The sequence below is a fragment of the Bubalus kerabau genome, chromosome 18 (genome assembly GCF_029407905.1).
Source record: "Bubalus kerabau isolate K-KA32 ecotype Philippines breed swamp buffalo chromosome 18, PCC_UOA_SB_1v2, whole genome shotgun sequence".
Lineage (NCBI taxonomy): Eukaryota > Metazoa > Chordata > Mammalia > Artiodactyla > Bovidae > Bubalus > Bubalus kerabau.
Window position 1 is genome coordinate 10400441 of NC_073641.1, and position 288358 is coordinate 10688798.

A 288358-nucleotide genomic window follows, 5' to 3' on the forward strand; every position below is an offset into this window, starting at 1 on the left:
GGAATGGCAATTCCTTGATTTATTGAGCACTGTGTAGCAGGTGTAAATTGGCCTAGCAGGTTTTTTAGCCAATAAATAAGTGATATGAGTGTTAGGGGTTGCCTTTACTTGCATGCTTATCATATAGTGAGGGGGCTTGCGCGATGGCTCAGCTGGTGAAGAATCGGCCTGCAGTGCAGGAGACGCAGGTTCCGTCCCTGGATCGGGAAGTTCCCCTGGAAATGAGGAAATGGCAACCCACTCCAGCATTCTTGGCTGGGAAATCCCATGGACAGAGGAGCCTGGTGGGCTACAGTCCATGGGGTCGCAGAGAGTCAGACACGACTGAGCAGCAGCAGCACATAGTGAGTTTCAGTCCCTGCCCACTCAGAGGAGCCCTGCGCCTACAAGAGCCCTCGCTTGGAAGGGTCGGGGCACTTTCTCCCCAGTGGCAGAGCTGCCGATGGCAAAAGCTGAGCTGCTTCAGATGGCCATTATCTGTTTTGGTGTATGTTGAATTCATCATCGTTGGATAGAAATGACACAGTTACTAATTAGTTAGTGGGGTTTGAGAAACTATTGAAACAACAATAGGTAATTCTGTTATTGTTTGGGTAGTAAAAGGGGTGAAAAAAATCCTTGTTCATTTTGTTCCTCAAGGGGTATAATGTTTGATGTTTTAATTTCAGTTCTGAGTTGAAAAATAAGAGTGTTTTGAAAATTTCAGTTGAAATAAATATAGTAAATAGTACTAGAGTACATCATGAGAAACGCTGGGCTGGAAGAAGCACAAGCTGGAATCAAGATTGCCAGGAGAAATATCAATAACCTCAGATATGCAGATGATACCACCCTTATGGTAGAAAGTGAAGAGGAGCTAAAGAGCCTCTTGATGAAAGTGAAAGAGGAGAGTGAGAAGGTTGTCTTAAAGCTCAACATTCAGAAAACTAAGATCATGGCATCTGGTCCCATCACTTCATGGGAAGTCGATGGGGAAACAGTGGAAACAGTGTCAGACTTTATTTTTGGGGGCCCCAAAATCACTGCAGATGGTGACTGCAGCCATGAAATTAAAACACACTTACTCCTTGGAAGGAAAGTTATAACCAACCTAGACAGCATATGAAAAAGCAGAGACATTACTTTGTCAACAAAGGTCCGTCTAGTCAAGGCTATGGTTTTTCCAGTGGTCATGTATGGATGTGAGAGTTGGACTGTGAAGAAGGCTGAGCGCCGAAGAATTGATGCTTTTGAACTGTGGTGTTGGAGAAGACTCTTGAGAGTCCCTTGGACTGCAAGGAGATCCAACCAGTCCATTCTAAAGGAGATCAGTCCTCGGTGTTCATTGGAAGGACTGATGCTGAAGCTGAAACTCCAATACTTCGGCCACCTCGTGCGAATAGTTGACTCATTGGAAAAGACTCTGTGATCCTGGGAGGGACTGGGGACAGGAGGAGAAGGGGACGACAGAGGATGAGATGGCTGGATGGCATCACCGACTCGATGGACGTGAGTTTGAGTGAACTCTGGGAGTTGGTGATGGACAGGGAGGCCTGGCGTGCTGCGATTCATGGGGTCCCAAAGAATTGGACACGACTGAGTGATTGAACTGAACTATGATAGTGATGAATCATGTTAAAGTATCTATTGTGGCTTATCCTTAGGGAAAGGTTGAAATTCTCAGTTTTTAACTTAAAAAGCTTATACTATTTAGCTTCTTAATGATTTTATAATTTGATGCTGACCCTTTTAAAAATGTTTTAGTGGAACTAATTTGAAGTCAATAGGCATGAGGCTGTGACTTGACCCCTAAATTTCTGAATGTTGTCCAAGCCTGTAAATATTAGCGTTGTTGAAATTAGCTCATGGGTGTAGAATGTCTTTGGGTGAAATTAGTATTCAGACTGTTGCTTCTGAAGGTGAGACTGCCCCATTATCAATTTGCAGTGGCTGTAGTTCTCACTTTAGATCCATTGTAGGAATTATATAGGAATCAAGGTTTAGAACTTTATAGTCTGTATGTTCAAAGCTTCACTATCATTGGTCACCTATAGTTTTTACAGCTAGGGAAGGGTTATTAATTCATCTATTATGTAAAGAATTTGTAACCATGGTAGAGCAATTAAAATTAGAATTATAGCAGCTAGAATAGTTCACACTGTTTCTACCTCTTGTATGTCTATTGTACTTATGTGAGTTAGTTTAATGGTTAGTATTAATGAAATAATGTAAAGAGCCACAGAACTAATTGGGAAAGCACTTATGACTGTATAATCATGAAAATACAGAAGTTCTTCTATAAAAGGCAGTGTTGTGTCTTGCAAGCCTAGTTGGAGTAGATATGGCATAGAGATATAAAAGATTTGAACCTGTAATTTAACTTTGACAAAGTTACATAATTTTTACTAATATCTCACTTGTTGAGAAGACATAGTGATTATGAAGTTGGCTTGAGACCAGCTGGAGAAGATTTGATTCCTTCCTTCTTAAATTTATGTAAGTTATTCAAGTATGTTATGGTGGGAAACAGATGTTAATTCCACTACTGTGTCTAAATTCTTGTTTAGATGCTAAGTCTTGACAAATTATAAAAATCACCGGTATTACTTCTGTTAATGATGAACCTATGGATAAGGTGATGCTTTGTGTTGTGTATACATCTATATCTGGAGAAGGCGATGGCACCCCACTCCAGTACTCTTGCCTGGAAAATCCCATGGACAGAGGAGCCTGGTGGGCTGCAGTCCATGGAGTCATGAAGAGTCGGACTTGACTGAGTGACTTCACTTTCACTTTTCACTTTCATGCATTGGAGAAGGAAATGGCAACCCACTCCAGTGTTCTTCCCTGGAGAATCCCAGGGACGGGGGAGCCTGGTGGGCTGCTGTCTATGGGGTTGCACAGAGTCAGACATGATTGAAGTGACTTAGCAGCAGCAGCATACATTTATATCAGCAAGAGTAATGTTGTGGTATTCCTCAAAGGCCAAGAATGTTGTGGAAAGAGATTCATATTAATGCTTACAAATTGAATTATAAAATGAAACTTTGCTTAGGTTGAGTCTGTAGTCTGAAAATAATGAAAATCAATGATCAAGCCTCTTAAAATGGTGAATACGGCTCCTGTTAAGACATAGTGAAAACGTCTTGCTGCATAGTATGTATCATGAAAAGCACTAAAGATGAATTAGCTAGGACAATTCCAGTTAAACCTCCTATTGAAAATAAGAAAATAAAACTTAAGGCCCATAATGTGGCTGATGATCATTTAATATCACCTCCATGGAAGGCTGCTAGTCAACTAAATACTTCAGCTCCTGTGGGGACAGCAGTAATTAGAGTAGCTGATGCAATATATTCTCATATGAGCATCTGCTCCTATTGTGAACACGCGTTGAGCTCACATGTGAAAGCCTGAGAAGACATAACTCTTCAGACTATTACTGTGTACTCCAAAGGTTGTTTTCCTGAATAATATGTGATGATATGTGAAATTATCCCAAAGCCAGGTAAATGAAGGATGTTAAAATCTGGGTGGCCAAAGAATCAGAATAAATGTTGATATAAAATTGGATCATCTCCACCTTCAGGATTAAAGAAAAATTAATTGACTGTGGTTATTAACAAAGTGATTCTGACTGCTAGGACTGGGAGTGACAATAATGGTCTGGCCAGAATTAGAAGGAATCAAACAGAAGTGTTTGGTAAAGAGATGTAGCTGGAGATTTTATGCTAATAATTGTGGTGATAAAATTAATAGCACTTAGAATCGAGTATAAACCTTTTAAATGTAGGGGAAAAAACGGTTAGGTCAACAGAAGCTCCCATGTAGGCCAGATTGCCAGTAGACATAGACACACTGCTGACCCTGTCAGCCTGTTCTAGAAATGGTGGTGGGAAAGGTGAAAAACCTTTTTATTGGGGGAAATGCTATCATGTGCTCCAGTTATTAGAGGAACTATTCAGTTTCTGGATCCTCCAATTATATTGATAATAGGTATAGCTAAGAAAAATTACTACAGATGCATGAATGGTACAGCTACATGGCAGATATGATCAACTTCTAGTAAAGCTCCAGGCCTGATTTGGCACAATTAAAAGGCTTCAGGCAGGACTTCCACTCTGGCACAGACCAAAAAACAGATGCTCAGTGTCTGTGACATTATGGTTTGTTGAGAATAATCAGCAGTTTATGAACATAGAAAAAAAGACTGAGCAAGCATTAGACTGTAAATGTAAAGACGGGCTGAGGCCTTTTGGCCAAGCCCTGTGGTGAATGACATCAGTTAGTTCAGTCACTCAGTTGTGTCAGACTCTTTGCAACCCCATGGACTGCAGCATCCCAGGCCTCCCTGTCCATCACTAACTCCTGGAGCTTGCTCAAACTCATGTCCATCGAGTTGGTGATGCCATCCAACCATCTGTCCTTTGTCATCTCTTTCTCCTGCCTTAAATTTTCCCCAGCATCAGTGTCTTTTCCAATGAGTAGGTTTTCTGCATCAGGTGGCCAAAGTATTGGCATTTCAGCTTCAGCACCAGTCCTTCCAATGATTATTTGGGCCTGATTTCCTTTAGGATGGACTGGTTTGATCTTGCAGTCCAAGGGGCTCTCAAGAGTCTTCTCCAACACCACAGTGCAAAAGCATCAATTCTTTGGCACTCAGCTTTCTTTATAGTCCAACTCTCACATCCATATTTGACTACGGAAAAACCATAGCCTTGACTAGACGGACCTTTGTTGGCAATGTAATGTCTCTGCTTTTTAATATGCTGTCTAGGTTGGTCATAGCTTTTCTTCCAAGTATCAAGCATCTTTTAATTTCATGGCTGCAGTCATCATCTGCAGTGATTGTGGAGCCCAAGAAAATAAAGTCTGACACTGTTTCCATTGTTTCCCCATCTGTTTGCCATGAAGTGTTGGGACTAGATGCCATGATCTTAGTTTTCTGGATGTTGAGTTTTAAGCCAGCTTTTCCACTCTTCCCTTTCACCTTCATCAAGAAGCTCTTAAGTTCCTCTTCACTTTCTGCCATAAGGGTGGTGTCATCTGCATATCTGAGGTGATTGAGATTTCTCTTGGCAATCTTGATTCCAGCTTGTGCTTCATCCAGCCCAGCGTTTCTCATGATGTACACTGCATATAAGTTAAATAAGCAGAGTGACAATACACAGCCATGATGTACTCCTTTTCCTATTTGGAACCAGTCTGCTGTTCCATGTCCAGTTCTAACTGTTGCTTCCTGACCTGCATACAGGTTTCTCAGGAGGCAGGTCAGGTGGTCTGGTATTCCCATCTCTTTCAGAATTTTCCACAGTTTGTTGTGATCCACACAGTCAAAGGCTTTGGCATAGCCAATAAAGCAGAAATAGATGTTCTTCTGGAACTCGCTTGCTTTTTCTATGGGATCTCTTGATTTTTTATGGGATCAAAGCCCACCAAATCTAGTAAGAATTTAGTTTAACAAAAGTGTTTGGGGAAGGAAGTGGGAGGAAGGGTCAAAAGGGATGGGACATATTGATATATGGCAGAAACTATCACAATTTTATAATTATCCTCCAATTAAAAATAAATTTAAAAAGTTTGATTTGCATTCAGTTGATGTAGGATATAAGTCTTGCAATCCTTATCTTCAGGAATTACGTAAATAATACTTGATTAGGGCTTTGAAGGCTCTTGGTCTGTGTTCATCTAGATCCTACTCCAGTGCTGATATTGATGAAAACGGAAGAAGTACTGTTGATACTATGATTAGTGGTGGTAAAATCATTATTCAACTCACAATTTTTGTATTATCATTTTATTTTCATGTTATTGATGGGAATGTGGTTGATGATATGGAATAGATTGTATATTTAAATACAGATTGAATAGTGTTCTGATAGCTATTAATATTGGTGAAATATTTTTTATTTCTTGAGTAATCATTCAGGTAAAAAAGTGGTAGGAGGCCTTCTAATTATAATATAATAATGAGAATAAATATAGCAATTAAAGGTGTTTATTTCATAAATTAGGGGAGGGATGGCATTGTGGTGGATGAATTATATATAAATAATATAAATGTAGTTAGTGTTTATAAGTATAGGATTATTATAGCTGGATTATAAATGATAATAGCTATTATTCAATTTATGTTACCAATTGATGAGCAGGCTATGATTTTTTGTAGTCGGGTTTTGTTGAGACTTCTTCATCCTCCTATGATTGATAAAATAGCTCTATTTAGTAACAGGTTTAGATTAATGAATGATGAAACTCAATATAAAAGTTTTTATATTTCTATCAAAAAGACACTTGAAAGTGATACAAGTTTCTGTCATGTTAATAGAATTAGGTGCTCAGAAGTAGAATGGGGCAAGTTCATGTTTTATGACAAGGGCTGCTGTGATGATGGATTTTGTTGAATTAAACATGTTTATACTTGTTCATTGGCTAGAATATATTAGATTAGTAAGAACAGATGTGATGGCTTGTGTCAAAAAAATATTTAATGGAGGCTTCTTTGGCTCGTGGGTTGAATTTTTAATTAAAACTAATAGTTAATATGTTTATTTTAAAGTCAATTCAGATTATTAATCAGTGTGAGCTTATCATAACAACTGTAGTTCCTGAAATGATAGTGAAATGATAATAAAAATAAGGGATTTATTACTATGGGAAGGATATAAACAAACATTTTCAGGGCATGAGCCTGATGGCTTATTTAGCTGACCTTACTATAGAATATGATGTAATTGGTAGCACAGAAATTTTTGAATTCTTAGTAGGTTCTATCCCTATAATAATAGAAATAAGAGGATTTAAACTCCTATAATTTATTCCATCAAAGTAACTGTTTTGTCAGACATTATGTTTGGTGGGATGCTTGTTATAATGATGGTTAATAATACATTTCATATTAAAAGAGCTAGTGTTAATAGTAGGAAATTTTTCATAGAAGATGTATAAGTTGGAATCATGGATAGGATGCTCAAATTTATAGGAAAAATTATTAGGAAGATGATTTAGGTAATAAAATTGAGTATATTTCTGGTTTGTGGGGGTTGTGAAATGCTCCTATGAATAGAATTGTAAAAAACATATTTATAATAGTAATGTTGGCATATTCTGCTAGAAAGAATAGGGCAAATGACCTGCTGCATGCTCAGAATTGAAGCCAGAGACAAGTTCTGATTCTCCTTTTGTTAAGTAGAAAGGAGCTTGGTTGGTTTCTGCTGGGATTGAGAGAAATCATATTATGGCCAGCAGCCAAGACACAAAAATTAGACGTAAGTATTCTTGAATAGTGATTAATGTTTGAAAGGGTCATTGTTGTTCAGTTGCTAGGTTGTGTCCGACTCTTTGTGACCCCATGGACTGCATCACTGTCCTTCACCACATCCCAGAGTTTGTCTGAACTCATGTCCACTAAGTCAATGATGCCATCCAACCATCTCATCCTCTGTTGCCCCCTTCTCCTGCCTTCAATCTTTCCCAGCATCAGGGTCTTTTCTAATAAGTTGGCTCTTCACATCAGGTGTCCAAAGTATAGGAGCTTCAGATGAGTCCTTCCATTGAATATTCAGGATTGATTTCATTTAGGACTGACTGATTTGAACTCCTTACTGTCCAAGGGACTCTCAAGAGTCTTCTCCAGCACCACAGTTTGAAAGCATCAATTCTTCAATGCTCAGCCTTCTTCATGGTCTAAGTTGAGAACTGGACTTGAGAGTCATCTGTATATGACTACTAGAAAAACCATAGCTTTGACTAGATAGATATTTGTCAGCAAAGTGATACACTGGATAGGTTTGCCATAGCTTTTCTTCCAAGGAGCAAGTGTCTTTTAATCTCATGGCTGCAGTCGCCATTCGCAGTGATGTTGGAACCCAAAAAAATAAAGTCTGTCACTGTTTCCATTGTTTCCCCATCTATTTGTCATGAAGTGATGGGATTGTATGCCATGATCTTAGTTTTCTGAATGCTGAGTTTTAAGCCCGGTTTTTCACTCTCCTCTTTCACCTTCATCAAGGGACTATTTATTTAGTCCCTCTTCACTTTCTGCCGTAAGGGTGGTATCATCTGCGTATCTGAGGTTATTGATATTTCTCCCAGCAGTCTTGATTCCAGCTTATGATTCATCCAGTTTGGCATTTCACATGATGTACTCTGCATATAAGCAGGATGACAGTATAGAGCCTTGAGGTCCTCCTTTCCTTATCTGGAACCAGTGTGTTGTTCCATGTCCAGTTCTAACTGTTGCTTTTTGACCTGCATACAAATTTCTCAAGAGGCAGGTCAGATGGTCTGGTATTCCTGTATCTTTAAGAATTTTCCAGAGTTTGTTGTGGTCCACACAATCAAAGGCTTTGGCATAGTCAATAAAGCAGATGTAGATATTTTTCTGGAACTCTCTTGCTTTTTTGATGATCCAATGGATGTTGGCAATTTGATCTCTGGTTCTTCTGCCTTTTCTAAGTCCAACTTGAACATCTGGAAGTTCACAGTTCATGTACTGTTGAAACCTGGCTTGGAGAATTTTGAGCATTACTTTACTAGCATGTGAGATGAGTGCAATTGTGTGGTAGTTTGAGCATTCTTTGGCATTGCCTTTCTTTGGGATTGGAATGAAAACTGACCTTTTCCAGTCCTGTGGTCACTGCTGAGTTTTCCAAATTTGCTGGCATATTGAGTGCAGCACTTTCACAGCATCATCTTTTAGGAGAGAGATGAATTAATACCAAGTCCTTTGAATTTCAGGCTATTGCAAGTAGTACTCTGGTATAGTTTTAAGTATTACATTTAGGGCTAAGCATAATGGAATACTGGATCCCTGTTTGAGTCTTATTGTGTAATCAGGAATATTAAAGTCATTTTAGCTGCAACTTTTTAGTCTAATTAAAATTTAAGTTTATTATATCTTTAACATACTTTACACTGCAAGTTTTATTAATTTGAGTTACTCATATGACCTTGATGGCTGGCACGAAATTTCACAACTCCTGCTGTTGTTTAGTCACTCAGTTGTGTCTGATTCTTTGTGACCCCGTGGACTGCAGCCCACCAAGCTCCTCTGTCTATGGGATTTCCCAGGCAAGAATACTGGAGTGGGTTGCCATTTCCTACTCCAGGGGATTTTCCCAACCCAGGGATCAAGCCCATCTTCTGCACTGCAGGCAGATTCTTTACCTCTGTGCCACCAGGGAAGCCCCATTTGGGCCACCAAATGTTATGGTCTAAGCAGGGGTTGGAAAAGAATTTTCAGACCCAGAGTGTTTCAGAATAGAGTTTATTAGAGGAGGGGATGCTGTTAGAACAGAGGGGGCAGCTCAAGGGAGAGCTCATGCTTTTGTGGGCTAGTACCCAATTTTTATAGCCTCAAGACAAAGAAAATTCCTGCTAGAAGGATGGCATTAGGTGACTGGTTAGGCTGGGTATTTTTACCTAATGTGGGGTTAGAGAGCTTACCAGTTTAGATCAGTGGGCTTTTGGCAACGGTTGGTATGAGGCTCAATCAGTTCTGGAGATGACCTTGATGCAGGGCTCTGCATCTGTGGCTTTGGTACAGTCTGTGACTTTGGTGCAGGGCTCCACATAGGTGTCATGAGCTACTGGGTAATGTGCCTCATACCTCCTCCTTTTAATTGTTGGTGATCCAAAGGCCATTCTTACTTGGATGGAGAATACTTGCATGTGTAATTTTATTAAGAATTAATAGAAAGATGGGCCAAACCTATGTGTTTATGGAATTAGTAATCTCATCTAGGTATTTTTAGTGCCTTGCTTTATTGTTAGAGTAACAAGCTAGATATAGGGAGATCCCTGTCCATCAAAATTTTGTGAATTTAAGTAGCATGCTAGAGTTCAGCTCAGTTCAGTTGCTCAGTTGTGTCCGACTCTCTGCGACCCCTTGAACAGCAGCACGCCAGGCTTCCCTGTCCATCACCAACTCCTGGAGCTTGCTCAAACCCATGTCCATCAAGTCGGTGATGCCATCCAACCATCTCATCCTCTGTCGTCCCCTTCTCCTCCTGCCCTCAATCTTTCCCAGCATCAGGGTCTTTTCCAATGAGTCAGCTCTTCGCATCAGGTGGCCAAAGTATTGGAGTTTGAGCTTCAACCTCAGTCCTTCCAATGAACACCCAGGACCGATCTCCTTTAGGATTGAGTGGTTGGATCTCCTTGAAGTCCAAGGGACTCTCAAGAGTCTTCTCCAACACCACAGTGCAAAAGCATCAATTCCTTGGCGCTCAGCTTTCTTTATAGTCCAACTCTCATATCCATACATGACCACTGGAAAAACCACAGCCTTGACTAGACGGACCTTTGTTGGCAAAGTAATGTCTCTGCTTTTTTATATTCTGTCTAGGTTGGTCATAACTTTTCTTCCAAGGGGTAAGTGTCTTTTAATTTCATGGCTGCAATCACCATCTGCAGTGATTTTGGAGCCCAGAAAAATAAAGTCTGCCACTGTTTCCCCATCTATTTCCCATGAAGTGATGGGACCAGATGCCATGATCTTCGTTTTCTGAATGTTGAGCTTTAAGCCAACTTTTTCACTCTCAACTTTCACTTTCATCAAGAGGCTCTTTGGTTCTTCTTCACCTACTGCCATAAGGGTGGTATCATCTGCATATCTGAGGTTATCGATATTTCTCTTGGCAATCTTGATTCCAGCTTGTGCTTCATCCAGCCCAGCATTTCTCATGAGTTTCTCTGCATATAAGTTAAATAAGCAGGGTGACAATATACAGCCTTGATGTACTCCTTTTCCTATTTGGAACCAGTCTGTTGTTCCATGTCCAGTTCTAACTGTTGCTTCCTGACCTGCATACAGGTTTCTCAAGAGGCAGGTCATTAGTGGAAATATTTTAAGTTACTGTGGAGAGAGTATGTTTTCCTAGTCCATAGGTTGTTTTTTTTTGTTTGTTTTTTTTTTTTTTTTGGTTGTCCTGGGTCTTTGTTGCTGTGTGAGGACTTTCCCTAGTTGTGGTGGTTGGGCTTCTCATTGCAGTGCCTTTTTTTGGTGGCAGAGCACAGACTCTAAGGGGCACAGGCTTCAGTAGATGTAGCATAAGGGCTCAGTAGTTGTGGCACATGGGCTTTAATTGCTCACGGCATGCAGAATCTTTCCAGACCAGGGATGGAACCCGTGTCCCCTGCGTTGACAGGTGGATTCTTATCCCCTGTACCAACAGGGAAGTCCAGGTGAGTAGGTTTAGAGTTTTTGGTGTTGAAAATTTCATTTTGTTAAAAATCTTGGCTAAAGTATGTCTTAATTTGTGATTTAGTTATTTCTTATAGAAAGTAAGCTTTTATGTACTTATTGGAAACTTGGCAAGATTGGTAATAAATATATATGCTGTGAGGTGTACAGGAGCTAAGGGGAATTAGCTAATTTTTATTTGGAGCATGAATGTACACATGTATCCATTTTCACATGTATTTCAAGCATGGACTAATATCTATGGTTCCTGATGTTGAAAAATAATATTCAATATAGACTTGGCTATATGTTGCTTAACTGCGTCAAGGACTCAGATGGCCACAGCTGCCCTCACATTTAAAAATATTACAAGTATGACATCATAGTTATGTGTGCACATGGGCTGATTAGTCATGAGTCCAACAAGATGTCTTATTTAAGAGGAAAGGTTGGGAGATTTTAGGTGAGATGGTCCTGAAGAACCAGATGGCAGATACAGTTCAGTTCTAGAAACCTCCACGTGTTAAATGGGCCCAAATCAAGAAGAGGGACATGTTTGTGAATGAGTTGCAGACTTCCCAAAGCTTGGGATTAAGCAAAGTTGTTGGTTGTGATAAGTACGGTGACTAGAGTCGACTTAATGGAATTTGTACAATTAGTATTTTGTTCTGTGTAATTATGTTATATTCATAGTTTGTATTCATGCATGGAGTAAACAATGTATACTTATATAGAGTGTATCATGTATGATCAAGTATGTATGTACTAACACACTGTAATAAGGTAGGTCATTTAGTATCTGAAGTACAGCAATGTGACCCTCTGGAGTTTTTAATACTGACATAGCACAGGCAGGAGTAGTTCACTATTGATGTACGACTTTCAAGGAATAGTTTAGGTAGAATTCCAGCTTTGGGTGCTGACGGTGGAGTTGGACCTTCTTCCTTGATGTTGTAGGGAGGTTTTTCTCCTTTTCTGGGTTACAATACTGGAATGATAAATAAACTACAAAGATTCTTCATTTTAGGTTATTTTCAATTAAGATCGTAAGTAGCCTAAGTAGAGAATAAGAAAAGATTGATGCTAGTTGTCCAGTGATGACAAATGGGTGTTTAACTGGTTATCCTCCAAATCTTCTACGTTGATAGGTCTGCTACTAGAAGTCAGAATGAGCACTGGCTGAGGGGTCAGAATGTTATGCTTTGATATATGAACTCCTGAGATAACTGCTAGAATTGGGATGGAAAATAACAGAGCTAAAAGAGCTAGTAATAGAGCTAATAGTAGAGCTACCTGTGAAAGTGAAGTCCTTTAGTAGTGTCTGACTCTCTGCAACCCCATGCTATACAGTCCATGAAATTCCCTAGGCCAGGATACTGGAGCGGGTAGCCTTTTCCTTCTCCAGGGGATCTTCCCAACCCAGGATCGAACCCAGGTCTCCTGCATTGCAGGCGGATTCTTTACCAACTGAGCTATCAGGGAAGCCCAGCCACCTAAATTATGGGAATGATATTGAGGTGATAACATCAAGTTTCTGAAATTTAAAAGGCTCTTAATTTTGCCAAAAGCTACCCTAAGACGGAAAAATGATTCAGTGGAAACCATGGGAGACTTTAGTGGAAGAGCTTCCTGCAAACCCATGGAAATGGCCAGTGTCAACATCATTAACTGACTTGTGTGTTGACAGGAAACTGATGTAATTAAATATTATGTTAAACAAAAAAAGCCTGAACTACATTGTACTTATACATTTCTTCTGTCCCTTCTCTTGATCATACCTTTTTAAAAGAGATTGATTTGGGCAGAAAAAAGAATTGATCTTGTATTCACTTAGGAAAAATAAATTGGGGTATTTAGCTTTGAAACAAAAAAAGTTTATGTGTGTGTGGGGGGGGGCAAGTGGAGCAGAAATCTACTCCCATACATTAATAAGCAATACAAAACAAAGTAGTTATTTTGCAGAATGACAGAATCAAGTGGAAGGTTAAGGCAATGATCAAGATAGGAAGACCACCATGTAAAAATATCCTGTACATTGTTTGTATTAGCTTGTACTCTATTTCTAAAACTGTTTTTCAAAAAGTTTTTGGTATAAATGTAATACCTACTCATTAATTTAAAAAGTGCAATTTGGATATTAAACATTCTATATTAAATAAAATATCCCATCACCCAGAAATTATAATACAACTTGGTATATAATTTTACAAAGGTTTTTTGCTTTAGGTATATGCATTTTAAAAACAAAAAATAATTACCTTTAACATCTAATAATGTCATGGCAATATTCCATGGTGTTGCTGTTGTTCAGGTGCTCAGTTGTGTCCAACTCTTTGCAACCCCATGGAATGCAGCAAGCCTGGATTACCTGTTCTTCAGTATCTCTCAGAGTTTGCTCAAACTTGTGTACACTGAGTTGACGATGCTACTTAAACATCTCATTCTCTACTTTCCCCTTCTCCCTTTGCCCTCCATCTTTCCCAGCATTCAGTTCAGTTAAGTCGCTCAGTCGTGTCCAACTCTTTGTGACCCCATGAACTGCAGCACACCAGGTCTCCCTGTCCATCACCAACTCTCCGAGTCCACCCAAACCCATGTCCATTGAGTCGGGGATGCCATCCAACCATCTCATCCTCTGTCATCCCCTTCTCCTCCTGCCCCCAATCCCTCCCAATATCTGAGTCTTTTCCAATGAGTCAACTCTTCGCATGAGGTGGCGGAAGTACTGGAGTTTCAGCTTCAGCATCATTCCCTCCAAAGAATACCCAGGGCTGATCTCCTTTAGAATGGACTGGTTGGATCTCCTTGCAGTCCAAGGGACTCTTCTCCAACACCACAGTTCAAAAGCATCAATTCTTCAGCACTTACCCTTCTTCACAGTCCAACTCTCGCATCCATACATGACTGGTGGAAAAACCATAGTCTTGACTAGACGGACCTTTGTTGGCAAATGTCTCTGCTTTTCAATATGCTATCTAGGTTGGTCATAACTTTTCTTCCAAGGAGCAAGCATCTTTTAATTTCATGGCTGCAGTCACCATCTGCAGTGATTTTGGAGCCCCCCCCAAAATAAAGTCTGACACTGTTTCCACTGGTTCCCCATCTATTTCCCATGAAGTGATGGGACCAGATGCCATGATCTTCGTTTTCTGAATGTTGAGCTTTAAGCCAACTTTTTCACTCTCCTGTTTCACTTTCATCAAGAGGCTTTTCAGTTGCTCTTCACTTTCTGCCATAAAGGTGGTGTCATCTGCATATCTGAGGTTATTGATATTTCTCCTGGCAATCTTGATTCCAGCTTGTGCTTCTTCCAGCCCAGCGTTTCTCATGATGTACTCTATATAGAAGTTAAATAAGCAGGGTGACAATATACAGCCTTGACGTACTCCTTTTCCTATTTGGAACCAGTCTGTTGTTCCATGTCCAGTTCTAACTGTTGCTTGCTGACCTGCATACAGATTTCTCAAGAGGCAGGTCAGGTGGTCTGGTATTCCCATCTCTTGAAGAATTTTCCACAGTTTATTGTGATCCACACAGTCAAAGGCTTCGGCATAGTCAATATTAATCTTATGTCCTACATAAATATATTTAGAATGTTGTATCTCATACCTTCTTATTAGATTTCTATAGGACATTTAGAAAAACTGGCAAAAAGATAAACATTAAATTTCAAAAAATAGAATTCTTTTGTGATTGAGTTATACATATGCACATATATTTTTAAGATTATTTTCCTTTATAAGTTATTATGACAGAGGATGAGATGGTTGGATGGCATCACTGACTCAATGGACCTGAGTTTGAGTAAGCTCCAGGAGTTGGTGATGGACAGGGAAGCCTGGTGTGCTGCAGTCCATGGGGCTGCAAAGAGCTGGACACGACTAAGCTGAACCGAACTGATAGGTTATTACAAGATATTGACTACAGTTCCCTGTGCTATACAGTAAACTTTTGTTGCATATCTATTTTTTAAAATTACAAATCTAGCATTGTATTCATACTAAGTCAAGTAAGTGGAATCAAAATGTCATTAATTTTTTAGTTTGGCAAAAATTCATTAGTTTTCTAAACTATATATACACTATACATATTACATATATATATATATATATATATATATATATATATATAAGCTTTTTTCTACTACTTAAAGGTTTAAGGAAGAACATCCAAAAAAAAAAGAGATGGAGAAATTGGACAATATAAACTTAAATGAATGGAAACAATGAATATGAAAAAGAAAAAGTGAAACAAACTAGATAAAAGTAACAGATCTTCATATAGTCCAGTCATTTTTAGACATGACTGCTCATTAGAAACATCTGGAACTCTGGCAGAAAAAGCAATACCTGTGCATTTTGTATTTTTCAAAAAATTCCAAGATAATTCTGATATGCATCTGGATTTTAAAAAGTGATTATAGGTTTTTCTATTAAGTGGTAGTTTTGGTGATACAGAATTCTATTATTTTTCTGTTGACCAATCATGATACAATGGTATTAAGTGAGTAATGGTCCCATAATCACAATAGTAAAAGATGTTTACCAGTTTTCACAATCAACAGCCAGCCAAAAAGATAATTACAATTGCAAGCCATAATGGGAACATGATTAACCTAACAGTGTAAGTTACATACAATTTGGGGAGATCAAGCAGAGTGATGTAGTAAGTGCAAGTGCATACATGCATGTTTTCATCTGCTCAGTCAGTCTATGTCTTTCGGTTGGTGCATTTAATCCATTTAAGGTAATTAATGATATTTATGATCCTATCAATAATGTGCTGAAGTCAATCCATGGGGCCATGCTGCAGTCCATGGGGTCGCAAAGAGTTGGACACAACTGAGCGGCTGAACTGATCAATAATGTATGATGCTGTTATCATTTTCTCAATTATTTTGGTTTTATTTTCTGTAGGTAGTCTTTTCCTTCTCTTGTTTCCTGCCTAGAGATGTTCCTTTAGCATTTGTTGTAAAGCTGCTTTGGTGGTGCTGAATTCTTTTTAACTTTTGCTTGTCTGGAAAGCTTTTGATTTCTCCATTAAATCTGAAGGAGAGTCTTGCTGGAGAGAGTCTTGTTGGTTGTAGGTTCTTCCCTTTCATCACTTTAAATATATCATGCCATTCTCTTCTGGCTTGTAGAGTTTTTGTCAAGAAATCAGCTGATAGCCTGATGGAAGTTCCCTTGAATATTATTTGTTGTTTTTCCCTTGTTGCTTTTAATGTTTTATCTTGGTCTTTAATTTTTCCAGTTTGCCTATTATGTGTCTCCATGTGTTCCTCCTTAGGTTTATCCTGCCTGGGACTCTCTGCTTCCTGGACTTGGTTGACTATTTCCTTTCCCATGTTAGGGAAGTTCTCAGCTATTATCTCTTCAAATATTTTCTCAGGTCCTTTCTCTCTCTCTTCTCCTTCTGGGACCCCTATATGCAAATGTTGATGCATTTAGTGTTATCCCAGAGGTCTCTCAGGCTGTCTTCATGCTTTTCCTTCTTTTTTCTATGTTCTGTTTTGCAGCAGTGATTTCCACCATTCAGTCCTCCAGGGCATTTATGTTCTTCTGCCTCAGTTATTCTGTTATTGATTCCTTCTAGTGTGTTATTCATCTCTGTTTGTTCTTTAACTCTTCGGTAAACATTTCTTGCATCTTCTCAATCTTTGCCTCCATTCTTTTTCTGAGATCCTGAATCATCTTCACTATCATTAACCCTTTTTCTGAAAGGTTGCCCATCTCCACTTCATTTAGTTGTTTTTACGGTGTTTTTATCTTGTCCCTTCCTCTGGGATGTAACTTTTTGCTTTTTCATGCTGATTAACTTTCTGTAATGTGCCTTTTTTAGTCACTGTGGGACTGTGGTTCTTCTCGCTTCTTGCGTCTGCCCTCTGATAGAGGAGGTTAAGAGGCTTTTGTAAGCTTCCTGATGGGAGGGACTGGTGATGGGGAAACTGGGTCTTGCTCTGTTGGGCACAGCCTTGCTCAGTAAAGCTTCAGTTCAGTTATCTGCTGATGGGTGGGGCTGCACTCCCTCCCTGGTAGTTTCTTGGCCTGAGGTGACCCAGCCCTCAGGTCTATGGGTTCTATGTTGGGCTCTATGGTCAGGTTAATGGCGACCTCCAAGAGGGTTTATGCCAAGGGGGACCTTCCCAGATTGCTGCTGCCTGTGTTCCCATCCCTGTGATGAGCCCCTGCCAACCAAGGAGACCCTCCAACACTGGCAGGTAGTTTCGGTTCAGTCTCCTATGGGGTCACTGCTCCTTTCCTCTGACTCTTGGTGTGGGCAAGGTTTTCTTTGTGGTCTCCAAGACTGGAGTCTCTGTTTTCTCCAGTCCTGTGGAAGTCTTGTAATCAAGTCCCGCTGGCCTTGAAGGTCAGGTTCCCTGGGGATTCCTAGTCTCTTTGTCAGATCCTCAGGCTGGGAAGCCTGAAATGGGGTTCAGAACCTTCACAACAGTGGGAGAACTTCTTTGGATTTTGAGCATTACCTTGCTATCATGTGAAATGAGTGTAATTGTGCGGTAGTTTGAACAATCTTTGGCATCGCCCTTCTTTGGGATTGGAATAAAAACTGACCTTATCATTATTAATGACTATAGACCTTCATGATTGTTTTAATTTACTGAAGTTGATTTACAATGTGTTTCTGGTGTATTGCAGAGAGATTCAGTTATACATATATACACATACTTTTTCATATTTTTTTCCATTATGGTTTATTATAGGTATTCACTGTGCTATTCAGTAGAACCTTGATCATAATTATTTTAAATACCTATATAGTATTTCGGGAAAAGGCAATGACAACCCACTCCAGTACTCTTGCCTGGAAAATCCCATGGACGGAGGAGCCTGGTAGTCCATGGGGTCGCTAGGACTCAGATAGGACTGAGCGACTACACTTTCACTTATCACTTTCATGCATTGGAGAAGGAAATGGCAACCCACTCCAGTGTTCTTGCCTGGAGAATCCCAGGGCCAGGGGAGCCTGGTGGGCTGCTGTCTAGGGGGTTGCACAGAGTCAGACACGACTGAAGTGACTTAGCTAGCTAGCTATATAGTTATTTCACTAAATGGGAGTTCCTTCCAAACTTTTCATATTATAAACTTATCTTTGCTTGTCTCATTTTCTTAGGACAAATTCCCAACAGTGATGAATTACTAGTTTAAATGATAAATAATGTTTTTAAAGGTTTTAGAAAACTGCTCTTTAGGGAAATTATACTGATTCACTCTTCTGAAGATCAAAAATAGAGCACTTTCAAGTTCACCCTGCTCCTTGCGGAGTTAAAATTTAAAATTGTCAAATAAGTTGATTGGGCCAAGTGCAGAGATTTTTTTGCAAATATGCTGTAAAAAAACATGCTCACGTGCACTGGTGTGCTAAGTCGCTTCAGTCATGTCCAACTCTTTGACCCTATGGACTGTAGCCCTCCAGGCTCCTCTGTCCATGGGATTCTCCAGGTAAGAATTCTGGAGTGGGTTGCCGTGTCCTCCTCCAGGGGGTCTTCCCGACTCAGGGGCTGAGCGTGTCTGTCTCCTGCACTGGCAGGCAGGCTCTTTACTACTAGTGCCCCCAGTCAGAAACTCTGTGGTTGATCTGCCGGCCAGCTCATTTTCAAGCCATTCCCAGCACCTTCTCCTTTATCATTAAAAAAAAAAAAAAAAAAAAAAAGGCTACTTTAAACAATTCTGCCCCTTACACAATTCTGACCAGCAGGAAATAAGCAGAAATGTGCTGGAAAAGCTTTAACTCTCCTGACAAAAAGGACAGACATACCTGAAACTGCCCCTCTCCTAGCTTTGGATGAAAACATATAATCTGAAGCTGTGGCAGCCATATCGCAACCACAAAAAAATGCCAAGAGAATCACTTGTTCTGTCCAACAACAGCAACAAACAAACTCACAGACTTTGTGATGTGAAAAACACTTTGTTTAAAACATTTTTAGTTTTATTTTGTGTTACTTGCAGTTAAAAAATTACTGACGATGAAACACTGCATACTAAAGCACTGGTTTGAGTTATAAATAATCATAAATATCATATATAATTAGAAGAAATACAGAAATAATCAGATATAATTTAAAATAGGGGTAAAATATGTATATATAGCAAGAGATGATGGAATAGACCCTTTGTAGTGAAAGCCACAGACACCATTAAATACACATTTAGGAGAAAAGAATAAAGTAAGTTAACCAAATAGAGAAAGGCTAGGATACATGCCAGAGGATTACTGGGTTATCAAAACATGTTTTCTTTTCCTCCTAGGCACACAGCCACACTATATATTTCTCATCTTTCCTTGTAGTTAGTTGGGAGCACAGATCAAGTTGTTGCTAAAGGAATGTGAACAGAAATAATGCCAATTCTGGGCCTGGCCCATAAATACCCATTTTCTCTCTTTCCCCATCCACTGGCCAAATGGAGACTTTGAGCAGAGTCACAAAAACAGAGGGAGACTGCCCTGAATTACTGTGAGGAGCAGAGCTCTTCCTCCAACCTCCTCAGAACTGTGATGTGAGCAATACTATTTTACAGTGTTTAAGGTCAAGACCTTACTTATTATAGCAGCTAGCACCATTCACCATAACAGGTGGGAGCAGGGGAAGGGGAAAAAAGAGACCAGTGAAGAAATAAGGTAAGTGAAGTGTATGACATGAATGTAAGAGTGCTACCTGTTTGTTACACAGGGTCCCCAACCCAACACAACCTGTCCTTTTTATGACATAGAGTCAGTAAAATTTTTAGTATTTATGAGGAAATCTTTTTCACTTTTTTTTTTTTTAACGCCTTTCTAAATCCACTGGTTTCTGAAAGCCTTGATGTTCCTTGGAACAGTATAATTTTGAAACTGCAACACTGTGTTCCTAAAAAACTGGTCAGGGGGAGAGTATATGCTAAAGCTTAACATCAATTTAAGTATATTTAGAAACAAAAATAATCCCTTGTTAAACAATTTCTACATTTTTGGGTTATATGCTAAATGAAGTTTTCCTATATAACCAATTAAAACTTAGTAAATGCCTGTCTAAATGGTGATACAAAGTTCAAAACCAATTATTCATTACTTACCAAGCTTGCCTTGTCATAATGTCTACGACATAGCTATTACTACTATCAACAAAAGTACAACACACAAACCAACTGATAAATTATATATTACATGTTTATTAAGGGTACAACTTTTATGTAAAATTTACATTTTTATGAAAAATCAAAAATATTTACAAAATATTGTAAGATTTGCATTGTTCTAATTACAACTCAAAGTAGTAAATAACAAATCTTAAAAACTCACATTTGTTAAGAGTTCTGTGTTTACAAATTCTTGGTTAAAGAGGCAGCTACAAAGTTTATCACTATACATAAGCAAGAACCAGCTTGCTAAAATACATTTTCCATTGAAAATCTATTGGTCTTTTTTTACACCATTAGTGGATTTTTAAATGAAAAAATCAATATAAACTCATATGGCTTCAAAATTGTAACCTGCACCCGATACAAATTTATGTACCAACACTTGGTATGAAGACTGGTAATTAAGAAAGTGCAGAAGTATAACCATTTCACTAGTTTGTACATTTTAAGGTAATACTTGATTAAAAACAAACATGGTGAGTATAATGGTGTCTATCCAATAATAAAATATTAACTTCCCAATAAAAGCAGTTTGCAAAGCAATTACAGTTAAGATTCCAGTAAGGGACTATAAATGAATTTAAAAGGGTACAATATGTTAGAAATTCTAATTCTGTCCACTATCTAGTCAAGATGAAAATTTTAGCAAATTGTCTTATGTATTGCTTTAGTCAAATCTAAATTTAGAATGGGGCTAACACTGAATATATTTAAAAAGCACATATTGTGTTATATATATATTGCTAATGAGTAGATTTTCTGCTGTATTTAATATAGCAGGATGTTACATAAATGTATAGAGGGAGGGATTTTACTTTCTGTAGAGCTTAGGAGAACAATTAGTGATTTTATATAAATTTACTATATATAACACAATTTATTACTTCTATGCAAAATGCAGGACACTGGTACTTATCCTTATAAATAAAATTCCCATTTGTAAATTATGAAACTGTGTCCAAAATATTTACTTCCTTCAATTAATCAGGATTTGTTATAAAGTTAGGGTTTTTACTATTTAATATTAGTAGTTTATTTTAAGAAACGCTTAACCCAATCCATCATTTCAAATAGTTTCCTCATTTTTAGCAGGTGGTGATAAGAAAAAGAACATAAAAACTGCCAATTTTTCCAAGTGTTGAAAATGCCAAAACTGATCTTTTCTAAAGTGTGTTCCTCACAAACTACTACAAACTCATGCTCACATCACATTCAGTAAATAAATATATAAATTTCCAATAATAAGAGTGAGGGGAAATGTTAAATTGAGAGTGAAAATGCCAGTTACCAATTTACCATTACGGTGTTGCAGAATTTTTTGATAAGGTTAAGATGGAACATCTGAAGGTAATCTTTTCCCCTGTAAACATACTCTGTTAGTTATATTTCTCTAGTGGCTACAGTGTAACACTAAAGAAGGGAGCCAGGGTTCTTAAGTATAAATTGTCCTCTAGTTATTCTGAATTCCCATTGCAATTGCAACCAAAGATTTTTACAAAAAATCGCAATTATCTTGTAAAAATTCTTGACTAAGATTCTGAATACAAAATCTGGACTGTGAGGAAAAAAGTGAGGCACATTAATGAACACAAACTGGATAGGCACATTTCTGGGTTTTGTTATTGTTTTAAAGGCACACATTATGCAATCCATATAAAAATAAATTAAATCTAACAGCATTAATTCATCAAAACAATCACAACTTCTATAAAGTTAACTGCAGAAGCAAATTTCTCTGCTGAGTTTTGCAAGCTTATTTTAAAACACATTGCACTTGAGGATTAAAAAAAATCATATAAAACACCATTTACACTTTATTAATGTTTATATGAGAATCAAATTATAAATTTTGCATACACCTTGGACTCTGGTCTGATTACTTTATGGCACATAACTCAATTTGATTGAGTGTTATCAACATTATCCCAAACTTAGAATTCACGTTCTGTTTGTATCCATTTAATATCAAACTTAAACGTTTTTAAAAGCTATCTCTGACTCTAAAAACTTATAGAAAGCTAAATTATCTTGTGCTTCCTCTCCTGAAATTTCAGGCCTCATATTATACTAAAAGCCCCTTTTTCAACATAGACACTGAAGATAAAATTTCCAGCCTATAAAAACTTCATTTTACTGAGAATCTGAATAAATGTGCTTCCTGAATATTGCAGTTGATCATTTACAGCGTTGAAAATCATTTCAGTGCTATTTTCTTCGGTGACTCACTTCAAAAGTGCAATTTAATGTTTGTAGTCAGCTCTTAAAGATATAATACAAGTCAGAATAGTGTTTGGAAAGAAAAATAATGCAGAACGGCAGGCTTGTACTACTCCCTTGAGCCAACCACTTTCCCAGGTCCATCAACAATCCGCCAGGTATCGTCCTGGAAAACACCAAGTAGACCTTTGCCATTATAATTTCAAATGAACTCAAAGGAGGACATTTCCACTGTGGTTACAGATACAAACCCCAGTTCCCATCTGCTGTTTATAGTACATTAGAATCAGATCACAGGTGTTCAGCTATACTGACCATGAGTACTCTCTCTCCCAGGTGTGTCTCTATCTGGCACTTTGTACCAAAGGTCAAAGGAAACATTTCCATGCCTTCAGACTATAAACTACTTGAGAGTCATTTAGTAACTATTAGAATATAAATGTTTCCCATGTACATGAAAAAGCTTGAAATCTCCCAACTTACCAGTGGCAAACCGCTTCTTTACTAAGGAAAGCCTGTAGCCAGCACCTACAAGCTCAGTATCCACTCCTGAGAGGGTGCTTCCCTCGCTGAGGAACTGCACTGCAAGTGTTGCGGGTTTACTGGGTCCTTCTGAAAGGTCAAATTTTGCTCTGAGGGACCCAGAACCTATAAGGAAGAGAACAAAGAATTTATACAGGATACTATTTCACACCAAAAAAGGCAAGTGGGCAAGTAGAAGCTAAAAAAAAGTCAATCCTATTCCAAATTCTTTAAACATATAAGTGAATCATTGTCCTGTTTTCAAATCAGATTTTAGTCAGTGAATCTGAATTTTCATTAAGCAATCTTAATCCATGCTTCTCCTTGACTTAACAACAGTCTTCAGAGGGATTTACTATTGACATTCCTACACTCTGTGTGTGTTGAAGTGAGTCAAAAGACAAGTAAGGCTGAGGACAGGAAGGAAGGAAGCCCTGGAAACAATGAATGGGCATTAAAGCGAAATAGAAATGACTGCTGAGTACCATGGGGCAGGAGAGGTAAAGAAGCTAAGATAGCTAAGACTGGGAAGAGCTGTATCAGTATTACCTCTGTATTCATCTTTCTTTTTAAAATCATGCCAAATATGTCTGAGGGGCTTTCTTTTCAATGTAACCATTTATTCCACATTCCTCAGTCTAATAGTCTGGCAGAAATAGTATATAATTATGAATATTATAAATTTATAATATTGTAAATTTATTATACAAAAGAAACTATCAAAAGCTATGGATGCAAAGCACATAAAATGTTGTGGGGATGATGGGGTCTGTTTCAGGAAAAGGTAACTACAGGTGCAGAGACCGGAGAGCTGACAGCACGATGCATTTAAGGTAACTACATCTATACCAGAAGATCAGGAGAACAGACGTGGGTGGAGCAAAGTGGCAGAAGATGATAGACTGGTAGCTGAGGAAAGCTCTAAGTATCTTTAAAGACCACAATAAGAAATAAACGTAGGGAGCCACCAAAGACAAGGAAGACAAAACATTTCAGGTAAGAATCTTAGAAGGGCAACAAGGTACAAGATGCAAGGTAGGGACACCACCTGAAAGTCAATAAAATGGTCTAGGACTCTAGGTGACAGGAAAAGTGTGTTTGAACTACACTGAGGGAAAGGAAAGAGGAGAATGAATTTGGAAAACATTCAGGAGTTGAAGTCAAAGGGTAAATAGGAGGAGAAGCCTAAGAGGGAGGGTTCCCAGGTTTCTGGTTTGAGGAAAGTAGACAGAATTGCTGGGTAGAAACAGTGACATTCTGTGATTCCCCGTGCAGAAACTGAACACCACAGAGAGAAACTTGAAAGAAAATATAACAAAGACCCATCCTATACTACTGCACCTGGTGGCACACAGATCAGTTGGGAAAGTGAGTTGCTGTCTAACTCTTAGCCCGTGTCCAAGTGCTCCTTAAAGTTTTAGTTTGTGATATGCAACTCAATTCTGTGAAAGTGCGACCACAGGCCAAGAGCAGCCACCAGGGCAAGCCTTAAACTTTAGAATATTTCCTGCTCCTCTCCGGAGCATAAAGCCAAAATAGAAACAGACTTCTACTTTATCGTATTCTAGTTTGGAGATCTCTTTTTAAAGGTTGACTAACCAAATCAGAACCACACTTGTAAGATGTGGTTCTACAAAGTCCTCACATAGTCACTCTGATACCTGAACAGCAGAGGGAAACTATAATTACAACACCCAGTTAGAAAATTTGTATCCTGTTTTTCAGAGAACAAATTCCCGTCTTGGCAAATATCTACAATAAGACTGTTTCATTAAATATGGGGAAAATATTAAAATATAAAAACCCTTTCTTCCTTGCTAACTGGTTGTACTTCCAGTTTCAACTAGGACTTTCAGTTTTATCTCCTAGTCATACAGCTAGAGTAAAAATCAGTACATTTGCCACTTGAACACAGGCAACCTTTAAGTACCAAATACAAACAAAGGAACCCGAGATTAGCTGGGTTAGGAGTGTGGTTCTCTAGTAGTAAAAGCCTAGTTCAGCACAGGAGGTGAACAATACAAGTATGTACCTGGTCTTTTATGCAGAAATACCTTTAAGAAAAACTACTGATGATATATTTTAATCACATGATGCTTAAAATGTTCAAAAGGAAAAAAGTGAGTAAAACTTGAAAAGCCAAAAAACTTACCTAATAGGAAAAGTTATTGGAGATTAATTAGGCATTCAAAAGAGATAGGAGAAGTCTCCTTTGATTAAGAGAAACTGCCATTAAAATGTTAAAGACTGTCCTGGGAATTATATTCTAAACTGAGTGAGAGGATACACTAGGAGTGACCAGCTGACTAGTAGAGACTTCTCCTCTGCACTGTGAGCACAAACGCAGACGTGGTGGGCGGAGGCTATTACCTTGCTTCTTCTTGAAATAATGATCACAGAATTAAAGGCTGTTAATAGTTTTAATAAGGGTATATGACCAAGGAAAGGTTCTCTTGAGAAAGAGTAGGCAAGATAGGCAAGGGGAGTTTTTAAAGCCTGAGAGCTTCTGTACTATTTCCGGGAGGCCAGGCAGACCCCATTAACAGAATGAACTAAACAGCATGTTAATTACTTTAATTAGTTATCAGTTTCAATTATCAGGTTTCCCAGATGTCTATAAATTAATAGGTATCTTCTCTTAATGTTAGCACATGAACATAAGGAATATTTACATAATATTTATAAAGTTATAGCAAAACATTTTCTCACAGAGAAAGCACATTCAATCTAGAAGAAAAAAATGTGTTCTGAATCTCAATTGGTCCATTCTTTAAGGTATTAACTTCCACCTAGTGGTCAGTTCTAGAACTGAAGGCATGAAATTCCAGGAGAAAATTTTCCATAAACATGCCTAAAAGATCCATTTTCAGTGCCATTATAAACAAAAAAACCATGCACACACTTACCTCCATTTTCTGATTTTTCTGAAATACCAGACAGTTTCCAAAAGGCTTTCATCTGTTCTGCATTCCTGGAAGAACAAGTATCTTCAGCTAATGTGTCTAGTATGATGCCTTCCTTGTACATGGATGAGCACGCCAGTAAATACATTTTAAATATTTCACTAGAACTAGTGCTAAATTTACTTTAGAATAGTATCACTGGTGAAAATGTGTTTATGAATAATATAAACAAAATACTATTATTTTTCTTAATAAGTAGATATTTACCAAATTATATAATTCTATTTCTGTTGATAAGAGAAAAGAAAACAATGTATAGGTGATCGAGTACCTTCATTACTCAAGGAAAATAGTTTTATTATTAAATGGTGAAGCAGATATAAACAAAGAGTCGTCAGAGTATATACTAACATTAATGGAGGAAGCAAGAGAGGCACACTAACCAGGTAGGTTTTCCTATAGATATGCTAGATACTATATTTAACTCTGTAAAATCATTATCTTTATTTTTAAATGAAAAAATAGTTTAGCGAAGTAATGTACTTGGAGGGTAAAGTTGTACTGAATCACTCAAGTCTGGGTGGGGACAGCAACCTTTGTTTATTCTGGGTTGAAGCTACTGGAGCTTGACTAGTAAAATCTACAATACATTTTATAACATGATTTCTATGTGAAAATACACTAAAAATTTTCAAACTTGTAAGACAGCTTTCTGAAATGAGGTCCTATACTGTGGGACTGCAGACAGAAATTTAGTAGGAATTCAGAAATCTACTTACTCACCATATTGCAGGGGGAAGGGACTGCATGTTCGTGACTCCGCCATCCACTGGTACCACCACCTGTATGTTGGAAAGCACGCTCGGCGCCACCATAGCTTCCGGGTTGTACTTATAATCCACTCTAAGATCCGTGGTGCCAGCGCTACATTTCCAGTATGTGGCAAGATTTAGAGGAGTGGACTGAATACCATTTGATGACACCTTTAAAGAGAGAAAAAAACAAACAACTGCCTTTGACCTACAAAGTAAACAAGTCATACTGACATATACATGAACACAAGAGATCACACATTCAAAAACAATAATGAGGGAGTTGTCTGTTGCTAGGCAGAGTGAAGCATGAAGCAGGCTCATCTCAAAGGTATAAGCATGACTCTCAAAGTGTAAACATGGGACTGTTTACATCAAAATTTCTGTGGTGCTTGTGGACAATGCATGTTCCTCTGGCTCCAAATGCAGAAAAACTGGAGGCATTGGTGATATCAGTGGTTACCACTGCTGCTGCTGCTGCTAAGTTGCTTCAGTCGTGTCCAACTCTGTGCGACCCCGTAGATGGCAGCCCAGCAGGCTCCCCTGTCCCTGGGATTCTCCAGGCAAGAGCGCTGCAGTGGGTTGCCATTTCCTTCTCCAATGCATGAAAGTGAAAAGTGCAAGGGAAGTTGCTCAGTTGTGTCCGACCCTCAGCGACCCCATGGACTGCAGCCTACCAGGCTCCTCCGTCCATGGGAGCTTCCAGGCAAGAGTACTGGAGTGGGTTGCCATTTCCTTCTCTGACCATTGCTGCCTTCCAAATGCAGAAAATCTGATTCAACAGGTACAGAGTACAGAAATCAGGGTGTTAACCACATGATTCTTATTAATGCAGGTAACGTTTGAGAATGTCAACATTCAACAGAAAATTCTAAGATTCTTCATAAGAATTTAGATTTAAAACAGAAAAACTGGGTCACCATGCAGTTCTGCAAGCCTGGAGTTGGAATACTCCAAACTTCAAATGAAATTTTAATCACAATGACTTACTCCTTTTGAATGAGACCTACTCTGATCATCCTGTTTAAATTTAACATGAAAACTCCATCTTCACTCTTCCATATCTTATTCTACAGACTTTGCTTTCTCCATAGCACAATATACATTATTTACTTATTATGTTTACTATCTCCCTATGCTACTCATAGCAATTAGCAAGCATTGAATAATACATACTTGCTGAATGAATGATAAAATGAATACCTGGAATAAACTTTAAGCCAACTTAAGTGGCAGTACTTTTTTATTCTTTTAAGTCTATTTCCTAGAAACATAAGTCATTTTTAATAGTTACCCTATTAAAAATTCAAACAAGACATAAAAATATGAAAATAGGAAACTTATCCCTTGGCACTTACTCCCCACTGTTAATCTCATGGTACATACACTTCCAGACTTCCTAGGGATGCAAATGAGATCTGTCTCATTCTTTGAAATGGCCATAATAATTAATTTAATCAATCTCTTCCTGTGGACATGTACTCGAGTGGTTTCCAAACAATGCTGAAGTGAATATCCTTTGTACCTTCCAACCCCATCTGTGTGATTTCAAAGAACTGATTTCTGGAACTGTTGAATTAAAGGTTACATCTACTCAACAATCTAATAGAGTTACCTTCTAAGAGGTTCTATTAACTTGTACTTCTGTTAACAAGTGGTCATTTCATGGCGAGAGGAGCCTGGAGGGCTCTAGTCCATAGGGTCGCAGGGTCAGGCATGAATGGGCATGCACACCCACACACACCTTTCCTACTACAGCAATCTTTCTCATTTTGGTCAATCTAATGAGAACTAAAAGGGGTATCTCATTGTTGTCTTAACAGTCATTGCTCTGATTACTACTGACATGGAGCATCTTTCTAAAAGTTATCTATTGAGTTATTCATCTTTTACTTGTAATTTAAAAGGATCCTTTGAAGTAAACCTTTTGATCTATTTTACATAATACTTTTCCCTCAGATTAGATACTGATGCTGTTTAAACAAATATAAACACACACAGATTCATTTCTTTCTGTCTCAAGTATCTTATTCGCTTATTGCATGTCATCTGGGTTTGTAGTATACTTAGGTCTTCCACACTTTAAGATTAAAACATGTAATAAACACACAGTACACATACATATATACCCATGGATATACATATATTCACCCATGCTTTTAGTGTTTTTTATGTCTTTATTTGGGCTTCCCTGGTAGCTCAGCTGGTAAAGAATCTGCCTGCAATGTGGGAGACCTGGGTTTGATCCCTGAGTTTGGATGATCCCCTGGAGAAGGGAACAGCTAACCACTCCTGGAGAATTCCATGGACTGACTGTATAGTCCATGGGGTCACCAAGAGTCAGGCACGACTGAGCAACTTTCACTTCATTTCACTTCATGGCTTGATTTATTATTATTAAACATTTGATACATGCAGATTTTATTTTGGTTTAAGGTATGAGCTGGGGATTTAGCCAAATTTTCCCCTCAAATCTCTAGTCTGTTGCCCCAATTTCACTTATTGAAAGCTTCATCATTTCCACATTGTCTTGAAATGCTACTATGTCATATAAGCAGTTTTCTGTTTATTCTTAGATCTATTTCTGGATACTCTCATCTGTTCCATTCATCTAGCCATCTATTGTTCTGCCAGTTCCAAACTATTTTAAATACTGTTGGCTTATAATGTTTTCCCATTAAAACTAAACAGTACTTTAGGTTACTTTTTAAAACATTTCTTAATTTTCCAAGCTTTATGCTTCTGAGAACTTAAAAATGATTGTCAGGTCTCCAGAATTCACCAAGTTTTTGATCAGGGTCACATTAAATTTATAAGCTAATTTAGAAACAGATTTTTACAACATAAGTATTCCTTTTTAAAGTATGCCTTTCTAACAATATTCAAGGCAGAAGAGATATGTTTCTTAGTTTGAAAAAAAAAATGTGTGTGTTCACTGTAGCCACAGGAAAGGGATGCTATAATAGATCTTTTTAAAAACAATTTTTAAGTATAAATGATATATTCGCTTCAGGTGTACAATGTGGTGATTTGATCTTTATATACATTGTGCAGTGACCACAAAGATCATCACAGTAAGTCTAGTTACTGGGTGTCACTATACGTATATACTACAAATTTTTTTCCTGTCCTGAGAACTTTTAAAATATACTCTTAGCAACTTGGAAACATGTAACCCAGAATTAACAACTTTGGTCACCATGCTGTGCATTACCTCCCATGACTTACTTATATCTACAAGTCTGTAATTTTTTACTCCCCAACCCCCCAACTTCATGCATTTCACCTATGCCTAGCCCCCTGTGCCCCAGCGGTCACCAATCTGTTCCCTGTGCCTATGAACTTGGTCTAGTTTGTTTGGTTTTATAGATTCCACATATAAGAAAGATCCTGCGATTTCTGTCTTCCTTTGCTTGACTCATTTCACTATTTTTTGCCAATACCATGTTTCGATTACTGTGTCATATGGTTTGAAATCATGGAGCGCAATGCCTGTAGCATTTTGTCCTTTCTCAAGATTGCTTTGGCTACTTGACCAAATCCATACAAATTTTGTGAATCCATACAAATTTCAGGATAGTTTATTCTATTTCTGGGGCTTTCCTGGTGGCTCAGTCAGTAAAGAATCTACCTGCTTTGTGGGAAACCTGGGTTGGGAAGATGCCCTGGAGGAGGGCATGGCAACCCACTCTAGTATTCTTGCCTGAAGAACCCCCAAGGACAGGTGGGCTACAGTCCACGGGGTCACAAAGAGTCAGACATGACTCAGCAACTAAGCACATTCTATTTCTGTGAAAAAATGCCACTGAAATTTTAATAGGTATTACATTACATCCGTTTGGGTAGTATGGATATTTTAACAATTTTAGTTCTTTCACCAATGAGCATGGATTAGCTTTTCATTTAGTTTTGTCTTTTGTCACTATCTTCTAGTTCTCAGTGTACACGTATTTCATCTCCTTAGTTAAATTTATCTCCAAGTATTTTATTCTTTTGATTATTTTTTTAATTTCCTCTTCTAGTTTATTATTAGCGTACAGAAACACAACAGATATATTTTGGATTCTGCAACATCACTGAATTCATTTATTATTCAGTATTTATTCTAAGTTTTGTTTTGAAGGAGTCTAAAGGTTTTCTACATATATTATGTGATTGGCAAAGAGTGATAAAACTGGATGCCTTTCCTTTTTCTTCCCCAATTGATTTGGCTAGAACTTTTATCACTGAATAAAATAGTTAAGAGTGGGCCTCCTTGTCTTATACCTGCTCTTAGAGGAAAAGCTTTCAGATTTCCACCACTGAGCCTGATGCTAGCTGTAGGCTTGTCATATATAGCATTTATTATGGTGAGGCACACTGCCTCTATACCCACTGCATTGGGAGTTTTTAACCATAAATAGATGTTAAATCTTGTCAAATTCTTTTTCTGTAATCCACTGAGATGAGCATATGATTTTCATCTTCCTTTTCTTAATGTTGTATATTATGTTGATTGACTTCTGGATGTAAAACCATCCCTGCACCCCTAGAATATATCCCACTTGATCATGCTGTATGACCTTTTTAATGTATTACTTAGTATGCTATTATTTTGTTGAAGATTTTTACATCTATATTCATCAGGGATGCTGCTGCTGCTGCTGCTGCTGCTAAGTCGCTTCACTCGTGTCCGACTCTGTGCGACCCCATAGATGGCAGCCCACCAGGCTCCCCCGTCCCTGGGATTCTCCAGGCAAGAACACTGGAGTGGGTTGCCATTTCCTTCTCCAATGCATGAAAGTGAAAAGTGAAAGTGAAGTTGCTCAGTCAGTCGTGTGTGACTCTTAGCAACCCCATGGACTGCAGCCTACCAGGCTCCTCCATCCATGGGATTTTCCAGGCAAGAGTACTGGACTGGGGTGCCATTGCCTTCTCCGATTCATTAGGGATATCAGCCTGTAATTTTTTTCTTGTTCTGTCCTTATCTGGTTTTGGTATCCGGGTAATGCTGGTCTTATAAAATGAGTTTGGAAGTCTTTCCTCTTTTTTTTTTTTGGAAGAGTTTGAGAAGTTCAGTTCAGTTGCTGAGTCATGTCCAACTCTTTGCGATGCCATGGACTGTAGCACACCAGGCCTCCCTGTCTATCACCAACTCCTGGAGCTTGCTCAAACTCATGTCCATCGAGTCAGTGATCCCATCCAACCATCTCATCCTCTGTTGTCCCCTTCTCCTCCTGCCTTCAATCTTTTCCAGCATCAGGGTTTTTTCCAATGTCAGTTCTTCACATCAGGTGGCAAAGTACTGGAGCTTCAGCATCAGTCCTTCCAATGAATATTCAGGACTGATCTCCTTTAGGATTGACTGGTTTGATCTCCTTGCAGTCCAAGGGACTCTCAAGAGTCTTCTCCAACACCACAAAGCATCAATTCAAAAGCATCAATTCTTCGGTGCTCAGCTTTCTTTATGGTCCAACTTTCACATCCATGTATGACTACTGGAAAAACCACAGCTTTGACCAGATGGACCTTTGTTGGCAAAGTAATGTCTCTGCTTTTTAATACACTGTCTAGGTTGGTCATGAGCAAGAGTCTTTTAATTTCATGGTTGCAGTCACCATCTGCAGTGATTTTGGAGCCCCCAAAAATAGCCTCTCACTGTTTCCATTGTTTCCCACCTATTTGCCAGGAAGTGATGCGACCAGACGCCATGATCTTAGTTTTCTGAATGTTGAGTTTTAAGCCAACTTTTTCATTCTCTTCTTTCACTTTCATCAAGAAGCTCTTTAGTTCTTCTTCGCTTTCTGCCATAAGGGTGGTGTCATCTGCATATCTCAGGTTATTGATATTTCTCCCAGCAATCTTGATTCCAGCTTGTGCTTCATCCAGCCTGGCATTTTGCATGATGTGCTCTGCATATAAACTAAATAAGCAGGGTGACAATATACAGCCTTGACGTACTCCTTTCCCTATTTGGAACCAGTCTATTGTTTCGTGTCCAGTTCTAATTATTGCTTCTTGACCCACATACAGATTTCTCAGGAGGTAGGTAAGGTGACCCAATATTCCCATCTCTTGAAGAATTTTCCACAGTTTGTTGTGATCCACACAGTCAAAGCCTTTGGTGTTGTCAATAAAGCAGAAGTACATGTTTTTTGGGAACTCTCTTGCTTTTTCGTTGATTCAATGGATGCTGGCAATTTGATCTGGTTCCTCTGCCTTTTCTAAATCCAGCTTGAACATCTGGAAGTTCACGGTTTATGAACTCTGAAGCCTGGCTTGGAGAATTTTGAGCATTACTTTACTAGCGTGTGAGATGAGTGCAACTGTATGGTAGTTTGAACATTCTTTGCCATTGCCTTTCTTTGGGATTGGAATGAAAACTGACTTTTTCCAGTCCTGTAGCCACTTCTGAGTTTTCCAAATTTGCTGGCATACTGAGTGCAGCACTTTCACAGCATCATCTTTCAGGATTTCAAATAGCTCATTTGGAATTCCATCACCTCAACTACCTTTGTTTGTAGTGATGCTTCCTAAGGCCCATTTGACTTTGCACTCCAGGATGTCTGGCTCTAGGTTGGTGATCACACCATCGTGATTATCTGGGTCATGAAGATCTTTTTTGTATAGTGTATTTTCTGTGTATTCTTCCCACCTCTTAACATCTTCTGCTTCTGTCAGGTCCATTCTATTTCTGTCCTTTATTGTGCCCATCTTTGCATGAAATGTTCCCTTGGTATCTCTAATTTTCCTGAAGAGATCTCCAGTCTTTCCCATTCTATTGTTCTTTGCATTGATCACGAGGAAGGCTTTCTTATCTCTCCTTGCTATTCTTTGGAACTCTGCATTCAAATGGGTGTATCTTTCCTATTCTCTTTGTCTTTACCTTCTCTTCTTTTCTCAGCTATTTGTAAAGCCTCCTCAGACAACCATTTTGCCATTTTGCATTTCTTTTTCTTGGGGATGGTCTTGATCATGCCTCCTGTACAATGTCACGAACCTGCGTCCATAGTTCTTCAGGCGCTCTATCTATCAGATCTAATCCCTGACATCTATTTGGAATCAGTTTGAGAAGAACTGGTATTAATTCTTTTAATGCTTGGCAGAATCTGGCAGTGAAACTATATGGTCCTGGACTTTTGTTTGTTGGGAGGGTTCTGATTATGGATTCATATCTCCTTGCTAGGAACTGATCTATTCATATTTCTACTTTATGATTCAGTACTGGAAAGCTGGCTGGATGTTCCTATCAATTTATCTATTTCTTATAGGTTGTTCAATTTGTTGACATATGATTGTTCATAGTAGTCTCTTGTGATTCTCTGTATTTCAATGGTATTGGTTGTAACAACTCCTCCTTTGTTTCTGATTTTATTTGAGCCCTCCTTTTATCTTGGTGAGTTTAGATAAAAGTTTGTCAATTTTGTCTATCTTTTCAAAGAACCAGCTCTTAGTTTCACTGATCGTTTTTCTTAGTATCTATTTCTGCTCTGAACTTTGTCATTACCTTCCTTCTACCAATGTTGGGCTCTGTTTGCTTTTCTTTTTCTATTTGCTTGAGGTGTAAAGTTAAGCTGTCTGAGATTATTCTTTCTTCTTAAGGTAGGCATGTATCACTTTGAACTTACACTCTAAGAAATGCTTCTGCTGCATCCCATTAATTTTGGTATATTGTATTTTCATTTGTTTCAAGGTATTTTTTTTACTTCTCCTATGATTTCTTTGTTGACCTACTGGTTCCTCAGTAGCATACTGTGTAATCTATATATATGTGTGAATTTTTCAGTCTTCTGTAACCAATTTCTAGTTTCATACTGCTGTGACCCAGAAAGAGATGCCTGAAATGACTCCAATATTAAATTCATTATGACTTGTATTTTAACCTAATGTATGATCCTGGAGAATGTTCCATATGCAGTTGAGAAGAATATGTATTCTGCTGCTTTTGGATGGAATATTTTCTAATTATCTGTTAAGTCTATCTAGTCTAATGTGCCAGAGGAACCTGGCAGGCTACAGTCCATGCGGTTGCAGAGTCAGACACGACTAAGAAACCAACATTAACACTTTACATTTAACAACCTAACAGTCTTAAGTTGCAAACAACTTAAGTTTGAATACTTTCCAAAGCTCTACATTTTTACTTCTCCCAATTTTGTTTTTCACGTCACATTTTACATCTTTTTATCTTGTGTATCCCTTCACTAATTATTGTAGTTATTTTTTACTATTTTTGTCTTTTATCCTTCATATTACCTATATATGATTAATCCACCTCTACATTTACCTTTACCAGTGAGGTTTATACTTTCATATTGTTGTTACCAATTAGCACCCTTTTCAGCTTAAGAAGTCCCTTTAACATTTCTTGTAAGTCCGGTTTATTAGTGATGAACTCCTTTAAATTTTGCTTGTCTAGGAAACTCTCTTATCTTTCCTTCAATTCTGGGCAATAACCTTGTCAGGTAGAGAATTCTTGGTTAAAAACTTACTTTGAATATATCCCTCTGGCTTGCAAAGTTTCTGCTGATGGTCTTAAGAGAGTTCCCTTGGTTTTTTCCATTGCTGCTTTTAAGATTCTTTTTTTTTTTAAACTTTAAACATTTTAATTATAATGTGTCTTAGTGGGGGTCTCTCTGGGCTTCCTGGATCTAATGTCCGTTTCTTTCCCCAGGTTCTTAGGGAAGTTCTCAGCTATTACTTCTTCAATAAGTTTCCAGCCTCTTTATTCTCCTTCTGGAACTCCCAAAATGTGAATGTTAGTTTGCTTGATGCTGTCCAATAAGCTATGTCCACTTTTTAAAGTTTTTTGTTTCTGCTGTTCTGATTCAGGTGAGTTTCACTGCCCTGTCTGCATTCACTTGTGTTGTCTTTGCTTCATGTAGTGTGTGGCTGAACCCCTCCAGTACATATTTCAAATAAGTTACTGTATTCTTCAGTTCAGTGACTTCTATTTGTTACTTTCTTCTGTTTTCTATTTTTTTGTTGAAATTCTCACTGTGCTTATCCATTCTTCTCCCAAGTGAGGTGAGCATTTTAATACCACTACTTAGAACTTTTACCAGGTAAATTACCTACCTCTGTCTCATCAAGGTTTTTTCCCTAAGGTTTTAGCTTATTCTTTTGTTTGGAATATATTCCTGTTTCCTCATTTTATTTGATGTTCTGTACTTCTTTGTGTTAGGTGAAATAGCCATCCCTTCCAGTCTTGAATGACTAACCTCTTGTAAGAGATGAACCTTATTGTTCAACCTTGCCTTAGCTCTTGGTTGCTTCTCAAACCTTGGTGATTGTCCAAGCAGCCTATTTTATATTTACTAGCTCCTGATGATCAAGGGTGTGCCAAGACCTGTTAGTGTTCCAAAGCAGGAAATCTGCCAGCATGTAGATTCAGACTGATTAGGAAGCTAGACCCTCAGGCAGCAGCTTTGAAAGCAGGCAAATAGATATAGTCCTGTGGGACTGAACACAAGTGTAAGCCCTGCTGGCTACCTGATCAGGGGATCTGGAGATGTCCCCTGGTTGACAGTCATAAAAATCAGGGCTCTGGACGAGTGTGTAAGTTCCTTTCTGGGAGAAACTGGCAAGCTGGGGCAAGGCAGAGAGTGAACTGACTGCATCCCCAAGGCTATGTTCTCTGAGAACATACCTGCAGACTCCTAGATGTGTGTCAAATCTGAAGCCCGTCCCTTGGACTGCTATTCCAGGCCAAGCAAATGAAGTCTTTTAGACAAAGACTACAGAAGCTTTTCAGTCTGCTTTCTGTGCATTACCCTGGTGGCAGTAGCCTGCCAAGAACTGTATCACCAACTGTTATAGTCCTGTGGGACTCAGAATTATAAGCTACCCTGGCCTCCAGAGCCAGGAGAACAAGGGGTGTCCCTTGGGCTACAGCTGAAAAACTTGGGGCACCAGACATCTATAAAAATTCCTCTAGTAGATACCAGTGTTGCAGAAGACAGCACAAAGATGACAGCCACCAAGGAAAGGGGGGTGGGGAAGTCTTAAATAAAAAAGCACTTGCCAGCCTTAGCATAAGAGAGGGAGAGTCCACTGGTTGGAGGATAAAGTAGCACCCACCAAGAGAAAAAGTCTATAGTAAAAATAATCATAAAGTGGTACCTGTTTGCTGGGAGAGAGCAAAAGAGGTGCCCTTCAGCACCTCATTCCCTGGAGAGTGTTAAGATCAGCAAATGAATCTCCTTCACATGGCCACTTGTATACCTAGAGTACTTGAGTCTGCATGCAAGCCCTTTAAAGCTGTTTCAGATCCCTGCAGCCCTTGGTTCCTGTGGATGTGAGCTCCACTGGTTTTCAAAGCTGGATGTTTCATGGACTTGTCTATCAAGTGCAGGTCTCAGAAGCTGGAGTGTCTGTGCTGGTTACAAACCGTTTGTTCCTCAGAAATAAGCTCCATGTTTCTGAGTTCCATCAGGTAATAAATAGGCTGCTTTGCTGGGGTTGAGGCCTGTGGTGAAGCTGGATCTCAGCCTCTCCTACTTGCCTCAGTGTGGTCCTTTTCTTATGAGCTGATGCGAAGGAGCTGTTTAGCTATCTTTCAGTCTCTTTAAGAGGGAACATTCCACATGCAGCTAGATGTGGTGTGTCCCTGGGAGAAAGTGAGTTCAGGATCTTCCTGTGTTACCACCTTGGACACTGTCTCCAGCTCTAATTAGTTTTTTTTTGATGTGAATATTTTCCTCCATTAGTTTTCCTAAATGGTTATTTTGAAAGCTATTAATTTTTAATATTAATTTTTAAATGACCACTTTGCTAAATTCTCCTACATCAGTTTTTAAGTTGATTCTTTTGAGATATATTGATATCAATATATCTCTTGATATATTCAGAAATATATCACCTGTACTAATTACTTTGGTTCTTTACCAAATTTATCACCAATTACTTAATTCTCTTGTCTAACCATCACTTCGTGGGAAATAGATGGGAAAACAGTGGAAACTGTCAGACTTTATTTTTTTGGCCTCCAAAATCACTGCAGATGGTGATTACAGCCATGAAATTAAAACGCTTACTCCTTGGAAGCAAAGTTATGACCAACCTAGATAGCATATTAAAAAGCAGAGACATTACTTTGCCAACAAAGGTCCGTCTAGTCAAGGCTATGGTTTTTCCAGTAGTCATGTATGGATGTGAGAGTTGGACTGTGAAGAAAGCTAAGCACCCAAGAATTGATGCTTTTGAACTGTGGTGTTGGAGAAGACTCTTGAGAGTCCCTTGGACTGCAAGGAGATCCAACCACTCCATTCTAAAGGAGATCAGTCCTGGGTGTTCTTTTGAAGGACTGATGCTAAAGCTGAAACTCCAATACTTTGGCCACCTCATGTGAAGAGTTGACTCACTGGAAAAGACTCTGATGCTGGGAGGGATTGGGGGCTGGAGGAGAAGGGAATGACAGAGGATGAGATGGCTGGATGGCATCACCGACTCGATGGACGTGAGTTTGAGTGAACTCTGGGAGTTGGTGATGGACAGGGAGGCCTGGCGTGCTGCAATTCATGAGGTCGCAAAGAGTTGGACACTTTTCAGTTCAGTTGAGTGACTGAACTGAACTATACTAACACATCCAGAAAAATCTTACATGCTAATAGGAATAATAGGTGTCTTTGCCACTTCTTTCAATGCTTTAGGTATTTCATTATTAAGATTGATATGCTAGTCTTTTAAGGTGAAGGACATATTCATATATTTATATTTACAGAGTATTTTAATTCGTAATAGGTGGTGAATTTGATCAAATTGGTCAAAATCTCCATAAGCTTATGAAAAGATTTTTAAAGTTTGAAATATCTTTGCATTGCTCAAATGAACTTCATTTTGGCTATGACATGTTATTTAATGATATGCAATATTCTATTTGCTAATATTTTAATTGAATATTAAAATATTTTATTAATGATATGATACTTACCTGATACTTTAATACATCTACGTTATAGTAAGAAGCAGCTGGATTTTGCTCTGATAGCTTCTTGAGGTAGACAGTAACAGCTTGCATGTTCATCCAGAAATCTTTTGTGTTAGAATCACACTGTGATGGATCACTGTATGTATAAGAAATATTTTCATTATTTTATTTATCTTTTTTATCTGCCTCTCTGTAGTAATTTGGTGACTTGGGAAAGACTAGTAGAAATGAACCAAAAAATAGGATAGAAGAAATTAAAGTTAGGGGATAAAGAATGGTACACAGTAGAAGGCTACCTAAAAGATGAGAAGATGTACAGCAGAGAAGGATTTAACAATAACTATTACCACCACCGGCACGCATAAAACAAAGACAGCAGAAGCCTAATTAATCATCATAATTTTGGTACTATCTTCAAACTGAACTATTATTGCTTCAAAGAAGAAATAAAAAATTTCTTAAAAAGGAATTTCACCTTCAAAATAAAAGTACACAAACCTGAACACAAGTTGTGCATTTGGAAGAATTTGTTCTAGTCTGCTGATATTTTTCACCCTGAAGCAGAGCACAGCTGGAGATGGATTACTGGTGAAGACTTTAATAACTCCACTTGGAAATGATATTGTCATGTCACCAGTGATCTTCACAATACACCTGAAAGTGGAGATTGTGAAAAATTTTAAGTTTATAAATAAGGCATTTAAATCTCCATTTAAAGCATATTTAGTTTAAAAAGGGCTTTATTTATATATACAGCATTTTATAATTATGGATGAATTATTTCTTAATAAAAAATGATTAATTGTGAAATGATGTATTCATCTAACACCAGTCTTTCCTGGAATTTAATTCCAAACACAAATGGAAGCACACTGATAATGTTTGCTCAAACCATCCCCTGGCGGTCTCGTAAGGCCACTGCTTCCCTGGTAACACTATCTCCAGCTGTAGCCGTTTTCCTTCCAAACCCTACAAAGTGCTGGGCCTGGTGGTGGCAGTGTCAGGTGCCTTGCTTCTCACTGCTTCTCACAACTATATATTCTTTCCTCCTGAAAAACGTTCTTTTGAAAGAAGAACCACCTTCTTTCAAAAAACCATCAGATTATACTACTCTCTATCAGAACCCTTCAAATCATTTTCAACATTTCATTTCCTGAAAATTTCAGCTCCTGACTCACTGTCAATCTGTTTCTGTACCACTACTCCTATCATAAATTTTTAGTGATTTCAATATCCACACAGATAAATCTTCTCAATACTTTGGTCACCTAGTTCTTCAGCCCCTTACCTTCTAGATCCTGCCTTCCAGCCTACCTCAGCCACACTTAAGCCCCGCTATCATCTCAGTCTGACTCCCCACTGATCAGATTGTCACCTCCTACGTTTCTAAATCATTCCATCTAGTACTGCATCCCCAACTTCATCAAAACCCTGCATAGTCCATGTTCCTTCTAGCTTTTCTACTAGTCTTCATTCTTCCTTCCCTTCATATCCTCAGTTCCCCAGCCTGAGACTTCATGGTCCATCATTATGCACACTCCTTTGTATAACCCACCCGTTGGTTCTCTCTCACTTGACTATGCTTGCTTGGCAAAAGTCTTAACCAAATCCAGATTCTCACCCTCTTCTACATGGCTCAACGTGATTAGAAAAAACATATAACTATACAGCCAGAACTCTCAATTGAACCCCCTTAGTATTGGTATAGGATATTCGACTACATTCCCTAGCTCTTTTCATACTTTCTTTCTCCTTTAACCTGTAAAATATCACCCCCTCCACCTGCAGTCAATGACTTTCCTTTAAATTTTATGAAGGAAATAAAATGAGAAAAGAACTTCCTCATAGTCTCACTGCTAAAATCCTAAATGTCCCTTAGGCTGAAGGCATCTATACTTCTGCCTTCCCTCCTATTTCAAGAGATAATAAGTCTATGCACCTAAGGTTAATCCTGTCACTTCTGTCCTGAAGCACATCTCATACTGAAGAATTTCACTCATTCAATTGTCCCCTTTCCTGCAGGTTCAATTTTTTCCATAAATATTAGATTTTTCCCACATGCATACTGAAATGCCTATTATCGTTAAAAAACACAGAAACTAAAATAAATAAAAGCCTCCTCTGATTTCTCTCCTGCTACCGCCCACTTTCTCTGCTCTTACTTAGAGCAAACTATCCTAAAAGAATTGCCTAACATTTGCTCTCTCTGAATACAGCTGTCTGTATTTGCATCATCTCCTGCTCCTGAGCTCCCCTGAAGCAGGCTTTCATCTCCACCAGTCTACTAGAGCTGCTCTTGTGAAGGTCATTAATGACCTCTATAATGTCAGTGATCAATTTTTCTTGACCTGACGCCTGCTTTCATGAGAGTTTATTCAGTTTCTGGGATACTGCTCTATTGGTTCTCTCCCCACCTCTCATATTGCTTGCTGTCCCAAACTCCACTGCTGATCATTCTTAGCTTCCTGTTTTTAAACACTGGAGGGGGCCAGGACTTAGTTCTCATCAGATCTCTTCTTTACACCCTAATGCCCCCAGTTTGAAGTGTCATGTACAAACTAATAACTTCCAAATATTTTCTCTCTAATCTGAACCTATCTCCCTAACTCCAGAATCATGTATTCAACTACCATCAACATCTTCACTAAGGTGTCTTAAATTTAGCAATCTACACACTCAACAATCTTGACAGCTCTCTTTTCAAAATATATTCAAAACTCCCATTACCACTCACCATCTCCTCTGCTAATACCCTTATACAAATAACCATCATTTCTCACCTGGACTTGAGTGGTTAACCCTTTCTCTCTGCATCTACTCTGGCTCCTTCTAGTTTATTCTCCATATAGCAGGCAGAGTGCTACTTCAAAAATATAGGTTAGTAACCTCATCACTTCTCTACTCAAAAGTCTCGACTTGCTTCCCACCTCACCCAGAATGAATTCCAACCTCGTTATCATGGTCTGCAATACCCAACTTGATCTGTTCCGCCTGTGGACTTAGCGTGGCTACCTTCCTCCTTGTTTACTTCTACTCAGTGACAAGGTTCTTTCTGCTGTTTCTTGAATATTTCAAGTGTACTTCTACCTCAGTCCCTTACACCGCCTGGAATGCTTTTCACTCAAGTTATGTGCCTTTAGTTAATGCTCTTCCCTCAGTGTCTTTCACACATCTACTTAAATCCACCTAAAAAAGTTTTCTCTGATCATTTTATCTAAAATAGTAGCTGACTGTTTTTAACTGTTTATCCCCTTAACCTGGTTTATTTTTCTTCATAGCATATTATCAATACCTCTACTTTTCATAAGTAACATTATTCATTCAACACACATTCATTCATAAAATATTTGCACACTTACGATGTGTAAGATTCTGTTATAAGTGCTGAGGATACTTTAGTAAACAAAAGTTCTTTAGAGAGCTTACATTATCTCAAGAGAAAACTAATAAACTTTCTTTCACAACAATGCAAACTTATAATAGTCTTGCACTAAAATATTTAATGAATGAATGTTATACATGAAAAATAAATGAGTGATCATTTACCCAAAGATCATTTTCTTAAAAGAGGTTAAACTAATCCTTCAAGAGTCTGCTGTAAATAGATATACACTGTAGGTCGTTCTTGCAAAAATCACACTTTCACCCAAGATATACATTAGGTGAAGATTCAGAATTCTATCCCCATCTAGGTCAGCTGCCACAATCCTGTTCTACAGATGTGTTAAACAACAGATATGTCACACTGGTCATAAAACCTGGCCAAAAAGGTTCATAAACTAGAAAAAAGCCAACACTCTGATTATAGTGGTTTCTTACATCTGAAAGACAATCTCTAAATGACTATATTTGGTAGCAAAAAGCAAGTTAAACAAGTAATAGAAAACCCTAGCCTATAGAGAATCAAAAGATAACTCTCAAAATTTACCAAGTCCCCTGTTCCCTGCAACACACACACACACACACACACACACATCTTTGAAAAACTAACTTGGTGGGATCTGCCCCTTTAAAGTAGGCATTAACAGATTCTGTGAGGGCAATTGCCACAGGCAGGGTGTCTTGATTTCCAAGGCTGACAGGACTGGGACCTCGTGACACACCTAGAATAAATATAAGTCATTTGTTAATCCTATAGAAAGATATTTATTGAATACCAAGACAGAGTACAGTCAAAATGTTAGCTTGTCAAAATTAACTCTATTACTGGTTTCAAAGATGCCCCAAGTATAAATCTGGTTAAAAAACAGCATAAAACAAATTGGACAAATAAAAAGTCAAGAAAACATGTCACACTGACTTTTAATGGAATGACACAGAAGGGGTGGGTTAAGGAATGTCAGAGGGGAAAAAGCTCTTCACATGAAGAGCTGAAGTTACTAAAATATGGCTTCAAAACCACTCAGATATTAAATTCTCTCAGGTTCTACCCTGAGATTTTTCTACTTAAGGTATCGCTATCCATTCGGTACTTCTAAATGAGCAATGTAATGTGATCATGTACTCCTTACCGTTGTGTATGTACGTGTGTGTGCGCGTGCGTGTGCACACGCACACATGCTCAGTCACATCTGATTCTTTGCGACCCTATGGATTATAGCCCGCCAGGATCCTCTGTCCATGGGATTTTCCAGGCAGGAACACTGGAGTGGGTTGCTGTAATTCTCTTTTACCTCTTCTTTGTCTAATGCTTGTACTATATTCCCATATTGTCTTTCCTTGAAATATGACTAATAACATCATTTGGGTGTAACATTCCTGACATAAAGTTCACTTAGTAAGATACCTTTAGAGACAAATCATACATGTTTTAAAAGCATAACAAAATGTAAACAAATTCAATGCATGTGTATTTTAAAAACCTAAACAAAGTGTCTGGTTTACTTCATGACAGAAAAATCCGTTCAAATAGCACACTGCCTTTTTTTTTCTTTACAAATGTACTCTTTTTATTTATGCCTACCATTACTGTTACTGATTGGAAAGTGCAACATTTCTTTTAACATATGATTTATGATGCAATTTTGTAAAAATAAGTCAATAGAGTAATTATTCATTCTTAAAGAAAAAAATAACCTAGATCAACACATAGCTCTGAAATTGGAATGTATGCTTTTGTTATGTAAACATTATACAATGTTCACAGCCACCAGATATGTTTATTTCAACATGAGTTACTTCGTGATACCCAGAATATTAATTCTGAGAAAAATCAGTTTTCTTTGCCTTGCAACTAAACTTAGTATCCTACAAACAATGAGAAAGAGCTTTTGTTACTTTTAGAGGACAGGAAGATTTTGTAATGTTAAAGATTTTGATAAATTCTGATTTAGAAGGTTCTTCATAATTTAAAAAAAGGGCTCCATGATTAAAAATACACAGAAACAGGAACTGCTATTTCTAGGTCACTGGGAAAGTAAATCCTCCCTAACAAGACAACTTAAAATTTCATACGAAAATAAACTCAGTATTAAAATGTATTCACGAATCACAACAGCTACTATTTACTAAGCACTAATATATGCCAGACACTTTGCCAAAGAGGCAGGGAAGAAATGGTGCCTTTTTGAACCACAAGTAGTTTTTTTGCAAATCAGAAACATACTTTGTGGGTGATAGGCTAAGTGATGAAAGGACATGAAAATGTGTCTGAAGAAGTGTTTATGACCCAGACAGGACACGAAGGACCTTTAATTTTATTCTTCTGGCACTAAAAGCCACTGAAACATTTAAAAGAAACATGATTGTGTTTTTCATTCTGCAAGATCACTGAACACTGTGAATCCTGGACTGAAGATACAAATGACTTGACAGGAATTCAAAATGAGGCGAGAGATAATTAAATGAAGGGCTTGAGAGGCAGTAGTTTCTAGGATATGTGATTACAACTATGCAAACACATGTTCATGCAGTGGGAAAATTTCACTGTAAATCTAAATTAGTTCAATTTTTAAAAAAATATCTTGTTCTAAACTAGAGAGTCACTAGAAATTCAGGAAAGCATATTTTCAGAGAAAGAGGAAGGCTATAGTAATCTTTTATTAGAGAAAATTATATTTTCCTAAATATGAAATTAATCTTTTCCCTTAAATAATCTACACAAGTGAGTATTTACACACAGTCAGGGGTAACATTAATGTCTGCTACTGCTCTGACATTAAAAATCGAAAGAACCTACAAAGTTATTCTTTTCAATTACCCAATTTAGGCATATAAAATGAGAGTTCTTGAAATAGTTTCCCCATAAATTGTAAAGCCTGTTATTGAAATACTGGTGAGAAGGAAAAAATACTGGAGAGTTAGGTAAAAACTCAAAATCTACTTAATATTTTTGCATATCCTCCTTTGTATTTTCCATTTTTGTTCCCAAGGCCATATTGTATATGCATACTTAAAATGTTTGACATAGGAAATATTTACTTAAGTCCCTAAAAAGTCTAAATGTGTACTGTATTATTCAGAATAACTCACTGTACAGAAATAATTCCTTGGATATTCTTTTTAAGGATAATATGCATTCTAATTCTGACTTAACTGTTGCATATTTAAACACTGTACGTGTTTTGAAAGTGCAGACAGAGAAAGCTGAAATAAAGAGTATCTACCTTTGTAACAATCAATGAATAGATTTTTGTGGAATTCCTTTCAGCTCAGAAGTGAAAAACAGGTGCTTAATCCCAACTACTTCCTGCCTCTGTACCTCTAACTTCAGCTCACTGTATGAGTAGTTTTTGTATGATAGCCTTTGCTTTGGATGTCTTTATATTATAGTTTTCTTTACACTGATATAATCTTTCTGGTTCTTTCCTAATCAGTTTTTCTCTGCTTCTGATAGCCCCAGAGTAATATTTATTGTTATATCTTAATAGGAAAGAAGATGGGGGGATGGAAGATAATGCAAAAATACTGTATATTTTTATCATTTATCCAGTATCATTAATAGATCCTGTATAGAAACTGGACATAATTAGTACAAATTTGAGACAGTTAAACCTTAGCGTTATTCTTGATTTCTTAAACACTATACATTGCTGGAAAAGGAAAAATTGGGTAACAGTATTTTAGATATACTTTAGGATCATTAGTCAACACATACATCTGCTTTCAATACAATACCTTGTGAAGTTTCACAGTGCTTTTCAATTTCACAGAGTGTCCCAATCAAATTATCATCTTCTATCATATTTAAATAAAACAAAATATTGCAGGAAAAGAAAATACTTTCAAGAACAAGAAGCAAAAACTTAAATCTGAACACAGAGCTGAATAAATATCACAATAGAGAGAGAGAACATTTTAGATAGATTTAAAGAAACTCTTGCACAAAGCCCACACTACATCCTGCATGCCTGTACCATCAACGCCACCTACTTTGATCCTCCTATTGCCAGCACTGGCTAAAACGATAAACAAATATTTTCCAACTTAATCAAAATTAAAGTTTCCTTTACAAACAGAAAACCTTATGAATTATCTAGGTAATGGGAAAGGACTAAAGCAATTTTGGTAACTCAGACCTGCTTGATTTCTAACAGGACCCACCTATGTTCTTTATGAGTAAAACACAGATTCTATGGAAATAAAAAGTAAGAAAACCACATATGCAAACAGAATATAAAAAGAAAGTGCCCATTACAGCAAACAGAAATACTTATTGAATATATTATTTACATAAAGTTAGAACATGGGAAAAACAGTATGTTCACAAAGGTATGTAAAATAAAATAGTAACACCATGTTCAGACATTTAGAAATCAAATCATTTTTCTCAGCCTGTACCACTCATGCAATTTTTATATTGGATACACACAGAAGATGCATTTCTCCTGAGTTTTGACAAATCAAATTGGGTATAATTAAATCAGCTTAATTAGAGTTGGGATTCTGAAACTTAAGATGCATCAGAATTGCCTGGAAGGCCTATTCAAGGACTGCTAGCCCCACTTCACAGTTTCTAACTTAAAAGAACTGCATTTCTATTAAGTTTCCAGGTGATACAGACAGATGCTGCAGGTCCAAGGATCACACTGCAAGCACAAAGCCCTCTTTCTTTCAGAGTCAACTGCTTTTTAAAACAAATTTTTTTAGGAATGCAAATATCAATTCACAGTAGAAAGTACTGCATCATATTCTGCCTTCAATTATATTTATATTGGTCAAAAATTTATAAGTTTGATGCATTCTTAACAGTGCTAATCATGATTAAAATTCTCTATTCAGATAAAATGTGAAAAAGAAAAGGAACTATCATTATTAGTTTGATAATGCCAGGTGTGTTTCCAAAAACCAAAATGTCAAATGTTAAAACTTTACTACCATCAATCAACCTGATCATATTTTGGACATTAACTTTTGCATGCAACCTGTGATACTTACTTACCTACAGTTGGAGTATTGGCAGCACTTAGTGAAGCAGAAGATGAGATAGAGGAAGAACTTTCTGCTCGTGCTAATGGAGCAGCAGGAGGTGGGCTGGTATTAGAAGTTACAGGTGGGCTGAATGGCCTGGGCTTAAAAACAAAATGTCATTTACCAAAATGCTCAAACAATCCCCCAGTTATCAGAAAATATTTTAGGTATCAAGTAAGATTAGTTTTAACATACTATTAATAAACCAAATTTATTGTGTTTCTTAAAACTCACAATTAGATACCATAGAGCTGAAAAGGCTATTTTAAAATAATCCTGTCAAGAGAATCTTTGTATATAAAACTTTTTCTGTAATGCATATAAAACTTTTTCTGTATTTTAAAAAGCGTACTTAAGACAGATTCTCAGAAGCTAAATTATTAAACAGTATGAAAGCTTTTCATACATAATGCCAAACCACTTCCTATTTGGGTAACTCAATTTACCCCATTGCCTATAATAATATAAGAGAATATTTTTCTGCACTCTTGCCAGCAATGAATCGATGAACCTTAGAAGAAGGAAAAATAATAAATTTTTAAAAATTTTAGCTAATTCTATAGATAAAAACAAAACTGGCATTTCTGTCTTACGAGCTGTCTATATTAGCTTTGCCTGATTTAGCTTGAGGAGGTCTTAGTATTATCTGAGTTTTCACTAACTCTTTTTTTCATTTGAAGCAAGTATTTTCTTCCTAAATATTGCTTCACTTTTGGCATTTATAAACCTGTCTACATTTTCCTTATAATTCATTGTAATGCCTCCTTACTGAGAAAAGTTTGCCCCATTCAGAGGAGAAAATCTTAATTCTATTGTCTTCCCAGTTTTCTGGTTAAAAACAAATACAAAAAATATGATTCTAATCCATTTATCTTTTACTTGGTGAATGGATTTTTTCCTTCCAAATTCCTAACTGTTCCAATAATACATTACCAACACTTCCTGAGGTGTTTCATCTTTAAAATATGGAATACTGAGCTTAATTAAAAACAACCCTTTCCTTTTTATAAAGTTATGTGAATTAAGTATTAAGTCACTTCAGTCGTGTCCGACTCTGCGATCCCATAGACGGCAGCCCACCAGACTCCCCCAGCCCTGGGATTCTCCAGGCAAGAACACTGGAGTGGGTTGCCATTTCCTCCTCCAATGCATGAAAGTGAAGAGAAAGTGAAGCTGCTCAGTCATGTCCGACTCTTAGTGACCCCATGGACTGCAGCCCACCAGGCTCCTCCATCCATGGGATTCTCCAGGCAAGAGTACTGGAGTGGGGTGCCATCGCCTTCTCCCTACTTAGTGCCTACTACATGTCAAGTCATGGGTACTAGATACAAAGCAGTGAAAGACACTTTCTGTCCCCAGTTATTTGGGTTCTATTCAGAGTCAGACTCTCCCAAACTAGTCTTCTTTCCTTCAATCTGTTCTGTTTTACTTCAGCTAAAACATTCAATACATGGATTATGGGGTAACACTGCAGATGTGTATCAGGGGAAAAGATTAAGCTTGACACTTAGAAATTTAATTCTGGCAATTAAACTGGCAAGTAAAAGATGAAGTAAAGCAGGGAAAATTTTTCTGTACTGTGAAGACTTACGTAGAAAATGCCAAGGATTTAGCAGTAAAGGAACATATAGAAAAATATCATTTGCATATTAAATCAAAACAGTTATAATGAAAAAGAAAACTGAGTACATACTATTTCATTAATCCCACAGAGTTTGCCTGAAGTAAGCTTTGGTCTGGAAGCAGGCCTTGGAGGTGGGACAATGGTGCCTACAGAAAGAGGAGTTGTGGGCCTGGCTGGTGGGTGGAAAAAGAGGATTTGAAGAAAACCATTAATACATAGCAATCCTTAGATAAAAACATTCCATGACAGAGGAATCGTTAGGATTCAAAGCTCATTTTTCAGAAGTTCTTTTTCTTTAAAATGTAATTATGGCTATTTGTGAAATGCTGGGAATCTATCAAATATGACTTTCTCAGAGTTACCAATAATATTCCTGAAAAAAATTAAGTTTTCAATAAAACTGACAATTATAAATTATATTAGCTTCAATTATTTATACATATAAAAATTAAACCTAATAAGAAGGTAAAAGTAAACTAATTTAAGGCCTAAGGTCTTTAGTTTCTTGCCAATACTTGTACTTTACACTTATGTAAGAACAAGCCTTTGAAGCAACATCTTCAAGGTAAAAACATGAACTCTAAATAAAATATCTACCTTAATTAAACTTGTAATCTCACTTTTAAGTTGAACCACACTGTGCCATTTTTTGGTGACAATCAAAATATCTTATTAGTTTACAAAAACCCTCCCCAAATCACTGTAATTAATTTTTGGCAAACACAGAAAATTATATATTAACTTCCTAAATCCTACATAAATTTAGTGTTCAATGTTTTTCAACACTATTTGCAAATGTTGCAGTTTTAAAAATCAGAAATACAAATCTTAGTAGTCCTAATTAAAAATAACTCAGCATGACAGAAATTAATGAATAAAGTTCAAGCGTATATTATCAAAAGTTACACATGTATTAGCATAATCAAAGCAAGAATGTAGAATGGCAGCAAATACATTTAAATAATCCTTAATTAAAAGGCCCTTCAAATTCCTTTGGTCCACTCTAAGAAGTGGGTCTGTAATTCAGATTGAAGAATATATCTCAGTAACTTCTGTACATTTACAACATGCCAAGCTAAAAATATAAGAAAGTGCCCGAGTACGCACACAGAAAAACAAACAGTAGAGCTGAGAACTCTTAGGCAGCAATGGAGGAGTAAAAGGGAGCGTGGAGGTGGTAGGAAGAGACCCAAAGAAAAAGGCAGTTACACAGGAGTGAAAGCAAATGCATGGGGGCACGGAATTATCTAGAAAGCAGATCACATGGAGAGAGAAAAGATGCAAGCACAGTTCAGGCTGCCTGAAGAAAACAGTAGAACCCTGGTGAGAAATTAAGTTTAGCAGCTGCCGTCTTCCAGTCAGCACCGGTTCTTTCATGCTGCCCCCTTACTGTAAGCTGAATGCTGGAAGAAATGTGAAATAACCTGAGGGCTGGAATACTTCCTTGTGCGATGACACATTTACTTTAAAGATGTGTTCATTATCAACAAAACCAGCAGTGACCAACACTCAAGCTACTTCACGCCTGTGAGAGGGCTTAACATAGCAGAGGTAATAACACGTGAATACAGAACAAGTGGCATTTAGACTGATTCAATCCAAGCCTGGTAGGAGTGTCAAGTTCCACTTCTTCAAATAATGAGAATTTGCTTTTTGAGAAAAACTAACAGCAATACTCACTGACTTCACTGTTATAAATTAATCTATTAGTTGTAAGTTATAATACATAAATTATAAACAAATCTATCCAAAGCACCAGAGAACAAGAAAGTATTTTCATTCAGCTTTACAATGCAATCTCTGGAGTGCCTTCTGGGCTCCACTAGTAATTTTAACAAGTTCCTCAGTAAAGGAAATCCACCAACTTCGCAACCATGAAGCGAAAGAAAATTTTTTATGCTTCCTCGTGGTGTCATCACAGCAGGAGAGCAGAGAGGGTTGGTGGAATAGTCTGCTGATGGGTTTTCTAGACCCCAAATCTGACCTGGTTTCAAGTTAACATTGAATTATCACATGCCCAGACAAATCAATCTGGGAGAGAAAAGCGGAGTTCCTATTTTGTTCATTAAGAACAACAGCAAGAGAATAAAGCAACTGAAAACTGAAAACTAGAAGCAACAGGAAAATTCTAAAATTAAAATATAAATCTATATAGGCAAATAGTTCTTATTTCAGGTAGTATTATTTTAATTACTCAAAAACAGAAAATTTTAATAATACATGGAACAAGACAAGGAGCTCAAACTTTATATTAATTGTGGAAAATAATTATGAGAATAAGAAACTAAATTTAAGGCCCCAAAATATATAAAGCCAGAATTATTCTTTTTTTTTCCCAGAGGAGCAAAAGGTAATGCTAAGAGTCAGTAAAAGTCTAAAAGATTTGACAAGGTGTCAAAGTGATGGTGCTGGGTACTGTGTTCCTCAACAAGCAGTAAAACTTAAAACTGTCATAGGGAGTAAGACAGGCGAAATCAGTGTTGGAGTTGAGATGGTCTATACTAGCACTTATCAAAGGGGAGGCAGGTATGAGATATTTATATTAAATTTTATATACATGTTTTTATTATATATAAATTTGTATGTAAGTTATACATATATAACATCTATATGGTAGAAAAAGCAACTGAAAACACTTCTGTACCAAGCTCTAAGCATGTTTTTTAAATACAAAACACTGAAAGGTTTAATGTATCAGTTACTAACTGATAGGAATTATTTTCTTAAGACTAGTTTAGTTGAGATGGAGTCATTAATGAATTAACATTCTGGAGGGGACAAAAGAGAGGAGGGAATAATCTGACAACCTGGCCCATTCTAACGTGAAAATGGGTTATTGGTGTAGACAATGTTAAAATAAGGGAGACATGTACTGCAAAAAGAGGTGGAAGGAAATTTAAGACAAAATGCCTATTTAATAATTTCACTTACAGCCAGTCTTATGAAATAGAATCATCATAATGTATTCATCAGTTTTATCAATAATTATATCCTGTCCAGGTGAAGATCTAATAATAATTATGGGTGAAGACCTAATAATAATTATTGCAAGCAGAATAACTCTTTTCAACAGCACTAACATTCTTTAAAGGGAAAATAATATAGTATTTTTTAGACTTAATAGGAAGGTTTTAAAAAGCATATCAAAATAAATTTTAAAATAAGCAAAAATAAAGTTTTATCACTCCCAACCCACTAAACATCAAATGACAACTAAAGTATCATTTTTTTGTTTTACCTGAAGTTGAAAGTAATATGGGCAAAACATTCTTTAGACGGTAGCAAGGGGAAAAGAGCAATTTTTTGAAAAGAGATTGTGCTAAAGAAAACAGAAACAATGGTGGAGTTATGAAGAAATTTCTGTATGACGGAAACCTCTGTGAGAACAGACAATGTGAAAATTTTGATTAAGACCTTAATACAACTTCAGTTTTTCCTATACAATTATTTTACTTATAAGATCCATTAGTAAGATTAGTTTCCTAAAACTGAACAGTAAACAAAAGCCAAATGAGAAAGGCTATAATGCCACTTCAGAGTATGTTCAATTATCTAATGACTGGTTCTTGCTCTTCAAAATTCTCAATTTTTCAGTTAAGGTTGCCTAAAATCCACATAATTTCTAGAACTAAAAAACATTAGTTTCTAAACAATCCAACTGTAAATACTAGTGTTTATTTTAGTATTTATAGCAAAGTGTTTCAATGTAACTTACTGTTTTATCTGCCAGAGTATGATGAATTGAATGAAGATTCTGGAATTAGTAAAATCCAGGTTTGAATCTATGCCTCATTTCCTAGTTATACAGTGTTAGAGAAGTTCCTGATCATCTCTGAACTTTAATTTTTTCATATATAAAATACTGACAATAAAAAGGACTTCATGCAACACTTCCTTAACTCTAAATACTGTATCGCATTTCTGAAATCCCAAAGAAGTTTGAAGATCAACTTAAAGTGATTTTATTTTCTGTTTTTGAACAAGCGGTTTTATTAAACATGCTTTGATTGTTGACTAATGGGATTTTATATTTTGAAGAAAAGAGGAATTTAATATATTCTGTCCAGAAGAATAACTAAAATGCATTCATTAAATTCTTTTCATGCACTTCTTGGGAAGTGCTGAAGCCTTTCTGGAAAGCAGTTTGGCAATAAGCATCAATGGGCATACCTTGTGACTCCTGAATCTTGTACTGATAAATAATTATAAGGATATGAGACGTGTGGACAAAACCTGTTTTATCTATTAATGTCCATAACAATAAAAATTAGATGCAATTTGAATGTACATCAAGAATGGACTAGTTATATTAACACACATCTATGCAGTTGAATACTAAAAATTATTATTTGTGCAGTGATATACAAAGGGAAAAAAAGTTGGTTTTTGATGAATTTTTACTTTAAAGACATATGGTCTTTAATGTAAATTAACACATCAGTATACAATTACTTTTATATGGCAATATGATCAGAGGACAAGTTAAATTTTTGATAGTTAAGTACAACATAGAAGTAATGGATGAATCAGAAAAAATAACTGCTGCAGTTTAAAAAAATAAATATATTTACCTGATGACGATGATGAAGTTAATGAAGCTGAAGAAGATGAATCAAGAGATGGTCCAAACAGGGGGTCCCAAGCAAGTAAATCACTGGTCCCTTTCCTATCACAACATTTTAAAAAGAAGCATTTTAGCAAATGAGCATTTTATTAGTATAAAATCTAGGAATACATTTCATAGAAAGAACTACAACAGCAATATATATGATCAAAAAACTGGATGTTTTGCCAGTTGAATATATGAAGAACTTAATTAGCAGGTAAATAGGTTTAATAAACTGTATTAACTGCTATAAACAGAACCCTACAATAACATTATGTAAAGTTCTTAAGTGAGAATAGTTTAATCCCTACAAATTAAATCTTGTTATATTCTAATAATCATAGGAGCTGCCAGAATGGAAATTAATTTCAGTTTTACAAATGAAAAGCAGCATGGGGAGTCTAAAAGAGCTGCCTAAACTCACGGAGCTAACTCTATGGAAGTGTCAGATTTGTGAAATTCACATCTAGAACCCACTCTTGGGACAGAAATTTCTTAAGTGACATGAAATCAAATAGAAATTTTATAAGTTGATGAAGAAAGGGGGTAAAGGACTTTTTAAAAAGTATCTTTTAAGTACAGGGTGGTGGCTTAAGCCCTATGTATATAAATGACACTACAAACTTCAACGGTCTGACCACTGTAGTCAATCATGCACAGGCAGAATTTCTCCCTTGGTAATCCCTGCCTGGGCACACTGGATGTATGGGTCATACATGCCTTTTTATGAGAGGTTACCAAGACTAACTACAAAATCAAGAGCATGAACATTTTCGTTTCAGAAATCTCAATGTGCTGCATAACCAAAGGTTTTCCTCCACTAACCTTTGGAATCCTCGAAACTAGTTACTCTCAGGATTTCAATCTTGGCTCTTCGCTTTAATACAAACGTTTATATAAATGTTTCTCTTTTTCATTTTAGTCATACCCCTTTAAAGATGCTTAATCTCTATTCTGAACACCTGACCTTTGTACCCCCCCTTCTTTTTAAACTAATTTTCCCAACTTTACTGAGGTATTCTTGACAAATAAAAATTGTATTTATGCATAAAAATAAAATTAATCCCCACTTTAAAATAATTTAATGTATCAAACTACCATTATTTAAAATATTTTTTAGAAATCTGAGAAAACAGGCCCACGATAATAAAATATTACAATCACTTATAAGTAGAGATCTAATATCTCAACATGCACCCATATGGAAACACACTTATGAGAAAGTACAGAATCATAATTGTATAAATGATTCCTGAAAACAGTCTTAAAACACTAAACAACTTATCTTTAAAAATGAAAAATCAAATGAATACCACTGGTGTGCTCAATTAGTGCTTAGCTTCGAAAGTTTCCATTTCAAACTATCCATTTAATTAAGTCTACTTTTACTCATGCAATAAATATTTATAAAGTATTCTTACTAATATAGAAGTGAGGGAAAAAACCCATGCAACACTGGCTTAAAATATTTTTTCTTTTTAAGAACAACTGGCAACACATCTTCTCTCCTTTATCAACTTAATTGAAACATTTCGTTTTGAGGTTCATAAAGTATACAGTCTACTTTACAAAGTCAAAATTGAAGGAAAAGTGAGAGAATTTCCATGAGAATAACTAGTTGAAATATACATGCACGCGGCTGTATTTAAAATGAATAGCCAGTGTCCTACTGTGCAGCACAGGGAACTCTGCTCAGGGTTATGTGGCAGCCTGGACAGGAGGGGAGTCGGGGGGAGAAAGGATACATGTACATGTGTAGCTGAGTCCCTGCTCTCCACCTGAAACTGTCACAACACTGGTAATCAGCTACACGCCAATGTAAACTAGAGTTAAAAACAAATAGACGTGCATGACTTTGGGATACTATCATTTACTTACAACAGCAGTGAGGATCCCAAAGCCAAATACAGTGGAATGAATGTTTTTCTAATTATCATAGAAATAAATACTGTCAAATGAGAAATAATTTAAAACATCTAAAAACTCTTGACATTTCACAGCTTAGGAAATGGGATGAATATAAACAGTCTTCTAGAGTTAAAACTACAGAGAAAGTAAAACTCTATAGAAAGAACAGAAGGATACTTAAAATTTAAATGAAGTGGGGAGGAAAGGATTAAATAGGTAGAAGACACAGGATTTTTAGGGCAGTGAAATTATTCTGTACGATACTATAATGGTGGACACATGTCATTATCCATTTGTCAAAACTCACAGGATACATACAACACCAACAGTGAATCCTAATGTAAACCATACACTTTGGGGGTGTTAACAATTTGTCAACAGAGGTTCATCAATTGTAACTATGCTCCTCTGGTGGTGGATTCTGATAGTGGGGGAGGTTTGGCATATGTGGAGGCAAAGCATACACACAAAAACCTCTGTACCTTCCACTCAATTTTGCTGTGAACCTAAAATTTCTCTAAAAAATAAAGTCTATTTACAAAAGATTTTGAATGTAAAACTTACTCATTGGATGCAGCAGACGGCTTTGATTTTGTTAACTCTTCACCTAGTTAAAAAGTTGAAATATTATGAAAAAATTAATCCAATAAAATATTTTAATGTAAAGAGAACTACTACACACAGATCAACTTTTAAATTCTGATAATAACACACACACACGAAGGAAAGGAAAACAATCCTTTTACAAATTTTCTACCATTTAAGAATATTAAAATAAGAGCTGAATTTCTGCTGAACCTTTATCTGTAATATCTTTGATAAGAAATAACTTGAGTCAACTAAACCATCATATTTGTTAAACTGCCATTCATAAAAAAATATGGGATGCAACTCTAAAAATCAGAACAGATGTTTAAAAGCGTATGTACTACTCAACAATTTTAACTGATGAATCATGAAAGCATTTTTCAAGCTCTAAGATATTATTAGTGATTATTTTATTGACCAAAAGTAGATACTAACTCTTGAAGAACACCTTATTTTGAAAAATAAAATTTTTGTAACAAACTGGAGAAACAGTCTCTTTATGGGATAGTCTATTTTTCTACCTTCTGCATTTGTAACATGAATCATTTCATAAGCAACTGGTACCTGGGGGAACAGCATCAGTAAAGCAAAAGTTCTGTTGGTTCATAAGCAATTTTCACTGCACCTTAATGTTTTGCATCACCAAGAATAGCTGATGAATGCAAAACACATCAGCATGGGTAATTACAGCAAACTATGAGGAATAACAGGCTTCCCTGGTGACTCAGTGGTAAAGAATCCACTTGCCAATGCAGGAGGCAACAGGTTCAATCCCTGGGTTGGGAAGATCCCCTGGAGAAGGAAATGGGAAACCCCTCTAGTATTCTTGCCTGGATAAGAATCCCATGGACAAAGGAATCTGGTGGGCCCATGGGGTTACAGAAGAGTTGGATACTACTTAGCGACTAAACAATAACAAATGTGGAATAATTCCACATTGTACATAATGCCCATTCATATCACATTCTCCCATTTGGCTTTTCTCAGCCATATGTTTTGCCTCAAAGTGTTTACTGTGGTGTTCTTTATCTTTCTGCACTTTGCCCTCATCTTCATAACTCAGTTGCTGAAACTGAGTTTATACTCTTTTTCCTCCTATCCCCTATCAACAAACTACTCACCATTTATTTTTTAAAAGTATTAATGAAATCTTACTTTTAGTTTGGTATTTACTAGGAATTTAATAGATCTTTTCAACTGTGCTAGAATTTTTAATTACGACTGATGTCATGGTTTTTATTAGGCACTGTTCACAGAACTGCCTAACTTTGGTGTGGGCTGCTCAACTCTGTTTTTCCCACAATGTGCGCTATATTTGGGCTTCCCTGATAGCTCAGCTGGTAAAAAATCTGCCTGCAATGCAGGAGACCCTGGTTCGATTCCCGTTATGTTTAACTCATGATTCTGCAAATGATGTTACCATCCCCAAATCATTTTTAGCATAATTTAAGTTACTATACTAAAAACTTTATAATAGAAACTATAAATGAGATACGACTTAAAGACCAAGCTAAAACTCAGAAGTGCCTTCTGCTTCATGAAGTTATGATAGTTTAACTGTTTTATAAGCTTAATCAGAAGCTGCTCTTTGGTTTTGCTGATTTATGAAAAACGTGGTAGTCACGTATTAAAGCTTAAAGCACATCTTAAAACTAAAAGAAATAATACACATAAATTGTCTTCTGTTGCAAAATAGGTATACTTCTATAGTCTGTTGTTATGGTTAATGATTAGCAAAGGCCATTCCTACAACTACATATGTTAGGCTACAAGCTTAGCAAATTCTCTGATAAATTTTAATAGACTTAAAATAACCAATTTAAATGTCAAACTTACTAGATGAATTCCGATTCATCTGCACCTAAAATAGAAATGCAAAAACCAAGTGCCATCAAACAAATAATTTAATGTTTGTAATACAATTACTTGATAAAATGTTAACACTGAGAACATAATTTTAAGTTTTTCATATATTTGCTCAATTATAAACTGTATTTAGCTAAAAAGATTACAGAAAAAGCCTTTTGTTTTATAGTCAAAATATAACATGTGTACCCTTAAATAATTCAATAAAATGAAATGTTTTAAAATACTAGTACCTACAGCAAAATACTATGACTTGCTAATCTAAAAGCAAATATTTTGAAAATCAATGTTTAAATATACAATGATTTTTTAAGTCAATAAATAAAAATATAAAATTTTGCACTTACTGGGCTGTGTCTCTAGTAGTACATAGAAAGAAAAAGAAAAAGAAAAACAGTGTTAAAAAAAGGAAAAAGAAAACCACAGTATTCATTTCAGAGTTTGAAATATATTTCTCTGCTCTAACAATCTGTCTATTCCCTTCTTAATCGTATCTAAAATCTATACATATATACTTAAAAGACATACACTGTTGGAGGAAAAAACAATTTAAGCTAGATAAGCAAACTAGGCAACAAAATATACTCTCAAGATCCTCTTTTCAAACCTGATATTAACAATTAATTTTTCTGATTATTACTTATTTTCTGAGTATGAAATCAATATTCCTTTTAAAAAAAAGAAAATAGCACAAAGCATCAATTATCTCCCTACCCAAAGATGATTAATATTTTATTTCCTCTAGGCTATTTATTTACATATATATTTTAAATTATTTATGCTCTTACACAATAAAACTTTTTAATGGCTTTACAACTTCCTACTTCATATATATATGCACCATGATTTAACCTTGGTATTAATAACAATGGTAGAATAAAATCTCACTTCAGAAATATCTTTTTGGTGGAAAAAACAGTTCTCAAATTCTAAAAGTGTAAAGGAAATCAGTCCTGAATATTCATTGGAAGAACTGATTGCTGAAGCTGAAACTCCAATATTTTGACCACCTGATGCGAAGAACTGAATCACTGGAAAAGATCCTGATGCTGGGAATGATTGAAGGTGGGAGGAGAAGGGGATGACAGAGGATGAGATGGTTGGATGGCATCAATGACTCAATGAACATGAGTTAGAGCAAGCTCCAGGAGTTGGTGATGTCAGGGAAGCCTGGCGTATTGCAGTCCATGGGGTTGCAAAGAGTCAGACATGACTGAATGACTAAACTGAACTGAACTGATGACACTGGGAGAAAAACACTTTTTCCAACAAATACATATAAACTACTTAAATCTGCAATTAAATAATAATACAAAATGATGAGAATTTTTATTCTCCATTATCAAGAACAATAAGTTTAATATCAACTACAATAAGTATGTACAGATAAACTAACTTGACATTCTAAGACATGCCTTTATTCCCCACAGTTTAACATTTCTGAATTTAAAAGTATGACATCATTAGAAAGATCCATTATGTTGATTGTTTTTCTGCCTCAAAAGCTATCAAGTTTAGTATCTCAGAATTGAGGAATTAATCACTATCAACTAAGAATTCTTATCTGTGCCTTTTCCAGTATGAAAATTATGGAAAACAACCATTAATTACAGTGACAGGAAAAAAAAGAAGATACAATTTAATCATGAGATTCATTTTAATGGAATTCCCTTTTACAATAAAGCTTACCAAAAAAAAAAAAAAAAAAAAAAACACCCCAAAAATGGATGAAAGACTTTAACACCAGGTGAGGAAAAGGTTAACACTGTAGTTTACAAAATTCTGCCTGAGACATATAGTAGTATTTATAAAATACATCAATGGCAAAAATAGTGTATTTTCCATGCTTTCACTTATAACACATTCAAAAGGAAACAAAACTAAGCCAAACTCACAAACTCATTTGCCTGTATAAAGATTATAAACTGTATACTCAATAAAGCTAAAAATATAATAAATTATTTCCTCATCCAACATGCTTAAATTAACTATTACTAAGTGATTTTGAGGGTAAAGCGGCTGCCTGTAATGCAGGAGACCCAGGTTCGATCCCTTGATTGGGAAGATTCCCTGGCAAAGGAAATGGCAACCCACTCCGGTACTCTTGCCTGGAAAATCCCATGGAAGGAGAAGCCTGGTAGGCTACAGTCCATGGAGTCGCAAAGAGTCGGACACGACTGAGCGACTTCACTTTCTTTCACTAAGTGATTTTTAATTTTTGTTAGTCCTTTGATCCAGGTTTGATCCCTGTGTTGGGAAGATCCCCTGGAGAAGGAAATGGCAAGCCACTCCAGTACTCTTGCCTGGAAAATCCCATGGACAGAGGAGCCTGGTAGGCTACAGTCCACGGGGTCGCAAAGAGCTGGACACGACTGACTGACTTCACTACAAACTATCCAGACGCAGGTAGATGAGCTACTAAACAAAAACCAAAGGCTTCTATATAGTGAGTGGAAACTTGCTTATTTTCTTACTTACAGATACTGCTGGGGAGAGTGTTATATTTCCAATAGATACTTTTAATTCATCCAAGGAAGCCATTGTGTGATGTGAGTTGTTTGGATGCACAGGTTTGATTTCTATCCGATACTTCTTTGGTTCTTCATCTTCAGAATCAGAATCACTAGATGAGTAGAAATGGTTCTCTTTGGTATGTGAGTATTGGTTAAAGAATCGAGTTTTTAGATTATCTTAGTGCACAACCAGTTTTTCACACATTGATAAAAAGGAACAAAAAACTTTAAAAGGTAAGATGGATTTTACCAGAAATATAACTACTAACTTATTCATAACATATCAAATAAAGAAGATAGAGGCACATTTTATTACAATTAAAAATTAAAGTCTTTATTAAACAATAGATTATTTTGTTATAACTGTCTACTTATATATGCCAACACAATCCACAAGAATACCCAGATGGTAAAAGGATATCATTCTGATTTGCTTCTGGTTTTATACTATAGCCTTCTTCATCCACATCAGGAATGTTCTATGGGGAAAGAAAAACACTTTAACAATGGCTCCAACTGCCAAAACATTAAAGGTTATCAAAACAGCCTTAATTTAACTATTACTGAGGGATTTTACTATAATTTATCAAATATCAAGAGATTAACAAAATTACTAACACTATGGGAAATTATGTCTTTTTAGTTAGCTTCTAATGATACTCCATACTTAAGATGTCTAAAAGAGAAGAGCACCGCAAACCAAACAGGATACACACGGAAAGGAAGAGAACAGGTGTTCCACTAGGCATGCCAGCAGTTCTGCGAACAACCAACTTTTCACCCAAATCTTCAAAATGAAGAAATAAAAGCATGGGGTTGTGTGTATCATGGAAGAGAGGAGGTAAAATCAGAGGACTGACAGTTTGAGTACATGGAAATACATATCAAAATTACAAAACAAATAAATAAAAGACTACCAAGAAAATTTCAACTATACTAAAATACCATCTTTTACCCATGAGACTGGATAAAAATTCAAGTTTGAAAATACACTCTGTTGGCAAAGCTGTGAAGAAATGTACTTTTATATTGTGCTGGTATAAATACAAAATAGTACAATTCACACAGAGAGAAAAACAGCAGTATCTAATAAAAATATTTACATGTTTATTCTTCTACCCAAGAGTTCCTTTTCTAGGAATTTATTCTGAAGATATACCCCCCAAGAATTTAAAAATATACATGCAATAAGGTTATTTGTAACTCACAATTTTGGAAAGCACAACATGTCCAAGTATAGATGAATAAATTATAGGTGTATACACAAAATGAAGTACTATGCAGGCATTTAAAAACAAAAAAGATGAGAAGTTTTTATGAACTGATATGTAGAGACCTCCAGGAAATACTGCTAACTGAAAAAACCAAGTACAAGAGAACATATATAGTATACTACCTTTTAAGTAAGAAAGATGGGGAAATTTAAAATTTAACATATAGATATGTTTATCTTTATTAAAAAAAAATACTGAAAAGATAAATAAAATAAAGCTGATTCCAAAGAAGGAAGGGCAATGAAGCAGAAGGGATACAGAAGGGTCACTTCTCTAAAAATGCTTTTATAGTTAGGCTAAAGACTATAAAATGTATGCTCAAATGGATCTGAAAAATATTAAAAACACATGCACATATGCAAATGTAGTAAAAAGTTAAAGGTATACAAGTGTTCTTTGTACTAGTTTATTCTTGTATATATATTTTTTGAGGTTAGACTATATTTCCAAATTAAAAGTTTTTGAAAATGGGGAGGAAAAAAGGACTGCCAAGAAAAACCAGGGTTTACCAGTTGTATGTAACTGGACAGCCAATGGCCTTCCCAGGTGATGTAGTGATAAAGAAATCTGCCTGCTAATGCAGGAGACAGAAGTTCAATCCCTGGGTGGGGAAGATCCCCTGGAGTAGGAAATGGCAACCCACATGAGTACTCTTGGTTGGAAAATTCTATGGACAGAGGAGCCTGGTGGGCTACACACAGTCCATGGAGTCACACAGTCGGATACGACTGAACATGCATGCAGAGGACAGCCTATATCATTTCTACTGGTAAAGTTTCCCAGTCTTCCTCCAATCACTGGTTGAAGCTCAGCAAGAGAAACATGAGGGATTGCTAATCTAAGAGGCACAGCACAAGGTTTACACAGTTTTAGCTTCCAAGTTATAACAGTATAAACCTTGTGCTGTGCCTGTTAGATTCTAATGCACCTGCTGCTGCTGCTGCTAAGTCTCTTCAGTTGTGTCCGACTCTGTGCAACCCCATAGACTGCAGCCTACCAGGCTTCCCTGTCCTGGGATTCTGCAGGCAAGAACACTGGAGTGGGTTGCCATTTCCTTCTCCAATGCATGAAAGCGAAAAGTGAAGGTGAAGTCGCTCAGCTGTGTCCGACTTTTCGTGATCCCATGGACTGCAGCCTACCAGGCTCCTCCGTTCATGGGATTTTCCAGGCAAGAGTACTGGAGTGGGGTGCCATTGCCTTCTCCCTAATGTACCTAGCAGTGAGTTAACAGACTGGATTAAAGTTTAGAAGTGAAATATCTAATACAAGGTAAAGAGCAGATTCCACAGACAAAAAGATGACAAGTGATGTAGTTATGACCCCAGAAGTAGAGCACTTTCTTTGAGTTCTGTATGTTGCTTGCTAATGTGCAAATAATACTTAAAGTGCAAATAATATGCAAATGATACTTTAAAGAAACCTTGCCAAATGTGGATTCATTAAAAATCAGAATAAAAAAGTTTTTTTCAAAATACTTTATTTGTATTCTTGATACCCTATAAATATAGCAGATATTTTATCTCCTAGAGGTTCTATGTGGGATCTGCTACTTACCCTATTTTAAAATTTGTTTACAATACACTATACTATACAATGTACTAATTTAAAATAATACAGAGCTGTTTTCTATAAGACCAAATAAACTGCTTTGAATCAACCTCCTGCAAATTACATCAATAAACTCTGGTCAAAATAAACAAAAACATCCATCTGAAGACACTGGAGAGTGACCCATAGTAACCATCTAAAATGATATACAAAGTGATATGCTTCAAAAAAGAAACAAGAAAAACAAACTATAAATCCAAGTGAAATTCTAAAAACAAAAGGTTCAAATAACCCACAGCAAAGTAGGAAAAAGAAAACAAAATTCAAAGACAGGTAAGAACAAAAACAAAAAATTAAATGGCAGACAAACCCCAACATGTCAATAATTACATTACATATTAATATACTATACACATATATATCAAAAGACAGATTGACAGGATGGATTAAAAAAACATGACCCATATGCTACCCATAAGAAACTCACTTCAAATAAACAAAAAGAGGTAGGTTGAAAGGAAAATGAAAAAGTATATACACCAGGAAATATTCATTTAAAAAATAAAAATGACAGTGACTATTTCACTATTAGATACTAATAAAATAGACTTCAGAAAGAAAAATACCAGTGTCAAAAGAAAACATTATGTACACAAAGATCTGTACACAATTGTTCAAAGTAACATTTCTAATAGTCAAAAATTGGAAACAACTAAATATCCCACAATAAGTGAACAGACTTTGGTATACCTACATCGTGGAATACTATTCAGCAATAAAAAGGAAGGAACTATTTATACATGCAACAGTCTGGAATAATCTCCAGAAAAGGGTGCTGAGTGAAAAAATGTCCATCTGAAAAGGTTACATACAATACAATTCCACTTAAATAACATTACTGAAATGACAAGTTTATAGAAATGGAGAAAAGATTAGTAGTTGCCAGAGGTGGTTGGAGGGGGGAGGGTAGTATCAGAAGAAAAGTGACAGAAAAAGGGCAATTAAAATGAAAGATCCTCCCAGAAATCCAGCAATCACACTCCTAGGTATTCACCCACTTGATAGTAAAACTATTTTCCCACAAAAACCTGCACACAAATGTTATTAAGCTGCTTTATTCATAATCACCTAAAAGAAGCAGCAAGCAAAATATCCTTCAATAGGTAAATAAGTAAACTGTGGGACATCTATACAGTGATACACTCTTCACTGCCAAAAAAGGAATGAACTATGGAGTCATGCAACAATATGAATGTCTTAAATGCATATCTAATATTCCTAGGGCAAAAGAATCCAGTCTGAAAAAGTTATATCTTATAAGATCCCATTTATATGACATTCTGGAAAAGGTAAAAATATAGAGGTGATAAACAGATCAGTAAATTCCAGGGATCTGAGCACTAGGACAGGGTTAAATAGGTGAGGGAAAAAAAAGATCCTTATTTAATGGTAATGTTCTGTTTTGACTGTATTAGTATCAATATTGGAGAAGGCAATGGCACCCCACTCCAGTACTCTTGCCTGGAAAATCCCATGGACAGAGGAGCCTGGTAGGCTGCAGTCCATGGGATCACGAAGAGTCAGATACGACTGTGCGACTTCACTTTCACTTTTCATTTTCATGCATTGGAGAAGGAAATGGCAACCCACTCCAGTGTTCTTGTCTGGAGCATCCCAGGGACAGAGGAGCCTGGTGGGCTGCTGTCTATGGGGTCGCACAGAGTCGGACACGACTTAAGCGACTTAGCAGCAGCAGCAGAATCAATATTCTAGTTATATATGTTACTGTACCAAAGTTTTACAAGATGTTACCATCAGGAGAGGCAAGATGAAAGGCACATGAGACTGCTCTGTATTATCTTTGTAATGATCTATAAATTGACAATTATTTAAAAATAAAATGCTTTCTTGGTATGTGTTTTTTCAAAAAAATAGCAGTAATTTTTACTGTATATGGTTTTCAATGCTAGAACTATTAATGATATTGATAAAAACTTACACATTACCTGTTTACACCTTTGTCCATTCGATCCATGGTTTCTATATTAGGGCCCCATACTGCTAGAGCAAACTATTAAGTCAAAAGCAGTACAAGAAAAAGAAATGAGCAGGTAACTTTAGTCAACAACCTTAAAGGCAGTTGGCGGATAGTGGTGGTAGTAATTTTTTTTAAATATTGGGATAAGAGCTCACAAGTCAACGGTATATTTCTCAATCTCTCTGGAGAGGGGAAATTGGCTAAAACTAAAAGAAGAGAGCAATTTACAGCTCGTCAACTTTGAAAAGATCTATATCTCAAAATAATTTTTTATAATTACATACATAGACCTTTTAAGAAAGGAAAAGAAAATGATGGATACTTCCCTACCAAAGTAGCTGACATTTAAGTTACAGTAAGACTAGCCATAAACAAAAAGGTGACAAATAGGCCATAATTGCCTCTTGAGATATCTGTATGCAGGTCAGGAAGCAATAGTTAGAACTAGACATGGAAAACAGACTGGTTCCAAATCAGGAAAGGAGTACGTCAAGACTGTATACTGTCAACCTGCTTATTTAAGTTATATGCAGAGTACATCATAAGAAACACTGGACTGGATGAAGCACAAGCTGGAATCAAGATTGCTGGGAGAAATATCAATAACTTCAGATATGCAGACGACACCACCCTTATGGCAGAAAGTGAAGAAGAACTAAGGAGCCTCTTGATGAAAGTGAAAGAGGAGAGTGAAAAAGTTGACTTAAAGCTCAACATTCAGAAAACTAAGATCATGGCATCCAGTCCCATCACTTCATGGCAAATACATGGAGAAACTGTGGAAACAGTGGCAGACTTTATTTTTCTGGGCTCCAAAATCACTGCAGATGGTGACTGCAGCCATGAAATTAAAAGACGCTTACTCCTTGGAAGGAAAGTTATGACCAACCTAGACAGCATATTAAAAAGCAGAGACATTACTTTGCCAACAAAGGTCTATCTAGTCAAGGCTATGGAAATTCCAGTAGTCACGTGTGGATGTGAGAGTTGGACTATAAAGAAAGCTGAGCGCTGAAGAATTGATGCTTTAGAACTGTGGTGTTGGAGAAGACTCTTGAGAGTCCCTTGGACTGCAAGGAGATCCAACCAGTCCATCCTAAAGGAAATCAGTCCTGAATATTCCCTGGAAGGACTGACGTTGAAGCTGAATCTCCAATACTTCGGCCACCCGATGCGAAGAACTGACTCATTGGAAAAGACCCTGATGCTGGCAAAGACTGAAGGCAGGAGGAGAAAGGGACAAGAGAGGATGAGATGGTCGGATGGCATCACCGACTCAATGGACATGAGTTTGGGTAAACTACGGGAGTTGGTGATGGACAGGGAGTCCTGGTGTGCTGCAGTCCAAGGGGTCACAAAGAATTGGACATGACTGAGTGACTGAACTGAACTGAATTGAGGCCATAAATAAATCATGGTGGTTTAGTCACTAAGTCCTATTCGACTCTCGCAACCTCATGGACTGTAGCCCACCAGGCTCCTCTGTCCATGGAATTTTCCAGGCAAGAATACTGGAGTGGGTTGTCATTTCCTGACCCACAGATTAAACCCAGATCTCCTGCACTGCAGGCCGATTCTTCACTGACTGAGCCACAAGGGAAGCCCTAAATAAACCAGAGGCCATAAATAAAAGGAAACAACAAAAAATGAAAGCCTCCTTTCTCTGCTGATCACCACTGTAATCCTTCTCTTCAAAGGTAACCAAAATTCAACGTCTTGTAACTCATTCTTTTTAAAAAAGAGAATGCATATCATATACACATGTATATATTTTAAAAAGCAATTATTTTAAAGACCACATAGTTCTTCCCATCAACAGACACAGAGCCACCTAGCTCTGTAACATGACTATTTCTTCAAGTGAATGTTTAATAATTTAACCAATCCCCATTTTAATTGATGCTTTCTTTAGTGCTTCCAATTTTTTGCTAATATCAACAGTGTTGAAATAAACATGTCTCTATCTACCTTTTCTCCCTCCCTATCTATATAAGCATATATCTTGATGAAGAATATATATACACATGTGTGTATATATATGTATCAATACACACATGCAATGGCACCCCACTCCAGTACTCTTCCCTGGAAAATCCCATGGACAGAGGAGCCTGGTAGGCTGCAGTCCATGGGGTCGCTAAGAGTCGGACACGACTGAGCGACTTCCCTTGCACTTTTCACTTTCATGCATTGGAGAAGGACATGGCAACCCACTCCAGTGTTCTTGCCTGGAGAATCCCAGGGACGGGGGAGCCTGGTGGGCTGCCGTCTATGGGGTCACACAGAGTCGGACACGACTGAAGCGACTTAGCAGCACACACATACACATACACACAATGCCTGTGACTACAGCAATAACAGTAAAGCCCTAGCAGCAGCACTGCAAAGTCAGAAAGAATATACACTTCTTATCTGGAGAGATACTGCCCAACTATGCACAAGACAGATTATACCAGTGTACAGTCCTAACAACAGTACACATGTATCAAAACTTTTGCCAGTATGATTGGTGAATATAGAAATTTCATTTTAATTTGCATCAGAAGAAGACTACTATTTTGAATAACATTACTTATTGGAGAAGGAAATGGCAACCCACTCTAGTATTCTTGCCTAGAGAATGCCAGGGATGGGGGAGCCTGGTGGGCTGCTGTCTATGGGGTTGCAGGGTTGGACACGACTGAAGCGACTTAGCAGCAGTAGCAGCAGCATGATTATTCACCACAACCTTTTATTTATTCTTATGAAAATTGCCTGTTTTTATCCTAATGCCCTTTTCCTACTGGGATACTTGCTTGTCTTTTATTAAACTTACTTGTATAAAAATTTTGCAAAGGAAAATAATTAGCCCCTTGTTAAACATCTTGCAAATACACTCTGCCCAACTGTATTTTTAGTGATTCAAATCCTTCTATGGTGTATTTTTTCTAATTTTATGATCTTCATTTCTATACCATCAAATTGATCAATCATTTCTTACATAGCAGTAGAATTTCATGTCCTCTTTTAAAGCCCCTTTCTAATTCCAGATAAGTACTGGCTAAAGTTCAAAACTATTAAATATTGATCATTACAGAAAAGTATCAATGAACTAAGAAAATTTTAAATATTTTATTTATAGGAGTGTGTATATAAAATAAAACAAAGTATTAAAATTTATATTCAATGTTGCACTCATCAAATAAATGCTATAAATCATTCAGAAGTAAAATGCATGATGAGCACTACAGTAAATGCCAAACATATGTGTTGACTTTTTCATTAATTAGTAAACTAAGGGTATCAAAACAGGCAAGTGGAAAGTAAATGTTGAAATTCCACACACACCAATAATTTTAGGCCTAGAGCTCATCAGAAGTTAATTTATTTTCACTATAAATTTATTAACAAACAATAGTTTTCTTATCTTAAAGCTGAAACATGCAACAAAAATACTAGTTTTATCTTAAATAAAATAAACCACAATGTTTTACAACATATGTAGTTCTTTATGTTGGTATACCAATATGCTGAAAAAGACCATAATGTTTTGGAGTCAAAAGAAACAAGTTATGCAAGCAAGAACAATAAAGGAAAAAGCTTAACTCTACTACACTTAGCAACAGAACCAGTGTCTAATGACCAATCCTAATGACAGATCTGACCAAATCTGTCTACCCATTACTTAACATCACTTGGTAAGTCTATTCTCTCATTATAACCACAGGGAGCTCCATTTGATGTCTTCTTTAATTATACATGAAGAGATATATTTAAATAAGAAATACATACAAATTTTCTTTAAAACACAAAATAAAGAGCACACAAAAGTACTAACCATGGTTGTTGCTACTTTTTCTAAAATGACAGTCTCCTAAACAAACCTCAAATACATGAACAGATACAGTAGTATTTTAATAGATGTGAGAATCAATTAGTAACAGCACATTTTAAAATAAAACAGGCAGATTTGATATCTGACATATTTCCCAAGAAAGAGCAATATACTATGGCTCTACACCAATTTTAAAAGTACATGTCCACTTTTCAAAGTTAGTTAGAAATAACTTATATTTATTAAAGGAAAGCATCTGGCAATGTAAAACCAAAAATACATCTGTAAAATAATTTCAATAGTGAATCTCTAATAATATGGCTAGTATTTTTCTTGGAAAGATCTGCAAACAAACTCAACCCAAATATGCTCGGTATTCCTAATGAAAAGAGCTAAACTGTTTGTACCAAAATAAAATCTACTTACAAGTGAATCTGCATCAGGGCATTCCCTATTAAAACAAACAAAACATTATAAACATACAACTATTAGAACTATCTGGTAAATATAGTGTACTGAAAGTGTTTGCTTTGGTATTGAAACATAACTTTCATTTAAACCCCATGAAAGTATTTAGAGAAATCAAATCATGAATATTAAAATATACCAAATGACTTTAAAATTCAGACATTCCCCTTTACTTATACAAGACAAAATAAAACCAACAGCTTACAAATATTTTTAAAACTTTCAAAATTACTTCTTTTCCATGAATTGGCACATGAATCATATCAACGAAGCTGTCAAGGATTTCTAGTGGCTTTTAATCCTTCAGGTAGAAAAAGGTAAAAAAAAAACAAAAGCAAACAAACAAAAAGCTCCCCTAAAGAAGAAAGTCTGGCTTTTAAAAAGCCTGTATTTACATTTATTGGTAAACAACAGTAACATTTTTAAATAAGAAATTTTTTAACTTATTCCCTTTGAAGTACTTCCATAAGGCAGAATATACAGAAGTGAAACCACTTTTCTCCAAATATGTTAAATGAACAGCTAGACTTCCAGTTGGAATAGTTTCTAGTCTAATGTAATATGCAATTGAGCACTGATATTTTATCATTTAACTGATAAGCAAATATAAATCTGGATATAATCTAGTGAAAACTATTATTTTAAATCTAAAACAAAAGACACCAACCTTCTCAACTAAACAAATAAAGCCCTAAATATATAAAATTAAAGGCATTGAAGTCATTAGAATGAGGTTAGAAGAATTTATACATATACATTCTAAAACAAATTCACAAACAGAAATTAGAGTGTCTATTTAAAAGGCAGTGGATTAGGTATAGTCTTTGGCTTGATAGACTTAACTAAATATCGTATCAGATTCTGCCACTTTAATAACAGTCTGAAAACGCAGACATTACACTTTAAGAGCTAAATGAACAAAATAAAAAAAAAAATAAAATATAAGATAAACAGGTAATCTGTATCAATTCAAAGACCAAGCACAAACCAGAAAAATCCATAAAGAACTTTCTTAAATAAAGATAAGATGGAGTAGACTAAAAGAATGATAAAAAGAGGGAAATGACTATCCTGCTCTTAATTCAAAAGGGAGCTCTGAGGGTAAATGCAAATCCCACGTGCCTTTATATTTACTTAAAATCATAAATGCTGAAAAGGGGCTTCCTTATTATTGGTAGATTATAAGGAATATTGTTATCAAAAAAACCTATGTATACTCTGAGGAAATGACTAGAAAAGCTACTATAACGATCAATTCAATCCCTGCACAGAATCAAATCACTTAAGATGTTAAAACATTTCTACTTCTTTTTTTAAAAGATAAAGTTGAAATTTAAATGTAAAAGTTCCAAACCATTTATTCTCTGGCTTTAAGCCAGAATTCTCTAGTCTTTGTGGTAAAGCACTTATCTGTTTGCCTTCACAGCATGAAGTATGAGACCTGAAGATGAAGCCCCAGGAAGACCAAGCTCTGAGCAGGACCCCTCGTACACAATTCCTGGCATTTCAAAAGCCTTCAGGCTATGAGAAGAAGCACGCCAAGAGCCTCGGGCATTTCAAGCAAAGTGAACTCTTAACATTTTTCCTGCCAAGCAGTGTTGAAAGATGGCGATAGTGATGCAATGATTTAGGCGTTAGTTTTCTGACTTAGTATTCTTATTGGTTAAAATATTCCAATATCCAAGTGGCCTAATGATCATATTGGGAAATTACTGATCATGAAAAACTACTTTAAAAACATGAAATACACAAAAATATTAGAAGCTCCCTAAATGAACAGCTGTGAAAGCTGTCAATACAGTCACTAACAGATAAACTGGCTACATTTTTAAAATTTACGTACAAATCAACTGTTTAGACTTTAATTCCAATGTTATAAAAGAGATTAGGTTCCATCCCTTAGCAAAATACCCCCTTCACAAAGTTCAAAAGACATCTGCAGAAGAGACAGTAGCTATAGGCATAAGTCACTTTGCAAACAGTCTTAATTTATTAAACCAAAATACCACTAGGGAGGAGGAAAGAAACAGACATTTGGAATGTTAGAAACTCAGATAAGCATATAACCAGGGAAGAGACAAGAATACCCAAAGCACAAATTGTTCTCTTACATAGAAAATATGACTGTCCATCAAAATATTAACTCTTGGGAGAGTTTTTCTGATTGTGCTAGCGTAGTAGGGATTTTAAACAAATTTTCATTCAGTGTTACTGGATCAACAAATCACTTGAGATTTTGCATTAGTGTCTCTGCAGTCTAAATCGGTTGAATAATCAAGCAAAGAAAAGTTCCTTTAATTCCAATTTGTCTCTGGTTATTCATAGTTTAATGACTCTCAACCCCCACTGTATATTAAGACAACACAAAAACTTCTAAACTTCTGGGGCCTCACACCCAAAGAATCTGATTTCATTGGTCTGAAGCAGAGGCTGGCATAGATACATTTAATTTCTCAGGTAGTTCTACTGTGTAGCCAAGGTACAAAATTTGAGTTAGTTAATACTAGTTTAATTTCACATATGATAACTGTATTTCTCTGTATACCAATTTATTTTTTTTTTTAAAGGTAAAAGTTTATACTGCATCTTCCATCTAAAACTGATGAATTAATATAAATGTTTAAACTGTGTTATGGCTTTTTTCTCCTCCATTTAACATTTTCCATTTATGTATACATATATCACTAAGTTCCTATATGCTTGAAGTTGTCTTGAAAGATTTTCATCGAATTGTTGACCATGGTGCTGCTTTTAGGTTATTAAGACTTAGAACAATTTTTAGTTTTCACTGTATTTTTTATTTTTTTAAATACGCATGTATAATTTTATAAAATAAAGGCATCTTTGAAGTTTCAATTTGAAAATACTAAAGCTTTCATCTTGAAATATTAAAATAATATAAAAGGTTAACATTTTTAATTAAAACTAGAGGGGTTGGCAAATGTTCTTAGAAAAGTCTGTATTTTTCACACCTTAGCCATATATACTTTTGAGTTATTTACAAAATAATTTTTTCTTTTCAAATTCATAATAAGTTTTATTGTTATAAGACTATTTATAAAATATTATTTCTAAAAATGGAAAGAATTTTGACAATACTTAATATACTTACACAGACTCTGCATCCTTTTCCTTTTTAATTATTCCTGGTAAACCAAAAGTCTTTCTTTTCCTTGGTTTTATACCTTAAAATAAACATATATTGTTATAGAAACATGACTCTTCCTGATAAACATATTAAATTTATGAATGCATCTTGTATCCTGACACATGATTTGCTCATAAATGTTGATACTAAATTTGGATGAAAGAAATACAAGCATCAATTACTAAGCCCTAAAATTCAAATCAGGGCCATAATCTGTTTAAATTTTTCTTATGTTAATATAATATAGCCTGTTATTCACCAAAAGGTTATACATAGAACAATCACTTGAGTGATGACATTCTCTCCTCCTCTAAATTACCTCAGGCAAAGTAAGCATTTGCAGATATCTTAAGACTTCAAAGAAAGTACATCATTCATTATAAGAGATTTGGTTATAAATGCAGGTCAGATCACGTTCTCTGTATAAAAGGTCAAAAATATAAATATAAATATGCTGTTTTAAATAAACAGGTGACAACAGGTCCATTAACAGTATGACAGATATTTATAATATGGCATTCTTTTGTACATGCGTTATCTCTAATAAAAACAATGTCATAAGTGGATCCAACCATAAATGAGGAAAAATATCATTTGTTTTGCCAAATAAGGCAGTTCTTCCTCTTCTTGCATGACAAATTATTTTTTAAAAAGGTCAGTAATGCTATCAATTGTTAATAGAATTCAGAACTTAAAGCTTAGCTGCTGTTGTTCAGTTGCTAAGTCATGTTCGACTCTTTGCGACCCCATGGACTGCAGCACACCAGGCTTCCCTGTCCTCCACTGTCTCCTGGAGTTTGCTCAAATTCATGTCTACTGAGTCAGTGATGCTATCTAACCATCTAATCCTCTGCTGCCCTCTTCTCCTTTCACCTTCAATCTTTCTCGGCATCGGGCTCTTTTCCAATGAGTTAACTCTTCGGATCAGATGGCCAAAGTATTGTGCTTCAATTTCTGCATCAGTTCTTCCGATGAATATTCATGGTTGATTTCCTTTAGGACTGACTGGCTTGAGTACACCCAAGCTAACTTCACATCTTTGTAGATGAAGAAACTCAAAAGTATTATGTAACTAAGTTTTTGTAACTAAGTGTTATACAGCTATTATCACTACAATCAGGATAATAATCGAAATGTCTTAGAATAATGTACTTGCTTTCATGTAAAAATAATTCCCTGAACCATATATCTGTATAGCGTATTAAAATATTTTTAAAATAAAATACATTTTTTTCCTCAGAGTAGGTATTATTTCTTATAAACATTTTTAAAGAACTCTTTAAATTCTTTTCAGCTTTTGAGGAATTTTTAAAGATTACAGAGAACTTAAAATAATTACTGCTCTTAATCAAACAGCTAGTAACTATAAAAAGTCTAGGCCCTAGAGCTCCTTGACTGCTGAAGTAATAACCTTACACACAATAGCAAACTGTTTCTCTAAACTCTTATACAGGTCTTGGAAAAAAATCAAAGACTGCTTGCAAATTATTTCTAGCAGCTCACAAAGTGATACGTAAAACACAACACACACACACACACACACACACACACACACACACCTACAACAAAAACTGCAGGTATCTCTTGAGTTTCATACTATAAAAAACATAAATTTAAATAGGAAGTGTTGTGGACCCTTTCTCCAACTCAAATCATCACCTATTTTGAATGACAGTCACATTAGCATTAATGCATAACCTTATTAATTACTGAAATGCTACCCATTGTAGAATAAGCAGTATACATCAGTATGTAGTGATGTTTCATATTTATAACATCAGAATGTTTAAAGAAGGATATCAATGGAGAAAACATTCTCAATGTTTATCTAAAAACAAATACATGTTATATTTAATCTTTTAAAAAATATATATTCTAACACATTAGTATCCTTCGGGCAAACTTATTACTTATAAAGCAAACATTAATACAGCAAGCCTTTAAACCACATTCAGATTTTTTACATCACTCCACAGACATGCCAACACCAATGGGCAGCAGCCTCTCTATTCAGTAAACAGAAGCTATCAGCTAGCTGCCACACATTACAACTAGTCAACTTACCTTCAACCACACTAGCAGGGTCACATTCTTCAAATTCAATAAGGCCTAAAAAGAAAAATGTTATTACATGGACGAGTACTGGTTAAAAAAAAAAGTGACAGAAAACAATCAGATGGGATCCCATTACATCTTTTTAATGATTCTGAAATGTTTCAGGGTTACCTGATGCTAATTAAAATATCAGCAATAATTTAAAAATCAAATAGCAAGCATGTTCAGTGTTACTGGAAAAAAAACTGTGACTGGCCCATTATTATGACCACAGTTTACTGCAAACCCTTTATATATGATGCCACACAACTTGGAGCACAGAGATCTAACAAGTAGTTGGGAGCCTGTTGTATGTACAGTTGAGAGAAAACAACAGTAAGAGGCAGTTGCTGAATCCTTGGTTGTGCTGGTGGTAAGACCAAGGGGCCAAGACAGCAAACACTCCTAGAATGGAAGCCCGGGACCTTGCTTGTTCAGTTCACCACTGTGCCCCAGCAAATGATGTCTTCCATGAGTATCTGCTAAATAAGTAAGTGAATTAATTACATACTAGCTAAGAGGGCTAAAGTCAAAACCCAGATCTATCCATATAGCAGGTCAAAGAATTTAAACTCTAGTTTGCAGGCAATGGGAAGAGCTTTCATGTGAGAAAGAGATACACATACACCTTCCTGAAAGTGGTCTTATATAAAATTAATTCAGCATTGGTACCAGAGATAGACTGCAGAGAAGGGGACAAAAACAAAATGGAAACCAGCTGAAAAACAATTAAAAGAGCCCTGAAATGACAGGTCTGCTGAGACTAACCTTAAATGCTATAAAATGTGGTATCTTTCATATATGTAAAATACCAAATTATTTAGACAGTAAATAAAGTAGTGAACAGTAGGAATTGTTTTTCTATTGAAATATACATAAAACAAATTATCAAACTAAAATTTTACGTTCCACTAAATTGTCGCTTTAGCCCTGTTCTGTAATATACAAATTTATGCAAGTCAAGTTTTTTTGTGAAATCATTTTTAATTTATTAATGGTAATTGGTACAATCTGCTACATCAAGAGATTTTTAAATAGAGCTTGAAGTAAAGAGTACATAACAGATTTCACTACTGATCCTTCTGATATGTTAAGCTTAACTGTAACTACGTCCAAATTCATGATCAGAGTTCTTATAGGTCATTCCATTATGAAAGAAAACCACTAACGAACAAGGAAAATTTCTCTACAAGTAGGAGCATCTAAAAATATTGGCTAAAATGTCCTTCTTTTTACCTCTAAGTCAAAGATTTACTTCCTCAGTTCCAGTTTCTATTCAAATAGAGAAGATTAACATTTAGTGATAGGCAGAATAAAAGTCATAAATGTGATGATAAACAAGGTCTTAATTAATTAATTAGCAATACCTTCCCTACTGGGGCATTCTTATAATAAACATCATTTGGCTAAAACAAAAAAAATACATTCACTACTTCCATCCAAAAAATTCTTAAGAGTCAGAAAATGGCCCAATTAAAATTTCAAGGACTTTAGGTTCACTCTGTAAATCTGGAAGCTTAAAAATTTATTAAATGAAAGGGTAATGAGCTTGGTCTTAGAATCCTTTAAAGGCCTACACTAAGAGTTTACAGAGAGATGAGAACTGAAAGACTAGTAAAGGTAAGGAATTTCCGTAGTATGTGCATCTGATAAACAGCCATCTTTTGCTGTTTAAGAATTATGAAGAATGAAAAATCTCTGCCTAAATCACCAGCCGTTTATTATGTATTATTAATTTTATCACTTCCTAATAAAGCTTGAGAGACTATAACCACCAGTCCAAAAAAAAAAAAAAAAAAGGACAACCAGAAACATAGGTAATCCAAAATTTTTCTATTACAAGCACATCATTTGTGCCCAGTAACTATTTACAGAATCTATAATACTCAAGCTATGAGCTTTTTCTAGGGAACAAAACAAAACAGCAATACCAAATTGCATTATTTACAATTTTAAAAAACAGTATCTAGAAAACCTTTTAAAACATCACCTGAGCAAATACAGTATATATTCTTTTAAGATCTTTGGATGTCTTCAAATATGTGAAAATAGTAAGACATTCCTTATCCCTATTAACATCAATCCTTCCAAACAAAATTCTACATTTTTTTCTCACATTTTACCTAGACATATCTTGATTATTTTTCCCTTTATCTTTTTTAAACATAATCTTCTTAAAATCTATCTGAAACAGAAAAAATATCAAATAAAAATAAGCTATTCAAAATGACATTTCTGAAATGTCAGATGTCAAATCCTTTCAAATTATAAACTATATATTTAAAAAAATTAATTGACTTCCATCCACATATAATCTTTTCTATTAAAACAGAAATACTAACAGTTTCTGGAACAATAAAACTAAATATATGCCCTTAAAAAAACCATTAAATCATGCATGAAAAAGATTTTCTCTTTCAAATGGCATACGCTCCACATGCTGCTTCACATGGTAAAGCTTTGCGTGCCTGGCTCAGTGCCAGTTGACAGCTCAGCTGGATATCAATGCACATTCTGACCCCCCTTGTAGCATGTCACTTCTGAACCGTTTCACAAGTAGAAAGTTTATTCAGCATCTCTCCCAAATGCAGTCCACTGCCCATCATTCTGCTATTTAATCATAAGACAAGTTACTTTTTTTGACAGTACCAAAGCCAGAGTGAGAGTCAAAGAATAGTTGCTACAACTGGAATTTCAATTGTTTTAGGCTCAATTAATTCTGTTGTCAAAATAAATAACTGCTCTTAGTACTTAGATTTTATGCTGGACCACAAGGGCAATTTAGTTTGTATAAAAGCAAATAAGACCATTTTGGCTCTGCCTCCTGATGCTCTTTTATACATTATCTAAAAATGCCATCAAGAGTTCAATTAAATGCAGAAGAAATTGAAGGCAGACCTCAAAGAGGGCCAATGATCCAAAACCAAACAATTCTTATATATGATGCTTTAATCATCAGGTAGGAATAAATTGTTGCTAGCAAGAGAAAAAGTCAATAACCTAAACAATTCATCCAAATCTAATCTGGAGCAAAACTTTTAAGAAATGTTACAGGAGGAAAGAATGTATTTAACACTCATCTTTAATCACTACATGTATTTTGTGGAATGAGGTAGAGTATTAAAAAAATGTGAAACATTTAATTAATAGTTTCCATTGTTTTGGAATCAATTCTAAATCTCAAGCCATCAACAAAATTAACAATTTTGTCTAGTTATAAACTGGCCCCCCAAATCAAATAGGTTTGGGCAACCTAAATCAAGTATTTACTGCATATACTCAACTAAAACCACAGATCACTGGTTCTATTTAGAAGCCAAATTAAAACATACAAATATGCCCAGACCTCAAAGTTTAACAAAAAATGATGAGAATGAGAGAGAGATGAGGAAGAGAGGGAGGGAGAAAGAGGCAAAGTCGGGGGAGGGCTCGTAAACAATGGGAGTCAGTGACATTTTCAAGCTTGCTCTCGGGCCTGTGGACCGCAACACAGCCACATTCCTACGTGTCTCAGATGCTGAACCAGGAAAGCTAACAGAAAAAGAGCACCAAACTCTAGCTTGCAGTGGTACGCAAAGGACATGGAGGTTCAGGTCCTGGTTTTGCCACTTGCTTGTTGGCTAGTTATCCTGGACTAGTTACTTACCTTTTTTAAACCTAGGTCTTATCATTTTTATGAATGATATGGAGGGGTGATAATACCTTTTGCCGTATTTCCTTCCTCTTTCTCTTATCTACACATATGGCAGACTAGAAGGATGTGCGCTCATCTTCTCCTATGAGAACTCCAAAATTGCAACTCGCTACTGAACAACCATCGACAGGAGAATGCTGGATCCCATACAAAAAAGATACCCCATGTCCAAGGGCAAAGGAGAAGCCACAGCAAGATGGGAGGAGGAGCGAAACTGCATTTAGAATCAAACCCCATACCCACCAGAGATGCTTGGAGGGCTCAAACAAAACCTTGTGTGCACCAGGACCCAGAGACCCCAAAGAGAGTGAGACAGACCTGCCTTTGAATGTCTGCGTGTTTCCTGAGGAGGCACGGATCAGCAGTGGCCTGCCATGGGGGCAGGGGCTATGCGTGCAGCAGATCTGGGTCACCCAGTATGTGGCATAAGCCCTCTTGGAGGAGGCCACCAATAGCCCCAACACAGAGCTGCTGAGCAGATGACCCACAAACTGCAGAACAATTATACCAAAGAAATTCTCACACTGCTTATACAGTTCTAGGACACACAACAGATTTCCCAATCTAAGGAGCTAGCAAAGGGACTTAGAACCCTCAGGGAATTTGACTTTGGAGGCCAGTGGGATTTCATTACAGAACTTACACAGGACTGGGGAAACAGACTCTTGGGGGGCACAAACAAAACCTTGTGCACAGCAGGAAACAGGAGAAAGGAAAAGTGTCCCCACACGAGACTGACCCAGACTTCCTGGGAGTGTCCAGGAGTCTCTGGTGGAGGTGGATCGACAGGGGTCTGCTGCAGGGTCAGGGGCACTGAATACAACAGTGTGTGCACAAGTCCTTTCGAAGGAGGTCACCACTATCTTCACTACCCCTACCATAGTTTGGCCTTAGCTCAAACAACAGGGAGGGAACACAGCCCTGCCAATCAATGGAAAATTGGATTAAAGATTTACTGAGCATGGCCCTGTCTATCAGAACAAGACCCAGTTTCCCCTATAGTCAGTCTCTCCCATCAGGAGCTTCCATAAGCCTCTTATCCTTAGCCATCAGAGGGCAGACAGAATGAAAACCACTATCACAGAAAGCTAATCAAATGGAACACATGGACCACACAGCCTTGTCTAACTCAATGCAACTATGAGCCATGCCGTGTAGGGCCACCCAAGATGGACGGGTCACGGTGGAGAGTTCTGACAAAACGTGGTCCACTGGAGAAGGGAACGAGAAACAACTTCAGTATTCTTGCCTTCAGAACCCCATGAAAAGGCAAAAAGATAGGACACTGAAAGAGGAACTCCCCAGGCTGGTAGGTGCCCAATATACTACTGGAGATCAGTGGAGAAACAACTCCAGAAAGAATGAAGAGATAGAGCCAAAGCAAAAACAACTTCCAGTTGTGGATGTGGCTGGTGATGGAAGCAAGGTCTTATGCTGTCAAGAGCAATACTGCATAGGAATCTGGAATGTTAGGTCCATGAATCAAGGTAAATAGGAAGTGGTCAAACAGGAGATGGCAAGAGTGAACGTCAACATTTTAGTAATCAGCAAATTAAAATGGATTGGAATGGGTGAATTTAACTCAGATGACTATTATATCTACTACTACAGGCAACAATCCCTTAGAAGAGATGGAGTAGCCCTCATCTCAACAATAGTCTAAAATGCAGTACTTGGGTGCAATCTCAAAAATGACAGAATGATCTCTGTTTGTTTCTAAGACAAACCATTCAATATCATAGTAATCCAGGTCTATGCCCCAACCACTAATGCTGAAGAAGAATGGTTCTATGAAGACTTACAGACCTTCTAGAACTAACACCAAAAACAGTGGCCTTTTCATCATAGGGGCGGAGAAGGCAATGGCACCCCACTCCAGTACTCTTGCCTGGAAAATGCCATGGATGGAGGAGCCTGGTAGGCTGCAGTACATGGGGTCCCACAGAGTTGGACATGACTGAAGTGACTTAGCAGCAGCAACATCACAGGGGACTAGAATGCAAAGGTAGGAAGTCAAGAGATACCTGGAGTAACAGGCAAATTTGGCCTTGGAGTACAAAATGAAGCAAGCAGGGCAATGGCTAACAGAGTTTTGCAAAGAGAACACACTGGTCATAGAAAACACCCTCTTCCAACAACACAAGAGAAGACTCTACACATGGACATCACCAGATGGTCAACACCGAAATCAGATTGATTCTATTCTTTGCAGCCAAAGATGGAGCTATATCAAGTCAGTAAAAACAAGACTGGGAGCTGACTATGGCTCCACTCATGAACTCCTTATTGCAAAATTCAGACTTAAATTGAAGAAAAGCAGGGAAAACCACTCGACTACTGAGGTATCACCTGAATCAAATCCCTTATGATTATACAGTGAAAGTGACAAACAGACCAAGGCATTAGCTGTGGCAGAGCGCCTGGTGAACTACGGACGGAGACGCCATGACAGTGCACAGGACGCAGTGAGCAAGACCATCCCCAGGAAAAAGAAATGCAAAAAGCCAAAATGGCTGTCTGGGGAGGCCTTACAAACGCCTGAGCAAAGAAGAGAAGCTAAGGGCAAAAGAGAAAAGGAAAGATATACTATCTGAATGCAGACTTCCAATGAACAGCAAGGAGAGATATGAAAGCCTTCCTCAGTGATCAATGCAAAGAAATAGAGGAAAACAACAGAATAGGAAAGAGTAGAAATCTCTTCAAGAAAATCAGAGATACCAAGGGAACAGTTCATGCAAAGATGGGCACAATAAAGGACAGAAACGGTATGGGCCTACAGAAGCAGAAGATATTAAGACAAGGTGGCAAAAATACACAGAACTATACAAAAAAGATCTTCATGACCCAGATAATCATGATGGTGTGATCACTCATCTAGAACCAGACATCCTGGAGTGCAAAATCAAGTGGGTCTTAGGAAGCATTACTACAAACAAAACTAGTGGGGGTACAAATCCTAAAAGATGATGTTCTTAAAGTGTTGCACTCAATATGCCAGCAAATTTGGAAAACTCAGCAGTGACCACAGGACTGGAAAAGGTCAGTTCTCATTCCAATCCCAAAGAAAGGCAATGCCAAAGAATGCTCAAACTACCATACAATTGCACTCATCTCACACACTAGCAAAGTAATGCTTAAAATTCTCCAAGCCAGGCTTCAACAGTACATGAACTGTGAACTTCCAGATGATCAAGCTGGATTTAGAAAAGGCAGAGGAACCAGATCAAATTGACAACATCTGCTGGATCATCAGAAAAGCAAGAGAGTTCCAAAAAAACATCTACTTCTGCTTTATTGACAACGCCAAAGCCTTGGACCATGTGGATTACAACAAACTGTGGAAAATTCTTAGAGAGATGGGAAAAACAGACCACCTTACCTGCCTCCTTAGAAATCTGTACGCAGGTCAAGAAGCAACAGTTAGAACCAGACGTGGAACAGACTGGTTCAAAATTGGGAAAGGAGTATGTCAAGGCTGTATATTGTCACCATGCTTATTTAACTTCTATGCAGAGTACATCATGAGAAATGCCAGGCTGGAGGAAGCACAAGCTGGAATCAAGATTTCCAGGAGAAATATCAATAACCTCAGATATGCAGATGACACCACCCTTAGGGCAGAAAGTGAAGAGGAACTAAAGAGCCTCTTGATGAAAGTGAAAGAGAGTGAAAAAGTTGTCTTAAAGCTCAACATTCAGAAAACTAAGATCATGGTATCCAGTCCCATTATCCCATCACTTCATGGCAAATAGATGGGGAAACAATGGAAACAGTGAGACTTTATTTTCTTGGGCTCCAAAATCACTGCAGATGGTGACTGCAGCCATGAAATTAAAAGATACTTGCTCCTTGGAAGTAAAGCTATGACCAACCTAGAAAGATATTAAAAAGCAGAGACATTACTTTACCGACAAAGGTCCATCTAGTCAAAGCTATGGCTTTTCCAGTAGTCATGTATGGATGTGAGAGTTGGACTATAAAGAAAGCTGAGCACCAAAGAATTGATGCTTTTGAACTGTGGTGTTGGAGAAGACTCTAGAGAGTCCCTTGGACAGCAAGGAGATCAAACCAGTCAATCCTAACAGAAATCAACCCTGAATATTCATTGGAAGAACTGATGCAGAAGCTGAAACTCCAATATTTTGGCCACCTGATGCGAAGAACTGACTCACAGGAGAGGAGGAGAAGGGGAGGCAGAGGATGATCATTGGATGGCATCACCAACTCGATGGACCTGCGTTTGAGCAAGCTCCGGGTGTTGGTGATGGACAGGGAAACCTAGCATGCTGCAGTCCATGGGGTCACAGAGTTGGACACGAATGAGTGACTGAACTATTCTACACATACTCAGAGACACATTTTTTTTCCCACCCGCTAAACCACTAGAAAATAAAGTTGCAACATCAATACTACTTCATTTCAGGAGTATTTCTTTTAATAAAGGTTTATAGAGACAATTCCCTCAATCCAAGTCCTAGTTGCCTCTGACTCTCCTAATGCAATGCTTCCTGTATTAGAAGCATTAGGAGGGCTTGTTAAACCACAAATTGTTGGGGCGTATCTGCAGAGTGTTCTCTACAGAAGATCTAGGTTGGTGCTCAGGAATTTGCATTTTAAACAAATTCCCAGGTGATGCAGTAGGTCCTAGGATCACACTTTGAGAATGATAGTCCCAAGGATTCCCTGGGTCCACTGTCAGATATTTAGTAAGTCTAGACGGTGTTTCTCCCATTTTACTGCACAAACAAACTGCCTGTGTACATGCTCAGTCATTTAATCTTTAGGGACTCCATAGACTGTACCCACCAAGCTCCTCTGTCCACATGAGTATCCTGGCAAGAATAATAGAGTGGGTTGTCATTTCCTTCTCCAAGTGATATGCCCAACCTAGGGACTGAACTCACTTCTCCTGTGGCTTCTGCATGGGCAGGTGGATTCTTGACCACTGAACCAGAGTCACCAGGGAAGCACCACAAACTGCCCACCAATCTTACTAAAATATAGATTCTAATTCAGTAGGTCTTGGGTAGGGCTTGAGCGTCTGCATTTATGACAAGCATCCAGGGATGTAATGCTACAATTTCTCAACAATGGCTGCATGTTGGAATCGAGTAAGTTTTAAAATATAGTGTTACCAAGGACCCACCCTTCACCAATGACATCAAAATTTCTGGGATAGTACAATGTCTGTACATTTTTTTAAAGAGAGAGAAATAAAAAGGAAAAGGAAAATATTTTCAACAAATGATTCTCACAGGTAGCCAAGGCTTGAGAAGCAGTGATGAAGCTAATTTAGGCACCTTGGTCTCAAATAAAAAGAACAGGTTTTAACCACAGAATTTCAGTCACTGTAAAACCTAAATTTTCGCCAAGTTCTCCAACACAGCATCTTGGCACTGAAATATAATCTCCCCCATGTCCAAAATCTGACATTGCTTCCATCCCCTCGACTGAGTCATGTTTTCACTTTCTGGGATCCTAATAAAACCTTTAGGAATTAACACTCTGCTTGCTATAATCTCTCTTCTCTGGGAATTTCCCATTGTTCACAAGTAGAACAGCAGCTACTAGTGATACCTAATGAGAACTGACTTAACTAGAAAGAAGATCACCCCAACCCAAGATTACCTAGACCAGGTTCTTGCTGGTCAAGAAAAAGGACAAAAACCTGGGTTAATTCTGAGCTATGGATGCAATTAAAGGACAAGCGAAAATATCTAGAATTTACTAAGAGATCACCTTACATAATGTACCCGGAGAAGCAAAGAAAGCCATTCTGCAAAGAAAAAAAAAAGGCAGCAGAATGCAGAGACTTAGTAAAGGAAAAATAATACCTAGTATTTCTACTGGTTTGGGTTTCCTTCTGTAGCCTGGCTATATTCCTGATTTTGAATCCTTGGGGTACCTCAGTTTCTTTTCCATAAACTTCCTTTTAAGGTCAAGTTGATTTAACTTCTTTTACATACTGTAAAAGGAACTAAAACCCTGTCTTTATTCTGATGCACATGTAAAAACTGTAACGAGCTTCCTTTAGTTTTGTTTTTCTTTTTTTACTTTTTTTGGATCAGTGTTTATACATTGAATAGGCCTCCCTGGTGGCTCAGACAGTAAAGAACCTCCCTGCAATGCAGGAGACCTGGGTTCAATCCCTGGGTTGGGAAGATCAACTGGAAAAGGAATGGTTACCCATTCCAGTATTCTTGTCTGAAGAATTCCATGGACAGAAGAGCCTGGCAGGCTACAGTCCATGGGGTCACGAAGAGCTGGGCGCAACTGAGCACGCACATACAGTGAATATTTTTAATGGTTACTTCAAATTAAAGAACTAAGTTTTCCTTAAAGTCTGCTCAAAACAGTTTAATCTTTTTAATCTTTAATCACAATTCAGGATTATTATGATGATGATCAGTTACTGTGCTGTGATATGACCACAGATGTAGTTGGTGCAAGGTATGAGATTAAATGATTTCTGAATCCAAGAACAGCAGAATCAACTTTTAGAAAAAAAAAAAATAGTATTGTTATAAGTAACACAATTCTAATGTATTATCAAGCTTGCTACTATCTACATAAAAAAGTACATTCTCCAAAGCTGGGCAAAGATTTTCTATAAAAAGTCAAGATAATAAGTGTTTTAGACATTGTGGGTCATAAAGTCTGTCACAACTAGTGACCTTGGCTACCATAGTGTGAGAGCAGACAAGACATGGGTCACAGCAGACAAGTGTGACTGGTTTCAAAAAACTTTCATGGACACCAACACCTGAATTTTATAATTTTATGTATCACAAAATACATGTTCTCCCCACCCCACATTCATTCTTTGTGGGCCTCAAAATAAGAGGCAAAGCTAAATCTGGCTCAGGAGATAATCATTATCAGGAGGCACACGCATCCCACAGGGCAGACTCCTCTGCCTCTGTCCTAGGTAGGTAGGGCACCATAGCCTACCAGGCTCCTCCGTCCATGGGATTTTCCAGGCGAGAGTACTGGAGTGGGCTGCCATTGCCCTATCCAGAGGTAGAGGTGTACTCCTGCACAAAGCAAAGCTTTTCTGGAAGTTCTCCTCTTTCACTCTCTGATTTGTGCAAATCTTATTATCCTCTTCACTAATCATCATCCATTCTTTTCTCTTTCTCTGATCATTCCCATTTACTATCAATTAGAAAAATGAAGTAATCACAGCAAATCTGGTGTGGTTTGTGGGTCTCTGGTTTTATCAGCTAATTTTAATTTTGCTTTCTACAAAAGGGTTTCAATGCTTCTCCAAATTAAAAAAAAAAAAAAAAAAACTTTGTGGAAGAAGGTTCAATTTATAGGTTTGGCATTACTCCAAATCATTGAGGAGCCTAGAAAGATGATCACTAGATTTTTTTCCAACTATATTTAAAATAATATTCTATTATCTATACCCTATATTTAAAATAATATACCTAAAATTAGAAGCTGAAAAATTCTAAATATCTAAACTAATCAATTACACATTTAGGTGATCTGACTACAAGAATCTCATTTTTCCTTTTTTCTTGGTGGCTGGTTTTATTTTATGTCTACCTTTCTGGGGGTTTTTCTATTTGTAACTGTAAACACAATATATAGTCTCTGCTGCTGCTGCTAAGTTGCTTCAGTCGTGTCCAGCTCTGTGTGACCCCATAGAGGGCAGCCCACCAGGCTCCTCTGTCCCTGGGATTCTCCAGGCAAGAATACTGGAGTGGGTTGCCATTTCCTTCTCTCTGGATGTCCTCAGATGGAAGCCATAAACCTATATTATTATATAATGAATATATAGATAAGCTTTGCAACAAAATCTTTTATTTAAACATATTAGACACCGGTTTACCAACTTTTTATTTAAGTTATCTATCCTTTTGTTTCTTATAAATGGAAACTTGCTTAGATTTTATGAATTATAAATAGCACAGAGTGAAATTAGCAGAATGACTGTAAAACAGGAAATTTTAAAAATACAGATTTTAATCTTAATTTTAGCTGCAACTAAAATATATGAGGATGAGTAGAAATACTAGGACAATGTCATTAGAACATAGTAAGCCATTTACAATTAGAAAACACCTGTTTATTCACGATTCTTTCAGACACAGTGCTTTGACATCCAAAGCATCTGCTTAGAGTAACTCAAATTCCGGAAAAGCCAGGCAGTACAACATTTAAAAAGTAATGACAAAAACAGTATGGAAGTTCCTCAAAAAATTAAAAATAGAACTACTTACTATATGATCTAGCAATTCCACTTCTCCATATTTATCAGAAGACAATTAAATCACTACCGGAAAAAAAAAAGGCTGCACTCTCATGTTCAGTGTATGTATGTGCTTAGTCACTCGGTTGTGTCCGACTCTTTGCGACCCCATGGACTGTAGCCCACCAGGCTCCTCTGTTCATGGGGATTCTCCAGGCAAGAGTACTGGAGCGGATTGCCATGCCCTTTTCTGGGGGATCTTTCCAACCCAGGTCTTCCACGTTGCAGGCGGTTTCTTTACCATCTGAGCTACCAGGGAAGCCCCATGTTCAGTGTGGCACTATTTATAAGAGCAAAGACATGGAAACAAACCTAAGTCTCTACTGACAGATGAATGGATCAAGAAAAAAAAAATATATATATCTACACACACACACACACACACACACACACATATATCTACACACACAAAATAGTCAGCCATAAAAAGAAGAAAATCCTGTCTCTGTGACAACACAGATGGAACCTGAGGGCATTATGCTAAGTTAAATAAGTCAGAGAAAGACAAATACTCTATGATCTCACTTACATGTGGAACCTAAAAAATAAAACTGAACTGACAGATACAGATTTGGTGAGGGGGAAACCCACTGGGTAAAATGGGTAAAAGTGGTCAAAACATACAAACTTCCAGTTATAGGACAAAATAAGCCTACAGACATAATGCACAACATATTATGTATTTGAAAGCCGCTGAGAGAGTACAGTCATCCCTCAGTATCTGAAGGCGACTGGTTCTAGGATCCCTGCAGATACCAAATTCTGAAGATGCTCAAGTCCCTTATATGGCCTAACGCAGTCAGCCCTCCGTGTCCATGGATGTGGAATCCTCAGACAGAGAGGGCCAACTGTAGTCCTTAAAAGTTCTTATCACAAGAAAAACAATTTAACTATGCGTGGGAATAGATGTTAACTCAACTTACTTTGGCAATCATTTGCAATATATACATTTATCATTATGTTGCATACCTTAAAGCTAATACAATGGTATTTGTCAATTATAACTCAATAAAAAAGTATCGACAAAAATGATACTACATATTATAAAATATATTTATTTTTATATATGTATATTTATATTTAATCTTAATATATATGTATGTTGTGATCCACACAATCAAAGGCTTTGGCATAGTCAATAAAGCAGAAATAGATGTTTTTCTGAAACTCTCTTGCTTTTTCGATAATCCAACCAATGTTGGCAATTTGATATCTGGTTCCTCTGCCTTTTCTAAAACCAGCTTGAACATCAGGAAGTTCACGGTTCACATATTGCTGAAGCCTGGCTTGGAGAATTTTGAGCATTACTTTACTAGCGTGTGAGATGAGTGCAATTGTGCAGTAGTTTGAGCATTCTTTGGCATTGCCTTTCTTTGGGATTGGAAGGAAAACTGACCTTTTCCAGTCCTGTGGCCACTGCTGAGTTTTCCAAATTTGCTGGCATATTGAGTGCAGCACTTTCACAGCATCATCTTTCAGGATTTGGAATAGCTCAACTGGAATTCCATCACCTTCACTAGCTTTGTTCGTAGTGATGCTTTCTAAGGCCCACTTGACTTCACATTCCAGGATGTCAGGCTCTAGGTGAGTGATCACGCCACTGTGATTATCTGGGTCGTGAAGATCTTTTTTGAATAGTTCTTTTGTGTATTCTTGCCACCTCTTCTTAATATCTTCTGCTTCTATTAGGTCCATACCATTTCTACCCTTTATTGAGCCCATCTTTGCATGAAATGTTCCCTTGGTATCTCCAATTTTCTTGAAGAGATCTCTAGTCTTTCCCATTCTATTGTTTTCCTCTGTTTCTTTGCACTGATCCCGGAGGAAGGCATTCTTTTCTCTCCTTGCTATTTTTTGGAATTCTGCATTTAAATGGGTATATCTTTCCTTTTCTCCTTTCCTTTCATCCTAAAGGAAATCAGTCCTGAACATTCATTAGGAGGACTGATGTTGAAGCTGAAACTCCAATACTCTGGCCACCTGATGTGAAGAACTGGCTCACTGGAAAAGAACCTGAGGCTAGGAAAGACTGAAGGTGGGAAGAGAAGGGGACGACAGAGGATGAGATGGTTGGATGACATCACTGATTCAATGGACATGAATTTGAGTAAACTCCGGGAGTTGGTGATGGACAGGGAGGCCTGGTGTGCTGCAGTCCATGGGGTAGCAAAGAGTTGGACACGACTGAGTGACTGAACTGAATGGAATATATATTTACTAAATATACATTATTATATATGTATATTTATGTTATATATAAAATAGTCTCAATGAATAGTGAGAAAATTTAATGCTCTCAAAGTGTGATTTACACAGGAAAATTGGAGACATAGAGCTAGAGGTTACATCTTTCAACAGATAACTGAGTACAGAAAAAAATACTCATTTTTCAGTGTAAGACAAATAGGTTAACTTTCAGTTTATGCAAAGTTTCTAAAGAAGTTGGCCTCTTGCTTTCTTTTAAAATTGTGTCCCATCGGACTAAAACCAGTTTACAGAAGAACTCATCCACCAGAGGGAGCCCTTACAAAAGAGAAAAAAACGTTACCAGCAGTGTGCGTCTGTGTGTGTGTGTGTGTGTGTGTGTGTGAGAGAGAGAGAGAGAGAGAGATACAGTGTGTGTGTGTGTGTATGTGTGTGTGTGTGTGTTTTGACTCTGCAACCCCCTGGACCACAGTTTGCCAAGCTCCTCTGTCCATGGGATTTCCCAAGCAAGAATACTGCAGTGGGTTGCCATTTTCTACTTGAGGGGATCCTCCCGACCCAGGAATCAAACCCTCATCTCCTGCGCAGCAGGCAGATTCTTTACCGCTGAGCTCCCAGGGAAGCCCTAGTATACACAATTGAAGGAAGTGTATTTCTTACAAAACAAAATTCTTTAAATCCAGTAATTTCTTACAATCACATGCCTTATTTTCTGAGACATACAAAATTTCCATTACTGAAATGAGCTCCCTCTAGTGCCCACAGATAGTGCAAATATGTATGAAAGAGCTGTACCTTGTCGCCCACAGCAAGTCAACTAGAGAAGTAGTATTCAACCTTTCCATTCCACCCCCAATCACGCCTTTTCTTTCCCCTAAATTAGTTCTAGGATCATTTATCTTGAAAATCAGTCACCTATATACATGATGTCAACAGTCATCCTAAAACTGTCACCTAATTCTGGGTTAAGTAATTCTAGGAAAGTCCATGTCATCACCAATCTTGGCCTCCCTCTTACCAGTTAGTCACAGAAATTTGCTACATGTCTTTGTATATCTTGAGGGAAATACATTTAAATTTATAAATAAGCAATATCCCATAGTACCTATCTATTAATCGAGTATGTATTAATTTGGGGAAAATAACACTAAGTACTCAATAAATGTTACATTATCTCCGGTGAACCTCACAAAACCCCATGAGGTAGGTACTATTATTATCCTCACTTTATAGATGAAGACTTTGAGGCTTACATCTCACTAGTAGTAAAGTCGAGATCACAAACTACAGGGTTAAGTACTGTGCTATACCACAGATAAGAAAGTAACTGAACTTAATGAGGTAACTGTAGATTTACACAGTTTTATAAAAAAGGAATGACCGAGCGACTTCACTTTCACTTTTCACTTTCATGCATTGGAGAAGGAAATGGCACCCCACTCCAGTGTTCTTGCCTGGAGAATCCCAGGGACGGCGCAGCCTGATGGGCTTCTGTCTATGGGGTCGCACAGAGTCGGATACAACTGAAGTGACTCTGCAGCAGCATAAAAAAGGAAAAAGGAAAGAAATACAACAAGATTCCCTGTACACTTGGCCCAGTTTCCTGAAATAACATTTTGCAAAACTACAAAATAGTGTCACAAAAAGGATACTGATAATGATGCAATCTACCAGCCTCACTCAGTTCTAAGGCATTTTCATTCAGCCAATACACATTTGCTTTTATTCTATCAATATTTCTAAATGATCTATATAAAAATTCTTTGTTTTTACCTCTCATAACTCATCTTCAGTTCAGTTCAGTCACTCAGTCGTGTCCGACTCTTTGCGACCCCATGGACTGCAGCACGCCAGGCCTGCCTCTCCATCACCAACTCCCGGAGTTTACTCAAACTCATGTCCATCCAGTTGGTGATGCCATCCAACCATCCAATCTTTACAATAAATTTTAGGGTTTCACACTTCTCTATAGTTACATATCTCAGCATTCTCATTCTTTCTACATATGTAAACTTAAGCAGTTCAATTCTCATTCCTCCAAAGCATGGGCCTTGAGGTCAAGGATTCTGAAATTTAATCCCAGTATTCTGCCATGTACTTAGTTTGGGCAAATAACTTAACGTCTCAATATTTCCATCATCTGTAAAATGGGAATAAAAGCACCTATTTCAAAGAGTTCCTGAAGATCAAGCTTTGCCTGCAAAGCAGTTGACACAGTACCTGGTACAAATAAGTACTCACTAAACTTTTAGCCATAACTATTTACTATTTCTTTACCAAGACTTTTTTAACAGCATTCCATTCCAGTATCTTCAACCATTCCAACCTCTTTAACATCCTAACCTTACCATATATGTCCATCTGTTCATTCACTGAGCAAAAAAGTACTATTTACACATAATGAAGATAAACAGATGAATCAAATACAGAACCTTTCTTCACAAAAGCACAATTACTAAAATCTAAGTTAGACAACAACGATGGTACAGGCAAATGAGGGGATATAGCATTTTCTAGAGTACACATGAACATAACTAAGGTACCAAGGGCACAAAGGGAGTATGAATAGGAAACAGCAAGCAGTTCAGGTTGGCTGCAGTGGAGGATGACAGAAAAGAAGTAATGGAAAGTAACACTAAAGACTGGGCAAGGGCAGATCCTGAAAGGCTTTGAATCTAAGTCCAGAATCTAAAGTTCATTCTGTCTATAAAGAAGAAATGCAGAGTGCATCATGAGAAAAGCTAGGCTGGATGAAGCACAAGCTGGAATCAAGATTGCCAGGAAAAATACCAATAACCCCATATATGCAGATGACACCACCCTTATGGCAGAAAGTGAAGAAGAACTAAAAAGCCTCTTCATGAAAGTGAAAGAAGAGAGTGAAAAAGTTGGCTTAAAACTCAACATTCAGAAAACTAAGATCATGGCATCTTGTCCCATCACTTCATGGCAAATACATGGGGAAACAGTGGCAGACTTTTTTTTTGGGGGGGGGGGCTCCAAAATCACTGCAGATGGTGACTGCAGCCATGAAATTAAAAGACGCTTACTCCTTGGAAGGAAAGTTATGATAAACCTAGACAGCATATTAAAAAGCAGACATTAATTTGCTAACAAAGGTCCGTCTAGTCAAGGCTATGGTTTTTCCAGTAGTCATGAATGGATGTGAGAGTTGGACAGTAAAGAAAGCTGAGCACCGAAGAATTGATGCTTTTGGACTGTGGTGTTGGGAGAAGACTCTTGAGAGTCCCTTGGACTGCAAGGAGATCCAACCAGTCCATCCTAAAGAAGATCAGTCCTGAGTGTTCATTGGAAGGACTGATGCTGAAGCTGAAACTCCAATACTTTGGGCACCTGATACGGAGAACTGACTCATTGGAAAAGACCCTGATGCTGGGAAAGACTGAAGATGGAGAAGGGGAGAAGGGGATGACAGAGGATGAGATGGTTGGATGGCATCACCGACTCAACGGACATGAGTTTGGGTAAACTCCAGGAGTTGGTGATAGACAGGGAGGCCTGGTGTACTGCAGTCCATGGGGTCGCAGAGAGACGGACACGACTGAGGGACTGAACTGATAATGAAAAGACAGCGATTTATGAGTAAGGCAGTTATTAAGTTCATAATTATACAGCCAAAGCATTAATATGCTATACAATGTAAGATAGACTAGAGAAATCTTTACTGTGCCTGTATTTAGAAACCTCCTGCTACATTCAATGATATGAGGAGGAAAGCCTGAAGGGAAAAATACTGAAGAAACTGAATCAATACAATGTAAAACTTAATGAAATGTGGGAAAAAGGAAGTGAAGATGATTTAGGTTTTAAAGTTAGTATTGTGAACTAAAGAAAAATGGCTCAGACTTCTCAAATCACTTATTCATTTTCCTGAATTCTAAACTAGATTTTAACTTCAGTCCACTGAGAACTGAATACTTTTTACCTGTGGAGTGAAAACAAGTATCTTGAAAGAATATGGAATAAATGATTTTAAAAATCTAGAAGACTGTAAGTATAATAAATAGATTCAAGAAATCTATTAAATAGAAGACTGTAAGTATGCTGAGTAGGTAAGAGAATGCTGCTTATGATATCTGATATAAAATGTATATTAAATGTGAGATTAAGGAAACCTATAGTCATCTCTTCATAAAATAGGAAAGAGGATTCCTATACTCACTGGTATGTCCCCAGGGTCTAGAACAGTACCTAGAATCCTGTGAGCACTCGATAAAAACATTGAATACATACATGAATGAGGAAAGAAAATTTAAATTCTTACTAAATTTTAAGAAAGGTTCTCCACTGTCTTCAATGCTCTGAGGGCTCAATATTCTCTTCCACTCTTTGTCTTATAAAATGGCCTTCTGTTGCTAACTACACTTATGAAAATATAAACTTTAATATATTCATTTAGTAAAGTATGATAACCACTTTAGTAAGTAAGTGTTAGTTGCTCAATCATGTCTGACTCTTTGCGACCCCATGGACTACAGCCTGCCAGACTCCTCTGTCCATGGAATTCTCCAGGCAAGAATACTGCAGTGGGTTGCCATTCCCTTCTCCAGGGCATCTTCCTGACCCAGGGATCAAACCCATGTCTGTTGCATTGCAGACAGATTCTGTACTGTGTGAGCCACCAGGGAAGCCCATGATAGCCATTTTAGGTAGTACTGAATTATTAATACTGAAGGTCAAAACAAAAACCTAATGTACCATCTGACACAAAGTAAATGACATCTGAGGTTTCACACAGATTTTTAGGTATCTCCCAAGCTCCATTTTGCAATTTTGGAATTTAAAGGCAAACACACTTGTTACTGAATGGGAAATATGAATATGCGTCCTTGCAGAGTCTGTCATCTTACCAGGTCTTTCCTTCCCAGTGCCTTTTGACTCAGCAAATTTTTGTATCAAGCTTTCAACTGTAGTATTGGCCATGTTATTTATAAATTCTTCATGGACCTGTTAAAATGAAATAAAGATAAGTTTTTTTCATTTTCCATAAATATTCTTACTGTATTTCAGACAAAATTTCCACAAAACAATTAAAATAGAAGTCAGTGCAGTGACATGTTTATATCTGAGTGTTTTAGAGACATCAGTCTTATAAGAAATAAAACTCATAAAGCAATGAAAATAGTATTAGAATTTTAGTAACAAAGTTTAACAGACTTCATCTTTCTGTTATATTTCAATGCACCCTAAATATCATCATTAAACCACTTTTATATTTTTGGAAAATTTCTAAGTATAAATTCTATAACTTACTAAAGTTGCTATTCTAAATCTTAAAATAAAACTTTAAAAAAGAAATATTCAAAAATTGTTAACAGCAGACTTTTAATGTAAAGAGACTGAGCAAAGTTAATTTTAAAAATTAAATTATCATCCTTGATAGGATTACAAACTCCAGGTTATTTCATATTTAATACATGTGAATATATAGTCTTTATATAGTCTTCATCTGAAATAATTCAGTACCACGTAATGAGTTTGGATTTTTAAAGTCATAGAGAACATGAAACTCTCATGAATCAGTTTACTAAAAGTGAAAACTTACCTGGCCTATTTGCAGATGAATTTCCTTAATAGCATTTGACAAGGATCCTATAATTTCTTTTATGTGAATGAGATGAGTTTGTTCAATATCCTGAAATTTCTGGGGAGCAAATACATAAAAAAAAAAAAATTACACACACACAGATATATTCTGAAATTAAAACAAATTTTTCGAAGTCATCTTAATACAGCTAACCAAATTTAACAAGTTACCATTATTATATAAAATTTAACAATGCTTTAAAAAGCAGAGACGTTGCTTTGCCAATGAAGTCCATCTAGTCAAAGCTTTGGTTTTTCCAATAGTCATAAATGGATGTGAGAGTTGGACAGTAAAGCTGAGCGCCAAAGAATTGATGCTTTTGAACTATGGTGTTGGAGAAGACTCTTGAGAGTCCCTTGGACTGCAAGGATCCAACCAGTCCATCCTAAAGGTAATCAGTCCTAAATATTCATCAGAAGGACTGATGTTGAAGTTGGTGTCCAATACTTTGGCCACCTGTTGCGAAGAACTGACTCATTTGAAAAGGCCCTGATACTGGGAATGATTGAAGGCAGGAGGAGAAAGGGACGACAGAGGATGAGATGGTTGGATGACTCAATGGACATGAGCTTGAGTAAGCTCCAGGAGTTTGTGTTGGACAGGGAGGCCTGGCGTGCTGCAGTCCATGGGGTCGCAAAGAGTTGGACACAACTCAGCGACTGAACTGAACTATGCTTCTAGACAAATGAGTCTAGTTAACATACTGAAATATAACATCAGAAAAAGTTAACTTTTTGTTGTGCCATTTCACAGGCAAATATGAATTTTTTCAGTATTAGAAGATACCACAAATTAAAATCTATAATCAGGGTCAGAAAATTAGGAGGAGACCCAGAAGAGAATAGTGTCAAAAAACCAAAGAAGTATTTAAAAAAACTGAAAAACAACGAGCTGGCAGAGCTAAAACTACAGTTTACTTCTTAAGACTTTACAATCTAGCCCAGGGACTTTCAAAATGTCTGATTCTTAAAATGTTAATATGTACTCTCCAAAAGAGGTAGTCTATGGTTTAAGAAATCTGTGAAAACGTGTGTGTATACTCTATCTCAGCAGTTCTCAACTGAAGGCAGGGATGATTCAGATGACCTGGGGAATGTTTTCAAATTATAAAACACACAGATCCCCCAGCACTATTCAGGAAATGGGCTAGCAAGAGGTAAGAATATTGCTGGGAAAAAATTCCACGTTACTGTGGCCTTTACTTCCCGGGAAGAAAACCAGTGCTATACTTCGCTTCACAAGAAATATATTAGAAACTGAAGTAACTGAGAAATACTACAGTAACAAAGCTTATTTTACTCTGCTTAACCCTGTGTCTTCCAAATTTAACCATACAACCCTTCTTTTCCTCCCTGAATATCTATTAATATCTCACCGAACAATAATATTCTTCAAAACAGGATTTCGGAAATGCTGAACTAGTCATTTTCAAATAAAAAAAGAAAAAATACATCTGTCATTTCCACTGCCAAAACTGACTACCCTCTTTCTTGGCAAATCATATCAGGTCTAAGGAGCAGGCCTAGATTTTTGCTATTTTTCCCTAGTTTATCAAATTAAATTCCCTCACCCCATATTAAATGTTCAGTTTCCTTCAGCATGCATCAGAAATCTATAAGCCAAATAATCATATCCGTATTTGTATAAAGGGTATGAACTTCAAAAAAAAAATCAATAATGGTGAAATTACAGTTTTGGCAGTAATGTAACAACAGTCCAAAAACTTACCAATTTTATTCGTGAGGAATGACAGAGTTAAAATACAGAACTTATTTTGGCTAATTCCGACCAAGTCCAATAAGAATACCAAAACTGCAAGATCCTGAATTATTCTTAAGAACTGAGGAACAGTCAGCCAGAACATGATTCTACTTTATGTTTCTATTATAAGAATTCACTCTTAGCTTAACATTTGGCAATTTGATGAACAAGATATTTTCTCACAGAAAGGTAGTCTCAAATCCAGGAAAAGACTGGTCAAATGGCCACTAATTTCATATGGATGATTCCTAATACCAAGAAAACTATGCACCTTCTTTCTCTTTTGAAACACCAAACCTAAGTCAGATCCTTAATAAGTGAGAAGTATCTTGAAGCGTGAAGACAAACAGAACCTAAAAGCATGATTTAGCTGCAATTTTGAAATTATGCTTTATTTCTGGTGGGAAGGTATTGCTAAATATCACAATTCCCCAATATTAGTGACTATTAAATAAATTCAGTTATTTGGCAAAGGAATATAGTATCAAGTGTTTGAATATAAATGAATAAACTTTCTTGAACAGATTTTTCTTCCTTGCATTCAAATTCACTGGGCTCATATTATTGTTACATTAGCTTTTTTATTTATTTATTTTATTATTTTTTTTTTTTTTTAGCTTTTTTAAAAAGTAAAATTTTGTCAGCCACTACAGACGAACAAAAACTGGGTTCAAAATTGGGAAAGGAGTATGACAAGGCTATATATTGTCACCCTGCCTGAGTACATCATGTGAAATACTGGGCTGGACGAATCACAAGCTGGAATCAAGACTGCCAGGAGAAACATCAAAAACCTCAGATATGCAGATGGATGATAGCACTCTAATGGCAGAAAGTGAAGAACTAAAGAGCCCTTGATGAGGGAGAAAGAGGAGAGTTAAAAAGCTGGCTTTGAACTCAACATTCAAAAACCTAGGATCATGGCATCCAGTCCCATCACTTCATGGCAAATACATGAGGAAAAAGTGGAAACAGTGACAGATTTTCTTTTCTTGGGCTCCAAAATCACAGTGGATGGCGACTGCAGCCATGAAATTTAACAACGCTTGCTCCTTGGAAGAAAAGCAGAGTACTGGAATGGGTTGCCATTGCCTTCTCCTAGAGAGCATATTAAAAAGCAGAGACATTACTTTGCCAACAAAAGTCTGTATAGTCAAAGCTATGGTTTCTCCAGTAGTCATGTATGTATGTGAGAGTTGGATCATAAAGAAGGCTGAGCGCTAAAGAATTGATGCTTTTGAACTGTGGTGTTGGAGAAGACTAGAGAGTCCCTTGGACAGCAAGGAGATCAAACCAGTCAATCCTAAAGGAAATCAACCCTGAACATTCACTGGAAGGACTGATGCTGAAGCTGAAGCTCCAATATTTTGGCTGATGCTGATGTGAAGAGCCAACTCGCTGGAAAAGACCCTGATGCTGAGAATATTGAAGGCAGCAGGAGAAGGGGACAATAAATGATGAGATGGTTGGATGGCATCACCGACTCAATGGACATGAATTTGAGCAAACCCCAGGAGACAGTAAAGGACAGGGAAGCCTGGCGTGCTGCATGGGGTCCATGGAGTCACAAAGGGTCAGATATGACTTAGCAACTGAACACCACCACCACAGATAGATAGATAGATAGACAGATATAAAAGACTCTAATACTAAACTTAATCTGAGGGTGTTAATGAAACAAATCTCAAATTCTTTGTACTAGCCATGTTACTGTTCAAAGTAAACAAAATCTCCCTACTGTTTCAAGTTAAACTGATAGTGGTGAAAAGCATAAGCATAGTCACAATTTTAGTCATGCTTATTCTTAACTCAGGGTTTCCCAGGTGGCTCAGTGGTCAAAAAAAAAAAAAAATTCCACTTGTCAGTGTAGGAGCCACAGAAGATGCATCCCTGGATGGGGAAGATCCCCTGGAGGAGGAAATGGCAACCCATCCCAGTATTCTTGCCTGGAAAATCCCACGGACAGAGAAACCTGGCTGACTACAGTCCAAGGGGTTGCAAAGGAGTCAGACATGACCGAGTGACTGAGCACACATTCTCAAGTGAAAAAATTTACATCACAAGTACTCCAAGTAAAGTCTAAGTTCTTTCACCCAAGGACTCAATTTCTTCTCACTCTGGTGTGGTCCTGCCACCAAAATCTCATTACTGCTAGACTGACAGACCCCTTTCCCATTAGGATTAGGTCAACCTGCTTGGCCTGGAACAAAAACCAAAGAAGCAAAAGAATTCTTTCCCCTTCTAAGTAACCCAAAATAAAGTCTACTACCTATTAAGAAACAAAAGTTAACCTGTTCTATGGTTGTGTGTACATGCTAGAGAGAGAGAGAGAGAAAGAGTGAAAACGAGAGAAAACATACACGTATTAGCACCGCATACCATCACCTTTATTTAAAAGCAGCGTGGCTAAACATCTGCTCAAACAAATTAATTATTCCATCTTGGGATTGGCAAGATAAACAATTAAAATGCCAATCTGAAAAAAAAAATGTAATGAGGAAGCAGAAAGAGGGAAGGGAAAAATAAGTGCTGAAATTCTATATAAGGTAACACATACAAACGAAAACACTGACTTGAACAAATTCTAACTTCTCTTTTTTCAAATTAAATAACTGAAGGCAAGATTTTCACTGATAGAAACTAATCATTCTGATAGAAAATAAATCAATAACTGCCTTATAAATGAGTGTTCCTAATGATTTGAAAGATAAAGGAGAACTTGCTGGAGCGCACAACCACCACAGTTGCTACAGAAATGGTAACCTTCTATCTCACTGGAGTGGGAGCCTCATTTAGCACAACTAAAACCTTCCTGAAACATTATCACTTCTGAGCTGCCAGGACATGACCCTTTCCAGTTTTCTTCCTTCTCTGGCTTCTCCTACTTGGGTTTCAGCATCTCTTCCTCTTCCAAACTGACAATGATGAACCTCTCAGAGTTTGGCCTTAATTCCCACTCTCTATCCAAAGATGATGTCATTATGGTTTTGTATACTGCCAAGCCCCTATATTATAAAGGCCCAATTCTTTATTCAGAATTTTCGGGATCAAGTGTTTGGGAATTTAAATATTTTGGATTTTTTTTAAATAAAGGTTAACGTGTTATCATATATGTCATTATACTACCAGTAGGATCTGCAGTGGCATGTTTATCAAACACTAAAGGAAAGCATTTATATTCAGCCTAAGTAGGATAAAGAGACTATATATAGCCTCACATCAGATCAAATCAAGTTCTGCTGCCAAATGAATTCTAGAAAAAAAAAGGGGGGGGAGGTTTCAGAGAATTCAGAATTATCAATAAGGGACTGTGAACATTATGTCCAGTCCAGATTACTTAGAGCCTCCAAAACAGCCATTTGCTTTCTCCACTTAAGTATATAGGGATTAATCCCCAATGGTTCAGTGGATAAAGAATCAGCCTACAATGCAGGAGATCCCCTTCTGACCCCTCAAACTAACAGCTCTTCATCTAGACTTTGCTATTTATCTCTGTCAAACCTGGAAGAGACCTGGAACTCCTTCAGAATTCTCCCATCCACCCTAACCCTGCCACATCCAAATGTATTCACTTCTCTCATTCTCCAACGCCACCACACTGACTCTTATCCTTCTAACTGGACTACAATACTACCTTCCAAATTGGACTCATGATTCTCCTTTGGCCTCACTATAATCCATTCTTCGTGAAACTGTCAAAATTAGCTTTAAAAATGCAGATCATATCATGTTGTATCCCTGCATACAGCTCTTCAGTGCCTTCCAACCGCTCTTAGAAGAAAACCTAAGCCCTCACTAGAGCCTGGTCCTTGACTATTTCTTTAATCTCATTTCTAACCACCATCTCTCCTGTTTTAGTAAGCATTTTTACTTTCTAGAATGTGGAGTTCTTTTATACACCTAGGCCTTCATAGCCATGGTCCCCAATGCCTGGAACACGCATACCCTAGACTGTCTTGTACCGATTCTTCAAGGCTCAATTTTAAATGTTAGTTCTCCAAAAAGGCCTTTCCTAACTCCCTAATCCAAATTAAGTGAAGGCCACTCAGTCATGTCCGACTCTTTTGACCTCACAGGCTATACAGTCCATGAAATTCTCCAGGCCAGAATACTGGAACAGGAAGTCTATCCCTTCTCCAGCGGATCTTCCTGACCGAGGAATCAAACCAGGGTCTCCTGCATTGCAGGTATTTTCTATACCAGCTGAGCTACCCGGGAAGTCTCTAGTCCAAATTAGGTCATCTCTATAATTCTATCTCATGATCTCATGGAAGCCTGTTCTTTTCCTTTGTAACATTTATGATAATCTGTAACTTTATAATTAAGCATATATTTAATGTCTGTCTCCCGCCTCTATACTGTATACTCCACATAAAGCACAGAGAATTTATTTACATACATACTGTATACATCTAGCATCTAGCAGTGCCTGCAACATGGTAAGACGAGTGCATTATGCCTACACACGAGCACGCAAACCCTTTGTTTCTGGGACATGACTCATTTAGCACTCCAAGCAGGATGACGCCCTAGAATCCAGAAAGGCAGATTCATAAAGTCCTTCTTCATACTTACAGAGTGCCTACCATGAGCTAGGAACTATTTTAAATGCAGAGGAGACAGCAGCACACAAGTCAGTCTCTGGTCTCACAGAACTTACTCAATGGTGGAAGACAGACAATAAAAAATACGGGCAGCAAAGCTAGTGTGCTTCACCACATTTCTAGTCCTCTCAGACACGATGACTAAGAATGCTCTAAAAAGAGCTTTCTCTACCAGTCTCAGTGCCCGAGTGAAGAGCTGACTCATCATGGGCAGGCAGCACGCACTTGCTACTGCGATCCCCTGAGACCTGCGGGGACTCTGTCACCACAGCACACCCATCCTATCCTGTCTGAAACAGTAAGTAAAATTCATGGTGTTAGATGATGACAGCTGCTAAGGAAAAAACAAACCAAGAGGACAAGACGTGAGGGTAGAAGCTTTGGATATGATTCATAAAAGGCACCCATCTTAAATCTAGCCCTGTAATTAAGGCCTTAAGAATATCAAATTGAATATAATTTATCCCAAGTTAATGGGAGACAGACTTTTTAAAATCTTCTATTTTCCCTTACTAAAATGGATAGCAGGGATTCTTGATTGCTTTATGTATTAACTACTACATCCTCAGCACTGAGTGATTTCCAGTTTTCTACGTAAGTCAATTTTAAAACCCATACATAATCTTCATCATCTACCAATGTCCTCATTTTCTCCAATACTCTTTAAACATTCTCTTCTAGTTGATCTGAACAATCCCTTATGATATTATAACTACTGACTGACCAAAATTTTCAATCTCCAAAACAAGAGGTGTATTTTTAAAACAGCATTATTAAAATATTGAGACTGTGCATTTTAACAGTTTCTATATAAAAAAATCTTATGACAGAAAAAATTATTTATATCAGAAATATATTTAATATAACTTACTGTAATTTATAAACAATAAATACAAATATCCTATTTTAGATTTAAAGCCTTAAAAGTACCAACCTGAGCTGTTTCTGTCATTTTCTGTTCAAAATCTGCTTTTGCTAATGCATACTTTTCCACATAGAGTTTGTAAGTATCTGTAGCTTTCTTAGATTTAACAGCTGCCTGTAACAAAACAAAAACATTTAGAATTACACAAAATCACTTTACTTTCCTTAAAAAAAAAAAAAAAAAAAAAAAAAAGTGCATTTTAAGAGATGAGGCCTATGCTGAGTTCAAGATGACATAAACTAACTTTAACACCTTTTTTCAAGTCTTTCTTATTAGTGTTTTTGTTATGGTCATACAATGATGTAGAAATTAAATCCTAATTCTCTTGTCCAATGGAATGTGCTTTTAAAAGTTAAAATACTTTCATTTATAACCCAGAGGAAGATCACACAATCACATTATAACAGTACAATGTTACTAAAAATTCAGCAATCAAGAATGTGACAATACCAGCAGAATATGCTATGAGTCTTCTTCCTTTCTCCCACAACAGATACTCCATTTAAGGTCTGATCAGTGACTATAAAGCTAGCACGAAAGTTGAAAAAAAAAAAAAAATCAATTTTCCTTGATGTTGCTTAATTTTTTTTACACTTCAGAAAGTCAATAATTTGTTTTCATCATTGTCTATTTTTCAAGATTTCTATTTTTTAATTGCTACTGTATTATAAGTTTTAATTTTTATCAAAGTTACTTATTCAACACAAAATTAACAATATATTAAATATTAGGCACTATGGAACAGGAAGACAAATTATGTAGGACTCTTTTCCTCAGGGAGTTCATAAAAGAAGCATAACCTATACAAAAAAGGCTAGAAATTGGTGGAAAGTAACCAGTAGATTGGGGCAGACATGTGGCTATCAAGAATTTAATTATTCTCAAAAGACTGCTCAATTTGAATACAGGAAGTCTGAAGGGAGGGGGTGTTGAAGTAAATAAGAGTTTAAAGAAGATCAAAAAATAAGAGAGAAGCTATAGCACTTCAAGAAAGATCTCCACTTTCTTGCTATGAGTGAAGAAGAGAAGGCTGTGGTTGGAAACTTCAGAATAAAGTTTCAAGCCATGGTTATGGAGGATGCAACTGGTAATAATTACAGGAGTAAAAGTATTACAAAGAACCACCGAGGGCTAAGCTGCAAAACCTGGAATTTGTACACAGACAATCAGAACCATAGGCAATTATTTCCAGCTACGTTCAGGAGTCTAAAAATAAGTATTAGAAACTAATATATTAAGTATTTGAAACACAAAGTTGGGTTTACCAGGAGGGTGGGAATGGCAAGAGATGCATCCAGTTCCAGACCCTAAAAAAGTACCTCTGCACTGTCTTGAAAATCTTACTGCATATATTATATTAAACATAGATGTGCTATCCTTGCTGGCCTTTATAAACAAAGAATACAGGACACCACTTTATCTTGCAGTGTATTAAAACCATATCTTGTATCAAAACTGAATGTGGTTTCCATTCATGGTCTGGCAACAAAGATCCCACATGCCAGGGAACAACCAAGTCCGATGCTCTAGGGCCCGTGCACAACTACTGAGCCTGGGGGCTGCAGCTACAGAGCCCAGGCGCTGCAATCGAAATCCCCGCGTGACGCAATGAAGAGCCCGTGCGCCACAACTAAGACTCAATGCAGCCAAATAAAATAAATAAGTAAACAGGAAACTGGGTCAGAAGAAACTAAGCTTTAAAAGCAATAGCTGCATTTCTTCTCATAATTAAAAGACGGGTTCTAATAGATTACCTAGTGATAATGAAAGAAATCCTGTATTTTATCATTTCCTTAGCATTATAAATAAATTTATTGATATACTACTGGAAATAATTCTGTTTAAGGGTCTATATAATTTTCCCAGTAACATCTTATGAATAAAATGTATACATAAAAAATAAGTACTTTGTCATAGTCCACAAATATGAGTAACTTCTAAATGGCACTTTATAAAAGGGTTTGTAAATGAAGATGAGAAGCATACTATGTCATAATATCCAGTAAGTATGTTTTCAAGTTCACACACACAAAAAATAGTTCAAAGATCTATGTTTTAAAAAAAAAAATCTACATTCATGGTAATAAAGAGCTTATTACAGGCCAAAATATTTACTTAAGCTTGGATTTAACTACATATGAATCAGAGACACACTAACACCTCAAGTATCACAAGCAACAGTATCACCTCTTGAGCAGAACAATTAGAAAAAAGCACTGCTTTCTCTTCTTTTTGCTGATTCAGAAGATTTAAATTATACTCTTTTCAGTAGTTATGCTTAATGTTATACTTGACTACTACTAATTCTAAGTGAAGTCGCTCAGTCGTGTCCGACTCTTTGCGACCCCATGGACTGTAGCCTACCAGGCTCCTCTATCCATGGGATTTTCCAGGCAATAGTACTGGAGTGGATTGCCATTCCCTTCTCCAGGGGATCTTCCCAACCCAGGGATTGAACCCAGGTCTCCCGCATTGTAGACAAACGCTTTACTGTCTGAGCCACCAGGGAAGTCTAATATACCATTAATTGTAAAACACACCATTATTTTGTATACCACTCAAACAGAAAAACACTGTCAATTAAACCATGAAATAATGCTTTCTTACCACTTAAAATTTTTATTTTAGACTTATTGTAAGAGCTCTTTTAGACTTACTTGGAGGTAGATTTTTATTCTTGTGTGATAAAAATAAAAAAGAAAGCAAAATGAACTGTTTGAGATACTCCTAAATCTTTCTTCACATTCAGAGTCTGACTTCTCAGTTACTTCCAAGTCAGGGGCTGCTAAGGTCTGCTTTCCCCCCCACATATTATCATCTTCAAAGTCACCAAAAATATTACTGACAGAGAATATCTTAAAAGTGCTGCACCACCATCTTCAGATTTTCTTCCAAACAGTGGTGTTCACATTTTCTTGATTTTACCAGGTCTCAACAAAAGGTTTTCAAATAACAATCAGCACCATTCCTCCCTCCATGGTCTTAACGTGGCCTGTTACCTGAAACACCAGTGCTGCAGCTGTCCAGCCAAGCCACCAGACACACAACCGAGCTCACAGAGCCGTGAGACCGCACGGCAGATGCCTCCTGCCCAGTGATTGTAACAACACCGCCATGTGAAGATGCATTCTAGTTTCAGAGATGTGAGGGAAAAGATACGCCTGGTAGCTTTTAACATTCTCTTTTTTTTTCTGGTGTCTCAGTCTGAATTATCTTTATTTAACCTGCTTAATACCGAGAATGTATTTATGATCTAATTCTTGAATTTCTTTAATTCTTAAAAAATTCTAATCTGTTAACTCTTCAAATATTACCTGTCTACCATCCTCTCCAATTTTTTTCTTCTAAAATCCACAGCAGACCATGGTGACCTTTACTCTCTGCATATGTCACTGGTAAGTTCCCAAATTCAGTCTTTCACTATATCAACTCTAAAGTTTACCTTCTCTAACGCTTTTTTAAAATTGAAATAACTATATATTTCATTGCCAAGTTTTCTAGTTAGCCGTTTTCCCATCTACTAGTTGTTTCATTTGTCTTTCTTAATTTCTTTTATATAAGTGTTACGTTCATCTGCAACTCTGAACATCCTCAACATATATGAATGTTTCTGATCATGTTTAATAAATCTAAATTTTATTTGAACTGAATTCTTCTTCTAGTTGTTAAATTTGTTGCCATCTCTCTTAACAAAGGTATCCCTTGCTTTCCCAAAGTTTGTCTTATGCCACTTTGCTTTTACTAATGAATTACATTAGTACCTGTCTTCACAAACTGGAAAAAAATCCAGGGAGGATTTTCACTTTTACAAAAAAAAAAGGTGAAAAGAAAAGCAGTACTCAGTGTTTGCTTTGCAGGAGCCAATATGAAGGGAGCACACACCCTGAGACCAGTGAGAGTGATCCAAGCTCCTTTCCAGGATCTACACTTAGAATCTCAGCATTGGTCTCTACAGATCTGAACTGCTTCTGTAAGCATCTGTGCTTTAACTCAATTTCCTTCATATGTTCATTAGCAAGATGTGTTCTAAGGCAACTGCTTCTCTGCCATTTTGGTTCATGTAAGTTTTCATGTGAAAAATCCACTGTTGTATAGCAGGGGAAAGCTATATGAGATTTCTTAAGGTGTACTCTAAAAGTGTGGTTGTTTGCTCATTTCAAATGTGAGGTTTCTTTTTTTTCCTCTCTTCTCCCTGTCCCTCCATCGGTGGACAACTCTATAGAATACAAGGTAAACATCACCTCCTAGAACTGTGTTGTATTTAATCATTTATGCTCACCCGTCCCCATCTAGCAGTTTCAGGTTATCTCCTGCCAGCCCTCCAAGGTTCCAATTTACTACCAGTCTTACAAAGGCAGCTTTTAATTACATCCCTGAAAGAATATTGAGGATATGATCAAATAGTCATAATCAGGGCAAATCCGTGGCCTGATTGCCACTCAACTGTGTCCGTTAAGCCCCAGCTTCCAATAATGCTTTAGCCTTTCAGCAGCACAAGTCTTTTTTTTTTTTTGCTATTTATAGCTTCACCAAGTGAGTGGGGTTCCTGTGGCTTCACCTCAAGTGGGCAGTATTTAGTCCCCTATACCATACAAGAGCTAAACTCCACTGCCTAACTTAGGACTTTGTGTCCAACAAGCCTGCATAATCAATCCTGACACATGCCTTTGAGTTTCTGTTCCATTTCTAGTTCATTAAGAAGAATAATATTGTTTTTCTGCTGCTGCTAAGTCACTCCAGTCGTGTCCGACTCTGTGTGACCCAACAGACGGCAGCCCACCAGGCTCCCCCGTCCCTGGGATTCTCCAGGCAAGAACACTGGAGTGGGTTGCCATTTCCCTCTCCAATGCATGAAAGTGAAAAGTGAAAGGGAAGTCGCTCAGTCGTGTCCGACTCTTCGCAACCCCATGGACTGCAGCCCACCAGGCTCCTCCATCCATGGGATTCTCCAGGTAAGAGTACTGGAGTGGGGTGCCATTGCCTTTTATTTTGCTTTACTTTCTCTTTTTATATTTTATTCTTAACTGCTGTGTCTGAAATGCTGTGTTTGAAAATCATGAATTTGCTGTGCCTCATTTTTTACCTCCTCCCAATTTTTATTTATTGCACAACACTAAAGGAAACATAATATCCCAAATTCCATTGACTGTTTTGATTTTTCCAGATTTCTAGTTTTTTCTCATGTATATACAATTTTATAATTATTATAATTGTAAGATAGTTACATTTTTTTTAACTGGATATTTCAAATAATCTACAAAGCTTTCAAAATTATCACTCTCTATGACTGATTCCTAAATGATAATATACCACATCAAACAAGTGGATGGTTAAACTGTTTTGAAAGGGGGAAAAAAAAAATCTACTTTCAATCAAGATGAGAGTCAGGGAAAGCGTTGTGGTTTACCACAATGCTAGATACATGGGCTCAAAGTCAGCAATAAATCACCCACAACATATATTTATAGCTTACCTTCAAGTATCTATTGCCTTGCTAAATATACCAAAGTCTAGCTTAAAAATTTTTTTTACCTTATTATTAAATCTTATACCAAGGACTATCTCATCAATTATCTTATACAAATAGCCTACAAATATGTCACTGATATAAAGCAATCATCCCTTTTCATGTATTTGCTAAACTACTTACCATACACAACATATTTTGCAAACCTACTTATGTTTCACTTAGGGAAATCATTAACACGCGCAGTGACTTTCATCTTTAACATGAGATCATCTTGAGTGTTTAAAGATTAAATGCAGTCTTGTATTTGAAAACGCTTTGAAAACACAGAGGTATTATTTTTATTACAATTACCTTTTCTATTTCTCTCTGTGTAGCTCCTTCCTTTTTCAAACGTTCCTGTTCTACACACTTGGTGTTATAATTTTCCTTGGATTTCTGGAGGGCCTGAGTTATGCTCTGAATGGCTTGAACAGCTTCCAGAGTTCCTGCAACTTCTTCTTTAGTCTGTTAGGTATGAAATGATTCATCAAAATAACAGAACTACAAAGTATTCAATATCTGACCAACCAAACCAATGATTAACAAAACTGATACCTTTTTATGTGACTTTACTTGTTCTTCTCCATACTTCTGAACTTCCTTTATTAATTCTTGTAATTTTCTAACAAGATCCAAGTGACAATTTGCTAATTTCTCTGTAGATGTTTTGAATACATCCCACACTGGTGCAAATGTTCTAAAGTGAAGAAAACACGGGAATAATTTACTAAAAGGAAAAAAATAGTTTAAAGCTCCAAAAAGAACCTAATAGAACCAAAATAGGAAATAACGAGCAAGAGATGAGATGAAATTAAATCACAAATGAAATGACTGAAAGACTGATCTTGATTTTTAGGCCTTGATTAATTATTTAAAATATTTTTATACCTCAGATACACAGAAATGACTTAATTCATACTACAGGTCTGGCCATGACCCTCTCTTAATTATAAAATGTCATTTTCTGAGTTGATTTGGTTATTTAGATTTTTATCAGAAGACTTTCTAATCACTGTCTGTTTAAAACTAATCTATTATCAAATCTCAATTTTAGACCCTGTAGTGCTCCATTTAAAAAGTTTCATTGAAAATAAAAGCTCCTGGAAATTCCCTGGCAATCCAGTTAGGACTCCACACTTCCAATGCAGAGGGCACAGGTTGAACCCCTGGTCAAGGAACTAAGATCCCATAAGCCATGCCATGCAGTGTGGCCAAATAAAAAAATACAATTAAAAAGTAAAAACTCTTCTGAATTTCAACATGCAAAAGTTAAATCTGCACATGATTTTCTAAGTGTCTTCATCATTAAAGTTTATTTAAGAATCATTTTAGACCTGTTTTCCGAAAATTTGTTTCAGATTTTACCCATGTACTTCAACAAACACTAGACGGTCCCCTTTCTACTACACTTGGTACAGAACGTATGACATTTTTCTATCACTTTTTCTCAACATCGAGAATTTAATATTTTTAGCAGGTTCAAGTACTTCCAAGAATGACTATACTATAATATCTTGGGTAATACTTAGGATGCCAAAGGTCAGTTTAATTTGGTCAGTAGAGAATGATATAAGAGTAATTTTATCCTATGCTTTCCTCAGGTATTTTGTCAGATATTTTCAACAGCACTTGCCTTGCTCTATGATAAAACAAAAACAAAGAGTAGCAATGATCACTAAGGCAAGAAGGTAGAGAAAGAAATCACTCATCCTAATATGTACTCTTTACCAGTTGCTGTGTTTCTTAGCCTGCAAGAAAGCTGACTGACAATCATTTTAAGCAGTAACAATAATGTTCAAAGAGGATAAATACTTAAATAGGACTGTTCTGATTAGATCTTACCTCCCACTTTAGAATCTAATCAGCACTAAAACTGGCAAGTAATTACATGGAAAATTTCAAGAGAAAAAAGGACACCTGAAAAGTATGCACTCACAACAGCACCAAAATACATGTATATCACTTCCAGTAAACCCGATACCTGACAGTCTAGATTTCACAAAACAAACCAGAGTGTCCCTTCACTTTAACACACGAGGTTTAGCACAAGATTTCTTTAAATAAGGTTTCTTTAAGGAATTACAACTATTCCATTTTATAAAGGTTGATACACACAACTTTTTTCTGGCCAAGTAATACACAGTAACATACAATAAGCACTAAGAAATGAAGCTAATGAATCCAAAATATGTTTAAATGAAATTAAATTCAGAAAGATAAAATTCAATTTCAGTAATATTTAAAATCTTTATAATCTTAAGTAACAACACTAACAGAAAAAATGAAATAACATCTATTATTCATGAAAGACATACATTTCAAAGACAGAACTGACAACTTTATTAGGAAAGTTACTGACAACTTTATTAGGAAACACGTGTTTTTTCCTACCTCCCACCTGGTAACAAAAATAAGGTAGAATTTCCTAGATTAAAACTATGGCCTCATGTTCAGTGAACTAAGACAAATATCATACAATATTACTCATGTGTGGAACCTAAAACAAAGGACGGCATAAATGAACTTATTTACAAAACAGAAGTAGTCATAGATGTGGAAAACAAACTTATGGTGACCGGGAAAAGGGGGAGGAGGGATAAATTGTGAGACAGGGAGTGACAGATACAAACCACTATGTATAAAATATACCTAACAATAACCTATTGTATATCACAGGGAACTCTACTCAATACTCTGTTAATGGCCTACATGGGAAAAGAATCTTAAAAAAACAAACAAAAAACAGAAGTAGAGTCACAGATGTAGAAAACAAACAAACTTATGGTTACCAAGGGGTGGGGGAGGATAAACTGGGAGACTACTATATATAAAATAGATAACTGATAAGCACCTATGCTATATGCAAAGCACAGGAACTCTACTCAGTACTCTATAATGACCTGTATGGGAAAAGAAATTTTAAAAAGACTGGGTGTGTGTGTGTATACATACACACACACACACACACACGGATAACTGATTCACTTTGCTGTACAACTGAAATTAACACAACACTGTAAATCAACTATATTCCAATAAAAATTGTTTTAAAATATTATTTCTAAAATATCAATCATACTGGAAACCTAAAAGAGTTAGCGTATGAAAGAAAATAATTTGTTATATATATGTTAAAAAAAAAAGCCAATTCGTTAAAGCTAGTTTCTATTATTGCAGTTATTCTGTGGCCCTTCTACTGTAGTCAATAAAGAAGAAATTATGTTTAGAAGAGGCAAAGTCTACCTGGAGGAGTTAAAAAGAGGAGGATGTGAAAAAAGTGAGGAGAGAGAGGGAAAAAGAAGGAAGAACGAAGTTGCATGGAAGGAACCAATAATTGCAGAACAACTGGGAGGAAAAAACAAACACAGCCATCAGCTACCAGTCTCCACTCTCCTCCAGGTGAAAACAGAACTGTAGAAGAGCCTCTTGGCTGCGGCTGTAGCACTTACATAGAGGACAGTGTCACCGCCCTGAGATGAACTAAGAGCCCTACCCCCCTTTATCTGGGCTACAAACTAGGAAGACTTCTGTTTAAACTCGTCCAATTACACTAGAGAATACTTTCATAAAATAGTCATTCTTAACCAGCTTTTTAGATCATAAGAACCATATGTGAATCTGATAACTGGTATACACCCCTTCATCAGAAGTATGGATTAACACCTACACAAAATCTTATATAAAATTTCAGGGGAATCATAGATTCATCAGAATCCCAGATGAAGAGGAATCTTTTACTGAGTATCACTGTAAAAATCTTTACACTAAGTAAATATAAGACTATTTTAACATCTTAGTTAAAATATATCTCCCCCAATTTTAGATAAGTCAGACTAAGTATTCCTTCCAGACTTGTTATTATTCAAATTATACAATTACTCTTTCCAGAGTTGTTATGGCTATAAGTATACCTCATTTAAAATATATTCTTATTAATAATATTCATTTTCAAAGAAAACATTTCCTGAGCACATATTTTTAAAAGGAAAATTTAAAGGTAGTCTATAAAATCCTAACTGACATTTCTAATGCATTTTAATCATTTTAATAAAATTTATATTAAGTGAGTTTTTAAAGACCACTGTTCAACAGAATGTAAATGAACTTATAGAAAACCAGAATAATGTGCATAACACATAACATTTATAATCCCAAAATTATACTACTGAAAGACTATGTAGTTTTAAAGGGGGAAAAGTAAGTTTCATTTTGCATTAACTGATTCAACAAATTCAGCTGTATTTTCTATTAAGTCAAGAATATATTCCTATAGGCATATTTTAAACAATTATATATTTTATATTTATGAACTATTACATCTTTAATGGAAATCTATTATTCTCAAAAACTTCGGCTAAATCAACACTGAAAGAGCTGTTCAAAGAAATTAACTCACCCAAGTTGTGAATAATTGCTTGCAGATTTTGCTAGTTTCGTCATTGACCTGGAGTACGCCTCTTCTATTGTAGCTCTGTTAAATCAAATATTAATATTGTAAGGGCTCTTGTTTAATGACCAAACACAAAAAATACAAAATAATTACAACTGCAGAAATAAACAGATAATTCAAAGTATATGTTAAAAATAAGTAGGCATGTGGTCATGAATTTCTAGTCTATCTTTAAATGCCCTTTGTGCACATCTATTTAAAGAACTTGTCTGGTATAGAACTAAAATAATGTATGTCACCAAGAAACTTCGGTATAAAGTCACTCTTTTTTTTTCTTTAGTACCAATGGTTATGTGAACAGGAAGAACAAAAGTACTGCTTCCTATATTGTCTCTATACATACAAACTGATTCAGTATGAAAATCTTTTGTGTTTAACATAGTTTTATTATTAACACTGTGATTTCATGATTATGCACACTTACTAGAATACGAGATTGATGACAGTCATCTGCACAAGACTATTAGCAAGTCTGAGATCCTGAACTTCAAGTTCTTAATCTGGTCTGTGATTAGATGTAAAACACTAACAAATTAATATTTCACACTATAATATTGTTTTACATACTATTATTCAGCATACAGAATTTTATGCTAAAAAAACTGAACCAAAGCCATTAAATACGGAATAGAAAAAAATGTTCCCATAGACATATAACTTACAAATAAAAAATATGATACTGTCTTGGCCTTTCCAACTCTACAAAAGTTAAGTTCTATCTTACCTCTCCCGTAATTACCCTATCCCTTCTCAATCTGCGCTACCCTTAACAGAGGAAGTCTACAACTACCACTGCCTTCCATTTATTTACTCTGATAGGTTCAACTAACATTGTTTTTAATGTGCAAATCCAGATCAACACCCTGTTCTTGAATCAAATCATCTGTTTAATATCTAAATGCCTCAAGCATAACTCTACCTAGATATTTTAATCACCTCAAACTCAGAATAGCCAAAATAAGCTTACCTCCAAACTCTTCATCAAACCCAACCCCACAAAAACTCTTTTAAAAAAAAGGAACTATTAATAGTAACTGCCTCTCACTGACAGCACTGTGGTTTTTTTTCCTGCTCCTTTAAACTTCTATGCATTTTTTTAATATACTATATTACAAGAGTAGTACTTTAATAATTTTTTAAAAGTTAATACAGAAATAATATATCCGTGAATAAGTTAAACAGCAAGGAAAAAACAGTTCAATTTCCAGTAATAGCAAATTGATCTAAAAACCTTCCAATGAGAAAGGAGAAAAGTAGGAGAGGTGGGGGGTATGCTTAAAGGGCATCAGAGAACTGAAGACCAGTTAAGAATCAGTAAGCCAAGATCCAAGAGGAGGATATCCAGAGAGAGAGACAGATATGTAGGGCAGCTTTTCCCTGGGGGCATCTAGAAGAGGCAGCTAAGACTGAGAAATGGAGCAAAGCCTCACAAGGTAAGCTTCAGACTTGCCACAGGTGGGAAGCATGAGAAAATCCATATCCTTTGAATTGAGACCCAAAGGGTAAGCATAAGGAGTTAAGGATGAACCATAAGTAGGCAAGCTCTCAAAGTGACCATAAACTCTTATCTTTTCAAACTCTGATACTAGACCCTGCATGGTTGTCTTAAACACATTCAAACAACCACCAGGCACATAAAGAAACAAGATAAGATGAACAATTAGAAGAAACAAATTTAATGATGTTGCAAATGTTAATATTATAAAGCTCAGACTTTATGAGTTTATGCATTATAAAAATATAAATTCTATATCTGAAAAACACAATAACCAAAATTAATATCTCAAAGGATGTAGTTAAACTGTAGATTTAATACACTGTAGTGTGTGTTAGTCACTCAGTCACTCACTCAGAGTGTTTGACTCTTTGTGACCCCATGCACTAAAATCCACCAAGCTCCTCTGTCCATGGGATTCTCCAGGCAAGAATACTGGAGTGGGCTGCCATTTCCAATCTCCAATATACTGTAGTGAGAATTGGTAAACTAAAGAGAGGTGAGAAGAATCTATTCTGGTTTAAAGCTCAATGAAACATAAACTAATACAATATTGTAAATCAACTACAATCCAACAAAAATTAATTAAAAAAAAAGAAAAGCTCAATGAAACACAAGACTGGGAAACAGAAAAGAAAAATAAAAGACAAAGGACAATGCAAAAATGTCTGACATGTAAAGAAAGTAAGAACAGGTCAGAAGAAATATCTACAAGAGATAATGCTGAAGAATTTTCCAAAGCTGATAAAAGCTATCAAACCACAGGTTCAAGTTAGCCCAACAAATCCTAAGAGGACAAATAAAAAGATATGTACACATTAATAAAAATAAAAAGATAAGTCACAGCATAGTAAAACTGGGGAAGATCAAAGACAAAAAGAACATCTAAAAGCAGCTAAAGCCTTCCCACCATCAAATGTTACCCTCAAAGGAACAATAATGAGACTGACAGCTAACATCTGAACAGTAAACAATGCAATAATCTTTGAAGAATTGTTTTTAATCTAGTAAAATGCAAAACCATAAAACTCCTGGAAAATAACATAGGAGAAAACTTAGGTGACATTGGCTATGGTGATGTCTTTTTAGATAAATCACTAAAGACACAATCTATGAAAGAATTCACTGATAAGCTGGACTTCATTAAAATAAAAACCAGCTCTATGAAAGATGTCAAGAAAATAAGGAAACAAGCCACAGACTGGGATAAACTATTTACAAAAGAATGAGAAAAAAAAAAAAAAGTTATCCCAAATATATTGTTGACTCTTAAAGCTCAACAGTAAGAAAACAACCTGATTAAAAAATGTGCCAAAAACTTTAAGAGACACCTCATCAAAGATAACATAGAGATGACAGACAAACATATGAAAAGATGCTCTACATCATATGTCATCAGGGAAATGTAAATTAAAACAAGATACGACTATGTATCTATTAGAACGGCCACAGTCTAGAACACTGACATCAGCAAGGATGTGGAGCAACAGAAATTCCCTTTCACTGCTGGTGAGAACGCAACATAACACAGCCACTTCACAAGACTCTTCCTCACAATCTAGCAATTGCATTCTTTGCTATATACTCAGAGGAGTTGAAAACTTAAGTTCACACACAAGAATGGTTACAGTAGGTTTATTCATAACTGAAAAGCAGCCAAGATGTCTGTCCTTCAGTAGAACAGACAGAATGGATAATGAATTCACATCCAGACAGTGGAATATCATTCAGCATATTACTAAGTGAAAAAAGCCAACCTAAAAATGCTATTATTACACACTGTCTGATTCCAACTACAGTTGACCTTTGAGCACCACAGGTGTGAACTGTGTGGGACCACTTATACACAGATTACTGAATGATCCACAACGGTTTTAATCTATGAATACAAAATTGCAGATATGAAGTGTCCACTGTAAAAAATATACATGATATTCAACTACACAAAGGGTTGGCACCTCTAATCCCTGTGCTACTTAAGAATCAACTACAATATGACATTCTCAAAAAGGCAAAACTATGGAAACATTAAAACAGAACACCAAGGGTTCTAGACAAGTGAAAATACTCACAGAATATTATAATGATGGGTATATGTCATCATACATTGACCAACCCACAGAATGTGTAACACCAAGATTGAACCCCAAGGTAAACTACGGATTCTGGATGATTGTGATGTATCAATGTAGATTCATTCTTGGTAAAAAAAAAAAAAAAAAGTATCATTCTGATGAGTAATGTTGATAATGGAAAGGCTATGTGTCTGGGGACGGGGACACACACAAAACCTCCTTTCAATTTCAGCTTCCCTGGTGGCTCAGTCAGTAAAGAATCTGCCTGCAATGCAGGAGACCCAGGTTTGATTCCTGAGTAAGGAAGATCCCCTGGAGAAGGAAATGGAAATGCACTCCAGTATCCTTGCCTGGAGAATTCCATGGACAGAGGAGCCTGGCTATCAATTTTGTTGTAAATCTAAAACTGCTCCTAAAAAATTACAAAAAAAAATCTTTCAACTAGAATACTATACCCAGCAAAAATACAAATGAAAGTAAACCCTTAATAAAATAATGGATCTAGGTGATGAGCATCAATGGCTACTAACATCATGAAAGAGATAAAAACAAAATATTATATGTCTTTGATGCAAGTATACATATTGCCAATGAAGTAGTCTCATCAAAATATTGAACTGAATTTTATCTAGTTGCTACATTTTATTCTATTACATTTTTTTCTTCTCTCATCTTAGAAAGCCTCCTTTTTTTAATGGCTATCCTAGAGATTGTAACATACTTCCTTGATGTATTAATTTCTAGTAATAATTGGTACTTTCATCATTTTCCTGAAAACCAAGGAACCTGAGAACACTACCACCTCCTGACTTCTATGCTTTATATTCCATTAGTGAGTATGTGTGTTTAAATTTTTACTCCGGAAATTAAAAGTTTTCTATTTTTAAAACACTTTTTATTGTGGAAATGTACACTTATATGCCATCTTTGTGTTGTGTTTCTTTAGCTTTTTATTATAAACCACTAAGTAATGAACTGTACAAAAAGATCTTCATGACGAAGATAATCACGATGGTGTGATCACTCACCTAGAGCCACACATCCTGGAATGTGAAGTCAAGTGGGCCTTAGAAAGCATCGCTACAAACAAAACTAGTGGAGATGATGGAATTCCAGTTGAGCTATTTCAAGTCCTGAAAGATGATGCTATCAAAGTGCTGCACTCAATATGCCAGCAAATTTGGAAAACTCAGCAGTGGCCACAGGACTGGAAAGGTCAGTTTTCATTCCAATCCCAAAGAAAGGCAATGCCAAAGAATGCTCAAACTACCACATAATTGCATTCATCTCACACATTAGTAAAGTAACGCTCAAAATTCTCCAAGCCAGGCTTCAGCAATATGTGAACCGTGAACTTTCAGATGTTCCAGCTAGTTTGAGAAAAGGCAAAGGAACCAGAGATCAAATTGCCAACATCTGCTGGATCATCAAAAAAGCAAGAGAGTTCCAGAAAAACATCTATTTCTGCTTTATTGACTATGCCAAAGCCTTTGACTGTGTGGATCACAATAAACCTTGGAAAATTCTGAAAGAGATGGGAATACTAGACCACCTGACCTGCCTCTTGAGAAATCTGTATGCAGGTCAGGAAGCAACAGTTAGAACTTGACATGGAACAACAGACTGGTTCCAAATAAGAAAAGGATTACATCAAGGCTGTATATTGTCACCCTGTTATTTAACTTCTATGCAGAGTACATCATGAGAAACACTGGGCTGGAAGAAACACAAGCTGGAATCAAGATTGCTGGGAGAAATATCAATAACCTCAGATATGCAGATGACACCACCCTTATGGCAGAAAGTGAAGAGGAACTCAAAAGCCTCTTGATGAAAGTGAAAGTGGAGAGTGAAAAAGTTGGCCTAAAGCTCAACATTCAGAAAACGAAGATCATGGCATCTGGTCCCATCCACTTCATGGGACATAGATGGGGAAACAGTGGAAACAGTGTCAGACTATTTTTCTGGGCTCCAAAATCACTGCAGATGGTGACTGCAGCCATGAAATTAAAAGACGCTTACTCCTTGGAAGGAAAGTTATGACCAACCTAGATAGCATATTAAAAACCAGAGACATTACTTTGCCAACAAAGGTCCGTCTAGTCAAGGCTATGGTTTTTCCAGTAGTCATGTATGGATGTGAGAGTTGGACTATGAAGAAAGCTGAGTGCCGAAGAATTGATGCTTTTGAACTGTGGTGTTGGAGAAGACTCTTGAGAGTCCCTTGAATTGCAAGGAGATCCAACCAGTCCATCCTAAAGGAGATCAGTCCTGGTTGTTCTTTGGAAGGAATGGTGCTAAAGCTGAAACTCCAATACTCTGGCCACCTCATGTGAAGAGTTGACTCATTGGAAAAGACTCTGATGCTGGGAGGGATTGGGGGCAGGAGGAGAAGAGGACAACAGAGGATGAGATGGCTGGATGGCATCACCGACTCGATGGAAGTGAGTTTGAGTCAACTCCGGGAGTTGGTGATAGGGAGGCCGGGCGTGCTGCACTTCGGTGGGTTGCAAAGAGTCAGACACAACTGAGCAACTGAACTGAATGAACTGTAATATAGTTTCAACAGTTTTTAGTATTTTCACAGTCTTGTTTAAAACAGTTCTCGGACATCAAATTATTACCTGTCCATAGACACTTATGTATCTCTAACAGCTAATGATTTAGAGGACAATAATATTACCCAGCTAACAAAATTAATGATGATTAAATATTTTTAATGTCTAGTTTATTTGTTGAATCCAGGTGGTTATGTTTTTTATATGTTTTGTATAGTCATTTTTTAGATTTAAATTATTTTACTTTTCCTGTGATGCTTTTGTCCTGGATCGCTTTTCTTCTTTTTAAAAAATATCTTTTAATTCCTCTTAATGTGGATTTTCTGGTGATAAATTCTCAGTTTTTGTTAGTTGGTCATATCTTTAATTTGTCTTCATTTAAAAAACCTTTTATTATGAACACTTTCAAACATGTATAAAGCTTACTCAAGACGCTAGGATCTTAATATAGTGAACTTCCATGTTGCAATCTCTGTGCTTCAGCATGGTTAACCCATGGCCAGGTTTGTTCTGTCTATTCCATACCAGTACTACTGAATTGTTATAAAGCAGATCTCATTTTTACATGTTGGTCATAGCTGCTTTTGTATTAAAGAACAGAGGGACTTCCCAGGTGGTCCAGTGGCTAAGACTCTTGAGCTCCCAATGCAGGGCGCCTGGGCTGGATCCCTGGTGAGCAAACTAGATCCCACATGCCACAACTAAAACCCAGTGCAGCCAAATAAATAAACACATTAGAACAACAACAAAAACACTAGAGCTAAATAGCTGAGACAGACACCAAATCACACAAAAAAGCCTTTTTACAGAAAGTTTGACAGCCTCTGACACAACAGATTTGAGCCTAAATATATCTGGAAATACACTGATGTAAAGGACTAAATGATCCAAATAAAGAATAAAGATTGTGAAAATGGCTTTAAAAACAAACAAGAAACAGATTTACACCACAACAATACAGGGAAGAAAAAAAGTACAAGTATAATGCAAATACTATCTAAATGCAAAAAGATGAAACTAAATAAAGACTTCAACACAAAAAACACTGCTAGAGATACAATAGGATACTTTAGAATGGATTTTTTTTAAAAGTTCAATTTACCTGAAGATGTACTAGTTCTAAATTTCTATCCATATGGCCCAAATATACAAAGCAAAAAGTGGCAGAATTACATAGATGAACATTCATAATCTACATATAAGGTTTTCAAAACAGCTCTTTCAGAAACTGATAAAATGAGCAGGATTAAAAAAAAAAACAAAAAACAATGAGAATATATTAGAATTGGAACAGCAGAATTCACAAATTTACCATAATATATAGAGAACTTGATATCCAACAAATGCAAAATACTTTCAGGTAGGTAAAAATATTTACTAAAATTGACTCTATCCTGGTCATAAATCAAGTGTCAACAAATTCCAAAACACTTAAATCATATAGAGTATGTTCTCTAACCACAGTGCAATTAAGCTTGAAAAAAAGAAAAAAATATACCTTTAAAAATGAACACATATTTGGAAATTAAGAAATACACTTCTGAATAACCCAAAGAGGAAAACAAGAAAACACAATGAAACTTTAAAAATATATTTAAACAAAGTACAATGAAAATCCTGTATCTCAAAAATAATGGAGTACAACAAAAGCAAGGCTTGAGGGAACATAGAGTTAAATGAATATATCAGAAAAGAAAAAAGTTGAAAATTATTAAGTTAAGCATCCATCCCCCAAAATTTAGCAACAGAACAGCAAATTGAACACAAAGTTTAAGGAAATAAAGAATAAAAGTTAACAAAACAGAAAATACATATATAAATAGAGATCAACAAAGTTAATATCTGGTTCTTCATAAAAACTATTAAAACCAACAAACATCCAATGAGATTGATCATGAAAAAAGGGAGAAGACACAAATAACCAGTATCAGGAATAAAAAGTAAGACGTCAGTACAGATCCTGTAGACAATTTTAAAAGTTCTCTAAAGAATATTAAGAAAAACTTTTTGCCAATATATTTGAAAATTTACATAACGGAAAACTCCTTAAAATACAACTTATCAAACTCAGTATCTGAATAGTCCTATAACTATTTAAAAAATTAAATACATAATTTAAAACTTTCCTACAAAGACAATTTCAAGCCCACGTGGTTTTACCAGCAAATTCTATAAAACACATAAGGAAGAAACTATAATCTTCCACAAATTTTTTCCAGAGAATAGAAAAACAGGGAATATACCCCAACTCATTTTATGATGCCAACAAACCCTGATTAGCAAAACCGAAAAAGGACATTTAGAGAAATTTTCAAGTCAATCTCACTCATAAATATAGATGCAAAAATACAAAATAAAATAGCAGCAAACAGCTCTACTAATGTGTAAAAATGATTAATACATCTTCACTAAATTTGACTTATATCAGGACTGGAAAGTTCAAAATTCAATGTAATTCAGATTAACAGAAGAAATAAAAAACAAAGAAAACATCCATTCATGATTTTCTTGAAAAGGAAAACAAAAGCCTTACAAAACAATATGTAGAATTTCCACAATCTGATAAACAGAAGGGAAAAGAACTGGAATGAATTTATTTAAGAGTGGGATGTGGGACTGGAAACAAGACTGGGACACCTCTCATCACCATCTCTGTTCAGCATTACACTGGAGATGTATGCCAGTGCAATAAGAAATCAAATAAAATATATACAGATTAAAAAGGGAGAGGTAAAACTGTCATTTTCACAAGATGACTGAACACACAGAAAATCTGAAAGAATCTACAGATAAATAAAATTACCAGAATAAGTAAGAACTTCCAGGCTGCTGGACATAAAAATCAAAATATAAAACTCAAGCATGTTTACATAAATCTGCAACAAATAACTGACAAATTGCTTTTATCTAGAATATATAAAGAAATTTTTTTCAATGTATTTTTTAAAAGGAAAGAAAAACCAGAAAAATAGGCAAAAGATGAACAGATACTTCATTAAAGAAAAGATGCCAATTATATATGAAAGGATGTTCAATCTCATTATTCATCAGGGACATACAAGTTAAAGCCACAATGAGTACTACTTATCAGTATGCCTCAAATAAAAGGATAAATAAAACCAAGTGTTGTTGAGGACATGGAGCAGCTGGAACTCTCCAACAAGGCCGCTGCTGCTGTAAATTGGTACAACCACCTTGGAAAATTCTTTGGCATTATCTACTAGAGTTGAACATACATATACTCTAAGACTCAGCAATTCTACTCCAGGGTAAATCAAAGTGAAATTGAAAGCGTTAGTCGCTCAGTCATGTCCTACTCTTTGTGACCCCATGGGGTGCAGCCCACCAGGCTCCTCTGTCCATGGAATCCTGTTCCAATTCTACTCCAGGGTAATTAACTGATATAAATATACATACACTGAGACACATGTTCAAGAATATTCAAAGCAGTATTACTTGTAACAGTAAAAACCTGGAAACATCCCAAATGTCTGTCAACAGTAATAGATAAATACATTCAGTATATTTACATAATTTGATATTAAACAGCATTATAAGTAAATTCAACACAAATGAATCTCACAACAGTGCTGAATAACAGAAGTCAGAAAAAATACCTACTATAGAATTAATTCAAAGTTCAAAAAATAGGTATAACTTACTTCCTTTGACAGATAAAATTACCATATATTCATAAACGGAACACTACTCAATAGCAAAGAATAAATTAGTGACGCATGCAACAACATGGACCAATCTCAAAATAATTATACTGAGTGAAAGCACTGGACAACTAAGTATATCCTGCATGATTCCATTCAGATAAAATAATAGAAAATGCAAACTAACCTAAGTATCAAAAGCAAACTAGTATTAGCTTATGGATGGGGGGTGGGGAGAGAAGGAAGGAATTACCAAGGAAAGATAAATAAGTTCACTATCTTGATTGTGGTGATGGTCATGAGTGTATGTATATGTCAAAATGTATCAAACTCTATGCTTTAAATATACGCACTATATTGTGTGTCAATTATACCTCAAAAGAGCTGTAGGCAGGGAGGAAGGGAGAGAGGGAAGAAAGAAAGGAGCAAAGGAGAAAGGAAAGAGAAAGGAAGGAAGCATGGAGGAGGGCAGGAAAGAATTACAAGGGTATGAAAGAAATAAGTCTGAATGACTAGCTTAAGAAGTTAGTTAACCTTTCTGGGCCCCAGTTTTCTTATCTATAAAATGAGACTTAGGCGGGTTTCGACAGTTAAATGAGACAGCGTATGCAAATCCTGGGGCTTCCCAGGTGGCACTAGTGGTAAAGAACTCGCCTGCCAGTGCAGGAGATGTAAAAAAGGCAGGTTCAATCCCTGGGTCGGGAAGACCTCTGGAGGAGGGCATACTAACACACTCCAGTATTCTTGCTGGGAGAACCCCATGGACAGAGGAACCGGGCAGGCTCGCAAAGACACTATTAAGTACATAGGGTCGCAAAGAGTCAGACACAACTGAAGTGACTTAGCGCACACACACACGCAAATTTTTAGTGCACATCATATGTTTGTGTGTATATCTTTTCTTCTTTTCTTTCTCATTCACTCCTTCAAGAAATATGAGTATCCAATTGTTTCAGGCTCTCTGCTAGGCACTGGGATACAACAGAATGTTGTATACTGTTTCCCTTATAGGAGAACATAGAAACAAATAACAAAAATAAGAAATTACAACATTTTATAAATACTACAAAGAGATATGTGATCTTGAGAGAGATTATAAAAGGTGATTTTGACCTAGTCAAAGAGATTAGGAAAGGCATTCCTGGAAAGGTGAGCATTAATACATTGCTGACCTCTAAGGTCAATACGTACAAATAAGGACTAAGCATGTATAAGTGAAGCATGTATAAGTGAAATGAAGAGGAACTAAAAAGCCTCTTGATGAAGATGAAAGAGGAGAGTGAAAAAGTTGGCCTAAAGCTCAACATTCAGAAAACGAAGATCATGGCATCTGGTCCCATCCACTTCATGGGACATAGATGGGGAAACAGTGGAAACAGTGTCAGACTATTTTTCTGGGCTCCAAAATCACTGCAGATGGTGACTGCAGCCATGAAATTAAAAGACGCTTACTCCTTGGAAGGAAAGTTATGACCAACCTAGATAGCATATTCAAAAGCAGAGACATTACTTTGCCAACAAAGGTCCGTCTAATCAAGGCTATGGTTTTTCCAGTGGTCATGTATGGATGTGAGAGTTGGACTATGAAGAAGGCTGAGCGCCAAAGAATTGATGCTTTTGAACTGTGGTGTTGGAGAAGACTCTTGAGAGTCCCTTGGACTGCAAGGAGATCCAACCAGTCCATTCTGAAGGAGATCAGCCCTGGGATTTCTTTGCAAGGAATGATGCTAAAGCTGAAACTCCAGTACTTTGGCCACCTCATGCGAAGGGTTGACTCATTGGAAAAGACTCTGATGCTGGGAGGGATTGGGGACAGGAGGAGAAGGGGATGAGGCTGGATGGCATCACTGACTCGATGGACGTGAGTCTGAGTGAACTCTGGGAGTTGGTGATGGACAGGGAGGCCTGGCATGCTGTGATTCATGGGGTCGCAAAGAGTCGGACACGACTAAGTGACTGAACTGACTGACTGAACTGAACTGAAGCATGTATAAAATTCGACTGATAAAAGCCTGTCAACAAAATAGCCAATGTTTCTAGAGAGGAAAAAGGAGTCTAAATAAACATAAGTCTGGTGTGAGCTTAAGTTTGAAAGGCAATTTGGGGTCATACTATGTAGGCCTCTTAAGAGCAATGGGAAACCTCTGAAGTGGTTTCAAAAGAAGCTGAAACTTCAACTTTGAAAGACTTCACTTTGAACTTTCAAACTGTAGTCTGAAAAAGAAACCTCCAATTGCAGTACAGAGAATAAACTGCAGGAGAATAATCATGAATGCAGACAGGACAGTTAGGCACTACTGCTCCAGTCCAGGCAACAATGGTGATAGCTTGGATCAGGACAGTGCTGTTAGAGATTCATTCTATCAAAAAATGTTTCCTGAGGGCCTACCAAGGGCCAAGCTCTACCCTAAGTGCAGGACGATGAATAAGAAAAAAAGGAAAAAAACAAAAAGAAAACAAAACCCTGTTCTCGTGGGGTTTATATTCTAGTGGGGAGAGACAGGCTAAATAAGTAAAATATCACTCATATCAGGTGGCTATTAAGTGCTGTGGAGAAAAATAAAGTAGCAGCAGTCAGATTCTGAACAAAGAAGGGTGACCCAGGAGTCCTGGACTTCTTATAGTAACTGACACAAACAGGACTAAAAGGCGTAATCACGACTGCCCTGTTGGTCGCAAGGTAGATAATTACAGTAGTGATGGGAGTGTTGGTCGAGAAGGAGGCTAGAGGAAGGGCCAGGGATGCAGAGTTCCACTGTCTTTCCTTTTACTCTTTCCAGTGATGGAAAGTGTGTCAGTAAGGGACAACTTTATCCACAGCACTTAGGGCTTATGGTCCCCCTTTCAACTGCAGCAGAAAGCTGGAAGTCAAAGAGGATTTTTCTAACGTTACCTAGTTCCTCAGTTCCTACAAGTTGATAAACTCCAAGAAGGCAGAAGCTGAATCCTTATCGCCACAATCCCCAACACACAGCAGATGTGGGATATATATGGAAAGAATAAATGAATGGCATATTGTATCTAAAGGCAACATATCCCTATATTAGCAAGGAAAATATTTTAAATGTGTTCACATAAAAATTACCAAGTGGGACCAGCCACAAAATAGCCTTAATCAAATTAAATTATGCTGATACTAATAGTTTTTAATTGACTATTATATTCTAAGAGTATTAAAGAAAACTATATGTTTTGTAAATTTGCACAATTAAAAACACATAATTAAGGATTTTAAAAAATAAGTCATAAAACTATATATAGCTAAATATCAAATTCAGAAAATTTAAGTCTTTTCAAGTTATTTTAGTATGTTTAATGACACACTTGTTTAAAGAAACAGTAATTCTTACCCTACAAAATTCCTGTTTTATCACCTTGCTAGCATATTTAATAAAAAATACATAGATAATATTCTCAAGCAGTGATCTGCAAACCAGATCAATGCCACTGAGAACCACTACTTAGGCCGCAATGTATAGATGACAGAGAACCACTACTTTAAAGTGTAAAGAGTATACTTTTTAAAAGAGTAGTTGATTACTTTTATTCAAATCCAACTAAAATTTTTCTCAATTATTCATATTCTGAAATGTTTCTCAATAATGAATTATTAAATGACTTATTAAAAAATACATACCTTTCTCTTACAAAATCTGCTAGTTCTTTTGTCGATATCTGTCCATGTTTCATATTATGGTAAAGGACATCAAAGCCACTATTTTTTTCCCCCTAAAATTTAAAAAGATTTTTAGTTTAACAAAAGAACAGATCAAAATTACTTAAGCATAATTAACATGCAATTTCAATGTTCAAATGAACTGTTTTCCTTAAGTTAAGCATTGCTCCTCACTGTATAATTTTAAACTGTATCAAAGGAATACTATAGGCTTTGATAAAGTGTACATTATATACACATATATACACAACATACATATACACACTCTATAATCACTATTAAGGATATATTAATGAAACACATTTGAAATTTAAAAAAATAAATGCAGTGTAATTTAGGACTTTATTTTCTTGGGGTCCAAAATCACTGCAGATGGTGACTGCAGCCATGAAATTAAAAGAGGCTTGCTCCTTGGAAGAAAAGCTATGACCAACCTAGACAGTATATTAAAAAGCAGAGATATTACTTTGCCGACAGAGGTCTGCATAGTCAAAGCAATGGTTTTTCCAGTAGTCATATATGGATGTGAGAGTTGGACCATAAAAAAACCTGAGGGCTGAAGAACTGATGCTTTTGAACTGTGGTGTTGGAGAAGATTCTTGAGAGTCCCTTGGACTCAAACCAGTCAATCCTAAAGGAAATCAATCCTGAATATTCATTGGAGGACTGATGATGAAGCTGAAACTCCAGTACTTTTGCCACCTGATGCTGACTCATTAGAAAAGACCCAGATGCTTGGAAAGATTGAAGGCAGGATGAGAAGGGGACGACAGAGGATGAGATGGTTGGATGGCATCACCGACTCAATGGGCATGAGTTTGAGCAAGCTCCGGGAGTTGGTGATGGACAGGGAAGCCTGGCGTGCTGTAGTGCATGGGGTCACAAAGAGTTGGACACAACTGAGCAACAGAACTGAACTGAACTGAATTTAGGAAAGATAAACATGGACCATTACCAAATCCCATGTCAATCCCTTTACCTATATTGAGGGATTCCTGATTTTTTAACTCCGAGTCTATACTTTAAAATAACTAAATCTTGATTTTTGAGTCAAAACAGCATTTACTAATCACATAAGCACTAAACACCACAGAACACTTTATAATCGCTAACGTAAGTCTCTCAGTAAATTTAACTTGAGATATCAGAAAGGAGGTAAAGTCTTAATAAAAGAGCAGTAGCAGACTATAGGCTGTGTGTTAAGTCGCTCAGTTGTGTCTGACTCTTTGCAACCCCATGACCTCAACTAATGGAAAATCAACAGAACCAGATAACTGTACAACCCTAGAAAATCTTAGAGCCATTTAATCCAATACAGATTTAAATTAGCAAGTAATAACAAAGAAAACATTAGAAACAAATTTTATGGGTGAAATGAAAGAGTATAAACTAAGTTCAAAAAAAAAACTAAGTTCAACAACTCTTTTTACAATCAGCAGTTTTAGTTTTTCTTTAGTGATTAAGTCCCTGGGTCGGGAAGATCTCTGGAGAAGGAAATGGCAACCCACTCCAGTATTCCTGCCTGGAAAATCCCATGGAAGGAAGAGTCTGGTAGGCTACAGTCCATGTGGTTGCAAAGAATCGGACACGACTGAGCAACTTCACTTCACTTAGTGATAATAAAAAGAACTGAACGTATTTGTTGGAAATAGAAAGCAATGCCAAAAGCAAAAGTATTATGCAATCTGAGACTTAGTTTTCCACAGTTCAACAAAAACAGGAAACATATTATAGAAACTTCCGGCTACGTTGAAGTGATTCCTAATAAACCTGTCAGCTAGTATAGCAAGTAACCAGACTGTTACACATACAAAAAATTAAAATATATGTAAATGAGATAATACAAATAGTATCCCTAGCATACTGAACATCCATTTCCATTTTATCAAGGATATAAAACTAAGAGTCTCCTATAAATCTGCTGCTGCTGCTGCTGCTGCTGCTACTAAGTTGCTTCAGTCGTGTCTGACTCTGTGCGAACCCATGGACTGCAGCCTATTAGGCTCCTCCATCCATGGGATTTTCCAGGCAAGAGTAGTGGAGTGGGGTGCCATTTCCTTCTCCAGTTCTCCTATAAATCTAAACACATCCATTTTTGCTTCTATAATTTTTCATGTTTAAAATAAACTATGATCTAACTTGAGTTCTTTACTTTCTCTGGGTTTTTCATGCAAATTTATTCCAGCCAAAATATTCTCTGAGGTAACCATTATCTCTAGTCTATAGCAAGCAAAAAAAACAACATGAAGATTAGTAAATAAAATTACAGACAAAATAATCAAGGACCTGAAATCTCCAAGGGATTTATTCCATTACTTGAATATACTGCAGAAACTACAAATAATTAAACTATCCACCAACTCCCATAATATAGTCATGAACCCTGAAAGAAAAACAAATCTGAAATCTAAAATCATAAAATCCATAGTCGGGAGCTCTCAGTCCCCAAAATTCTTCCCTGACAACTACCAGTTTTCACTGGCACATAATTCTAAGTCAGGTTCCCAATGTGTGTTATGCATATTCATTATGCATATTCAAAATAGAAAGAAGCTGGTGCTATGCTGTGTTCAGTCGTGTCCAACTCTTTGCAACCTATGGACTACAGACCACCAGGCTCCTCAGTCCACAGGACTCTCCAGGCAAGAATACTGGAGTGGGTTGCCTTGCTCTCCTTCAGGGTATCTTCCCCACCCAGGAACTGAACCCATATCTCTGGTTTCTCTTGCATTGCAGGCAGGTTCTTTACCCACCGAGCCACCTGGGAAGCCCACTCACTCATTTGACGTTCTAAATGTAAAAACGCCCGATTCTAGGCACTGTTTTCTTAATTTCACAAACCTGTTAACACAAATACTTAATGGATCATTAACTTTTCTTTGTTAAAACTAAGCAAAAATTGTAATACTTTCAAATGGCTCTATCTCCACACACACACACACACACACACACACACACAAATATACATTATCTTAAAGAAAAATGTTCAAAGGTAAGTACCAAAAAAGAACCCAAGCCTACTATTACCTTATCAAAACCAACTTTATAGTTTTTGATAAGAAACGACAGTGTATTAAGCATACACATATCTATATACAGGTGAAAAATACAGTGGGAGACAGAGCACTGGAGCTCATGTCTAGACACATGTGGCTTCAGTATCTTCACCTGAAAAAACAACTGGAAATTCTGGGGAGATGGGGAAGACTACTCTTGAAACTAGCAATCCTAACTCATAATTCTGTCACCATTTGAGATTAACCAGTTTTCTTAAAACTACAAGTACTTCCATGCAAGTTCTAATTCATCTTTTAATAGCTGCCAATGTTTTTATTCTAATTCAAAGACAAGTAAAATAACAGGAAATATTTCTGAATTACATATCCATTTTATCATCTTAGACCTTGAAGTGGATATGTTCCTATCATTTCCTTTAAATTCGTTTTTCTTTTATGTTGGGGTATAATTGATTTACAATGCTGTGTTAGTTTCAGGTGTACAGCAAAGTGACTCAGTTACACACACACATATACACATTCTTTTTCAGGTTATTTTCCCATATAGGTTATTACAGAACACTGAATAAAGTTCCCAGTGCTATACAGTAGGTCCCTGTTGATTATTTTATATGCAGTAGTATGTACATGTTAATCCCAAACTCCTAATTTATCCCCATCGAGCACCGTTTCCCTTTGGTGATATGTTTTTTTCGACACACAAAAAAATTTATCTTAACATATTCTGTTAACTCAAGCCAAGCTGAGCTTGCTTTTTCTTAGCTAACTACAAATACACAAATGTACAAGCAAATAGACAACAGTTTTATCATCAAGTAGAATTATAACTAAAGGTGTTTTCTGGTCTTCAGTATTTCACTAAAACTGGACGTTTTCATACCCTTTGTCCAGCAATTCCACAGTTAGAAATCTATACCGCAAAAACACACATACAAAGATAAATGTGGAAAAATATTCACTGCAGTTCTGTTTATAATTGTGAAAAAACAGGACTCAAAAACATCCATTAACATTACTGGTTAAACAAACGATAGCATATCCTACAATGAAATATAGTGTTTTTTAATTGCATTAAAAACTTGCAGTCGAATTTTTAGTATTAATCTCTTAAATCTGCCCAGATATACGTAAGTGAGAAAAAAAAAGCATGATGCTATTATTCATAAAAGCAAAAATAATCTAATGTTGGGAACAACCTAAATGTCTCAAATTGATGAATAGAGAGACAAAATGAGGTAGCATCACACAATGGAATACAAATCAGCAATAAAAAGTAACAAACACTGACACATAAGCCCTTATGGATTAACCTCATAAACACTTACTAAGTGAAAGCCAGACACAAGAGACTATATATTGTATGATTCCGTTTATACAAAATGTAAGAACAGGCAAATCTACAGAGTTGAGGGTAGAAAAGAGCATTAACTGTTAAGCGGGCATAATCTAATCCCTGGGAGGATAAACATGTTCTAAAATTGATAATGGCTGCACCATTCAGTAAAGTTATTAAAAATCAATGACTCGCACACTTATATTGGGTAGATTTTATGATATATAAAATATGTTCCAGTAAAACTTTTTTTTTAAAAAGCAAGGTGTAAAACAGCACATGTAGAATTTGATTTTCATTGAAAAAATTAACAGGTTGCACACATGCACAGTCAGTCACTAAATCGCGTGTGACTCTGCAACCCTCTGGACTGTAGCCTGCCAGACTCCTCTGTGCTTGGATTTCCCAGGCATGAATATGGCCGCGAGTTGCCATTTACTCTTCCAGGGAATCTTCCTGCCCCATGGATTGAACCCAGATCTCCTGCACTGGCAGGTGATTCTTTACTACTGAGCCATCCAGGAAGCCCAACAGGTTGCATATATGCATACAAAAAGAATCTATTAACAGCAAATTATTTCTGGAAACTGGAATCATGAGCATAGATTAACTTTCTAACAAACAAGTCAAGTCTTTAATACAGAAGCAGTAGAGTTAAAAGCTATGGTGATAAGCAGTTTGAAAATGCAATTTTCTCCCAGGTATGTTACAATTGTTGATATAAAATCTTGATTATCAACAGCCAGTTTTTTCCTTCTTCTCCTCAAAGTTTTATTCTTTTTTAGCAACAATTTTATTGTGATATAATTCACACGATACAAAATTTTCAAAGTATACAAGGCAAAAACTGTTAGTATACTTAGAGTTGCAACACCAGCACTGCCCCACCACTGCCATCAATTTTAGAACACCAGAAAGAAACTCAAATCCTAACAGCCAAGCTTTTAAGAGAGGTGCTCATCAGTGATGAGCTTTATTTTCAATTGTTTTTTAAAATTTATTTATAATTGGAGGATAATTGCTTTACAATATTTTGTTGGTTTCCACCATATTATCAACATGAATCAGCCATAGATACACATATGTCCCCTCCATCTTGACCTTCCCTCCACCTACCTCTCACCCCATCCCACCCCTCTAGGCTGTCAGAGAGCGGGTTTGAGCTCCGTCACACAGCAAATTCCCTCTGGCTGTCTGTTTTACATGTGGTAATGGATATGTTTCCATGCTACTTGTCAATCCATCCCACCTTCTCCTTCCCTCACTGTGTCTGTGTCATTAGTTCAATCAACACATAAGAAAATACCTATGTCCACAAAAACAAATCAGTACACTAATGTATATCAAATGCTTATAATGTTTGTAATGTTTAGAGTAGCATTATTCATAATAATCAAAAGATGGAAACAACCCAAACGTCCATCAACTAACAAATGGATAAGCAATGTGATATACCCATGCACTGGAATATGATTCAGCTACAAAAGAAATGAAATACTGATACATGCTATAATATTGATGAACCTTGAAAACATTATGCTAAGAGAAAGAAACCAGTCACAAAAGATTATACGATTCCACTTTATTTAAGGTCAGAAGAGAGAAACAGAAAGTAGATTAGTGTGTTTCTCGAGGTGGGGTGAGGATGAGACAGGGTTGATAAAAGGTACAGGATTTCTTTTTGAGGTAATTTAAATTTGACTGTGATGATGGTTTACAAATATCTGTGAACACTACCAAAACAATGAAACTGTATATTTCAAATGAAAAACTATGGTACACAAAATGTATTCAATAAAGTTGTCTAAAAAACTAAATAACAAAGTGAAGTGAAAGAAGCTCAGTCGTGTCGGACTCTTTGTGACCCCATTGACTGTAGCCAGCCAGGCTCCTCTGTCCATGAAGTTCTCCAGGCAAGAATACTAGAGAGGGTACCCATTCCTTTCTCCAGATCTTCCCAATCCAGGAATCAAACCCCAGTCTCCCACATTGCAGGCAGATTCTTTACGACCTGAACCACCAGTGCAGCCCAACTAAATAACAGTTTATCAATATTACTGATAATCAATTCTAACAGGGAAATTTTCAGTATTAACTGGCAAGAACAGCTACTAACACCATTGCTGATCCAAGAAGGGCAATTACAATGAAGGCTCAGACTAAGACTCTTTTCTATGCCAATCTCAATGTACATTGCAGAGGTAGCATTTTCATAGAAAGTCCCCCTGGAAGTGCCCAAGGTAAATAAAACTTTGTCATAATCCAATACAAACAGGTGTAAAAATCTTTTTAATAATTACTAATATGAAGTGGGACAAAGTTTCATCATCCTTTAAAGATGGAAGTCCAGAATCATACAGATCCTTTCAGTTCAGTTCAGTTCAGTCGCTCAGTCATGTCCAATTCTTTGCGATCCCATGGAATGCAGCATGCCAGGCCTCCCTGTCCATCACCAACTCCCGGAGTTTACCCAAACTCATGTCCATTGAGTTGGTGATGCCATCCAACCATCTCATCCTCTGTCGCCCCCTTCTCCTCCTGCCTTCAATCTTTCCCAGCATCAGGGTCTTTTCAAATGAGTCAGCTCTTCGCATCAGGTGGCCAAAGTATTGGAGTTTCAGCTTCAACATCAGTCCTTCCAATGAACACCCAGGACTGATCTCCTTTAGGATGGACTGGTTGGATCTCCTTGCAGTCCAAGGGACTCTCAAGAGTCTTCTCCAACACCACAGTTCAAAAGCACCAATTCTTCAGCACTCAGCTTTCTTTATTGTCCAACTCTCACATCCATACATGACCACCGGAAAAACCATAGCTTTGACTAGATGGACCTTTGTTAGCAAAGTAATCTCTCTGCTTTTTTTATGCTGTCTAGGTTGGTCTAACTTTCCTTCCAAGAAGTAAGAGTCTTAATTTCATGGCCGCAGTCACCATCTGCAGTGATTTTGGAGCCCCCAAAATAAAATCTGCCACTGTTTCCCCATCTATTTGCCATGAAGTGATGGGACCAGATGCCATGATCTTCGTTTTCTGAATGTTGAGCTTTAAGCCAACTTTTTCACTCTCCTCTTTCACTTTCATCAAGAATCTCTTTAGTTCTTCACTTGCTGCCATGAGGGTGGTGTCATTTGCATATCTGAGGTTATTGATGTTTCTCCTGGCAATTTTGATCCCAGCTTGTGCTTCAGCCAGCCCAGCATTTCTCATGATGTACTCTGCATATATAAGTTAAATAAGCAGGGTGACAATATACAGCCTTGACATACTCCTTTTCCTATTTGGAACCAGTCTGTTGTTCCATGTCCAGGTCTAACTGTTGCTTTTTGACCTGCATACAGATTTCTCAAGAGGCAGATCAGGTGGTTTGGTATTCCCATCTCTTTCAGAATTTTCCAGTTTATCATGAGCCACACAGTCAAAGGCTTTGGCATAGTCAATAAAGCAGAAATAGATGTTTTTCTGGAAACTGCTTTTTTTTTTAACAGATCCTTTAAGAGAAGACCACCTATCATTTCTTCTAAATACGCTAATTGAAGTAAGATTCCTGAAATTAACAGTTTGATTTGTATCAGTGCAGATTCCTCCTCTGCATACATACAAAAACATGCTTCTTTTTAATATAAAAATGAGATAATTTATGCATATTGTTTTACATCTAAATCATCAATTTAAGTGAAATTTAGCTGAAAAGATAACTAAATAAAAAGGCCACCAAGTCACTAAAAATGTTCAGATTTTTTTCTGGTCTAATATAGAGTCTTGCGGCTTCCCAGGTGGCTCAGTCGCTAAAGAATACTCCTGGAATGCAGGAGACCTGGGTTTGATCCCTGGGTTAAGAAGATCGCCTGGAAAAGGGAATGCTAACCCACTCCAGTATTCTTGCCTGGAAAACCCAGGGACAGAGGAGCCTGGTGGGCTACAGTCCACAGGGTCGCAGAGAGTCGGACACGACTGGGTGACTAAGCACACAATATACAGTCTACAAGTGAGACAGCCTGGAAATTTCAAGTTAAAATCTTTAAGTCATCAAAGCTATTTTGGCAACTCAAAACATTCACTTTTCTGGCTGATCTCATAACTATACACTTTTATTTTTTTAATAGTTATAAAATACAATCAAAATACAAAGTATTTCCATCTGAAGAAAAATGTGCACTGTATTAATGATGCTATGAAACTCCTATCTTAATGAAAGTAGAACTGTCTACATATCTGGGTTTTAGAGAGCCATGGAAAGTAATAATGAAAAAGCACAAAACTGTAAATCCTATAGATTTTAATTGGGCTCTGATACTTCTCCTTCAAAGAACTTTTAAGGGCAACCGTATATTAAACACTAAAATTAAAAACCTGGATATTCTTCACTTTTGGGAAGTCAAAGAACGAGAAAATAGGCAAAAGATTAAGAGTGCATGCTAGATAATCAGGTTATTCATTAAAAAGTTGATTTTACCTAGTTTCCTTTTTAATCAAACTTTTTTCTGGAAGGAGAACAGGATCAGGAGGCACCGTCACGTGGACAGCAATATCCTGCCTAAGTTCCCTCTCCACTCTAAACTGCTGCAGAAATGAATAAATATCATTTCCAACCTTTCTACATTCTCCCTTCACTCTAGCTCTTACTGACATTTAACAGGTAACCTAGGACAAATCACCGCAAAACATAACATTAATTTGTGTTTGATATCATCTCATTTTATTCTGTCTTCTCTGAAAAACATGATGAAACATTAAACTAATTCTGAAGATTTTTTTTTTTTTTTTTTTGCTTTGAAGAATGGCCCCTCTAGTGAGGAATTTTCTAGATATTTTTGATAGGAATTCAACAAATATGCAATGATGGCCCTCCAGGGCCATTTCTTTTTTGCCTTGAAAACCACTATAAAAAAAGAATACATGCACACAGTTTTTCTACAGGTAAACAGGACTTCAACCACAAGTTATAACCTCTACGTATTAAAATTTTCACACAAGATCACTAAAACTATTATGTAGAGCTCTTGGCAAGATATTGTTAAAGTAGCAAACAGTGATTAAAATGCAGAATGAGTACTGCTCAGCAGTCAGAACAGTAGTTGCTCAAACACATCTGCTGATTGGTTGAAAGAAACAAATCTTATTACTTAAAAAAAAAATCATTTTCTCACCCCTCAAATACTCCTCCCATATCTTTTAAATTACAACTCAGCTCTTCCAGTTAGTTAAATCCTTAAGCCATATAAAAAAATATTTTACAGATACAACAAAAACAGCAGAAGCAAATAGTTTTGAGCTAATTCTCTTACTGTTTTATATTTCAAATTTTCTGTACTATTCTGTATATAAATTTATTTTCATTACTTTCAAAATGAAAAATAAAACAATTTCAGCTTTTTCAAAAACTTCTCAAGCTATGCTTGGAAAGACACACAAGGCTACCTTCTTAATCTGGCATTTCATTCACATTGATTGGTGATTTAAATCACCAATACTCGTAATTCATGAATGGAAAAAAACAAAAACTGAAAGTAACCTAAATGTCTAAAAGGAGAATGCTAAAAATTACATCTTATCTATTCCATGAAACCTATACTGAAAATATTTTCAAAGAATACTTAATCACGAGAAAAATGCTTTGATGTTAGTATCATTTGAAGCTATCAAGATACAGAAGTATATAGAACTCGCTAAGAATTTTGTATTTCCAAAGAAAATCTTGGAACAAAAGGCTATAGGTAATTTTACTTTGTTATGTCTTTTAACTATCACATAATAAGCTATAAACAAAAAGGAAAACACACACACACCCCCCAAAAAAAGGAAAAACATCTTCACTGACTATCTGTTATTATTCAGTCACTCAGTCGTGTCCTGCTCTTTGCAACCCCATAGACTGCCAGGCTTCCCTGTCCTTCACTATCTCCCAGAGTTTGCTCAAACTCATGTCCATTGAGATGGTGATGCCATCCAACCATCTCATCCTCTGTCATCCCCTTTTCCTCCTGCCTTCAGTCCTTCCCAGCATCAAGGTCTTTTTCCAATGAGTCAGTTCTTTGCATCAGAGGGTCCAAGTATTGGAGCTTCAGCTTCAGTATCAGTTCTTCCAGAGAATATTTAGGGTTGATTACCTTTAGGATTGACTGGTTTGATCTCCTTGCAGTCCAAGGGACTCTCAAGAGTCTTTTCCAACACCACAGTTCAAAGGCATCAATTTTCCGGCACTCAATCTTTTTTATCGTCCAGCTCTCACATCTGTACATGACTACTGGAAAAACCATAGCTTTGACTATATGGACATGTGTAGGCAAAGTAATGTGTCTGCTTTTTAATATGCTGTCTAGGTTTGTCATAGTTTTCCTTCCAAGGAGCAAGTGTCTTTTAATTTCATGGCTGCAGTCACCGTCCACAGTGATTTTGAAGCCCAGGAAAGTAAGTCTCTCACTGTTTCCATTGTTTCCCCATCTATTTGCCATGAAGTGATGGGACCAAATGCCACAATGTTAGTTTTTTGAATGTTGAGTGTTAAGCCAGCTTTTTCACTCTCCTCTTTCACCTTCATCAAGAGGCTCTTTATTCCTCTTCGCTTTCTGCCATAAGGGTGGTGTCAATTGCATACCTGAGGTTACTGATATTTCTCCCAGTAATCCTGACTCCTGCTTGTGCTACATCCAGCCCAGCATTTTGGGTGATGTCCTCTGCATATAAGTTAAATAAGCAGGGTGACAATATACAGCCTTGATGTAATCCTTTCTCAATTTGGAACCAGTCTGTTGTTCCATGTCCGGTTCTAACTACTGCTTCTTGACATGCATATAATTTTCACAGGAGGTATTGGTGGTCTCGTATTCCCATCTCTTCAAGAATTTTCCACAGTTTGGTGTGATCCACACAGTCAAAGGCTTTAAGAGTAGTCAATGAAGCAGATGTTTTTCTGGAATTCTCTTGCTTTTCTATGATCCAAGGGATGTTGGCAACTTGATCTCTGGTTCCTCTGGTTTTTCTAAATCTAGCTTGAACATCTGGAAGGTCTCAGTTAACATACTGCTGAAGCCTAGCTTAAAGGATTTTGAGCATTACTTCGCTAGCATGTGAAATGAGTGCAATTGTGCATTCGTTTGAACATTCTTTGGCATTGTCCTTCTTTGGGACTGGAATGAAAACTGGCATTTTCCAGTCCTGTGGCCACTGCTGAGTTTTCCAAATTTTCTGGCGTATTGAATGCAGCACTATCACAGCATCATCTTTTAAGATTTGAAATAGCTCAGCTGGAATTTCATCACCTCCACTAGCTTTGTTTGTAGTGACGCTTCCCAAGGCCCACTTGACTTCACACTCCAGGATGTCTGGCTCTAGGTGAGTGATCACAGCATTGTGGGTATCTGAGTGGATCATTAAGATTCAGTGTATTCTTGCCACCTCTTCTAAATGTCTTCTGCTTCTGTTAGGTTCATGCCCTTTCTGTACTTTACTGTGCCTATCTTTGCATGAATGTTCCCTTGGTATGTCTAATTTTCTTGAAGAGATCTCTAGTCTTTCCCATTCTATTGTTTTCCTCTATTTCTTTGCATAGTTCACTTAAAAGGGCTTTATCTCTCTTTGCTATTCTCTGGAACTCTGCATTCAGATGGACGCATCTTTCCCTTTTCTCTTTTGCCTTTCACTTCTCTTTTTTTCTCAGCTATCTGTAAGGCCTCCTCAGACAACCATTTTGCCTTTTTGCATTTCTTTTTCTTGGGGGGATGATTTTGATCACTGCCTCCTGTATAATGTTACAAACCTCTGTCCACAGTTCTTCAGGCACTCTATCAGATCTAATCTCTTGAATCTATTTGTTACTTCCCCTGTATATTCATAAGGGATTTGATTTAGGTCATACCTGAATGGTCTAGTGGTTTCCCCTATATTCATCACTTTAAGTCTGAATTTTGCAATACAGGAGTTCATGATATGAGCCAGTCACTGCCTATTAAGCAACTAGTAGCTAACACTTCTTATCTAAGGTTGCAGCAGCCACTAATTTGCATTACTTGTATTGTACCTTCCTATCTTTTCCCTCAAGTCAAGCAAACATGCTTGTCATATCTTCCATACATTTTACTCCTGCTATTCCATCATGGAGCATGCGATGGAAATGATGGAATTCTGTGCCTCAACTTCATCACACCGTTCACTAATCACTTCTCAATTTAATCCTCTCTGCCTCTGGCCACTGCAGCCATGTTCTCTAGCCTCTTTACCAGTAGATACACAGAGGAACCCTGAACAACCTAGGTTTGAACTGTGCAGGACCACTTACATGTTTCAACAGGAACTACTACAGTGCTACTGCACGATCAGGGGCTTGTTAATCCAAGGATGCAGAGCCCCACTACAGAGAACCATGGCTAGGGAGCATCAACTACGCAGAGGTCAGCGCTCCTAAACCTCATATTGCTCAAGGGTCAACTGTAATTACAGGTCTCCATTACTGCCTGGCTTTTGTTTTTCCTCACATCTGACCAATTTTTGCTTATTCCTATGTGCCAGATTTCTACTAAAATTCTTCCAATTCAAATATCTTAATTTTTCCACACTAGATAAATTTAAAGACAAGTCCTAATTCCCCTTTCTGCATAATTTGCCTTGCCCTGTATTTCTAGAAAGACTTCCCAGTGTGCTTCTGTTAAATTGTTCCACAATTATACAATCAAGATGGATAATCTGAGAAGATACCCTCTGACTCAAAAAATTACTTGCTCTCCTCCCAAAACATACGTGTGTGTGTGTGTGTGTGTGTGTGTGTGTATTTCCAAGGGCTTCCCGGGGGGCTCAGTGGTAAAGAATCCGCCTGCCAATGCAGGAGATGAGGAGATGCGGGTTCCATCCCCGGGTTGGGAAGATGCCCTGGGGAAGGAAACGGCAACCCACTCCAGTATTCTTACCTGGGAAATCCCATGGACTGAGGAGCCTGGTGGGCTACAGCCCATGGGGCCACAAAAGAGCTGGACAAACGACTTAGGGACTAAACAACAACAATGTATTTCCTAAGGGCTTATGCTAATCAAACCTGCAGGACGCCACAAAGCACACTGCTCTCCCATGCCTTTGTCCAAATAATTTAAGTAGTTCTCAAAGGATTCCAACAATTAAGATTCAGTCTGTAGGGCTGGAAAAGAACCCAGAGGGCAAATTTTTATCACTCTGTATCAATTCTCTAAAATCCTTTCCCTAAATTGAACTAAATCAGTAACAATTTCTTAGTAAATGCAGACTATATTTCTTAGCAAATTTAGTAAAAAGAGACTAAATCAGTAACAATTTCTCAACTTCAACAATAAAGGCAAAAACAAAAAATAAACCACCCTTCCACTCCACCTCCCCCGCAGAAAAAAACCTAAGGGACTGACAATAAAATTCAGTTTCATCTAAAATAATTATACAGTATCTACCTGACAAGTCTACTTGAACCAAGATAGATGAACCTGTAGTTTGAGTTTTCATAGCCTGTTGCAGTTGAAAATAGTTTGGGCATAGATAACTGGCTAACATATAATAACACATTTTAACATATATGCTATTTGCTTGTATATACATAGGTTACCTCTGGAAAGCTACATAAGAAATTGGTAACAGTGAATTGCCTTTTGGGAGATCTTGGTGGGTGGATAAAAGGAGGGGGAGCTTATACTACATTCCCTTTTGCACCTGTTAAATACTAAAACATGCAAATATGTTAATTAACATGTATATGCAAATATACAAACACATCCTTTAAAAATGTTTGTATATCATCTGATGGGATCAGATCCAACTACAATATTTGTAAATTTCAAGTAACAGTCTATATTCAGGGTTTCTATGGTCAACTAATTTTCTAAAAATGTATATTTAAAATTTTTCATATGGATAAATAACCCCAAAGAATGTGTACTAAATTTAGATTAAATAACCAAGCAAAAACACAATAATGGTTTGCATTCCATAGTCCTATTAATAGCAACTCAGATTTTTTTTTTTTAATTTTAATCCTCCAGTTTATCCATGTAATGACAGATCAAATTTTGGCTATACAGCATTATATGCCTTTTACACAGGGGACTACGGCATCATGTAGATTTTGGTATTGGTCCCGGAAACAATTCCCCAAGGATAACAAGAGAGACCTGTATAACCAGGTGCTCTGAATTTATTTAAAAGTAAAGCACTACAATACCAGTGAAATCAACAGATAAATGACTTGAGACTTCTTAACTAGTTAAGCACTAAAAGAAAACAAAACAAAAGAAAGAAAAACTTCAGAACAGGGACTTCCCTGGTGGTCTAGTGACTAAGACTTCAAGTTCCCAGTGCAGCAGCCTGGGCTTCGATCCCTGGTCAGGGAACTAGAGCCCACATGTCACAAGTAAAGACGCCACGTGCCACAGCTAAGACCTGCTGCAGCCAAAAGAAAGATTCAGAACAAAAATATCTAAGATAATTGTTATTCATTCATTCTTGATACACTGAATGGAGATCTTTGAAAAAAGTTACCTAAGTAAAAACGTCATTTTATTACAATGTAATGTATGCTAAAAAATACTTGGTGTCTTTGGGAGAATACTTTATATCTTATATAGATTGGGATCACTATGTAAAATGAGGCCTATTTAAATCATGTTATATTGTACCCGTTTTTTTCCCTTATTAGGTTGGCCGCCGTCTATGGGGTTGCACAGAGTCGGACACAACTGAAGCGACTTAGCAGCAGCAGCTACTTCTTAAAAATAAAAAACCTTTTAACTCCTGAATTAAAATAATTTGGGCTTTATAAAAAATATAAATCACCATTTTAATCACTATAATGTAAAGTGGACATCTATAATCTCAAGAGTACTAAAAACTAGTACTGCACTCTCTGAGAAAGAAGCAGCATTTGGAGACACTTCTTCACTGTGATATTTGTCAGTAACTTTTTTAAAAAAGTTAATCTTTTAAAGGGCTAACAACTGTTTTTATATACTAAAAGTAACTGTGGATATGTTATCAAATTATTCTTGACATCTAATTTTAATAGAAAAACATTTTCTACTTGATTATCTTTGCAGCACTATACTCTGTGGCAAAAACTGACTTATCAGCAACCAAACACCTGTTGCGTAGGAAGTTTTGTATATATTTTCCTCTTCAAAGGTTAGTATTAAATAAAGGAATATGTAACACAGCATATAGTTTTAGTTAAGAAAAAAACTATAAAGAAAAAGGCAGGATGTGTTGCTTTCAAATGAACTTGAAGAGAGTTTGAATGATTCAAATTTTCCTCTAACAAAATGCCACAACAAAAAGATCTGTCTTTTTATATGTAGGGAAAAAAACAATTAATAGCCTGTTTGGTTAGAAACCTAAAACTTTAAAGTTTCCCATTACCTCACTTTGACAAGTTTTATTTTGACAGTGCCACTTTAAACATTAGGGGAGAAATGTGAAATTGAATAGAGAAATAAATTCTCTATTTTAAGAAATTATTTTATAATGATTCTGAAATATGCAAATTTTTAAGTTATCTAAATAGACAGCTAAGAATTTTGAGAAGTTATTTAGTTCTCAGGGTTTTCCAGTTCATTTATCATTCTTTGGAGCTTTTTAAGAGCCAATTTAGCATGTTCAGCCACAACCAGGCTTGGAGGTAAAATCAAATGCAGTCTATTTTAAGAATATGTGCACAATATTGGAAGTGAAAACAAACACTAAACATACACTAATACATAAACTAGACTGGAGATTCCCTCTAGATTTCAGATACCCAAATTTATCCCCACGCCTCTACGAAGAGGGAAAACAAGGGGCACACAAAAATCTGCACAAAAATGTTCACAAAACATTATTCATAAAATAGCCAAACACATCCCCAAAAGGCTATGTTCAAAATCATGGACAAAAAACAAAACATAACTTTTAAATGTTAATGTGCAGTTATCAAACTTCAAAAACACAATAATGCATCAAAAAAAAATACAAAAAACTCTAAGAACGTCAAATTTCAGACAATCCTTATAGAAGTTTCACAAACTGCCTACGTAAAAACTGAAGTCTAAAATCAGTAGGCTATATCGAAAATCAAGGGACCCAGAAGAGCCAAAATAATGTTGAAAAAGAAAAATGAAGTTGGAGCACTCGCACTTCCCCATTTCAAACTTACTAGAAAGCGACAGTAATCAAAACAGTGTGGTACTAACCTAAGGATAGAGACACCAATGAAAATCCAGAAATAAAACTCATGTATCTATTGCTAACTGATTTTTGACAAGAGTGCCAAAACTATCCAATGGAAAAAGAATAGCCTTTTAAATAATGCTGGGACAACTAAACCCACATGCAAAGAATAAAGGTGTACCTCTTCCCAGCGCTGCACACAAAAACTAACTTCAAATGGATCATAGGCCTGTATGTAAGAACTAAAACGTCATATAAAACCCACAGAAATAACACAGAAGTAGACCTCTGTGATCCTGGGTTAGGAAAGACGTCTCAGATATGACAACCAAAGCATAACAGATAACAGAAAAATTAGACAAATCTGACTTCATCAAAATTAAAAACTTACATGCTTCAAAGGACACTATCAAGAGAGTGAAAAAGACAACCCCAACAATGGGAGATAATACTTACAAAATCATGTTATCTGCAAACCAAAACTACAATGAGATATTACTTCACACCCATCCACTACAATAAAAGACAGATAACAACAAGTGTAGTCCAGCATGTGAAAAAACTGGAACCCTCAGACATTGTTAGTGGGATTGTAAAATGGTGCAACTATTTTGGAAAATGTTTGGCTGTTCCTCAAAATGTTCAACACAGAGTTACCATATGACCCAGCAATTCGACTCCCAAATGAAATGAAGACATGTGCCCACATAAAAACTTATACAAAAATGTTCACAGCAGCATTATTCATAACAGCCAAAAAGCACAACCAAACAAATCTCTAACACTGATGAATGGCTAAATACAATAGGACACACACACCCACACCCACACACGAACAGTGTTTGACCATTAAATAGAATTAACTACTGTTGCATGCTACAGCCTGGGTGAACCCTGGAAACATGTTAATGAAATAAGTTAGTCATAAAGGACCACGTGTATGAACCCATTTATATGATTATGCCCAGCGTAGACAAATCTACATGGTAAGGAAAGATGACTGCTAATAAACATTGGGATCCTTCCTTAGATGAAGAAATCATTCTAAAAGCATGGTTGACGTCTGCACAACTCTATGAACATACGAAAAACCTTGAATTGTTCATTTAAATGGGTGGTATGGCAGGTGAACTATACCTCAATAAAGCGTCGTTGACGTCTGCACAGCTCTATGAATATACGAAAAATCCTTGAATTGTTAAATGAGTTGTATGGCGGGTGAACTGTACCTCAATAAAGCTATTAAAAAAAAACAAAGCTGACGTCTAGTATTTGTGTCGCTTGTGGAAAACAAGGAACATTCAAGACAAATAATTATGAACTGATTTGATTACTAAGCAAACCTGTGGGTGAAACAATTAGAAACTAAGAATTTAAGATATTCCTTATTCACTTTATGCGTACCACTTTAAATATTTCTACATCTTAACTAAAATGGAATTGTACCTCTTCCAACTGTCAAGCCATAAAATGGGATTCCTGAGACACCTGAGTACACATGTTCCTTTCCTGTACACGGCGGAACTCTACTCCCCAATACAACAAACAGTAACTGCAGAAAAACACTCCACTGGGAGACTGGGAAGTCATTCTCAGCGAACCACCTAAAACCAATACTGAATTTAGAAGAGAGGTGTGGAAAGAATGAGGAAGGCGAAGGAGCCCAGGGAACAAGGGGAAGTATGGGTGCATTCAAGCTCAAGGAATCCAGTTACACTAAATTCAACTTTTGTACGCTTTGTGAACAGGCCCAGAGGCAAAGTCCTGGGCGCAGACCAACGAGTCGAACTGCGAGGCCGAGAGGAAATGCTGATCCAGCCCAAGTCCGCATGGGAATTCGTGGGGAAATGGTGGGGGGCCGAAGGGCTAAGATGGGGGCCTGCGGGGCGGGAAGGAGGCGAGCCTCCCCGCCCGGCTCCGGGCCGCACTCGCCGGCAGCGCGCAGCCGGGGTGGCCGCGCTGCGGGCCCGTCGTCCGCGTCCGAACCGCGCAGCGCGCCCGGCGCCGGGAGTCTCCGGCGGGGCTGGCTCCCGTCTCCCGCCCCATCCGGCGCTTTGTCCCCGCGCGGGCGGCGGGCGGCCCCTCGGCGTCCCCGCCGCGGGCTGAGGGGCCGCGCTGACAGCCCCCGCCCCCCGCCGGGGCGGCGAGCCCGCGAGTCGGCGCGGCCGACGACCCGTCGTCACTCGACGGGCTTCGTCCAGGCGGGACGCAGCAGGCGGAGGTCCGAGGACGCCGGCCCTGCCCGCGGAGCCGCCGCCACCGCCCGAAGCGCACGCAGGCCGAGGTCAGGCGGAGAAACTCTCGGCCTCCGAAACCCACACCATGTCCAACATCCTTCTCTTACCCAGAAATTCTCAACGAAATGCGCCATGACCATCGTGCCGCTGCCGACGCCGCGCCGGGTTCCGCGTCCGCGCCCTCCCGCCGCTCCGTAAACACGGGCCCGGCCCCCACGGCGCCCCCGCCTTTCGCTGCAGCCGCCGCCTTCTTCCCGGAGACCTGCCCGCACCCTCCAGGGCGCATGCGCCACCTAGCGGCTGCCGCCGCGGGGCGAGCCTTCAAACGCCCAGCCTGGGTTGCGCATGCGCCCTAGGCCCCATTCCCGGGTTTTTCGTCCTCTTCCTCTCTGCCCAGCGCTGGCGCGTCGGAGAATGAGTATTCTTTTTGGAATGGTGGAGAACCCTGCCCCGGAGCATCACCCGGGAGACTGCCCGCACACTTCGCTGTGCGATGGGTACCGGCATAGGGACGGAGCGAAGAGAAGGGTCGGCCAGAAACAGTGGAACCCACCGCCAGGCTGCCTTCTCTCTCCCTCCTCAGAAGACTCGCTTCCTGAGCTTTCGAGGATCTCGGAGAGGGACCCAAGTTGGGGCCAACTGGGACGGGGGAAACTTGGCCTCTGGCCAACCGGAGAAGACTCTGAGAAATGGTCAACAGGGTGCCTTTCCTTGATAGGGAATTAAGAACCAAAACAAAACTTTCCGAGGCCGGAAAAGGAGGAAACGCCCTGGAGACAGAGAGCTGCCCGAGACCCAGGCACCAAGTCCGAGGCCGCTGACCTCCAGCACGCCCGGAGCAAACCGGCCGGGACTGCCGACTGCAAGAACGTGACCCGAAGCCGACGATTTTTCCTAACTCAGCCAGTTTTGTCTCTCTCTCTCTTTTATTTTTTTCTTGTAGCACTTGTTCACGTAAGTCCATGGTTCGCTCAGCAACTTGTACGTTTTGGAAAAAGAAACAAGTTCAAACACGCCTCGGCATTTAACACAGACACCAAATCTCCTTCCCACGCCGTGCTTTCCAGAGGTTAAGGGGAAAAAAATTAAACCAGGTCAGTTAGGTCCAAAATATGCAGTTCTTGAAGCCAAGCCGGACAAACAGATTTAGTGTAACTTGAACTGTACATTCATGGCACACCTCTTCAGATCTTGTGGCTCCAAACATGCGGAACACTACACCACTATTTCTTCATGGCAAATAATTTACATCCTCAAAAGTAAGAACCAGACAGTGCTTTTCACAAGGATGAAGCTGTGAAGGGTAGTTAAGTAGGAATCATTGGATAATGGTATTGTGATTATATCTTATAGAAATAAATAGGACGTTATAAGACATCTAGGCTTCCCTGGAAGCTCAGTTGGTAAAGAATCCGCCTGCAATGCAGGAGACCCTGGTTGGATTCCAGGGACTGGAAAATCCTCTGAAGAAGGGATGGGCTCCCCACTCCAGTATTCTTGGGCTTCCCTCGTGGTTCAGCTGGTAAAAAATCCGCCTGCAATGTGGGAGACCTGGGTTCAATCCCTGGGTTGGGAAGATCCCCTGGAGAAGGGAACGGTTACCCGTCCAGTATTCTGGCCTGGAGAATTTCATGCACTGTATAGTCCATGGGGTCGCAAACAGTCGGAAACGGCTGAGCGATTTTCACTTATAAAACAACTAGGATTTGCTTTAAAATGAGTCTTTGAGGGGGGAGGAATGGGTAAGGGTATAGATGAAGACTGACCATCAGTGGGTAAGTCTTGGAGCTAGGCATTGGAAATGGGGTTCACTTTACTATCCTCTTTTTGGTGTATATGCTTTTTCCTTTCTTTAAAAAGTCTTCATAGCACTATCAGTTACACCTAGTTTGGGGGAAAGTCGAACTTAGAGATTTGCTATAATTCTCTAAGCCAGTATTGTAGCGCTGTCTTTCTTGATGCTGAAGAAATTCTAAGAAAAATACAGCCACCTAGTGCGCACGTACGAAGTCACTTAAGTCCTTTTGGACTCTGCAACCCCAGAGGGCCTCCTCTGTCCTTGGGATTCTCTGGGCAAGAATACTGGAATGTGTTGCCACGCTCTCCTCCAGGGGATCTTCCCCGACCCAGGGACTGAACCCTGGATCACTTATGTCTCCTGCGTTGGCAGGTGGGTTCTTTACCACTAGCACCACCTGGGAAGCCCACAGCCATCTAGATCACCCTGCAGATGAACGTGGCATTAAATTCCCAGTTTCACTAACCACTACGGCACTTAGACCTAGACAGAAGTGGCCCTTATCCTGGACCCCATGCTTTAAAGGACCTTACATATCAAATTTATTAAAAAACATGATTGCCTCTCCTACAGATGCTGAACTCTGGCCCATAACTATCAGTACCTTCTCCCATGACCAGTACTATTCAGGCTCTTAGGAAACATTTTGGATCTCTTGCCCTTTATCTTCAAAACAAAAGGTAGAACTCCAAATGCAGTGAAAATTTGTGGGTGCTATAGCTGCCCATATCAGAGATAGAACTGCTTTGGAGTTAGGCAGAATCTGAGCAGCAGAAGCAGTTAGGTAAATCAGAAGACAAATTAACTTGTGAAGGCTTCCTCTCAGCTGAGTGCAATAAATACTTGCATTACAAAGTTGTTTTTTTTTTTTTTTGGCATAACAAAGTGGTGTCTAGTACAGATTTTCCTTGTTTTAGTGTTCCAATCTATGATTCCAACACCAACAATTTTGCACAGTATTCAGAGTTGCACAGGGTACACTGACTTCCACTTCGTACTCTTCACGCTGTTCCCATGTATATCAGAAGCCATGAAGAGAAAGCTTCTGTATATTTTGGGTATTTATTGATACAAAATTCATCAGGGTCAAAAAACCATACGCTATAATCGCCTGGTATTTAAATTGTGGGACTTTACAGTGAATAGTGATTAAGTGATTCAGACAAGATGGTGTAGTAGAAGAATGTGGATAGCATTAACCACATTCTGACATCAAGTGAAGTTTCCAAGGATGCAGAGTGTAGATAAGGCCCTGAGCCGGTAGCCTCACTCATGCCTTAAAGTATTTGTGCCCCACACACTTAAGCCTCACTTATCCAAACACATTCTGAAATTATTAAATACGTAGATAACAACAGTGTTCCACTCACTCCTGCCTATAATACACAGCACTTAATAGTCACTCAGTAACTGTTCAGTGCAAGAATAGATGAATGAATGAGCATATTAGAATGTCAGGGTGGATGGGCTTTGGCTTTTCAGTAATTCCATTCTGATTTTAATAACATACTTTTAATTGTGCTAGATCTTAGAGCTTATAAAAATGTTGTTATTTAAGTTCCACTTGACTTAATTTCCTCACATTACTTTAAATATTTTCAAAAGAATTTGGAGGGGCTTGAGGATACTTATTAAAGTATAAGCTACTTTTGTAATAAAAATAAAACTGAAATGATAATATTCAAGTTTGGCTCTGGCAGGAGATCTTCTATTAGGAAGAGGCTGCTAAACAATTTAGCCTTCAGTTTTGGGTTGACCCTCACCTCCAGAATCTTCTCCCTCTTAGGAGCTCTCTCTAATTATACCTGCTACCATATGTTGGCTTCCAGGGGATGCTCCTGTTCACCATTAAATCTCTGGCTCAAGCAATTATGTTATAGCCCCGCTAAAAAGAAACAACAAACCCAAAATGGAGTCATGGTGCATTTCATGGAGAATTTTGGGGTGACAGAAGGATTTTGGAAATTATGTGAGTGTGGGAGTCCCAGGGTTTCTGCCCTTTACCTCAGCCTGTGGGGGCTTTGGGCAGTAGTAACCTCAGTACTTGCAGGCTCACAGCCCTTATAGAGGGCTGGAGGATCTCAGTGTGGGGCTCCTTTACTAGTTTCATCCATTTCCGCAGCCCAAAGAGCCATGAGAATTGGTGGTGGTTTCCAACTGGGATCATACTGTGTTGGTTTAAAAACTGGACTAGGTCCAGTAAAAGCTACGGCTAATGGGGATTTTGGAAGCCAGAAAAACCTAAAAAATTGGTGGCTATGGATTGAACATTTACACATTGTACAGTGCTTGCCACCTCAAGAAAACTTCCACGATAAGTTGTTTATGGAATAGGTTGGTTAGATGCTAAGTTTCCCACCAGACTCAAGAAAATTTCTGTGCAAAAAGTTACGCTGTAAAACACCCCACAGTTTCCAACACCACGTGTATCTCTCTTAGGTGTTAGTTCAGCTCCACAAAACCCAAAGGCCTAGTTAAAGAAATGGCATCCTTTATATCCAGACTTTGTTACCAAACCAGGCTTATTTGCCTGACTTGTAGCAAGCCACATGCTGAGATGCCAAGGTTTGTAGCAGAGAAAGAGTTTATTCACAAGACAGCCAAGAGAGGAGATAGAACAAGTCTCAGATCTACCTCCCTGAAGGCAAGGGCCTTGAGATAGCGATGGCATAAAGAAGCAAGGTGGTTTTAGGTGTAGGGAAAAGTGATTGGAGGTAGGGAAAAGGTGAGGTAGTAAGCCTCCTGGGCAGGTATATTTGGGTTACATGCTTCTTAGTGGGATGCATATTCAAAATTGGAGGTGATTAGCTTTATTCGAGGGTGGACTTTTCAGCCCTCTGACATCAAAAGGTCATTTCATCCAATACCTGCACAGGCCCAGTTTTAGGGTCAGTGATCCCAAACAACTTTAGCCAACTTGAACTGGACAGGCTGACTGAGTTTCCAGGAAACAACTTAAGCCCCCATTGTAGTGACCTCATGGGTTAGAGGTGTTAGCTAAGTGGTTAAAAAGTCTTGTAATATATTATCTAACCTATGTGAAGCTTGGAGAGTATACAATTAAAGAAAGAAGAATAGGAAAAAGGAATACATAAAGCAAGCTTCATCACTAAAGGCATGTTAGAAGAAGAGTTTTTAAACAAACCGTTCCTTTATCTGTTGTTCTGTAAGACACACTTGGGGATTTCTTTTACGACAACAGCTTCTGTTAACTCTATGGGGCGTGGTTTCAAGTTGAATGTGCTACCTTCTGGCAATCTACTTATTTTATATCTGAAAACTATGGTCCCAAAGCTATAAATACCTACAAAATTGGCAAGATCTTACAAAGACGATCTAGAATTTTGTCTCCTGAGAATCTGACTTGGTAACTAACCATCAGGTTGGTGGGGGGGGGGGGGTTCCCCAAATATGGCTGGACAGAGATGTGGATTGCACCCCATTTGCAGCCAGATACGGCTGGACAAAAATGCAGGTTAAATTCTGTCTATGCCTGAGATCCTGCCAAACTGCTGCAAACTCTCAGGGGATTTACTATCTAGAATTATAATGGCCATGGTGAGCACTGTCCCACTTGGATAAGATTATTCAAAACGTGCACTTAAAAGTAAGAATTCCCACATCAAACAGTAGAATAATTATTTTAATTTGTATATAGAAGCCTCCAAAAGGCTTTATAATTCCCAAAAAATAGCTTCATTAAAAGACTCACTGTTAGAGACTAATGAAAGATTAAAGATATTTGAGGTACCTAAAACAAAAGACTGTAAGACTGACATAACTCCTGCTCTCCCTGCTATACTCCTTTGAGTGCTCATTCTAGTCATCCTCTGTCTGAATTGTTTTTTCACTCTGAAAAGACTACATGACCACACACAAAACTCTGCCAAGTTAATGACCTGACAAGCACCCCTATATCTATCTTCAAAGGAGGGCCCCTATTTGGGCACTTCCCAAAGTTGTCTGGGACTCCAAGGGATTTTTCTGGTAAATTGCTGTTATTTCCATAATCATCAAAGAGAAAACTAAATATAAAATTAATGGAGAACTTTGCCAAATTCTGGTAAATACCGAAGCCCGCAGAAGGAGTCCTGGGAAAGCCAGCAAAAGTTGGCTAAGTGTGAGAATTCTTACCAGAGTCAGCTCTCCTTAGATCTCAGTCTGTAGGTCCCAAATGAGAAAGGAAGATATAATGTCATGTTATCCCCTCCTTTCCAAAACCAGACCCAGTGGTTATTGATCCTTTCTCTCCCTGGGACAGCTGTTATCTTCTTTTTGGTCATTATCTAAGTCTTTATTTTGGCCATCTTTGGGAGTAGCTCTAAGATCTTGGCATGGTAATGTCTTTTGCACCTTCTTTGGGAATGCCTTCTAAAACCAAGGGACTGTTCAGTACTGCCAGAAATATTCACTGTTGTCCCAGCTGAAACCTGAGAAGATATCTGAAAAAAAACCTGAACTCTTGTAGTTTCCTCAAATATCTGATGACAACTCTCCAAGCTAACATTTCCAGTTTTCTTCCACCCTTCTATTTTTGAATCCCTAAGAGCAAAGACTGCCCTCAAATTTCTCTGGAAGGGACTACACCAGGCCTTCTTCACTACCCAAATGACAACCAAACATCAAGAATTTGAACTCTGGATATACATCTCTTAGCTGAACACTCTTCCTGCCATCTGCTCCTGTGTAAATGCTATACACCTTCAAATCAAATTGACTAAGAACAGAAATAGCTGACATCAATGTAGACTGCTTCCACGCAAGTTGCAAGATAAAGATTTCATATTTTAACTAAACATGAAACCTTCTCTTCTTCCCTTTACAAGGGATCTCAATGGCCTGCAAAATAATGATGTCACCCATATCTCCCAGGACATTGCTAAGAGGGGGTGATCTCTGGAATTTAGAACAACGTTTTATTTCGGGACAGGAAAAGAACCTAACTGACTCTTGGCTTGAACAGGAAAATGCAGCACTCCCTGCAAATGAGTCCAGTAACAGTACTTTAGTGAAAGTGGTTTGTGCCCCCACAGGATTTATCTTTGCCTGTGATGATTACCATTCTCCTTGAGCCTGTGAATACCTAAAAGGCTGGCACATAGCCAGGCAATGCCTTTTAGGTTATCTAACTGTGCCCTTAACTGTCTAAAAACAAATTGAGACCTCATTGGTCAACTTCCTAGAATTTAAATTATCAAGTTTGAAAGGGCTGACCAAGAGGCATTCTTGTTTCAGGATTTACTTCTTTTGGTAGGGCTCAACTTCCCTAGTTATGAGTGAATACAAATTAGACTATAATCAGGAAGCTCTCCTTGACTCTTAAAAATATTGCAGTATCTGATGCAAGAGCAATAGCTGTACAATAGCGTGTGTGTGTGTTCAGTCACTAAGTTGTGTCAGACTCTTTGCAGCCCCATGGGCCGTAGCCACCAGACTTCTCTGTCCGTGGGGTTTTCCAGACAAGAATGCTGGAGTGGGTTGACATTTCCTTCTCCAGGGGATTGTCCCGACCCAAGAATTGAACCCGCATCTCCTGCGTCTCCTGCATTCACAGGTGGATTCTTTACCACTGGACCACCTGGGAAGCCCATGCAACACAGACCCTTAGACAATCTGGCCAAAGTTGTTCTTGATAACAGGATAGCCCTTGATTATCTTTTAGCTAGGTCAGTGATCACACCATCGTGATTATCTGGGTCGTGAAGATCTTTTTTGTACAGTTCTTCTGTGTATTCTTGCCATCTCTTCTTAATCTTCTGCTTCTGTTAGGTCCATACCACTTCTGTCCTTTATTGAGCTCATCTTTCCTGGAATGTGAAGTCAAGTGGGCCTTAGAAAGCGTCACTACGAACAAAGCTAGTGGAGGTGATAGAATTCCAGTTGAGCTATTCCAAATCCTGAAAGATGATGCTGTGAAAGTGCTGCACTCAATATGCCAGCAAATCTGGAAAACTCAGCAGTGGCCACAGGACTGGAAAAGGTCAGTTTTCATTCCAATCCCAAAGAAAGGCAATGCCAAAGAATGCTCAAACTACTGCACAATTGCACTCATCTCACATGCTAGTAAAGTAATGCTCAAAATTCTCCAAGCCAGGCTTCAGCAATATGTGAACCGTGAACTTCCTGATGTTCAAGCTGGTTTTAGAAAAGGAAGAGGAACCAGAGATCAAATTGCCGACATCCGCTGGATCATCAAAAAAGCAAGAGAGTTCCAGAAAAATATCTATTTCTGCTTTATTGACTATGCCAAAGCCTTTGACTGTGTGGATCACAATAAACTGTGGAAAATTCTGAAAGAGATGGGAATACCAGACCACCTGACCTGCCTCTTGAGAAATTTGTATGCAGGTCAGGAAGCAACAGTTAGAACTGGACATGGAACAACAGACTGGTTCCAAATAGGAAAGGGAGTATGTCAAGGCTGTATATTGTCACCCTGTTTATTTAACTTATATGCAGAATACATCATGAGAAACGCTGGACTGGAAGAAACACAAGCTGGAATCAAGATTGCCAGGAGAAATATCAATAACCTCAGATATGCAGATGACACCACCCTTATGGCAGAAAGTGAAGAGGAACTGAAAAGCCTCTTGATGAAAGTGAAAGTGGAGAGTGAAAAAATTGGCTTAAAGCTCAACATTCAGAAAACGAAGATCATGGCATCCGGTCCCATCACTTCATGGCAAATAGATGGGGAAACAGTGGAAACAGTGTCAGACTTTATTTTGGGGGGCTCCAAAATCACTGCAGATGGTGACTGCAGCCATGAAATTAAAAGACGCTTACTCCTTGGAAGGAAAGTTATGACCAACCTAGATAGCATATTCAAAGCAGAGACATCACTTTGCCAACAAAGGTCTGTCTAGTCAAGGCTGTGGTTTTTCCAGTGATCATGTATGGATGTGCGAGTTGGACTGTGAAGAAGGCTGAGCGCCGAAGAATCGATGCTTTTGAACTGTGGTGTTGGAGAAGACTCTTGAGAGTCCCTTGGACTGCAAGGAGATCCAACCAGTCCATTCTGAAGGAGATCAGCTCTGGAATTTCTTTGGAAGGAATGATGCTAAAGCTGAAACTCCAGTACTTTGGCCACCTCATGCGAAGAGTTGACTCATTGGAAAAGACTCTGATGCTGGGAGGGACTGGGGGCAAGAGGAGAAGGGGACAACAGAGGATGAGATGGCTGGATGGCATCACTGACTCGATGCACGTGAGTCTGAGTGAACTCCGGGAGTTGGTGATGGACAGGGAGGCCTGGCGTGCTGCGATTCATGGGGTCGCAAAGAGTCGGACACAACTGAGCGACTGATCTGATCTGATCTTTTAGCTGAAAAAGGTCTGTGGTGGTCTGTGCCACCACCACCTGCTGCAACCTTCTGAGAAAGTTGGAAACTCAGTTACATAATATCACTGAACAAGCCATTTGGCTTTAAAAGCTGACTTCATCAAGGTGTCTTTTTTTGACTTACATGATTTTGATTGGTTTGGGTCTTGGGGGCCATGGCTCCAAAATATACTTTAGATATGGAAATGATCCTGCTTAAAATAATCATAACAATCTCTCTTGTGCATTGTATTCTAGCAAGAGCTTATCAAATGCATGTTCCTAGCTGCTAAATACCAAGCAAAATGATCTCCAAGCAAATAATCTCCCTAAGTTTGGAACATGGAAAAAGAAACAAAGGAGTGACCGACTTAAAAAATACAAGCCTGAAATGCAACCTGTGAATACCACATAAGATTCGGCAAGAAACAGGAATCAAGGAGAGCTGTGAGAACTATAGAGTGGTGGCTGAGAGTGGCGTTAAAGCTTTAAATGTTGGCCACATCTTTCAGTTAGGCTGAGTGTTTGATCAAAAGTGGGGAGTTGTTAAAAAGAAGCAACAGACCTCAAAGCAGGGTCACTTACACTAAGCCTCACTGAGATTTAATACCTAACTTAGTTGCAATTTCAGCCTCTCCCAGCAGTGGAATTTTAAACCAATGTCTGGAATTCCCTGGTTAGGGCTAGTGAGTTACCTGGTGGCTCAGCAGTAAAGAATCTGCCTGCTAATGCAGGAGATGTGGGTTTGATCCTCAGGTCAGGAAGATCCTCTGGAGGAGGAAACGGCAACCCACTCCAGTACCCTTGCAGGAAAATTCCATGGACAGAAGAGCTTGGCGGACCACAGTCCGTGAGGTTGCAGAGTCAGATACAACTGAGTGACTAAATAACGACATTGTAGTTTCATCCTCTCCCAGGAGTGGAATTTTAAACTGATATCTGGAATTTCCTGGTCAGCACTAGTGAGGTAATCTACCTAATACCCCCAACTTTCCCCTAAAGGAAGGTGACCTTGCTTGAAATAATATAGTCTTTTAATGTCTTTGTCCCAGCCTCTTTCTGCTTATAAAAGCCTTCCATTTGCTGTAGCTCCTGAGAGCCTCTTTTATTTGTTAGCTGGGATGCTGAATTCGTGAATCTTTTAATAAAGTCAATTAGATCTTTAAATTTACTCAGCTGAATTTTTTCTTAACAGCTCAAAGCATATTTCAAGTGTTAAAACATACCTTGATAAGTAAAAGAGGAGAAATTAACACAAAATAACTTAAATCCTCAATTCTCTGGTTTACAAAATATTGAATATCTCTAAGATTTGAGAGCAAGTCACCCAGAGAACTTCCTCCTTTCATTCCTTAGTTGGATCTCCTATTTCCAATCCTGGATTCACAGCTCACAGAATACTGATCTACATTGAATTACAAGAGCCATTTCTTCATTATATAATTTAAAACTAGTTCTATTCCAGAAGAGTTGCCTATAAAGTAAAATATATTTTTTCTCATTTATTTTCAATATAATTTTGCAAATAAACTTCTGCTTCTTCCCAAGCTGAGAGTGGCAGAGAGGAAGCTCCTATTAAAAAAAAAAAAAAACAAACCTCTCTTATTTCCTGCTAATTTCTTCAAGGAGCAGCATCCTGTGTTAGATGCAGTAGTCCTTCTCTGTTCTCATCTTATACTTGACAATAACAAGTGGTAAAAAGAAAAAAAGCTAAGCTCCATTAAAAGGCAGAGGAGAAACACGCAGGCCCCTGAAATCTGGTGTTCTCTCACTTTCCCCTACTCAATAGCAGCATAGTGAAAGCAAAAGCTTTATGCAAAACAGAAAGAAAAGCACAAACTTGGCAGATGGTATCTAGAAAGGCGCTCTCCAAGGGCCAGGAGGTAGAAACATTCATCAGAATGCACGATGGAGCTAAACATCACCCTGCACACACTCCTCTCTGTTCAAGCAGCTTGGTTAGGCGCACCTTTTCTCTCTCCTGAGTGCATCTGGGATTGACTGCTCCTTGACGTGGCAGCACCTCTTCCTTCACAGTGAGATGAACTTTCCCAGGGACTCCCTTACCTTGCAATCTGTGAAAAAAATACAAAATACCTGGTACGTTGTTTGGGGGGTTATAGTGCTAAACCACAGGGAATCCAACAGGGATTTCAAAAATAAGGGAAGAGAGGACTTCCCTGGTGGTCCAGTGGTTAAGAATCTGCCTGCCAATAAAGGGGATGCAATGCAGGTTCAATCCCTGGTCCAGGAAGATCACACATGCCACAGGGCAACTAAACCTACTGCCACAGCTACTGAAGCCCGTGTGCCTACAGCCTGTGCTCCCCAACAAGAAAAGCCACTACGAGGAGAAGTCTGCACAGGGCAACTTGAGAGTAGCCCCCACTTGCCGCAGCTATAGAAAGCCTGGGCGCAGCAATCAAGACCAAGCACAACCAAAAATAAACAAATAAACTAAAATTTCAAAATATAATAAATAAAGAGAAATTACTAAAATACAGACAGAAAGGTAATATATGACAAGTTAAAAACATGCAAAAATGTCTGTCATCAGTATTAAGGAGAAATGCAAAAGATAACACAGAAAATAAAGTTAGAAATATGTGAAAATGTATGTGTAAATGGACAAAAATCAAAACAAAACATGGAAAATGTTTATGTTTTATGGTTGTCAGATTATGACAATTATTAAACATTTAAAACGTTTTATTGTAATAGCAATATGACTTAAAGAGCAATCATTATTCTTTGTTTTCATTTAATTATGACTATAACTGGGCCAAATCTTCCTTAAGTCTTTCATTAACTATCTCCTCACTTTCATTTATTCAAGCAATAGACAATTATTGAGTATTTAATACAATGAAAAGAGTATTACTGCTCTTAAAAAATTCACAATGCAATATGAACTTATGTGTAAGACAATAGAGATGATTACAGTAATATAACAATTGCCCAGAAGAATACCTAGTATCTGGCTGGCAACCAATAAACATTTATTAAATGACTAAATCAGTGAATCACTTTGTTCAGAGAAATAACCTCAAAAAAATTCAATTTGTGCTTTTTCTTTTCTTTTTATATATTTTTTTCTTTCTTTCCTTTTCCCCTCTCGTTCTTTCTTTTACAAGGAAGGTGACAAGCGATTGTCTGGATTCAAAGAGGCTCTTTTCCGTTAGCTGGTTTGAGGTTCATGTGGGTAGTGGAGTCCAGAGCACATTCTGAAACTCAGTGCTTCTAGGACCAGCTAGCCTCCTCTGAGGTGGCTGTGTATGGCGACTGAAGAATAGAGAGTAGAATAGGAATTGTAACCATCGGAACCCAAGAAAAGACATACTTTTGGCTGAGCTAAGAATGGAGGAGTGAACTTGGTCTCCCTTTAAAACTCACTGAAGCCTGAACAGAGATCTCAGTCACTGCCAGACCAGCACCTTCTGCACACTGAGGAGCACCAGATTTCAGTAACAGCATGGTATTCCAGTAAGAAGCAGAGTCCCCGAGTTTCTTGGTCAAATGATGAGACAGAACGAATGGTCAAATACATGGAGTCCTGTCCATTCATTTAAGTAACATGTACTGAACACCTATAGTAAGACAGGCCCTCTTCTAAATACGGGGGATGTTATAGTGAACAAAACAAATGCCTTTGCTGCCCTTGTGGCACGTAGTGTGGGAAGAGAGCCCCAAGGATATAAACGAGATCCTAGAGGAGAGTGATACATGCTGTGAAGTATGATTGGGACAGAGAGTGGTGAGGATTGGGGCTCCCAGGTGGTGCCAGTGATAAAGAATCCGCCTGCCATAGCAGGAGACAAGAGAGACACAGGTTTGATCCCTGGGTTGGGAAGATCCCCTGAAGGAAGGTGTGGCAACCCACTCCAGTATTCTTGCCTGGAGAATCCCATGGACAGAGGAGACTGGAGGGCTACAACGTCTCAAAGTGCTGGACACGATTAAAGTGACTTAGCGTGCACGCACGTGGTGAGGAGAAGGGACCTCTTTCCAGAGAGTGGCCTCTCTGAGGAAGGTGACATTTGAGCACAGACCTGAATGAACCAAAGAATCAGCCAGGCAAACACCTGCACAGGTCTACATTGAAGTATCAGATAATGCAAAGGCTCAGAGTTAGCAATGAGCTTGATTTGTTAAAATAAATGTAAAGGAGGGCAATATAGTTGGAGATCGGTGATAAATTGAGAGAAGATCCAAGATGAGGTCAGAGAGGGAGGCAGAGGCTGGTCGTATTCTAAGGAAGGTGGTATTCTAAGCTGCAGTCCACGGAAGCCAATGGAGGGTTTTAAAGCAACAGAGATTCTAAGCTGCAGTCCAAGGAAGCCAATGGAGGGTTTTAAAGCAACAGAGATATGATCTGATTTATGTTTAAAAAGGTCACTTTGACTGCTCTGTGTAAAGGGGTTTGGGGGGCAGTAATTGGAAGGCCACTTAATAAATAGATATTGTAGCCCTGGGAAGAGAAGGTGGTGGCAGGGACTAGGTGACAGCGGTGGAAGAGATAAGAAGTGGTCAGGTGCAAGATTTGTTTTTAATGTAGAGCTGACAGAATCTGCTAATGGATTGGAAGTAGAGTGTGAAAGCAAGAAAGAAATCAAGGATGGGCCTGGGAGTTATGCTTGGTGTATAATGGTGTATGCTGCTGCGTCACTTCAGTCGTGTCCAACTCTGTGTGACCCCAGAGACGGCAGCCCACCAGGCTTCCCCGTCCCTGGGATTCTCCAGGCAAGAACACTGGAATGGGTTGCCATTTCCTTCTCCATATGGTGTATAATGTTGCATAATGTGTATAATGGTGCCACGGAGATGAAAAAGGTATGGAGAGCAGCTGGTTTGAAGAAAGGGAGGAGGACTGAAGGGTTTTGGACATATTAGGTTTAAGATGCCTATTAACAATCCAAGTGGAAATGGCTATCAGACTTTTGGATACAAGACTTGGGAGTTGAACACGGATGTCAGTTTCAAAGACATAAATTTGAGAGTCATCACCACATATAGATGAGATGAACAAATCACACATAAAGGGGGAAGGGAATTAAGTTGAACCAAAAATTCTGGGGCACTTCTACACTTACACGTCAGGAGAAACAGATGAGCCAGCGTCAGAGATTTAAAAAGAGTAGCAAAATAGAAGAAATATAAGGAAAAAAGGATGACATTGAAGCTAAGAGAATGTTTTAAGAACTGATCAATGGCCAAATACGAAAAAATAGCACTGCATTTAGCAGGATGGAAGTAGTCTTAGCAAGTGTTGATTCTTTGAAGTGGTGGAGAAATAAACCTGATTGGAGTGAGTTGAAAGAGAAGGGGAAGTAATGACAGCAAGTACAGACAACTTATTCAATCAGCTTTGCTGTGAAAGGGTACAGTGAAACAGGCAGTTATTGAAGGGATCGAGGAAGGAAAGGGAAGAAGCCTTAAAAGTCATGCTTGGGAGTCAAAGGGGATGTGCCAAAAAGAAGGGAAAAGGGAGATAATTACAGAAATGTGGTCCCTGAGTAGAGGAAAGGACCTGGGATCCAGAGCAAAATAAAAACGTCAAGAGAATATTTCTGGGGACTTTATTGGTTGTCCAGTGGCTGAGACTCCATGCTCCCAACACAGGGGGCCCAGGTTTGATTTCTTGTCAGGGAACTAGATCCCACATGCCTCAACTGAGTTCACATGCTGCCCACATGCCACAGCTAAAGATCCCACAAGATCAAAGATCCTGTGTGCCACGACTTAGACCCAGGGCAGCCAAATAAATAAATATTTTTTAAGGAGAGAGTGTTTCTGCATTCCCAGCTAATAATTCTAATAGAATCTTGATCAATTCTTTGGAAAAATAATTATAACTGTGTGTGCAATTTTAGTTCATGTATTGGGCTTCCCAGCTGGTGCTAGTGGTAAAGAGCCCACCTCCCAGTGCAGGAGACATAAGAGACACAGAGCACCATCCCTGGGTCAGGAAGATCCCCTGGAGGAGGGCACTGCAATCCACTCCAGCATTCTCGCCTGGAGAAACCCCATGGATAGAGGAGTTCGGCAGGATGCAGTCCATAGGGTAGCAAAAAGTTGGACACGAATGAAATGACTTAGCATGCATGTTCATGTATTACCTTACTGAATCCTCACATCAAACTTATGAGCTCACTGCTATTGTGCTGTGCTGTGCTTAGTTGCTCAGTCGTGTCCGACTCTTTGTGACCCCATGGACTGTAGCTCACCAGGCTGCTCTGTTCATGGGGATTCTCCAAGCAAGAATACTGGAGTGGGTTACCATGCCCTCCTCCAGGGGAATCTTCCCAACCCAGGGATTGAACCCAGGTCTCCCACCTTGAAGGCAGATTCTTTACCATCTAAGCCACCAGTGAAAGTGAAAGTGAAGTTGCTGAGTTGTGTCCGACTCTTTGCAACCCCATGGACTGTAGCCTACCAGGTTCCACCATCCATGGGATTTTCCATACTGGAGTGGGTTGCCATTTCCTTCTCCAGGAGATCTTCCCGACCCAGGGATTGAACCCGGGTCTCCCGCATTGTAGGCAGACGCTTTACTGTCTGAGCCACCAGGGAAGCCTATCCCAATTTTACAAATAAGAAGATGGGCTCCACGAGATTAAATAAGTTGCAAAGATCACAAAAGTAATTGAGTGGTAAATTACCGTTAGCTTGTGGTAAATTTCTTAACAATGGTAAGCTACAGTACCACTAACAGAGGCATGAACAGCGTGTTATGAAGGATGGTAAATGAGACCGCAAACAATAGAAGAAGTCAAAAGAAGATGAGTGGTCAAGAGTAAAATTTAAACTCATCCACCCAGGGCTTTTATTAATTTATTTTTTAAATCATACTCTGATGTTCATCAATTGCCACATTCTTTTCATATGGAAGTCCCTTCTTTGCTTATTATCACTCTAACCCAGGTTCTCTAAATGGATATGAATGATAACTAATAAGGATCACATAAAAGTTTCGAGTTAATTTATTTACATATATATTATTTTAAAAAGTCTTTGGAGCTTCCCTTGTGGCTTAGCAGTGAAGAATTCACCTGCAATGCAGGAGACACAGAAGAAGCGGTTTTGATCCCTGAATTGGGAAGATCCCCTGGAGGAGGAAACGGCAACCCACTCCAGTATTGCCTGGGAAATCCCACGTACAGAGAAGCTTGGCAGGCTACAGTGTGTGGGGTCTCAAAGAGTTGGACACTACTGAGCCACTGAGCAAAAAGTTTTTTCTCTCCTCACCATCAGTTCTGAAACATGCAAGAAATGTAATTGTCCAAAAGCTCATATTCTAATCAGAAACTAGATATGTCCCACCCTAAACAGGACATCTGGTCATTGTACTAGTTTTTTTTAAAGTCCCTTTTTACAGGCAGAAGGAAATAGACAACCAAATCACCCTGTGGACATGACTACAATGTTCTCTATCAACTAATTAAGAAAGACCACTACATTATGATGAACTGTTTTCAGGGAGGCAACCAGGACTAGGCCAAACTGACCAGATCCAAATGTGATAAAATTTTGTTTCTAATCTTGAAATTCCGCTGGATGATATCTGCCTTAATATACTTTTTTTTTAATAGTGTTTTAAGAACAAACTGTCATCAATTAGATTTGTTTTTAATTTAGGTCCAAAAAATATTATTTTTTTCTTCTCACTTTCCACCTGCCAGCTAAAACCACTTTTCGTCTTTATTCAAAGCCATCTTCAAATATACTTTCCCCAGAAAAAGAAAGTTGCTAAATCATTGCCTTCTGTATAACTCTTATATTTCTTTTTTTGAATCCATATTCACTGATATATCCTTTAGATGAAGTAGTTTATATCTTGTCACAAAAAGCTATAAACTGTTTTTTGTAGCATCTTTCTTGTTTGCAGCCGTATGTGTTGCTGTCAGTGTTTGGGGTAGGGGGTATTCACCCTTCTTTCCTCACTCTCAAAAACACATCCTCTCCTACTTTTCCGTTTATCTGTAGGTTTCTACATACACACACACTGTGTGTGTGTGTGTGTGTGTGTGTGTGTGTGTGTGTTAGTTGCTCAGTCATGTATGACTATTTGCAACCCCATGGACTATATAGCCTGCCAGGCCCCTTTGTCCGTGGAATTGTCCAGGCAAGAATACTGGGGTGGGTAGCTATTCCCTTCTGCAGGGGATTTTCCAAACCCAGGGACTGAACCCGGGTCTCCTACATTACAGGCAGATCGCTCACCATCTGATCCTCCAGGGAAGCCATATATATATACACATATATCTCCCCACTTACTCACTGAATAATTGTGTGTCATGTATTGTGTGTTGATACTGTTTTAGATATGTGATATATGGTAGTGAAGAAAATAAGTAAAGTTTGCCTTCAGAAATCTTACAACCCAGTAGGACTAATAGGCAAAAATAATATATAATAAAGATGTAGACATATAGTATAATATCTGGCACATGTCAGATATATAATATAGTGATAAGTGCTATGTTAAAAAATAAACCTGGGCAAGGGCAGTATAATATTATATTTTTTAAAAAAGCAGACGAGGGACTATATAGAATATGACTCAGGAATTCAACTGGGTTTTAAACCTGGCCCTGACACTTACAAGTTCTGTAATCTTAGGGAAGTTACTTAATCGTTTGTATGACTCCATTTGCACATCTGTAAAGAGGGAAGAATAATATCATCTACCTCCAAGGGTTGTTGGAAGGATTAAATGATTTAAAATATGGAAAACAGACAGTTCCTGGAATATAGTTAATTCAATAACTATAAGTTACTAGTATTATCGAGAGGAATAGGAATTAATGGACTGATGCTGAAACTAAAGCTCCAATAACTTTGGCCACCTGATGTGAAGAGCCCACTCATTGGAAAAGACCCTGATGCTGGGAAAGATTGAGGGCAGAAGGAGAATGGGGTGACAGAGGATCAGATGTTTGGATGGCATCCTCGACTCAGTGGATATGAGTTGGAGCAAACTCTGGGAGATGGTGAAGGACAGGGAAGCCTGGCGTGCTGCAGTCCATGGAAGTCGCATACAGCTGAGTGACTGAACAACAAAGGGAGTGATGAGGGGTGCGATTTCAGAAAGAATGTTCTCAATAGGAGACCTATCTGAGGAGGTAAAAGGAGTGGAGGAGAGTCTCCTGTGAGGTCTGGCTGAAGAACCTACTAGGCAGAAGGGAAAGCAAGGGCAAAATATAAACAGGACGTTGATACGCCTTGGGCGGAGCAAGCGGGTGGTAGGAAGTGAGGTGGGAGCTGAGGGTCAGATCAGCTAGGGCCTTGAAAGTGAAAGTGAAGTCGCTCAGTTGTGTCTGACTCTGTGACTCCATGGACTGCAGCCTGCCAGGCTCCTCCATCCATGGGATTTTCCAGGCACAAATACTGAAGTGGGTGGCCATTTCCTTCTCCAGGGCACTCTTCATGACCCAGGGATCGAACCCAAGTCTCCTGCATTGCAGGCAGACTCTTTACAGCTGAGCCACCAGAGAATTCCCAGATAAGGCCTTGCAGGCATAGAAAAACCACAGATGGTGTTCTAAAGGTGGTGAGAAGCCATCAGGGGCTTCCAGCAGAGGAAGGCTGTGACCAAATGTTTAGAAGGACTATCCTAGCTGCTCCATGGAGATTAAGCTATAGAGGGGCAAGAGAGCTGTTTGTGAAATATTTACCACCACATCACTGCACAGTATTCAAGATACAGTAATATGCAGAAAAAAGCAAGATATAGGACAGAGTGCCTGGTGTATTTCTGTTTGCATAAAGGAAGAAAACTATACATGTGTGTGTTTGTATATATGTACAAACACCTGTATATATACACAAGCATTTTACACATATGCAAAAACTTTTTATACATATAACATGTATACAATGTATATTAACATGTATTTTTTTATGTGTACTTACCCTCTCTTGTTTTCTATGATTGTGGTTTTCATTCTGTTGGCCCTCTGATGGATAAGGCTAAGAAGCATATAGAAGCTTCCCAATGGGAGAGACTGACTGAGGGGGAAACCGGGTCTTGTTCTCATGGGAGGGGCCATGCTCAGTAAATCCTCAATCCAACTTTCTGTTGACCAGTGGGGCTGTGTTCCTGTCTATTGTTTGACCTGAGGCCAAACTATAGTGGAGGTAATGAAGATAATGGTTCAGTTCAGTTTAGTCGCTCAGTCGTGTCCGACTCTTTGCGACCCCATGAATCACAGCACGCCAGGCCTCCCTGTCCATCACCAACTCCCGGAGTTCACCCAAACTCATGTCCATTGAGTCGGCGATGCCATCCAGCCATCTCACCCTCTGTTGTCCCCTTCTCCTCCTGCCCCCAATCCCTCCCAGCATCAGGGTCTTTTCCAATGAGTCAACTGTTCGCATGAGGTGGCCAAAGTATTGGAGTTTCAGCTTCAGCATCAGTCCTTCCAATGAACACCCAGGACTGATCTCCCTCAGAATGGACTGGTTGGATCTCCTTGCAGTCCAAGAGACTCTCAAGAGTCTTCTCCAACACCACAGTTCAAAACCATCAATTCTTTGGGGCTCAGCTTTCTTCACAGTCCAACTCTCACATCCATACATGACCACAGGAAAAACAATAGCCTTGACTAGACAGACCTTTGTTGGCAAAGTAATGTCTCTGCTTTTCAATATGCTATCTAGGTTGGTCATAACTTTCCTTCCAAGGAGTAAGCGTCTTTTAATTTCATGGCTGCAATCACCATCCGCAGTGATTTTGGAGCCCCAAAAAATAAAGTCTGACACTGTTTCCACTCTTTCCCCATCTATTTCCCATGAAGTGATGGGACTGGATGCCATGATCTTCGTTTTCTGAATGTTGAGCTTTAAGCCAACTTTTTCACTCTCCACTTTCACCTTCATCAAGAGGCTTTTTAGTTCCTCTTCACTTTCTGCCATAAGGGTGGTGTCATCTGCATATCTGAGGTTCTTGATATTTCTCCTGGCAATCTTGATTCCAGCTTGTGCTTCTTCCAGCCCAGCGTTTCTCATGATGTACCCTGCATATAAATTAAATAACAGGGTGACAATATACAGCCTTGACATACTCCTTTCCTGATTTGGAACCAGTCTGTTGTTCCATGTCCAGTTCTAACTGTTGCTTCCTGACCTGCATATAGGCTTCTCAAGAGGCAGGTCAGGTGGTCTGGTATTCCCATCTCTTTTAGAATTTTCCACAGTTCATTGTGATCCACACAGTCAAAGGCTTTGGCATAGTCAATAAAGCAGAAATAGATGTTTTCCTGGAACTCTCTTGCTTTTTCGATGATCCAGTGGATGTTGGCAATTTGATCTCTGGTTCCTCTTCCTTTTCTAAAACCAGCTTGAACATCTGGAAGTTTATGGATAATGGTGAACTCCTTCAAAAGGTCCCATGCATGCATTGCTGCACTGAGCGCCCCTGACCCTGCAGCAGGCCAAAACCACTGGACCATTCAGGTCTGACCTAAATCAAATCCCTTATCATTATACAGTGGAAGTGACAAATAGATTCAAGGGATTAGATCTGATGGACAGAGTGCCTGAAGAACTATGGATGGTTCGTGACATTGTACAGGAGGCAGTGATCAAGACCATCCCCAAGAAAAAGAAATGCAAAAAGGCAAAATGGTTGTCTGAGGAGGCCTTAGAAATAGCTGAGAAAAAAGAGAAGCTAAAGGGAAAGGAGAAAAGGAAAGATATACCCATTTGAATGCAGAGTTCCAAAGAAAAGCAAGGAGAGATGAGAAAGCTTTCCTCAGTGATCAGTGCAAAGAAATAGAGGAAAACTGTAGAATGGGAAAGACTAGAGATCTCTTCAAGAAAATTGGAGATACCAAGGGAAGATTTCATGCAAAAATGGGCACAGGTAAGGACAGAAATAGTATGGATCTAACAGAAGCAGAAGATATTAAGAAGACACGGCAAGAATACACAGAAGAACTATACAAAAAAGGTCTTCATGACCCATATAATCAGGATGGTGTGATCACTCACCTAGAGCCAGACATCCTGGAGTGCAACGTCAAGTAGGCCTTAGGAAGCATCACTACGAACAAAGCTAGTGGAGGTGATGGAATTCCAGTTGAGCTGTTTCAAATCCTAAAAGATGATGCTATGAAAGTGCTGCACTCAATATGCCAGCAAATTTGGAAAATTCAGCAGTGGCCACAGGACTGGAAAAAGTCAGTTTTCATTCCAATCCAAAGAAAGGCAATGCCAAAGAATGTTCAAACTACTGCACAATTGCATTCATCTCACATGCTAGCAAAGTAACGCTCAGAATTCTCCAAGCCAGGCTTCAACAGTACATGAACCACGAACCGGGCTTCAACAGTACATGAACAGTACATGAACCAGATGTTCAAGCTGGATTTAGAAAAGGCAGAAGAACCAGAGATCAAATTGCCAACATCTGTTGGTCCATAGAAAAAGCACAAGAGTTCCAGAAAAACTTCTGCTTTATTGACTACACCAAAGCCTTTGACTGTGTGGATCACAACAAACTGTGGAAAATTCTTGAAGAGATGGGAATACTGGACCACCTGACATGCTTCCTGAGAAATCTGTATGCAGGTCAAGAAGCAACAGTTAGAACTGGACATGGAACAACAGACTAGTTCCAAATCAGGAAAGGAGTACATCAAGGCTGTATATTGTCACCCTGCTTATTTAACCTATATGCAAAGTACATCATGCAAAATGCCAGGCTGGATGAAGCACAAGCTGGAATCAAGATTGCCAGGAGAAATATCAATAACCTCAAATATGCAGATGACACCACCCTCATGGCAGAAAGTGAAGAACTAAAGAGCCTCTTGATGAAGGTGAAAGAGGAGAGTCAAAAAGTTGGCTTAAAGCTCAACATTTAGAAAACTAAGATCTTGGCATCAGGTCCCATCACTTTTATGGCAAGTAGATAGGGAAAGAATGGAAACAGTGATAGACTTTAGTGTTTTGGGCTGCAAAATCACTGCAAATGGTGACTGCAGCCATGAAATTAAAAGATGCTTGCTCCTTGGAAGAAGAAGCAACCTAGACAGCCTAGATAGACAGCATGACCAACCTAGACAGCATATTAAAAAGCAGAGGCATTACTTTGCCAACAAAGTCCATCCAGTCAAAGCTATGTTTTTTCCAACAATCATGTATGGATGTGAGAGTTGGACAGTAAAGAAAGTGGAGCACCAAAAAATTGATGGTTTAGAACTGTGGTGTTGGAGAAGACTCTTGAGAGTCCCTTGGATTGCAAGGAGATCCAATCAGTCCAACCTAAAAAAAATCAGTCCTGCATATTCATTGGAAGGACAGATGTTGAAGCCGAAATTGCAATCCTTTGGCCACCTGATGTGAAGAACTGACTCATTTGAAAAGATCCTGATGTTGGGAATGATTGAAGGTGGGAGGAGAAGGGGATGACAGAAGATGAGATGGTTGGATGGCATCACCGACTCAATGGACATGAGTTTGAGTAAGCTCTGGGAGTTGGTAATGGACAGGGAAGCCTGGTATGCTGTGGTTCCTGGGGTGGCAAAGAGTCGGACATGACTGAGCGACTGAACTGAACTGTACCCTCTCTTGGGAAAAAAATGTAAGAAACTGGTAACTATGATTGCCTTTAAACATAATCTTAGCTGAAAGGCCAAGAATCAATCACGACTGCTATTAAAGAGGGAAACTAAGTAAGATGAATAAAAAGGAGACTGACTTCTGAACCTTTTGAATTTTGTCCCATCCATGTGAATGCACCATTTAAAAATAAACTGAAACAATAAACTAAAGGGGAACAAAAGAATCAGAATCATTTTACCAAGATGTTTAAAAATGGAGGGATAAGGCAGCAAACAAAGGTACTGAAATGTATTGGATGTCACCACCAAAGATACTAGTAAGTGTGTACTTGAAACAAAACAAAAATGAAATGTCTTCCTGTTGCCTTTTTTACTTCAGAGACTATTTGACAAGTCTGTTGCATGACACTTTATTTCCTTGATTTTATAGAATTGTTCTACTGGCTCTTAGCAATAATATTCCATGGAGAAGTCTGAATATTATATTAGAATATAGTCTGAAGCTGGCCAAAATTGTTTTTTCCCTTTTTACATTATTTTTTCAACCTGTCTGTCCAAAGGGTTTTCTTTGAAGTCAAATAAATTTATCACAACATAACTTGTTATAGATGTTCCACATTCACTTTTTCTGTGCTCCTGTTAGGATACGCTAAACTATTATGATAGATCCCTAATGAAATGGTCTTAACAAAATAGAAGTTCATTTCTTCCTAAGGTAACAGAATACAACCAGTATTCCAGGTTTCAGGACAATTTTTTTCCAGTAGTCATGTACGGATGTGAGAGTTGGACTATAAAGAAAGCTGAGCCCCGAAGAATTGATGCTTTTGAACTGTGGTGTTGGAGAAGACTCTTGCGAGTCCCTTGGACTGCAAGGAGATCCAACCAGTCCATTCTGAAGGAGATCAGGCCTGGGATTTCTTTGGAAGGAATGATGCTAAAGCTGAAACTCCAGTACTTTGGCCACCTCATGCGAAGAGTTGACTCATTGGAAAAGACCCTGATGCTGGGAGGGACTGGGGGCAGGAGGAGAAGGGGACGACAGAGGATGAGATGGTTGGATGGCATCACCGACCCGATGGATGTGAGTTTGAGTAAGCTCTGGGAGTTGGTGATGAACAGGGAGGCCTGGCATGCTGCAGTTCATGGAGTCACAGAGAGTCAGACACGACCAAGCAACTGAACTGAACTTCACACTGTGATTCAGAGACTTGAGCCATATGCCCAGCTCTTTAGAAAAGTGGAAGAACCGATTTTGCCAATGATATGATGTATTTCTTCAATGAGTTGGTACAAGTTTTTTATTTCTGGAATATTCTTTAGAATTACATCTTAAATATTTCTTAATGTTTACTTGAATGATATCTAAAGATCTTATTTAGTGTTTAGACTGAAAGACACTAGTCATGCATAAATAGATTTTTCTTTCTTTGTCTTTGTCTGATCCTGTTAAAACATATTTTTTTCATTTTGTTCTGTTTTTTTTTAATCCTATCCTCTGTGTTCCTACCTCACTGTGTTTCCAGAAATGCTTATTTTCCTTTGTGCTGCTTCTGGTGTCATGCTTACACCTGAAATTTTTAAGTAGTTATTTAAAAATATTGCGTGTATACTCCGTATTGTACAATATATCCTTGTAGTGACAACTGAAATTTTTGTTTTCCTTTCATTTCTCCTAGGGCCCTACCGTCTCGTGTTTCATTGATGTGGAGAAAAATATATCTTCATGTTTTTATCTTATCTTCCCTGAATGCTCATATTTCTGCTTTGTGCTCTTATTTTATCCAGATGAATTTTATTGAAATAAAATTTTAAAACTTATTTCATGGCAGTTTGCTTGGTCTCAAATTTTTCCTGCTCCCTGGTAAAAATTCTTCATCTGACATTTGCTTTGCCTGGTTTCTTCCACCTCATTCTTTCTCATATCTTTTCATAGTTCCTGGAGTAGCTTTTTTTAAAAAATTCATTTATTAAATTTTAAATAAGGTTGCTGCTAAGTCTCTTCAGTCGTGTCCGACTCTGTGAGACTCCATAGATGGCAGCCCACCAGGCTCCCCTGTCCCTGGGATTCTCCAGGCAAGAACACTGGAGTGGGTTGCCATTTCCTTCTCCAATGCATGAAAGTGAAAAGTGAAAGTGAAGTCGCTCAGTGGTGTTCGACTCCTAGCGACCCCATGAACTGCAGTCTACCAGGCTCCTCCGTCCATTGGATTTTCCAGGCAAGAGGTGCCATTGCCTTCTCTGAAATAAGGTAAGTTTTCCCCAGACTATCTATTTACTGGAGTTTTGCGTGAAAGAGGCCAGAATTATTCAAGATCAGTAGAAACTGTCCTCATAATACAGGGTATGCATGTGAGTCAGTTCCTTTAGGTTTTGCTTCTCCACAGTCTACTTGAGGTCAGTAACAAAGGGGTGTCATAATACATCTTTCTCCTTTACTCTCCTCCCTCAGCAACAGACTGCTTCCTGAAAAATATGATGAGTCCTGAAAAATATGATTAGCAAGAAATCAGCTATTTCTAGCTCAAATCTACTTCCTCAGCTTTTTCTTGGTACCAAACTGAGCCCAAAGAGGTTCTCCCCACCAGAACCTCATTTCATTGTTGCAAATGAGTGCTTATTGATTTCCAGCTTAAGCTATGCACACTAGAGTCACGGATTCTGCTGCCTTTTTTCCACATCTTCAGCTCTGGGTTCCATGCTTCTCTGGATCTCTGTGTGACCCTTGCCACTTTTAGCAATCCTTCCTGTTTTAGTTTCAGACACCATCTCATTTCATTAGATATGGGGTTGGCATTACTGTTTCTCGCTTTCCTGTTATAATTTTCCTGTTATTTATAGGTGTTTTCTAAAAGAAGAGGCAGGAAAACCCAACTGTTTTTCATATTAATACTCAGACACCTTTAGAAAATAATTTTGCATTAATTCTGCTACTGCTGCTGCTAAGTCACTTCAGTCATGTCTGACTCCTAGCGACCCCGTGGACTGCAGCCCACCAGGCCCCTCTGTCCATGGGACTTTCCAGGCAAGAGTACTGGAGTGGGATGCCATTGCCTTCTCCATGCATTAATTCTGCTTGGTATTTAATAAGCCCATTCAGGGCAAGTCCCTCTTGAGTTCTGGCATATGTTCTTTTCTTATTCCTTTGGTACTTTCTTCTCATTTATTCTCACAGTTCTATACCTACAATTTTAGTTATACCTACCCTCCATGTCTGTTAATGTTACTTTTCTTTCTTTCTTCTTCCTTTCTTTTTTCCTCCCTATTTCTTCATTTCTTTCTGTCTTTTGGGGCATATCATAGTCAAAGAATCTTTCAACTCAATTTTACAACTCTTTAATTGCATATTCAAACCAACTTTTAGGTCTAGCAATTATATTTTAAAATTTCCATAAATTCTGATTGTGTTTCCTGGGAAGTATCTCTTTTTTTAAATGTAATATACTTTCAAGTAATTCTGAGGATATTGACTATTTCTAATCTATTTCCATTAACTCTGTGTTTTTTAGCATGAGCTAGTTTTGTACGTTGAATTTGGTGCTCTCTTTCATGTTGTTGATTCCTCTCAAATGTTTATTGGTTCTTAGTTGCCTGTTCCTATTTGTAGGTGCAAGTCTAGACTAAGTTTTATCCATAGTTGGAATGCATTTCCTCACTTCACATGAAAACTCCTGTTTACTTGGCAGTGAATGCATGTGTTCATTAGAGAAATCTGCCTCGCGGGATTGTGGAAGGACAGGGTGACTGTGAAGGTAAACTTCTCTTTTTAGTTTTGGTTCCCTGACGCTCTGGGCAGTGTCCTTTGCCTCCAATCTTAGCTTACTCTGGAGCAGTGGTATGCTGGTAAATATTTAACAACTAGCTCTAGGGTGGAGGGAAGGAAGACTTGATTTGCAGCATTTGCTGATTTTCATGGTATAAATTCTCCTACTCTGGCCAGTTTCAAGCTGGCAACGTAACAGTACTGAATGGGAATTGAGAAGAGATGAGCACAGACTCCCAAGAGCCTGTCTTCAGAACACCACTACTCTGGGTCTGCTGTGATAAATAACTACTTCAGAAAACTGTACTGGTGACTCTCATCTGAGCCCATAAAATTAGAGCCAGCTGCTGTGGGAGCAACTCCAGGAGTTGATGAGTTGGTAGAGTTTAGGGGTATGGGCTTTCCAGGCAGTGCATTGGTAAAGAATCCATCAGCCAGTGCATAAGACACAAGAGACATGGGTTTAATCCCTGGGTTGGGATGATTCCCTGGAGTAGGAAATGGCAACCCACTCCAGTAGTCTTGCCTGGAAAATTCCATGGACAGAAGGGCATTAAGGGCTACAGGCCATGGGACCACAAGGAATTGGACGTGACTGAGCAACTGAGCAGAAGTAGAAGCAGAGCCAGGGTATGGCTCAATTGTTTTTCGCTTTTGTTAACTGCTCGAGTGCCCTGGTCCAGGTAAGGGCTTTAGTTTCTTCTGCCCTGCCAGATTTTTCTGTCAATCAGTCTCGTTTCTTTTTGAAAATCTCTTACTGTATTGGTCTGCTGGAAGCACCCTTTCTGGTTTTCCTGTACTGCTTTGAATTTATTTTTCTATTTCTTGGCCATATGAATGAGAACAGAGGAGAGGCAAAGCAGAAGTCCTTCTATTTGATGCCTTAACTTTTCATTAGAAGTCACTTCCATTTATATCTCGGAGGCTGATGCTATGACCAGTGGTTTTCCTGCAAGCTCACTGTCCCGAAGGATGGCTGGCTAACCAGGCCACTGGCTCACAGAAGTTTCTGGGGCAATTTGGCTTGCTGACTGAAGCTGTCTGCCTTTCCACTGGGCTCCAAATGGGGAAAACTCTGCAAGGAGATCCAACCAGTCCATTCTAAAGGAGATCAGTCCTGGATATTCTTTGGAAGGACTGATGCTAAAGCTGAAACTCCAGTACTTTGGCCACCTCATGCGAAGAGTTGACTCATTGGAAAAGACTCTGATGCTGGGAGGGATTGGGGGCAGGAGGAGAAGGGGACGACAGAGTATGAGATGGCTGGATGGGATCACCGACTCGATAGATGTAAGTTTGAGTGAACTCCAGGAGTTGGTGATGGACAGGGAGGCCTGGCATGCTGCAGTCCATGGGGTCGCAAAGAGTCGGACATGACTGAGCGACTGAACTGAACTGAACTGAACTGCTCTGTTTGTGGAGACCACCCATAATGGCCAGAGAGGAGTGACCCAGGAGGTGCTCTGTCTCTGAGGTGGAGAATAGCTAGTGGCCTGGGGTCAAAGGCGTCTTCCACCCTCAGGTGGCCAGAAGCAGAAGGATGCAGGTCAAATGACCAGGCTACCCAGATTTGTTCAGAGGTGCTCAGCTCTAGATGTCTCTTTTTATTTATTCATTGGCTGTGCTGAGTCTTTGTTGTGATGGGTGGGCTCAGTAGTTAAAGCATGTAGACTTAGTGGCCCTGTGGCATGTGGGATCTTAGTTCCCTGAGCAGGAATTGAACCCACGTCCCCTGCATTGGAAGGTAAATTCTTAACCACTGGACCACCAGCGAAATCCCAGCCCTAGATCTCTTTCATGTGACTCCTTGGTTGACAGCACCTGGACCCCAACACTTGGAAGGCCCTCTCTGGCCAGAAGCAACTTTTACTTCAGCCTGGAAATATGAGCAGGTAGGCACGGAGCTGAGTCCCTGGGGTGGAATCCTCTGTAGGCTAGCTATGCGTCAGGTACTGTATGAGGCCTCTACACGAGTTAATTCCTTTAACCTTAATGACAGTTTTCTAAAATATGTATTATTATTATCCTCAGTTTACAGATGAAGAAACCAAGACACAGAGAGGTCACATGGTCAGGAAGTGGTGGAGGAAAGATTTAAATCCAAGAAGTCTTATGACAGTTGTCATGAGGCAGCAGAGGTGGTGGGTGCCAGGTAGGTGTGTAGATAGGTATGCAGTGGCTTCCTCTCTGATGGAAAAGTCCCAAAGCTCTGTGAAACAATCAGGTCCTTCCCAGGTGGGCAGGGTCATCTGTGGGTTCAATAACCTATGTCACATCAAAGAGTCAAGTTTACAGCAAACTCATGCCCTTGTGATTGAATGTATTTCACAAAAATGGGCAAAATAATATTTTTCATCCCACATGTTCTTCTAATAACGTGACTCTGACACCTTGAATCTATGCAAGATTGTGACTACAATGAAAATAATATATGACTTTTGAGGCGAGGTCGTAAAAAGCTGTACCACGTCTATCTGGTTCTCCTGGGATACTTGATCTTGACCCCTAAGTGCCATGCTGTGCAGAAGCCTGTGGCCACGGGAGAGATCCAGATAGCCAGGAATGAGGCCCAAAGAATACATTCCCATCTGGCTTCCAGCCAACAGCTAGAACCAACTCCCCAACCATTTGAATGACACATCTTGAGAGTAGGTCCTCCTATTTCCAGGAAGCCACCCCAGCCAATGAAATGCAGAGTAGAGATGGCAGCTCCCTTCTAAGCCCTGCCCTAATTGCAGAGTCACTTGCAAAGCATTGTTATTGTTTTTAGCCATTGAGTGTTTAAGAGGTTGGTTTGTTATGCAGTAATAGATATTACTACATGTCTGAATAGTACTTGCTTGTCTCCATAAAATCCAAAGCTTCAGTCTCATAGGTGGGACTTACCCTGAAGGCTCTGGTGGTGATCACATTTCCCCCACAACTTCTGCCACACTGATGAGTTGTTTCAGGGGAGGGAGAATACATAGAGTATGTTTATAACCTTCCCCAGATTTCATTTTTCACTTTAACATTTTTAATCTCTTTAGAATAAATTTTAGTTTAAGGCATGATACCGGGATCTAACAATTTTTTTTAAGTTATAACACAACTGTTTATTATATTTTGCATCATTTCATTATTGATTTAAAACAGCACTTTTAATCATGATTTGGGATTGACTTGATAAACTCAATATTATCAAGGCAAAGTTGGGCAAGAAATAAACCTGCTGGAAAGAAGGGGATAGCAAGGAACCTTGTAGATTTTGATCTATACACTCAATGAAGAGGGCAAATGTCTGCTAAAAATTCGTAACCACAAGCTAGCACTTACATGACTTCGTAGCCTGAATTCACACCATCTTAAAAAAACAAAACAAAACTGAAGCAGAGAACTTACTTCAGTGTCCCTGGGTTATTTATACGTCAAATAAGTGGCACAGGCAAACTAAAATCCTCTCTGGAGAACAATAATTTCAGTCCACGTCAACCCATGCCTCAAGAATTTCTACAAATGAAATTCCAAGGAATCTGAAAGCTAATTTAAAAATCACAAAATACAAGGGAACCAGGTACCACAAGTGAAAGAGATACCAGAGGTACCAGAATCAGACACACAACAAATTCAGATAATGAAATCACCAGACACAGAGTATGAATAACTAGAGAGATTGAATAAATCTCTTTAAATAAATAAAGAATAAAAAGAGAGATCGAAAATAATGAGCAAGGAATTAGAGACTATATAAAATGATCAAATCTGAAAAAGAATCACCTAGAGCATCTAGTTTATTTTAGTAAAATAATTAAAACTTAAAACAGTGGAGAAATTAATGGCAGATCAGTCAGAACTAAAGAAGAATTAGTGACTTGGAAGATAGTGAGAAGGAAAAGAGTCTCTGAGGACAGTTAGGAAGAAATAAAAAAAATAGCTAAAGGATGAAAGATAAAAGTGAATTCTAACAAACATTTATGGTTCCAGAAGTAGATAAGAGATTAGATTAGTAGATAAGAAAAAAGAAGATTTACAAAAGATTGATTGTTTAAAAAGAGAATCATAAAAACTACTAGTTTTAAAAAATAATTTTATTTATGTATTATTTTTGGCTGTGCTGAGTCTTTGCTGCTGTGTGGGCTTTTCTCTAGCTGTGGAGAGCAGGGGCTACTCTTCACTGTGATGCATGGGCTTCTCCTGGTGGTGGCTTCTCTTGTGGAGCAGGGGCCCTAAGGCACATGGGCTTCAGTAAAGTAATTTCATGGGCTCATGGGCTCAGTAGTTGTGACTCCTGGGTTCTAGGGGCTTCCCAGGTGGTGCTAGTAGTAAAGAACCTGCCTGTCAATGCAGGAGACATAAGAGACATGGGTTTGATCCCTGGATTGGGAAGATCCCCTGGAGGAGGTAATGGCAACCCACTCCAGTATTCTTGCCTGGAGAATTTCATGGACAGAGGAGCCTGGTGGGCTACAGTCCATGGGGTTGCAGAGTCAGACACGACTGAAGTGACTTAACACACATACCCAGGTTCTAGAGCACAGGCTTCATAGTTATGGCACATGGGCTTTGTTGCTCCATGGCATGTGGGATCTTCATGGACTGGGGATCAAAGCCATGTTTCCTGCATTGGCAAGCAGATTTTTTTTTACCACTGAGCCACCAGGGAAGCCACTAAAAAGTATTAATAGACATAAATCTTCAAACTTAGCAAGTCCATGGTATCTCAAGTAAGATTAAAAATATTTCCACATTCAGATGCATCATGGTGAAATACATAACAAAGACTAAAAAAAAATTTTTTTTAAACAAGCATACAAATTAAAAAAAGCAGCTAAGATGAATACTGATTTCCCAATAGCAACAATATAAGGCTCAAGAGAGGGATATAATATCATCCATGTGCTGAGTGAAAATAAATGTCAACCTAGAATTATCTACCCAGCCAAAATGCTCTCAAGAAAGGAAGCAAAATTAGGAAAACTTTTTTCAGACAAGTAAAAATATATTTTACTTCAATAGACCCTTTCCAAAGGAAAGTCTATACTCATATAAAGCAGAAATAGATGTTTTTCTGAACTCTCTTGTTCTTTTGATGATCCAGCAGATGTTGGCAATTTAATCTCTGGTTCCTCTGCCTTTTTTAAAACCAGCTTGAACATCTGGAAGTTCACGGTTCACATATTGCTGAAGCCTGGCTTGGAGAATTTTGAGCATTACTTTACTAGCATGTTAGATGAGTGCAATTGTGCGGTAGTTTGAGCATTCTTTGGCATTACCTTTCTTTGGGATTGGAATGAAAACTGACCTTTTCCAGTCCTGTGGCCACTGCTGAGTTCTCCAGATTTGCTGGCATATTGAGTGCAGCACTTTCACAGCATCATCTTTCAGGATTTGAAATAGCTCAACTGGAATTCCATCACCTCCACTAGCTTTGTTCGTAGTGATGCTTCCTGACTTCACATTCCAGGATGTCCAGCTCTAGGTGAGTGTGAGTGATCACACCTTTGTGATTATCTGGGTCGTGAAGATCTTTTTTGTACAGTTCTTCTGTGTATTCTTGCCACCTCTTCTTAGTATCCTCTGCTTCTGTTAGGTCCATACCATTTCTGTCCTTTATCGAGCCTATCTTTGCATGAAATGTTCCCTTGGTATCTCTAATTTTCTTGAAGAGATCTCTAGTTTTTCCCATTCTGTTGTTTTCTTCTATTTCTTTGCATTGATCGCTGAGGAAGGCTTTCTTATCTCTTCTTGCTATTCTTTGGAACTCTGCATTCAGATGCTTATATCTTTTCTTTTCTCCTTTGCTTTTCGCTTCTCTTCTTTTCACAGATATTTGTAAGGCCACCTCAGACAGCCATTTTGCTTTTTTGCATTTCTTTTTCTTGGAGGTGGTCTTGCTCCCTGTCTCCTGTACAATGTCATGAACCTCTGTCCATAGTTCTTCAGGCACTCTGTCTATCAGATCTAGTCCCTTAAATCTATTTCTCACTTCCACTGTATAGTCATAAGGGATTTGATTTAGGTCATACCTGAATGGTCTAGTGGTTTTCCCCACTTTCTTCAATTTAAGTCTGAATTTGACAATAAGGAGTTCATGATCTGAGCCACAGTCAGCTCCCGGTGTTTTTTTGCTGACTTTATAGAGCGTCTCCATCTTTGGCTGCAAAGGATATACAAGTCAGGAAGCAACAGTTAGAACTGGACATGGAACAACAGACTGGTTCCTAATAGGAAAAGGAGTACGTCAAGGCTGTATATTGTCACCCTGCTTATTTAACTTCTATGCAGAGTACATCATGAGAAATGCTGGGCTGGAAGAAGCACAAGCTGGAATCAAGATTGCCAGGAGAAATATCAAGAACCTCAGATATGCAGATGACACCACCCTTATGGCAGAAAGTGAAGAGGAACTAAAAAGCCTCTTGATGAAAGTGAAAGAGGAGAGTGAAAAAGTTGGCTTAAAGCTCAACATTCAGAAAATGAAGATCATGGCATCTGGTCCCATCACTTCATGGCAAATAGATGGGGAACCAGTGGAAACAGTGTCAGACTTTATTTTTCTGGGCTCCAAAATTACTGCAGATGGTGATTGCAGCCATGAAATTAAAAGATGCTTGCTCCTTGGAAGGGAAGTTATGACCAACCTAGACAGCATATTAAAAAGTGGAGACATTACTTTGCCAACAAAGGTCCATCTAGTCAAGGCTATGGTTTTTCCAGTGGTCATGTATGGATGTGAGAGTTGGACTGTGAAGAAAGCTGAGCGCCGAAGCATTGATGCTTTTGAACTGTGGTGTTGGAGAAGACTCTTAAGAGTCCCCTTGGACTGCAAGGAGATCCAACCAGTCCATCCTAAAGGAGATCAGTCCTGGGTGTTCATTGGAGGGACTGATGTTGAAGCTGAAACTCCAATACTTTGGCCACCTGATGCGAAGAGCTGACTCATTTGAAAAGACCCTGATGCTATGAAAAATTGAAGGCAGGAGGAGAAAGGGATGACAGAGGATGAGATGGTTGGATGGCATCATGAGCACATTGGACATGGGTTTGGATGGGCTCTGGGAGTTGGTGATGGACAGGGAGGCCTGGCGTGCTGCGGTTCATGGGGTCACAAAGAGTCTGACAGGATTGAGCAACTGAATTGAACTAATACTCGTATAATGACTTTAGACAAAAAATGTGACATACAAATTGAAATGATAAAGGAAGATTACAAAAGGATAATATAATATATGGACAAATCTAAAAAAGAGTCAAATATATAAAATAAATATAAGGTATACTTTATGGATAAAAAAGAAGAGAATTAAAATACTATTCAATAATGGCACATAAATGGGAGAGGGTAGTCAGAGTTAAAGCATTCTAGGGTCTAGGGATTGTTCCAAACAAAGCGGAAGGATACTGATTAACTTAAATATCATTGAATGACATGTTAGGTATGCAGGTAAAATAGGTGAAGTTTCCATAAAATACTAAAATTAAAGGATTGTTGTTATTGTTTAGTTGCTAAGTTATGTCTGACTCTTTCTGATCCCATGGACTGTAGCCCTCCAGCTTCCTCCATCCATGGGATTTCCCAGGCAAGAATACTAGAATGGGTTGCCATTTTCTTCTCCAGGGGATCTTTCTGACCCAGGGATTGAACCCACATCTCCTTCATTGGCAGGCAGATTCTTTACCACCAAGCCACCTGGAAAGCCAAAATTGAAGGATATAACTTTCAGATTAATAGAGAAAAATGGATTAAAGAAAGAAGAAAAAGTTCAAAACAAAAAAGAGGTCAAGGAAAAAGAAAAGGAAGAGAACACTGTGGGACAGATAGAAAGTAGAGATGAACCCATATATAACTCTTTTGAGTCACACTGGATTTTAAAGACAAATTCCACTAGGGGGACTTCTCTGTGGTCCAGTGGTTTAGAATCTGCCTTCCAATGCAGGGGACACAAGGTCAGTCCCTGTCCTGGGAACTAAGATCCCACACGCTTCAGGGGCAACTAAGCCCACACATGGCAATGAAGAACCCGAGTGCCACGACTAAGACCCAGCACAGCAAAAAATTTAAAAAGTTAAAAAAACAAAAGGAAATCCAATTATACTTTCCAATTGTAATTTTTACATGACATACATAAAAATAAGGAAAGCCAGAAAAAAATGATGGAAAATACACATCAGGCAATATAAACCAAAGGAAAGTTATTGTTATTAATATATTTATTTCAAATTACTTAATAATTTATTGCAATGATAAAAATTCAATTCCCCTGAGATGCAGTCACCACTCATACTTTATATATCTAACAACTTCAAAGTATATAAATCAAATTTTGACAGAGCTACAAAGGGAAATAGGAAAATTCACAGTCCATAATGAGAGATTTCAGTATACTTCTCTCAGAAATTTGTAGATCAAGTAGTAGGCTCCGTAGATCCATGAACTCACCTGGAGTTACTTTCCAACCCTCTGAGTTGGATTAAACATACTTGAGAGAAGATCCAGTTGGCTTCCCAGGTGGCACAGCGGTAGAGAATCCACCTGCAATGCAGGAGACACAAGAGTCTCTGGTTCCGTCCCTGGGTTGGGAAGATCCCCCGGAGAAGGAAATGGCAACCCACTCTAGTATTCTTGCATGGAAAATTCCATGTACAGAGGAACCTGGCAGGCTACAGTCCATAGGGTCACAAAGAGCTGGCCATGGCTGAGCACACACATGCAACAGAACAACACAAAGAAGGTCCAGTCGATTGTCTGAATGCCCAGATTATTGCTTCCTGCTCTACTTTGCAACAGTTCTACCCCCTGATGATGATCAGGGCCAATCACCCCTACCAGTAAAATAAGTCCCTTTTTAACCTGCAGGCTTACTGGCATAAAAAGCCTAACATGACTTGGTAGCCATAGCAGCTTTTAAATTTAGTGAGATTCCTCCTGTGGACCCTTTAGAAGCATCTCCCTCTGGGAAACAAGGTCTCTCGATCGTAGTCAAGAGCCTGAGACTGTGGGAGCAGGAAGCACAGTTCCCAAGTGTGTCACTGGGCGTGACAGTGTGTGGGGCTGCCTCCATGGGTTCTGTTGGGGCACCCATTTTGGCAAATGTTGAATGGGGCATTGCCCATCAGCCAAGGGCAACGGTCAGGAGAAGAAGACGCCTGTGGGTTTTCTCAGCCTATCTTTCATCAGCTGGGGCTTCGCTGACTGGCTTTGCAAAGAGCATCTTGGCGGCACCAGCAGAGTCTGCTATATCCACCTACTGCTCAGGAGAGCTTTAGGAAAGGTTTAATTCACCTCACCCGTTCAAGTACTGCAACATGCTGAGGGGCTGGCCGGCTAAGAGTAAGAGAACATGGAATGAACAGCGGAGGAAGGATGTTATACATATCAACTAGTGCTCTAACTAGTTGAAGAAGAAAAAAGGATGATAGCAGCCACCCCCAGTCTCTTACTTCACCTCTTATCATCATATTGTGCATAGTTACAAATTTTCTTTCCCTCCATTCTCTTTCTGCTGCTAATTAATATAAATCAGTTGGAGATAATTTAAAATTTTAGTTCCTAAGATAGTGGGTTGACCAAAAAGTTTGTTTGGGTTTTTCTACACAATCTTATTGGCCAAGTCAATATAAGCTATCAAAAGTTCAGGTGATAGCAGAAAGTTTAAAAAAATTCGTTTGGAAATTCAATTAGGTGTTTCGTTTGCTCTAATTCTTTGAGCCCATCTCTGAAGCAAATAAATGCTTGCTGAGGTTCTAAAGCCTATGGGTGGGGAAGGTTAGGAGGTGAGGAAGAGAGACAATAAGAAATGGCAAGCCACTCCAGTATTCTTACCTGGGAAATCCCGGACTGGCAGGCTATAGTCTATGGGGTGGCAAAGAGTCAGACAGCACTGAGCAGCTAAACCAAAATGCTTAATATCACCAAATTTTCATCTGACACATAAAGTCAAAATTTATTAAAATGCATTGATTCATATTGATATAAAAGAATAAATAAATAATGGGAAAGAAAAACCTCTTCCTTAGAATGTCAACTAAAATGTAGAAAAATAGCATAATAAGAATGATAAGTCACTATATAATAATTGATTCAGGCAAGAATAATCTATAAATGCTAAAACTAGTGGGTGAAAGTTTAATGAGAAACAGGATTTGCATAATCTCGAAGTATAAGCCCACAATATACTTTTAATTGCCAAAGGGAAAATAGTAACTTTATATTTGAGAAATGTGGTAGACAGGACCGTAAGAGATGAAGGTTGACATCTCTCATAAAAGTACAGATTGGCATAATATGTCTCTCATCATTACAGTGCTTCTGCCCAAAATTCATATTTCTGAATCTAACAGAAAGAAAATAATATGAACCTAAATGGAGGGACAGGACATGAAAAATTTGGTTTATCATCTTCAAAAATGTCAATGTTATGAAAGACAGTGGCTGGGGGGAGTCTTACCAGGTTGAAAAAGCTAAAGCAATGCCACCTGAATATGATGAATAATAAGGAAATTTTCTTTTGTTATTAGTGGTGTTATCAGGATAAACTAGTAAAATTTGAATAATGCAAATTAGATCCAAATTTTGACCATTTTTCTGCAGTCATATAAGAGACTATTTTAGGACAACACACTAAAGAGGCATCTTCAGCTTATACTCAAATAGTGTCGGGGGAAGAAAAGAGCATTGGTTATCTATTTCTTTGAACGAATTACCCTGAAACTTAGAGACTTGAAGAAACAATAATATTTACCCATTAATGCTTATCCAAGTGAATACCCTATGTTCACACAAAAATCAGTATGTGAAGATGTACAGTAGCTTTAGTCATAATTTCCAGAAACTGGAGATAACCAAGATGCTCTTCAACAAATGAAGGGAAAAATATACTGCAGCGTCCCCATAAAGTGGAATACTACTCAGTGAGAATGAACAAGCCATCGATCTGTGCAATATGAACGAATCTTAAAGGCGTTTTGCTAAGTGAAAGAGGTCAGACATGAAAGGTTATATGCGCTATGATTCCATTCCTATGATACTATTGAAAAGGCAAAGCTGTAGGGATGGAAAACAGCTCAGTGGCTGCCAGAGCTTGGAGGAAGGGAAAGTGGCTGACTACAATGCAGCCGCATGGGGAAATTTGTTAGGGTGATGGAACCCTTCTGTATGGTTTCAGGACAGTGGAGAAATGATTTGTTACATTTGTCAGAATCCATAGAGCTTTCACAGTATGCAGATTTAAAAAACAAACCAGGATGCTGGGGGAGCTGAGAATCAAAGCCTGAAATGCACGTTGAAACAAGTGACTCTAATTGTATCATGAGTATGACACAACCTCGCTGAAGGGATCCAAGAAAAAGGAGCTGACCTAGGTAACTTTGGAAAATGATTTTATGACTGAATACTACATGTCAACACTGGACTCTACTAAGCTGTTTCTCTCAGTGGTACAGGCTAGTAATTCCAAAACATGTTTACTAGGATTGAACAAATAAGTAAAGATGTTGAAGATGACTGGAGCCAGGCTTATTACTGTCGGAGAAAGAAGTTATAATAAAGCAAAGCAAGAGTAGGAGGCAGGACTAGACTGGATTCACGTTGGAGACACTATCAGGATATCCTGACATTACTTTGACATCAAATTATCATGATGATATCTCCAGTTCCATGATCTTTATACACTGATGTAGAAGTAAACGGGGCTTCCCAGGTGGCTCAGTGGTAAAGAATCCACCTGCCAGACAGGGGATGTGGGTTTTATCCCTGGGTCGGGAAGATCCCCTGGAGAAGGAAATGGCAACCACCCCAGTATTCTTGCCTAGAGAATCCCACGGCCAGAAGAGCCTGGCGGGCTACAGTCCATGGGGTGGCAAAAGAGTTGGACATGACTTAGCGACTAAACAACAACAGCATAGTAATAAATGCAGATATGTGGTGATGGATGGGTTAGTATACATACATTTCCTTGCTCTGTCCACTGAGAAGACATAGGAACAGTGATACACCAGCAGCAGTTAGCATAACCAGCACCCAGATGTTAGTTTTTAAATGCCATTCTCTAGAAAAAGGAACCAAGACTCCTTAGAAAAATAGCTGATTTTAGGGCTGGGGCAGGAAATACACAGGATGAGTCTGGAGCATCACTTATTGCCAGAAAGTAAAAGCTAAAAATTAGAATAAAAAAGAATGGGAACATGTTAAAATTACACAGAACCTAAAAGGGAAGGAAACCCAAAAAAGAGGGGATATGTATACGCATGCTGCTACTGCTGCTAAGTCGCTTCAGTCATGTCCGACTCTGTGCGACCCCATAGATGGCAGCCCACCAGGCTCCCCTGTCCCTGAAATTCTCCAGGCAAGAACCTGGAGTGGGTTGCCATTTCCTTCTCCAATGCATGAAAGTGAAAAGTGAAAGTGAAGTCGCTCAGTCATGTCCGACTCTTAGCGACCCCATGGACTGCAGCCCACCAGGCTCCTCCATCCATATTTATATATATTCACTTTGTTGTATAGCAGAAGCCAAAACAATGTTGTACAGCAACTATACTCCAATAAACATTTTTTTAAACGTTTTTTTACTCCAGTAAAAATTTTTTTAAAAAGTACACAGAAACCAACCTACAAGTGTTCCCAATGGTCAAAGCAGAAAGAATTTGAGCAACAAAGTAGTAAAAGTATTGGACTATTATCCAAAGAATAAAAAAAAATCCATGAGTTTGTACTGATATAAATAATTAGATATATACATACATACCTTAAGGAGAAGGGTCACATCGTCTTTAGAGAGGAATTCCAAATAACACATGTAGGTACGTTCCCTTCTGGAGGTGAGGTTTAATTCCTTTCCTCTTTAGTGTGGGCTAGACTCAATGACTCACTTCCAAAGAATGGAGTCTGGAAAGAGGAAATTAGTAATTTGACTACAGAGAAACTGGCTGATATCACTCTACCAGAGTGATCAAAGTTAACATCATTAGTGATAAGTCATATTGATATCAAGTACCTGCTGATATGATGCAGTGAGAAGGACGCTTTGTCTTTGTAGAAGTCTTAAAAAAAACCATTCACAACTCCAGTTCAGTAATGAGGAAACATCAGACAATTCAAAATTGAGAAGCATCAACCTCCTTTTCACTAGATTCACAAATGAGATCAAATGGTTGCTGTGGAAGATTAGGAAAAATAAACAACATAAAGTCACATTTTCTTCTCACAATATGATGATCTAACCAGAACAGCCATTCCCATGGAGAAGCCAGAGCTGACCCAGTGCAGAAGCCTGGCATAGCAAAAGGTCTGCGAGGTAGATGTTAATGTTTTTGTTGGGTGAGCAGGGGCACTTTTGGTGGTCCTGTCTTTATTGATCTTCTGCAATCTGGAATCATGAGAATCATTCTTTTGATTGTGGAAACTATAGGACTTAACCCAATTAGATGATCGGGTAAGGACTGGCGGCGCCTCGTTCCCTCATGAGCCCTGAGTGACGGGCTGGCTGTCCCTCTTTTGTTCCCTACCTCTGCTCTATAGGCCAGTTTAGGAGAGAGGGGATGCTCTGCCCGCTGACAGTGAGTACCTGTGACTCCTGCCCCTGGGACTTCTGCTGTGGCATAACAAATCCTACAGTGTGTTAGGAACAAGTGACCACAAAAAGACAAATGGCAACAGACTTTGGGACGATAAGCTTCTGAATCAGCCTTGGGACTATCTCTTTGTTAGTGACAGGGTCCCTAAAAATGAATGGCAGTATAGTGTTATTGTTAAACGCGTGGGCTCTGGAGCCAGAGGACAAGTTCAAGTGTTTGAGTTTAAATCCTGGTTCCACTATGTATAATGTCAGTATTCTTCTCTGTAAACAGGAATAGCAAATCAGCTGACTTTACAGACTGTCAAAAAAATGAAATGTTAATATACATGAAGCACTTAAACATTGTCTTCATTCACTCAAATATTATAGAGCACCCAGCTTTTGTTTCAGGAACTGCTCAGGGCATTGAAGTCATTTGAGCAAACAAAATACGCCCGCAGAAGCCCCAGCTGTCCTGAGAAGCTTCAGTCAGTTCAGTTCAGTCGCTCAGTCGTGTCCGACTCTTTGCGACCCCATGAATCGCAGCACGCCAGGCCTCCCTGTCCATCACCAACTCCCGGAGTTCATTCAAACTCATGTCCATCGAGTCGGTGATGCCATCCAGCCATCTCATCCTCTGTCGTCCCCTTCTCCTCCTGCCCCCAATCCCTCCCAGCATCAGGGTCTTCTCCAATGAGTCAACTCTTCACACGAGGTGCCCAAAGTAACTACTTAGTCCTTGATGTCATCAGGGAACTTCAGGTTCCAAAGAATTCTCTAGGCCCTTTCTAACTCAAAGATCCCTAAACAAGCTGCAAGTCATCACTAGGGAATCTGTGAAAAACGCACAACCTGAGGCCTCGTCTAAACCTACTGAATCAGGGTCTTCATTTTAAAAGACTGTCCGGTGGTCTGTACGCACTTTCAAGTTTAAGATGCCTTTCTTAGATTGCAATCTCTGTACTTGGACTTAGGAAAACATTTCTTAAAGATTTTTTTTATACAAAAGGAAGAATGGCATTAACAGTTTTCAAGATTATTTTCATGTAAAAATGTCATGTTAATGGAGGTGAGCTTAAGGGCTGGAAATCTTATTTATACACACATGTTTTCAGTTCTTGGAAAATATTGTACTAATAGGTGAGTGTGTGAGTGCTCAGTCGTGTCCCTGGAATTTTCCAGGCAAGAATACTGGAGTGGATTTTCATTTCCTACTCCAGTGGATCTTCCCCACCCAGGGATCAAACCTGTGTCTCTTGCATCTGCTGCATTGGCAGGTGGGCTCAGTTGGTAAAGAATCCACCTGCAATGCAGGAGACTTCCTGCAACACAGGAAACCAGATTCGATCCCTGAGTTGGCACCAAACCTGGAGAAGGAGATGGCAATCCACTCCAGTATTCTTGCCTGGGAAATTCCAGGGACAGAGAAGCCTGTTGGTCTACAGTCCCTGGGGTTGCAGAGTCAGACAGGACTGAACAACTGAACCACCACACCTTGGAAGCCAGGTTAATATAGGTCAAGGGCTCCACCTAGTGGTACATGTTTCAATTTATACATTGTTGGGTATTGTTTTTTTGAATAAGCTATCTAGGTTGGTCTTAACTTCCCTTCCAAGGAGCAAGCATCTTTTAATTTCATGGCTGCAATCACCATCTGCAGTAATTTTGGAGCCCAGAAAAATAAAGTCTGACACTGTTTCCACTGGTTCCCATCTATTTGCCATGAAGTGATGGGACCAGATGCCATGATCTTCATTTTCTGAATGTTGAGCTTTAAGCCAACTTTTTCACTCTCCTCTTTCACTTTCATCAAGAGGCTTTTTAGTTCCTCTTCACTTTCTGCCATAAGGGTGGTGTCATCTGCATATCTGAGGTTCTTGATATTTCTCCTGGCAATCTTGATTCCAGCTTGTGCTTCTTCCAGCCCAGCATTTCTCATGATGTACTCCAGTACTTTGGCCACCTCACACGAAGAGTTGACTCATTGGAAAAGACTCTGATGCTGGGAGGAATTGGGGGCAGGAAAGAAGGGGACGACAGAGGATGAGATGGCTGGATGGCATCACCGACTCGATGGACGTGAGTTTGAGTGAATTCTGGGAGTTGGTGATGGACAGGGAGGCCTGGCGTGCTGCGATTCATGGGGTCGCAGAGTCGGACACGACTGAGCGACTGAACTGGGTATTGTTTAAGGGCAATGGCAACCCGCTCCAGTACTCTTGCCTGGAAAATCCCATGGACGGAGGAGCGTGATGGGCTGCAGTCCATGGGGTTGCTAGGAGTCAGACACGACTGAGCGACTTCACTTTCACTTTTCACTTTCATGCATTGGAGAAGGAAATGGCAACCCACTCCAGTGTTCTTGCCTGGAGAATCCCATGGACGGAGGAGCGTGATGGGCTGCCGTCTCTGGGGTTGCTAGGAGTCGGACACGACTGAGTGACTTCACTTTCACTTTTCACTTTCATGCATTGGAGAAGGAAATGGCAACCCACTCCAGTGTTCTTGCCTGGAGAATCCCAGGGACGGGGGAGCCTGGTGGGCTGCCGTCTCTGGGGTCGCACAGAGTCGGACACGACTGAAGTGGCTTAGCAGCAAAAGGATTTCAGGGAATAGAATTAAGAAGCTTAAAGAAAATGTGCATGCCTACAGTTGTAAAAAAGGATGAGGCTTAACAAAACAGCAATGCTTGTAAAATCCTAGCAGACATGGAAGAAAAACCTGTATGCGTGCTAAGTCGCTTCAGTTGTGTTCAACTCTTTGCAGCCCTACGGACTGTAACCTGCCAGGCTTCTCTGTCCATAGGATTCTCCAGGCAAGAATACTGGAGTGGGTAGCCATGCCCTCCTCCAGGGGATCTTCCCACCCAGAGATCAAACTTGAGTCTCTTATTCTCCTGCACTGGCAGGCGGGTTCTTTACCACTAGCTCAACCTAAGTATCAATTCCTTCCTTTCTGCCTATAAACAGAGGGCCTTTGGGGAATTCCCTGGCTGTCCAAGGGGTTAGGACTTTGCACTTTCACTGCTAAGGGCCCAGTTTCAGTCCTTGATCAGGGAACTAAGATTCTGCAAGCCATACAGTGTGGCCAAGGAAAAAAAGAGTGCGTCTTTGAACACAAGTTAAATATTTCAAAGTCTAAGTTGTGATAAGGAAATACGTGTTAATCAGACATCTTATATAAACTTTTCTGTTTGAGAAAATGTAATGTCAAAGTGAAAATATAAAAACAAAGTATGTAGAGAAGTTTATCAATAAAGATTCCAGAAGGTAAATCTAGATATGTATAGACTTGCCCTTGTAGGAAGCATTGGATATCTTAGACATTTAACAACAAAAACTGTCATGGAGATTTAGTCCCTAAGTATGTTGGACTGAAATGAACTTAAGCTAACACATCTATACCCTTACCATAAACTTGTCTGATTTTATTATAAAAGATGAATTTGAGGGAGTATGTGTGGTACTAGGTAAGTCTTCTCTGGTACTATATAAAGTTATGTATTAAATATACATGAGTATACATTCATGTACCATTTAAAGAATAAAATGACCCACTGCCCAAACTCCTCATGATTGCCACCCTCAGCTCTTTTTTCAAGATGTAGTCATCTTTATTTACACACTTAATTGCATCTCTATGCAGTTTTGCCTGTTTCTGAATTTTATATTAATATAAATGGTTTTCCATAGGTATTTTACTGAAACTGGCTTCTTTTGCTCAGAACTCTTTTAAGAATTCATTCATCCTGTGGGACATTTGGATTGTTCCTGTTTATTCTGTTATTACAATGCCAGTACAGCCTTGTGTGTTTTCTGGCACACACATGAAGTTGTTTCAAGGTATACAGCTGGTAGTATAATGGCTTAGTCAAAATATACAAGTGCTCAACTTTACTGAGTAATGGCCAACTAGTTTCCAAAATAGCTATACTAAATTAGTGTTGTAAAAGTTCCTGTTCCTCTATCATGCATCTTTATTAACAATTAGTATTTTCAATTTTTGTGAATTTAGTGGCTATTAAAGGATATGTAGTATCTTCATTAGTTTATGAGCTATCATATCGGTTAAGTATTTAGGGGATCATTTGTAGGTCAAAGAATGTATTTATAATTTTGATGCTTTTAAATTGTCCTTCATATTATACTGATTTACATTCCTGCTAGCAGAGTACATCATGCAAAATGCCGGGCTGGATGAAGCACAAGCTGGAATCAAGATTGTTGGGAGAAATATCAATAACCTCAGATATGCAGATGACACCACCCTCATGGCAGAAAATGAAGAACTAAAGAGGCTCTTGTTGAAAGTGAAAGAGAAGAGTGAAAAAGTTGGCTTAAAACTCAATATTCAGAAAACTAAGATCATGGCATCTGGTCCCATCACTTCACGGCAAATAGACGGGTAAAGAATGGAAACAGTGACAGACTTTACTTTTTAGGGCTCCAAAATCACTGCAGATGGTGACTGCAGCCATGAAATTAAAAGACACTTGCTCCTTGGAAGAAAAGCTATGACCAACCTAGATAGCATATTGAAAGGCAGAGACATTACTTTGCCAACAAAGGTCCGTCTAGTCAAAGCTATGGTTTTTCCAGTAGTCATGTATGGATGTGAGAGTTGGGCTCTAAAGAAAGCTGAGTACCAAAGAATTGATGCTTTTGAACTGTGGTGTTGGAGAAGACTCTTGAGAGTCCCTTGGACTGTAAGGAGATCCAACCAGTTCATCCTAAAGGAAATCAGTCCTGAATATTCATTGGAAGGACCGATGCTGAAGCTGAAGCTCCCATAATTTGGCCACCTGATGCGAAGAGCTGACTCATTAGGAAAGACTCTGATGCTGGGAAAGATCGAAGGCAGAAGGAGAAGGGGATGACAGAGGATAAGGTGGTTGGATGGCATCACCGACTCAATGGGCAGGAGTTTGAGCAAGCTCTGTGAGTTGGTGATGGACAGGGAGGCCTGGTGTGCTGCAGTCCATGGGGTTGCAAAGAGTTGGACACGACTGAGTGACTGAACTGAGCAATGTATAAATTCCTGTTACCATGTTCCCTAGGTGTGTTGTGAAGCCTTTCTGATTCTAGTCAATGTGAAAGCAATCTAAGGTTAAATTTTCTGTGAACTCAATATTCTTCACGTATTTTCTATTGTTTTCTGACTTGTAGGAACTCTTTATAATTTAAGGAAATTAATCATTTTCTGTAAAAGGAGCTGCATTTGGTGGCTTCCCTAGGGTGGCTCAGAGGTAAAGAATCCACCTGCCAGTGCAGGAGACATGGGTTTGATCCCTGGGTCAGGAAGAGCCCCTGGAGAAGGAAATGTCAACCCACTCCAGTATCCCTGCCTGGGAAATCCCGCGGACAGAGAGGCTGGAGGGCTACAGTCCGTGGGGTCGCAAAGAGTCAGACACAACTTAAGAGACTAAAGAACAAGAATTTTTAGTATGAGGTTGAAGTAGGAATCTAACTTTTTTTTTTAATGAATGCCTACCCGGTTTTCCAGCACTTGTCAAATAACCCCCCTTTTTTCCCCCCCACTTACACGCCATATCCGAGTTTCACGTGAAGCATTTAGGTATTTCTGGTCTTCGTTCTTTTAAGCTGCCTATACATGAATCAGTTTAATTCCTGTAGCCATAATTAAAACACACACACACACACACACCTGTTTGGGACTGTCCCACCCTCATTATCTGTTTTTCACAATTTTTCTGGCTTCTCTTTTTCATATAAATTCTAAAATAACCTTGTCTAGTAACAAACAAAAACTGTTGTTAGTCTTTGGGGATGTTTTAAATTTCAAATGTAAACACCACATGCTGGTAGCCATTGAGGGGAGTTATCTATCAATTCTTGCCTGCTCACGCTTCATAAGCTTCCACATTTCTTAAATGGTCGTTTTTAGAAAACAACAAAGCTATTTCACATGGCCTTGAGGAAAAAGGAAGCCTATGGTCTCTCAACCCTTCTGGAGGGAGGGAAAATAGCCCTCATTCTGATTCTTCTACAGCCATAAAAATAATCTGCCAAAACAAATGCCCTCCATGTTGCTAAATATAAATTGTCTTGTTCTATACATCAGAACATCAGGCTTCTCTTGTTTTCTTTACTGAAGCCTTCAGACTTCATTGTTGGGGTTTCATGTTCAGTCCTCCCATCTTTCCTTTTTCCTGTTCTCAGATGACGTCAATTCAATCTCATGGTTTAAAGCACATTTACACACTTTCAATTTTCTGTCTATAGCCACGTTTTATCTCCCCTGAACTCCAACTACCTACTCCACTTCTCTTTATAGATGGCTCAAACCAAATGTTAAGATATTCCATATTTCAGTTAACATTTTATCCCTCTAGCTGCTCAGGTCAACCCAAAAACCGTAAGAGCCATCCTTGGTTTCTTTCCTCAAACCCATTTCTGGGATGATTGCAAATCGTGAATCCTTAGCCTGAAATGTTAGTCACTCAGCCGAGTTCGACTCTTTGTGACCCTATGGACTATAGCCTTCTAGGCTCCTCTGTCCATGGAATTCTCAAAGTAAGAATACTAGAATGGGTTGCCATTTCCTTCTCTGGGGGATCTTCCTGACCCAGGCATCAAACCTGGGTCTCCTGCATTGCAGGCAGATTCTTTGCCATCTGAGCCACCACCAAAGCTCATCCTTACCCTACAATGCTCCTTTAATTTTACTCAAGGGCAAAACCAACACACCAACATTTTACTGTCTCATGACATTTGTCCTTATTGTTACTTTTGTTAGGGGAAACACTTGACTGAAACTGCCCACCCTGACCAGGCACCATAGTAACCATTTGCATGAGGTATTTTACAACAGGAGGTCCTGGTAAGGAACGTGGAACTAATAAGCCACCACTAACCGAAGAATTCAGAAAAGGTCAAAAGGAGATGTCACGTTCTTACCAACGTCCCAGAATCCTTCTCAGCTGGGCGATGCACATGCCACTAGTTAGCACCCTGAGTCAGTGTGATTGGCCAGGCAAATCCAGAAACTAATCTCACCACCATAAAACTCGAGACTGTGAGCCACATGGCAGAGCAGTCCTCCTGGGTTCCCTTACCCTGCTGCTCTCGGCCCAAGTACCCCTTCCCAATAAAGTCTTAGTCATCACATGTGTCTGCAAGGACAATTCATTTCTGAATGTTAGATGTCTAAAAGCCCCCTTTTGGGCCCTGAAAGGGGTCCCACGTCCTTCAAACCTGAGAGTTGCCCCCAGACAGCTATAGTTTTACTCCAAGTTTTTGCAGAAATGACCCCCTTCAGACCTTCCTCTGTTCACTCACCCTATTGAAAACGTCTCCTCCACCATCACTTTCCATTTCATTGGCACCTGCCACCAGGTAACACTGACTCATTTGAAAAGACCCTGATGCTGGGAAAGATTGAAGGTGGAAGAAGGGGACGACAGAAGATGAGATGGTTGGACAGCATCACTGACTTGATGGACAGGAGTTTGAGTAAGTTCCGGAAGTTGGTGATGGACAGGGAGGCCTGGCATGCTGCAGGTCACAGTTGGACACGACTGAGCGACTGACAGTTACTTATCCACCTTGCTATAACAGAATGTAAGTTCTGTAAGACTGTGCCTGTAACATAAGGCTCAGATATTTAAGTATGTAATGTGAAAATGACCTTATATGTAAGATTTCCTAAAAACAAAATTATAAGATCATGCTATTTAAATCAGAATTTATAGCACAGATGGTAACACTCACTGAAGTTGCTGAGTGTGAAATCTAGTACAAGTTTCTATGAAAGAGACCTCCTGTGACATGGTAATTCCAGAAAAATTGCCGCAGATATAGGCATTTAAGTATAGGGGCATTCATCTATCTCCAGGAGTGAAAAATGAGAAATAACTTCTGAAATGTCCAACAATAAGAAGGTTGTGTAAATTATTTATAGAAGATGGTATAGCTATCATGCATATTAACAGGCAAGTTTTATTATTCATATGTGCACAGAAAGATCAAGTCATTGTATCATCGGGAGGTAGTTGTATGAAATTCATTTAAAACTGTTCAGTTGTTTTTCTTAAAACTGTTTAATGAAGTTCTTCAAAAGGTAACATAAACTTGAAAAGGAATACTTAGTATAAAATTTCAATTGTCAGAACAAAATGGCTGTAATATGCATAGAAATGAATTACACTAATAACTGACACAAAATCTTAAAGGTTCTTAGTATAACAATTTTCTGGTATTACTTTTCCCAATGACTTAGAAATTGGGTTGAATTTCTAAATTGTAATTTGTAAATTGTGTTGAACAATGGAGATCTATGAGGATGATTCAGCAGGTTCTTTTACATCAGGTCAGCACAAGTCTCTGAGGTTAAGGACAAGACAGCAGCTTCCGCGTTCACCAGAGCAGTAAGGGAGTCCAACCTCAGAGCTGTGAGGGCCACCTGCTACTTTTCCAATCATTCCTCAAGAACCACATGTAATGCAAATGACCAGAGTTAGGGTGATAACTCATTGAAAGGTAACAAACACCCATCTGTAACAGTTAAGTATAAAGTGAAAACATCTTAAAAGTTGTACTTTAGTTTCATTACAGATGTTCAAGATTTACAAAAGATTTTTATTTCAGGCACATTTTAAGACTGTAGCAGCAAATCAGAATGATGAAAAACTTAAGGATTAGGCTGGTTTTATCTTCTTCCACAACCTAAGTCCTGGAATCTTTCTTGATGTTTTAGAACAGCATGATAGCCAGATGTCATTCCCTCCCACTCTTCTCCAACACAAGTAAGGTAACTCAATGTTTCCATGCACAAGTAACAAAAGGGGAAAAAAAAAAATCCCAAGTCCCATTTCTCTTAAATTTTCTGGGTTGCACTAATCTCACCTCAGGCACTTTGCTTGCTCTTAAAAAAAAAAAAAAAAAAAAAGCACGTGACAGTTATGTACACATTTCCTTTTAAATAATTATATTTTAAATTAATAACATGCAACTATAATAACAAGTCACAACCTTAAGAGGAAACTACTGCTATTGTAAATATTAATTTCCAAAATTACAAGTTTTTTATCTTTTCTGGAGGATGACCAGAAAGCCTAAATAGGCCACACATTCATACACATTCGTGCAATCTATCCTTTTCAATGTTTTATTCACGACTTCACTTAGTTTCTTTTTTTTTGCAGAGCATCATCTTTTCTTCCTCCCCCAATGGAAGCTGAACCTAGAATCAACTCTGTAGAAATACATCAATAACAGAAGTTAAATGTAGGGAAAATAGGTTTTTTTTAAACTACACTATACAACTAATACTCAATTTTAAAAAATAGATGGTGTCAAACAAGAGTGTACTAAAGTGTAAGCTAAAAAACAGGCCCCTCAAAACAAGAAACAAGGAACACAATACCTATCTGCACCCAAAATGGGGGGAGGAGTGGGGGAAGAAAGCTCGTTTCCTGTCATTAAAAATCAGAGTGAAACATCTATAGTTAAACAACTTTATTAACATAGTCAAGCAGTGATTAACATTCACATCTATTATGTCACATCATACAAATGTAAATACAAAATTACTACAGTACAATATATATTCTCTGCATGATCCAAAATATTTGGTGGCCCCAAAAAACTCTCTTTAAAATTCAGCAGCTTATCAAAAATTAAAACCGTATTCTATTTAAAATGAAGATCTGTTAGCACAGAGTTTGACTTCAAGAAATATCAATTTAGTACAGTTTGAGAAGTTGCAGGAGGATATGTTTGAAGGACACATTCTAACATAGTGTGGCAGGTACAAGAAACATCAGATTTAAAGCTTTTAAGCGTAACTCATACAACCTAAGTTGTCAGCAGAAAGATCCAGTTATTTATAACTAAAGCTGTAACTACTAAATTATTGCACCCAATATTAACATGAATATTAAGTGTAAAACTTTTATAATATGAAGTCATTAACCACGTTTAAACATCTTCTCACAGATGATAATCTATTAAGTAAAATTACTTATACAGTATTGTCTTATTATTATCTCCATAAAACTCATCCAATCTTAATTTGGTTATATATCCACAGAGGAACAATGAGGCAATATGGGGAAAGAACAGCAGAACCCCTTTTTGAGGCTGGTATTGGGAAGGAAATCAACACTGCCTTACAGGCTAACCGTATTATAGTAAGCTTTTAGAAGATAATTGGACTTGCAAAATAGCTAATTGTGAAAAATACCAAGCCATCTTCAAGGGGATTCTATGGTAGATGAACAAAAATAGTAATAAAAGGGAAAAACCCTATTTTCCTAGTTAGTGATATAATGCTTGGCAAATAGATTTGGTTTGATTTTAAAATGTACAAGAGGTGAAACAAGCAATCACCACTTTAACTTCCCTCAAAATCATGCACACATTAAAAAAAATAAAAACAATACATTCTGGGATACAAATCACAATAAACATGTGTATCTTAAAATTAATAAGCATAATAATTAGGCATAAAGATAAAGAATCCCTCACATATAATACCAATGGGGGAAGATCTATGTAAGACTGAAAAAATTAGTCACAAGTCACCTGCAAAGTGTACAAGTGAGAGAAAATTTTAAATAAAACTGAATTTTTAAGAGACATTAGAAACATCTCTAATACAGTATGACTAAGTAATAATATAATGCATTTGCATGGTATTACTAGATAGTATTGTTAAACAGCTCTTTATTGATCTGACTTTTATTCTCGATTCTTTTAGGCCCTTAACCTTAAGACCACAGTCCGCATCACGATTTCAATGCCCACACTGCGGTGGCAGCGCTAGTAGTGACAGTTACGTGTCTCCCCCTTGTGCTATTTGCAAAACGAATTCAATAAGCGAAGCTGTGTGTAGTTTAAAGGGCTACTAAAGAAAGGATTTAAATTGCAGTTATGCATGATACACTCTTCTCTTGGGAAGAATGCTTTTGCACCGTTATCTGTTAATACATTCAATATGAATAATATAGATGAACTATATGGAGCAAAAAAACCTACTTTTTTCTTGATGGCAAAGGATTTAAGTTAAATTTAGACTAAAAGATTTAAGACATAATTAGTTTAGTTCTGGCATTTCAGCTATATGCAGGGTAATTTAATACACAACAGAAAATTTTCCACTCTACTATCTTAAAAAGAGTTTGGAGAAAAGGAGAACCAGACTGAATTCCCTTTCAAGGTAAGCCTGCATGCCAAAGGGCTCGTCAGTAAGGACTCATACCGCCATGGTCTGCTAGACTAAGAATTACAAAATCAGACTAAATGGAAAGATTCTTCATGAAATACACTAAAAAGAAACAAAACCAAAGAATGTTAAGTATGATGACCCTTTATAAGCATATGTCACCAAAGAAAGAAGGATACAAGAGTATTCACCTGAGATAAAACTTGTATCTGAATATTTTATAACTGAGTAGACAAAGCATTTCAATAGAGGAAAGTCAGTTGAGATTATTTTAAAATATACATCTGATCCTATTTTACAATATATGCAATTTAAGCAATTCAGATCAATGAAAAAGTCTTAACAAAAAAAATCACAGTGTTTATCAATATGTTAATTACAAAATGTATGCTACTTATTTTGTTTTTAAGATGTAATAATGGCTTGGTTAAGTGTTTTAAAATCTATTCTTCTGAAATCTAACTTGCGTCACAAAATCAAGTAGCAATAATGTAAAGCATCAGAACTGGCTCTTAAAGATTATTTACATGTTGATTATTTGGAAAATAATCAACCAAAAAATATAAAAAAGTGTGATTTTTTTTTTTTTACACAGTATGAAGTTATTAAAGAGATTAGACAATACAAAAAGCAAAGTTCTTTCCTGAATAAATGAATATCTGTGGCACTAAGTTCACTTACTAATGGACTGTAACATGGAACTGGCAAACATGCATTTAAACTATATTAAATACACTTTCTGTTTCCAACTTAGGTTGATCAGCAGCTTTTGTTCTGTTAGAATCCTTCAAAGAGAGAAGCTCAAACAGGAAAAAGAAGGCATATAAAACAGTAAACACTGACCTCCTGAGGTTCCTACAACATAAAAATATTCAAGTAGAAAATCTACATCACTTAGCAGCGGCTATTTCTGTAGTTGAGCACACTAACAGCACTTTAGTGTGTAAGGAGCAGATGAAGTAAGCCGTGCTTTAAGCATGCCAAGAGGCAGAAACACTGGAATGTAACAAAGACAAACTCACAATTTCATAGACATTCAGTCAACATTCAAAACTATTAAGACTACACCACAAGAATTAAGTTGCTTTATATATATATATATATATATCCCATGATGTATTAAGTTTTATCAGAATAAATGCTAAATCAGAGCTTACCTCAAAAGATAACTTAAACTTAAATGGCTTCTGCAAATTCCTATGTTATACTATGTATCTGAAATACAATTAGGAAGAAACTATAACCTCAAGGGGAGGGGGGAACCCCAAAACCCAACCCCATCTCAGGTTGCAGTCTATTTATTTATATGTTGTATTTTTAAGTTAAATTTCCTTTTAATTTAAAAACACACGGACTACAAAAAAGGGGCACAACTTGTTACATATATAATTAGAAATTAATTTTTCCACTCAATTAGGTAACAATAATGCTTTTCAGTCAATACAGAATTGTCAATCACAGGTCCAGATAACTTTATTGAAGACTGTTTTTGTATGTTTTAAAAGAGTTCTTGAGAATTTTGTCTTTTCTCTCAATTTAAAATCTTTACTACTTATTCCAGAATATTAAAATATCTCCCATATTAAAAAGTTTTGGAGAACTACAGATCACTAGAAGTTAAGGATAAAACAGCTACCCTAATCAGGTTTTAAACACTAACTAGGAAGCACATTTTGAGCTCCCAATGAGGCAATGGTACTAGAAAGCAAAATGCTACATACCCTTTGGATCCAACTTACGATTAAAAACAACTGGACACTAAAAATATGATTTAATTTCAGGCTCTACAGACTGAAATTTGCAAAGCCAAAGTAGAGAGAGGAAGGTGAAAGAACATGTTAAAAAAAATACACACACACACACACAACAAAAACCTTTCTGCATGCTACCATGCATTTGAATTTTTTTCAAACGGTATTTATAAATTCACACGCATACAGCTCAAACTTCAGTGCAATGGCTGTATCATTCAACACCTTTAGAGGAATAGAACCATGCAAAGAGGAGCAACTGCTTACAAAAATGGTTATTCAGTATTTATTCTGCAATGCAAAGGTGACAAACTAAAATATAAAAAGGTTGTTATGGCTTAACATTTCTGTTGCAGATTAAATATGCAGCATTGAAAAATGGAAAGGTGTGGCTTCATCTCTGACCAGCAGAGTTAAAAAGAAAAATCTCTCCATTTTCCTTCATCATCATGGGATACACTGTTCAGGCAATCCAAATTAATAAAGACTTGCACTTCCATATGGACACAAGATCAAGTGTACCAGTTAGGTTTTCACATTCACAGTATATAAGAAAATACACATGGAAGGAAAAGTAAAGGGTTAACTTAACAAGGATTTATTCACAGGAATACATGTAAGTAGAGAAAAACAACAGAAAAGCTAAACAAATGAAATGAAGAGGATCCAAACCCACTTTCACTCTGTAGCTTTTTACTTGCACCCCGTGTGCATGTGTCTAGGGCACCGAGGGCCACCAACATGCGCCAATACAGTGTAGGAACCCTGCATTACACCCATTAACTTAAACATATCTTTAAGATCATGCTTTGAACAAAAAAAGAAAGCTTAGAAGGCAATATGTTGAGTGGGAATAAACATTGAAATATAGCAATCATGTCTTCAACTTCTACAATTGTCTTTATGTGCCAACTAACATTTATGCAGCCTCTTACAGATCTTTTACCATGTAATTTAAGTTTTAGAGAAGTTTTGATAAAATCACTAGTAGTATATAACCATGCAGAAAGCACACCACACTGACAGCACAGAGGCAAAGATTTTGCACAGGTATATCAGCTTTCCACATTGTGCAGGTTACACACGATACAATACCAATCTTATTCCTAACAGATCCTAAAAAGATTATTTCAAGGCCTAGCTGTAAACTACAGTACTTTATATCTATATTCTTAATAAAAATAAAATTCACAAATCTTAAAAAGGAATTTTAAATGCAGGGCTATATTGAATCGGTAAACTGCAACACAAACTGGCGCAACAGAGGTAACTGAATACCAATCTCACCTATGTGATGCAAGCATGCTACTTTCCCACTAATTTAAAGTACTTTCAATCACTATGAGCCAGAACGCATGCCTGAACCTTAAACTGCACTTTAAAAAGAACAATATCTTGGCCTAGAAATTAAATCTAATGATGTACAACCATCAAATTATATCCACTACGTTAATGTCTTAATGAAAAATCAAGATGTCAATCTTTAGTTTGATATGTCCAGCCCCATTTATTCCTCCCTCCCTGCCCACCCCACAAAGGTAAAAGGAGTGACTCATTTGGCATTTCACAGGGTGCTTCATTGTTTAAATTTGTTTTGTTTTATTTCCAACTTTTTGGGGTACCTTAAACTGTAACTTCCAAGAACCTGCTTCTACTATGGGTAGGCAAGCTGATTTTAACTCTATTAGCTTTCATTTGTGTAGTTCTTCATCAGCATGCAAAAAACAAGGCCCCATCATGTGGGAAATTTTATAAAACCTTTTAAATTAAAAAAACAAAACCAAAAACAAAACCCTTTACTGTTTCTAATCCCCATTCTTAGGTTTCCTTTATTGTGCGCTATAGAATTTTTCTTCTTTCTTATCCCTATGCATCATTTATATGGTTCTTGTTTTGGTACAATTCCCCATAATATTCCAGAATGTACTGTTTTGTGAGTAGATAGGTTTTTTTTTTTTTGCTTCTTCACATCCAGTGCAGAGTTGTAATTGGAGATAGATTTCCACCCACAAAGGCTCCAGATGTTAAAACGTTTCCCAACATCGACTTAATACAGTGACGGCAACACCTCCCTCCCGCCCCTCCCAGTAGGGTTGGGATTGTACTGTATTCCCTACTGGTTTACCCTTCCCCCCTGTAAAGGGTAACATTTTCCCTGGGTGCAGAGGCTCCCTCATAGTCTCCAAGACTGAAGGACCTGTAACAAAACAAAACAATTTTATACTTAAACAAAATTGTTTCTTTTGTAAGACCAGTGGAACATAAAATTAATCAAGTAACAATACAACCACATGAAAAACTGGACAAACTGCCCAAGATCACGCTGGTCAGTGAAGCCATGTTGCTTCCTTCTCCCATGGCTCTCAACTGTCTCTTGCATCAGATACAAAAAGTGATGTCAGGCAGAGACGTGTGCAGCACTTTAAACAGATGAAATATGGCTTGTACGATGACATGAGTCTAATTCTTTATCCCTATTTGTACAATGGATCTCAATGGCAGCTGTTATTTCTTGAATTAAAACATTATCACCCATATTTCTAATATTTATAAAAGAGCCAACTTAGTGTGTCAGGCAATATACTAAGTCCTGGCACCACATATAGCACAGTATTTAATCCTTAAAATAACTTAATGAGGGAACTAAGGCTAAAATACCAGAATTGTTAGTTTGACTTATGTCAGAAAAACTGAAAGAACAAGAGTCCAGGTAGACTTACCTCTTTACCACCCCAAATCAAAAATTAATCTTTCAAAAAACAAACAAACAAACAAACAAAAAACAACAGTGCTGGGCACAAGGTAGGGACTCAATAAAATATGAAGAATAAATATTGAATAATTATTTTTACTGAGACTAAATTGAGTTCCAGTTCTACTTGGGTTTTCCCTAAAGTTCACAACACAGAAAGCTCTTAATATATAAAAGACTATATTTTAAAAAATTAAGAAAAGGACAGGTTGAAATTTAACTAGCGTACCAACTTGGATTTCCTTCCAAGAGGATTCAAAGTGGAAACATGCATTTTATCTTGCTTTGCTGGTTCATAAATAAATAAATCAATTTGTAGACTTCACATAAGTCAATTTTAAGTCAAATGTAAGACCCTTCTACTCAACCTCTGCGGAAAACAAACAGCTTTTATTCTATTCATAGTAGTTCTAGATTGAAGTCCTAACAAGTTTTTCCATCCTGAAAAATTCCAAATTTCTTACAACTTACCCCTAATTTTGGGACTGCAGCTTAAGTATATGAGATTAAACACCATAAAAAGCTGCAAGACGCTCTTTTAAGGGAAGCGGAAACTGGTCAGAGAAACGCCTCCAATTTTCATCTCCAACTTGATTTTTAAATCCATGAAGGATCTGCAAAATGTAAATAATCATTAAATAATCAGTAACAAAAGAGGAACTTGTATCTGCATAGCTTCTGAAATCAAACACTATTGATTATTCTAAAATTTTACTCATTTTAAAGTATTCTCAAACTTGGTTGAAATCTGTATCATTCCATGTCTTGCCCAAAAGCACCTCATAGGATATACTGCACACTTTGCTTTGAGGTTAGAATTCAGTTAAAAGTCCTAGTAAAAGAAGTACTCTAAGCAACTTTGCCAAAATAGTAATGAAAAGCAAGCATAAAGGTATAGAATCCACCCAAGGGATTAAAATTTTTATGCCATATTTTCAAACTGAAAATATACAAAGCTTTGGGTTCATTGTTGCAACTATATAGTTCACTATTGAGGGGTGACTAGAATTAATCCAAAGGCGCATTACTGAAACAGACAGGTTTAATCCTTGCTTTGACTACTAAGACTGACTTTGTTCAACAGATCATATTATACTCCAATCTTAGTCAGTCATTTTTGAAAATATATCCTGTTTTGCATGGGCCTCCCTGGTGGCTCAGATGCTAAAGAATCTGCCTGCAATGCAAGAGACCGAGGTTTGATCCCTGGGTCGGGAAGATCCCCTGGAGAAGAGAATGGCAACCCACTCCAGTATTCCTGAAGAATTCCATGGACAGGAGCCTGGCAAGGGGACAGGTTGCAAAGGGTCGGACACAACTGGGCAACTAACAAACTACTTATTTAGTATAGCTGGGATAATGGGTCTACACCAATCAGTGGTACTGCTTGAGAAAACATTTTAAAAGTATGTACTCTATTGAAACAAAGTCACAGCTGTATATCAAGAAAAGAAAGTCAACTTCTTTACCAAAACAAAGTTTACATAGCCTACCAAAACTGACTCAAAGAGTCTAAGTCTCATATGAAATAAAAACATAATTTATTTCCCAACTAGGACTGCAACAGTTACAAGATATGCATCATAAAGACTTTTTAGTTACCTTACAGAACATGTCTCTCAGATCATCTTTTGGATTAATCCATGATGCAACAGCATCACAAAAAAATATAAAATCCTGTAATAAGCAAGAAATACATCTTATATTGATACTATATTTGTCAAACACTACAAAAGACATATGTAAACCTCAGAATATATACCAAGAGAATTCTAGGTAAAAAAAAAAAAATAACAACTATGATAAGGAATTGTAAGTGATTTCTTAATGGTTGTCCTTAAGACTCCACCTTATCAAGGAATATCTAACTCATACAGTTTATATTAGAATTTAGTGCCTTCTTGTATTTCATTTTACATTACAGAACAAAACCCCAGTCTAGTAAATGCATAGCATCAGCAAAGACTGAAAACATCAAGTAAGCACCAGTTCAAAAAAACCTTCATTTATAGAATTAAAGAATTCTATAAATTCAGTAATTTTACAGTGCTGAATCGCTGAGAAATAATTTTAAGCTAGTTAAATATACATCAAATAAATTTTATTTAAAGTATATGAAAATTAATAGGCCTAAGTTTCAAGATCCGTCTTCAGACAGAAATGTAAATGAAATGACCATTAAGTTAGAACAAAAATTATGCAGTTACCAATAGCAACTAATCCAACTCAACTCAGACAAACAAAAAAAACTCCCAATGCTTAGACTGTTATTTAAAAGACAATCAGGTTATTCTGACTAAAAGAACAAGATAATAGGTATATACTTGAAATACTCCACTTAAGTATTTTCCAATCTCAACTATCTTACTGAAACAGTTCAACATACAAAATATTGCTGATGGTGTGAGATACAGACTACTTTAAATTTTACTATTAAATTCAGAGAACCTCATTAACTCCAAAATTCACTAATATCAAAATATGTACATAAAACACATATTTAGGCAAATAAAATGCATGTGCCTAAAATCTATGGTGTATTCAAATTATGATTCCTGTGTCTTCCCAATATTGAAAGCTGATGTTAAAAATTTAAATTATATAATCATGCAAAATTTGTAATTGGTAGTGATTTCATGACTACACATGTGTTACTTTCGTGTTCTTAAACATTAATTCAAAAAGCAAAACAACAACAAAAAAAATCCCTATAGGAAAATGCTCCTTCTTGATATGGTATATACTACCTATCAGATACCTCTAAAACATATTTAAAGTGACAGAAAGTTCTTAAGCTTTGGGAAAAAACCAAGAAACTCAATGCCAGAAGGTTATTTTGCCGCTAGTGAAATTGAAAGATTTTATTTTCCAGTTCTATTTTGTGTACATGGTTCAGTGCCTATTTTCTACACATCAATTAAAAAAATGTTCCAAGCACCAATCTCTTAAAAGTGAAAGGTTTTCTTGAAAACCTTTCTTACACTTTCTTTTCCTTACAATTTCTATCTGTTGAGGAATGTGGGGCATTTAACCTAAAGCCCCACAGCCTGTATTTTGTTGATTTCATACATCTGGTGTCAATCAACATGTTCCTTTACATTTTACGTGTAAGTTGGATCCAGACGTTTGATCAGATTCACGTTTGGTATTGTTGCCAAATAATTCTTTAAATGCTAAAGATGTCTAAATATAATCTGAACTAGTATAGGAAACAAAATAAGGATAATAAATCAAAGTTAAAGCAGTTATAATGGTTGACTCAGAACTCTTTTATTTACTAAATAAGAGAAAGAGTATCCTATTTAATCATTCTCTTAAATATAGAGAGCCTCAAACTCAGGAAATTTACATTCACTGTTTTAGGAAGCATTTACAAATAAATGAGATCTCAAAGGATGAAAGAAACTTTGGCTTAATTCAAGTCAAGAATATAACTTTTATTCTTCCAATCTGTTATTATTATAAGCCACAACAGAAAAAAAGATTTAAAAAATAAAAATAGATATTATCAATTCAAGGTATTAAGAAATATACATTGAAAACACGTTTCAGTATCTTCAGTAAAAACAGATAATATTTTCATAATTATAGTTTAAAAATACCTCCCTTCCTTTAAAGTTTAATAATTCAGAACATTAAAAATTAAAACCTTATGATGAACATCTTACTTGGATTACTCCACTGGGATTCACACTGATCATGGTACAAATCCCACGAAATGCTGAATCCTTTTCCTCATTGTCCCTTATGTTTCTCAGAGAGGTGCACCTATTAAATTATAGAATTGAGTTTAGCATTTAAATAAAAAGTAAGTTCAACTACAATTCTAATGGACAGTATTTAATGGAATAAGCACCAGAGTAGAGATAATGTTTATATTCAAAGAATTTTCATAAAGCTTAAGCTTCTCATACTATATTATGTTAGGCCCATCTAGTCTCAATACAGTGAAAACCTTCAAATTCACAATTCTTACCAATAGATTGCATCTAAGTAATAACAACTGATTTTAATCTCCCATTTACACTATTAATTAGCTTGAGCCAAGAGTAAATTATCAATTTTTAAAACTGTATTATGACTTGTATTCCATTAAACACTACTAAAAATGACTTGAAAGACTGTCAATTGAAAGAAGCAGAACATAGGATATACTGCCACAATAGAAACTATTACTATTTAACTTATGGTGTAGATGTTTAATTTTTACATTAACAAGCAAATAAGATTTTTATACATAACAAATTTAAACATGTATTTCTTAATGCAATCCAAATTTTCAAATTAATTCTAAAAAGTAAACATAATGCAGAAACCTAAAATTTATAGAATTTGCATGCATCTTTATTTTACTGGTGGATATTTAAATGCTTTTTATGTATAATCAAGCTTTTTAACACAGCAAGCATGTGACAATCTTATCCCATGCATCAATTAGTCGTTAGCCACAACATAAAATAAATATACATGACGATGCTACTGAAAACCTCACAAACCCGATAGGACAAGATTAGTCACATGGTTGGCAATGATTAAGGATTGTGATTTTTGTAACCAACTGAAAATATATCTAAAAGTGAGATAGAAAGAGAAAGAAAGAGTGAAGAAAAATGAATTAAAAAAAAAAGATTGAATAATACACACCAGGGTCTTATAAACTGCTGTAGCATGGGGGCCACCTCTTGAGGACAAACGTAACCAAGACGACCAATTGTTATTGCTAAGGTAACGCAATCACGGTTATACACCACCAAACGCCAACCAAGACATGAGCAAATGAGGGGGAAGGAGAAAAAATAAAGAAAAAACAACAAATAACTCAGAAACAGAAACCAACAGAATTTGTGTATGATAATAAACATAAGATTTCACCAGTGCTGTTTATTACCACCCCCTATAATAAGGGGCAGCAACATATATGGCATACTCTTGGAAAAAGAAAAACAAAAGGAATTAAAAAAACTTTAAAGATTGAGAGAACACCAAAAACCAGGATGAACTGCTTTTCTCGCTCAATCAAGTGTTAAAAGATAATCTGTTAATAAAAACGATGAGCGGATTAAATAGCTATAGATTCTTCCTTCACAGTCAGTTAAAATTCCAGAGTTTAATAATGAAATCTAGCCCCCCCTCCAAGAAATAATAAATGTAAATGATTACATTTCTGAATTGTCTATTCAAACATACTTCTCAGAAGTTAAAATCTTTCTCACTTCTTCATACTGCTTTTTAAAAGTGATTTTTATTCTTTGCAATTATCTAGGAATTTAATCAAAATTTTGGTATATTTTTGGTTTGTTTGCCAACATTTCCAAAATAAGCCAGTGGACCATTTCTTGCCTGACATCAAAATCAATGATCAAATTTTAGGTGTTATGGTACATATTGAATAAATGGATTGGAGAATTGCTGTGCTATGTCAAAATCCCATTCCAAAAAAACAATTCTAATGGTAACAATTCTAATTTCAAGTCCTATTTGACAAAAGGAAAATTTAGTCCACTGTAATGGCATGTGATATGTGGACCAAAGGAACAAATATTCTGTCCTTGATATGAAATGCACAGCACAAAATGATAGATAATAAAACACATGATCACATGCTAATATTTTATTTTTAAAAATCTGAAGTGGGAATCAATCAAATATAAATTCACCATCAAAATTCAGTTAAGTTCTTGAACTTACAAAGAGCTAAAACAAGTGCAACTCAGAACTGCATTGTGCAGTTCAAAGGTACATACATATAAATACATTTATACACAATGGGAAAAAAAATACAAACAGAAAACAAACCATGAGGTGCTTTAATGGTGTTCTCTCAAAAACTTACAGGTTAACCTTTCATAAAAAAAGGGTGGGGAGGGGGGTAAAGAAAAATGTTTAAGGATTACTTGAAGCAAACTACACAGATAATACTAAAATCCAGCAGATTCATATGAAGCAAGAGAAAGAAAACCTATGTTCAAAAGACACAAACTATGCAACATTCTCATTAAACAGGCAAGTATGAACAATCCAATGAAACATGCGATAAAGCAGATGATGGTCCATTGAGAAAGTTCAGTGTAGGATATACTAATTAGAAAAAAAGCAAGTAACTGCAAACACTAAGGAATTGACTTTATGAAATATTAAGACAATGGTATTAATAATTAAGTTGCTAAAATCTACAGATATTACCCACAGACAATTTTAATAATTAATCTCTCCTCCTTTGGGTAAGGAATAAGAAACATTTTCTGCAGTCACTTGTGATAAGAATAATCCAGTGAATCCCAAGTGTATTTCTTAATGGTACAAATTCAATCCATCAACTTGAAAGGCATTATCAACTACCTCTTGATTTACTTAGGGTAGATTCATACTTAGAATATAATCTTATCAATAAAGCCAATTTGTTCAAGGAACTATATAGCAAATTCACCAGCTGATATCCCACAAGAAACTTTAATATACATTACACTCAACATTTATTTGCAGTTATGCATTCACATTTAAAAATAAATAAGAAGTTTTTTAATGTTCAACAGTAATTTTATAATGGCAAGTGTTTCAAATCTGAATGTCATGTATAGGTACTGCATTCTAAAGAGATAAACACCTGACAAGATTTCATAACCATCCTACACATAAGTTTTTGAGCTTTTTAGCAGGAAAATCTAATTCACTTTAAGATACAAACAGTACCCATACAGCCAAACAGCCATATAACTGTTTCATAATTAAAAGACTTCCTTCCATACCAATAATCACATTAGGATATAATAAACTTTCTACAATTAAAAACCATAAAATTAAAATACCTTTGAAGATAAAGTTATTTAGAAAAACTTATTTAAATCTTTGTCCAGTATTTTGGTAAGGTATTCATTGACTATGACTATACTGCTGGAACTGTCTTTAGTATATGAAGAAAAGGACATGCCTGATTGAAAACAAAATTTACACTTTAAATAATCATTAGCAAAAAGGCAGAGCAAGAAGAAATCACCCTGCAATGTGTTCTATAGTATGGAAGGTACTCTTTAATATAAACATGCTCTCTATAAATGCAAAAGAGAAACAAGCCTTCTGAATAAAAATCCCACAAGATACTGCTCAAGTTCCCAATTTGAAGAAAAGTATACAACAAAATACAAAATACGTATGCCATTATTAACAGACTAACTACCACAATACAATCTATTTTGGGCTACATTTTTACTTATTAAAAAAAAATTCTCCCCAGCTAGCAGTTACTCTGAATTAATGAAAAATTCATATAGTTATCTGAGCTGGGGTCCATTTTAGGGAGTATTAAAACACTGTAGCAGAGGAAAAAAGTGTTTTTTGGAAAGTTTCTGGAAACTGGCTATGGAATGAAGCTCAAACAGTTCATTTCATGACTGAGAATCCCAAACACCCGTTAATTAATAAGCTGGGTTTCTAAAGCTAGCTTTGCTTTGGTTTCTCTACGCATCTTAACTTAAAATGACAAGGCAGATCGTTTTCTCTTCACCGTTAACAGTTCAGTCGTATGGTACCTGTATTCTCTAACAACGTCTTTGGTGTGTTGGGTCTGTTAATGATTTCTACAAGCTGGTGCAACACCATAGGAATGTAAGGCTGCATCTCTATACCTAGATCATCCCCGAGAGAGAAACAAAAAAAGAAATATTTCATTGTTAAAATATCAATGCAAAATATGTTGCCCCCTTCACTGTGATATGTTATATATTTACATAGGTAAAGCTCATTAGAAAAAGGCAATTACAAAAATACTAAGTTATCTAAAAATTTTTATGTTTGTAAATGGGAGGCGGGGGTGGGGTGGGGGGGTGGCGGGGTGGGTTGGCGGGGCGGGAATCTTACCCATTTGAATGGAGATCTCTCCAATTGCCCATGTGGCATTATTGCAGACTGAAATGAATTCTGGATTGAGGTTGGTTCCCAATATTGGCATGAAATCAGCTAGGAAAAAAAAAAAAAGCTTTTGTTTTGTGCTTTAAAGGACATCTACCAGATGGAAACTGAAACCTAGGCAAAATATAACCTTTAAAAAAACAAAGTGTTGGCAATAATTATCTTAAGAAAATGAAGGAGGAAATATCTGGCCACTGAACTTTCATGTGAAGTAGCCCCAGTTTCGGAGAAGGCAATGGCACCCCACTCCCGTACTTTTTGCATTACAGGCAGATTCTTTACCAACTGCACCACCTATAATAAGCAGCAAAGCTAGGATTTGATCCCAGGCAGTCTGGCTGTGAGAGAAGGCAATGGCAACCCACTCCAGTACTCTTGCCTGGAAAATCCCATGGATGGAGGGGCCTGGTGAGCTGTAGTCCATGGGGTCGCTAGGAGTCGGACACCACTGAGCGACTTCACTTTCACTTTTCACTTTCATGCATTGGAGGAGGAAATGGCAACCCACTCCAGTGTTCTTGCCTGGAGAATCCCAGGGACGGGGGAGCCTGGTGGGCTGCTGCCTATGGGGTCGCACAGAGTCGGACACAACTGAAGCGACTTAGCAGCAGCAGCCGCAGTTTGGTTTCATTTTAAGTATCATTAAAAAGAGTTGGTCAGAGTAATTTCTCTTGGCATCAGACAGAAAATTTTATTTTAAATATCTCACTTTAAAAGTGAAAATATGATACAATAGGAACTTCTTCAAAGCTGTTTTTTCACACACAAAGATTTTTTTAAATCAATGATTTTGGTTTTTATAGTAACATTTACTCTAATGTCAGATTGTGGTCTCTGAATATCATCTTCCATTTAAAAGGAAAAATGGAATGTCAGGAGTTCATACTAACACTCCAATAACTAACACGAACAAAAACTAAACTCTTGAAATATAATACAGGACTTGTGCAAGATGCTGGAAATCAATTTGTTCAAAACTGGTAAAGATAAAGAAACAAGCAATAATCCTGCCTCTTCTATATGATTTGTCAAAGTCAGTCACTCAGTCATGTTCAAATCTTTGCGACCCTATGGACTATAGCCTGCCAGACTCCTCTGTTCATAGGATTTTTCAGGCAAGAATGCTGTAGTAGGTTGCCACTCCCTTCTCCAGAGGATCTTCCCCACACGAGGACTGAACCTGGGTCTCTTGCATTACAGGCAGATTCTTTACCATCTGAGCCACCTATGGGCAATAATTTATTGATATGGGAAATATCTCTACATATGTATTCTCTCTACTGTATGAAGAATTAGAATATCATTTTTTAATCCCTAATAAACCAGTTGATTTCACAATTTCTCAGTCTCGGCAATACTGATAATCTGGGTCAGATTATTCTATTGTAGGGGGCTGTCTCACATTACAGGATATTTAGAAACATCCTTCACCCCTACCCACCAGACACCAGTAACATCTTCCCTGTGTAACAGTGTCTCCAGATATTGCCAAATTACTCTTGAGAAAACTAACCTAGAAAATAATCCACGGTTTGTAACATTAAAAACAGAGAAAAACCAGACACTGTATCTCTTAAAGAAGGTACTTGACCTATAAAGTCTTAAAAAAAAAAAAATCTTTTCATACAAATTTAAACTCAAAAACTTCAATCAGATGGAAAGTATCTGCAGAACAAGGTTTTCCATAAAGCAATAATTCACCACAATTTCATTTAGAGTAGGTAGGCTTAAACTTGATGCCTTACCTTAATACATCATAATTAATGTTATTATTCAAGTTCAGAAACACATTACTGAAAAATACAACTGGCAATTGAGTGAAGGTCAAAAGATACAACCTTTTGGTTCTAAAATAAATTCGGTTCTGGGGGATGTAGTGTATCACAGTATGACTACAGTGAATAGTGTGTGTGTGTGTGTTCAGTCACTCAGTCATGTCCAGCTCTTTGTGACCCCATGGACCGTATGGCCACCAGGCTCTTCTGTCTATGAGATTTTCCTGGAAAGAATACCGGAGTGGGTTGCCATTTCCTTCTCCAGGGAATCTTCCGAACCCAGGGATAGAACCTGTGTTACCTACCTACATCCTCTGCATTGGCAAGTAAATTCTTTACCACTGAGCCACCTGGGAAGTTCACAGTTAATAATACTGTATTGTTTATTTGAAAGTTGCTAAGACAGTAGATCTTAAAAGTTCTCAATCCACACACAAGTCTTGATATATGTCAATTACATCTTAAAAAAAAAAAAAACAACAACTGGAGGGGGGCCTCCCAAAGCACACTATATCATCAAATGAAAAAAAATTTTAACATGAATATTTTAAACCAAGAGTAAATGATGGGGTCTAGAAATGAAGAAAATTAACCAAAATTTGATTTAATCTATGGGTCTGACAGCAATTCAGTTTACATTATTCAAGCAACTGCTCATTACCTTCACAAAAGGCTAAGACAAACACTACGCCACTAAAACAGGGAAAAAAAAAAATTCATTTACTTTTAAGAATACGGAAATTTCCTACAGTTTATGCTGATTTATCATGAGAAAACCTGATTATATTATTATTTCTGGGTACCTCTACCAAAAAGAAAGGCCATTTAAGAAGTATCTATGAACTAGCATATAGGACCAAGGTTCACAGGTGGGTATGTCCCTTACTCTAAAGCAATACTTTTCCAACTTTTCTTCAGCAACATGAACACCTAATGAGCCGCTGAAATGATGGTGAATTCAAGGAAACAAGAGAATAAGGGTTTCCAAACCACCTGCTTCAGTCAGAGTAGAATTAACCAGTACATGACTTCAGTTTAATAATAAAAACCACAGCTGATGAAAAATAATGTTAAAAACCACATCACAGCAATAGAAAATATTCATACCTATACAAGGTTTAACATGCTGAAAGCAAGCTTTTGTCAGGTCACCTAGCAGGGCGAAGGAACTCTGTCGAACCTCTGGCATTTTATCCTGCAAGAAAGAAGCAGAAATTAATCCCAATGTGACACAGAGAATCAAAAGTTTCTATTCATTTTAATTTAGTAAATCTCACCTGCATGCACTGATACATTAGTGTTAGAATGTTACTTCGTGCTACCAGCTGTTCAATGTTGCCTCCAAGTCCTTCAGCCAGGCCACTGAGTAAATCAAGGGCCACTATCATAAAATCTTTATCTGGAGCCTCATATTGATCCGGTTGAGCATTGTTCAGCTGAAATTACACACAATTTTTTGAAAACTTACTTTAAACCAATTACCGAAAATGTTTTTATGCATTACGCCTATCCTTAGAAAAATGTTTCTGATGCCAAGAAGGGAGAGATATAAAAAACTTTTTTAAATACCATGGCTTGTGCAAGAGTCTTCTGTACTAGGTTTACGCAACGCTGATACACAGGTTCACAGTACGGAAGGAAGCCAGACTGCAGAGCTGTGGCAACTGAAGACAGGCACTAGAAAGGATAAAGCAGATGCATATAACACTTTCAGGTATAATTAAGATTATGATAAATGCTTGAAAGTGTACTCAATAAAATCCTGGTCATTTCTACTCTTCTGTAGTATAGCAGTTTATCTTTTCAAACCTCTCTTTTGGATGCGGTTGTTGCTGCTAAGTTTACTAGCTGGTCAAGGGAGGTTTCCTCAGAAAAAAAAGTTAAGGTTTCTATAATGAACATTATCTTTCAGGAACAAATTTCAGTATTACGTATTCCTATTTCTTCTCCTCAAATATGAGAGATTTATTTATCTTCCCATCTTGGTCAATAATGTGGGTAGATCTCAGAATGTGGGCACATTCTGAGCCTTGCCTGGAAATAAATATATTTAGCTATAATTATTATTCTTATTCTGTTGGGCCCAGAATTAGCCATTGCTCTTTGTCACAGAAGTTTTTACTTTGTTGTGTAGGGACCATTCAAGGCAGAAGTGGTGACCCCTGAAATAACAGGGGAGACTAGAATGACTGATCCTTTAACATGACTGATAGAATGGCTCTATCAAAATCAATTCATCCAGATTTAAGTTGGCACATTTGAGTGTGTGTTCAGTTATTTGAATAGCATATAAACTTGGTGGGGGGGGGGGGAGGTGTTTAAAAAAAGTATTTAAATACATGAAAAACAAAACTTCAAACTATATAGAAAAGGTGTCAATGCTACTTCACATGTATATGAGTATATATATGCATAAACAATAGATTAAAGAATTTAAGCTGTATCAATTATGACATGGCTGTATATCTACATGAAGAAATACAGTTAAGTAGAAACAGACATATATATATATATATATATATATATATACACACTCATATGGAAAGATCTCCAAGGATAATTTACTATCAAGTACAACAGGTTAGAAAACACAAATTCAATAGTTTGTCCCTGGTGGCTCAGCAGTAAAGAATCCCCCTGCAATGCAGAGACAAAATTCAATGGCTGGATCGGGAAGATCCCCTGGAGGAGGACATGGCAACCCACTCCAGCATTCTTGCCAGGAAAATCCCATGCAGAGGTAAGAGGTGCCTGGTGGGCTACCCTACATGTGGGGCAGAGTTGGACACGACAGAAGAGACTGAGCATACAGGTCAAGTTATATGGAGTTGCACGTTTATTCAGCATTTTAACAGAAATGGTTCAGAATGTAAATTAACACTTATTACATATAGTCATTATAGGTCTGAACATGTGTTTTTTTGATGAAAAACAGGTTAACTAAATGTTGCCAGCCTAGTATACCTCTGAAGGGAATGGCTACCCACTCTAATATCCTTGCCTGGGGAATTTCATGGACAGAGGAGCCTGGCAGGCTACAGTCCATGGGGTTGCAGAGTCTGGTGCAGCTGTGTGACTAACAAACATACACATGGTCAGCAGCATACCTCAAGTAAAGGGAAGAGATCTTTATCTTCATCCTTTAACATGTTCCATTTCTGGATCAGTGGAGGCATTAGCATCTGGATATATTCCTAAATTACAATGATGAAAAACACAGAAAGCTCCACTACCATATGTAAACAAGTCCATACCGAGTCTATGAAAACTAAAATCCATTTAGAGTAATTGTATAAAATTTTTACAGAAAGAATTTTAAGACTTATTCTTTGAATTTTTTTAGTCCCATGACCTGAGACATATAATATGACTTGCTGTTCAGCAGGTTATAAATGACAGATAAATTTATTAAAGACATTTGTAGAAAAAGATTCATAATCATTTAAATGTTCTTACTAAGACAGAAGAATCCCTGCAATCAAATCAATAAACAGTCATCATGAAAACAGGAGCATTCCAAGTAGTCTAATCTAAGACATTAGGAAACCCCCTACCAAACAAAATCAAAACAACCATCAAAGCAAACCCACAAACAAGTGTCCTGCACCAAGTGTTAAGCATAACCTATAAACACAGACTGTTTCTTAAGATGTTTTACAGTGTAATCATAAACATGAAGTCTATTCTTCAGCAGGGGATTTCAAGCTATATTAAAATTCAAATATTAAACCCCATTTACAAACAAATTCATCCATCTCTTCTATTCTTAACTCTGAAATCCAGAGTATAAAACCTTTATCCCCTTTCCTTTTGTCCCTCAAAAAGGTGTTGGTATATTCATGTGATAAGCTGTTCTAATTTTCACACCCTGCACGTATTTCTTTTTTTAAAATATTATTTAAAAGTATACTTGCGATCTTTTTCAGCCCTATAGTCTTAAAGCAGCAAACACTAAGTGTTCACACCTCCCTAAACATTTTTCAAATATATGATATATTGAGTATAACTATGCTTTATATTTGATTTTTCTCATAATGGTTCATCATAGATACTTACAGGTTTGTTTAAGTGATGTCCTACTGAGTCTGCTAAAGTTCCTATGGCATCATAAAGAATGAGCAAGTTCTTATGCTGGTATTTACTAAATGCAAAGACCAAGGTATCAAGTATATAAGCAAGGTAAGGAACAAGTTCTGTACAAGCCTCCTCTTCAAGGGTAGCAAAGGCACTATAATTTAAAAAGGGAGAGGTTACTGTTGTAGAAAAGAAACAGTTCACAATAGAGACAAGAAATTAAGTATAGAGTTTAAAGAATACTTATTTACATGCACATCTCCCTATGTCACCACACCAGATACTTATTTTTATCATTTCCTTCCCATTCCTTACCACTTATTTCAAAGAGATGGACACTTATGGGTATCTGCTTAAACAATGGTAAAGTCGAAAACTGCTGGTTCATTCAACAATTTATTTGGTGTTTACTACTTATTTAGTGTCTGAGGGCTGGGAATACAGCAACGAACAAAACAATGTCCCCTTTCTCAGGGAGTTTACATTTTACTGATGTTCCAGACTAATGACACCAGAATTAAAACTATTAAAACTTACATTACCATATGTAACATAGATAGCCAATGGGAATTTGCTGTATGGTTCAGGAAATTCAAACAGGGGCTCTGCATCAACCTAGACAGGTGGGATGGGGCAGGAGATTGGAGGGAGGTTCAAAAGGGAGGGGATGTGTATACCTATGGCTGATTCATGTTGAGGTTTGACAGAAAACAAAACTTTGTAAAGCAATTATCCTTCAATAAAAAAACAACAAAAAAAACCCCAAAAAACTCTTCACCCTTCACTTGCATACCAAGCACCACAAAAAGATAGAAGCAGCTTTAACAGTGTGTTTGAGATGTCTGAGAACACAGCAGTATCATGGTCTCTCAAATGCTTCTCTTAGAGGGAGAGGGAATGAGGTGCTGGCAGCCACAAATTTTCAATTATAAGAACAAATTCCAAAGTATCTAATACACAGCATGGTGATGACAGTTAATACAGCATTGAGTCCTTAGAAGCTGCTGAGTAGATTTTCAGCATTCTCACAAAAACGAGTTACCTGTGTTAATCCTGGTAAGTGTTCTACCACGGTTATCTGTATCAAATCAACATTGTTGTATACTTTAAGTATTGCAATTATGTTTGTCAATTTTTCCTCAGTGAAGTTTAACATTTTTTCTCTAAGCCCTACACTATACATAAGAATGCACAATGCATTTGTTATTGGAAATTTGTTTGCTTGTAGCTTATTTGTTAGGACAAATACACAAGAAAGGAACAAGCTCTAGGGTCTCAGGGCAATTACTTCACCTTATACCTAAATTTTTCTTGACTTTAAGGTGTATCTGGCCCTTCATTTGTGAAATTAAGGTTATAGTATTCTGTCCTAGCCGGGCAGGAATTTCCTAAAATGACAGGCTTAAGCCATTTGTTAATTAAAGTTTTGTTCATTAACACTGAACTATATTTCTTTCATGGCACTTTCCACAAATTATATACCTTACTAGCCTATAAATTTTTAAGATGGCAGAGACTGTATGCACAACATTTTATATATGTCTAACAATTAGTTAAAAAACAAAAAACAAAAAACAAAACCTTGCTGAATGAAACATCTACCAGAAACCAAATATAATGTGTACCCTCCCTTCCCTTGAAAAAAAATTTGGTGCTATTAATCACCAAAGCTCCCTTGTTTAACTTTCTTTCATATCATTATGAATTAGAACTCTTTCAAATCTGGTAGAGTCTAACTACACTTAAACTTACTTTCCTCTCTTTCAGCAGCTATTTCTTCCTTATTAACAAAGTGAACAGTAGAAGCAATTCTACTTGAAAAATTAAGAACTATAAACATAAATGGCAAATATTTTTAGAACATGAAGATTTATTCCAGAAAACTGAAATATTCATAGTAATGAAACCGCTGATCTGACGAACAGACAACCCCAAATGCAACTGACAAGAGTGGTTACTGGAGTTGAACCACTGTGGCAGATGGGTCGTCACCGCAGGACTTCCTGAGGAGTTATGGAGCTGACTGTAGACTAAAAAAGTCAATCCTGCTCAAACTTTTGTATTTCTCCAAGAACAGGACTCTTGCCACAACCACTCAAAATATCTGTGGGAATGAGGGTGAAAGATAATGCTAATGTTATAGCCAGTGAGAAAAAAAAAAAAAATTGAAGAAAATAGCAAATACAAATCTCTAGTTAAGAGTCTCACTTGGATTTGCAAAACCATCAGCTGGAAGATATGGATAACAAAAAAAAACCCCATTAATAGTTTAATATCAACATTTCATCACAGGCTTGAAAATTAGTTTCTCCCTGAAATCTTCACACTCCCTTCTCCCACCATGAACAACTTGTTATGAACTTGTCTTACCTGCAGGCAGCTTCTTGTACTCTCTTGTTGCTATCCAGAATACGTTTTAGCAGTTCTGTCATTAATGGCTTCAGGTACGTGTCTGGGGGCTGGCTGACTACCCAGTGTGCATAGCGGCTAAGAGTCCAGCACGTTATGGAACGCACAAGAGCCTTTTTATCAGAGAGGCACTGAATAAGGTGAGGAATGAGCTCAGGTAGGTATGGAATCATGCCTTGCATGCAACCTAGCGGAAAAAAACCCAAATATTTCAGTGCTCAAATTTGGTTAAAATTATTTCAGGTGAATATTAAAATGATAGATGCATCAATGAAAAATATTCAATTATTTCTATTCTAATAAGTATATTTAATAATCTGTTTCAAAACTTTTAAATAACTGAAATGAGAGCTAACTGCTCTTAAGTATCTTCTAGTAGGGTTTGTTGTTCAGTCACTCCCTCGTGTCTGACTCTGTGACCCCGTGGACTGCAGCACACCAGGCTTCCCTATCTTCCTAGTAGGGATAGGAAAGCTCATTTTACTTCTGCTACAGAAATTATGCAAAATGCATCAATTTCTTATAGATAGATATTTACAGCAAGGAAAGAATAATAATTCTTTCTAGGGCCAGTGACACTTGACTTACATTCCTTACACCTACATATGGAAGCTATTTTTCTAGCAACAGGGATGTTTCCGAGATCAGAACCCTCTCATTCTGTTCTCTTCATTACAACAAAAGCACTTGCAAAATATCTGGCTGGGGTTGTAAGTCACTCTATGGTTGTTTAGTAATAATTAACTAGCTCAAAAGTAAAAACTCATTCTAAGATGGCTTTTAGACTCAAATATCCTTTTTAAGGTTAATATGGATCACAGTCTTACCTACCTCAACAGTCTTATCTTACTAGGAACACAAGTCAGTAAACAAAGTATGTGTCTCGTTTCTGCTTAATTAAAGTAGTCATGTCACATTAGCACCTACTGAGGACTTGACAGTTTCAGTTTGACTCAGACTTACCTTCAGCAATTGCTCCTAAAACCAAGATGCCTGATTCTTTAACAACCCATTCATGATGAAAAAGTAATTCTTTCAAAAGGGGCAAAATATGTGGCAAAAGTTCATCACGATATACATTAGCAAGAACATCTAGGGCGGCTGCAGAACATTTTCCTAAGGAAATATTTAATTCAAAAGCATTATATTAACTTCTATCATTCAGTTATATAACTATAAATCTATCTATATGTAGATAAAATTTGTTGTAAGTAACACATTTTTACCTATACAAAGTTTTTAAGAATTCAATTAAATAGGAGGTAATCACAAGAAAAAAAAAAACTCTATTGACCAAAACACTTTATGACCAAGAATCAGTAAACTAATCATAAAAATATTTTATTTTGCATATGACTACCAATTTTTTTTTTTAAATAAAGCTGTAACACTGGCCAGAAATAACACTTTACTCATCAATAAGGATCTTAGTCAAACTGTATGATAGTTTCACTCATATAAATATTACACTGCCATGAAACAAAATGAAATCTTTAAGTACTAATACAGAATGAGTTGTATGATGTGCAAAAAAGAATCAGCAAAGTACACACAATCTGATTTCACTTCTGGAAAATCAGCTCCTCCTCCAAAAAAGAAGATTCAGGCATACTCAAATACTGCAGGTTCAATTCTAGACCACTGCAATGAAGTGAGTCAAATCAAACTTTTCGTTTTCAAGTACATATAAAAGTTATGCTCAAGTTATAGTGTTATTTATGTCTAAAAAAACCTTAACTGATACACACTTTATACCTAAAAAAATGCTAACCATCATCTGCAGTTTTAACATTGCTTCCTTGCTAAGCGTAATCATTTCTAACTTTTTATTTAAAGTAAGAGATATGCAACTCTTCCTTTCACTTGAACATTCAAGAGGACATTGAAAGGTTATTAACTGGTCTAATTTCAACAGTGTTGTGTCTCAGAGAACAGGGAGGCCCAAGGAGAAGGGAAGAGATGGGGAATCGCTTATGGATAGGGCAGTCTGAACACATACAACATACATACAGACCTCCGTCTTATGAGCACGGTTCATGGAGCCCCAAAACAATTATAACAGTTAACATCAAAGATCACAGATGACACACTGTCATAACAGACATAATAACAAAACAGTTTGAATTCTTATTCCAAGAATTACCCAAATGTGACAGAGATACAAAGGCAAGTAAACGCTATTGGAAAAATGGCACCAACAGACTTGATCAATGCAGGGTTGCTACAAACTTCACTTTATAAAAAAATGAATTATCTGTGAAGTATAAGAGAAACTGTAGCAGACTGGTTCCAATTCGGGAAAGGAGAACATTAAGGCTGTATGCTGTCACCCTGCTTATTTAACTTATACGCAGAGCACATCATGCAAAATGCTGGACTGGACGAAGCACAAGCTGGAATCAAGATTGCTGGGTTCGAAATATCAATAACCTCAGATATGCAGATGACACCACCCTAATGGCAGAAAGTGAAGAACTAAAGAGCCTCTTGACAAAAGTGAAAGAGAGTGAAAAAGTTGGCTTAAAACTCAACATTCAGAAAACTAAGATCATGGTGTCTGGTCCCATCAATTCATGGCAAATAGTTGGGGAAACAGTGACAAACTTTATTTTTGAGGGCTCCAAAATCACTGCAGATGGTGACTGTAGCCATGAAATTATAAAAGATACTTGCTCCTAGGAAGAAAAGTTATGACCAATCAAGATAGCATATTAAAAAGCAGAGACATTACTTAGCCAACAAAGTCCATCTAGTCAAAGCTATGGTTTTTCCAGTGGTCATGTATGGATGTGAAGATTTGGACTATAAAGAAAGCTGAGCGCTGAAGAATTGATGCTTTTGAACTGTGGTGTTGGAGCAGACTCTTGAGAGTCCCTTGGACTGCAAGGAGATCCAACCAGTCCATCCTAAAGGAGATCAGGCCTGAATATTCACTGGAAGAACTGATGCTGAAGCTGACACTCTAATACTTTGGCCACCTGATGCCAAGAACTGACTCATTTGAAAAGACCCTGACGCTGGGAAAGATTGAAGGTGGGAGAAGGGGATGACAGGGGATGAGATGGTTGGATGGCATCACCGACTCGATGGACATGAGTTTGAGTAAACTCCAGGAGCTGGTGATGGACAGGAAGGCCTGGTGTGCTGCAGTCCATGGGGTCTCAAAGAGTTGGACACCACTGAGCGACTGAACTGAACTGATGAAGTGTAAGAAAGCCAAGTGTGACAGACTAAGGTAAGCCTGTAGGTGTTTATGGAAAAACATACAGATGAGTGAAAAGAAGTGTCCCCTCTCCCTCCCCAATGCAACATACACTGTTACTTTTGCAGTTCTCTACATTAAATCTTAATTCATCTTCCCCCTTACAGTTGGTATACAACGGGAAGTAATTTGTGATAGTAATGAAGACCTTGGGTTTTCTTGTTCTGTAACATATGGGTTCCAGAACTACTTGTGCCACCAGAACTAGCTATGCTAACCTTGGGCAAGGTTCTCTTTTTGCAGTATCTTTACCTTCCTAAGGCTGTTGAAAAGATTAAACGTGATATGCATACAAAGCCCTTGGCCTAGGACTGAGCACATTGGTCACTGTAAGGAACTGTTACTTATAGGGAACTAAATGGGAGTAATCAGCATTATTCCAAATGAATGACACAGTTCAGGATGATCATTCACATCCTTAACCGTGCCATCAGTTATTAGAAATCTCAGTCTTCTGAATCACAGAGTGGTTCTTAACTGGTGGTGACTTTGTGTCCCAGGGGCCATCTGGCAGTATCTCAGGACACTGCTGCGTGTCGCAATCTTAGGTGTGTTCTCCCTCTGATCTCCTGCGCTACTGCCATCTACTGGAGAGAGATCAGGGATGCTGCTCAAAATCCTGTAATGGGCAGGACAAGCCCACAGCAAAGAATCAGTGGCCCAAAACATCCAATGTGCTGTGACCTACAGAAGTAAAGATTTAAAAACCAGCACCCAAGCAAAACCGAAACACAGGTGTCGAGGTTCTCCCCCGAGTTATCTAATTAGTGCGTGGCCCACAACACAGGCTGAACAGATGATGTGGATTTGTCGCTAATACTGAAAACAGAAATTTTAAAAAGCATATTTTGAAGTCTGGATGAAAAAGGGATTTACATTATCTTATAAATATGCATGATAATCAACCAATCCTCATGCAAATTATGACATACAAAAAAATAAGTTACGAAAACAGGAAAAGCCACGGCCAGTGTTCCTATTTCGTATATACTTTGTTATCAAACATACATTTTGCATCCAACAAAACACATTTCCTATATATTTTGTATCCAACAAAACATACACCCCCTTTGAGAAGTGACACTGTGAGATTAAAGTCTTTTTAAGGAATATGACGACAAGCAAATGAAGAACAGACCCATGAGGAAGAAACAAAACAAATCCACAGTAAGATCATTACTTCACATCCAGAAGAAGACACCCAGAAAGTATTGGCAAACGTGGAGAACCTGTAGCCCTAAGACAGTGCTGGGGGAAAGCAAACGGCAAAGTAAGTGTGAAAAACAGTCTGGCAGTACCTCAAAATATTGAACATAAAAGTTTCCATGTGATCCAATAATCCTATTCCTGGGTATATACCCAAGAGAACTGAAAACTTACGACCACATATCAAACCTTAGGTAACTGTTCATAGCATCACTACCGACAGTAGCCAAAGAGGGGAAACAAAATGTCCATCTGCTACTTAACAGATGAATCAGTCACAAAGACCACTTTTTGTACAATTCCACTTATAGAAAATGTCCATTAGAGTTCAGAAAATGGGAGTGACTACTAAGTATGTAGTTTCTCTAAGAGTGACAAAAATGTTTCAAAATTTACTGAGATGATGGTTGCACAACTCTGTGAATACACTGAAAGCCACTAAATTGTATTCTTTTGTATGGTTAAGTGAACTGTGTATGAGGGCACTGTAGGATGTGTTATTTCTCAATTAAACTGTTATCTAAGCAGGCGACTGTGCTTCTCTATGACTTACTTAGATTCCAGTCAGAAATCGTGTCATCATCATCAATTTCATCGTCGTCGTCCTCCTCCTCTTCAATTCCATCTTCATCATGCTGCTGAGCCACTGTCCTTGATCGATGAAACCGTGGCCTTATATCTTGCTCACTATCAGGAATTGTTTCATCTTCTTCAACATCACCCTGTGTATTTTTTAAAAGGAAAATTCTGGTTATATTCATATAAGCTAATAGTATGTATATGGGTAAAAGAATGAGAATATTCACAGATGGCATGACACATGATTCTGAAATACAGTTGATGCTTGAACAGTATGGGTTTGACCTGTAGGCCCACAGACAGCGTGACATGATTCTGAAACACAGCTGATGCTTGAACAGTATGGGTGTGAACTGCATGTCCAGTTCAAACAGGATGCAGATTTCTCTCTACATGAAGTATTAGACGACTACATAATCTGTGGTTGGTTGCATTTGCAGATATGGAACCATGGACACAAAGGGCCAACTGTGAAGTTAATCAGGGATTTTTGATTGCACTGGAGGTCAGTGCCCCTAATATCCCATTGTTCAAGGGTCAGCTGTATACATCTTCTGCTTGCCCCTGTGTAGAAAATAGCTCTTTGTGAAGGGGAGAATAGGCTATCACATAACCCATGCCAGATTATCAGGGATTTTGAACCACATAAGATGGTTTCCCAACATCTGGTATAATCTGGTATAATCTAGAGTATCTGAATTGAATTCAGAACATATTTAAGATTCTTTTAAAATGAACCCCAAACAGGCAGAATTAACAGGAAATTCACGCGAACTCTAACTCTACTAGTGTCACCATCTAGTTAGTTTCAATTAAGCTAGAATCTACTGCCAGTCAAATTCACTGTTTGCTTCTATCTTTCAACTCCATAGCATATGATATAACAGAAAGCCTATTTAAATAGAGCCCGCTCTAAATAAATGTCCTATTAGTCAAATTCAAACACCTGTAAGTCAGTGAAAATAAACATCCTTATTCATCAGGGAATAGTTTCCTTACCTTAAGTAGGATAATATCTATATCTGAATACTTCATGCCATTCACTAACACAGGGATCAACCTATAAAGACAGAAATTCATGAATCAAAGATCTAAAGATCTCAGGTCTCAGCAATCTCATGAATACTAATAATACCACTACTACTGTTAATACTGCCTTATAGCATATTCTATGTCTGCCCTTCTCCAATGATGAGTACTCCTAATATGTATCTTAGGCCTTTTACATACTCATGCATAGAATCTACTGGATGGAATTTTAGAGTGGACAAGATAGCTTGTCAAGAGTGCTTAAAAATAAAAACAATAATTTCTTTTTTTTTGCAATTTCTCCCCTAAGAACTTATCCCAAATACACGAAGGAACATTCCCAATTCTTAAAGATTCATGTTCCGTGATGCAAGACTAAGAACAATGGAAACAATTTAAATGTTCATCACTAAGGGCCTGGTTAAAAACAAGTTACAACTGGGAATTTCCCAGCAATCCAGTGGTTAGAACTCTGCATTTTCACTGTAGGGGCCAGGTTTTAATCCCAGGTTGGGGAACTAAGATCCTGTAAGGATCTTATTTTTGGATGCACACAGTCATAAACAAAGAAACAAATGACAGTGAAACTGGAAAAACAAAAAACCACCTGTGCAAAATACATAAAAAGCTCATATCCATTTGTATTAAAAACAATGAGATTCCTAGCCACAGCAATCAGGTAAGAAAAAGAAATAAAGGATGCATTCCTATAAACTAACAACAAAAGGTCAGAAAGAGAAATTAAGGAAATAATCACATTTACCATTACATCAAAAAGAATAATACCTAAGAATAAACCTACTCAAGGATGCAAAAGATCAGTATTCAGAAAACTATAAGATACTGATGAAAGAAAGAAAAAAATGACACAGATGGAGAGTTATCCCATGATCTTTGATTAGAAGAATCACTATTGTCAAAATGACTATACCACCTAAAGCTATCTACAGATTCATTGCAATCCCTATCAAATTACCAATAATATTTTCCACAGAACTAGAACAAATAATCTCACAATTTGTATGAAAACACAAAAGACCCTGAATAGCCAGAGCAATCTTGAGAAAGAAAACAAAGTTGGAGGAATCAGGCTCCCTGACTTCAGACTAGACTACAATACTACAGTAATCAAAACAGTATGGTACTGGCACATAAACAAATATATTTCAGTCAGACAGGATAGTAAGCCCAGAGATAAACCAATGTATCTATGGTCACCTGCTGCTGCTGCTGCTAAGTCACTTCAGTCGTGTCTGACTCTGTGCGACCCCACAGATGGCAGCCCACCAGGCTCCCCCGTCCCTGGGCTTCTCCAGGCAAGAACACTGGAGTGGGTTGCCATTTCCTTCTCCAATGCATGAAAGTGAAAAGTGAAAGTGAAGTTGCTCAGTCTGTCCGACTCTTAGTGACCCCATGGACTGCAGCCTACCAGGCTCCTCTGTCCATGGGATTTTCCAGGTAAGAGTACTAGAGTGGGGTGCCATTGCCTTCTCCCTATGGTCACCTAATCCATGACAAAGACGACAAGAATATACAATGGAGAAAGTGTCTTCAATAAGTGGTGCCAGGAAAAGTGGACAGCTATACACGTAAAAGAATGAAATTAAACACTCCCTAACATCATACACAAAAATAAACTTAAAATGGATTAAAGACCTAAATTTAAGACCAGACACTATAAAACTCATAGAGGAAAGCATAGGTAGAACACTCTGACATAAATTGTAGCATGATCTTTTTTGATCTACCTTCTAGAATAATGAAAATAACAAAAACAAACAAATAGGGCCTAATTAAACTTTAAAATGCTTCTGTACAGCACAGGAAACCATAAATAAAATGAAAAGACAACCCTCAAAATGGGAGGAAATATTTGCAAACAAAGCACACAACAAGGATTTAATCTCTAAAACACACAAATAGCTCATGCAGCTCAGAAAACAAAACAAAACAAAACAAAAAACACAACCCAATCAAAAAGTGGAAGATCCAAATAGACATTTCTCCAAAGACACACAGATGGCAAAAAGAAGCACATGAAAAGAAGCTCACCATAAAAACAACAAAAATAATGCCATTTGCAGCAACATGGACAGTCCTAGAGATTGTCATACTGAGTGAAGTCAAGTCAGAGAGAGACAAAGACAAATATATCACTTATATGTGGAAAGAAAAAAAAAAAGGTACAAATGAACTTACAAAACAGAAATAAAGTCACAGATGCAGAAAACAAACTTGTGGTCAATGACAGGGGGCGGGAGGGGGGGGCTGGCTGTTGGGCAGATAAATTGGGAGGTTGGGATTGATTAAATAAATACAGTTTATATAAAATGGGTTTCCCATGTGGCACAGTGGTAAAGAATCCACCTGCTAAATCAGGAGATACAAGAGATGTATCTCTTGTAGGTTTGATCCCTAGGTCAGAAAGATCCCCTGGAGAAGGAAATGGCAACCTACTCTAGTATTCTTGCCTGGGAAATCCCATGGACAGAGGAGCCTGGTGGGCTACAGTCCACGGGGTCACACAAGAGTTGGATGTGACTGAGTATGACAACAATATATAAAACAGGTGACTAAGCAGAGCACAGCGAACTCTATAAAATTCTGTAATGGCCGATATGGGAAAAGAACCTAAAATTGAGTAGATATATGTGCATGTGTAACTGATTCACTTTGCTGCACATCTGAAGCTAATAGAACATTGTAAATCAACTAACCTCCAATAAAAAATTATTTAAAAAACAAGATTACCTATATAATTACTTATATACACACTAACTAGGAAAGCTACACAATAAACTGGTATCTTCAGAGGTGAGTGAGTAGGCTAAAAAGGGACAATATCCATCTTCTACTTTATTTCTAAATGGCTGATATTTTTACAATGAGCCTACATTCAGTATTTCTATTCTTTTTAATAAAAGAGAAAGGGAAAGGGGAAAGGGAAGTAGCTCAGTCGTGTCCGACTCTTCACGACCCCATGGACTGCAGCCCACCAGGCTCCTCCATCCATGGGACTCTCCAGGCAAGAGTACTGGAGTGGGTTGCTCATTGCCTTCTCCTTAATAAAAGAGATGATAGTGTGTAAAATATAAAAACAGAAAATTTGAAGGATTTTATTCAAAAGAAATAATGCAAGAAGGAAGAGAGTTCTATGGACAACGTTATCATAGTCTGATAAAAGCTTAGAAATTTTATTTTTAATTTCTTAAGAGAACCACAATGTCTATAAACATGGAATTTCAGATATACTGAAATATTTATGACTAGCTAAAAAACATATGTATCAAAACATGTTAGGTAAAGGTCAGAATACTAACTTTAGTTCCGCTTTCACCTATGATGGTTTTCATCTTTGACAGGTTTCTTACACTTTGTTTTCTCACTGTTCAGCCACGCACACTAAGATGAGTCTAGTGAGGACAGAAGGTAGGGGAACGCTCTGGAAACACGTAACAATGTCCACAGCCTGCTGCTCCCAAATTCTATCTTTAATTGTTCTGGGTGGCATGGGAAAAGAATGAATAGGCAGAAGAAATTCATACTCATATGAGTATCAGCTGTGGGCTTATTAATAAAGCAACTTCTTTATAACCTAGTGAGAAAGGTATAATGATGAGTAAGCTAAGGTTCAGGCTTCCTGGGTGGCTCAGTGGTAAAGAATCCACCTGCCAATGCAAGAGATGCAGTTTGATCCCTGGGTCGGGAAGATCCCCTGGAGGAGGGCATGGCAACCCACTCCAGTATTCTTGCCTGGAGGATCCCATGGACAGAGGAGCCTGGTGGGCTACAGTCCACCGAGTTGCAAAAGAGTTAGACACAGCTGAGTGACTGAGTAAAGAATTGTTTTAGCTTTCTCCTGTAGCCTCATGTTTTAGAAAACGAGAGAATTTTAGTGCAACATCATGGAAAGGCAATGATGTTAATACCAATAATGAATGTTTACTGAGTACTTAAGTATATACCAGGAGAAGGAAATGGCAACCCACTCCAGTACTCTTGCCTGGAGAATCTCATGGATGGAGGAACCTGGTGGGCTACAGTCCATGGGGTCGCAAAGATTCGGACACGACTGAGCGACTTCACTTCACTAAGTATATACCAGGCACTGGGTTAATTGTTTTCTATGGATCAATTCGTTAATAAGCCCCAGGAGATGTTAATGTATTATGTGTAAGAATAAAGGTGGGGGAAAAAAAAAAAATTCTGGTGAAAAAAACCTGTTCCACCAGATAACAAATGCTCAATAACCAAAAGAACATACTACTGGCTAAAAACAACAACAAAAACCACACAACATAGCCCAGAAACAGATAAAAGAATTTAATCCTATTCTTTGTTACATTACTGCTTTCTATGTGAAATAAGAGATCTCATTTTGATCTCATCTCATCAAAAAATCAGCTAAAATTGCTGATCTTTTAGCCTGCTACCAAGTTACTGATTGCTTAAAAAAATTTGGATTTTATTAGGGCAATGAAAGAGACCACTAATCTATAACTGCTCTTATCTCCTAATGTTAGAGCTTAGGTTTGCATTAATAAAATCTCTTCAGCTTTATAAGAATTAATGTCTGTTTTTTATAAGACGTAGAATTATATGATCCAATAGTAAGAAACAAGCATATCATAAAAGTGGCATCACAAATTAGAAAGAAGAATAAATTTCCTGGTGGGGTGGGGGGTGAGTGGAGGCAATCCATTTAGCACACCTTACACTTTACTCTAGATAATAAATTCTAGGTTGACTAGAATAAAATATAGGTGGAATTGTTTTCTTGGTAAGAACTGACTACATGAAAATGAGAACATCTGAGTATACAAACTTCTGAAAAAAATGTGACTCCACTAATACAACATATTAAAACAAATGGTTATTTTTTTGCGTATTAGATGGCTAAGATTAGAAAAACTGTAATTAATGGATGGCAAAAGTTGTGACAAGATGAGACACTGCTAGTGTATTATAAACTGGAGAACACCATGATGGAACAGCACTTCAAAGTTTAGACTAATGACATGGAGGAAAGGGTACAACTTATAGTAACTGACAAGAGCCAACCACAAAACAGTAAATCAAAATTTTAAGCACTAACTATAGATAGATGCCTTATTCATACTATCAAACTTATTTCTTTCCAAAACACTGATATATGACATCTGGTATACAGTACTGGGCATCTCAGGTGGCTCAGGCTCAGTGATAAAGGATCCACCTGCCAATGCAGGAGATGTGGACTCAATCCCTGGGTTGGGAAAAAACCCCCTGGAGGAGGCAATGGCAACCCACTCCAGAATTCTTGCCTGGGAAATCCCAAGGACAGGGGAGACTGGTGGGCTACAGTCCACTGAGTTGACTGAACATGCACACATGCATACAGTATTAACACAGAGAAAAACACATTAAAAGACAACACACCAAAAAGAACAACTGATTACTTAAGGGGGTGGAAATCCAATGGAGTTTAAATTTTCATGTAGAAAATTAAGTTTATGAGCCTGTATTTTAATTTCAAAAGAATGTGAGCACTACTTTTAAAAGTAACTGACTTTAGTTGATTTCATATATATTTCATAAATCACTGTTATATACCTAAAAATAATAGTTTTACATCAATTCATCTCAATACTGGAAAAATGTATTAAAAAAACTGACTTAACAGCATTCATTGGGTTAAAAATAGACCTAACAATATGTTAACCAAAAACTCTTAGCACAACTAGTAATAAGATCTTTGGAAGGGGGAAAAGAGTCCATAGTCAAAATTACAAGATTATAAAAAACTGCCATGGATTATCCAAAGTAAGTTATAATTCACAGCATAAACCACCCTCATGTCGTTTAGAAAACAAAAGGAATTGCTTCTTAATATCTTTACTTATATATCAGTAAAATTAAGCTCAACTTCTTCAGAACTTCACTACCTGATGGCATAAGTATGCAATCTAAAAATACGAAAATGAGGCATCACTGTTAACAAGACAGCACTGCTAAGAAATACTTACTTGGGAAGATGCCTTATGAGTACATCTTTGCATATTGGCTGCTCAGCCAAAGTGAGCCAAAATTCGCAGGCTTCTAAAGCCACATTTTCATCTTGATCTTGGGTCCTCTGTAGCATGTACTGTAAACAAAAGAGCCTTAGTATTAATAGGTTTAAAGCACACAATTAAACCTAATCCAATTTCAGCAAGTTAAGAGTCCTTTGCTATGGGCCTTACCCTTTACAGTAGTTCTCAATTTAGTGTTTGGATTTTTTTTTAAAAAAGCCTCCTAATCAATTCTAAAAAGCAGCCAAACTTAAGAACTACTGTTTTAGAATGTTGCCTAATATAAAGTGTCCAATTCATGTCTGTCTGCTTCTCAAAATAAACTCCACTAAACTTTTCATAAAATGGAAAATCTTTTTATAATATAACTACCCAAGCTGTCTCTTATAATTACAACTATACCTTGAACCAACCAAGGGTAGGGGTGCCAACCCTTCAAGCAGTCAAATAATCCACATACATAGCCAATCTTCCACATATACAGTTCCTCATCTGCAGTTTCAGCCAATCTTGGGTTATGTAGTACTGTAGTACATATTTAGTATAAAAAAAAAATCTGTCTACGAATGGACCCTTGCAGTTAAAACCTGTGTTGTTCAAGGGTCACCTATATATATATATTAATACTTCCAATATTTAAGAAGATATATACATATTATACAAGATTTTTTTTGAAGAAAGTAGACACATTTGTCAACTGCAATTTTCAGTTGCCAACAAAATAGGTTTATCATGTCCTTTGAACATACCAAGCCAAATTCACTTAGTTGAAAGAACATCTATCTGATCTCCAAATCTATCCAAACCTACCCTCCTTTAAAAAAACATCCCCAAACCAGGAAATCCCCTGGAGACCCAGTGGCTATGATGCAGTGCTCTCTCTGCTGGGGCCTTGGGTTTGAACTAAGATCCTGCAAGCCGTGCAGCTCGGCAAACCCCACCCCTCCACAAAAACCTTATACGTAAAAACAAAAGAATCAAAGGCATGAATTCACAATGTACCAGGGGCTGAAACTGGGGTCAAGTGATGAATTCCTCAATGAAACATCTCATATTACAAAATACAGCCACACAACCACTCTGATAGGTCACCCCCTCCCATGTCCTACTACAATGCTGAGCGCTGCTGAAGAAAGAATTGCAGCCGCACAAATTAGGTTCCCCAGGTATGACATGACAAATGATAAAACATTTTTCTTGATTTTCTGGTTAACTCCAAACTCTTAACGAAATTTTCAACCAACGCCACCTGATTCTTCTAAACACTTCAGAGAGAACAGATTTATCAGCAAAAATGTCATTTATTCCCATTTTGCTGCTACATATCCTTATCAGTACATCTATTTTTCCTAATGTTTTAGAAAAGGAATTGCTGAAAAGCATGAATGCTATCCTTTCTCTAACAGGGACTCTGAGAGAGAGGGAGAGGGTGGGAAGATTTGGGAGAATGGCATTGAAACATGTAAAATATCATGTATGAAACGAGTTGCCAGTCCAGGTTCAATGCACGATACTGGATGCTTGGGGCTGGTGCACTGGGACGACCCAGAGGGATGGAATGGGGAGGGAGGAGGGAGGAGGGTTCAGGATGGGGAACACATGTATACCTGTGGCGGATTCACTTTGATATTTGGCAAAACTAATACAATTATGTAAAGTTTAAAAAATAAAATAAAATTAAAAAAAAAAAAAAAAAAAAAAAAGAAATGCCATCCTTCAAGTACAACTATGTCCAGTAATATGAAAATTAGGCATGACTCTTTTAGCAATAATGAGTATTACCCAATAAATTACACTGTTCTAATAATAAGTTGCTATTATATATTCCTTACTTTAATAACGGCTGATGATGGAACAAAAGACTGGTTCCAAATAGGAAAAGGAGTACGTCAAGGCTGTATATTGTCACCCTGCTTATTTAACTTCTATGCAGAGTACATTATGAGAAATGCTGGACTGGAAGAAGCACAAGCTGGAATCAAGATTGCCGGGAGAAATATCAATAACCTCAGATATGCAGATGACACCACCCTTATGGCAGAAAGTGAAAGGGAACTAAAAAGCCTCTTGATGAAGGTGAAAGTGGAGAGTGAAAAAGTTGGCTTAAAGCTCAACATTCAGAAAACGAAGATCATGGCATCCGGTCCCATCGCTTCATGGGAAATAGATGGGGAAACAGTGGAAACAGTGTCAGACTTTATTTTTCTGGGCTCCAAAATCACTGCAGATGGTGACTGCAGCCATGAAATTAAAAGACGCTTACTCCTTGGAAGGAAAGTTATGACCAACCTAGATAGCATATTCAAAAGCAGAGACATTACTTTGCCAATAAAGGTCCGGCTAGTCAAGGCTATGGTTTTTCCTGTGGTCATGTATGGATGTGAAAGTTGGACTGTGAAGAAGGCTGAGTGCCAAAGAACTGATGCTTTTGAACTGTGGTGTTGGAGAAGACTCTTGAGAGTCCCTTGGACTGCAAGGAGATCCAACCAGTCCATTCTGAAGGAGATCAGCCCTGGGATTTCTTTGGAAGGAATGATGCTAAAGCTGAAACTCCAGTACTTTGGCCACCTCATGCGAAGAGTTGACATTGGAAAAGACTCCGATGCTGGGAGGGATTGGGGGCAAGAGGAGAAGGGGACGATAGAGGATGAGATGGCTGGATGGCATCACTGACTCGATGGATGTGAGTCTGAGTGAACTCCGGGAGTTGGTGATGGACAGGGAGGCCTGGAGTGCTGCGATTCATGGGGTTGCAAAGAGTCAGACATGACTGAGCGACTGATCTGATCTGATCAGTGATCAATGTACTTACATAAAATTATTTTCATCACATAAAAACTGAAAGAGAATCTTTTAAAATCTAAATGGTCTACTAAAACTCACTATAAAGGTTATATATTTTCAACTTAGAAATCTCACTGTTAACATAAATCAAAAGTTGATCAGATCAACTTAGCAGTTATGTGTAGAAAACAAATTTTTATCTACTACAATTTTATTGGCCTAAGTCGTATCTAGTAAATACAAATCATCTACATATTTCCTAGTTACACTAGTTAAAAGCTGTCTACTCCTCTAAATTACTTTCCTCTCTATAACATCTTAAATCTCATGAAAGAAAAATCACCATAATGATAATTTATAATTTTAAGGCAATCATAATTAATTTTTATAGCCCAAATGTGACAAATAAGAAAACAGTGATTTTACACTGTATGTTTTGTGCCCAAGAATTTCCTTGAGGGGAAGAGGAGGAGAAAGTTTTTAAATTGCTTGTATTACCTCAACTATATTATGCATGTGAGGAAGCAGGCGATCCATCCGAACTTCAAGCAACATCACAAGTGCCCGGCACACATTTTTCCGTACCTCTGGTTCTTCATCACCAGCCAAGGCGAAGAGATTCTATCGCACAAGAAAAATTTTCTTCTAGTTAAATATTCCAACATACTAGAAAGGTTTATACATAATATTCTCTTCAAGGTGGTAATATTTAAAGAAACTCTAAGATATAGCACAAATAAAGGCTTATGAATTAATTGGCCCACAGTATTAGATTATAAAGACAAACACAGGAAGCTAACTGCCAAAAATTATGATTTCAGTAAATGATCTATAGCCATTCTTTTAAACAAGAGTATGAGCAGCTGTGTTCTGAAGTAATTTTTAGTTTGCGAGAATAAAACCATGTCATTAGGACGAGGAGCATTCATCCAGCTCACCCAGAAATAAAGATAATTATTAAAATACAATCTGATTTACCCTTCAAAATTACTCTCAATAGAGTATTCCTACCAACACTGATTCTTAACAGGCGCATGTTCTATAAAAGCATCAACAATTGGGACATATATACTGAGAGTTTCTAACAACCTAACCCTCAACTGTTGTTCACTAAGTCAAACTATTAAAAAATAATAAAGGTAGCAATCAATCTGATGCTGTTCTCAAGTTTCTCTAAAAGTGAAAAAAAAAAAAAAAATCTGAATGGTTCTCAACTCCAAGATGTTGTTACTCAATTTTATAGACCGAGAGAGAAATGCAGGTTAGACATCATGTAACTTGCAAGCAAGTGGGGGACCTGAATTTCATTTTCACAAAAGTATGGGTAAGTCCACGCTCAGTTAACTATACCAACAAGCATTCACTAGAAGTTGTCTCTTGAAGAGGTTCAAGTGGAGATTCAAGAAGAGAAAACAGTAAGCCTTCCCTATCTCACTCCCGAGGTTTTACTTTACACACAAACACACACACACACACAAATTGAAAGCAGCAAAAAAAAGAGCTAAAATAATATAAGTAAAATCCAATGTGTCCCACTATCTCTTCCCAGGACCACAGAAACGTCTCCAAATATATGAATCTGAAATCTAATTACAAAGAAAGGGTAAGACAATAAAATAATTTAAATATCAAATGTGACAGTATGTTGCATTTTGAGAACTTTAATTTCTCCAAATCCTGCCTCTATTTCTGAGGCTTTCAAAACTCTGTAGTTGCACTTTTAATTTTACATAGTCGGAAATAGTACTGTTTTTCCAGCAGGTGCTGCTTATATACAATCGTTCATTAAATTTGATGCTGTCTTACACATGAATACCCAGCTTTATCAAGGTATGTTATAGCCATGTATTAGTGATCAATACACTTATCATCAATCAACCCTGAGTATTCATTGGAAGGACTAATGCTGAAGCTCCAATACTTTGGCTACCTGATGTGAAAAAACTCGCTGGAAAAACCCTGATGCTGGGAAAGACTGAGGGCATGAGAAGCAGGGGTGACAGAGAATTAAGATGGTTGGATGGCATCACTGACTCAACGAACGTGAGTTTGAACAAACTGCAGGAGACAGTGAAGGACAGAAGCCCTGGTGTGCTACGGCCCGTGCACACCAGAGCTGGACACAGTTTGGCGGCTGACCCCTCGTCATCAGTGCCACCCGACTCAGAGGCACGGCTTCAGCCCCGGATAAGAACACTGGCAACCGAAGCAAAGGACGGAGAACCAGGTGAGCTTTACTGTATTATCAAGCAGCAAAGAAGTGTTAATATGGTATTTAATACTAATGGAAAATAATTTTAAATGTCAGGAAATGTTTTTTTCCACTTGCTAAGTACGGTCCTGTGGAGTTTTTATTTTCAGAAAATTTTATTCTAAATTACATCTCTGTATAAGATGCTGGTGTGTCCATCATTGTTCTCTTTAATGAGCTATGAAAGAACACTACTGAGTGGAAATACTATTGTAATTACAACAAGAACTACTACTGCTTCTAAAAATAATAGCAGTAGCTAGCATGTGGAGTGCTTACTTTCCATCAGGCACTATTCCATTTTTAGCAAATACCTTTATAACAATCCAACAAAGTAGGTCTATTATTAGCTTTATTAAAAACTGAAAATACCAGTTAAATGAGGTGCCCAAGGTTAACAGCTACTAAGCTGTGGAGCTGGGATATGAACCCAGGCAGTCTTACTCTCCAGACTCTAATACTTACTTGTATTACAAGTAGTCCACTACCCTCTACCCTGAACCAGACTGAAACACCTTGAAGCATAAAATTTCTTTATGTACTATTAGCACAAGCACAGTAGGTACTCAGGAAAATGCATTTAAGATGCCCAGTTTTGTTTCAGTTTTCAAATGGCTCGAGGACTCTAATGGCTACTACTTGTAGTTGATTGGTTCAGCTCAGTTCAGTCACTCAGTCGTTTAAGAAAGAAGTTTGTCAATTTAAGTGATAAGCAAAAAAAGACAATTTCTCCTCAGCTCTTTCTGGTAATTTCCCAACAGGAATACCAGCAGTATGGTCTCTGGAGGATCTTTTGGTTTTTTGTTTTTTTTTTAAAGAACAGCTAAAAAGGAATAGACTATTTAATTAAATTTCATATGATGAAAATAAAAGTGAAATACTTAAGGAACTTTAATAACCCTTTCAAAATTGCTGTTACTGAGCAGAAGTTCTGAAAAGAAACTCTACTGCTTAGAGCTGAATGGCCAAAAAACTACATCTGTCGTCTTTCTGCTTTTATTAAAAAAAGTAACTTCAGAAATACTCACTAAGATGCGTCAATTTTTCTCCCAAACCTCTCATTTTCCATTGAAAACCAATGGAAAAAATAAAGTACTATCCTTCCAGTCTAAAGTCTGAAGTCCAGACTTCAGATTCTTTATCAAAGTAAGTTCATTCAACCTCTTCATGTTCCTATCACAAATGAGCTTGGAGGCTTAATTTCCATATGCAATTTGAATAGCAGATTGAAGCAAAAATTTTTATAATCAAGGTATCAAACAAACATATATCACAATGTTTATACAAGTAAAAAACTCAGTATGAGAAGAAAAGTAGTTTTTTTTTCCAGTTAATGAGAATTATAAAGTTTAACTGTATCCAATTTTAATAGTATCACAAGCAATTTAAATATTGCCAGTTCATAATTACAACTTATTACATTTATAAAATAAAACTATATGCATTTAACATTTTCCAACCTTCTCAAAAGTAAGGTGGGGGGGGGGGATCTTACCTCAATAAAGGAATCAATGTGCAACATCAGAGCTTGAGTTCTACTGATGATAAACTGATTGACACATGCAACAGCATGAGACCTAGAAACAAAATTTAAAATATGTTCATTGAAGTTTTTTTTTCCATTTACAGAAGACTGGCAAGAAATTAAATATTCCTCCATAAAAATATTATGGTGTATGTATAGCCATATGCACACACACACCATTAAGAAGACTGAGTCAAAATTCTCTATGTATTAACATAGCCTTCACATTCTTTCTGTGTCAAGTGAAAAACGCAGGTTGTGGAATAATAATTTTAAGAAAGTGTAAAAGTGTCTGAAAGGACATGTTCACTCTCAAGAGTGGGATGCTGGGTGGGAACATAATGAGAATTATTTTAGATTAAAAAAACAATGGGTATGCATTCCTTTCGAAAGGGCTTCCCAGGTGGCTCAGTGGTAAAGAATCCACCTGCAATGCAGGAGACATAGGTTTGATCCCTGGGTTGGGAAGATCCCCTGGAGGAGGGCATGGCAACCCACTCCAGTATTCTTGCCTGGAGAATCCCATGGACAGAGGAGCCTGGTGGGCTACAGTCCTTGGGGTCGCAAAGAGGTGGACGTGACTTAGTGACTGAGCACACATGCAATCACAAAAGTACTAGGTAATGCAAAGTAAGGGAGTGGTCAGGTTTGTATCAGAGTTTATAAGTGAATTTAATACTGGCTATATAGATACCTTATTTTTGGACTACTGTGCTTGAAGAACTGTAAAAATTTGGGAATCATGATGTTGAGAGGACGATCTAAAACATCACTATCTAAAATTTCAGCAGAATCTTCACAAATTTTCTGAAGGGCGCCAAATGCTCCCTGTAAAAGACATTTCAATTATTAGAATTAAAAATGAAGCCATTTAAAAAGCAAATTGAGGAATATTAACTAATTTGTATGGATTAATGTTCTCAGCCCACATAAAATCTGCATCATGAAATCCATATATTTAATCATCAATTTTAAGAAAAATTATACCACTGATTTAAAACCATAATTTAAACATAATGGCACATTTTAATTTTAGCATTAAATGACTCAGAATTAGAATTCTGGTTGGCAGGAATTGTAAGTAATGTCATCTAATTAAAAAACAACTTTTGAAGTATTCTTGTCAATTTTTAAATCAACACTAATTTTTCTCTTATTAAATATTGATTTGTTAAAACAATGTAAACTCTACTTTTATGTATAAGTCTATTTAACCACTGTATCACTTCTTTTTGAAATACCAAAAGAAACCTTTATTACCATAATTATTTACATATAAATCATTCACTGATAAAAATTGTATTCAACTGGCAATTTTCCTACAACCATTTTACAACCAAGCGGCTTATCTGGAGAGCTCCTGCATGGAACATCTAGCCTGTTAGTTACCTCAACCACCTGTTTACTGTTTATAATCTTATCAGCAGCACCTTGGCGCTCATTCGCTACAGTAAACTCAATACTGTATGACAGCAGCTCCACGATTTCATGATTATCAGCTTAAACTTTTTATTCTTGCAAAGTGCTTGCTTAAGATTTTGGTCTTTATGTTGTTGTCTTTATACCAAAGCACTATTTAAATTTTCATCAACTGTTACCCTACAACTAAGTATTATTTTTATTTTCCTATAATCTTAGTGTATTTCCAAGGCATTACTAGAAAACATATATGTGAGAATGCAAGCTTTTTTCCTTCTCTTTTAAGGAGGGAGAAGAGTGACTTTTTAAGACTCCTTTTTGCTAGCTTCTCCTCTCCCTGGTCCTCTCTTCCCCAAGTCAACCTGGCAATAAATGGTAAGTCAAAAAGACCACTTGATTCCTTTACATTAGGTTATTTTTATACCCGCCCTGCCTCCAAGCCTTGCTCTTTTTTGAGGAGATTAAGTCACTGCCTCAAGAGGCAAAACATCTAAAATGATTTCCATTTAAGACATCGTTTTCACCTGCTAATGAAAGAGATGGGTAAGATCCTCATTAGGTGAGAAATTACAGGAAAACAAATCCATACAGACTCCCTCTTATCTCCCCAAATTGCTACTGACCTGATCAGTGACAAACAACAAGAGACTATAATTTATAATTAAAACAATACTAGATATACCTCAGACGTATCATACAAGAGGCACCAATCAACTTAGAGACACTGAAAATGTACCCATGGTCTGGTAATTCAGTACATTTAATTAAGTCCACCTTTGAAAAATACTACAACCGATTAAGCTTGACAATAGCTTTGCTGATGATACATATACACACCCAAGACTAGCTCTAAAATACAACAACAGAAGATTTTTCTCTGTAGGAAGTATAGTAAAGAGGTTTCATAACTTAACGGTCTTTATGGAAAACAGTAAGGTAAATGATCACTGACTTAAAACAAAAAGGTAACTTTAGGTCTCTAAGTTTTGATGTTTTTTGTTTCAGAGGAATTTTTTTCTCAAGATTACTAATACATAACATGACAAGACAAATTATGTATGAAGCAAAAATCCTTACCTCACAAGTGTTGTAATCTTCAGAATCCAACAGGCTGCAGAGTTTTGGTAAGAGGTCAGGCCAATTCTGCAATTCTCCCTTGGAGGCTATAGTTGTGATCAAAATACCTTGAAAGAAAACATGTCTGTTTAGGAAATGTGACTGCATTATGTTATATATTGCCTTGTGGGCAACCACAAGCCAATGCCAAGTGCTTACATCATGTGCTTGCAAGTGGGTTCACGCGCACACACACACGCACACACACATTTAAATGTTCCAAATCATGGTAAGACTTGCAAATCATGTCAATCGTAATATTTATCAAGGATCCCTGCATCATCACAGCGTATCTGTGGAAAATCCCAGTAGAAATCAGAGCTGTTTCTTATCTTGTTTTCCAACAATTCACCCTCTTTTTATTTTTAACAAGTATCTGTACAAAAGACAACTTGCTCTTCTCCAATAATGCCAAGAATACTTTTACTAATTAAAATTACTATTTTATAAAAAATACATACAAAAGAGCAGAAAGAAAATACACCAAAATGTTACTAGCGACACTTACTACTGGGTGATGAATATGACTATTAGATTCAAATAAAAACACATCAAAGAACTAAGAACAGCTCTCCACACAGAGTTGGACACGACTGAAGCGACTTAGCAGCAGCAGCACCGACTTAACCTAGTATCAAAGCTGTGACCCATGGTAGAGAAAGTCGATGAGCCATCGGTCAAGAACATTTCTACATGCCCACTCTTTTGGCAACAATCCTTCTCCTGGAGACAGGCCATACACCCCTACAACAGTTCCCATTTATGGGGATCAAGGATGAATCACTGGCAAGGTGATCGTGGATTGTGGAGGCTTGACTGACATAGGCTTACTGATCATGTCACTTTGACTGACTGGATTATTTCAACTGTGTTGTGTAACTTAGCTCTTAGTTAAGGATTATGCAAATACAGAAATATGTAACAAAAAACTTTTGTGTCATTGTTTTTCTCTGCCTTAGAAAATTTAATAGTAGTTAACATAATGTAATATGCTTAGTGATTATAGATCTTTCAGCACCATAACTGAAGAGTATAAACTGACAGTAGGCAAATTATATGTACTTCAAATTATTAATCTGCAAAAGAAAATTTTTAGAAGAGAAAAAGTTCTCTCTTCATAGTTATTTTGAGAATTCAGTGATATGTACACAAAATGCAGAGCATATAATAATAATTATTACTGAACAACAAATTTTACTGTTTGTGTGCATAAATTCTCTTTGAGTTTTCCATTGTTAGTTTTGAGAAGGTTGCTCCCAATGGTAAAGAGCTAAAAAATGTAAAGAGTAAAGTTGTTGGCCAGGATTTACTCCCCACTGAAAAAACTGAACTGTATGGTGAGGATCATTGTATTGATAGCATTTTAAAGATAAGTTACTTTCTGGTAAGATCAAAAAGCAGCAAGACTAATAGTAAATCTGTTCTTTCTTGCCATGTATTCTTTCCCAAAGTCAAAATATAAAGAGTTGGGGGAACAAGAAAGTTCTGGATCTACCTAAAGGAAACCAAGCCATGTTTTAAAACAAGCAATAATAAAAATTAAACACAAGATAAAATTTGGTACTAACAGTCTGCTGACACTCACAACTTCTAAGACAGTATTAAAGAATGTCTGCAGACTGACAAATTCAAATTAATCTGGCCCCATATAATTGCATCCACTCACAAAAAAAATTCTAATGCTACCATAGTTACAAAAAGTGAAAAACTGTAATTTTCAGTGGATTTACCAAAGATGGGCGTGAAAACTGAGTACTCAGCAATACCCATTACAAACCAACCATACATTCTTTAACAACAGAAACAATTCTACGTCTATCTAATGGATTACCACACAGTCACTGAAATGTGGTCCTTCCAAATACACTTCCTTGGCAAGATTTCCAAAATGCATTGTTAAGATGAAAAAAAGAAATAAGACTGGTATACACTTACCATCTTTTTTTTTTTAAACCAGTGTTAAGAGTCTGGTAGAAAATCAGGCATACATGAGGGTCCATAAGAATAACCTAGGGAGGGAGACCCTTTTCTCAAATTATAAATGCCCTCTATATAGCCTATTTAAAATGAGTGTTAATAATGGCAATGTTTAGTATTTGGAGGGAAGTTACAAAGAGCTTCTGTTTTGTAAGGAAGAGATAAATCAGGTACTTTTCAAACCCACCAGGAGACAAAATAGATAAAAGCAGAGAACTTTTAATGAAAATGACTGATTCATTATGGAAGTTCTTAACTGAATCCCATTTAACCAACCTGATTAACAGAAGCTTTCCAGGTCCCTGTGAAATATGGCTGTGGAAACCCCATGGCATATGAAATCTACCCACTGGTGGGCTGTTCTATAGTACATGTCTATTTCTGCTTCTACCAGAGGATGTGTGTGCTTACCAAGAGTCAGTTGTGTTGGTTCCCAAAACTACTTATTTCAGTTACTGTAATTAAGCATCTAATAGTATTTCGTAAAGTGATAGAAATTTGTTCTTCCACTGAAAACAAGTTGAAATACTCTAAAAAGACTCAAAAATTGATGTTAATTAGGTATATACAAGGCAAATACTAAAAACAAGGGGGTATATAGTAAAAACCTAAAGTCCTACACATAAATTGTCTTACAAAGAAGTTTCTCTTTATATGTAAAAGAAAGTGAAACTGGAAATTATACCCCATGTATGACACAAGAAAGACAGTTAAAGAACTCAAAGAAAAAACAGGAGTCCTACACTAGGATCACTTTTTAACAGCCCATTTTAACCAACTTTGATAAAGCAACTACTAGTGAACCTGGTCTCATAGGATCCAGAGAACTTTTCCTGTAATCATTAACATTATGTCAAAAGAAGCAATGAAAAATTTTCCCCATCACAATTCAACATGAACCGGATGACAAAATTCCTATGGAAATCATCAGTCATGTCAGAAACCAACCCAGTCACAAACAAGATAAGCAAAATTGTAACATTACTTACCTACAGTAGCTCTAATCAGAGGAGAAGAGTCACCAATATTGTTTAAACATTCACTCTTAATAAAGTCTGTTACACCATTTGGGAAGTTCTGAAAGTGTGCTTTCACATTATTCTTCAAAATGAGACCACTCAATGATCTTGTGGGTTCATCTGTAATAAAATAACACTACTACTGAGTTTTAAAGTAGTTTTCATTTCAAAATATATCAAGAATGTAACTTTTAAAATATATTAAAAAATTGATTGTAATATTTCATTAATCTGCTATAACCAGGGGGGAAAATACTATAAATGATTACAAAGGATTAGCTCCATGATTTACAGTTCAGGGTTTCTCAACCTTGGCATTATTGACATTCTGGGCCAGGTAATTCTTTCTTTAGGAGTGCTGTCCTATGCACTGTAATATGTTTAGCAGTATCACTGACCATAGGTGCCAGTATTACCTCTGCAAATTGTGACAACCAAAAATGTTTCCAGATAATGTCAAATGTCTGCTTAGGCACTGAGAAGGGGATGGGCGGGGGAAACACAACAAAACTGCACCTGGTTGAGAACCACTGATTTAATTTAAGTTTATATATGGCCAATGTACTCAAGCTTTATTGGAACCTGATGCAAACATCAAATTACAGATATGAAAGTATTAGTCACTAAAGATATCCTATTAAAAATTAAGTGGACAAAGAACATATGGGATCACCTTCACATACAAATAATTGCCGTTCATTTATATCATGTTTTTCACTTGCCTCTGAGCTAAAAAGAAAAGGGGGGAGAGGGTAAAACAATTTTTAAATTTCCAGAAGATTATATAAAAAAGAATCTATGTAAAAGAAGTTTAATCCGTAGATGATATTAACAAATTCTGAAGAACCAATTTAATATTAGTAGAATATAACTGATGCTTTAAGAATCTGTATTATCACCAACAAATTAGCAATAGTCAACATTTTCTCAATGCTCATTACATACCAAACACTGCTCAGTGCTTTCCAAGTAGTTTGCATTTAATCCTCACTACCTCATGAGACAAGAATTAATCTATCTCCACTGCACAAACAAGGAAACTGAGGACTTTGCCTAACTCACACAGAATAGACTATGAGTTGCGGAAGCCAAAGTATCAACCTGAGGAGTTTGTCTCCAGAGCCTCTACTTGATGATGGTATAGTATCACCCTCCTTAAAGGGCTGGAAGACGTGTAGAGCTGGTATTCGGAACACAGGATGCTATTTCGGCACTATTATTTTACGTACTTTATTCAAAATAAAATAACCCAACTTGTTCTCGTTAGTTCAGTATGTTCCCAAAGTCTGACTGGTATTGAACTCTTCAAGGGTACAGCATGGGGGACAGAAAGACTGTGTTTCTTTGCAAATGAACCATTAGAGCCACCACCACAACACAGCCTATGAGCCTTTCATGTCACCCTCTAAAAATTTATTCCTGGTTTCAATTACCACCGTTCCATCAGTAACTTAGAAACAAAAGCAATTCTAAATTCTCTTCAAAGTTTAAAACTTCCATAAAATAAAAGAATAGCCAGATATTTAACTTCCTCAAGCAATACATGTTTTTCTCTTGTTAGCCATCAATAATTCAATTGTATAATTTTATTTTAAATGACATGTGTATTTACTTACAACGAACACACTATACCATTTTTACAACTATGATTACAAGATGGAGAGTTTTAAAAAAATCATAAGGTGAAAGGAGTTAAAATTAACTATGCCCTCTTTCTTAAAGACTCCTTTACTAGGTCTCAATTCTCATCTGCAGAGTGAGGGAAGTAGATGAGCTGATATGAGGTCTCTCCATATCTAAAATTTTACTGCAGGAAAGGCAAAAAGGTTCCTAAATAAATAAGCATATTGATTTAAAGACTTTATTTATGCTCCTTCTCTAATATGGATGGTCACAATGCTAATTTTTTAAAACAGAAAACTAGATATAGCAACCTTCTGTCCCAAATAAATGAATAAACTCAGGAAGAAATAGCAAATGTTAGTAAAACCTTTTCCAACATTTCATGGTTTTATAATTCATAGGTCTTCTGGGAGACAGTTACACACCAACCTCTCTTGCTACTTAAGTTTGTCATTTGTCTGCTTTTAAAAATACTTCTGATGTATCCTCATATTCCAAGAAAGTTTTAAGAAAGAGTATAACATTATAAAAATCTTAACATTCGGAATTTAAGATGAGGACAGGACAGAGAATAGATGGCTTGGTGAAAATAAAATTTTCAAGTAAAAGAGTTATGTTTAGAAAAATTCATTTACTAAATATAAAGTTCTTAAAGCATTATCTGATTACAACTTCTATGTGGGAAAAAGAAAATTTCTATATTAAGAAATAACACATCACATTAATATGCATTTATCAAACTAGGAATATTAACTGCTGAATTTAAAGATATGCCAAAGGACTTTAGTTTTTTGCAATTTAAGTTTTGAAATTTCTAAAGTTTCCCTTACATGCTTCAATCACAAATTAAAATTCCTAAAATTAACTAGAAAATTTTAAAATAATTCAAAATAAATCACTATACACTGGCATAAAACATTAAAATCTGAGTAAATACAAGATTAGTGAGATTTTAAGGTCATTAACCCGCTCGCTAGCGCTTAGAGTTGAAACCTTACATACGGTCTGGTAGTCTAACACAGGCATTTTGCAGATGAAAGAGAGATGAAATGAGTGTCAGAGTTTAAGACTTATTTCCCAACTCCAAGTGTAGTGCTTTTACTAACTACAGAAGCACTAATGAAGCACCGTGACTTCTCATTTAGAGGCCAGTCTCTCAAAAATTACCCGAGTGCATTCTGAGTGTCTGACAACATCCCAGGAAGGGAATACTCAACTCTGAGAACACCTCTCACTACAGTGTAAGCTCCATGAAGACAGAGATCCTTATTATTCTGTTCACTTTCACTGCTCTTGAGCCAGCAAACTGCCTGGCAAGGAGTGGTGCTCCATAAATATTCATGTAATAAATAAAATCAAGAGAGATACATTACATGTATAGGCAACAATCAAATGACTATGTCATTTAAAAATCAAGTTAGTTTTCAAGCTTTGTTATAAAAGTAATTTAAAATGGTTGTAGAATAGTTAATGAAAAGGTTTCATGTATACTGTTAGAAGGTTTAAAAAAGTTATGAGTCTATGAATAGAATGATTCTACTTTTTGTTAACAATTAAAATAGTACATGGCCATATAACTGAAGTACAGAATTAAGGGATTAACAATTACCTGGTGATGGTATTATACATGACTTCGTTTTGGTTAAATCAACTTTCAATCATACAAATATGATCACACATATAGTAAGTTTTTAGTAAATCCTACATTCGATTTGTGTATAAAAGAAATCAATCTCTCTAGCAAAATGCTTTCTCATTTGCGAAGAATGAATTTATTACAAAAACACCCAACTAACAACTGACTGCTCATCAAGCATCCAAATACTTTAGTAACATTTTCATTCCACATCTTTAAAGCAAGTGATTCCTACAAAATGAAATCCTTTAAAATGAGTAATTCTTCATATATTTTAGTACATCTTAAAGACTTATTAAAAAAAAAATGTAAAAAACTTTTAAGTAGCTTTCAACACAAACCCTACTTACCTTCAGATTTTAATTTTGTAAGAACAAAAATCAGGTAGTTGTTAAAGTCTGGATATTGATTGAGTTGTTCCAGTTTCTAGAACAAACAGTAGTTAAGGAAACTTATAAGGAAGGAATTCAGTATTTTTAATCTAAAATCAAGACTCTCTTTTGTGATTTTTAGGCCTGTTTTTTTTTTTTCAGTAAGAATAAAGTTATCTTATTAAAACCATCAATACACTATTCCAAGAACACATCAGTGGCTGTGTTAAACCTCTTATGAGCTTTATGGTTAAAATATTAAACTATTTTACATCAATTATTTTCAAGACAAGTAAGTCAACTTCCACCTTCAGTACAGGCGCACACTGTATGAAAAAAAATTTCAAAACAATTTCTTTGACCTATATGAACTTAAAACAAAACAAAAAACAAACCTTAATCAGAAAGGTATTAATGTATAAAATAATGACAAAAATGAAAAGCATTCCAAATGAACAAAAACAAGTCTTTCAGAGATCACTTACAGAAATTAACCTTATAAAAATCGCCTTTTAACTTAAACACTTTTATTAGAATCGTTTTTCTTCAGAATTCAAGAAATTTAGATAAAATGCTATTTATGTACAAGTCTACATATCAAATCTTATTATATAAAGTCACTGTTATGAAATTACTGCACTGCAACAGTTCTACAATTATCCCCTCTCCCCTACTCCCCCACCAGGATCTGCCATTACTAGTGATACACACGTGCAGGTTTCCATCCTGTGGCAGGCAACAATGACATACTGCTCTGCTATGTCTTTCTTCATGCCCTTTTAAACCCTAATATGCTTTTTAATAACACCTCTAATTGGGTTTTATTAGAATTTTCTCAGTAGACCTAGATCTTTAAATTAAATCCACTATACAAACTCCAGGCACACCATATCAGCTATTTATCAGCTATTTATCACACACTAGAATATTCTCAGTGTTCAGTGGCCAGAACATAATTTTTTTTTTTTTTCTTAAAAGACTTTTATTTTTAAGTAATTTTATTTTTATTATTTTTTTTAAATTTTATTTTTAAACTTTACAAATTGTATTAGTTTTGCCAAATATCAAAATGAATCTGCCACAGGTATACATGTGTTCCCCATCCTGAACCCTCCTCCCTCCCCATACCATCCCTCTGGGTCATCCCAGTGCACTAGCCCCAAGCATCCAGTATCGTGCATCGAACCTGGACTGGCAACTTGTTTCATACATGATATTATACATGTTTCAATGCCATTCTCCCAAATCTTCCCACCCTCTCCCTCTGCAACAGAGTCCATAAGACTGTTCTATACATCAGTGTCTCTTTTGCTGTCTGGTACACAGGGTTATTGTTACTATCTTTCTAAATTCCATATATATGCGTTAGTATACTATATTGGTGTTTTTCTTTCTTCACTCTGTGTAATAGGCTCCAGTTTCATCCACCTCATTAGAACTCAGAACATAAATTAACTATCAACATACATTTCTCTAGAAGCTGTACTTTGACCAAAAAACCCTAGTGATTTCTTTTTTTAGTGAACAGCCAAGATTAACAGTATGCTGATATGCTAATAACTTTTCATAAATACTTCCTAATAAGGTTTACTTCCTAGGAACTTAAGCAATCTATCCATATTATTATAACGGACTTTCTACAAGTGCTCAAGTCTATACAAAAACAGTAATTACATTCTTTGCTAAGGAAACAAAGAACAAGGTCATCATTAGGCAATTTGAAAATATAGAGCAGTGTGTATTTTTAAAATACTATTAACCTTTATCTACTGAAATTTAAATTGTTCCTTATGCAGACAGTACACTATGCTCCAGGCACCCAGAATGAACTGTAAATTCGATTCTTAGCCCAGGCACAGTACTGAGCATACAAAGAGTACTTAATAAATAACGTACTAAAACAAGAAATTATGATATACAATGCTACAGAATAAATTACAATGTGGTTTGGAACTTGGCTAACTTAACTGTCATACTAACACCTATAATTCATCAAAAATCAACTTCTATCATTTCTAAAGCTATGATAATACAAATTAAGACTGAGCAACAGCAATGTTCCAAATACAAGCTCCAATACACCCCAAACCAACTACTATTCCCTCAGTACTATCTAGCAAAATGGCTTAAGAAAAACAAACACCAAACCAAGCAGACCTAAATCATTAACACCTCCATTTTAAAATCATCAGTATTAATTAATCAAAAGGCTAGATACTCGCCTATTCGAGGTTTTAAATTACAGCAATGCAGTACTTTGAGAAACTTTATTTACCAGAGCTTCTCAAGTAATTCGATTTAACCCCGTTTATAGTATTTTAAACTTAAGTAAGTCCAAACTACACCAAAAGAGCTTACCAAATTCCGTACTAACCAATTTTTCCTCTTTATTAACAATAAAAATTGAGGCATTTTTGAACACAGGCTGAAGTTTTTAAACAATTAACTTCATCTTAAAATAAAAGCTATTTTATGATCGGGTGAATTTGTTTCCTTTATTAGATGCAGGAAGAGCTCTCCATTTGACCGCAGTTTAGGGCACTGCAGAGCGCACACACAGCAGAGGTTCTGGTTCTTCTGTTAAGCCTTTCTGCCAGTAAAGCCTTAGCAACAGGACCGCTACACCAGCAAACTCGGTCAAGACTTGGGTAACTGAGCAGACCGTCTCGAGCCAAAGATTTCTCACTTGGGAGGCAGGGAGCTCGCAACAGGTGTTAGCCTGAGCAGCCCCGAAGTGAGTCCTGGGAGCCCTCATTCCTAGGTCTCCGGCTCTTCAGGACCAGGGCCTGGAAGAAATTCCGGGCCCCACACCCAGGGAGTTCAAACCCCGCGCCGGCTCCACCCCACTCAGGCCGGCGAGCGCGGCCGCGCACGCAGCCCGCCCGCCCGCCCGGCCCCTCGCTTCGCCCGCCGCCCCCTCCGCGCCCGGCGCATTGTGTGGGCCGAATCGCCGGGGGTCAGCGCCGGCACCCAGCCACTCCGCCTTCCCGAGCGGCCCGCTGCGAGGACGTGGCGCCCTGCCGGCGCACATGTCGCGATCGCGGGCGGCGGCCGGGCGCCCCCGGCCCCTTGTGGCCGGAAGCCGCCGGGCCAGGCGGCGGCCCGGGCTCGGGGCACGAGGGCCGCGTGCGCGAGGCGCCGGGCAGGGGCGGCGGCGGCAGGCGGGCCTTGCTCGCGGGCGGGCGCGCGGAGGGCGGAGGGATCCGGGAGCGGGGAGGGGGAGGGGCGGAGGGAGCCTCCCGGCCGGCGAGAGCGGGCCCGGCGCGGCAGAGCGGCGCGGGCGGTGGCGAGGCCTCGCAAAGGATACTTGTTGCACGGTTCTCTGGATGGTGGTGTCGGGGGACTGGGACTCCTTCAGCAGCTGCAGGATTTGCTGAAGCCCTTGCTCGTCAGGTTTCCACTCATACTCCATCTTGGTTTGCTGCAAATAAAGCCAGACACAGGAAGAGACGGAGCAAATGTTACTCCCCGTGCACAGGCCCGAGGGCTTCCCGCGCCGAGCAACCCCCGTTCCTCCCCGCCACAACGACCCTTGCGCTCCCCGGACGCCTCAGACCTGCCTGGGGCGCCCCGAAGGAAGTCTCGGACGGTGAAACCCGGGGGAACTGATCCTAGCAGCTCGGCCGCCAACGTCTGCTGCTGCCGCCGCGGCCGCTGAGCGCAAGGAGCCGACCAGACTGAGTCACCGCGAATTTGCAATCTGGCCCCTAGATCCGCTCACGGGAGCCCCCTGGGTCCTAGTGCCACGCAGTTTTCTCCAACCTAACCCAACTCTAGTTCCACCCAGATTATTACTGATTTAAGGGCTAATCTAAAAAAAGCAAACCCCCTGCGAGACACCTGGAGATCTGATTTGGGATTTTAATCATTTTAAATTAACATGGTTAATAATTAAGAATGACTGTTAATAGGGAAAAAAGCCTGCTAATTCCCCTGACGGCTCAACAATGCTTAGAATAACAAATGTTTATATTTAAATTTGATATATAAAGTACTAAATACTAAAATTTAGTCTAAAATATTAAAAATGGATTGCATCACAACTCACACTTGAATAAACACTACATGTTGCATTTTCATTTGCAAAACGACTGAAAAAAATGCATTCTTTCATAAACTTCAACTTTTGAACTCTTTAAGTTAAACTCCACCTGAAATAACCACATTCACAACTAATGACTTAGGGCTGAAGAAAAAACAAGAAAAAGAATGTAACTTTACAACTGGATAGTGTTTAATTCTATTAATGTGTTTTCACATACATTTTCTTATTTTATTATCACTCTGGCCGGAGGGGATATTATTTGCCTTCTGAGTGGTAACTGTAGAGCAAAAAGATCACAGGAAATGACAATAGTTAATTAGTTAAAACTGGGAGGAGTACAGGTTTCTTAAACTACTATGAGCTGCATCTACTATAATCAATGGAAACTATCCTATCAATGACAGTTTGTCTTTGAATGCTTAAACAAAACTTAAGTATCCAGCATGAATTATTTGTAATTCAGCATGAATTTGCTGAAGGAGAGGCTTTTTCATAACGACCTACTATTATACTTGATAGTTTGAAATCTGAAATTAGTCCCTTCCCAGTAGGAGTCTCTTCCTAGCTGGGGTTAAAAAAAAATTACCTGACCTTACAGTTCGTTTAAAAAAAAAAAAACACTAACAACAGTTAGTATTTTCTTTCTTATATTTGTTAAAAAAAAAATCCGTTCCCTCTCTCCTTCACTTTTATTTTCTGCTTAATATCCTGTAATCTGGTTTTCTTTACCAAATTCTACCAACTTCCTCAATGACCCAACCCCCTAATCCCCAAACAAAAAAAATGGTATCTTGACATAATATCTATTAATAATATTGTCATGTTTTTATTGGAGTCTTCATTCTGTGTGTTTATATATTTTATAATGATGAGACTGTTGTTTCTGGGCCAATTCCATATATCATTAAATATTTAAAGTATTTTTAAAAACAAAGTATTCCATTGTATTTCTGTGCCATAATTTTAAGAAACGTTTAATTGATATGTACAATAACCTGTACAAATCATAAGCATACAAACTTATGGATATTTATAAAGTGAATACACCTGGTGTAACCAACATCTGCATCAAGATAAAGATCACTACTAGTACCAAGGTTTCTCTTGTACCATTCTCCGTCAGCCACTCACACTGTGATCCCTATTATAATTTCTATCGTTAAAAACAACTCCCCCTTCCCTCCTGGCTTTTTTACTTCAGAAATTTAAAAAACAATTACAAAAACAATATTACAACACATCAAACATGGTTGTACAAAAAGTTAATTTAAATCCATCACTAAACTTACACCCTAACAGAATCAGTTTTACTAGTCTGAAACGAATCCATCTACATCTTTCTCTATTTGCAAACATATATATAGTTCTGGTTTGTATTTTAGGATCATGCCACATACTGTATTATTAAATAACTCTACAACTTTTAAACACACAACATTGAATGGCCATTATTCAAGGCCACTACATATAGATTTAACTTTTCATTTTTTAATAGATGCACACTGGGGGAGAGTTCTGACAAAACATGGTCCACTGGAGAAGGGAATGGCAAACCACTCCAGTATTCTTGCTTTAAGAACTCTATGAACAGTATGAAAAGGCAAAAAAGATATGACACCAGATAAGTCCCCCAGGCCAGTACGTGGTCCAATATGCTACTGGGAAAGAGTGAAGAAATAGCTTCAGAAAGAATGAAGAGGCTGGGCCAAAGTGGAAACGATGCTTAGTTGTAGATGTGTCTGGTGGTGAGGGATTTCCCTGGTAGCTCAGACGGTAAAGCGTCTGCCTGCAATGCAGGAGACCTGGGTTTGATACCTAGGTCAGGAAGATCCCCTGGAGAAGGAAATGGCAACCCACTCCAGTATTCTTGCCTGGAGAATTCCATGGACAGAGGAGCCTGGTAGGCTACAGTCTATGGGATCGAAAAGAGTTGGACACGACTGAGCGACTTCACTTCACTTCACTCACTTCTGGTGGTGAAAGTAAAGTCTGATTAAAGTCTGACGCTGTAAAGAATAATATTGCTTAGGAACCTGGAATGTTGGGTCCATGTATCAAGGTAAATTGGATGTGGTCAAGCAGGAGATGGCAAGAGTGAACATCAACATTTTACAAATCAGTGAACTAAAATGGACCAGAATGGGTGAATTTAATTCAGATGACCATTATATCTACTACTGTGGGCAAGAATCCCTTAGAAGAAATGGTGTAGCCCTAATAGTCAACAAAGGAGTATGAAATGCAGTACTTGGGTGCAATCTCAAAAATGACAGAATGATCTGTTTCCAAGGCAAACCATTCAATATCACAGAAATTCAAGTCCATGTCCCAACCACTAATGCTGAAGAAGATGAAGTTGAATGGTTCTATGAAGACCTACTGGAGAAGGCAATGGCATCCCACTCCAGTACTCTTGCCTGGAAAATCCCATGGACGGAGGAGCCTGGTAGGGTGCAGTCCACGGGGTCGCTAGGAGTCAGACACGACAGAGCGACTTCACTTTCACTTTTCACTTTCATGTATTGGAGAAGGAAATGGCAACCCACTCCAGTGTTCTTGCCTGGAGAATCCCAGGGACGGGGGAGCCTGGTGGGCTGCCGTCTCTGGGTTCGCACAGAGTCAGATACGACTGAAGTGACTTAGCAGCAGCAGCAGCAGCAGCAGCATGAGGATCTACAAGACCTAGAACTAACACCAAAAAAGAGGTCCTTTTCATTATAGGGGATTGGAGTGCAAAAGTAGAAGTCAAGAGATACCTGGAGAAACAGGCAAATATGGCCTTGGAGTACAATATGAAGCAAGGCAAAGGCTAACAGAGTTTTGCCAAGAGGACACACTTGGTCATTGTAAACACCCTTTTCCAACAACATGAGACAACACTACACGTGGACATCACCAGATGGTCAATACTGAAATCAGACTGATTATATTCTTTGCAGCTGAAGATGGAGAAACTCCATACAGTCAGCAAAAACAAGACCAGGAGCTGACTGTGGCTCAGATTATGAGCTCCTTATTGCAAAATTCAGGCTTAAACTGAAGAAAGTAGGGGAAACCATGAGGCTATTCAGGTATGACCTAAACATATCCCTTATGAGAATACAGTGGAGGTGATGAATAGATTCAAGGGATGAGATCTGGTAGACAGAGTGTCTGAAGAACTATGAATGCAGGTTCCTAACACTGTACAGGAGGTGGTGGTCAAAACCATCCCAAAGAAAGAGAAATGCAAGAAGACAAAGTGGTTGTCTGAGGAAGCCTTACAAATAGTTGAAAAAAGAAGACAAGAGGAAAGCAAAAGAGAAAGGGAAAGGCATACCCAACTGAATGCAGAGTTCCAGAGAATGGCAAGGAGAGATAAGAAAGCCTTCTTAAGTAAACAATGCAAAATAGAGGAAAACAACAGAATGGGGAAGACAGAGATCTTTTCAAGAAACTTGGGAGATACCAAGGGAATATTTCATGCAAAGATGGACGTAATAAAGGAAAGAAACAGAAGAACCTAACAGAAGCAGAAGAGATTAAGAAAAGGTGGGCAAGAATACACAAAAGAACTATATAAAAATACACAGAAGAACTATATCCATGGTTATATTGATAACCATGTGGTGTAGTCACTCACCTAGAGCCAGACATCCTGGAGTGTTGAAGTCAAGTGTGCCTTAGAAAGCATTACTAAGAACAAAGCTAATGGAGGCAGTAGAATTTCTACTGAGTTACCGAGCTATTTCAAATCCTAAAATATGATGCTGTTAAAGTGCTGCACTCAATATGTCAGTAAATTTGAAAACTCAGTAGTGGCCACAGGACTGGAAAAGGTCAGTTTTCAAAGAAGGGCCATGCCAAAGAATGTCCAAACTCCTGCACAACTGCATTCAAGTCAGATGCTAACAAGGTAAAGTTTAAAATTATTCAAGCTAGGTTTCAACATTATGTGAACTGAAAACTTCCAGATGTACAACCTGGATTTAGAAAAGAGAGGAATGAGAGATCAAATTGCCAACATCCGCTGGATCATGGAAAAAGCAAAGGAATTTCAGAAAAACACTGACTTCTTCATTAACTAAAGCCTTTGACTGTAGGATCACAACAAACTGTGGGAAATTCTTAAAGAGACAGGAATACCAGACCACCTTACATGCCTCCTGTGAAACCTGTATGCAAGTCAAGAAGCAATAATTAGAACTGGACATGGAACAATGGACTGCTTCAAAATTGGGAACGGAGTACGTCAAGGCTATATGCTGCCACTCTGCTTATTTAACTTATATGCAGAGTACATCATGAGAAATGCCAGGCTGGATAAAGCACAAGCTGGAATCAAGATTGCTGGGAAAAATATCAATAACCTCAGATATGTAGACAACACCACCATTATGGCAGGAAGTGAAGAGAAACTAAAGAGTCTCTTAAAAAAGGTGAAAGAGGAGAGTGAAAAATCTGGCTTAAAACTCAAAATTCAAAAAACAAAGATCATGGCATCCTGTCCCATCACTCATGGCAAACAGATGGGGAAAAAAATGGAAGCAGTGACAGACTTTATTTTCTTGGGGTCCAAAATCACTGCAGATGGTGACTGCAGCCATGAAATCAAGACTCTTGCTCTTTGGAAGAATAGCTATGACCAACCTAGACTGCATATTAAAAAGCAGACATCACTCTGCTGACAAAGGTTCATAGAGAGAATGCTATCTTCCCATGTGGTGCTAGTGGTAAAGAATCCACTTGTCAATGCAGGAGACATTAAGAGATGTGGGTTCGATCCCTGGGTTGGGAGGATCCCCTGGAGAAGGGAATAGCAACCCATTCCAGTATTTCTGTCTGGCAAATCCCAAGGACAGAGGAGCCTGGCTGGCTACAGTCCACAGGGTCGCAAAGAGTCAGACACAACTCTTTCCAGTAGTCATGTACAGATGTGAGAGGTGAAACATAAAGAGGGCTGAGCACTGAAGAATTGATGCTTTTGAATTGCGGTACTGGAGAAGATTCCTGAGAGTCCCTTGGACTACAAGGAGATCAAACCAGTCAATCCTAAAGGAAATCAACCCTGAATATTCAGTGGAAGGATTGATGCTGAAGCCAATACTTTGGCCACCTGATGCTAAGAGCCAACTCAATGGAGAAGACCCTGATGCTGGGAAAGACTGAAGGCAGGAGGAGATGAGGGTGACAGAATGAGTTGGTTGGATGGCATCATCAACTCAATGGACATGAGTTTGAGCAAACCCTGGGAGATAGTTAAGGAAAGGGAATCTTGGCATGTTGCAGTCCATTGGGTGGCAAAGAGTCTGACACGACTGAGTGACTCAACAGCAACAATAACAAAATATACATAATACAAAATTTAGCATTTTAACCATTTAAAGTGTACAGTTTAGTGGCATTATGTACATTTTCACTGTTGTGCAACCACTGCCATCTCTATCTCCAGGACTTACTACAGTAACAGTCATTAAAGTTAGGAGAATACTACCTTAAGGTAGCGAGAGATATCTCAGGGTTATATGGATAACATCTGAAGTATTTCAAGCTAAATGTGCACACCAGGATTATGAGGTAGAAATCATTTACTTAAGCAGTGAACTACATCTATATAAATTAAATAGAATATCAAGATTAATATTACATTTTCTTAAAATGATTACCATTCTTTTTACATATTGAAGATTCAGCAATGTTTCAGAAATGGAATTAGTACTTCAAATTTTTCTCTTTTCAGTTCAGTCCAGTCACTCAGTTGTGTCCAACTCTTTGCGACCCCATGAATCACAGCATGCCAGGCCTCCCTGTCCATCACCAACTCCTGGAGTTCACTCAAACTCATGTCCATCGAGTCAGTGATGTCATCCAGCCATCTCACCCTCCGTCGTCCCCTTCTCCTCCTGCCCCCAGTCCCTCCCAGCATCAGGGTCTTTTCCAATGAGTCAGCTCTTCGCATGAGGTGGCCAAAGTATTGGAGTTTCAGCTTCAGCATCAGTCCTTCCAATGAACACCCAGGACTGATCTCCTTTAGGATGGACTGGTTGGATCTCCTTGCAGTCCAAGGGACTCTCAAGAGTCTTCTCCAACACCACAGTTCAAAAGCATCAATTCTTCGGTGCTCAGCTTTCCTCACAGTCCAACTCTCACATCCATACATGACTACTGGAAAAACCATAGCCTTGACTAGACGGATCTTTGTTGGCAAAGTAATGTCTCTGCTTTTGAATATGTTATCTAGGTTGGTCATAACTTTCCTTCCAAGGAGTGAGCATCTTTTAATTTCATGGCTGCAATCACCATCTGCAGTGATTTTGGAGCCCAGAAAAATAAAGTCTGACACTGTTTCCACTGTTTCCCCATCTATTTCCCACAAAGTGATGGGACCAGATGCCATCATGCTGATTGGTCCATGACATTCAATGGTAAGTCCCCCCTCTCCCACAAATGGCATTTCAATAAAAACCAAGACAGTTATTTGAATTATCTATATAGAAGATGGCACCAGAATAAAAAGTTTGCAAGAGGTAACTAACTAAAATAACTGTAGTCTTCAGAAGACTAAAACTTAACTTGAGTCCTAAACTGTTAAGAACTTGAATTTACATTAAAAACTTGAATTTACTAGAGTTGATGGGAGGTAAAGAAGTCAGACTAGTTAAAAAGTAAAAATATCTATTTTTTTCCCCCTGCTACAGGGGTTGTAAAATCTAGTTTAAAAAGCAGACAGGAGGTCTGGACTCAACCAACCTAAATTTAAGCCCTAGTTCTTTCACTTAGTAGCTGTGAAAACCTGGGCAAGATAAATTAATCTCTCTGGGCCTCAGTGTCCCAACTATAAAATGAGAATATACTGACTCTGTAATAGGATTATGGGTACTTGCCTGGCGTACAGTATGGTTTGAAATTTAGTAGTTTTGTTTGTTACATCAATGATTTTCTGCTGCCTGCAACATAAAATCTAACTTCTTCTTTTTCATGGACGAGGCCCTTCATGATCTGGCCCATCATCTCCAAGGACAGCTTTATTTCTTACAATTCAATGTCCAACTTTTATGCTCCAGCAATACCAACTGTGCCTCTCATACCTCTAAGTCTCTGCATAGGGACTGCCTCTCTGGAACGCCCTATTTATAATAATTTTATTTATTTATTTTTGGCTATGCTGGGTCTTCGTGGCTCCATGGGCTTTTCTCTAGTTGTGGGGAGCAGGGGCTACTCTCTAGTCGCAGCCTGTGGGCTTCTCATTGTGGTGGCTTCTCTCGCTGTGGAGGACATGCTCTACAGTGTGTAGGCTCAGCAGCTGCGGTTTCTGGGCTCTAGAGTGCAGGCTCGAGTCATGGCGCATGGGCTTTGTTGCTCCACAGCATGTGAGATCTTCCCGGACCAGGGATCAATCCTGTGTTTCCTGTATTGGTCAGCAGATTTTTGTTTTTACCACTGAGCTACCAGGGAAGCCCTAGAATGCCTGCTTTACATCTGACCATTTGGCAAACTCCATCTCACTCATCAGAGATATGCTCATTTACTCAGTTTCCAAGTATTTACTGAGCGTCTTCCTTGGCACTATGATTGATACTGGATACTATTTCTTTTCTGTAACATTATTATAGGACCTCTCCACAAGACTTAAGTACTGATTTTTTTTTTTCATCACAGATCTATAGTTTGTGGCTATTTCCATTTCACCAACAGCCATATTATAATTATTTCCAGGTTCATCTTAGCAACCCATCATGTGTTCCTTGACAGCAGTGACTATCTTTTTGCCTTTTTTGAATCACTATAGTAATTTATTAAGTATTTGCTGAATAAATACTCTTGCTGTTAATTACCAAAATAGAACTCTTGTCCATGAATTCAATTAATTTGAGCAACGACCATGTACTCAGTGAGCATTAGAGACTCAAAGTAAGTAAAATACTGTCCTTGCCCTAAGTTCTCATTCAGTGGCAGAGTCAGATATACTGTCTACAAATGAAGTATATGAATGATGAACAACAGGAAAAGAGAGGAAAGAAAATATATTTTGCTAGGACGAAATAAGTGCTTTTCTCCCATATTTTTCTCTCCTAATTTCAATTAAATTCAAACAAATATTTACTGAGCAGTCAGATGTTTCTACCTAATATGGAGAATCACTATGAATGTGATAAATGTTGCCATCAGTGACATGATTTCCCAAAATGGTGACCAATTCTTTGGTAGAGTTCCAATTCTTAGTGTAATCTTCCTTCAAATAATACAGTAGTTTTATTCCTGGAAAACTCAACATTTGATTAAAATCCTGCAAAAAATTCCATATGCAAATGTGAAACTAAGTTAGGTTTTAGGCTCTGACAGCTGTAACAGATTTTTTTTTCAGCTATGTGATTCCCTAATGGAACATTCAGAACTCATTCAACGCTCTAGACAATTCTTAAAGATGAACATAAGCACTCCTCAGCTCCACCTGCTAAGTGATGGAGCCCCTTAGTTACTAGCCCGTCCCCTCAGAGAGCAGCACTGCCTCATGGAGAATGAACACAGTAGGGGATAGTACAAAGGGCTGTGGGGACATTATGCCAAGAGGTCAGTTAAGACGTCAGGAAAGGAACTCCTTGAAGAAGTGACTTTTCACCTGAGATCTAAGGCAATGGCAACCCACTCCAGTACTCTTGCCTGGAAAATCCCATGGATGGAGGAGCCTGGTAGACTGCAGTGCATAGGGTCGTGAAGAGTCAGACACGACTGAAGCGACTTCACTTTCACTTTTCACTTTCATGAATTGGAGAAGGGAATGGCAACCCACTCCAGTGTTCTTGCCTGGAGAATCCCAGGGATGGGGGAGCCTGGTGGGCTGCCGTCTATGGGGTCGCACAGAGTCGGACACGACTAAAGCGACTCAGCAGCAGGAGCAGCAATAGGAATTAACAAAAGACTGTGAGAAAGTAAGATGAAGGCAGGGCTAGGAAGACTTCACAGACTACTATGTAAGGAAGTTTGGACTTTATCCTAAGGCTAATAGAAAACTTGTGAAGATGGTTATGAACTCATAACCACAAGTTATAAAAGATATGATCAAATAAAAATATGGAAAAGGACTACTCCTCCTAGGAAGTAGAAATGGGGACGGACAGGGTCATCTTCTGCTGTGCAGTATTATGCTAATTTCTACAATAAGCATATTTTTATAATAAAAATTAGTTTTTAAAAAACCTATCAGGCTGCAGTGTAGGAAAATCACTTGAGGGGCAGGAGGAGTCACAGGAATACCTAACTGTCCAATTTGCATTTAAAATGGAGTTGTTTGCTAGAGGAAGGGCTGTCATGTTTCAGGAGCCAAAATACTACCAAAAATTCTAGGATTTAAATATTAAAAATTTAATATCTTATTATTTTGTCTATTATAGTAATAGCTAATATTTTCTTTGACTGCCAGGCAATGCCCTAAGAACTATGTAACTTAGTTATTCCTCAGAAGTCTATAAGATATTAACTACATTTTATATATCAGTAAACTGAGGCACAGAGAAGTAACTTGCCCAAGGTTACTCAGCAAATGACAAGCCATGACTCAAACCCAACTAACCTGGTTCCAGAGTTCAGTCTCTAGGCCCCTGATAAGACTGCCTTTTAAACAGAAACATCAATTTCTGTAACCTGGAAGCTAATAATAAAGAAAACCATTTGTATACTAAAGAACCATTTGATATCTTTGGGCTTCCCTGGTGGCTCAGTGGGTTAAGAATTCGCCTGCAATGTAGGAGACCTAGGTTCAATCCCCGAGTTGGGAAGATCTCCTGGAGAAGGGAACAGCTACCCACTCCAGTATTCTGGCTTGGAGAATTCCATGGACAGAGGAGCCTGGCAGGCTACAATCCATGGAGACTAGAGAACCATTTGATATCATAGTAGTGAGGTGAAAGAGAAAGTAAAAATCATATTTCACTATTATAAAAATAGATCTAAAAAAGCAATATGTATATAGTGTGGGAAAAAAATGAGATATTTTAATAGCACTTGAGTAAATGAATTCAGAACATTCTAAGTCTAATCTTCACAACATCCCTTTCTTGTAAGTAGGTGGCAAGTATTATCTTCATTCGACAAGCAGATAAATCAAAATACAGCTTAAGTAATTTGCTGAATCATTTGCTGAATGTGAATCAGATCTTTCAAAATAAAATGTTCTTTACAAAAAAAATACTATGATGAACAAGGAAGAAAAAAAAATCAGAGATGCCTACAGAGCTAAAAAGATCATGTTATTTTTTAAGAAGTTATTTAATAAAACTTTTAGAAGAAATTGAATCAAATTTCAGGTATGAAGGGGACAAAGGAAAAGTCTAAAGGTAGAGGTATTAAAACTTTTTAAAAATGAGGTTTTTTTTTTAATGTCAGAGAATGAAATATCAACAGGCTTGGTAAATAAAAGATATCAGTAGAACTAGAAGGTTCTTTAAGAGATTCTATAAAGTAATCAGAGATTAAGGATCAAAAAAGAAGAGAGGAAAAAGTAAAAGCAACCACTGAGGCCAAGCTACTTGAGGAAATGAGCTCAACCAGATTAAAGGGCAGGGATCACAGCATATGGACCCTCTGATGTTACATGGTGCTAGATACAAAGTAGGTTTAAACAGTTCTTGACTTATTGACTAGGATCTTGTTCACCACTTGAAGAATTATGCTAAGAGGTTAAAATTACAATCCTCTGACTTCACAATTTATTGTCATCTAAGAGCTGAAAGATTAACAGAAAAAAAAAAGGAAATGGAAAATAAGTATTATGGAAGATTTAAATAAATGTATTCTTAGAGTGCCCTTTCAGGAAGACCTCTGAAGATGACTAGACATGCAACTCAAGGGCTAAAGTTTACAAACAAATATTTTAAGACTAGTATCAAAATGAGCAGGTGACAAGAAGGAAAACTTGATCTCAAAACTCACTCTAATCTACAATCAGTTACTTCTTATATATAGTTCAGTTTATTTAATATTCACAGCAGCACTATGAGGTAGATATTAACTCCACTTTATGTTAACTGAGGTTCAAAGAGGTTAAGTAGCTTGCCCAGCCAGTATGTGGCAAACCAAAGTATGGACTGTGTCTAGTAATAAGCAACCCTGTTATCATTTATGGAGCACTTCTATGTGCCACTAAATATACTAAATGATATAATGCATGATCTCATTTAATTCCATGAGTAGGGATTACTATTTTACCCCCACTTTGTAGAAGAGTAACAGACTTCAGACAAGTTAAGGAACGTGTCCAAGGTCGTAAAGATAGTAAAGAACAAAGGCAAGACTCAAGCTCAGATCCACCGAACTCCAGAGCCTGTGCACTGAACCATGCTGCCATATTATTCTAATTCTGCCACCTCATGAACATGTGACTAACCCTTAACAGAACTCTTGGGTCTCGAGTTCATAGGTAGGTTTATCTTTTTCTTTCTATTTCATGAATTCTCAAGAACTCAAAAGCTCTGTTACTTAAGGATCTCCTTTCTTTAAGTTCAGGTATGATAACTACACTTTGCTTTTCAATACAAACTTTTTATTATAAAACAAAATAAAAGGCTGATAGGAGTAATACTTCCCATATATTTAACTTTCAGTTACATAATTTTCATCATTAAAACACCAATTCTTTGTTGATTTTTAAAACAAGATTTAACTATATCATAATTGGTCTCACTCTCCGTGTATGTTATTTAAACCAGTGGTTCTCAGTCCTAAGTGCACATTATACTCATGGGGGGATTAATAAAATATGATGCCTGTTCCCTATGATTCTACACAGGAGTGGGACCTAAGACCCAGGCATGGGTATGTTTAAATAACTCCCAGGTGGTTCCAATATACAGCCAGTTGAGAATCATTATATTAACTTAATAAGCCTGCTCTTGGCAATTTTTATGAATTTCTTATCCTAATGAGCAGCAGTGTCCTAGCTGTAACATAAATGACAGAAAACAGAAAAAAGAGGAAGCATGCAGACTGTACTGATTAATATGAAAATATTCCAACCACTAGAAAAATGTTTTTGATGAAAACCAAAACATAAGAACATACTGTTTAAAGTCATATCACAGTTTCCACTACTTGGTAAGGACTGTATGTGTTGGAAGCTATGAAGTACAATGGTCATTTACTTCATAATTTATTCAAGGAGTTTAGTAAGGAGTTGCATTTAGGTTTTTAGAAACGGAATCTTTTCAGTCAATATACAGGGGGACAAATAAGTTGTCATTAAGTAATTACATTAATAATTAATAATAAATAATTATTTGATAATAATAATAAATAATAATAAATAAATGATAAAAATAATAAACATTAAGTAATTACTTAATTACATTAAGTAAACTATTAAGTAAAACATACTAGACAATCATGGTTCTTGACTGGCCAAATATGATTTAAATTCATATATCAAATCAACTTATTTGGCAAATAATAATCACATCTTTCTTCAGATGGCAATATTAAGACATTTATAAAAGTGAAAGAAAACCTTTCTAAATAATAAGCCCACACATTAAAATACAAATATACAAAATAAGTAAATTAGGTCCCTGATTCTTTTCATATTGTATATTCATTAATGAGCTTTACTAGGGATATTCCCATTGCTACATTCAACTGACTATGCTCAATGAACATGTTAACTGTACTCTGGCATGGTTTTTCAAAGAAGGCAATGGCAACCCACTCCAGTACTCTTGCCTGGAAAATCCCACGGATGGAGGAGCCTGGTGGGCTACAGTCCATGGGGTCACTACGAGTTGGACCCAACTGAACGACTTCACCTTCACTTTTCACTTTCATGCACTGGAGAAGGAAATGGCAATCCACTCCAGTGCTCTTGCCTGGAGAATCCCAGGGACGGGGGAGCCTGGTGGGCTGCCGTCTATGGGGTCGCACAGAGTCAGACATGACCAAAGCGACTTAGCAGCAGCAGCAGCAGCAGCATGGTTTTTATTTCCATGACATCAATTTAAGAAAAACATTCTTTTAACAACATAATTGTAAATTCTACTTCAGAATGCTGACTGATCATTGCCAACTGGTTTCAGGTAAACAGACTGCTGAATAATTTTCAAAGTACTGTCATATTTTATCTCTGTTTTTCAAAACTAAACTGAGTTTAGTGAGTTGAGGAAACAGTTTCAATTATGTTAAGCAACTTGCCACAATTCAGCTGGTTACTAAAGGCTAAGATTTGGGTTAGATGGCTGAAAACTTCCCAAGCTTGGGGAGAGAAATGAACATCCAAATCTCATATAGGTTAAATGTGAAAAGGGATACATCAAGAATTTATAATTAAACTGTCAGAAGTCGAAAATAAATGGAAAATTTTGAAAGCAGCAAGAGAAAAGCAGCTCTTAACATACAAGGGAGCCCCCACAAGACACAGATTTCTCAATGGAAACTTTGCAGGCTCAGAAAGAGTGGAATGACATTATTCACAATATTGAGGGAGAAAAACATTTGTCAACCAAGAATATTATACCCAGAAAGCTCTCCTTCAGAAACAAAGGATAAGACATACCCAAACAAAAAAGCTGAGGGATTTTATTGCCACTAGAACAAGAAATGATAAAACAACATTCTTCAAGTTGTAAAGAATGCTTATTAAAGAAAAGTATATTAATTAATATCCTAAAAACATAAATGTATAAAACTCATTCAGTTCAGTTCAGTTCAGTTCAATCGTTCAGTCGTGTCTGACTCTTTGCGACCCCATGAACTGCAGCACGCCAGGCCTCCCTGTCCATCACCAACTCCTGGAGTTCACCCAGACTCACGTCCATCGAGTTGGTGATGCCATCCAGCCATCTCATCCTCTGTCGTCCCCTTCTCCTCCTGCCCCCAATCCCTACCAGCATCAGAGTCTTTTCCAATGAGTCAACTCTTCGCATGAGGTGGCCAAAGTATTGGAGTTTCAGCTTTAGCATCATTCCTTCCAATGAACACCGAGGACTGATCTCCTTTAGGATGGACTGGTTGGATGTCCTTGCAGTCCATGGGACTCTCAGGAGTCTCCTCCAACACCACAGTTCAAAAGTATCAATTCTTTGGCGCTCAGCTTTCTTCACAGTCCAACTCTCACATCCATACATGACCACTGGAAAAACCATAGCCTTGACTAGATGGACCTTTGTTGGCAAAGTAATGTCTCTGCTTTTGAATATGCTATCTAGGTTGGTCATAACTTTCCTTCCAAGGAGTAAGCGTCTTTTAATTTCATGGCTGCAATCACCATCTGCAGTGATTTTGGAGCCCAAAAAATAAAGTCTGACACTGTTTCCACTGTTTCCCCATCTATTTCCCATGAAGTGATGGGACCAGATGCCATGATCTTCGTTTTCTGAATGTTGAGCTTTAGGCCAACTTTTTCACTCTCCTCTTTCACTTTCATCAAGAGGCTTTTGAGTTCCTCTTCACTTTCTGCCATAAGGGTGGTGTCATCTGCATATCTGAGGTGATTGATATTTCTCCTGGCAATCTTGATTCCAGCTTGTGCTTCTTCCAGCCCAGCGTTTCTCATAATGTACTCTGCATAGAAGTTAAATAAGCAGGGTGACAATATACAGCCTTGATGAACTCCTTTTTCTATTTGGAACCAGTCTGTTGTTCCATGTCCAGTTCTAACTGTTGCTTCCTGACCTGTATATACGTTTCTCAAGAGGCAGGTCAGGTGGCCTGATATTTCCATCTCTTTCAGAATTTTCCACAGTTTATTGTGATCCACACAGTCAAAGGCTTTGGCATAGTCAATAAAGCAGAAATAGATGTTTTTCTGGAACTCTCTTGCTTTTTCAATAATCCAGTGCATATTGGCAATTTGATCTCTGGTTCCTCTGCTTTTTCTAAAACCAGCTTGAACATCTGGAAGTTCACGGTTCACGTATTGCTGAAGCCTGGCTTGGAGAATTTTGAGCATTACTTTACTAGCGTGTGAGATGAGTGCAATAGTGTGGTAGTTTAAGCATACTTTGGCATTGCCTTTCTTTGGGACTGGAATGAAAACTGACCTTTTCCAGTCCTATGGCCACTGCTGAGTTTTCCAAATTTGCTGGCATATTGAGTGCAGCACTTTCACAGCATCATCTTTCAGGATTTGAAATAGCTCAACTGGAATTCCATCACCTCCACTAGCTTCATAATATATTATGAAACACAGATTCACTGACATTTTAAAGGTGGTATTTAATTTATTTACAACTCTAGTTTAAAAGTTTTTTTCAAAGTATTAAAAATAACCATAGCTACAATACTTTGATATTGCAGCCATGAAATTAAAAGAAGCTTACTCCTGGGAAGCAAAGTTATGACCAACCTAGATAGCATATTCAAAAGCAGAGACCTTACTTTGCCAACAAAGGTCCGTCTAGTCAAGGCTATGGTTTTTCCAGTGGTCATGTATGGATGTGAGAGTTGGACTGTGAGGAAAGCTGAGTGTCAAAGAATTGCTTTTGAACAGTGGTGCTGGAGAAGACTCTTGTGAGTCCCTTGAACTGCAAGGAGATCCAACCAGTCCATCCTAAAGGAGATCAGTCCTCGGTGTTCATTGGAAGGACTGATGCTAAAGCTGAAACTCCAATACTTTGGCCACCTCATGCGAAGAGTTGACTCATTGGAAAAGACCCTGATGCTGGCAGGGATTGGGGGCAGGAGGAGAAGGGGACGACAGAGGATGAGATGGCTGGATGGCATCCCCGACTCGATGGACATGAGTCTGAGTAAACTCCAGGAGTTGGTGATGGACAGGGAGGCCTGGCGTGCTGCAATTCATGGGGTCGCAAAGAGTCGATCACAACTGAGTGACTGAACTGAACTGAATATAAAAATATGGAAACTGTAACATCAGTAATCTAAAACGTGATAGGGAGATATGTGGAAGTATAAAGTTTCTGTATGCTTCTGAAGTTGTTATCAGTTTAAAATAGGATGTTATATTTATGTGAGCCTCGTGGTTACCACAAAGGAAAAATCTATAGTAAATACACAAAAGATTATGATAAAGGATTCAAAGTATAACACTACAAAAAGTCATCAAACCACAAAGACAGCAAGAAAGGCACAATTTACAAAACAGCTAGAAAATAATTATCTAAATGGCAACAGTAAGTCCTTACATATCAATAATTATCTTAAACATTAAACATAAATAGGTTAATTATCCAATCAAAAGATGGAATGGTGGAGAAAAATTTCTAAAAAAATTTTAAAACACACAAGAGCCACAATATGCTGTCTAAAAGAGACTTAGTTTATCTTTAAGGACACAAGTAGATTGAGAATGAGGAATGGAAAAAGATCCCTCAAACAAATGGTAACCAAAAGAAAGTAGAAGTAGCTATACTTATAGTAGACAAATAAAACGTGAAATTAAAAATGGTCTAAAGAGACAAAAAAAATTCATCATATTATCATAAAGGAATCAATCCATCAAAAAGATATAACAACTGTAAATATATAGTACCTAGCATCAGAGCACCTAAGTATATAAAGTGTATAATCACAAAACTAAAAGAACAAATGAACAGCAATACAGTAATAGTTGGAGACTTTAATACTCCACTCTTAACAAAGGCTAGATCATCCGCACAGATAAATAAGGAGACAGTGGAGCTGAAAACCACTATAGAGTAAATGGCCATGTGCTTAGTCACTCAGTTATGTCCAACTCTTTGAGACCTCATGGACTACAGCTCACCAGGATCCTTTGTCCACGGGGCTTCCCCAGGCAGGAATACTGGAGTGGGTTGCCAAGCCCTCCTCCAGGGGATCTTCCTAACCCAGGGATCAAACCCAGGTCTCCAGCATTGCAGGCAGATTCTTTACCATCTGAGCCACCATAGAGGCCCAATTGGCCATAATAAACACATACAGAACATTCCACCCAAAATGGAATGGAACACACATTCTTCTCAAGTGCACATGAAACACTTTCCAGGTTAGATCATATGCAGGCAACTAAGCAAGTCTCAACAGATTCAAGACAGAAGTTATATCGAATATCTTTTCTGATAACAATGGTATGAAACTACAAATCAATAGGGAGAAAGCTGGAAAATTCACAAATACATAGAAATGAACACATTCCTGAACAACTAATGGATCAAAAAAGAAATTTAAAAATGAATAAAAATATATCTTCAGACAAAATGGAGTAAAAACACAACACACCAAATCTTATGAGATGCAGCAAAAGCAGCTCTAAGAGGTAAGTTTACAGCCAAAATCACATACATCAAGAAAAAAATAAAGATATCAAATAAAAAACCTTACCCTATGCCTCAAGATACTAGAAAAAGAACAAACTTAACTCCCAGTTTAGCAGAAGGGAATTAAAAAAATTAAAGCAGAAATAAAGGAAGCAGTGAAAAACAAAATAATAAAAAAAATTACCAAAATCAAGAGTTGGTTCTTTGAAAAGATAAACAAAATTGACAAAAAACTTTAGCCTAAACAAAGGAGAACTTAAAATTATAAATGAAAGAGGAGACATTATAACTGATACCGCAGAAGTACAAGGGTCCCAAGAGACCATCATCTGTTGCTCAGTTGCTTAGTCATGTCGGACTCTTTGCAACCCCATGGACTGCAGCATGCCAGGCCTCCCTTTCTTTCACCATTTCCCAGAGCTTGCTCAAACTCAGGTCCATTGAGTCGGTGACACCACCCAACCATCTTGCCCTCTGTTGTCCCCTTCTCCTCCTGCCTTCAATCTTTCCCAACATAAGGGTTGTTTTCAATGAGTCATTTCTTCCCATCCAATAGCCAAAGTATTGCAGCTTCAGCACCAGTCCTTGTAATGAATATTCAGGACTGATTTCTTTAGGATGGACTGGTTGGATCTCCTTGCAGTCCAAGGGATTCTCAAGAGTCTTCTCCAACATCCCAGTTCAAAAGCATCAATTCTTCAGCTCCCAGCCTTCTTTACTGTCCAACTCTCACATGCATACATGACTACTCGAAAAAACATAGCTTTGACAAGATGGACCTATGTTGGCAAAGTAATGTCTCTGTTTTTTAATAAGCAGAGGTTTGTCATAGCTTTTTTTCCAAGGAACAAGTGTCTTAATTTCAAGGCTTCAGTCACCAACTGCAGTGATTTTGGAGCCCAAGAAAATAAAGTCTCTCACTGTTTGCATTATTTCCCCATCTATTTGCCATGAAGGGATGGGACCAGATGCCATGATCTTCATTTTCTGTATGTTGAATTTTAAGCTAGCTTTTTTACTCTCTTCTTTCACCTTCATCAAGAGTTTCTTTAGTTCATCTTTGCTTTCTGCCATAAGGGTGGTGTCATCTGCATATCTGAGGTTATTGCTATTTCTCCTGGCAATCTTGATTCCAGCTTGTGCTTCATCCAGCCCAGTGTTTCACACCATATACTCCACATATAAGTTAAATAAGCAGGGTGACAATATCAGCCTTGACGTACTCCTTTCCCAATCTGGAACCAGTCTGTTGTTCCATGACCGTTTCTGACTGTTGCTTCTTGACCTGCATACAGGTTTCACAGGAGGCAGGTATGGTGGTCTGGTATACCAATCTCTTTAAGAATTTTCCAGTTTGTTGTGATGCACATAGTCAAAGGCTTTAGCATAGTCAATGAAGCAGAAATAGATGTTTTTCTGGAACTCTCTTGCTTTTTCTATGATCCAACGGATGTTGGCATTCTGTTTCCTGTATTTAAAAAGATGGTAAAAGGGGTATGATGTAGTCTCTGGTTCCCCTGCCTTTTCTAACTCCAACTTGAATATCTGGAAGTTCTCGGTTCACATAATGTTGAAGCCTAGCTTGGAGAATTTTCAGCATTACTTGGCTAGAGTGTGAGATGAGTACAATTGTGCAGTAGTTTGAACATTTTTGGCATTGCCTTTCTTTGGGATTAGAATGAAAACTGACCTCTTCCTGTCCTGTGGCCACTGCTGAGTTTTCAAAATTTGCTGGCATATTGAGTACAGCATTTTCACAGCATCTTCTTTCAGGATTTGAAATAGCTCAACTGGAATTCCATCACTTCCACTAGCTTTGTTTGCAGTGATGCTTCCTAAGGCTCACTTGACTTTGCACTCCAGGATGTCTGGCTCTAGGTGAGTGATCACACCATAGTGGTTATCTGGGTCATGAAGATCTTTTTTGTATAGTTCTTCTGTGTAATCTTGTCACCTCTTCTTAATATCTTCTGCTTCTGTTAGGTTCATGTTTCTGTCCTTTATCAAGCCCATCTTTGCATGAAATGTTCCCTTGGTATCTCTAATTTTCTTGAAGAGATCTCTAATCTTTCCCATTCTATTGTTTTCCTCTTTCTTTGCATTATTGACTTAGGAAGGCCTTCTTATCTCTCTCTGCTATTTTCTGGAACTCTGCATTCAGATGGGTTTATCTTTCCTTTTCTTTGCCTTTCACTTCTCTTCCTTTCTCAGCTATACATTTGTAAGGCCTCCTCAGACAACCACTTTGCCTTCTTGCATTTATTTTTCTTGAGGATGGTTTTGATCACCACCTCTTGTACAATGCTACGAACCTCCATCCATAGTTCTTCAGGCACTCTATGAGATCTAATCCCTTGAATCTATTTGTCATTTCCACTGTATAATCGTAAGGGATTTGATTTAGGTCATAACTCAATGGCTAGTGGTTTGCCTACTTATTTCAATTTAACTCTGAATTTGGCAATAAGGAGTTCATGATCTGAGCCACAGTCAGCTCCCAGTTTTGTTTCTGCTGCCTGTATACAGCATTTCCATCTTTGTTTGCAAAGAATATAATCAATCTGACTTCAGTATTGACCATCTGGTGATGTCCATGTGTAGAGTCATCTCTTGTGTTGTTGAAAGAGGGTGCTTGCAATGACCAGAGACTGCCATTATACACAAATACATTGGACAAACTAGAAAAAATACATAAATTATCAAAAACATATATGATGTACCAAACTGAATCATGAAGAAATAGAAAATCTGAACAGACCAATAATGAGTAAGCTGACTGAATCAGACAGAATCCTAACAAAGACCAGATCAGGATCAGATGGTTTCACTGGGGAATTCTACCAAACATTAAATGAAGAATTAATATTAATTCTCTCTTACCAAAAATGAAGAGGAAAGAATACTTCCAAATGCAATTTATGAGGTCAGCATTTCCTTGATAGGAAAACCAGATAACAACACTAGAAGAAAACTACAAGCCAACATCTCTGATGGATACAGGAAAAAAAATTTCAACAAATTACTAGCAAACCAAATTCAACAGCACTTTCAAAAGATCATATGTCATAATCAAGTGAGATTAATCCCTGGGATAAAAGGCTGATTCAACACACACAAATCAATTGTTTTGATATATCACATTAACAAAATGAAAGATATGAATAATGATGTCAACAGAGGCAGAAAAAACATACAGAATTCAGTATCCAGTATCTATTAATGATAAAAACTTTCAACAAACTTGATATAGAAGAAACATGTCTCAACATAAAAAAAGGCCATATATGACAAACTCACAGGTAGTATTATACTCAATAATGAAGATTGAAAACTTTTTCTGTAAGATCAGGAATAAGACAAGAGTGCCCATTTTCAAAACTCCAATTCAACGGAATACTAGAGCAATCATGCAAGAAAAAAAGCAGTAAAAGGCATCCAAATCAGAAAAGAAGAAGTAAATTTGTCTCTGTTTGCTGATGACATGATATTACACATAGAGAATTATAAAGATTCTATTAAACTAATAAATGAATTCTGTAAAGTTACAGGATAAAAAAAAAATCAACATGCAAAAACGAATGCACTTCTATACACTAACAACAAATTGTTTGAAAAAAAAAAAATCCAGTTGCATTTACAATATCATCAAAGAGGATAATAAAATACTTAGGAATAAATTTAATGAAGGATACCAAAGTCTGTACACTGAAAACTATAACATCCTGAGGATAGAAACTGAAGAAGAAACAAACAGAAAGATATACCATGTTCATGGACTGGAAGAATATTATTAAAGTGTCCATAATACCCAAAGCCATCCAGAGATAATGCAATCTCTTTTGAGATTCCAATGTCTTTTTCTTTACAGAAATAGAAAAAAAAATTCTAAAATTCATATGGAACCACAGAAGACCCTAATTAGCCAAGGCAATCCTGCAAAAAAATAATAAAGCTAGAGCCATCACACTTCTTGGTTTCAAACTGTATTACAGAGCAAAAGAAATCAAAACAGTACTGGCATAAAAACAGACATATAGACCATTGGAACAGAATTGACAGCCCTGAAATAAACCCATGCATATACAGTCAATAATACTTGACAAAGGAGCCAAGAATACTCAGTGGGGAAAAGATAGTCTCTTCAATAAATGGTGCTGGGAAAACTAGATCTTAGTCTCTCAGTTGTGTCCAACTCTTTGCGATCCCATGAACTGTAGCCCACCAGGCTCCTCTATCCATGGAGTTCTCCAGACAAGAATACTGGAGCAGGTAGCCATTCCCTTCTCCAGAGGATCTTCCCGACCCAGAGATCGAACCTGGGTCTCCTGCATTGCAGGCAGATTCTTTGCATATAAGCCATCAGGGAAGACCTAGAGAGAAAACTGGATATTCACATGTGAAAGAATGAAACTGGACCACAAAAATAAACTCAAAATGGATTAAAGTAACATTACACTGCTAGATTATTTGCTTGATGGTTTATGTGTGGACATATATGCAAGATGGAGATAAATCTGTACGTGCCCTAGCAAGATTATGGTAGCTCTTGGTAAAATTCTGGCATTGAATGATTAAAATATATGAGTACCAGGCAAGCTATTGATTACAGCTATACTTACTGTATTTAAAAACATGGTAAAAAAGGGTATGATGCAAATAACCACATATTTTCCTACATAACACATCTGAAATTATAAAGTAAAAAAATATATATGATTTAGTATTTTAGAATCTAGTTTATAAAGGGAGACACATCTATATAGTTGATTGGGAGCTAAGCTGATAGTTCTTTGAAAAACAAGGTAGCACACGGGACATCCACTACAGATCATTCCAGTGATTACAGGTATATTGTTTTGTTACAGTTAAGATTTCTCCTAAAGTTCTCAAGTGAGAGGGCCCTATGAGTTTCTCATTCATGCCCCAAACTATCTTTGATTGTTACAGTGTAATGGGTTGATTCAGTATTTCACATTTTTAAGCATAAACAGAAAAAGGAACATAGCACAGTGTTCCCTGGCCAAGGCTGAACTGGTAAAAGGGTCAGAGCAGTTTAGACAGTACAACAGAAAGGTAACAAATGATAAGTAGCCTGTAGGTTGGTTATCATCAGTTTTAATCTAACCTTTCCTTGTTCATTGAAATCTTACTCATAATAGGGGCATACATTATTCAGATTTCAGCTGTGGGAAGACACAGCAGAAAAAACTTATGAAAGGAAATCAAATTTTTATAATTTTAGTGCCTGAGCTGAACATTGTTCTACACTATTTTTGTTGCTAAGCAAGAGGATAGAGGCAAAGCATGGGATCCAGAATCATACATACAATCTCAGTCCTACCAACTGTCTTTTTTAGGAAAGTAGCTTAACTTTGAGTCACAGTTTAGTCATCTGTGAAATGGGGTTGAAGAGAAGATTAATTGAGAATGTAAAATGATGCAATAGTAGGCACTTAATGTTCATTCCCGTCACACTTCACTCCCCATTAAAATTATCATTTAAAAAAACAGATTTAATGAGGATAGTTTATATCATCAGGTAGAATTAAGATGAAGATTACTTAAACTATATTTGTATGAGCAAAGAATATATAAGAAAATGGGCTGTTTGACTCATCATTTAAATGAGGTGATATTCTAAAGAAATAGAAAAATCAAAAGAAAAATACTGGAGGAATAGAGGAACAAAGAAAAGAACCAGAAATCAAGTGGTGAGTATTAAATCAGATATAAATGTATTATAATCAGTTTGTAAAAATTTCACAAGAGTGAAAACTAAGTAGGTGATTACAGGCAGTCTTTATGGTATGTAAGGAGATAGGAAAAGAGTATCACGAAGTAAATTCTACAGATAATCCACAATGGAAAAACAGCAGGCAATAATGCTGTATGATCCATGGTATGTACAAGTAATTGTTCAGTATGACAAACAACAGCACATACTCTGTGTTTGTCTGTTTTATTACCATGACAAAGAAACAACAAGCCTCAATCAAGATTGAGACATTAAAAAATTAATGAACATAAAACCTAGAATAAAATATGTGATGGCAAGGAAATCTGAGATTATATTAGACATGTAAAAGATAACGTTCATCTCTTACACATACTAAGAAAGTGTTTAGTTTTAAGAATATACCCTTAAAACTGAACCCTGGGTTAAAAAGCTTATTGGTGTCTTATAAACATCAGCCAAATAAATATCATGTCACCATTCATCCCCCTCATCCCATGAAATTGAAATTTATCACTTTAAACTTTAGAAAATAGATCTTCCAACATCTTATCATCAAAATGAAAACAGCAATAAACAGTATCTAACTTTTTTTTTTTAATGGAGAAATCAAGACCCAGAAATCAACATTACAAATTAATTAAGGAAAATAATTTGATTTCTATTTTTTAAAACAGTAACATTCAGGGCAGAAATGGAGAAACAGACACAGAGAACAGACCTACGGACATGGGAGGAGGGGGAAGGTGAGACGTATGGAGAAAGTAACATGGAAATTCACAATACCATATATAAAATAGACAGCCATTGGGAATTTGCTGTGTGACGCAGGGAATGCGAGCAGGGGCTCTGTGACAGGCTGAAGGGTGGGATGGGAGGGAGGTTTGGGAGGGAGGGGACATGGGTATACCTATGACTGATTCTTGTTGATGTGTGGCAGAAAACCACAAAATTCTGTGAAGCAATTATTCTTCAATTAAAAAATTAAAAAAAACATAGTAACAACATCTGGTTCTATATTATGAGGCTCTTTTCTCTCTCTGTTTTTGCATAGTGCGCTGATTTTCTGATAATTATAGTAAACTCAAAGGTCTTTCCTAAAGGAAATAGAGGAGCCTACAGCCCATGTCTAACCAATGGTTCTAATGGCAAGGCTGACACTTCGTGATTCCATTTACTAAATGCAACTGATTAAACCAGGATTGGGCACTCAGCTGTCAATATGATGAATCCCAGCACAAAAAGATAAAGCAAGTCAATCGGATTTCTCAGAAATACAAACAGGAAGTGTCTGTGTACTCAGTCGTGCTTGACTCTTTGCAACCCCATTCAGTGAGTCTGCCAGGCTTCTATGTCCATGTAATTTTCCAGGCATGAATACTGGAGTATTCTAAGTATTACTAAGCCAACACTGTAAATCAATTATACTCCAATTTAAAAGAAGAAAAAAATTTAAAGTATTTTAAATAAAATTAAGACCTTTTGAAAAACAGTAAATGAAAATTGTTCACTTAAGATAAAAAAGATTATGTTATACTCATCAACAGATTCTTAATATATTTTTCTCCTTAAGGAAGCTAATGTAGTAAGATGGGGTGGAAAAAATGCTTACAAATGATAACTTGACACTAATGGTATAGTTCTGTGTCTAGTCTATGAGATAGATAACATCTATGATCAGACACTTAAAATTGATAGACACAGGAATCTAATGAACTGCCTTAAGAGTACACACTATTTCTATTACACTAAACTGATTCTTAGAAAAAGAAATTCATTTATTATAAAACAAATTGTTCCTGAATCATTTTCCTGGAGTAGGGCTGGGGACATAGAAAGCAAAATCTTTGTCTTAAGTCATATTTCAATTTTAAGAAAAAATTGTCATAAGTCACTAATCCATATTATTTACAGTTAATGAAATAAATAGACTTCATTCAACTCTTCATATACATTCTTACAGGAGTAACATGCATGTTCTAGAAAGAAGAAAACTTCAGAAATCAAATCAATAAGCAAACATGTATTCAGCACTTATATATGCTGGATTTTTTATCTGGAAACTACAAATACAACAAAAGCCTGGAAAAAGAGATGAACTAGGAAATTCCTAAGATTTCTTTATGTTACTCAATTCAACAACTCAGTATGTGGCTGCACAGTTGATCCCATAGCATTTGATATGGACAGGAGTTTTTATTTCTCAAATAAATAATAATTCCCAAATAATAATAGCATTTGAGATGGACAGGAGTTTTTATTTCTCAAATAAATAATAATTCCCAAATAATAATTTGATCTGAAATCACAGTTTTGTCTGAGTTGCTGAGCAATTTAAACTCTACTAAATCTCACTGGAGTGTGAAGGTGTAGATTCTGTTTAACAAATAAAAATGCCTGCTGTGTACCTCATCAGCAAGTAACACCACCAATACAAAAGCCTCTAGCCCACTGGAATGTAAGGGTAAAACAAAGCTAGGCTTTTTATTAGAGATTTTTCCTTTTTAATGACTCAATTTTTAATTTTTTTTTTTACTGGCTCTTAAGCTTCCCCAACAAATTCCTACATTAAATCTGAAACTACTGTATCACTCTCTTGACTCTGAGCTTACTAGTGAAGTGAAGTTGCTCAATCGTGTCCGACTCTTTGGGACCCCATGGACTGTAGCCTGCCAGGCTCCTCTGTCCATGGGATTTTCCTGGCAAGGATACTGGAGTGGGTTGCCATTTCCTTCTCCAGGGGACCTTCCCGACCCAGGGATTGAACCCGGGCCTCCCGCATTATAGGCAGATGCTTTACCGTCTGAGCCACCAGGGAAGCCCATCTACGCTAAAACAAGACTCCAGAAAAGCCTCCTTCCTTTACAGTTTCTCCACTGTTTCATCCTTGACGCACGGTGGGGGTGGTGTCAGACCAACGGAGGGATGAAATTTGAGGAAGCAAAATGGACCCTTCAGCTCCCAGCCAGTGCATTAAGGCATTAAGACAACCTTGCTTGGGTCTTCAAATCCTCCGTGCCATGACAAGCCAAAATAACATCAGTGAAAAAGGCGTGTCAGAGATCTGGGGCTTTTGTCTCAGTTCTTCTCTACACAAAGAACTGGCCGGGCAATCCTGTACAGGTCATTTACACTTGTTTGGTTCACTTCCTTACTTACAAAGCAATTAAAGACCATGCTCCTTTTCAGCTTTTAGAAATTAAAACATTTAGTAAATAATGAATCTGGTCATATTCTACATACCAAAGCCAGCCTTACTTTATACTTGCTACTGAAATCCTCCAAGTCTTCACAGAAACTTATATTCAACTCAGTTGTAGTTCTGGGACTGCTAAATTACTTGAGTAAGAATTTCATGTCATGTGATTCTTTCAGCAAATACCTGGGCTCCTGTGAACGGACTGCACCAGGCTTAGGTCAGTTCTTATCGAATTCATTCTTTAGTTGTAAACATTATGTACAGAAATTTTCATCGTAACTTGGATTTCTACCCAATGGAAGTCTTTGCCTATTATATCCTCAAAACTGTGTAACAAAAAAATGTATAAAACATTATTGAGCTAAAAATCCAATGTAGTGTTCTAATTCCTGCTCATTGGATCACCTGTGGTTTTAACGATTCACAGTTTAAAGCTCTTTTCCTAAATTAATTCTCCTAATATTTTCTAAAAAAGGTTTGATAAGCAGTATTTTATGAGCCAAAACTTATGTTAGGACTCTCCAGTTCATACCCATTTATACTGCCAATTAAAACTTTACCACGAAAGAATTAACTCAAGTACTTTATTTTACCTTTCTAAACAACCAGCAATAGTAACTTAAAAATGTGTCTGGTAAAATTTGGGCTTCCCAGGTGACTCAGTGGTACATAATCTGCTTGCCAACACAGGAGACATGGGTTTGATCCCTGGGTCAGGAAGATCCCCTGGAGGAAGAAATGGCAACCTGCTTGAGTATTCTTGCCTGGAAAATTGCATTAACAGAGGAGCCTGGCGGCTACAGTCCATGGGGCTGCAAAAAGTTGTACATGACAGAGCATGCATGCACATGCTGGTAAAATTTACATATAAAGTTTAAATATCTTCACTTTTCTTTCCTTGTTTCCTTCTGTCCTGATGCTCATCAAGGTGACATTACACTCTGATCCACCACTGCCAAGAGTTATAACCTAGATCTAGAAATTTAAAAGGACTTTTTTGATATAAGAATCTTTGTCTCTGATTTCTATATTTGACTTATTTGTGCACATCAAATGAGGAATTCCAGACTTTTCCATGCACTACATGGGAGGCACTGTTGTATATAGCTTAAGAATACAAACTCTGTTGTTCCTTAGATTGACTTTGCATTCTTGCTCTGCCACTTATTAGTCATGGAAAGAATAATTAACCTATGATCTACAAAATGAGATAATTAATAGTGCTTCTACCTCATGGGGCTATTATGATGAAAAATGGCTAAGTTCCATTAAAAAAACTCATTGTCTAAAAAGATGACAACGAAAAGTAATATAAAACCCTAGACTGGATCCTGTACTGCAGGAAAAAAATGTTATAAAGGATGTTACCAAAACAAGTGACAAAGTTGTAATACAGACTGTAAAACACTAAATTTCCTGAAGTTGATGACTATATGTGGTTTCAGAAAAGAATATCCTGTGGCTCTTAAGAAGTACATATTAAGGTGTTAAGGGGTAGAGGAGCAAGATGTATGCAATCTACTCAAAAAAATAATTTCATGTGGCAGTGGCTGGAAAAATGTGGCAAAATATTACAAATGGGTGGATGCAGGTAAAGGGTATATGAGAGTTCTCCCAATTACTCCCATAACTTTTCTCTAAGTTTAAAATGATCTAAAAATATCTTTATAAACAAGCTTTGACTCCATTTATCCACTCTTTCCAATTAATGCTCGATTATTCCCTTCCATTCACAGAAACATCTTCAAAGTTGGGTATAATCACCCTGTGCCCTCCCCCCACTTCCCCCCCCAACACTATATTCCATGAGACTGAGATTTCCTTGTTGCCAAACCAAATGGTTTCTTCTTGGCCTCATTTTAATTTCTCCACAGTGCTGAAAACAGGCAACAATTCTTTCACCTTTTAGCCTGTGGCAATATATCTCCTTTGGTTTTCATTTTACCTTGCTGACCCCCCCACCCCTAAATATCCCTGGCATCTTTCTCCTATCTACATAATCTATCCAGTTTGTGCCAATGAACAGCCCTTTGAATTGCAGACTCAAGTATCTAACATCTTGTAAGATTATTTACTTGTTTATTAAATGGATATCTCAAACTTTGTTGGCTAAAACAGAACTTGATTTTCTTCATCTCACTCAAATTTGTTCCTCCTCCAGTTGCCTATTATTAGTAAATGCTACTGGTGTTCATCCAGTTGTTCATGCCAAAATACCAAGGTGTCATCCTTGATTTCCCTTATAGTCTACACTTAAACCATCAGTCAGTTCTGTCGAAATATACTCTTAAAATATACCTTTAAAATATACTCTGACCACTTTTCACCTATACTGTCTACCACAGTCCAGATACCATTTTCTACAAAAGTAGTCTAGTCTAATTGGTTACCTGGCCTTCCCTCTTGCTCACTTCCAGTCCCATTTTTTGAGATGAAGCAGCAAAAATGATCAAGTTAAAGTTGCAATTATATCTTCTCTCCATCAAAACTGTCCAATGGTTTCTCTTCACAATTAAAAATAAAGCCTCATATTCTTAGCATGGGCTTCCCTGGTGGCTCAGCTGGCAAAGAATTCGCCTGCAATGTGGGAGACCTGGGTTTGACCCCTGGGTTGGGAAGATCCCCTGGAGAAGGGAAAGGCTACCCACTCCAGTATTCTGGCCTGGAGAGTACCATGGACTGTACAGTCCATGGGGTCGCAAAGAGCTGTACACGACTGAGCGGCTTTCACTTTATTCTTACCATAGCCTACAAAATTGTTCCTAATGTGGGATTCTGTCTCTCTCTGAACTAATCTCCTAGCAGACTCTGTTCCCTTTTCCCACTATGCTCCACACCAGTTTTCTTATAGTTCCCTGATGTTATGCTTTTCCCTACTTAAGAGTCTTACTTTTGCTTGTTCTATCTTCAAATATTGATACTGCTCACTTCTTCGACTGCCTTTTTTAAATGTCATATTTGGCCAGCAATGTTTTCTTCCCTCTCTCTCTACCCGCTTACTATTTCTTCTCACTGCTTTAATCAATACCTATTTTTTCCCCCTTTCTCTTCATTAGAAGAATCTTTAAATGAAAAATTGGTATCTGCTGCTTCTCACTGTATTAAAGTAAACAATACAGATGAAATTCAAGTTCCCTTCAAGTACCTCTCCTAATCCTGGTCTCTTCCCCAAAGGTACTCTAATATTCATTTGATAATGTATCCTTACAGAGCCGTTTTGGGGGCATTTAAATACATATCTTTACGTCAAAATAAAATGAATTTTACTTTGGTTCTATAAAAACTCATCTAAAATATGCCTTAGCTTTCCTACTTATTATATTTAGCTCTGGTTTGGTAGTGGTTTAATCACTAAGTCATGTCCGACTCTTGCAACCCCATGGACTGTAGCCTGCCAGGCTGCTCTGTCCATGGGAATTTTCCAGGCAAGAATACTGGAGGGGGTTGCCATTTCATTTTAATTTTATACCATTACAAGCAATTCATTCTTTTAACAAATATTTACTGACTGTCTATATTCTAGGCACTGTTCTTATTGCAAATAGAGCAATAAAGAAAACAAAGGTCTTTGCCCTCTTGGAGCTTACATTCATGTAAGAAGAGAAAAGACAATAAACAGAATATTTAGTGCTAACCTTTCTGTAAAGGCCTAGAAAGTAAATTTTCTGCACTTTGCAGACCATGTTCAGGCCAAACACTAAAAATATGTCTGTTATATAGTCTTTCTGTTTTATAATCCTTAAAAAAGTGTAAAAACCATTCTTAGCTCATAAGCTGTACAAAAACAGGCCACAGGGCAATGAAGCCTGTTGACCCCTACCTGTGTGTTAGAAGGTGGTATGTAGTATGCACAAAGTAAAAAAGAATCCAGGATAAGGGGCATCAGGGGATAGGATGCAGTATTAAACAGTGTTTAGAGAATGTGAGAGCTGAGCAAAGGCCAGTGGGTAAGAAGGGAAAGTGGTAGTGGGAAATGAGGTCAGGGAGGTAAGGAGAAAGGGAAGTGGGTTGGGTAGATTATGTAGAGCCTTGTAAGTTATCGTAAGGACTAGATTTTCTGAGTCAAAGGGGGAACTACAGGGCTTTGAATGGAGAAGTGACAGAGACTGTATTAATCATAAAAGGTTTGCTCTGGCTACTATACTGAAGGAAGACTGCTGGCAGGAGGGCAGGATACAACAGGGAGACCAGACAGAATCCTAGTAAGTAATCCAAAAAGATATGACGGCTGTGGTTTGGACCAGGATAAGGGCAGTGAAGAGGGTGAAGCATGGTAAAATTCTGGATATATTTTGATGATATAGGAAAAAAAAAAAAAAAGCTGTCTTGATGGAATGGATGTGTCAAAGAAACAGCAAAGTCAAGAACAACTCCAGCATTTTAGTGTGAGGTACTGGGAGGATGGAGTTGCCATTGGCAAACAAAAATGGTGAAGTCTGTGGGTAGAGCCAGTACTGGGAGGAAGTTTAGGAGGTAAGTTACAGACAAGCTGAGCCTGAGGCCTATTACTAGACATTTAGGTAGAAATGTCGAATAGGAGTTGAATATGTATGGAATTAGAGAGAGAGGATAAAGATCTAAATTTGGGCACTGTTAACATATACAGTGGAAGTGAGAAATAGATTTAAGGGCCTAGATCTGATAGATAGAGTACCTGATGAACTATGGAATGAGGTTCATGACATTGTACAGGAGACAGGGATCAAGACCATCCCCAAGAAAAAGAAATGCAAAAAAGCAAAATGGCTGTCTGGGGAAGCCTTACAAATAGGTGTGAAAAGAAGAGAAGCAAAAAGCAAAGGAGAAAAGGAAAGATACAAGCATCTGAATGCAGAGTTCCAAAGAATAGCAAGAAGAGATAAGAAAGCCTTCTTCAGTGATCAATGCAAAGAAATAGAGGAAAACAACAGAATGGGAAAGACTAGAGATCTCTTCAAGAAAATTAGAGATACCAAGGGAACACTTCATGCAAAGATGGGCTCGATGAAGGACAGAAATGGTATGGACCTAACAGAAGCAGAAGATATTAAGAAGAGGTGGCAAGAATACACAGAAGAACTGTACAAAAAAGATCTTCATAACCCAGATAATCACGATGGTGTGATCACTGACCTAGGGCCAGACATCCTGGAATGTGAAGTCAAGTGGGCCTTAGAAAGCATCACTACAAACAAAGCTAGTGGAGGTGATGGAATTCCAGTGGAGCTATTTCAAATCCTGAAAGATGATGCTGTGAAAGTGCTGCACTCAATATGCCAGCAAATTTGGAAACTCAGCAGTGGCCACAGGACTGGAAAAGGTCAGTTTTCATTCCAGTTCCAAAGAAAGGCAATGCCAAAGAATGCTCAAACTACCGCACAATTGCACTCATCTCACACGCTAGTAAAGCAATGCTCAAAATTCTCCAAGCCAGGCTTCAGTAATATGTGAACTGTGAACTTCCTGATGTTCAAGCTGGTTTTAGAAAAGGCAGAGGAACCAGAGATCAAATTGCCAACATCCGCTGGATCATAGAAAAAGCAAGAGAGTTCCAGAAAAACATCTATTTCTGCTTTATTGACTATGCCAAAGCCTTTGACTGTGTGGATCACAATAAACTGTGGAAAATTCTGAAAGAGATGGGAATACCAGAGCACCTGACCTGCCTCTTGAGAAACATATATGCAGGTCAGGAAGCAACAGTCAGAACTGGACATGGAACAACAGACTGGTTCCAAATAGGAAAAGGAGTACGTCAAGGCTGTATATTGTCACCCTGCTTATTTAACTTATATGCAGAGTACATTATGAGAAACACTGGGCTGGAAGAAGCACAAGCTGGAATCAAGATTGCCGGGAGAAATATCACCTCAGATATGCAGATGACACCACCCTTATGGCAGAAAGTGAAGAGGAACTCAAAAGCCTCTTGATGAAAGTGAAAGAGGAGAGTGAAAAAGTTGGCTTAAAGCTCAACATTCAGAAAACGAAGATCATGGCATCCGGTCCCATCACTTCATGGGAAATAGATGGGGAAACAGTGGAAACAGTGTCAGACTTTATTTTTTGGGGCTCCTAAATCACTGCAGATGGTGACTGCAGCCATGAAATTAAAAAACACTTACTCCTTGGAAGGAAAGTTATGACCAACCTAGATAGCATATTCAAAAGCAGAGACATTACTTTGCCAACAAAGGTCCGTCTAGTCAAGGCTATGGTTTTTTCCTGTGGTCATGTATGGATGTGAGAGTTGGACTGTGAAGAAGGATGAGGGCCGAAGAATTGATGCTTTTGAACTGTGGTGTTGGAGAAGACTCTTGAGAGTCCCTTGGACTGCAAGGAGATCCAACCAGTCCATTCTGAAGGAGATCAGCCCTGGGACTTCTTTGGAAGGAATGATGCTGAAGCTGAAACTCCAGTACTTTGGCCACCTCATGCAAAGAGTTGACTCATTGGAAAAGACTCTGATTCTGGGAGGGATTGGGGGCAGGAGGAGAAGGGGACAACAGAGGATGGGATGGCTGGATGGCATCACTGACTCGATGGACATGAGTCTGAGTGAACTCTGGGAGTTTGTGATGGACAGGGAGGCCTGGCGTGCTGCGATTCATGGGGTCGCAAAGAGTCGGACACGATTGAGCGACTGAACTGAACATTTAGATGGCAACTTCCCTGATGGCTCAGTTGGTAAAGAATCTGCCCACAATGCAGAAGATCTAGGTTCGATCCATGGGTGGAGAAGATCCCCTGGAGAAGCAAACCACAACCCACTCCAGTATTCCTGCCTGGAAAATTCCATGGACAGAGTACCCTGGTGGGCTACAGCCCATGGGGTTAAAAAGAGCCATACATGACTGAGTGACTGAGCATATATGGCATTTAGACAGTATTTAAAGCCATGAGACTGAATGAGATTACTAATGGAGTGAGTTGTGTGAAACACAAAAAACAAGGCCTGAGCTCTGGGGCTCTCCAATACTAAGTCTGTGTAAAGAAAGGCAAAGGAGAATTACAAGGAGCCAGCACTGAGGTAGGAGATAACCAGGGGTGTGAGTTATCCTGCAAAGCAAAGAAGAAAGAGTTTCAAGATTAAGAGAAATAGCTCTGTCAAAGGTTGCTGACAGGTCAAGTAAGATGAACAGACTCAATAACATATGGCATCTGGCGACATGGAAGTTACTGGAGAAACTAAGGAATTGTCTCAGCTCAGAATGGTGCAAAGGCCTGATTGGAATGGGTTTGACAGAGTATGGGAGGAGAAAACGCAACAGCAAATATAGACAACTCTTTCAGGGAATAATGCTGCAAAAGGAAACCAAAAATATGGGGAAACAGGTGGTAAAAAGTGGATCAATCTTTTTTTTAACATAGTAGAAATAATAGCTTGTCTCTTTGCTGATTGAAATAATCCAGTAAAGGAAAAAATTAATGTGGAAGGACAGAAGCTGAAGCAATTCCTTGAGCAGATGATAGAGGAGAAAGGATGGGATCTAATACAGAAGCAGACACAAGGACATAGAACAGCTCATCTAAGATAACAAGCAAGAAGACAGCACATATTGACACAGATGATTGTAGTTCACGGGGCGGTGGAAGTGTGTGGAAGTTTGCTGACTGCTTCAGTTTTCTTAACAAAATAGGAAGCAAGGTAATGAACTGAAAATGAGGATGGGAAAAGACATGTTGGAGGTTTGAAGAAAAGAAGATACAAAATAGTCATTGAGAAAAGTAGGAAAGTGAACAGACCAGGAAAATATAGTATAATCAATAGGCAGCATAACAATCCACACGAGGCATGTAGTCATGTGTGGTTGTGTTTTCTTCTAGCCATTCTAAGATACCTAGGGGCAGGTGCAAAGAAAGCAGAGAGTTGGTTTTAACCAGTGTGTGGTTCTACTAAACAAGCGAAGAGCAAGGGAGTCATCCAAAGGAGTGATTAACCATGGAATTTAAACTGAGTAAGAAAGGAAGTAAAAACAGCAAGAGGGTGAGTGGCAGGGACACAGTAATAGGATCAACAAACGGGCGATTCCATCGGGGTAAAGAGAAAGTTGGCGCTGAGATACTAACTAGAAGGAGTGAACTACTAGATAGGAAGTGTGGTCAAAGAGCAGAAAACGTGAAATAGCAACCACAGAGGGACTGCAGTTACTGACAATGCAAGAGGGAAAACTTTGGGAATGAGTGACTGAGATAAGACAGAGGAGAAAGGAACACTGGAGGAAAAATCAGGGATGCTTATTCTAATTTCAATATAAAGACTGAGTGGTATTGAAGAGAGGGGCAAGAGCCTGGAGCAAAAATAAGAGAGAAATGAGGAAGAATGATCTTAATGTTAGCAGTTGATAGCAATCATAAAGGGAAGTAGTCACATAATCCGAGGACATAATCCAAAACTAAGGATTTTTAGGCAGAAGGGAGGGAGAACAGTAGCTTTTTCAAGCTTTGGATTTTGCAGATGAACGCACAGTAGAAGAATATGAAGAGCTGGGATGGGGGTTAAAAAAAAAAAAAAAGGAGCCAAATATAGACCTTTTAATGATTGAGTGTAGAGGAGATAAAAGGTGACCTGAAAGTCTGGAGGTTCTGTGGCTACTGACAAAGACTTCCTTGAATATACATGATTCCTGATATACCCATGTGTTTCTCTAAGAAATAGAAACTGCTCAAGTCCAAAAAGTTTTTACTTGAAAATTAAAATGGCTGTACTGATTTATTCAATGTTTGCGTTTCCCTACATACAACCTTATCAATACATTCTAGCAAAATACATTCTACATTCTTATCACTTTTGCCAATCTGATGGGTAAAAAAATTTTTCACTGTTTTACTTTGCATTTCCCTATTTGTGGGGTAGAGCATTAATTTCATGATTATTGGCTAGCTGTATTTCCTTGTCTACGAATTTGCCCATTAAAAAAATGAATCCTCCTATTAGTTTAGAGCACCTAAAATTAACCTATTTTTCTGTTCTTAATGAATCACACAAATCAACACTGCAAATTTCTTGTTTCAAATCTTTCAATGGCTCATGCTAGGGCAATACAAGGTTCAGTAGGTATCTCCTCCTGAAATCCCTCTACTATATACTAGAAATTCTACTTCAGTTCAGTCACTCAGTCGTGTCCGGCTCTTTGTGACGCCATGGACTGCAGCACGCCAGGCTTCCCTGTCCATCACCAACTCCTGGAGCTTGCTCAAATTCATGTCCATCAGGTCGGTGATGCCATCCAACCATTTCATCCTCTGTTGTCCCCTTCTTCTCCTTAAAGCCTACCAATCAAATCTAGTCGCACCCCTTCCATATTGTCTATGGTTGCTTTTGCACTACAGTGGCTAAGTTTGGTTTGTCTACAAAGCAGACACTATTTACAGGGTCTCATCAGATTTATATCATAAAAGCTTTACCTACACTTCACTGCACTTTTTTGATTTACATCTCCCTCTCTACAGTAGGATCTAAATCTCTTGAGAAAAAGGGACAATCTCAGCACTAAAAATGCTCATTAAATGCATAAAGGGCACATGAAGTCCTCCATAATTTGGCATCTTTCCATCATTTTCCTATGTGCCAGCTAAAATAAACTATATTTTTACTTCATTAAGTATTTTTTAAAAACATTATTTCTAATGGCAGTATAATGATCCATGTTTTGTATTCATTTACTTACAATTTTGATGGATACCACCTATTCCTAATTATTTATTTGCACCTATTTTGTACACTCACAATCTGGTGAAGTATTTCTCTCCCCTAATTCCTTCCCTAGTAAAGACAAAAGCAATGGAATCTTGACCTTTCTGGGATCAATCTTTTCACTGTAGTGGTTACTTTGGTATCTGAGGTTTCAGGGACTTCACCAATAATTATTTCACTAATGGCTTCAGAGTGCTTCAAAGTCAACTACAAAATGCAACTAAAAAATTTTTTTTGCTTTAGTTTTCAGTATAAAATTATTTTCACACACCTTGTTGATACTCTTACTCTCCTTAACATATTTTTTTTTTTTCTTTTCTATTAAGACTTCAGTTGACACTTTGCCAGGGACTTCACTAAACATGTTTTTCATTTTAGTTATTTAATGGGCCTTTGTCATTTCTCTTAACCCCCATATTTGATGGATTTGTTTTCTCCTCCTCTAAGAGGTCTTTACTAAGAGCATTTCACCCACAAATGCTTGCTGCAATCATTTTAGAAACCAGCTTTATATACTCCTTATCAATTACACCTCATCCTGGTAAGGAGTTTTTTTTTTTTTTCCTTTTTAAAATACACCTGAATAGTTAAACCTTATCTGTTTTAAAACTTTGCAGGTCATTCATTCATTACTTCCAGCTCAGTTTACTATCTTCAAAATGTGGTCTATGGGGCTTCCCTGGTGGCTCAGCAGTAAAGAATCCGCCTGCCAATGCAGGAAACACGGGTTTTATCCCTGGTCCAGGAAGATCCCACATGCCGGAGCAACTAAGCCCTGAGCTCCACAACTACTGAGTCTGTGCTCTAGAGCCCTGGAACCACAACCACTGAAGTCTGCATGCCCTAGAGCCCGTGTTCTGCAACAAAAGAAGCCACTGCAATGAGAAGCCCGCACACCACCAAGTACAGAGCAGCCTCTGCTCCCCGCAACTAGAGAAAAGCCCGAGAAGCACTGAAGACTGAGAGCAGCCAAAAATAAATAAATAAATAAAATTTTAAAAAATGTGGTCTATGATCTATAGTTAATAGATTCACTGTTAGAGTGAACTTTAAAACACATTTTAAGATTCTGCATTCATTCAATGTATACATATATTCATTACAAGATTCTGAATATGTGTGTCACATAAAACTTTACAAATAAAAGAATATGCATTTCATAATCATGCAGATTTAGATTCAGATTCAGCCAAGAACACTCTTGAGTCTCTGGGCAAACTACTTACCTACTGATACTTCAGTTCTCCTGTAAGTAAAATGGAAGTAACTATCATGTGTAAAGCAACAGGGGGCTAGGATAATGAGCATACTGTATGTAAAAGTAATACTGTATGCCAAATGCCTACAAATGATGACTATCATATTACATCATCATACAACAGAAAAAACATGTTAATTCACTCTCTCTTCCCTTTCAACTCAAGCAAAAGGGCAATAAATGCTGTGCTCCTCAATTTAATTCCATTATTAAATTCCCTTAAGTAAAAGCAGTTTGGTAATATGAACTGAGTTTTTGGATGTTCATATACACTGACCCAATATTTTCACTTTGGGAAATCTATTTTAATGAAATAATCTAAAACACAGAAACTGTTTTATGTATAAGGATGTTCATTGTAGTGTTTATTATAACTGCAAAAATATAATAAAAAAAGAAACTTGCTAACTGTCCAACAGCAAAATGTTTACGAGAAATTCATAAAAACATCATGTGGTCATTTAAAAAGATGCTGACAAAATAATTTCACAGCATGTCAGAATGCTTATGGTGCTAGGTGAAAAAAGCAAAATTATTAATATAAAAGTCTCAACTGTATAAAAATCAAATAAACTGAGAAAAAATATTGGAAGGAAATGTATCAAAGGGCTTAATTACCGCATGGTCCTGATATTTGTGATCATTATTTTATGGTTGCTTTCTATAGTTTTCTAAAATACCAATGACCACATCAAAGATGATGATAATAACAGTTATTATTTATGAAGTGTTTACTACATGCCAGGCCCAGTTCTAAGAACTTACTGTATTACACTGAAAAGACTTGCTTTGTTTTAAAATTTTTACCATTAAAAAGACATATGATGATTCAAATCTGTAGTCTTTCGGATATCAGATTTCCTTCAGCTTTCCTTCAATTCTGAGTTCAAATATTTGCTCAGCTATCAGGTGCCATTTTGGAATGAGATGTAGCCACCATTCCTGTATTGGTTCTATCTACTGCAAAAAATTCTAAGACAAATCTGCACCCTAATTTCCCATTCTAGTATCTCATTTAACCATTAAGATTCTGGAACTCTTAACATTACTACATAGTACGTCAAATAATTCTAGTAAGGAAGTCTTGAAATAAGCAAACATGGCTTCTGAAAACTCTTTTCCACACTAAGTCCCATCTGTGTGCTAAGTCGCTTCAGTCATGTCCTGACTCTTTGGGACCCTTTGGATTTAGCCTCTCCATGGTACGTTCCAGGCAATAATAGTGGAATAGGTTGCCATGCCCTCCTCCAGGGGATCTTCCTGACCCAGGGACTGAACCTGAGTCTCTCAGGTTCCTGCATTGCAGGCAGATTCTTTACCACTAAGCCACCGAGGAAGCCCAACGCCCATCTATAGAACTACAAATCTACAGTCACCACTTCTGCAGGCCTCTGTCTTCCATTGTAAACTCCTCACCCTCTACAATCCAGGAGACCTCTCTTACCTGCCAGCACTCACCAGAGAGCTATCATAGCACTGGCTGAATGGAACCAACTAAGAAAGATTTTCAACACCTGGGGAATTTAGTTAGCTGTCTCTTAGCTGTCTCTGATCCTACCTTTCTGAAGCTGGAATTACTCTACACTGTTTCTAAAAACCTCTCACTTTGATTTTCTCAGCTTTTTCACCCTTTTGTTTTTTAGGAACAAGATCTCTTTGACACCAATATGTATTCAAATACCAGTTTTAGGAAAAAATTCATAATTTATATCCTGGGCAAAACAAATAACTCCCACTTATTGCTGTGTTCTTCTCTGCAGTTTATATTTGATAAATTTATTTCATTATATATGTCACTTTGTTTGGCTTCCTTTATAACCAAATTCCTTTTCTTAAAAACAGTGTCTGCAGTAATCCAACATGGTTAACTGCAAGCAATTCTTCTAAACATAATACATTTATATTTCAATGCAGTTCATTTATAGGATTTAGAAAAACAGAATTCATGAGATGGCTTTAACATTATATAAAAAAACTAGTCATAAAAACAATGGATACAAAAAGTTTTGATAATGGAAAGATTTACAACCAGAATCATATATATTTTGACCAAAATCTTATCCTGATCACAATATACAATGATAATAAGCTATACAACTTTAAAATATTTTAAGATACTTCTGTGAGGGGAATTCAGTAATTCCCTGAATATCTAGGATGAAAATGTAACAACATCAAGGCTGATCTGGTAGGGGCCTCTTTTAGGTAAAAGAAAGTGGATCACTAATAGTTCATTAGGCTCCCATTAAATTAGGTGAACTGCCAAACTGTTAGGCATTTATGCATTGTATACAGTGCAGAGTAAAAAAGAAATCTGCACCTTCAAGCTAGTATTTCTCTTTTGCAGTTCCAAGTTTTCAACTTGGCAGAGTCATTCTCTAAGAAGAATAGGTGCAGGAGAGGGTAAAAATGGAAAACAGAATTGATTTCAAAATACGGAATCCTCCCCTGATTAAGTATAACTTATTTACCATTCTAATATGAAAGCTTTGACAAAATAGAGAAACTTAAAACCAAATGTAACTTTTGTTATCCTAAAAACGAGCATGCCAGGACAGCCATTTTACAGTCTTGCGTTTTCAAATACCTACTACACGATACAACTTGTATTTTTTAAAAAATCTTTCCTTTAGGTAAAAAAAAAAAAGCACCATTTATACACTCATCATTCAAGCTACAAGCTTCAAGGCAGGATTGCTACTGAGTTTCTTAATACAACTGTCAAAATCAATTTGTGGACCGTCTCCAACTTAATTTTCTATATTTTTATCTGTGGAAGAACGGAACTGATTAGTGATGGTTAAGGTAACGCGCTTAAAACTATGCAATCCTTGTAAAATCTAGTTGATTCTTAAAATCTGAAAACAAGTTAACAAGCGATTGCTTTCAATAGGAAGAAAACCACTCCCCAAACAGGTTGCTTGTGGCGTGGGTCCGCTTCTCAGCAGGAGTTCCCTGGGGCGTGTTCGCGTAGGAGAAGTACAGAAGGGCAGAAGTGCAAAAAACACACACCCACGCAAAACCCGTACAGTTACAAACATTAAAATTATGTAAACATGTCGTGAGACCACGAGTCCCCAAGGGGAAAAAAAGCCGCCTGGAGACAGCGATCAGCCGTCGGAGTGTGGAGGCGGTGGTGGGTGCGGGCCCGGGACAGCTGAGCAGAGGCGGCCGGGCGGGGACAAAGAGCCGGCATCCGGGGCAGCGCCCGACGGTGCCCAGAACCCGCGGGGAGCAGCTGTCCCGGGGCCCTCAAACGCCGCGGTTCAGTCAGCGCCCTGAGGCGCAGACCTTCTTCCCGCCACCCCTCAGGGGCTACGGGCCCTAACATCGGACACCTGAAGAGCCGCCGCCCGCCCCCTCTCCGGATCCCCAAGGACGCCCGGGCCAGCAGCTGTTGGGCTTAGAACCGCGCCGCCGCCGCCGCCGGGCTCCAAACGGCCAGGCTGGCACCGATGAGGCGGCGGCGCCTCTCCCCGCGGCCGTGAGGCAGCTTGCGAACAGCTTGCCTCAGTTCCCGCCCTCCAGTCAGGGGCCGCGCACCCTCACGCCACCTACCCGGTCCCACACCATCCCAGAGGCCTCCGGCGCTCGGGCCCTCTGCCGAAGCGGCGCTGCCTCCTGTCCGGGGCCTGAAATGGCTGCGGAACAAAGAGAATCTGGGCTCCGCCGAGCGCCGGTCCGATTGGACGGGGGGCGGGGCCCGCCGCGGGAACGTTCGGCGGCGGTCGCCTTGGCAACGGCGCCGGGGCTGGGAAAACCGCGGCCGGGGGACTGCGGGGCCTAAAGACC

At 37.7% G+C, this 288358-nt stretch overlaps 2 protein-coding genes and 1 long non-coding RNA gene across 6 annotated transcripts; all 3 read right to left on the minus strand.

Moving 5' to 3' along the window:
* Positions 1–20308: 20308 nt before the first annotated feature.
* Positions 20309–144053, minus strand: FCHO2 (FCH and mu domain containing endocytic adaptor 2). Its single transcript, XM_055555213.1, has 26 exons — positions 143885–144053; positions 125005–125096; positions 111524–111598; positions 107683–107824; positions 107440–107592; positions 101628–101732; positions 94287–94385; positions 93592–93688; positions 74532–74576; positions 72432–72504; positions 69278–69302; positions 60596–60656; positions 60143–60315; positions 58012–58023; positions 57635–57659; positions 55775–55817; positions 53268–53362; positions 48766–48869; positions 47044–47173; positions 42655–42766; positions 39162–39317; positions 38667–38799; positions 26727–26926; positions 25947–26011; positions 23002–23166; positions 20309–22684 (listed from the first exon to the last, which is right to left on the minus strand). The coding sequence occupies exons 1-26, from the start codon at positions 143915–143917 to the stop codon at positions 22662–22664; spliced, it is 2436 nt and encodes an 811-aa protein (XP_055411188.1). The 5' UTR covers positions 143918–144053; the 3' UTR covers positions 20309–22661.
* Positions 144054–176139: 32086 nt separating this feature from the next.
* LOC129633298 (uncharacterized) lies at positions 176140–183307 on the minus strand. Of its 2 annotated transcripts, XR_008705010.1 has the most exons (4): positions 183199–183307; positions 182950–183089; positions 178647–178739; positions 176140–176363 (listed from the first exon to the last, which is right to left on the minus strand). It is a non-coding gene; the product is annotated as an uncharacterized LOC129633298 (long non-coding RNA). The 2 variants fall into 2 exon arrangements; XR_008705009.1 differs by lacking the exon at positions 176140–176363 and having other exon boundaries at positions 178473–178739.
* Positions 183308–193220: 9913 nt separating this feature from the next.
* Positions 193221–288274, minus strand: TNPO1 (transportin 1). 3 transcript variants are annotated; one of them, XM_055555210.1, is made up of 25 exons: positions 288125–288274; positions 246764–246877; positions 243436–243511; positions 239797–239946; positions 236792–236898; positions 234990–235123; positions 234266–234347; positions 231018–231140; positions 227691–227809; positions 221656–221716; positions 220631–220799; positions 216573–216725; positions 215571–215796; positions 213183–213354; positions 212234–212320; positions 210696–210803; positions 210404–210562; positions 210234–210321; positions 207301–207399; positions 206973–207068; positions 204091–204166; positions 203115–203214; positions 201049–201123; positions 199918–200060; positions 193221–198891 (listed from the first exon to the last, which is right to left on the minus strand). In XM_055555210.1, the coding sequence occupies exons 1-24, from the start codon at positions 288137–288139 to the stop codon at positions 199953–199955; spliced, it is 2697 nt and encodes an 898-aa protein (XP_055411185.1). In that variant the 5' UTR covers positions 288140–288274; the 3' UTR covers positions 193221–198891; positions 199918–199952. The 3 variants fall into 3 exon arrangements, with proteins under 3 accessions (XP_055411185.1, XP_055411187.1, XP_055411186.1); XM_055555212.1 differs by lacking the exon at positions 288125–288274 and adding an exon at positions 247017–247610; XM_055555211.1 differs by lacking the exon at positions 288125–288274 and adding an exon at positions 247013–247605.
* Between the last annotated feature and the right edge of the window lie 84 nt (positions 288275–288358).

Bases quoted from the DNA above. Each gene is read 5' to 3' on its own strand.
- TNPO1 (XM_055555210.1), bottom strand. The intron at 227,810-231,017 runs GTAATACAAGCA...TTTTGTTTACAG, and splicing joins ACATGCATAATATAGTTGAG to TACATGCTACAGAGGACCCA. The intron at 201,124-203,114 runs GTAAGATGTTCA...TGCTTATTACAG, and splicing joins ATCCCAGTGGAGTAATCCAA to GATTTTATATTTTTTTGTGA.
- FCHO2 (XM_055555213.1), bottom strand. From the start codon at position 143,917: ATGGTCATGGCGCATTTCGTTGAGAATTTCTGG. The intron at 60,657-69,277 runs GTAAGTAGATTT...CTTTCCCCATAG, and splicing joins GCCCTGATGCAGATTCACTT to AACATTCCTGATGTGGATGA. The intron at 23,167-25,946 runs GTAAGTGTGTGC...TCTTCCTTATAG, and splicing joins AGAAAAATCAGAAAATGGAG to GTTCTGGGTCCCTCAGAGCA.